Consider the following 285,416-nt stretch of genomic DNA (forward strand, 5'->3'; position numbering starts at 1 on the left):
CCATTTTTTATCTTTCATATCCTATTTTTACCATACATTTTCTATGTTTACATACACAAATATTTACCACAGTGTTACAACTGCCTACAGTTTTCAGTACAGTAACATGCCGTACAGGTTTGTGGCCTAGGAAGAATAGGCTATACCATATAGCCTAGGTGTGTAGTAGGCTAAACCATCTAGGTTTACATAAGTACACGCTACAATGTTTGCACAAGAGGGCATTTCTCAGAATGTATTCCCATCATTAAGTGATGCATACCTGTATGTCTTCGTTTATTTTTCAATCTGAAAACCGTAGGCCAGGTGCAGTGGCTCACACCTGTAATCCCAGCACTTTGGGAGGCCGAGGCAGCCAGATCGCTTGAGCCCAGGTGTTCAAGACCAGCCTGGGCAACATAGCGAAACCCCGGCTCTACAAAAATACAAAGAAACTAGAGAGGTGTGCACCAGTAGTCCCAGCTACTCAGGAGGCTGAGGTGGGAGGGTCACTTGAAACTGTAAGGCCGAAGCTGCAGTGAGCCATGATAGTACTGCACTCCAGCCTGGGCTACAGAATGAGTCCCTGTCTCAAAAAATTTTTTAAAGTTTTGGCTGGGCGCGGTGGCTCACGCCTGTAATTCCAACACTTTGGGAGGCCTAGGCGGGTGGATTACCTGAGGTCGGGAGTTTGAGACCAGCCTGACCAACATGGAGAAACCCCGTCTCTACCAAAAATACAAAAATTAGCTGAGTGTGGTGGCGCGTGCCTGTAATCCCAGCTACTCGGGAGGCTGAGGCAGGAGAATTGCTTGAACCCCGGAGGCGGAGGTTGTGGTGAGCCATGAGATAGCGCCATTGCACTCCAGCCTGGGCAAGAGTGAAACTGTCTCAAAAAAAAAAAAAAAAGTCTTAAACAGAGTCCTTTTCCCCCCTCATCAGTCTAACCTGGCTGTGGGCTCAGAGCAGAGCTGCCCAAGACACTAAGCAGTTAGGAAATGCCATTCATTCATTCATTCATTCATGAAAAGAAAATTAAGAAAATTGCATATATCTAGTATTCGGCAAAATTAGATACACATATCACCCCACACATACGTGTAACGTACACATACGACATTGTGAACAGTTGTGCACATAATTAAAAATGTAACTTATGTTGTTGTATTTGTCACACTGTCTGGCATGACAGGTACTCAACATATATGCGAATCATCTTTTCCAAAACAGAAAATACTTCAGAAGAGGAGAAATCTGAGCTGGGCCCTGAAGAGTAAAGTGTAAATAGCAATAATAACAGATAACATTTAATAACTGCATTCAATGAGCCAGGCATTGTGCTAAGTAATTTAATGTGATTGTCTCATTCATTCTCACGAGTACTGTAAGAGATAACGGACTCTTACTAAACCCATTCTCTAGACAAAAAAAAAAAAAAGGCACAGAGTGGTTAAGTCACTTTCCCCAAGATCACACAACTCTTAATTGGTAAAATTCAAACAAAAGCAAGCTACTCCGGGGCCTTAAGGAAGACGTGGGTGGGTGAATGAATGAATGAATGAATGGCATATTCTAGCTGCTTACTGTTTTGGGCAATCCTGCTCTGAGCCCAGGGCCAGACTAGGTTGATGAGAGGGGGAAAAGGACTCAGTTTAGGACTTTCAAGACAAAAGCTCCTGTTCACATGCCTACAAGACACCAATTAGAGTAGGAATTAAAGTTTACTGACAGCTTGGCGACCTCTGACACCTGCTAGACCAGAAACTTCACAGTCAAAAAAAATGGAACCTGACGAGAGAGGACGGGATCAGTGACCTCTGACCGGCACCCCAAGCATGCCTGGATGGCAGGTCCGGCTTACACACAAGGATCAGCTTAGAAGGACCCCTAACACTTGGTTTAAAGCTCTGCTTCCGAAGACTTTAAATCCTTAATAATTTTTTAACAAGGGGCCACAAGTTTCCATTTTGTATTGGGTCCGGCAAATTATGCGGCCAATCCTGTTACATGACAACCCTTAGCAGGTAGGAGACCGGTACTGGGGAAACAGCCACTTATCTCTCGAATATGTTCCACACGTACGCACCAATCAAACGTGCCCACTTGGTCTTCGTAAATCGCGGCCACAGGAATCAGCAGCGCAGCTCAAAGCCAGAAACGAGAAGCCCACTCAGCCGCCATGACGAGAGCGCAGGCACCGCCCACCGCCGTCGCGGCATGCACCGCGCCGCGGGCTCCGCCTCCGCGGGACTACAGAGCTGCGACAGCGCGCGAGGCCCTCGGTCGGACGCTCGGGATTCGGGGACGGCCTCGGCACGCGGGAAGTCGCCCTACAGGCGCGGGAGAAAGCGCAGGCGGCGGCTTGGCAGGGAGAGGCAGGCTGCAGTGCGGATTGGGTCAGGCACACGCGAGGGCAGCCCCCGAGGGCCGTCCCAGAGGCCCCCGCGCCGCCGGGGTCCTAACGGGGTGCACCGTCTTCCGCCACACGTGGATTCAGCGCCATGCCCAAATCCAAGCGCGACAAGAAAGGTGGGTGAAGGGGGAGTCGGCACCCTGGCGGGAGCTCTGTGGGCTGGCTGCCCAGCCTGCGGTGAGGGCTTCGGGGCGGCAGCGGCGCAGATTGGAATGCCAGGACATCCTCGAGGTGTTCCGCTGCCTCGCTGCGAGCTGGAATGGGGGCTTCGGGGCTGTAAAACCGCCAGAGGGGCTGACACCTGGGCCGGTCCGGGGAGCGGAGACTCTTTTTGCCTAGTTTCAAGGCCGACTGGGCCGGGAAGCAGCTCCTGAACACCGCCCCCAGTTGTGCCTGGTGCCGTTTCGGCCCGCTTTTCCCAACCTCGGCCCTTTCTCATCTTCTGCACTCCTGCCACCTTGGCTGCCTTTCCCTTCTTTCAGGACAGGCTTGTTGCCCTGTCTGGCGTTGTGTGTCTGCGGTTGTTTCTGCCTGGCATGCTTACTTCTTCTTATGGCTTGCGCCTTCTTAGTTGTCAGTTAATAGGATCCCTCTGAGACAGGGTCTCGCTCTTTTGCCCAGGCTGGAGTGCAGTGGCGCGATCGTAACACTGCAGGCCGGATGCGGTGGCTCACGCCTGTAATCCCAGCACTTTGGGAGGCTGAGGCGGGCGAATCACCTGAGGTCGGGAGTTCCAGACCAGCCTGGCCAATATGGTGAAACTCCTTCTCTACTAAAAATACTAAAAATTAAATGGGCACGGTGGTAGGTGCCTGTAATGCCAGCTACTTGGGAGACTGAGGCGGGAGAATCGCTTGAACCCGGGAGGCGGAGGTTGCAATGAGCCGAGATCGCTCCACTGTACTGCAGCCTGGGCGCGACAGAGCGAGACTCTGTCTCAAAAATAAATAAATAAAATAAGTCACTGCAGCCTTGACCTCCTTGGCTTAAGCGATCCTCCCACCTCAGCCTCCCGAGTAGCTGAGACTACAGGCATACGCCACCACACCCAGCTAGGTTTTTTTGTTTATTTTTTATAGAGACGACTCTCAGTATGTTGCCAAAGCTGGTCTCGAACACCTGGGCTCCAACGACCCTCCCGCCTCACCCTCCCTAGGTGCTGGGATTACAGGCGTGAGCCACTACACCCGACTTGAGCACCTCTTAAGAGACCATTTTTGACCACCTTTGCTGTGGTGGCCTCTCTTTTAACCCGGCTTCCTGGAATATTCAAAAATATTTAGGAGTCTGGCACTTTCTAGGCGTTGGAGGATACAGCAGTTATAAGGAAAGCCTATTTCTTATCGAGCCTAACGTTGTAGGAGAAACACATTCCACAAAATGCTAAAAATCTGATTGAAAATGAGGTGAAGAGATGGCGATATTTTGTATAATGTGGTCGGGAAAGGTCTCACTGATGAAGTGACAAATGAGCAGAAAATAAAGGAAGCGAGCAACCTGTGGAATTGTGCAACTGTGAAATTATCTGGGAGAATGCTGTTCCAAGTAGGGGGAACGTGAAGTGAAAAGGCTCTGAAATGGGAGCAGATATGACATGTTTGGGACAAGAGGCCAGTGAGGCTGGAGCAGAAGGAGCCAAATAGAGTTGGGGGAGGGGGTTAGGCAGAGAGGGCAGGACTTCCTCAGCCTTGGCAAGGCATTGGCTTTCCTGCCCAGGTGAAGTGGGTAGCAGAGGACCCATGTGATTTACCTTTATTTATAAAGGGTCACTCTGGTTGCCTTGGTGAGAATAGTTGGGGAAGACAGGGCAGAGGGCAGGAATGGAAGCAGTGAGCCCAGCATTAATCCAAGAGAGGGTGATGCTGGCTTGAGCCAAAGGTATAACAGTGGAAATGATGGGAAGTGGCCCCCTATATTTCATTTGCCCTCCTCTGCTCCACTTATCATTGACTGATGTGCCTTGTTAAGAGGGGCTGAGTGCTGGGCAGGTTAAAGAAGAGAGGCCTGGGTCCCTTTGTGAAGGCGCCCGGGGCTTTGCAGTTGGAGTTCTGTCAAGTGTTTCTAGAACAATTTGATTCTGTGTAGGGGGCCTGGGTCAGGTCTGGCAAATGCCGAACTCTGTGGGCCCCAGCCATTTTTACAGTAGAGGTACGTGTTCCTCCCCAGAGAGGTGTTGCTGCATCTTTGGGTCCAAATTGCAAAACTGGAGTGCAGATACATATCAGGAGATTGAGTCCCCAGCCTCATGGTTGCACAGCATAGGCCAGCTAGAGTGGCCTCTGCATCATGGTCAAGAGCAGCAAGGGGCCAGGCATGGTGGCTCACACCTATGATTCCAACACTTTGGGAGACTGAGGTAGGCAGATCTCTTGAGACCAACCTGGGCAACATGGCAAAAGCCATCTCTGCAAAAAATACAAAACTCACCTGGGCATGGTGGTGCATTTCTGTGGTCCCAGCCAAAATTAGCAGGCCACGGTGGTATGTGCCTGCAGTCCTGTGTGGGAGGATTGCCTGAGCCTAGGAGTACAAGGTTGCAGTGAGCCGAGATCATGCCATCGCACTCCAGCCTGGGTGACAGAGTGAGACCCCATCTCAAAAATAAAAAAAAAGAGGGGCCTGCCTCAGCCAGCAGGTGAGGTCTGTCACTGAGAACACTCCAGCAGCAGGAATGGCCTCCACCCCCACACTGCAATCAAGTTTTTTGGGTCAGCCTTAGGGGCTAAGAAAGGCCTAGTTTGTCTAAATAGCAGGAGTTCTATCCAGGGATCTTCAGGCCCAGGAATGCTAATGAGTAGGCATTCCATGGGCCCTGGGAATGGCTTTGTGTGCCAGAAATGATGGCCACAATGGCCTTGCTGCCTGTTTTCAGAATGACTGCATCCAACTGAGCTCTCTCTGCCAAAGGGGAGAAGAAAATAAAATAAGTCTCCAATGCATCTAGATGGGTCTCTCATCATCTCTCTCCTTTTTGTTTTTATTAGTCTCGTTAACCAAAACTGCCAAGAAAGGCTTGGAATTGAAACAAAACCTGATAGAAGAGGTAAGACGTTGTTCTTTTTCTAGAGCTTGCAATTGTTTGGTGCATAAAGGTAGGTATAGGACTGTTGGCCAGGGGAGCATACTAGTGGAAAAAAAATCTCCAAGCTGCTAATCCAGGACTTTTTCCTCCAGCAGCAGCACCAGCAAAAACTTCCATAGTGATGATTTCCAGGTTTGACTAGCTCGTACTCTGTGCCCTGTCCTGCACTGTGTTTCTTAGGCGTTGTTCCACTCCATCCTCATAACATCCCTGTGATGTGGGTACTAGGTGATGATGCTGCTGTTTTGCTTTTGGGGTCACTGAAGCTTACAGAGGTTTGTTAGCCTGCCCAATGTCAAAAAACAGGAGGAGGCCAGGAACGGTGGGCCACGCCTGTAATCCCAGCACTTTGGGAGGCCATGTGGGTCAGATAGCTTGAGGCTGGGAGCTCAAGAGCAGCCTGGGCAATATGACAAAACCTCATCTCTACAAAAAGAAAAGAAAAAAGAACTAGCTGGACGTGCTGGTACGCAGCCTGGGCAACAGAGTGAGACCCCGTCTTTAAAAAAAAAAAAAAAGAGCTGGGAGATTTCCCAAGTGTCAGTGACTGCACCAACCCACTGTCTGTACAGCTTCTGACCTGCCAACCTGGGCTGCAGGCTGGGTGAAACAGTCTCCTCCCGCACAATGACTCCACTCCTGGAGGCCGCCTCATGGTGGCTTTGGCCAGCATCATGTGCAGAGCAGTACTGATCAGCTGCCTCCCCTCGTAACAGTGAGGCTCCGTGTGTTTCCATGTATAGCAGGACCCTTCCTAGCGTGGGTGAATGTTTCTAGGTTAACGGTTGATGGTCAGTTCCGCTGTTGGTCATAGATAAGTGAGAGATCTGGAAAAGGCCGTGGGGTGTAGATCCATGGCTCAGCCTCCCCTGTGGTTAGGAATCCTAATTTCAGCAATGGAGGTAGGAGACAACCAAATTAGAGGCCTGCAGTTCCTCCAGTTTCCATAGTTGTCAGGGGCGCAGAGCAGATTCATTCTCATCTGAGGCCAGAGTGGTGCCCATTGTATGCTGCTGCTTGAACTCAGAGCCTCGTGAATTGTCCCACAGCTTCGGAAATGCGTGGACACCTACAAGTACCTTTTCATCTTCTCTGTGGCCAACATGAGGAACAGTAAGCTGAAGGACATCCGGAACGCCTGGAAGCACAGCCGGTGAGCGGGCAGGGGGAAGACGGCCCTTCTGAGTGGGGACCCGGCCAGGCTGCTCTCAGTCAAAGCACAGGAGCAGTTTCTGACCCTTTAGGGGCCTGGGTCATGCCGCTGACACCTGAATAAGGACAAAGTGCTACCTGCCACTGAAGAGCACTTCGTTTTCACTGTTAAAGCTGGTCTTGGGCCAGGTGCGGTGGCTCACGCCTGTAATCCTGGCACTTTGGGAGGCTGAGGCAGGCGGATCACCTGACGTCAGGAGTTTGAGACCAGCCTGGTCAACGTGGCAAAACCCCTTCTCTACTAAAAATACAAAAATTAGCCGGGCATGGTGGCAGGCACCTATAATCCCAGCTACTCAGAAGGCTGAGGCAGAAGAATCCCTTGAACCCACGAGGCAGAGGCTGCAGTGAGCTCAGATTGCACCATTGCACTCCAGCCTGGGTGACAGAGTGAAACTCCACCTCAAAAAAAAGCAGATTTTGCCCTGAGCTTTAGGGGCAGGACTTGGTAGTTGCTCAGGAGATGTTTGAGAGGTGGTCCTTTCAGGAGAAGTGGCCCTTTAACCCTGGACTCTGGGCCATTTAGGAGCATCACACCAGTTTTAGAATGTCAGTATGGACACTGGGACACAGACAGTGACCTGGGAGCAGGATGCAGGAGCCACATGGCAAGTTTCTGTCCTGGGGCAGGTGGCTGTGGTGGTGGTCTCTTGCCGCACCAGCTCTGGTTCAGGCTGTTAACATGCCTCCTGCATACATCCAGATAGAGAACCGGTACATGATGCTCGTGACGGGCTGGGAGAGAAAATGTTGCCATGTCAGTAGTCTGTGGGTGGGAACATAATGAAAGGGGCCCCGAGGTGGGGACAGTGTGGCCAGGCAGCATGAAGAAGTGGGTGCCCTGGCTTAGCCTGGGCCTGAGCTGCTGGGGACCAGAGCCGCTTTGCGTGTTGCTGAGGGGTGGGGCGGGCAGGGCAGTTCCTTCACAGACGCTCTTTCTCTTGCTCGGTAGGATGTTCTTTGGCAAAAACAAGGTGATGATGGTGGCCTTGGGTCGGAGCCCATCTGATGAATACAAAGACAACCTGCACCAGGTAAGTCTTTGGTCCTCACGCGGTGGGGCTAAGGCAAAGCCTCCTTCTCTCCCACTACTCCCACGTGACAGCCTCCCCCAGCCATCGGCAGGCCCGAGGCTCAGGGAGAGCAGGGCCTAGCTTAAAGCTCTGGGTTCTCCCTTCACCTCCAGACCCAGGGAATAGCACACTTCCTGCCTCCCACTCCTTCCTGCTGTGACAACCAGAAACATCTTTAAACGTTGCCAAATGTCCCCTGGTGAGCAAAAATGTGCCTAGTAGAGAACCACTGCTCTAATGCGACCAAGCTGGCCTCACTCTTGATTTGTAGGTCAGCAAAAGGTTGAGGGGTGAAGTGGGTCTCCTGTTCACCAACCGCACAAAGGAGGAGGTGAATGAGTAAGTACTGCTGAGGAACGGAGGGAAAGAGGCGGGTGAGAGGGGATTTCAGGGAGGGAATGATGCAGGAACTTCGTTCCATATGTGGCATCAAGTTGGAACTGCTCCTGGAAGCCTGTCACTGAGCTAGTGGCCTGGGACCACAGCCCTCTCTGTCCTCTCCAGCATGGTGCTCTGGGCTGGCTGCTGGCCAGCAGCCAAGGTCTGTGATGGGGGAATGCCCAGGACCACAGGACACTTGGGGGAGCCTGACTCATGGGCTGGTGGCGTGGCCAGGAGCATCCCCTCCTTCCACTTCTCTTTTCCCTTAGGTGGTTCACGAAATACACAGAAATGGACTACGCCCGAGCTGGTAACACAGCAGCTTTCCCTGTGAGCCTGGATCCAGGGCCCCTGGAGCAGTTCCCCCACTCCATGGAGCCACAGCTCAGGCAGCTGGGCCTGCCCACCGCCCTCAAGAGAGGTATGGGCAGCCCTGGAGCCAAAAGGTCACAGCCTAGAGTCCAAGAGCACAGGCCTGCAAACTCATCCCTTTCTGGGTGAGCAAGTTATTTCTACAAGCTTCCATTTTCTCATGAGAAAATGGGGCTAAGAGTGCACGCCTCACAGTGGGGGTGAAAGCAGACAGTAGCTTACAGCCAAAATGCAGGCCTTGAGGCCCGTCAGGGGCCTTGCGCTTGTTTAAAAAAAAAGTCAAAAAATTAGCCATGGTGGTGTGCGCCTGTGGTCCTAGCTACATGGGAGGCTGAGGCAAGAGGAGCACTAGAGCCCAGGAGGTCGAGGCTGCAGCGAATCAAAGGGACCTCAGGGAGACAGCCACTGCCCAGTGTGTGTTGGAGCCATGGGGAGGGCAGGTGGCTGACTGGATTCCTCCCAACGTGGCAGGGGCAGAGAGGGCTCTGCAGGCCTCTGGGCCAGAGGTAACGAGAGCCACGCTCTTCTGCAGGTGTGGTGACTCTGCTGTCTGACTACGAGGTATGCAAGGAGGGCGATGTGCTGACCCCAGAGCAGGCTCGCATCCTGGTGAGTCTGGCGCTTTGAGGGCTGTTGCGGGTGGGGGCGCTGGCTTTCCTCTGCCTGCTGAAAACGCCCCCCTGCACTTTGAATACCTTCATTCCTCCTGATTCTTTGTTCCCGTTGTCTCTTGCAGAAGCTTTTTGGGTATGAGATGGCTGAATTCAAGGTGACCGTCAAATACATGTGGGATTCACAGTCGGGAAGTTTCCAGCAGATGGGAGACGACTTCCCAGAGAGCGCATCCGAGTCCGCAGAAGAGTCCGACTCAGAAGACGATGACTGAAAGGGACTCAGGACTGAAGGTCTCCTGGAACCTTCTGGGTCTCACTGGACCATCAGGACTGCTGCCGCCCCTCTGGGGAGAGCAGCTTTTTATTTGTCTGTAGACAGGGAATGTGATGGGCACTGACCTCCTGTAAAGAATAAAACTCTGGGCTGGGCACAGTGGCTCACGCCTGGAATCCCAGCACTTTGGGAGGCCGAGGCGGGCAGATCATAAGGTCAGGAGATTAAGACCATCCTGGCTAACACTGGGGAACAGATGAGGCTTACCCCACTGAGTTCTACCCAAAGAGTGGGTTTGCTACCACCCAGCTAATTTTTGTATATTTTATCAAGATGGGATTTCACCACGTTGCCCAGGCTGCTCTTGAACTCCTGGATTCAAGCAATCCCCTTGCCTAGGCCTCTCAAAGTTCTGGGATTTCAGGCATTAGACACCGCGCCCGGCCTGTTTTGTTTTTTAAAAACAACTGTATTGAGACATGATTCAGACACTATATAGTTGACCTACTTAAAGTGATGATTTAATGCTGTTTCATGTATTCAGAGTTGTACAACCATCACAATCAATTTCAGAGCATCTTCATAAGCGCCCCCAACAGAAACCCTGTCCTCATTAGCAGTGAATCTCCATTTCCTCGCAAACCTCCTCCCAGTCCTAGGCAAGCAGTCATCTACTTTCTTTCTCTCAAATAGATTTGCCTATTCTGTACATTTCATATAAACGAAATCATACAATATGAAACCTTTTGTAAGTGGCTTCTTTAACTTAACATGTCTTCAAGGTGCACTTACATTGTAGATGTTTAAGTACTTCTGTTTGTTTGTTTGTTTGTTTGTTTGGAAACAGGGTTTGCTCTGTCGCCCAGGCTGGAGTGCAGTGGCACAGTCATAGCTCACTCCAGACTTGAATACCTGAGCTCAAGCAATCAGCCCGCCTCAGCTTCCCGAGCAGCTGGGACTACAGGTGTGTGCCCCGGGGCCCCAGTAATTTTCTTTTTATGTTTAGTGGAGACAGGGTCTTGCTTTGTTTCCCAGACTGGTCTGGAACTCCTGTCTTCAATCAATCCTCCTGCCTTGGCCTCTCAAAGTGCTGAGATTACAGGTGTGAGCCACTCTTTTTTTTTTAATGGCCGAATAATAGTCTGTTGTATGAATATACCACATTTTGTTTACCCATTCATTCATTCATGGACATTTGGGTTGTTTTTACTTATTGGCTATTGTGAGTAATGATAATGTGAAAACTCAAGCCCAAGTTTTTTTGTGGGGAGATAAGTTTTCATTTCTCTCGGCTATTTGCCCACAAGTGGAACTGCTGAATCCTATGGTAATTTTATGTTTAATCCTTTGAGAAACTGCCAAACTATTTTCCCAAGTGGTTGTACCATTTTACATCCCCACCATCAGTGTGTGAATTTCCTCCCCTGTCTGTTGCTCCCTCTCTCACCGTGTGACACGCTGGCTCCGTTTCCCTTTCTGCCATGATTGTAAGCTTCCTGCGGCCCTCACCAAGAGCAGATGCCGGCACCACACCCCCTTGTACAGACTGCAGAACCATGAGCCAAAGAAACCTCTTTCTTTATAAATGACCCAGTCTCAGGTATTCTTTTATAGCAACGCAAACAGACTAACACACAGCACCCTGGGAGGTTTTATTCTTCATTTGGTGGTGACTCTACTGTTAGGTTTTTGTCCAAATACTTCCATCCCTAAGAATTTACTGAGGCAGTTCTAAATTAGACAAAGCAGGAGAGAGTAAAAGAGGTGACAGAAAAGCCTTGGGCAGCCTGAGCCACGATGAGCCTAGCGGAAGTAGTTGGGACATTCGTGGGCAAACAAATGCCAGGCTTGATTAAAGGCATCCACGACGGCCGGCTCCAGGGGCCCTTCCTCTGCCGCTGCCAAGTTCTGCTCCAGCTGCTCCAGGCTGGACATGCCCAGGATGACCGCGTCCCCATGGGCACCCTGCAAGGGAGACGGCCAGACTTCAACCCTCTTCTGCTGCACAGCGACTCCACTCACAGCCCTCCCAGTCATGCCCCTGCCGAGATTTGGGCTCTTTTATATCCCGTATGTCCAGAAAGAACTTACGGTGCCTTGGATAGCTGTACCCATGTGACTCGAAACCTGTTTTCTTTCCCCTACTACCACTCGATCCTTCCAGACAGACCTACATTCACAGCCCAGTTCTGCCCCCCAGCAGCTGTGTAAACGTGGCTAAGTTATTAAACCTCTCTGAGACTGAATCCTCTTCTCTATTTTCAACATAGTCGTGTGTGAAAAATTATGTAGAGCACTTAGCTCCCATTTATTGAGCACCTACTATATATGTGCCAGACACTATTGCAACATCTAAGGCTGGAGTTGGATAAAAATTTGAAAGAGGAAGACATGAGGCACTGAGAGAGGGAAATTCCAGCTCCCATCAAAAGGATGAGACTAGTGGGCTTTACAGTTGAACCTGTGTTAAAATGTCTGCCCCTTTAACAGCTGGGTGAAACTCGGTTTCCTCATCAATAACACGGGGTAGTTATTTCATAAAGCCGAAGGAATAATGAAATCCCTGCAGTGAAGCCCTCATTACAAAGCCTGGCACTCAGATACCATCAAAGACCAATGGGAAGGCCGAGCGCAGTGGCTCAAGCCTGTAATCCCAGCACTTTGAGAGGCTGAGGAGGGCGAATTGTCTGAGCTCAGGCGTTCAAGACCAGCATAGGCAGCTTGGCGAAACCCTGTCTCTACTATAAATACAATTAGTTGGGCATGGTGGCACATGCCTGTAATCCCAGCTACTTGGGAGGCTGGGGGAGGAGAATTGCTTGAGTCTGGGAGGCAGAGGTTGCAGTGAGCCAAGATCGTGCCACTGCACTCCAGCTGGGATAACAGAGCGAGACTCTGTCAAAAAAAAAAAAAGACCAGTGGGAAGAGTGTTTATGAGAGTTGGAAGAAAGAAATTTCAGAGGAATCGAGAAAACAAATGCTTTGGGCTTCACCTAAAGGTAATGAATACTGGTCCCCCTGGAAGGGAAGAAGCTGAGCACCCAGGGTCACTGCTTACCTGCAGCTGTGAGTGGTGGTACATCCACCGGAGGGCAGCTGAGGTCATGCTGGGAGCGCTGGCGCCATACGCAGCCTGCAAGGCGTTCTCCACCAGGGCAATGCCCTCGAAGTGGTGCTCCTTCCAGAAGCTGTTCGGGGGGACGGTGGCACAGGGGTCAGTACAATCAGGGTCACACTGGGAGCCACAACCAAAGAGCCATCCAGGGCCACTGCCCCACCCCACACCCTGCAGCCCTGAGGGGCAGGTGTCCTTTCTGGTCATAGGTCTCCCACTTTGCTGGGCATCAGAACCACACCGGATGCTGGGCCCCTCCGTAGAGACCTCAACGAATCTTTATTCCTGAGAACTCATCAGCCTGCTCATTTCCCCTAAGGACATGAAGGCCACTGAGACGGGTCAGGACTCAGCCCCAGGCCTCCTGGACCTTCCCCCAAGGCTCGCTGTTTCCTTCCTAGCAGGTGATTGCTCAGCTCAGGAAAGAGCTACGACTTCAAGACCCCGAGGTCCAGGGAGCCTCCTTTCCTCCTGGAGGTCCCAAGACAACAAGAAAACCCACAGAGGGTTTGGAAATTCCTGAAGGAATGCAGGGGAGTAGGTGCACACAGCAAGGAAAGGCCTTACCCCAGGAGCAGCTCAGGACTTCATTCCACATAAAGCTGACCCCACCCCAGCCATCCACACCAAGCACCCCTAGCTCACCGATTCCTGTAGATCTCTGCCCATTGAGTCCCAAAGAAGCGGCCCATGGGCTGTTTCCCGTCCTTGTCCTCATACTTGTACTTGCCAGTCAGCAGGCCCCCTGCAGGAAGGCAGCAATCAGCCCCGGGGCCCAGAGTGCCCCAGAAGCTGACACATCCCTCAGGGCTCTGGTCTAGGGGAGGGGCAGGGACCCAGGAGGGCTGAAGGAAGCAGCCCAGCCTCTTGTCAAACCCTCCCTGTTTCCCAGGTCCTGGGCTAGGCATCTGTGGTTTGGGAATAGGCTGAGTCAGGGCCAGGAATGCTCCACGTACCAGCCAGAGGGTTGAAGGCATAGAACCTCAGTCCAAAGTGCCTGAGGCAGGGGAAGAGCTCCGTTTCCACCTGCCGGGTGGTGGCGTTGTACATGCCCTGCAAAGAGAAGGGCCCCAGGGACAGGGTGGACGTGTCAAAAGAAGGGACCTCAAACTTACCCTTATAGAACCCTTATTTCAGACCTTAACAATTCTAGGACTTTAACTATCTGGGCATATACTTATTCTTACTGGTGCTGGTGAAAGGGGCTTATGCCCGAGGAAAATTCATTCATTCTGCCAACTTTCATGAGCACCAACTATGGGCTGGTTGTCAGATTTAGATTCAAAAGCTAAAAGGACAAGGTCCCTTCCCTCAAACATTTTGTAGTAAGGTCAAGTATAAACAGTTATAATCGAGTCATGAGGCAATCATAATAGACTAGAAAGTTCTGTGACCAGTGCCTGGCACCAAGCAGGTGTACAAATATTTGTGCAATGAATCATGAGGAGGTAAACAAGGACCTGAGGTCTCAGGGTCTTCTGGGCCCGTCTAGAAAGGCTTCCAGAGGAAGAGACCTGAACCATTGTGTGAGACCTGAACCATTCTCCCAGGGAAGGGGCGGTGGTGGGGGAAGGGCTTGTTCCAGGCTGAGTGCAGGGGAAGGTAGGGAAGGAAGGGTCCAAGGTCACAGATAGGCAGGAAGGAAGCAGATGCCCAGTGGCCAGCCTGAGGAACTTGAATGGCATCCTGAGGGTATCTGGGAGCCATCTGCAGGCTTTCAGCAGGGGAGTGGCTGCTACGCAGAGGGCATGGGGGCAGTCAGAGGGGCAAAGACAGCCCAGGATGAGCAGGAGTTCTGGAGACCTTGGGCTCTGCAGCCCCAGCCCTCACCTGGTACACAGTGGGCAGGATCCAGCCATTGCTCTTGCAGAGGGTACAGATCTCGGCCACTTCCCAGGCGGCATAGTTGGAGAGGCCAAGCTCCACGAACTTGCCCTGCTCGGGTGAGGCTCCAGTCAGAACACAGTGCAGCCCAGACCAGGAAAGGGAGGCCAGGGTGGGGCCCCGGGGAATGCGGCTGTTCCCTGTTCCACCCTGGGACTGCCCTGGTGCCTCTGCTCTCACCATTAGGATCAGGATAAGGAGAGCAGCAGTGGACCACCTCCCAGAGCTCAGGGGTCCCCTCACCTCCTGGTGGAGCTGGTGGCAGGCACGCAGTGTCTCTTCCACCGGGGTGCTGTGGTCTGGCATGTGCAGGTAGAAGAGGTCCACTCGGGGACACTGCAGCCGCTTCAGTGACGTCTCCAGCTGGGACCGGAGACTGTCAGGCTTCAGGGAGTTCCCAAACAGTGGAATGGCCTTGGTATCAATTTTCACTGAGAGGAAAGAGAAATGAAATTCAGGGCCAGGCGCCGTGGCTCACGCCTGTAATCCCAGCACTTTGGGAGACTAAGGCAGGCAAATCAGAAGGTCAGGAGTTCAAGACCAGCTGGACCAACATGGTGAAACCCCGTCTCTAATACAAATACAAAAATTAGCTGGGCGTAGTGGAGTCCGCCTGTAGTCCCCAGCTAGTCCGGAGTCTGAGGCAGGAGAATTGCTTGAACCTGGGAGGCGGAGGTTGCAGTGAGCCGAGATTGTGCTACAGCACTCTGGCCTGGCGACAGAGTGAGACTTCTTCTCAAACAAACAAAGAAACAAACCAAAAGAAAAAAAAAAAAGAATCTTAGTTCCTTAGTGAACTGGACTAACAGGTGAGTGGAGAGTCTTCTTCCCACTTTTCACACTTAGGAAGTCACTTAGGCTGGCAGGAGGGCAGTCACTGGAGCCCTTGAGGCCTGGCAAGGAGCAGGTTTGAGGAACTATTCATCTGGAATTTATCCATTCCACCACCACCCCTCTGCTTCTCAATTGAACTTAACTTCAGATCAGATCTGAGGACTTTCGCCAGCCAACCTTGGACTCAGGCAGAAGACAAAGAAGGATTAAAAAAGAAAAGAAAAAAAAATCAGAAATAAGGGCCAGGCAGAGGGTGCAGATTTGTGGTGGCTCACACCTGTAATCTCAGCACTTTGGGAGGCCACAGCAGGAGGATCACTTGAGCTCAGGGGTTTGAGACCAGCCTGGGCAACAAAGTGAGACTCTGGTTTCGATGAATAATACAAAAAATTAGCCGGGCGTGGTGGCACTGTAGTAGTCCCAGCTACTCAGGAGACTGAGGTGGGAGGATGGCTTGAGCCCTGAGAGGTCAAAACTGAAATGAGCCATATCGCACCACTCCACTCCAGCCTGGGCAAAAAAGCAAGACCCTGTCTCAAAAAAAAAAAAAAAAAAAAATCAGAAATATGGTTAGAGCTCTCACCGAGTGGCAGCCAGGTGATCTAGAAAGAGTGTGGCACTGAGATGCATGCACAGGCTCGGTTCGTTCTGGATCTACCATGTGGTGAATCAGAGGAGAAATAAGACTCCACTCAGACACTCAGAGTGGAAGGAGGCAAATGGTGCTAATACTAAGAACAAAGAAACAGCTAACATTTCCCAGCCCTCACCATGTGCCTGCCAGGCATCGGCCTAAGCACTGCAAATGGCATCAGACTGAGGGCAGCTCCTCCTGCCCCTATACACACATCCTCCCCTCCGGCCACACCTGCCTCCTCCAGCACCCGCGGCATTGCCAAATCACATTTGCCTTTCCACACCCATGCCCACTGCCCTGACGCCCTTGCCCCTGGTACTCTTCCTGGCAAACTCCTATCCGTTCTTTCTTCACGGGGTCCCTCCCAGGAAGGGGTCACTCTGGGCTCCCCAGCCATCTCTAGAACTGGGGCTTCCTGGAGTGGATTAGTGTCCATTTCTCTCCAATAGCCTCAGACAGAGCCTCCCACAGAGAGGGCAGTGAGACCCTGTACCACCCCAATCCCTCATCCCCCTGAGGGAGCTGCCAAGGCTCCCTGGCACTGCCACCTTTGTGAGGTGTCCTTGTGAGTACAAGGTACTCAGAGCAAAGTCCGGGGCCAGGAGCAGGCTGGCATGTGCAAAGGAGGACGCAGATAGTGTGCTGGGTCCAAACTCTGATTTCAGCCTGTGCCAGGGAGTGCCAGGCGCTAAGAACAGAATTTCTGCAGATCAGGCCCGTCAAGGGCACCTGGAGGGCACAGGTGGGGACAGGAGCTGCACAATGCCAGATTCCAATGTTTTTCGTGCTCCAGAGAGGGGCTAGCCAAGTCATTCCAGGCAAGACCAAGTCATCCAGGCGTCAGTGAGGGTGCTGCCTACCTCCCGGAAGAGAAGAGAGACAACAGAAGAGAAGATGAGAGAAAAGTTGTCCGGAACTAGACGTGCCAAAGAAGCCTGGGGTTCCCAAGGCTGAGGACGGGGGCGGGGGCGGTGGGGGGACAAAGCTGTGGGTGCTGCTTGGGGCCAGGGAGCGCGGGGCGGTGCATGGCTGTGGACAGGCTCAGCTCTGCACCGTGCAGGGGAAGGATCGGGGCCACTGTTACCTCTGCAGTCGTTGCCGCCCAGCCCGAGCCCCAGGCCGCCCAGGATGGTCTCGGACTGGCCGTCGCTGTACACGAAGGCGGTGTCTATCTCTGTGTGGCCGCGCTCCAGGAAGGCGCGCGTGACTGCGGCGCTGGTGGGCGCGTCCATGCGGCGCCCCATCTCCATGGCGCCCAGCACCGTGGCTGGCCGGGCCCACGACAGCTGCCGGGACATGACGGCGGCAACGGGAGACTGCGACAGCCCGGGAGCGGCGCGCAGCGGTCGGAAGCACCAGCCCCGGAGCCGGCGCCCGCGTGGCTTTAGAGACTGGCTCGGGCCCCGCCCACCGGGGGGTGCAGCTGAGGGCGCGGCCGAAGGTGCCCAACGCCGCCCACTAGCTCGACTCCACGCTCGGCTACTAGGACCTTCTGCACTTGCACCGAACAAGCTGCGAAATGGCTGTGGCTTCGTACCAGTGACTCGCGTCTTGGAGATTTTAACACTCCTCAACGTCCCCAAGGGTGAGGGGGTCCAAGGGTGGCGACTATCCCAAAAGGCGGGGACTCTTCGGGCCTCCCTGCTCCGTCGTCCCTCCTTCCTCGGCCTTGCCCCAGAGCTGTCCTGGATCTCTGTCTCCTCCAGGAGGGAGCTTACCGGGTGGGGTGGACCTAGGGCTGTCGCGCCTGCCGTGTGGTCCTGGAGAATGAGGCTTACCAAAGGCTCAAGACAGCGTCCCCATGGAGTGACATGGTTAAAGTGTTGAACGAAAAGAACTGTTGGCATTGAATTCTGTGAATTAAGTGAAAAAAAAAATGACTGGCTCTGGTGACTTACCCCTGTAATGCCAACACTTTGAGAGATCAAGGCAGGAGGATCACTTGAGCCCAGGAGTTTGAATCCAGCCTGGGCAACATAGGGAGGCCCTGTCTCAAAAGAAAAGATAGAAAAATGGACCAGTGCCCAGCTGCAGTGAGCTGTAATAGCGCTACTGCACTCCACCCTGGGTGACAGGGGGCAAATCTGTCTCCAAATACAAAAGAAAAAAAGACCAATACACAGATGGAACAAATGAAAAACCAATAGCAAAATTGATTTAAACCCAATCATATCAATAATTACATAAATATAAATGATGTAAATGCTCACAAGTAAAAGGCAGTGATTGTTAGAATGGATAAAAAAGCAAAACCGAACTATATGGTAAATACTAGAAAGCTATTCAAATATAAAAACAGATAGTTTAAGAGCAAAAAGATGGGAAAAGACATACACTGACAAAACTAAATTTTAAAAAGTTGGAATGGCTAAATGAATATCAGACAAAGTAGATTTCAAAACAAAGAATACTGGCCCACGCAGTGGGCGACATACTGGCCCACACCTGTAATCTTAGCACTTTGGAAGCCTGAGAAGGGAGGATTGCTTGAGCCCAGGAGTTTGAGACTAGCCTGGGCAACACAGGGAGATCTTATCTCTACAACAAAATTTTAAAAATTATCAAATTGTGGTAGCATGCGCCTGTGGTCCCAGTTACTTGGGAGGCTGAGGTGGGAGAAACATCTAAGCCTGGGAGGTCGACGCTACAGATTGAGACCCTGTCTCAAAGCAACAACAACAACAACAACAACAAAAACTACCAAAGACAAAGAGGGACATATCAGAATGACAAAGAGGTCAATTAATAAAGAAGATATAATTCTAAATATATATGCACCTAAGCATAGATCATCAAAATACATGAAAAACAATAATAGAACTAAAGAAGTAGTAGATAAATACAAAATTATAATTGGAGATTTCAACACATCATTCTCAATAGTTGTAGAACAGTTATCAGTCATAATTTACAGAAACTCAGTAAAGGTATACAAGACTCAATGTTATTAACCAATTCCACATAAACAACATGAATGGAATATCCAACAACAGCAGGATATGCATTCTTTTCAAGTGCACATCCACCAAGATATACCATATTTGGAGGCATAAAACAAGTCTTAATAAATGTAAAAGAGGCCGGGAGAGTTGGTTCACGCCTGTAATCCCAGCACTTTGGGAGGCCAAGGCAGGTGGATTAACTGAGGTCAGGAGTTTGAGACCAGCTTGGCCAACACAATGAAACCCCATCTCTACTAAAAATACAAAAATTAGCCAGGCGTGGTGCCGTGCCCCTGTAATCTCAGCTACTCGAGAGGCTGAGGCAGGATAATCACTTAAACCTGGTTGGTGGAGAGTGCAGTGAGCCAAGATTAGGCCATTGCACTCTAGCTTGGGCAACAGAGTGAGACTCCATATTAAAAATAAATAAATAAATAAATTTTAAAGGATTCCAATCATACAAAGTACATCTCTGAACACGATGGAATTAAACTAGAAAATAATAACAGAGGCTGGGCGCGGTGGCTCGCACCTCTAATCCCAGCACTTTGGGAGGCCGAGGTGGGCAGATCACTTGAGGTCAGAAGTTCAAGACCAGGCTGGCCAATATGGTGAAACCCCATCTCTACTAAAAATACAAAAAAATTATCCGGGCATTATGGTGTCTGCCTGTAATCCCAGCTACTCAGGAGGCTGAGGCAGCAGAATTGCTTGAACCTGGGAGGCAGAGGTTGCAGTGAGCCAAGATCACACCACTGCACTCCAGCCTGGGCGACAGAGACTCTATCTCAAAAAAAAAAAAGAAAGAAAAGAAAATAATAACATAATTTAGAGCCTGAGAGGGAACTGAAAATAAGTAAATAAGTTAATAAATAGAAGAAAAAGGAAAAAGTAGAAAATAATAATGGAATGATATCTAGAAAATCTCCACATATTTAGAAATTAAATAACCCATGGGTCAAATATGTAATCACAAGGAAAATTAGATCATATTTTGAATTGAATGAAAGTAAAAACAGGACATATCAAATTTTCTGAGATGCAGCCACAGTAGTGCTATGAGGGAAATTTATAGCACCACTTTGACATATTACAAAATAAGAAATATTTCAAATCAATAATGTAAGCATTTACTTTATTTTTTTGTTTGTTTTGAGGCAAAGTCTCACTCTGTCGCACAGTCTGGAGAGCAGTGGTGCAATCTCAGCTCACTGCAACCTCAGCCTCCTGGGTTCAATCAATTCTCATGCCCCAGTTTCCTGAGTAGCTGGAAATACAAGCATGCACCACCATGCCTGGCTAATTTTTGTATTTTTAGCAGAGAAGGGGTCTCACCATGTTTGCCAGGCTGGTCTTGAACTCCTGGCCTCAAGGGATCCTCTCCCTCAGCCTCCCAAAGTGCTGGGATTACAGGTGTGAGCCACTGCACCGGCCGAGGCTTGTATTTTAAGAAACCACAAAAGGAAGAGTCAAGTAAAACCAAAATTAGCAGAAGAAAGGAAATAATAAAAATAATAGCCAAAATAGGCTTATGTGGGAGAATCGTTTTAACCCGGGAGGCAGAAGCTGCAGTGAGCCAAGATCACTCCTCTGCACACCAGCCTGGGAAACAGAGCAAGACTCCATCTCAAAGATAAAAAAAAAAAGCCAAAATAAATGAAATATAAAACAAAAACATCAGCAAAAGTCAGTAAAACCAGAAGTAGGTTCTATAAATACAACGCTAAAGTTGATAAACCTCTGGCTAGACTGATCAGGAATAAAAGAGAGAATTAACCACAGATTAACCACACCAGAAAGAGCAGAAGAGACACCACTACAAATTGTACAAAAATTAAAATGACAGTAGGGTAGATTATTAAAACCTTTATGTGAATACATTTAGTAAGTTAGATGAAATGGACAATTTCCTTGAAAAACACAAACTACCAAAGCCCACTAAGGAAAAATGAGACATCACGCCTGTAACCCCAGCATTTTGGGAGGCCGAGGCAGGCAGATCACTTGAGGTCAGGAATTGGAGACCAGCCTGGTCAACGTGGTGAGACCCCATCTCCACTAAAAATCCAAAAATTAGCTGGGTGTGGTGGTGTGTGCCTGTAATCAGTTACTTAGAAGACTGAGGCAAGGAGAAATGTTTGAACCCGGGAGGCAGACGTTCCAGTGAGCCAAGATCATACCACTGCACTCCAGCCTGGGCGACAGAGCCAGACCCCGTCTAAAAAAAGAAAAAAAAAACAAACCTGATTTTTTTTTTTTTTTCTTAAGACAGGGTCTTGCTCTGACTTCTAAGTTTGAGTTCAATGGTGCAATCATAGCTCACTGCAGCCTCAACCTCCTGGGCTCAAGCGATCCTTCTGCCCAAGCCTCCCAAGTAGCTGGGACTACAGGTGCACCTCACTACAACTGGCTAATTTTGTAAAAATATTTTTGTAGAGACAGAGTCTCGCTATATTTCTCAGGCTGGTTTCAAACTCCTGGGTTCAAATATTCTTCCTGCCTCACCCTCCCAAAGTGCTGGAATTACAAGTGTGAGCCATCTCGTCTAGCCCAGATATTGAATTCTTGATAAAAAAAAAAAAATACTTCCACAAAGAAAACTCCAGGTCTACATGGCTTCATTGGACACTTAAGGAAGAAACAACATCAATTCTGCACAAATGTTTCTAGTATATAGAAGAGGAGAGGTCACTTACCAACTCATCTTGAAGCTAGCATTACCAGATACCAAATGACACAAAGATGTTACAAGAAAAGAAACTACACACATATCCTTCATGGATCTAGACACAAAATCCTCTTTATTTTTTTCAAAAATCCTTTTAAAACTTAGCAAAATGAATACAGTAGTAAATACAAACAACAATGTATCATGACCAAGTTAGTTTCATCCCAGGAATACAAGGTTGCCTTAATATTTTAAAATCAATCAATATAATTTACTATACTAACAGGCTATAAGACAAAACCCATATCACCATCTCAATAGATGCAGAAAAAGCATTAGACAAAATTTAATACCTATTCATGAAAGGAAAATAAACCTCTCAGCCAACTAGGAATAGAAGGGAATTCCTGAAACTGATAAAGGGCATCCATAGGCCAGGAGCAGTAGCTCATGCTGAACATCCTGGATTCTTCCTCGATTAGGGAAGAAAAATTTGGAAAAAGGAATCTGAAAGAAGAAAGCATTTACTTCATAACTGAAATGTAAGCAATTGAGGCACCTGCATGTAATTGTAACGATAAAATAAGAGTTTACATTTATTCTAAAATTATTTAATATATGTATTATGACAAATGGCTAGCCATTTGGATCAAAGATATAACCCAGGCCAAACGATAAAGGGTTAACTATGAAAAAAATATTTGTAACATTTATGGAAAAAAGACTAGTATCCTAAACACAGCTTTTTTTTTTTTTTTTCTTTCTGTGGAGGATGGGGTCTCACTTTGTTGCCTGAACCTGGGAGGCAGAGGTTGCAGTAAGCCAAGATCGCACCACTGCACTCCAGCCTGGGCAACAGAGTGAGACTCTGTCTCAGAAAAAAAAAAAAAAGAAAAAAGAATTTTAACATTTCCCTTCCTTCCTACATTAGAAACAGAACAAAAAGAAATGTCCTATTCCTTCTACTCTTGAATTTTCGAGTGTGCCTTTTTATTCATCAACTTTATTTTCATATTTCTTCTCTATGTAATTTACTTATTATTAAGCGCGATCTTTTAAAACTATATCTGGCCTTAATTGTTTGTGTTTTGTTTTGTTTTGAGATAGGGTCTCACTCTGTTACCCAGGCTGGAGTGCAGTGGTGCGATATTGGCTCACTGCAACTTCCACCTCCCAGTTTCAAGCGATTCTCCCACCTCAGCTTCCTGAGTAGCTGGGACTATAGGTGCACACCACCACACCCGGCTAATTTTTTTTTTTTTTTTTGGTAGAGACAGTGTTTCACCATGTTGGCCAGGCTGGTCTTAAACTCCTGAGCTCAAGTAATCTGCCAACCTTGGCCTACAGGCATGAACCACCACACCTTGCCTAAATAATTATACAGAAGCTCTCCAGGATATATTCCTAAATTTTAAAAACACAAAAAACAGGTACAGAGTATGCTAATTTTATTTATATTTTGAGTTTAACAAAGGAAGAAAATGGCTGGGCATGGTTGTGCACACCTGTAATCCCAGCACTTTGGGAGGCCAACACAGTAGGATCAATTGAGCCCAGGAGTTCAAGACCAGCCTGGGCAACATGGTGAAACCAAGACTCTACTAAAAAAACAAAAAACTTATCCAGCCATAGTGGTGCATCCTTGTAGTCCTGGCTATTCAGGAGGCTAAGGTGGGAGGATCACCTGAGACTGGGAGGTTGGGGCTACAGCGAGCCCATGCTGCACTCCAGCATGGGCAACAGAAGAGAGACCCTGTCTCAAATAAGTAAATAAATTTTAATGAACATAAATAAAAACGAATTATACATGTTAATAGTTACTCCAGTAATTTTATCTCTAGGAATATAGCCTATGAAAATAGTTAAGTATGTTTACCTCAGAGTTTGTTCTGACAGTAGAAAACTCTGAAAACAATCTAAATCTACATGTACATAATGAAGAACAAGTTAAGAAAAAAACATTTTTTTTTTGAGACAGGGTCTTACTCTGTCACCCAGGCTGGAGTGCATGCAGTAGGGTGATCTCAGCTCACTGCAGCCTTGACCTCTCAGGTTCAAGCAATCCTCCCACCTCAGCCTCCTGAGTAGGTGGGACTAAAGGTGCATGCCACCACGCTGGGATAATTTTTGTATTTTTTGTAGAGACAGGGTTTTGCCATGTTGCTCAGGCTTGTCTTAGACTCCTAGCTTCAAATGATTCACAGCCTTAGCCTCCCAAAGTGCTAGGATTACAGGTGTGAGCCACTGGACCCAGCCAAAATTGTTGTCTACTTATATAATATCATGAAGATATTAAAAATGATGTAGAAATATATTTGAAGAGAAAGTTGTAAACAATAGTTCAGTGAAAATACTGTATATATGTTATAAAACACCACTGGAAGGGAAAAGTGTGACTAGAAAAGTCTGGAAGACACATATTAAAAATAGTATTTTTGTGCCGGGCACGGTGGCTCACACCCGTAATCCCAGCACTTTGGGAGGCCGAGGCGGGCAGATCACGAGATCAGGAGATCAAGACCACCCTGGCTAACACGGTGAAACCCCGTCTCTACTAAAACTACAAAAAATTAGCCGGGCGTGGTGGTGGGCACCTGTAGTCCCAGCTACTCGGGAGGTTGAGGCAGGAGAATGGTGTGAACCCGGGAGGCGGAGCTGGCAGTGAGCCGAGATCCCGCCACTGCAGTCCAGCCTGGGTGACAGTGCGAGACTCCGTCTCACAAAAAAAAAAAATAATAAAATAAAAATAGTATTTTATCACTGGATAGTGGTAGTACAAGATTTTTTTTCTGTATTTTCCAAGTTTTTTATAATGAAGTAGTTATTTTGTATAATAATTCATTATATATATTACTTAAATACAAGTATATATAATTTGTGTTATATATCTATATTACTACATATATATGTATGTATTGAATGCTTATTTTGTGCTAGGCACTAGGACAAAATTCCAGGTGCAGGGGAAACTGGTAGGAACAATATAAGCAAGATCCCTGCTCTCACAGAATTTACAGAATTTAGGGCCAGGTGTGATGGCTCAAACGCCTATAATCCCAGAACCTTGGGAGGCCGAGGCGGGTGGATCACTTGAGGTCAGGAGTTCGAAACCAGCCTGGCCAACTTGGTGAATGAAACCCCATCTCTACTAAAAATACAAAAATTAGCCGGGCGTTGTGGTACACGCCTGTAGTCCCAGCAGGAGGATCTCTTGAACCTGGAAGGCAAAGGTGGCCGTGAGCTGGGATCACACCACCGCACTCCAGCCTGGGCGATAAGAGTGAGACTCCTCAAAAAAAAAAAAAAAAAAAAAAAAAAAAAAAGAATTTATATAATTTATGTTCCAGGGAAGGCAGTAGAGTGACAATAAACAGATGAATGAATGAACAAAGTAATTTTAGTTAGTGATAAGTTCTATGAAGAAAGTTATAGGATGGTGGTGTTGAAATAACTGGATTAAAGGGTCCAACTTTAGTTACAGCAATCAGGAAAGGCCTCTCTGAGGTAACTTTTGAGCCAAGAGGTGAATGATAGGAAAGAGAAAGCAGGTGAAGACATGCGGGCAGAGCATTACAGCAGAGCAACACTAAGTGCAAAGCTCTGAGATGGAAATGAGGTTGTTGAATCTGACAGAAAAGGGGCTGGTGTGGAGGAGGGAGGTAGGAGGAGAGATGGAAGATGAAGACAGGGGTCTGATATTGTAGGCCCATAGGCCACGTTCAGGAGTTTGGACTTTATTTATTTATTTTTTTGAAATGGACTCTTACTCTGTCGCCCAGGCTGGAGTACAGTGGCGCGATCTTGGCTCACTGCAACTTCCACCTCTCAGGTTCAAGCAATTCTCCTGCCTCAGCCTCCTGAGGAGCTGGGACTACAGGCATGTGCCACCACCTGCAGCTAATTTTTTGTATTTTTAGTAGACACAAGATTTCACCATGTAGACCAGGCTGGTTTCAAACTCCTGACCTCAAGTGATCTGCCCATCTCAGCCCCCCAAAGTGCTGGGATTAAAAGCATGAGCCACCTAGCCCAGGCTGGACTTTATTCGAATTGTAATGGGAAACCACTGAAGGGTCCTGATATGGTTTGGCTGTGTCCCCACCCAAAATCTCATCTGGAATTGTAGTAATCCCCATGTGTCAAGGGAGGGACCAGGTGAAGTTAACTGAACCATAGGGGTGGTTCCCCCCATACTGTTCTCGTGATAGTGAGTTCTCACAAGATTTGATGGTTTTGTAAGGAGATTACCCCTTCACTCGGCTCTCATTCTCTTTCCTGCCACCATGTGAAGGAGGATGTGTTTACTTCCCCTTCTGCCATGATTTTATAAGTTACCTAAGGCCTCCCCAGCCCTGCAGAACTGTGAGTCAATTAAACCTCTTTCCTTTATAAATTACCCAGTCTCAGGTGTTTCTTCATAGCAGCAGCACGAGAACAGACTAATACAGGTTACATGCTTAGGAGGTACATTTAGGAGCATGTAAATGATGTCATCTGAACTATGTTTCAGAAAGATCACTCTGGCTGCTGTGGAGCCAGGATTTTAGTGGGGCAAGAAGACAAACAGGAAAATCAATAATGAAGCTGCTGCAATAATCCAAACACCTGGACCAGGGTGGGAGTAGAAGAAATGGCTAGAAATGGTCAGCTGCTGAGTGTATTTTGGAAGCAGAGGTGACAGGACTCGCTAATAGACTGGATGTGGGGCGAAGGAGAAGAATTCAGGATGACCCTCAAGTATATGACATGAGCAAAATGGGGGCTTTCTTGTGAGTTTTTTTTTTTTTTTTTTTTTTTTTTTCTTGAGACAGAGTCTCGCTCTGTTGCCCAGGCTGGAGTGCAGTGGCACGATCTCAGCTTACTGCAACCTCCGCCTCCCAGGTTCAAGCAATCCTCCTGCCTCAGCCCCCCTAGTAGCTGGGATTACAGGCACGCACCACCATGCCCGGCTAATTTTTTTTTTTTTTTTTGAGACGAAGTCTCATGCCCAGCCTGGAGTGCAGTGGCGCGATCTGCAAGCTCCGCCTCCCGGGTTCATGCCATTCTCCTGCCTCAGCCTCCTGAGTAGCTGGGACTACAGGCACATGCCACCACGCCCGGCTAATTTTTTTTGTATTTTTTAGTAGAGACGGGGTTTCACCGTGTTAGCCAGAATGGTCTCCATCTCCTGATCTCGTGATCCACCCGCCTCGGCCTCCCAAAGTGCTGGGATTACAGGGTGAGCCACCATGCCTGGCCTTTTTGTTTTGTTTTGTTTTGTTTTGTTTTGAGATGGAGTCTCACTCTGCCGCCAGGCTGGAGAGCAGTGGCCCATCTCGGCTCACTGCAACCTCTGCCTCCCAGGGTCAAGTGATTCTCCTGCCTCAGCCTTCTGAGTAGCTGGGACTACGCCACCACACCTAACTATTTTTTTTATTTTTAGTAGAGACAGAGTTTCACCATGTTGGCCAGGATGGTCTTGATCTCTTGACCTTGTGATCTGCCCACCTCGGCCTCCCAAAGTGCTGGGATTACAGGCGTGAGCCACCGTGCCTGGCCTCTAATGTTTGTATTTTTAGTAGAGATGGGGTTTTGCCATGTTAACCAGGCTGGTCTCAAACTCCTGATCTCAGGTGATTCACCCACCTTGGCCTCCCAAAGTACTGAGATTACAGACATGAGCCACCACGCCTGGCCTAGGACACCAACTTTTTTTTTTTTTTTTTTGAGACAGAGTTTGGCTCTTGTTGCCCAGGCTGGAGTGCAATGGCATGATCTCGGCTCACTGAAACCTCCGCCTCCCGGGTTCAAGCAATTATCCTGCCTTAGCCTCCCGAGTAGCTGGGATTACAGGCATGTGCCACCACGCCTGGCTAATTTTGTATTTTTTTTAGTAGAGACAACAGTGTTTCTCCATGTTGGTCAGGCTGGTGTCGAACTCCCAACCTCAAGTGATCCGTCTGCCTTGGCCTCCCAAAGTGCTGGGATTACAGGTGTGAGCCACCATGCAGGCCTAGGACACCAACTTTACAAGAGTTGCCTAGAAGACGTGAAATGGCAGAAACTTCTAAAAAACAAACAATCCCCATCTATTTGGACACAGAGCAGAGATGTACCTGTGACTTAGCATGGACCTGGCCACATCCTTATCAAAAATATTTACTAGTTAGTATGTTAACATTTATATTAATGAAAATTCATTTATGTCTCTTAACCTTTCTTCTACCCACCAACCCCCACCTTCCAAGAAAGATTAGTAACAAAAAAGAAACTACAATGTAACAATCATCTCCAAGACCTCTTTTTTTTTTGAGACAGAGTCTCATCTCACTCTGTTGCCCAGGCTGGAGTACAATGGCACGATCTTGGCTCACTGCAACCTACACCTCCCAGGTTCAAGCAATCCTCCTGCCTCGGCCTCTCAAGTAGCTTGGATTACAGGCGTGTGCCACCATGCCCAACTAATTTTTTGTATTTTTAGTAGAGACTGGGTTTCATCATGTTGGCCAACCTGGTCTCGAACTCCTAACCTCAGGTGATCCACCCGCCTCGGCCTCGCAAATTGCTGGGATTACAGGCGTGAGCCACCTCACCCAGCCAAGACCTCATTTTTATAAACAATGAAGATTTATGCTGTTACCTTGACCTCCTGCCAGTAGGGTCCCCCACGGGTGAACATGAAGTAACTATACATCTGATTCCTCCTCTGGAAGAAATCTATGTCCTCCTTGATATTCACCATCCAAGGCCGACCATCCCCATGTACACGGAGATACAGAGTATTGAACTGGGACCAATCATAAGACATCTTCCTCTCAAAAGCACTCTAAGATATTGAAAGTAAAGTTAATTGTACCTCATTCTCCACTATTAGCAAAATGTGAGTCATCACCAAGTCAGCATCATCAACAGGATTCACTAACCATTTTTCTGACTTTCTGCCCCATAAGAAGGCAGATAAACCCAGTGATTACTATTTTAGCACAAAATACTGACATAGTTATATGTTTCTAAGGTAATGTTCAACACACAACTGGCCCAGGACAGTGTTTACATGGGGTAGGCACTCACCTGTGTTCAATGAATGGAAATGAATGTATTTCCTTTACCTGGTCCTATGGAGCAATGACTTTTTTTTTCCTTTTTTTTTTTTTTTTGAGACGGAGTCTTGCTCTGTCACCCAGGCTGGAGTGCAGTGACGCAATCTCGGCTCACTGCAAGCTCTGCCTCCTGGGTTCACGTCATTCTCTTGCCTCAGCCTCCCAAATAGCTGGGACTACAAGCACCCGACACTACGCCCGGCTAATTTTTTTGTATTTTTAGTAGAGATGGGGTTTCACTGTGTTAGCCAGGATGGTCTCAATCTCCTGACCTGGTGATCCACCCGCCTTGGCCTCCCAAAGTGCGGGGATTACGCGCCTGGCCTTTTTTTTTTTTTTTTTTTTGAGACGAAGTTTCACTCTTGTTGCCCAGACTGGAGTGCAATGGCACGATCTCAGCTCACTGCAACCTCTGCCTCCCAAGTTCAAGCAATTCTCCTGCCTCAGCCTCCCAAGTACCTGGAATTACAGGCATGCACCACCATGCCCGGCTAATTTTTTGTATTTTTAGTAGAGACAGGGTTTCGCCATGTTGGTCAGGCTGATCTCAAACTCCCGACCTCAGGTGATCCACCCACCTCAGCCTCCCAAAGGGCTGAGATTACAGGTGTGAGCCACTGCGCCCGGCCAAGGAGCAATGACTTCTGAGTGGCCTATTTTATGACAACTGCCTTTCCACAAGTCAGAAAACTATAGAGAAAAGAGGTTAAGTTTTAAAAGTGATATTTAACAACAGTAGCTAGCATCCATTGAATATTTGCATTAATTTGCATGCATAATTTAATCCTCACAACAATGCTATGATAGGTTATTAGCATCTTACCCCATTTTACAGATAAACAAACTGAGCACTCAGCTAATAAGTGGTATATCCAGTGCTGTTTAACTCCAAAATCTGTGTGCTTAACAACTATCTATACTGCCTCTCTCTTTAAAAGTGGAATTCAGTGTTCATTTCCAAAGGTATTTAGTTATAGCAATATCAAAGGTACTCTGATGTCAAAAATACCGATGTCTAGATATGAACTAATATTTATTAGCTGTGTAACTTTGGACAAGTTACTAAATCTATCCAAGTCTGTTTCCTCATCCATAAACCTGGGATGATCTTACCTCAGGGGACTGTTGTGAGTAATAAATGGGATAATGTATATAAAGTGCTTAGCACAAGGACTGGCAGGCCACGCTTAATAAATGTTATCTACTATTTTCATTATTCCAGAATGAATATTTGGGCCAGGCGCAGTGGCTCACACCTGTAATCCCAGCACTCTGGGAGGCCAAGGGGGGTGTGGATCATCTGAGGTCAGGAGTTCAAGACCAGCCTGGACAACACGGTGAAACCCTGTCTCTACTAAAAATACAAAAATTAGCCGGGCGTGGTGGCGTGCACCAGTAGTGCCAGCTACTCAGGAGGCTGAGGCAGGAGAATCGCTTGAACCTGGAGGGTGGAAGTTGCAGTGAGCCGAGATCACGCCACTGCACTCCAGCCTGGGTGACAGAGCAAGACTCCATTTCAAAAAAAAAAAAGAAATCCACAGGCTGACCCTACATCCACTCTACAAACCCCCTGGTCATTACAGAGGTTGTGGTCTTTGTTAGAGGAGATGAAAATTCTCCAAAAATCTTTCAAATGTCTAACCTCTCAGGATTCCTGAAACATAACAATGCTCATTCCTGGCCCAGAGCAATGCCCAGAAACAAGTCACTCCTCCTCCTCAGAAACCACTTCCCCCTTGTGCTTCCACTTCACACTTGTGCCAATAGTTACTTATCCCCAGACACAGGTGAGGTGCCAAATATAACATGCCAGGTGTTTTCATTTACAGAAACAAAAGCTATCTTCTATAGTTTATGCTACAATGAAGTTCACCCCTGTTCACTAGAAAACCATGGCTCCTGGGCCTCACCTACCCTTGGAATCCTGGATATCATTGCACAGTACCCACTTCGGGTAGAATCCCCGTCCTGAGGCGCCTCACAGCTCAGAGTTCCATATAGCAGTGCACTTTGGTTATTCTTGCCCATTTTCCAAAACACTTCACTTCTGCCTCCAGTCGTCTCATCAGAAGTCACTGTCCACTTATCCCCCGGAACTGCCAGACAACCTTGGCTTGTTCCAGCAAGACCTCATGCAGAGGGCGGCCTTCCGGTCCTCTCCAATGATCCACAATTTCATCCTTCAAATGCCTAAAATGGTACATTGCTTCATCTCTAATTGCTTTATCGAAACTAACATCAGGCTTCTCCTCAGGAGAAGTTATATCCAAAGCAACTTCTTTCTGGTGATCTCCTTGCAAATCCCCTTCAGTTCCTCTGTGAGGAGGCTTTGCCAGGAGAAGCCAGTGGTTTCTGAAGACTACTGGAATACTCTGCAAAGCGAATACCCAAAAATGGATACAAGGCAGAAGCTGGCTTAGAGAATTTTCTGAGAATATAAGTACCACGCAGCAATTTGTGAACCAAAGCCATGGTACAAAAAAATCAAAATGTAAGTTTCTTCCTGGGCTAGCAAGGGCCACCAAGAAGCTTCAGCAAATAACCCAATTCTACCTATAACAGAAGAGACATAGAAGAATTATCAGCATACCAATGAATGCATCACAATTTCAAATTCAACAGAAATCAGGTATTTTGAAATTTGTTAACTTATTTTTTATTATTATTATTATTATTATTATTATTATTATATTATTATTATTTGAGACAAGGTCTTGCTCTGTGGCCCAGGTTGGGTGCAGTGGCACAATCACAGCTCACTGTAGCCTCTACTTTCTGGGATCAAGTGATCCTCCCATCTCAGCCTCCCAAGTAGCTGGGATTACAGGCACACACCACCATGCCCAGCTAATTTTTAAATTTTTTGTAGAAATGGATCTCCCTGGCCGCGCACGGTCCCAGCACTTTGGGAGGCTGAGGCGGGTGGATCACGAGGTCAAAAGATCGAGACCATCCTGGCCAACATGGTGAAACCCCGTCTCTATTAAAAATACAAAACTTAGCTGGGTGTGGTGGTGCGCACCTGTGGTCCCAGCTACTAAGGAGGCTGAGGCAGACGAATTCCTTGAACCTGGGAGGAGGAGGTTGCAGTGAGCCAAGATCGTGCCACTGCACTCCACCTGGCAACAGAGTGAGACTCTGTCTCAAAAAAAAAAGGAAGAAAAAGAAATGGATCTCCCTGTGTTGCCCATGATGGTTTCGAACTCCTAGGATCCAGTGATTCTCCCCTCAGCTTCCCAAAGTGCTGGGTTGTAGGAATGATGCACTGTCCCCGGCCTTTTTTTTAATTTTCTTTTTATAAGAGACTGGGTCAGGCCGGGTGCAGTAGCTCATGCCTGTAATCACAACACTTTGGGAGGCCGAGGCAGATGGATCACCTGAGGTCAGGAGTTCGAGACCAGCCTTGACAACATGGTGAAACCCCATCTCTACTAAAAATAATCCAGGCGTGGTGGCAGACGCCTGTAATCCCAGCTACTAGGGAGCCTTAAGCAGGAGAATCACTTGAACCTGGGAGGCAGAGGTTGCAGTGAGCCGAGATCACGCCACTGCACTCCAGCGTGGACAACAAGAGCAAAATTCCATGTGGAAAAAAAAAAAAAAAACAAAAAACAGGGTCTTGCTCTGTCACCCAGGCTGCAGCGCCGTGGCAAGATGAATAACTCATTGTAGCCTTGAACTCCTGGGCCCTGGGCTGAAATGATCCTCCCACCTCAGCCTCCAAGGTAGCTGAGACTACAGGTGCACACCACCATGCCCAGCTAATTTTTTAAAAAAATGTTGGCCGGGCGCGGTGCATCACACCTGTAATCCCAGCACTTTGGGAGTCCGAGGTGGCCAGATCACTTGAGGTCAGGAGTTCAAGACCAGCCTGGCCAACATGGTAAAACCTCGTCTCCACTAAAAATACAGAAATTAGTTGGGCGTGTTGGAGAGCGCCTGTAATCCCAGCTACTGGGGAGGCTGAGGCAGGAGAATCACTTGAACCCAGAAGGTGGAGGTTGCAAGTGAGCCGAGATTGCACCACTGCACTCCAGCCTGGGTGACAAGAGCGAAACTCCATCTCAAAAAAAAAAAAAAAAAAATTGTAGCCCACCACGGCGGCTCACACCTGTAATCCCAGCACTCTGGGAGTCTTAGGCAGGCAAATGACTTGTCGTCAGGAGTTGGAGACCAGCCTGCCCAACATGGTAAAACCCCGTCTCCACTAAAAATACAAAAATTGGCCTAGCACGGTGGCTCATGCCTATAATCCCAACACTTTGGGAGGCCAAGGCAGGTGGATCACCTAGGTCAGGAGTTCAAGACCAGCCTGACCAACATGGTGAAACCCCTACAGAAAATACAAACAATTAGCCAGGTGTGGTGGCCCATGCCTGTAATCCCAGCTACTCGGCATGCCTAGGCATGAGAATCACTTGAACCTGGGAGGCAGAGGTTGCAATGAGCCGAGATCGTGCCACTGCACTCCAGCCTGGGTGACAGGGTGACTCCAATAACAACAAAAAAAATTAGCAGGGCATGGTGGTGGGCACCTGTAATCCCAGCTACTCGGGAGGCTGAGGCAGGAGAATCGCTTGAACCTGGGAGGCAGAGGCTGCAATGAGCCAAGACTGCACCATCACACTCCAGCCTGGGCAACAAAAGTGAAACTCTGTCTCAAAAAAAAAAGTACAAAAATTAGCTGGGTGTGGTGGCGGGCACCTATAGCATGGTGGCGGGCACCTATAATCCCAGCTACTCGGGAGGCTGAAGCAGGAAAATCGCTTGAACCCAGGAGTGGGAGGTTGCAGTGAGCCAAGATCAAGCCACTGCACTCCAGCCTGGGCAACAGAGCAGGACTCTGTCTAAAAAATAAAGAAATAAATAAAAATAAAAAATTGTAAAGCCAGGCGCGGTGGCTCACGCCTGTAATCCCAGCACTTTGGGAGGCCAAGGTGGGTGGATGACAAGGTCAGGAGTTTGAGGCCAGCCTGACCAACATGGAGAAACCCCATCTCTACTAAAAATACAAAATTAGCCCGGTGTGGTGGCGCATGACTGTAATCCCAGCTACTCGGGAGGCTGAGGCAGGAGAATCGCTTGAACCCAGGAGGTGGAGGTTGTGGTGAGCCAAGATCACGCCATTGCACTCCAGCCTGGGCAACAAGAGCAAAACTCCACCTCAAAAAAAAAATAGAGATGAGGTCTTGTTATATTGCTCAGACTAGTCTCTAACTCCTGGGTTCAAGTGATCCTCCTGCCTCAGCCTCTGGAGTACCTGGGATTACAGGCATGAGCCACTGCACCTGATGAATACCATTCCTAATACTTTTTTTTTTTTTTGAGACAGAGTCTCACTCTGTCACCCAGGCTGGAGTGCAGTGGCATGATCTCAGCTCACTGCAAGCTCTGCCTCCCGGGTTCATGCCATTCTCCTGCCTCAGCCTCCTGAGTAGCTGGGACTACAGGCACCCGCCACCACGCCCGGCTAATTTTTTTTTTTTTTTTTTTTTTTGTATTTTTAGTAGAGACAGGGTTTCACTGTGTTAGCCAGGATGGTCTCGATCTCCTGACCACGTGATCCACCTGCCTTGTCCTCTGAAAGAACTGGGATTACAGGTGTGAGCCACCACGCCCAGCCTACTCCTAATACTTTCGTATCACCCTGATATATATTATCTCATGCCATCCACACACAAATCCTATGAAACAAGTCAGATACATATTTCCTTTCTGTAGGATACAGACACCAATAGGTAAAATGACATTATCAATACTTTTTTTTTTTTTTGAGACGGAGTCTTGCTCTGTCACCAGGCTGGAGATCTCCGCTCACTGCAATCTCCGCCTCCTGGGTTCAAGCGATTCTCTTGTCTCAGTCTCCTGAATAGCTGGGATTACAGGCGGGCACCACCATGACCAGCTAATTTTTGTAGTTTTTTTTTTTTTTTTTTTTCAGTAGAGATGAGGTTTCACCATGTTGGCCAGAGTGGTCTCGAACTCCTGACCTCAGGTGATCCGCCCACGTGGGCCTCCTAAAGTGCTGGGATTACAGGAGTCAGCCAGCCACTGCACCCAGCCTTTTTTTTTTTTTTTTTTTTTTTTTTTTTTGAGATGAAGTCTCGCTGTGTCACCCAGGCTGGAGTGCAATGGCACGATCCTGGCTCACTGCAACCTCCGCCTCCCGGGTTCAGGTGCTTCTCCTGCCTCTGCCTCCCGAGTGGCTGCAATTACAGGTACCCGCCACCATGCCTAACTTTTTTTTTTTTTTTTTTTTTAAGACAGAGTCCAGCTCTGTCACCCAAGTTGGAGTGCAGTTGCGCGATCTCGGCTCATTGTAACCTCCACCTCCTGGTTTCAAGTCATTCTCTTGCCTCAGCCACTGGGATTACAGGCGTGTGCCACCACGCCCAGCTAATTTTTGTATGTTTAGTAGAGACAGGGTTTCACCATGTTGGCCAGGCTGGTCTCGAACTCCTGACCTCAAGTGATCCGCCCGCCTAGGCCTCCCAAAGTGCTGGGATTACAGGCGTGAGCCACCGCGCCCAGCCGACATTATCAATAAGGTTTGTTGATAAATCAAAACCATGTAAACAGTATGTTTTCACATGTATTATAAACGTTAAGGGAACCAGGAAAAATTAACAGCTAATCTGAGGTCCTGGAATTATGGATAATATTTAAATTCCCCCGCGCCGGTTGCACTTAAATGATTTTACCTCTACACATACCAAAATTTGAGAAACAAATGATAGCTCATGTTTTCCAAACCCTCCGTAGTGTTATTTCTCTAATAATATAACTTTAATTATAAATGCTTTGTTTCATTTTTTTTTTTTTTCTACCAGTGAACAGAAAATCTAACCTATTAACTGGGCAATACCGCCCTGAGGTTGACGGTGGGTTTTGACAACACAATCCACGCAGCTAGAAGTGAGTAGAGTTAGTAAAGCTATCCATGGCTTACCATGTGCCAGAAACTGCTCTAAGTGTTTCACTGACGGCTCACAACAATCCTGAGAGAGGTACCATTATTACTACAATTATGGAGACGAGGAAACTGACGTTCCAAGACTAATTTACCCGAGGTCACACAGGTAGTGAGTGGCAAAACTCTTCTGCCTTGGCGTTTACCTCCCGCACTCACGGCCTGGCCTCCGGAGGCCAGACATTCGCCGCGCTGGGGAGGCCCCCTCAACCTTCAAGTGCCAGGGCTCTGTCGCCCCACACTCGGGACACACCAGCCGCCGGCCTGCCACCGCTTACCTCCCTGAGCCTATAGTGTGGCTTCCGCCCAGAAGCCACTTTACCCGTATAGGTCCATCTGCTTTTCCCTTCCGATGCCAAACAAGGCGTCAGAACACTAAAGTTCCGGCCGGGTACAGAAGCCCAGGAAGGATAGCAAGGACCCCGTAGCCCAGCCAACTGAGGTTTTTGGAGGTTTTTGGTCCACTTAGTCGCCAGTTGTAAGGAAGCAGTGAGAATTGAGATAAGTTTTTCGCCTCTCCTTCCTGTATCCTTTCAGGCGGCAAACTCCATCCCTGCGTCTTTTTTTTTTTTTTTTTTGAGACGGAGTCTCGCTCTGTCGCTAGGCTAGAGTGCAGTGGCGCGATCTCGGCTCACTACAACCTCTGCCTCCCAGGTTCAATCAATTCTCCTGCCTCAGCCTCCCGAGTAGCTGGGATTACAGGTGCGCGCCATCATGCCCGGCTAATTTTTGTATTTTTAGTAGAGACGGGGTTTCACCATGTTGACCAGGATGGTCTCGATCTCTTGACCTTGTGATCCACCCGCCTTGGCCTCCCAAAGTGCTGGGATTACAGGTGTGAGCCACCGCGCCCGACTGACATTTTTACTTTTTTTATTTTTATTTTATTTTTTTGAGATGGAGTTTCACTTTTGTCGCCCAGGCTGGAGTGCAATGGCACAATCTCAGCTCACTGCAAAACCTCTGCCTCCCAGGTTCAAACGATTCTCCTGCCTCAGCCTCTGAGTAGCTGGGATTACAGGCATGTGCCACCACGCCCGGCTAATTTTGTATTTTTAGTAGAGACGGGGTTTCTCCATGTTGGTCAGGCTGGTCTCAAACTCCCGACCTCAGGTGATCCGCCTGCCTCGGCCTCCCAAAGTGCTGGGATTACAGGCGTAAGCCACCTTGCCCGGCCCACGTTTTTACTTTTTATATGAAAGAGATATGTTAAAAAGGAGCCAGGGCACCTGTAATCCCAGCTACTCAGGAGGCTGAGGCAGGAGAATCGCTTGAACCTGGGAGGCGAAGGTTGCAGTGAGCTGGGATCCTGCCACTGCAGTCCAGCCTGGGCAAAAGAGTAAGACTCTGTCTCAAAAATAAAAATAAAAATAAAATAAATAAAATAAAAGGAGCCAGCTGAGAGAGACTGAAGGCACAGAAAATAAGAGCAATAATCAATAGAGTGATGCTTCTGAGAAACAGAAGTAACAAAACATAGGACATAGGGGGAGCTTTAGACAGAAGGGAACGCTCATCCATGCCTGTGACAAAGTAGGCACTTAATAAATATTTGTAAATTGAGTAGATCAATGATTTGGGACCTTCTGAAGACTCATCTATATTGATAGAGGAATTTATAACTGATTTATAGAAGGCTACATTCTTCTGCATTTTGCATCTTGCCAAGTCGTTCTCTGAGGTCACCCTAGCTTAGGCTTTTGAAATACCTTGTTATCACGTGCATGCAGACTTTTTCAAGAAATGTAGAGACAGAAAAGAATCTCTGATCCTGAACTCTTTTACATGATTTTTAGGCTTCTCTCTCTGTGTCCAGTGTTTTTCAAAATGAGTCCCTCTCATAACTTACAAGGAAATCACTCTAGGCATCTGTTAAAAATGCAGATTCTGGCCGAGCGCGGTGGCTCACCCCTGTAATCCCAGCACTTTGGGAGCCTGAGGCAGGTGGTTCACGAGGTCAAGAGATTGAGATCATCCTGGCCAACACGGTGAAACCCTGTCTCAAAAAAAAAAAAAGTGTAAACCAGGGAATCCTGTGTTGATAAGCTCGCAAGTTTGGCTTTGATAAAGCAAGAATTTAAATTACAGGGTTCACTTGTATTCATGGTTCCAAGCGTGTTACAGTTAGCTGTGATATACATCTCAGGTAATGAGTAATTAATCATACTCAAGAATCAAAGTTGGCAAATAACTAACTTATAAAAATAATTTTACTTTGGGAGGCTGAGGCAGGCAGATCACGAGGTCAGGAGATTGAGACCATCCTGGCTAACAAGGTGAAACCCCGTCTCCACTAAAAATACAAAAAAATTAGCCGGGCATGGTGGCGGGTGCCTGTAGTCCCAGCTACTCGGGAGGCTGAGGCAGGAGAATGGCATGAACCCGGGGGGGCGGAGCTTGCAGTGAGCGGAGATTGCGCCACTGCACTCCAGCCTGGGCGACAGAGTGAGACTCCTTCTCAAAAATAAATAAATAAATAAATAATAATAATAATAATAATTTTAGCTGAGGTAGGAGGATAGCTTGAGTCCAGGAGTTCAAATCTAGCCTGGGTGACAGAGCAGAACCCCGTTTCTAAAAATATAATCATAATACAAATTAATTAACACAAAAATACAAATAACTTTAAAGATATAAGATTGTCCCTATGGTAACATCCCTTTCATTCCTTGGCATTGTGATATGCTTTTCTGAAAGCTGTTTTTGAGTACAGTGGACACTTCAGGATATGTGTATATCCAGTAAAAGACAGCCTCTGTTACATGTGCTGAGGTAGGAACAAAAGGTTATGAACTACAGAGCTATCCTGAGAGAGGCCAGAGTAAAGCATCTTAAAATTAGTTCCCAGCTCAGCACAGTGGTTCATGCCTGCCCAACACTTTGGGAGGCCAAGGTGGGAGGATCACTTAAGCTCAGGAGTTTGGGATCAGCCTGGGCAACATATGGAGACCGCATCTCTACAAAAATAAAAGAAAAATTAGCATTTCTCTGGTCCTGGCTACTTGGGAGGCTGAGTTGGGAGATCGCTGGGGCCTGGGAGGTTGAGTCTGCAGTGAGCTGTGATTGTGCCACCGCATTGCAGCCTGAGTGACAAGAGTGAGACTCAGTGTCAAAACAAAACAAAACTTTGAGATGATGGACACTTGCATAGGAAAAAAAAATTAGTTCTCACTTACCAGGAGGAAACAATTAAATACAAAGAAGCCAAGGATTCCCATTTAATACATACTCACCATGTGTATTTTAGTCATGGAACTCAGCCCTCTGGTAGTAGACATTACCTCATGGATATACAAAGCATTTTCTGATACTCCCAGGTGCCACCTTGGTGTGGCACTCAAACCAGTCTAACGCTGCAGGGAGAAACCACATTATAGGATAACACATGTTGCATGATCCTGTTTTGGGGTGTGTTTACATGTATTCCCTAAGAGGTCTGGAACAATACACACTAAACTAGTCATGGGAGTTTTTCCTGGAGAATGAGATTGGGAGAGAAGAGGGATGAGGGTGAGGACCTCCTTTTTACTTTATATACTTCTGGATTTGGATTTCTTATTTATGGTGGACATATATTAATTTTGTACTCTAAAAAATAAATTTGGCTGGGCATGTTGGCTCATGTCTTTAATCCCAGCACTTTGGAAGTCCAAGGCAAGAGGATCACTTAAGCCCAGGAGCTCAAGACCAATATAGGCACCATGGTGAGACCTTGTCTGTACAGAAATATTTAAAAATTAGCCGGGCATGGTGGAGTGCCTGTTGTCCTAGCTACTCTGTGAGCCATGATCCTGTCACTGTATTCCAGCCCAGGCAATGGAACAAGACTCTGTTTCAAAAAACAAAACAAAACAAAACAAAAATCATAATAGTACATTTAAAAAAAAAAAATACATTAGGCCGGGCGCGGTGGCTCACACTTGTAATCCCAGCACTTTGGGAGGCCGAGGCGGGCAGATCACGAGGTCAGGAGATCGAGACCACGGCGAAACCCCGTCTCTACTAAAAATACAAAAAAAATTGCCAAGCGTGGTGGCGGGCACCTGTAGTCCCAGCTACTCGGAGAGGCTGAGGCAGGAGAATGGCGTGAACCCGGGAGGTGGAGCTTGCAGTGAGCTGAGATTGCGCCACTGCACTCCAGCCTGGGCGACAGAGCGAGACTCCGTCTCAAAAAAAAAAAAAAAAAAAAAAAAAAAAAAAAAAAAAAAAATACATTATTTAAATCCAGGCACCAAACACTTTGGGATGCTGAGGTGGGAGGACTGCTTGAGCCCACGAGTTTGAGACCAGCCTGGGCAACATAGGGAGACCCTGTCTCTGCAAAAAAAACACAAAAATTAGCTGAGTGTGGTGGTGTGCTGTAGTCTCAACTACTCGGGAGGCTGAGGTGGGAGGACTGCTTGAGCCTAGGAGGTTGAGGCTGCAGTGAGCCATGACGGTGCCATTGTACTTCAGTCTGGGGGACAGAGCAAGACCCTGTCTTTAAAAAACAAAAATAAATACAATTGGCCAGGCGTGGTGGCTCACGCCTGTAATCCCAGCACTTTAGGAGGCTGAGGCGGGTGGTTCACCTGAGATCAGGAGTTTAAGACCAGCCTGACCAACATGGAGAAATCCCATCTCTACTAAAAATACAAAACTAGCGGGGTGTAGTGGCACATGCCTGTCATCCCAGCTACTCAGGAGGCTGAGGCAGGAGAATTTCTTGAACCTGGGAGGCAGAGGTTGCGGTGAGCTGAGATCGTGCCATTGCACTCCAGCCTGGGCAACGAGAGCAAAACTCTGCCTCAAAAAATAAAAAATAAAGAAAGAAGTAAATAAATAAAAATAAAAATAAATACAATAAATAAAGAGACTTTCAATACCTACAGTAAGAGGTCAAGGAAAGCTGAGCCTGAGGATAATCATCAGAGTAGCCGGAGCTCCAATAAGGTTAAACTCCCAAGCAAGGCAGTGTGCCTAAGCCAAAGGCCAGGCCCTAGTTGAGAAATAATGGGACCATGACAAATGGGATGGGGATATCTGGTCAATGCCCCTAAAGAATTTGAAATCCCAGGTACTCCCGAACCCTCTGAACCTGCAGAAATGATCTTCCATCCAGCACTCCTCTCCTCCTTTTAGACACTGCAGAGGCTTGTCCCTGGCAGGACTGCAGGATTTCTCCTTCCCCTCAGAATCTGCTCTTACCCCTCTCCTGGCCACTAGATTTATATAGGGTTAACTCACCACATAACCCAGTGGGGGACATATTGGGCCTAATAAAGGAGGAAAAGGACTATACACCAAAAAAGCTGCAAGAACTAGCCAAGCAGGTGGTGGCAGGAGCTGGGAGAGTACCAAACGACTGGATTCTGAGGGTGCCTGATCAAGAGGACCAAGTTGTAAGATTGGGCCGGATATGGTGGCTCATGCTATAATCTCAACACTTTTAAGAGACTGAGGCAGGAGGATCACTTGAGGATAGGAATTGGAGACCAGCTTGGTCAACACAGTGAGATCCTGTCTCTACAAAAAGTAAAAATAAAAAAATTAGCAGGGTGTGTTGGCACATGCCTATAGTCCCAGCTACTTGGTAGGCTGAGGTGGGAGGATTGCTTGATCCCAGGAGTCTAAGGCTGCAGTGAGCCATGATCATACCACTGCACTCCAGCCTGGGTGACAGTGCAAGACCCTGTTTCAAAAAAAAAAAAAAAAAAAATCCAAGATTAGATAAGGGAGAGTATTGAATTTTTTTTTTTTTTTTTGAGATGAGGTCTCACTCTGTTGCCCAGGCTGGAGTGCAGTGATGTGATCTTAGCTCACTGCAACCTCCGCCTTCTGGGTGCAAGCGATTCTCCTGCCTCAGCCTCCCAAGTAGCTGGGACTACAGGTGCGTGCCACCATGCCCAGCTAATTTTTGTATTTTTAGTAGAGACGGGGTTTCACCACGTCAGTCAGGCTGGTCTCGAACTCCTGACCTCAAATGATCCACCCTCCTTGGTCTCCCAAAGTGCTAGGATTATAGGCATGAGCCACCACGCCTGGCCTAACTTATTATTATCATTATTTTTTTAAATTTTGAGATGGAATTTCACTCTTGTTGCCCAGGCTGGAGTGCAATGGCGTGATCTCAGCTCACTGCAACTCTGCCTCCTGGGTTCAAGTGATTCTCCTGCCTCAGCCTCCCAAGTAGCTGGAATTACATGCGCCTGCCACAATGCACAGCTAATTTTTTTTTTTTTTTTTGTATTTTTAGTAGAGACGGGATTTCACCATGTCGGCCAGGCTGGTCTTGAACTTCTGACCTCAGGTAATCCACCCGCCTCAGCCTCCCAAAGTGCTGGGATTACAGACGTGAGCTACTGCGCCCGGCCTCATGAGCTTTGTTTTACATATTGGCTCTTAACTGTGTAGACAAGCAGACAGTAACACCTCATCTTTCTAGACACCATTAAGATCTCATTGCAAGAATTTGGAATAAGATGATTTTCATGAACTAGTTAATTGCTCAAATGTATTTTCAAGAAATTCCAACACTCCCAACCTAACAGTGTAATGTAGTATTCATTATATTGTGCATTTTTTGGTATCACTTCTGTTTTGCTTGTGCTTTTGTCTTCATAACTAGACTACAAGTTTTTGTGATTGAGTGCAAGGATTCTCTATGCTTTCCAGTTAAATGTATGTGATTGCTTGATAATGAAATACAATAGTGTCTTTTGTACTTTATCTGATTACACAGTAGAAAGGAAAAGAAAGCTAAGGTATTCTTCATATCTTCAGGCAGACATTAAATTGCATTTACTGCCTCCTGTCACTTGGGATTTAAAAAAAATTGCATTTACTCTTCAACTCCTGACCCCATTTTTTTTTTTTTTTTTTTTTTGGAAACAGAGTCTTGCTCTGTCAAGAAGGCTGGAGTGTGGTGGCTCAATCTCCGCTCTCTGTAACCTCTGCCTCCTGGGTTCAGGCAGTTCTTATACTTCAGTCTTCCAAGTAGCTGGGATTACAGGCGCATGCTACCACGCCCAGCTAATTTTTTTGTATTTTTAGTAGAGACAGGGTTTCACTATGTTGGCCAGGCTGGTCTCGAACTCCTGGCCTCAAGTGATCTGTCTGCCTCGGCCTCCCAAAGTGCTGATCCCAGCACAGGTGTGAGCCACCACACCCAGCTTCCTCTGACTCTTTTTTTATTTTCAGAAAAAAAACACCTAAATCAGGAACCGTGCCCTCTCAAACACATCTCTTTTGTGGCCATTGTCAGTATCTAGAATAATGACTATAGAACCTCTCTTACAATTACTTTGACTCAGAATAACATTCAGTTTATATGGAAACCTTCAATGTTACAGGGTCTTAGAGATCATCTGAACTTTTTTTTTCCACAGATGAGAGAACAGACACAGAAATTCTCATTTTCGGCCGGGTGCGGTGTCTTAGGCCTGTAATCCCAACACTTTGGGAGGTTGAGGCGGGCGGATCACGAGGTCAGGAGATCGAGACTATCCTGGCTAACACAGTGAAACCCCTTTTCTACTAAAAATACAAAAAATTAGCCAGGCGTGGTGGCATGTGCCTTTAGTCTCAGCTACTCAGGAGGCTGAGGCAGGAGAATCGCTTGAACACAGGAGGTGGAGGTTGCAATGAGCCGAGATTGCGCCACTGCCTGGGCGACAGAGCAAGACTCAGTCTCAAAAAAAAAAAAAAATTATTTTCTTTTCATAAAATAGTACCTCACATGTATGTAGAGCTTCCTGGTTTCTAGTGTGCTCTAAAACTTTTCTTATTCTCTCTCCTTTTAGTCTCACACTACCCTGGTAGGTGGTCAAGGCAGTGTTATTATTCCTATTTTACAGATAAGGAAATACTCTCTGGTTAGAGGCTTGAGCTCTATCCCAGGTCTTGAGACCCTAATCCCAGTGTAGTTTGTCACTAGCCCAGCTGTTATTTTATTTTGAGACGGAGTCTCCCTCTGTCACCCAGGCTGGGGTGCAATGGCATGATCTTGGCTCACTGCAACCTCCACCTCCCAGGTTCAAGCAATTCTCCTGCCTTGGCCTCCTGAGTAACTGGGATTATAGGCGCCCGCCACCAGGCCTGGCTAATTTTTGTATTTTTAGTGGAGTCAGGGTTTCACCATGTTGGCCAGGCTGGTCTTGAAATCCTGACCTCAAGTGATCCACCTGCCTCAGTCTCACAAAGCGTTGGGATTACAGGCATGAGTCACCACGTCCAGCCTCAGCTGTTATTCTTGAACCCTACTTACTGAAAGGTATTTTATTTCACTTGTAAATTCAGTTCAGAGTCACTGGGTTGGAATGGTTTCTATGCTGGGTCCTGAGACCTAGGAATATGGGTATTCCTTGCTCATTAGAGATAATTTGCTCTCTGAAATCTTGAAGTTTCTTTACTTTCCTGCCTTCATCATGCTCAAAATACTCAGCATCTCAATGCCACCCAGTTCCAGAGCAACCAGTCCCCGCCTTGTATTTCTTCCCATCTTTCAGTTGCGTGCCCAGAAGGATAGCTGCTTCACAGAATGGGGACCTACTTATAACATTCTATACACACTCAGCATGACATGGGGGAATATAGTACTCACCTTCCTTGTTTCACTAGGTAATTGTTGCCCATTAAAATATCTGTTACATCAGTGAGAGTCAAACTGCCAATCTCTATTATTAGGAAGAAAACATATTCCATCCAGTCTCTTTTTTTCTTCATTGCGTATTTACAAAATACTTTTCTGGTGTTCTGTGGGGTTGCATACACGTACACCTAGGAAAGCAGGATGTCAGTGTGTACAAGAGTCCTGACAATGGATCCTTTCTTTACCCAGATGGTTTTTGAGCAGTGGTCATTGGGAGACCCTCTGGCCTCTGTACTTGGTTCAGATGCAGACCAGTGGGCGCTCATTTTCTCATTCTTGGCTTATGTTTGGTGCATTTAAGGGCAGTTTGAAGGTTATAACAGAGCTTACCTTTCAGTGGAACCATAGTTCTCAAAACAGATTAAGAAGTGCCAGGTCATTTCCTCTACTTCCTTCTGGATGGGGAAAGTATAAGAGCATCCCTTTAATTCTTTCCTTTATTCTTTAGATCCCATTTACTGCTACATCCTGGTGAAATCATTCATTTTCCCTCTGTCTCAGAATCAGGTGAATAAGATTTTTGCCGGGATGGGTGAGCCATCTCTGGACTAATAGCTGGATTAAGATATTTCCATATCAATTCTGCTTAGACTCTGTTCTTGGGAGAAGAGGTACAGAGCAAATATTTTAAGTATGTGCTTAGACAAAAAAGCATTCAGGAATCTCTGGTTTATGGGAGTAAATGATCTATTCTTCAGAACAAAAATCTTTGGGAGATTATTGGGACCTATTTGTGTCTCTTTCCCTGAATTAAATAATAATAATACTGAGACTGGCTTCCAGATTTTTTAAGTGATCATTTGAGTGGTGGCAATACAGGTGATTAAAAAAAAAATCAAATAAAAAAATATGGGAAATGTTGGCCGGGTGCGGTGGTTCACGCCTGTAATCTCAGCACTTCGGGAGGCCGAGGCAGGCAGACCCCCTGAGATCAGGAGTTTGACACCAGCCTGACCAATATGGTGAGAGAACAGACTCACAGCAATTCTCATTTTCGCCTGGGTACGGTGGCTCTACTAACCCTGTCTCTACTAAAAATACAAAAATTAGCTGGGTGTGGGGGCAGGTGCCTATGGTCCCAGCTACTCGGGAGGCTGAGGCAGGAGAATCCCTTGAGCCCAGGAGGCGGAGACTGCAGTGAGCCTAGATCACGCCACTGCACTCCAGCTTGGGTGACAGAGTGAGCCTCCATCTTGAAAAACAACACAAAAAATAGGGAATATTTCATGAATTTGCACGTCATCTTTGCACAGGGGCCATGCCAACCTTTTCTGTATTCTAATTTTAGATATGTGCTGCTGAAGCGAGCATAGGTGATTTTTTAAAATTAATTTTTATATTAAATTAAATTTATTTATTTATTTATTTATTTGAGACAGGCTCTCACTCTGTCGCCCAGGCTGGAGTGCAGTGTCGTGATCTTGGCTCACTGCACCCTGGACCTCCCGGGCTCAAGCCATTCTCCTACCTTAGCCTCCTGAATAGCTGGGACTATAAGCGTTCGCCACCATGCCCAGCTAATTTTTGTATTTTTTTGTAGAGACTGGGTTTCGCCATGTTGCCGAGGCTAGTCTTGAACCCTGAGCTCAAGCAATCAGCCTGCCTTGGCCTCCCAAAGTGCTAGGATTTCAGGCGTGAGCCACTGCACGCAGCCTATTTTATTTTTTTTTGTCCCTGTTATGGAGACAGGTGACTTTTTTTTTTTTTTTTTTTGAGACAGAGTGTGCCACCATGCCTGGCTAATTTTTGTGTTTTTAGTAGAGATGCGGTTTCACCATGTTGGCCAGGCTGGTCTTGAACTCCTGACCTCAGGTGATCTGCCCGTCTCGGCCTCCCAAAGTGCTGGGATTACAGAGGTGAGACACTGCGCCTGGCCTCATTTCTTCTAGATATACCTAGGGAGTGAAATTTCTGGGTCATATAAATACTTAATCTTTTGAAAAACTGCCAGAATGTTTTCCAAAATGGTTGCACTGTTTTACAGTCTCAATGGCAGAGTCCTAAGTCTCCAATTTCTCCAAACCCTCAACACTTGTTATTTTCTGTATTTTATTGACTCTGATGATCCTAGTGCTTAGCAGATTTGAAGGGGTTTTGATTTGCTTTTCCCTGATAAGTACCGATTTTGAGCAGCTTTCCATGTCGTTACTGACCACCTATAACCTCTGGAAAAAGGTCTATTCCAATAATTTGCCCATTGTTTAATTGGGATTTTTTTTTTTTTTTTTTTGAGGCAGGGTCTTGCTCGGTTGCCCAGGCTGGAGTGCAATGGTCTGATCTTGGCTCACTGCAGCCTCTACCTCCTGGGCCCAAGAGATCCTCCCACCTCTGCCTCTCGATTGGCTGGGACCACAGGTGCCCGCCACCATACCCGACTAATTATTTTGGTATTTTTTATAGAGACAGGGTTTTGCCATGTTGCCCAAGCTGGTCTTGAACTCCTGGGCTTAAGTGATCCGTCCGCCTGGCCTCCCAAAGTGCTGGGATTACAGGCGTGAGCCAGTGCACCCAGGTGGGTTTTCTTTTATTAAGCTGTAAGAGTCCTGTATCTATTTTAGCTACAAGATCCTTAACAGATATGTGATTTGCAAAATACTATCCCATTCTGTGGGTTGTCTTTTCACTTTCTTGATAGTGTTCCCTGAAGCACAAACACTTTAAACTTTGATGGCGTTGACTTTTTCTTTTGCCACGTGTGCTTTTGGTGTCAACATCTAAGAAACTGCTGCCTAATCCAAAGTCACACTTAAGTATTTTCTCCTAAGAGTTTTATAGTTTACCTTATACATTTAGATGGTGATTCGTTTGAGTTAATTTTTTGTTTATGGTATGGGGAAGGGGTCCAACTTCACTCTTTCACAGGAGGACATCTGGATGTTGGTGAAGATGATTCTTTTCCCTATTGAACAGTCCCTATTGAGTTGTCATTCAACTCTAAAATCAGTATTTATTTCTGGACTCTCAGTTCTGTTCAGTTGCTCTATTCTTATGCCAGAACCGTTGTCTTTATTACTGTAGCTTTGTAGTTAAGTTTTGAAATCAGAAAGTGTGAGTCCTCCAACTATGTGTTTTTCAAGACTGTTTTGGTTCTCCTGGGTCCCTTGAATTTCCATATGAGCTTTAGGATTAGTTTGTCAATTTCAGTATTAAGAAAAAGTCAGCTGGGAGTAATAGGAATTATATCAAATCTTTTGATCAATAAGAAGGATTTTTTTTTTTTTTTTTGAGATGGGGTCTGTGTCACCCAGGCTAGAGTGTAATGGCATGATAGCCCACTGCAACCTCTGTTTCCGGGGCCCAGGCGATCCTCCCACCTCAGCCTCCAGAGTAGCTGGGACCACAGGTATGTGCCACCACACGCAGATTAATTTTTTGTATTTTTGGTAGAGACGGGGTTTCACCATGTTGCCCAGGCTGGTCTCAAACTCTTGAGCTCAAGTGATCTGCCTGCCTTGGGCTCTCAACGTGCTGGGATTATAGCCATAAGCCACTGTGCCAGCCTTGGATTTTATCTTTTCAAGCAACTTATTAGTGTGGTTTGTTGTGCAAAGATAACTGATACACCACTCCACATGGGTGAGCATCTGTTTTGTTATGGGTAAAGAGAAAAGATGGTGACAACGTAGGGAGATCTCTGCTCCACAAAAAAAAAATAAAAATGAAAACTTCTTGGGAGGCTGAGGTGGGAGGATCCCTTGAGCCCCAGAGGTCAAAATTGCCGTGAGCAGTGATCATGCCACTGTACTCTGGTCTAGGTGACAGAGCGAGAGCCTGTCTCAAGAACAAATAATAAATATAAATGAAACAGTAAATTTCCAGGTTGGGCCTCTTTCATCGCTTCAAGAAGCTGCTCCAAGTGCTGCCTGCTGCCCTGCCCATGGCTGGAGGGATTTTGCTGCACTGGGAATGCAGCAGGTTCGGCAAACACTGAACCGAAGATTCTTCTTCTCAGCCTTGGTGCCTCCTGTTTGGAGTAGGGGTTTCCAAGGGAAATGAGGACCTTGGTTGCCTATGTCCCCTATGTCCCCATGCCAAATAGGCCCAGAGCCAAGGCTGAGAACCTTATGGGTGAAAAGACAAGAGGCTTTAGTTAAGACAAGAGGAGGCTAAGATTGAGAGCTTCAAGATGTTCCACAGATCCTGGGAAGTGTTCTTCTTCTTGGTAGTGACTCTAATGGTAGTTTCTTTGTCCCAGTTGTTTCATTCCTAAGAATGTATTGAGGCAATTCTGAATTAGAGAAAATGTACTGCAGGTGTATGACCCTCTTTTCTATTGTGTGTAGAAGAGTGAGAGGCACCTCAATGTTGAGAGGTCAGGTGGGTATTCAGACCAGGAGCCCGAGGAGACCCTGGGAGGGCAGTGTGCTTCTGAGACCCTCCTACTACCTCTGCCCTCTGAAGACTCCAGCCTATGGTTCTGCCCTTTCTCAGTCCCCAGGTAGGATGGGAAACAAGGTGTCAACAGCAGAGAAAACAAGTTTTTGGGGTTCACTCAAGACCTGGGCTACAGTCAGGTCAAGTGCCTGCTTTATTCAACAGGAAGTGCTCAAGTGGGACTCACTCCCACCTTTCACAGTATAAAGTGAACAGGGAGCAAGGCAGGAAGCTAGAAAAATAATGCATGGATCTAGACAATTCAGAAAGACCCTTCTAAGTCAGCTTAAGGCCAAGACTGGTCAGCGTGAGAGAACAAAAGAGGTGACAGAAAAGCCTTGGGCAGCCTGAGCCACGATGGGCCTAGCGGAAGTAGTTGGGACATTCGTGAGCAACCAAATGCCAGGCTTGATTAAAGGCATCCACGACAGCTGGCTCCAGAGGCCCGTCCTCCATTGCTGCCAAGTTCTGCTCCAGCTGCTCCAGGCTGGACATGCCCAGGATGACCGCGTCCCCGTGGGCACCCTGCAAGGGAGACGGCCAGACTTCAACCCTCTTCTGCTGCACAGCGACTTCACTCGCAGCCCTCCCAGCCACTTCCCTGCTGAGATTTGGGGTCTTTGTTTATATTTATATCCTGTATGTCCAGAAAGGACTTAAGGTGCCTTGGATAGCTGTACCCATGTGACTTGAAATCTGTATCCTTTCCCCTACTACCACACGACGCTTCCAGACAGACCTATATTCACAGCCCAGTTCTGCCCCCCAGCAGCTGTGTAAAAATGGCTAAGTTGGCTGGGCACAGTGGCTCATGCCTGTAATCCCAGCACTTTGGGAGGTCGAGGTGGGAAGAACACTTGAGCCAAAGTGTTCAAGACCAGCCTGGGCAACATAGAGAGACTCTGTCTCTACAAAAAACAACAAAACAAAATTAGCCAGGGGTGATGGTGCGTGCCTTATCCCAGCTACTAGGGAGGCTGAGGCAGAAGGATCACTTGAGCCCAGGAGGTTGCGGTTGCAGTGAGCTATGAGTGCGCTGCTGCTGTTCTACAGCCTGGGTGACAGAGTGAGACTCTGTCTCAAAAAAATAAAAAAGCAGGCTACGTTATTAAGCTTCTTTTGACATTCAATCCTTTTTTTTTTTCGAACAAAAATATTTTTCCTTGTGTTTTGTACACAAAAGAGGGTGGGAGGTAGTGCGGTGCAGTGGTGGCGGCGGAAAAATATGGAACGCTTCACAAATTTGTGTGTCATCCTTGCGCAGGGGCCATGCTAATCTTCTCTGTATCATTCCAGTTTTAGTGTATGTGCAGTCGATGCGGGCAAGACATTCAATCTTTTTCTCTATTTTCAGCATTGAAATGAGAAAACTTATGTAAAACACAGCTCCCACATACTGAACATCTAGCGGATATATGCCAGACACTATGCAACATGGAAGGCTGAAGCTGGAGATAAGTTTGTTGCTGTTATTTTCATTGTTGTTTGCTTGTTTTTTTAGACAGGGTCTTGCTTTGTCACCCAGGCTAAAGTGCAGTGGTGTGATCTCAGCTCACTGCAGCCTTGACCTCCCAGGCTCAAGCCATCTTCCCATCCCAGCCTCCAGAGTAGCTGGGAACATAGGAGCAAGCCATCACACCTGGCTAATGTTTTTGATTTGTTGTAGAGATAGGGTCCCATTTTCTTGCCCAGGCTAGACTCAAATGTTTAAGCTCAAGCAATCCTCCCATCTCGGCCTCCCAAAGTGCTGGATTACAGGTGTGGGCCATTGCCACCAGCCAGGAAATAAGTTTTAACCAGGAAGACATGAGGCATCAAGAGAGGGAAACCAAAAGGGTGAGATGGGTGGGTTTTAGTTAAACCTGTGTTTAAATGTCTGCCACTTTAATAGCTGGGTGAACCTCGGTTTCCTCATCAATAACACTGGGATAATCATACTCCATAAAGCCTAAGGAATAAGAAAATCCCTGTAATGAAGCCCTCACTACAAAGCCTCCACTGAGATACCATCAAAGACCAGTGGGAAGAGTGTTGATGAGAACTGGAAGAAAGAGAAATTTCAGAGGAATTGAGAAATCAAATGCTTTGGGCTTCACCTAAAGGTGATGCTGGTCGCCCTGGAAGGGAAGAAGCTGAGTGCCCAGGGTCACTGGTTACCTGCAGCTGTGAGTGGTGGTACATCCACCGGAGGGCAGCTGAGGTCATGCTGGGGGCGCTGGCGCCATATACGGCCTGCAAGGCCTTCTCCACCAACGCAATGGCCTCGAAGTGGTGCTCCTTCCAGAAGCTGTGCAGAGGGGACGGTAGCACAGGGGTCAGTACCATGGGGGTCACACTGGGAGCCACAACCAGCCATCCAGGACCACTGCCCCACCCCACACCCTGCAGCCCTGAAGGGCGGGTGTCCTCTCTAGTCATAGGTCTCCCACTTTGCTGGGCATCAGAACCACCCAGGATGCTGGGCCCCTTAGCAGAGACCTCAACGAATCTTTATTCCTGAGGACTCAGTAGCCCGCTCTGATTTTCCCCAGGGACATGAAGGCTGCTCAGATGGGGCAGGATTCCCTCCTGGGCTCTCTTTTTCCTTTTTGACACATGGTCTTACTCTGTTGCCTACACTGGAGTGCAGTGGCATGATTATGGCTCACTGCAGCCTCAACCTCTTAGGCTCAAGTAATCCTCCTGCCTCAGCCTCCCAAGTAGCTGGGCTACAGACAGGTGTGCACCACCACACCTGACCACTTTTTTGCATTTTTTTTTTTGTAGAGACCATGTTGCCCAGGCTGGTCTTGAACTCATGAGCTCAAGTAATCCTCCCACTTCGGTGTCTCAAAGTGCTGGGATTACAGGTGTGAGCCACCATGCCTGGCCCATCCTGGGCTCGCTTTTTCCTTCCCAGCAGGTGATTGCTCAGGAAAGAGCTACGACTTCAAGACCCCAACATCCAGGGATCCTCATTTCCCCCCAGAGGTCCCAAGACAACAAGAAAACCCACAGAGGGCTTGGGAATTCCTGAAGGAATGCAGGGGAGGAGATGCAAACAGCAAAGGAAGATCTTACCTCAGGAACAGCCCAGTACTTAATTCCACATAGAGTTGACCCCACCCCAGCCATCCTCACCAAGCCCACCCCCAGCTCACCGATTCCTGTAGGTCTCAGCCCAGCTATTCCCAAAGAAGCGGCCCATAGGCTGTTTCCCGTCCTTGTCCTCATACTTGTACTTGCCAGTCAGCAGGCCCCCTGCGGGAAGGCAGCAATCAGCCCCCGGGCCCCGAGTGCCCCAGAAGCTGCCAAATCCCTCAGGGCTCTGGTCTAGGGGAGGGGCAGGGACCCAGGAGGGGCTGAAGAACACAGCCCAGCCTCTTGTCAAACCCTCCCTGCTTCATAAATTCTGGGCTGGGCATCTGTGGGTCGGGAATAGGCTAAGACGGTCAGGAATGCTCCACGTACCAGCCAGAGGGTTGTAGGCATAGAACCTCAGTCCAAAGTGCCTGAGGCAGGGGAAGAGCTCCGTTTCCACCTGCCGGGTGGTGGCGTTGTACATGCCCTGCAGGGAAAGGGACCCCGGGGACAGGGTGGACATGTCAAGAGAAGGAACTATTGCCTTCCACTTTAAAAACTCTAAAGTAACACCAGCCCAGGACTTCAGCAATATTCTAACATCACTACTGTTAGTAGGGGATGGAGGGAGGGTGTTGGGCCCAAGGACAGAAAACTGAAGTGGAATGGTATCTTTTCACAAATATCTGGTGTATGAACTCCATGCTGGACACTGGTTACAACCACAAGCAGGTGTCACAAAATCCCTGCCTCCAGGAGATGTTTACTCAAGTTTAAAAAAATAGACAGGAAGGCAGTTAATTACAATAAAGTTAGGTTCTACGATCAAACAAGGAGCTGGAAAGTACGCGCTGAATGTATGAAGATGAGGTTTGGAGACTGGAGACTCCTGTGGGGCTGCCTAGAAAGGCTTCCAGAGGAGGAGACCTCCATGTAAGGCCCGAGTGCTTCTCCCAGGGAGGAGGGCAGGGGAAATGTGTTCCAGGCTGAAGTATGAAAGGAGGTGGGGAAGGAAGGGTCCAAGGTGCACAGTCAGGCAGGAAGCAGATGCCCAGTGGCCAGGCTGAGGAGCTTGAATGGCATCCTGAGGGTACATGGGAGCCATCTGCAGGCTTTCAGCAGGGGAGTGGCTGCTATGCAGAGGGCACAGGGGGCAGTCGGGGGCAAAGAGAGCCCAGGATGAGCAGGAGTCCTGGAGACCTTGGCCTCTGCAGCCCCGGCCCTCACCTGGTACACGGTGGGCAGGATCCAGCCATTGCTCTTGCAGAGGGTACAGATCTCGGCCACTTCCCAGCTAGCATAGTTGGAGAGGCCAAGCTCCATGAACTTGCCCTGCACAGGTGAGGCTCCAGTCAGAACGCAGTGCAGCCCAGACCAGGAAGGGGAGGCCAGGGTGGGGCCCCGGGGAATGGGGCTGGTTCCCTGCCCCACCCTGGGACTGCCCTGGTGTCTCTGCTCTCATGAGTAGGATCAGGATAAAGAAAGGAGCAGGAGCCCACCTTTGGAGCTCAGAGGGCCCCCTCACCTCCTGGTGCAGCTGGTGGCAGGCACGCAGCGTCTCTTCCACTGGGGTGCCGTGGTCAGGTGCGTGTAGGTAGAAGAGGTCCACTTGGGGACACTGCAGCCTCTTCAATGACGTCTCCAGCTGGGACCGGACACTGTCAGGCTTCAGTGATTTTCCATCCCAAGGGTTGGCCTTGGTGGCAATTTTCACTTGGAGAGAGAATGGAATGGTTAAGTGACCTATTAGAGCCATTTGTTAACCCTGTAACCCTAGCTAAATTACTAATATTCTCTTGGCCTCAATTGTATGATCTGTAAAATGGGGTTATAATAATCAAACTGTCCTCATTGGGAGGTCCTGGGGGTTAAATAATGTCATATATGTGAGTTCTCAATGTTCACCTATTATAATAACTATGACTAGTCACCAACCTGCTGGCTGTGCCAGGCCTTGCACTAGAGACTGAGTATGCAGAGATGAACTGAACACAATGGATCTCTGCCCTCCTGGAGCCCTAGAGGGTGATGGTACAATATGGTAAGCACAGGAGGGAAAGGCACACGGTGCCAAGGAGCCCAGATGAGATGCATGAAGCCAACTTGGAGACTCCAGGGAAGGCTTTCTCTAGGGGATCACCCCCAGAGTCCCAGCCAACAAGGAAGAGCAGGAAGTACATTCCAGAGCATGGGAACCCATGCAAAGTCAAAGAGGCAAAAAAAACAGTATGTGAGGCTCCAAACCTTCAAGTCTAAGTTATAAGAGCATAAATTCCGGAGCAAGGAGCAGTGGGACATAGGACAAGAGACAGGAACAGACCTCATCCCAAAAGTTGTTAAATACCATCCCACTGAATCTGAACTTGATCATTCCAGATTTTGTCAGGGTGTGAATCGGTCACCTGTGTTCACGCTTGGCTGCAGTATAGAGAAAGAAGTCAAGGGGGCAGGCCTGGAAGAATTTAGGAAAGCAAAGCAGCCACATGAATGTGGCCCAGTGGTAGAGATCAATTTGAGAGCTTAGAAGGCAAATTGAGCAGAATGTAATTATAATTCTCCCCTCCCCTTCCCGACTCACAGAAGCATGAGCATACATCCAAACACTGTAGGGACACATTGCTATGACAACAGTGTTCTGCATCCAAGCAGCTTGGAAATGAGTTAATTTTGCACTATTCTTTCCCCTATAAAGAACCCAGCTATTGGTCCAGATGTAGTGGCTCAAGTCTGTAAACCTAGTTTGGGAGTACTTTGGGAGGCTGAGTAGGGAGAATTACTTGAGCCAAAGAGTTTGAGATAATCCTGGACAATGTAGCAAGACCCTCCCTCTACAAAAATAAAAATTGAAAAAGAACCCCAGCTGGGCCAGGAAAGGTAGCTCATGCTTGTAATCCCAGCACTTTGGGAGGCTGAGGTGGGTGGATCACCTGAGGTCAGGAGTTCAAGACCAGCCTGGCCAACATGGTGAAACCCTGTCTCTACTAAAAATACAAAAATTAGCCAGGTGTGGTGGCACGTGCCTGTAACCTCAGCAACTTGGGAGGCTGAGGCAGGAGAATCACTTGAACCTGGGAGGCGGAAGTTGCAGTCTGAGTCCAAATTGTGCCATTGCACTCCAGCCTGGGCGACAGAGTGAGACTCTGTGTCAAAAAACAAAAAACAAAAAAAAGAACCCCAGCTGTCTGGATTGGTGGGTGGATGGATTCTGCACTTTCATACTTAGCAAAGTCAGCTCAGTAGCTCAGAGGGGTGTCATGAGATCAGTTGGGATACGGGAGAGAACAAGTTCCACAGCTTCTCATCTAGATTTTCTCCATTTCCCCACAACGCCCCAGGCATTCCTGGCATGAACTTTGCCTCAGGCCTGGCCTGAGGACTTTGGTCCAGTGAGCTCCTGGCCTCAAAGATGGAAGCAGGGAAGGGTTGGAGAAGAAAAACCAACTCAGGAACAAAATCTTCCTTATTAATAGTAGGTAACCTGGCCAGGCGTGGTGGCTTACACCTATAATCCCAGCACTTTGGGAGGCTGAAGTGGGCAGATCACTTGATGTCAGGAGTTGGAGACCAGCCTGGCCAATACGGTGAAACCCCATCTCTACTAAAAATACAAAAATTAGCTGGGCGTGGTGGTGTGCACCTGTAATCCCAGTTACTTGGGAGGCTGAGGCAGAGGTTGCAGTGAGCTGAGATGGTGCCATTGCACTCCACCCTGGGTGACAGAGCAAGATTCCGACTCAAATAATAATAACAACAACAACAACATGCAGCCAGGTGAACTAGAAAGAGCGTGGGCCTGAGATTCACATTCGCCCTCTTTTCCCCCCTGACCCCCCACGTGCTATGACTCTAAGGAGGACCCAGAGAGAACCTCTCCTCAGGGGTGGAGAGCAAGAGCCTCGGCATAGCCCAGTGGGTGAAGCATGGTAAGGGTAACAGCCCACATTCCCTGGGCCCTCACTGAGTGCCAGGCACCCTCCCAAGGGCTATCAAGGGCACCAGGCTCACGAGGGACAGTCCCCTCCATCCTCTGCTCAAGCCCCACCTGCCCATTGGCCTTCCTTTCACACATCACGCACATTGCATTTCCAAATCAAGTCTTTGCACAGACTCTAACACTCCTTTCTCTTGTTCTCCTCCAACCTACCATTGAGCCTTTAAGGCCGAGCTCCATCCAGCATTTGCTGAGCCTTCCCTAGTGCCTCTCCCTGGCCTGCAGCTCCCCAAAGTACTCTCTTCTGGGCTCTCCAGCAATCATTACTTCAGTCTTCCTCATTAGACTCTGAACTCCCTGTGGAGGGCTGGAGTCATCTTCCCTCCTATGGCACCATGTCAAAGCCTGGCATAGAGTGGATAGAAAGTCCCTACACCCTCACCCGTCCGCACTCCCTAACACTCCTACTTTCCCAGCCAGCCTTACGGCATCGCCACAGTTCTCCCTGAGAGAGGGAGAGGTACTGCCAGCTGCACAGGGCAAAGTCTAGTGGTTAAGAAAAGGCCAGGATGAGAAAAGGGTGCCTAGAGTGTGCATGGGTGATGATGGCAACGAAGGGGTAGAGAAAAGGGGGAAGAGTCTGGGTGGGGACCGGTTGTGGGCACCTGGCAGGTTTGGAGGCGGGGGCATCAATGGAGGTGGGAAGCGATGGGCCAGACCAGGCTGGGGGGAGACTCTCGCGCTGCAACTCCCTGGGGAAGGAGAGTGGGGGAAAGGAGTCAGGACAAAGCACTGTCTAGTTGTCCTGAGGTTCGCAGAGCTGCGGGGTGGACCTGGGGTGGGGGGCGAGGGACGAAGCCGTCGGTGCTGCCCGCGGCCGGGCCCGAGCGGGGTGGTGCACGGCTGGGGACGGGCTCAGCTCTGCACGACGCATGGGGAGAATCAGGGGCCACTGTTACCTCTACAGTCGCCGTGGCCCAGCCGGAGCCCCAGGCCGCCCAGGATGGTCTCGGACTGGCCGTCGCTGTACATGAAGGCCGTGTCCAGTTCGGTGTGGCCGCGCTCCAGAAAGGCGCGCACGGCCGCGGCGCTGGCGGGCGCGTCCATCCGGCGCCCCATCTCCATGGTGCCCAGCACCGAGGCGACCCGCGGTGGCGGTGGCCGGGACATGGCGAGCGCGCGGGCCTCGGGCAGCGGAGAGCGAAGCGCGCAGCGGGCAACGGCGCGGGAGACTACGCGTGACTCGGCGCTCAGCATAGCAGCGGCGCCTGCGCGTTGGGAGGTGGGGCCCACGCCGGGGCGGAGCGCGGAGGCAGCTGGGGGCGGGGACACCAGGGGCGGCCCTAGCGGGGCCTCCAGGCCCAGTCAGTCCAGCGCGCGGCGTGGGGGCGGGGCCTGCGGTTCCCGGGGCGGGGCGGTGGCGCGAGGTCAGCTGACCCAGCGGGCCCTGACCCAAAAGCTGGGCCCTGGCGGCGGATCTGGACGTGGTGAGCCGGCCCGGGGGCAGGTGGCAAACTCCACGGCTGGGGGGTCGGGGCTCCTGGGCTTCCCTGCCACGTCCTTCCAGCCCTCTCCTCCGGCCGCTGGACTGTCCGGGCTCCTGCGCCCTCCTTATTGCGCGATATCCTGGGACGAGGCTCCGGGCCGGGACTGGGTGGCCCTCGGGAGTCTGCAGCCCGTGGCCCCCCACCTCAAGGGCGACCAGCGCGGCCTCTCGAGCTGGCCTGGCCAGGAGTTGGGGCCGGGTCTCCTTTCACCCCCTGTCGTGGCCGACCGGCGCCTTGGCGTCTGATGGCTTCGTTTTTCCCGGGCCGGCCGGGCGAGAGGCCCTCGCGGCGCTGGCCCCAGCAGCTGTCCTATCATTATCCTTCCAAACAGGCGGCCCGCGCCTGGCTGAGTCACCAGGAGGGAGCTGTGGCGGAGGACGCCGAGGCCTGGAGTGGGTGGTAGGCCCAAGCCGGGACGCTCCTCCCTCCACATTCTCCCCAGGTCTGCAGGAACAAGGGCCCACACTGCCTCGTCCCACGCCGTGTTTAGGGTAGGTTTCAAACGTGTGCACGGAGAGTCTGAGGCTGGAAGTGTGAGGGGTCCCGGGCCGGGGTCACAGGTCATGTCTAATCAACGCTTACTGAAGGCGCCTGTGTGCCCGGACGCTGGAGGGGCTACAGTGAGAACAAGTAATAGTCATTTTGGGCTGTTGGTGTTGAGTGCCAGTGCCAGGCACCCTTGTAATCGCTTGGCCTGGATTGTCTCTTTTAACTCTGCAGTCAGCCTAGGTGGTGGGTACTGCATTATTCCCCTACTTTTCAGATGAGAACTACGAAGCTCACTTGAGTTCCAGACTGGTAGGCATTGGGCAGGTCTGTTCCAGAGTGCTTTTCTCCTCAACCCTGGGCTGTTCGAGCTCACAGCTTTCTCCCCTTCCTAACTCTCTCCTTTCCTTCCTCTTCTCACTCTTCCCCCCATTCTCCTTTCCTCACCCGTTTCCTCTCTTCTTCACTCTGTCTCTCTACCTCTCTCTTTCTCTCTCTGTCTCTCAACATTTGCTGAACCTCTAGGTGTGTTTACACCTGGAGAATAAGAAATGCACAACCCAGGGTGGGGAGAGTATGTTTCAAGGACACTGGTTGCAGAGGACGGTGGTAGCTTTCTTCAGGTGTGTGGACAAGGGGAGAGGAGGAGGTGGAGGGTCTTGTCCAGCCAGCTCTCATGGGCATCTTTGAAAGGGCAATTTAGAAGTGAGTCTTCTTATCTCATGACCAGGCCCTTGAAGGGGAGCAGGACACTTCTAGGGGAAGAGATGGCACGTGCAGAAGCCTGGAGACGTGAAATGACTGAAGACGTGGGTCAGGAGGCAGGAGATAAGGTTGGGAGGGCAGTTCTTGGAGTAATTTGAGGCCTAGCCTCAGGTAATTTGGACTTCATCCTGTAGACAAAGGTGGACACATGATTGGCTGTGATCATGTGCCTGAAGCATCCCTGACTCAGCTTGGGATCAGGGAGAGGAGTCTGGGTGTGGCAGGAGATGCCATTTCCAGCATGGAAAGGAGAGAGAGGCCGCAGGGTCCATAAACCAAGGTACCTTCCTCAAGACAACCCCCCAACACACACATGCTGAGATGTGTCCGTTTCATTTCCTCCCTAACCTGGGGAAAGGGGGAAGTGAGAGAGTCCCCAAGGTGGTTGAGATGCTGGACTCTCATCCTGAAAACAGTCGCTGCCATGTGTTGTCAGGCACAGGGCTGAGAGCTTTATGTGCATTTAGTCAGGACAGCTGCCCCAAGGAGTGAGTGTCATTAGCCCCATTTTATAGACAGGCTCAGGCAGGTTAATTCACTTCCAAGGCCACTCAGCCTCACCTGTCAAATGAGCACAGTATACCCAACCTTGCTGGGGAGTGATGAGGATGGCAGTGGATGAGCTGCAGCCTTGTGTTCACTCTGCAAGGGGGTGTGGGGGTGCAGCCCAGTTGGGAGTGGTGGCTGAGAACATGACTTGATTTGAAATGCCTTTGGTATTGCAAACGTGTAGTTCTCACCTGGACTATATGGGTTTTTTGATAGTTTGTGTTTTGTTTTATTTTCGCGACGGAGTCTTGCTCTGTCACCCAGTTGGAGTGCAATGGCGCGATCTCAGCTCACTGCAGCCTCTGCCTCCTGGGTTCAAATTATTCTCCTGCCTCAGCCTCCTGAGTAGGTGAGATTATAGGCACGCACCCACCACGCCTGGCTAACTTGTATTTTTGATAGAGATGGGGTTTCACCATGTTGATCAGGCTGTTCTCCAGCTCCTGAGCTCAAGTGATCCAACTGCCTTGGCCTCCCAAAGTGCTGAGATTACAGGTGTGAACCACTGCGCCCGGCCACACCTGAACCGGTGTTAATTTGGAGTGGCCTTTCAGGGGCCGGAGATGGGGCATCAGGTGAAGGTTTCCAACATCAGCTGTGCTGATGGTCCCCCAGGTGGGCCACGAAGACACAGGGAAGAGGCATTCAGCCTCCCTGCCTGTGCCAGGCCCTGGAGGTAGTCCAGTGAGCTGGGCTGACAGTGACCTGGGGCACCCTTACCTTCAGGTCCAGGGCCTCTGCCCACAGCAAGTCACATTAGGGCTGAGGGTCTACGGCTTCCTGAGAGGAGGTGTTGACTCACTTCCTTTCCCTCCTGGTGTTCCCTGGTCTCTGTGTCCTCAGCAGTTCCGTGGGGCCAGCCAGGGACTAGCTGGGGAGCCCAGGCCTCCTGACACAAGTGGGAATGAAGGCAGCTAGAAACGCGCCCCCCCCCCCACCCCGGATGAGGAAATCCCCTCTGAGCACAGGGAGAAAAGAGGAAGCCCACTTTCTGGCTGTGCAGTCATGCCACACCACAGAGGCTTCTCTGTCTCTCTCTCTCTCTCTCTCTCTCTCTCTCTCTCTCTCTCTCTCTCTCTCTGCGTCTGCTTGCTAGGGAGCCACAGAAGGCTTCTGCTTCGCTGGTGACAGATGCACCTGAGGCGGGCAGTGTGACAGGTGGCCATGAGCAGGGGTGTAGGTCTGAGTCTTGGGTTTGACTCTGTAGCTTCCTGGCTGGGTGCTGCTGGCACATCACTTCCGCACTCTGAATCAGGCTCCTTGTGGATATCAGTGGTCCCCACTTCATAGTTGCTGTGAAGATGCAACATGAATGCATGCAGGATGCTTGGCTCACTGGTCCAAGCTGTGGTGACGATCACTGATGGAGATGGCCCAGCCGAGCCTCACTTTCCCTCCCTCCTCTAAGGTGTCACGCAGGCAATGACTGCTCTACTCACTGTCCAGGGTGCCCGGGTACTGGGAGAGGTCTGCCCTGCCCACCCTTGCGATCAGCCATATTCTGGCTTTGTCAGTGTGACTGGGGAGGTGGTTGTGGACTCCCTGCTGGTAGGCGTCCCCCACACTCTGTGAGCTCCTGGGAGAATACAGGCTGCAGCCTCCCAAACTTGAGTCCTTGTCACTCATGCAACCCCGGGGATCCCTTGCTCCTCTTCTCCACTTGCCTCATCTGTGTGGGGCAGCCGGCTTTATGGTTTGTGTGTGTGTGTGTGTGTTTTCTTTTAAGACAGAGTCTGGCTCTGTCGCCCAGGCTGGAGTCCAGTGGCACGATCATGGCTTGCTCTGCAACCTCCACCTCCTGGGCTCAAGCAGTTCTTCCACCTCAGCCTCTTGAGTAGCTAGCTGGGACTACAAGCGTGTGCCACCACACCTGGGTAATTTTTGAATTTTTCATAGAGATGGCGTTGCCCAGGCTGTTCTCGAACTCCTGGGCTCAAGTAATCTTTCCCACCTCAGCCTCCTAGAGTGCTGGCACAGTGTCCAGCCCTTATTTTGTTGTTGTTGTTTTGACACAGGGTCTTGCTGTGTCATCCAGGCTGGAGTGCATTGGTGAGATCATGGCTCTCTATAGCCTCTGCCCCCTGGGCTCAAGTGATCCTCCCACCTCAGCCTCCTGAGTAGCTGGGACCAGAGGTGCACACCACCATGTTTGGCTGATTTTTGTATTTCTTTTCTTTTCTTTTTCTTTCTTTTTTTTTTTTTTTAAGAGGGATTCTCACTCTGTCACCTCTTTTTTTTTGAGATGGGGTCTTGTTATGTTGCCCAGGCTACCAGGCTGGTCTCAGTCTCTTGGGCTCAAGCTGTCCTCCCACCTTGGTCTCCCAAAGTGTGGGGATTACAGGCATGAGCCATCTCTCGTGGCTACAACCTGCTTTAAATTAGATGAACTTGATGGGCCTGGCCTCAGCAGATCCTTACAAAGTAATTTACAATAATAAGAAATTAGGAACACCCTAAGTGTTCAAGAGTCATAGGAAAAGGTAACATCGAGGGCTCAGTTCAACACACTGTGTATGAACTCATTGAACCCACACAACAGCTGTATGTGGGAGGCAGCACTGTGATGACCCCATTTACAGATGAGAGGGCTCAGGCACAGAAAAGCTGAGTCTTTGCCCGAAGTCTAGCATGAATGGGTGGTGAAGCAGGGATTTGAACACACCCGTCCGTGCTGCAGATCCAGCACACTGCCTGCATGTGTCTGTAGTTGGCGTATGTTTGCTGTGATCTGTGTACCCGGGGGCTGATTGGATCCTGGGGGGTGAAGATTATGTCTTTGCCCTTCTCTGGTTCAGGGCCAGGAGCCCGGTGAAAAGGCTGGGATGAGCTTAGTTTGGGATGACCATGAATAGGACCTGGACCTCCCAGTGCTGAAAGCCTCCTCTCTTCCTCCCCGTAGAACCCTTGCTGGCCTCAGAACACCAGCGCCCTCCCTCTGGTGCAGCCCTGCCTGGCCGGGGGCCCCTCCTCCACAGCCATGGTTTGGAAGAAACTGGGCTCCCACAACTTCTCCAGCTGCCCCAATGGCTCCATCCAGTGGATATGGGATGTGTTGGGTGAATGTGCCCAGGACGGCTGGGACGAGGCCAGCGTGGGCCTGGGCCTGATCTCCATTCTCTGCTTTGCTGCATCTACCTTCCCGTGAGTAGTGTCTTGGTGGCAGGACTGGGGCAGGGCTGTGGGTTTGTGACAGTGGCTCCAGCTACTCCTCAGCGAGGAGTTGTCTGGTGGGCCACGGGACTCTCCAGACTAGAGGCTGGGTGTGCTCCCTTGACAGGGACCTGCACTGATCGCTACCACAGGTCAGACCTAGTGCTGGGCAGTGCTGATACAGAGATCATCACCTTTGCAACAGTTTATTGGGTGCCCACCATATACTTGGCTTGCTTCTAAGCACTTGCCATATTTCTACCTCATTTAATCCTGACAACAACCTTGTGAAATAGGAACAGTTACCATCCATCTATTTTATAGATGAGGGATCCAAAACCCAGAGAAGTTAAGCAAGTTGCTTTAGGTCACACAGCTGGTCAGAGATGGGGCGGGAGAGTGGGAGGGCTGGGATGAATCAAACACAACCTCTGTCCTCCAGACTTTGACAGTCTGGTGGTACAGATAGCAGCAGTGAACACAACATTACGTGGCCGCTGCCATGATCAGAGAGCGAGGACACGCTGCACAGGGGTCAAGAGCATCCTGACCTGGGCGTGTCACCTCACTGCTCTGAGCCTCAGTTTCCTTGCTTGTGTCATGGAAATATTGTTACCTAACTAGACGGTTGCTATGAAGATGGCATGAGGGTATGTAGGGAGCGCTGCCCACTCAGGGCCTTCACACAATGTTTGCACAAGCCTGAAAGCTGTCAGTGGTGACACTGCTATTATTTCATTACATGAAGCACAGAAGAGGGACACCCACCTGATCTGCAGAGGCGGAAGAAGATTACAGTCAGGAAGGACCTGGAGGCCAGGCACAGTGGCTCACGCCTGTAGTCCCAGCACTTTGGGAGGCCGAGGCAGGAGGATCACTTGAGGTCGGGAGTTCGAGACCAGCCTGGCCAACATAGTGAGACCCCCACATCTCTACCAAAAAAAAAAAAAAATTAAAAACAAGAAGGGAGTTGGAGGTGTTGGCCTCTAGGCTAAAAGCCGAGGATAGGAAAGCATTGAGGGGTGAGAGCCAGGGGCTGAGTGTGGAAGAGCAGTTCAGGCAGAGGAATCAGCAGATGTACAGAGAAGGGGCAGCTGCGTTTATATGGTGGACAGAGTGTGTGGGGGTCAGGGAAGGGAGAGGTGAGGTCACAGGAGTCATCAAAGGCCTTATGGCCTAAGCGGCATGCTCTGCTCCTAAGAAAAGTGCTCTTTATCCTAAGGGATAAAGACAAGGGTTTGATCGGGGCTTGACATTGTTTTAACAGCTTTATTGGGAAAAAATTCGTATTTCATGCAGTTAACGCATTCAGTGTACAAGTCATTGGTTTTAGTATAGCCACAGAGTTGTGCAACTGTCACCACAACTAATTTTAGGACATTTTTGTTAGCCCAAATGGAAACCCGTGCCCATCAACAGTCATTCTTCCTTTCTCCCGGAACCTCTCAGTCCCTGCCAGCCACTAGTCTACTTTCTGACTCTTGATTTGCCTTTTCTGGACATTTCATGATTCATACAAATGGAATCACACAGGACCTGTTGTGATTGGCTTCTTTCACTTAACATAATGTCTTCAAGATTCATCCATGTCATAGCATGTATCAGATCAGTACTTCAGTCCTTTTTGTGGCCAAATACTGTTTTACTCTGTGTATAGCGCATTTTGTTATCCATTCATCCATTGATGGACATTGGGTTGTTTCTACTTTGTAGCTATTATGATTAACGTTGCTATGCACATTCACATTTTTTTATTTTGTTTTTTTTTTTTTTTTTTGCCGGGTGCAGTGGCTCACGCCTGTAATGCTAGCACTTTGGGAGGCTAAGGCGGGCAGATCGCCTGAGGGCAGGAGTTCAAGACCAGCCTGGCCAACATGGTGAAACTCCATCTCTACTAAAAATACAAAAATTAGCGGGGTGTGGTGGCGTGTGCCTGTGGTCCTAGCTACTCAGGAGGCTGAGGCAGGGGAATTGCTTGAGCCCACCAGGCAGAGGCTGCAGTGAGCCAGGATCGCACTACTGCACTCCAGCCTGGGGGACAAGAGAGAGTCTCCGTCTCTTTCCGTTTTGAGACAAGGTCTCACTCTGAGAGAGTACTCCTGAGTAGCTGGGACTACAGGTGCCTCCTACCACACCCAGCTATTTTTGTATTTTTAGTAGACACAGGGTTTCACCATCTTGGCCAGGCTGGTCTCAAACTCCTGATCTCAGGTGATCTGTCCGCTTCAGCTTCCCAAAGCGCTGAGATTACAGCCGTGAACCACCCCGCTCGACCATCTTTTCACTTTCTTGATGGTGTCCTTTGAAGCATAAAAATTTTAAATTTTGATGATGTCCAGTTTATTTTTTCTCTTTTGTTTCTTGTGGTTTTGGTGTCATATCTAAGAAACCACTGCCAAATGCAGATAACAAAGATTTATCCTTATACCTTCTTTTTTTTTTTTTTTTTTTTTTTTTTTTTTTTTTTTTTTTTTTTTTTTTTTTTTTTTGAGACACGGTCTCACTCTGTCCCCCAGGCTGGAGTGCAGTAGTGTGATCACATAGCTCATTGCAAAAACAGAATCACTTTCCTGCAATTGATGAAGACAAATCGAGTCATAGCATCTTAGGAGGAGCTTTACTGTAAGGGCCATGGGATAAACCTTGATTAAGGGCCTTCTCAGTGCTGGGCCTATGCTAGTCACTCCCCCTGCCCTCAGGAAACTTGAGTGAATCTGGGAGGGACAGGGATGTCAAGTGTTACAAAGGAGGAAGGAGAAGATGCCAGCGGAGCTCGTGTCAGGGGAGGCGCAGAGGAGGAACCGACATTTTCTGAGACGGGAAAGATGACTCTGAGGCCTCTGGGCCTGAGGAGGGGCGGGCGGGACATCTGAGACCAGAGCTGGGAGGAAGAGAGAGCCATCCTGGGGTGGCGAGCCTGGGGCCTTGCAGAGGCCCCCTCGCAGAATGGGGGTCTTTGTCCAAGAGCACTGGAAGGCTCTGGCAGTTTTTGGTGACACTGGGGTTTCAGTTTTTTATTTGTTATTAAAGACAATTTTTTTTTTTGAGACAAGGTCTCACTGTGTCATCCAGGCTGAAGTGCAGTGGTGCATTCATAACTCACTGCAGCCTCAACCTCTTGGGCTCAAGTGATCCTCCCACCTCAGCCTCCTGAGTAGCTGGGACCGCATGTCCCCACCCCACACTTGGCTAATTTTTTTTTTTTTGGTAGAGATGGGGTCTTGCTGTGTTGCCCAGGCTGGTCTTGAACTTCTAGGCTCAAGTGATTCTCTTGCCTCAGCCTCCTGAAGTGCCGGGATTATAGGTGTGAGCTACCACGCCCAGCCTCCAAAGTATTGGGATTATAGGCATGAGCCACTGCTCCTGGCTGAGATGGGGGTTTTAGAAAGATTTCTTAAAGGGAGCATGAAAGATTTCTGAAAGGAGGGAGGCTTGTTAGGAGGCTGAGGGAGGCAGGTGGAAGGACTGGCTGTGGGAAGAACCCAGCCAATGCCCGTTTCTTAGTTTCTGGCTTGGATAATGGATGGGATGAGCTGCCATTTAGTTACTTAGTTTCTTTGTTTTCTTTTTATTTTCTTTTTTGAGACAGGGTCTTGCTCTGTTGTCCAGGCTGGAGTGCAGTGGTGTGATCTCGGCTTACTGCAACCTCCACCTCCTGGGTTCAAGCAATTCTCATCCCTTGGCCTCCTGAATAGCTGGGATTACAGGCATGCGCCACCATGCCTGGCTGATTTTTGTATTTTTGGTAGAGATGGGGTTTCACCATGTTGGCCAGGCTGGTCTCGAACTTCTGGCCTCAAGTGATCCACCCTCCTCAACCTCCCAAAGTGTTGGGATTGCAGGTATGAGCCACCGTGTCTGGCCACCATTTAGATTCTTTCTATTTTCCTTCATGCATGCAGGTGGTTAAAGAGAAACTGGAACAGTAAATGGCAGTATGTATAATGGTTAAGAGCAAGACCGGAGGCTTAGGTAGGGGTTGAATCCGAGCGGTGTGGCACAGCTTCCTCCAGGCCCAGTGAGGAGGTCATCGTGGTAGACTGGACAGCACAGGTGTCTTGAGGACAGAATGAGTCAACACACATGCAGAGGGCTCAGAACTGCCCTGGGCCTCAGTGCCACCACCAGCTTTGGCCTCGTACCCACACCTGGCCAGAAGTCCTAAGAGGGTCCCAGCACCAGGGACCTTTGGGAAAACAGCCAGGGGACCAAAAGCCCACCACCTTGATAGTGGAGCTCCAGGCGCCTCAGCCCCGCCCTTCTCTGTTACCCTCTAAAGAGAACCGGGCTGGGGTTCTGCCTGTCTTGGCTACAGCTGCTCCTGGAGACCCGCCGTGCCCAGGCCTTCGGCCCGCGCGTCCCTTCCCCAGCACTGTTCTTGTTGCGATGCCCTTCCCTGCATCCACAGGAGAAGGGATCCAGGGTTCTATGCAGCGGTTCTCAGGGCCCAACACAAAACTTCAGGACCCTACATAAGCCCCAGATCCCCACTGGAGACCCCAGGGTGTGGTGGAGGAGAATCTGAGTGACGCTGGGTCTTTCCCTGGAAAGATGCACAGCCGCAGAGCCCTCGGCTTAGAAGGGATTCCCCAGGGGACGCCTCCAAAGGGCCGAGAAGGCTCCTGAGGACCCCGCCCATGGATGGGCCACCAGGCCACTTCCTCTCCATCGCCGCCTCGCTCCCCTGTGGTCGTCTCCTCTGGGCGGTGTCCCCTGTAAGGCAGCATCCCCTGTAAGGTGGCCTGAGCATGCGTCCCCTCCTCTTCCTCTTCCTCTTCCACAGCCAGTTCATCAAAGCCTACAAGACGGGCAACATGGACCAGGCGCTGTCCCTGTGGTTCCTCCTGGGCTGGATTGGCGGAGACTCCTGCAACCTCATCGGCTCCTTCCTTGCTGACCAGCTGCCCCTGCAGGTGGGCCGGTACCCGGGCAGGGTGGCGCTACCCCTAACCCTGCCTCACCCTGCAGGGTTGCCTGACGAGATGCCAGGCTCCTTGGCCCACCTGGTCTCCAGAACCCTGACCCGTCATTCCGTCATTCCATCTTGTGTGAGGGCCCCATCCTTCTGTCTGCCAAACTGTGACCGTGGACAGATCACTGCTCTTCTCTGAGCCTCAGTTTCCCCATCTGCAATATGAGCACGTCTAACAGGAAGGTTTCGGGGTCTTCCACGTCCAGGGTGCTGGAGTGCTGGCGAAGCTTTCAGAGGGTGGGCCCCTCAAGGAGAAAGGGAGTTTTTCCATGGGAGGTCCAGATGCCGTCCCGCTCCTGTGGGCAGGCGGAGCTGGGGCTCCCAGTCAGGAAGGCATTGCCTTCCCACGTGGGACCAGAAAGTTCTGACTGCCCTGGTGTCAGGCCAAACCAGAGCCATCACTTCACCGCGGAGTCCCGCTTTATCCTGACTGCTAGCGCTGACCACCACCAGCTCATTGGCCCCTCCTGGGCTAGATCCCTTCCTGGGTCTTTCGCCCACCTCTTCAGTCATTCTGCCAGGTGGGAACTGGGAGCTCTTCCTTGCCAGATAAGGAAACAAGCTCAGAGAGGCGAAGTGACTTGGTCAGGGTCACCCAGCTGGGACATGACAGAGGGCTGCTGGGGCGTGGTCTCAGATCCTGGGACTGCGCCAACCCCTGGGCCCCCTGCGTCTCTTACAGACCTACACGGCTGTGTATTACGTCTTGGCAGACCTGGTGATGCTGACGCTGTACTTTTACTACAAGTTCAGGAAACGCCCCTCTCTGTGTGAGTATGGGGATCGCTCTCTGTCAGATGCTCTACCAGCAGCAGGGGGCGGCGCAGGGGGGCGCCTGGCGTGTGGGAGGAAGCGGGTTTCCCATGGCTGGGTGATAACCCAAACCTCGGAAAGGCTTCCCCGGGCCTTATCTAAGAGCCTGAGCCTTAATTGGCCAAGATAGAGGCTTGAGGGCAGTGAGCGCATCCTGGCCCAGACCACAGGCCGGTTCCTCTCACCCAGGGGCTCATTCAGCAGACACAGCTCCAGCTCCTCCTCTGTGTCCGGCCCTGGGCTTGGAGCTGGGGAAATGAGGGCAAGTCACGCAGGCTACCTCTGCCCCAGCCTTCAGGAGGAGCAGGAGACAAGGTCAGCTTGAGGCTATACGGACACGGGGAGGGACCTGGGGAGGAAGTTGTCTCATCAGCATTTCTGCTTCGTGTAACCCCCTCCTGACCTCCCTGCCCTCAGCGTTTCACCTTTATAACTCTAGGAGAAGGGTACTGTTGTTGTATCCATTCGACAGATGAAGAATGAAAGCTCAGAGAAGTTAGGTCACTTGCCCAAGGTCACACAGTCCCTGAGGGGCAAGGCCAGGACTTAGCACCCCCTCGCTGCCACTCAGCCATCTAACCTCAGCTTCCCTCCTGCCTCATGTGCAGTTTCTGCCCCCATCAACTCCGTGTTGTTGTTCCTCATGGGGATGGTGTGCACGACACCGCTGCTGAGCGCTGCTGGGCCCGTGGCTGCCCCAAGGGAAGCCTTCCGGGGGCGGGCGCTCCTGTCCGTGGAGCCAGGCAGCAAGGTGAGGCGTGGGCGTGGCGGTCAAAGGGATGGAGGCTGGCTCATCCCCAGGGCTCTCCCTACACAGCCTCGTGGGCGCTAAGTGGGGTGGGGGATCACTTCTGGCTCCTACGAGACACCAAGTGCCCCCTTCTTTCCCACAGCCCTTCACCCAGCAGGAAATCATTGGTTTCGTCATCGGCTCCATCTCCAGCGTGTTGTACCTGCTCTCCCGGCTGCCTCAGATCCGCACCAACGTGAGCCTCCAGCAGGGGCTGGGTGGGGCCAAGTAGAGGAGAGCCGGCCTGGCCACCTGGGCCCTCTGGGCTAAGGAGTAGCACAGCATAGGATCCTTGGTTCAGAAAGTCTGGGCTACTCCCACTGTTGGCTTGGGCAAGTTAATCCAATCTCCGAGCCTCCATTTCTGCTTCTGGAAAATGGGCGTGGTATGGCCTGCCAGCCAGGCTACAAGAGACCCATGTGTGTCTTGGAGAGGGAGGTCGGGAAGGTGAGGGACTGAGCTTGGAGGCCTGAGGGGAGAGGAGAAGCTGGGGAGTCAGGGAGGGGAGGCTTGCTGGGCAGCTAGAGCTAGGGGTGGAAGGCAGGGTGGCGTGGGGCCAGCAGGCCTGGCACAGCCACAGTCTCCTGTGGACCTGGGCAGGGGCCTGGGAGGGCTTGTCTGTGGGTGGGAGGAGGCTCTTCTGTGTGTCGGGCCCATGTCCCTGGGCACCCAGGGAAAGACTGGCTCAGAGCAGGTGCACTGTGGTGGGGCAGGTGGACATGTGGACAGTTACAATCCGGAGTGACAAGAGGCCTGTTCGAGGTCTCTGACCTGAATTCTTCCTGCCCCAGTTCCTCCGGAAGTCCACCCAGGGGATCTCCTACTCACTGTTCGCGCTGGTGATGCTGGGGAACACGCTGTATGGGCTGAGCGTGCTGCTCAAAAACCCCGAGGAGGGCCAGAGCGAGGGCAGCTACCTGCTGCACCACCTGCCCTGGCTTGTGGGCAGCCTGGGCGTGCTGCTGCTGGACACCATTGTATCCTTCAGGGCATGTGGGGCAGATGGTGGGGTGTGGGCAAGGAAGCCCCTGCCTGCACAAAGCATCAGCACTCATCCATCTCTTCCTCCCTTCATCTGTCCCTCCCTCCCTCCCTCCATCCGTTCACTCAGTCGTGCACACCTCCTGTGTGCCGGGCACCCAGCTGGACCCTGGAGCCATGAGTGAGCAAGAACAGCCATGAGTGCCTCAGAAGCTTACAGCCCAGCAGAGCGCAGAGAGGACACAACATTATCATCAAAGAATTACTTCATTGCAGTGGCACCAAGTGCTGCAGAGAAAAACGACAAGAGCATCTAGCCAGGGACTGTCCTGGTTAGAGGGGCAGCAAAGGCCCCTATAAGTCTCATTGAACCTGTGACTTGACAGAGAAGAAGTTAGTCAGGCTAAGGCAGGAGAGGAATGTTCCAGGCTGTGCAGACGAAAGCTGGAGTGTGGAGACACACATGACTTGGTCAGACAAACCTGGGTTCAAATCCTGGCTCCTCCCCTGCTTCCTAGTTGTGTGACACAGGGCACACTGTCAACCTCTCTGTGCTGCTGTGTCTTCACCTCAGTTAACAGCCGCCGTCTCGTCAGGATATTGTGTGAGACAAGGTATCTGGAAACACTCCCCACAGGACCCCGTTTTCAGTGAGGGCTCAGGAAGTGTTTGCGGAATGGCTGGACAGAGCGTTACCTGGGTCTCATTTGGGAGAACGGAAACATGGCGTTTGTTTTAATATTTGCTAAGTCCCTGCTGGGCGCAGGGGGAGGTGAAAGTTTAGGCTCTGGTGCCCCAAAATGGCCCAGCCACCTGGAAGGCTCCAGGATGCCACAGGGTGAGAGGAAGCGAAGATCCTGGGCTAGGGTCAAGGGAGGCTGCCCACGGGAGGGAGAAGTCGGTGCCAGGCTTGGGGACAGATGGAGCTTGGTTGGGCTTGAGGAGTTCTGAGTGGAGGGCACAGCTAAGGTAGAGGCTGGGAGGTTATGGCTGGCCCTTCCCACCTGCAGCGTGGGGGTGGGAGGGAGGGGAGAGGGAGGCAGCTCCCAGGAGTCGAGGTCCCCCAGGGGCAGGTCCAACCCAGTCTCTTCTCAGCTTGGCCTTAACAGCGGCACCCCCAGATCTCCATCCAGTTCCTGGTGTACAGGCGCAGCACCGCCACCTCGGAGCTTGAGCCCCTCCTCCTCCCCAGCTGACCAGAGCCAGGCTGAGCGCAGGAGGACAGGCACCACCGGATGCCACACCAGGCAGGGGGAGGTGTGGACAGTGATGGTACCGCGGCCCTGCATCAGCCTGTGGGTGGCCTCTGGATCCTCCATGGACCAAACCATCCACCCCGGAACACACCTTCAGGTAGACCCTGAAGCCTCGAGGCCGGGGCTGGAGCAGAGACCCCAGGGCCTCTCAGGAGACAGTGAGGCTGCCCCTCCTACCACCTACCTCATTCTGCCTACTTACCCCAGGGGCCACAGCCACAGCCTGCTGGACTCAGGACTGTCCTGTCAACTCCAGACAACCGAGTAAACAGGCCGGGCGCGGTGGCTCACACCTGTAATCCCAGCACTTCGGGAGGCCAAAGGGGGTGGACCACTTGACGGCTGTAGTTTGAGACCAGCCTGGCCAACATGGTGAAACCCCGTCTCTACTAAAAATACAAAAATTAGCCAGGTGTGGTGGCGCACATCTGTAGTCCCAGCTACTTGGGAGGCTGAGGCAGGAGAATTGTTTGAACCTAGGAGACAGAGGTTGCAGTGAGCTGAGATCGTGCCACTGCACTCCAGCCTGGGTGACAGAGCGAGACTCCGTCTCAAAAAAATAAAAAACATAACCGAGGAAACGGTACCTCCCCACAAGACCTGCTTCTGTTGCTCCTTCCCCAAGGTGCTGAGGGATCGGGGCTGCTCTGGGGACCAGCAGAGGATGTGGATGGGGATTCAGGATGAGCCGAGCAGAGGGGACCGCATCTGCCTGCAGCCCTGGCCCAGCCTCCTGGGGCCTCTGGTTTCTATAGCCTGCTTCTCTGGGCCCTCTCCTAACAGGCCCCACACCTCACTGTGGGAACATAGCAGGGAGAGTGACTCCCCACGGGGAGCCTGACCGTCGGTGTTCAGGAAGAAGCAGAATGGTTAAGGTTCTGTCGGATCTGGGTTCTGCATCGCAGTTCCTCGGTGCCTAGCTTACCTCATCTGTGAAATGGACAGTACTGTCATTTCCTGTGTCCTTTCAAGGATTACATAAGATGCTGACATTATGGAGTTTAGCCCCAGATCTGGCGCATAGTAAGGGCTCAATAAAGGTTAGTTTTGAGGACTTTTAGTTGGAGAAGAGGAGCAACCAGATCTCCTTGGAGATCAGGGAGAGCCTACTGGAGGAGGTGATAGGTCAGTAGGATGAGCGGGAGATATCAGAGGGAAAGAGGGAGGATTGAAGGCAGGAGGAAGAAGTGGTGGGTACAGAAGCAAGGTGGGAGAGTGGAGAGGAGGGCAGAGCTGAGCCCCGAATGCTTCCTGGACCCGCAAACTCAGTATTGTCCAGACCCTGTTTGTTTTATTTTTTAAATTTTTTAGCCCAGGCTGGAGTACAGTGGTGCGATCATAGCTCACTGCAGCCTCGAACTCCTAGGTTCCAGGGATCCTCCTGCTCAGCCTTCCGAGGAGCTGGGACTACAGATGCACCACCACGCCTGGCTCCAGACTCTGTTCTGAATCCACTTTCCTGGGGGTCATGACCCTCAGGTGCCTGGAGCACAGAGACGCCAGCTCCTCACCTTGCTGGCCTGATCTCACCCCACACACCCAACCCTAGCTGTGGAAAACCAGAACCAGGGACCTGGGGCATCTGGTGGGGTAGTCTTGGGGAGAGACGCTGCGCCCCAGAGTGAGCCTTGCCTTTAGAATCTTCCCTTCCCAGCCCCAGAGAAGGGAAACAGCGCCATGGCCGTCCTGGTGCTGCGGATCCTTGGTGAGCGCAGCCCTCCACTCGGCCTTTGCTGTGTCAGACACCGGGGCTGTGGTGAACCAGCTCCAAGGCCTTGCCTTCCAGGAGAGGAGATGGTTACCATGACCAGAAGGTAGAAAGGTCAGGAAATGAGCAGATGAGACCAGCCCCAGGAGGGTCAATCAGGTAAGACTTCTCAGAGGAGTGGCCTTTGAGCTGGATCTTGAAGGCAGAGGGGAGGGCAATTCAGGAAAAGGGAGAGGCAGGTACAGAGGCCTGGAGGTGGGTGTCTCGGCTGCTTCCAAGGTGGGGCTGCTTACAAGGAGCCTTGAAAGCCACACCAGTGCCAAGGACAAGGTCCTGGGGTACACCCAGCAGCAGCCCAGCAGCAGGTGATGGGGTTTGGTCGGGGAAAGAGCCTTTTGCTAGAGAGAGGAGGCAAGGCACACCTCTGAGACCCAGGTGGGCAGAGAGGGCCAGTCTCCCTTGCCCCGTCCTAGGGGACACCCAGGGAGCCCAGGATGCCATCTGGCATGCAGTTGTTAGTTTCACACTTGCTATGTGTGGGCCGCGCTGCCTGCCATCAGTGCACGAGATCTCACCATCTTCACAGCCAGCTCTGAGATGGGGGAGTTTTTATTTTTTTTTTTGACACAGAGTCTTGCTCTGTCGCCCAGGCTGGAGTGCAATGGCGCGATCTCAGCTCACTGCAACCTCCGCCTCCCGGGTTCAAGCGATTCTCCTGCCTCAACCTCCCAAGTAGCTGGGATTACAGGTGCCTGCCGCCACACTCAGCTAATTTTTGTATTTTTAGTAGAGACGGGGTTTCACCATGTTGGCCAGGCTGGTCTCGAACTCCTGACCTCAGGTGATCTGCTTGCCTCAGCCTCCCAAAGTGCTGGGATTACAGGTGTGCCACCGCGCCTGGCCAAGATGGGAGTAGTCTTATGGCCATTTTACAGATGGGAAAACAGGCTCAGTGCAATTGAGCGACTTGCCCAGCTAGGAGCAGCAGCAACACAAGGCCCTCCAGCTCCAGGAGCCACCCCACACCTGGCCAACATTGGCGACCCGTGTCCCCTTCCTCCATCCTTGCTGGGGGCCCATGGCTCGTGGCAGTTCAGCCTCACCCTCAGGATTGGCCCGAACCCTGCTGGACCCAGGCTCCCTTCTCACCATCCTGAATAGCGACTTTCCTGAGCCTCTGGCCCTGCCGAAATTTCAGGTTAAGTTACCCCCAGGCCCCAAGCCCCAGCTTGCCCTGGCCTGTGCCTGCCTCAGGTGCCAGCCAGATATCTCGCTCCACCTGGGTCTGGGACCTGGCTCCACACCAGTTACCTGGGACCAGTAGGTGCCCTTCCAGCCTGAAGATCTTGGGGCACAGTATGGCCACATGAGCCCCAAGTGTAGTCCTGAACTGGGGCCGGGTGAGGAAGAGTGAGATGGGATAACATAGCCCCTGCCTGGAGGCCCTTCTCTGATGGGGTGACATAATCCCTTCCTCCTGGGAAACACCAGCTTTTGGGCTGATAGCACTTTCAGGCAGGAGCTATGGTTCCTTCCTCAGGAGGCCTCCAATCTGATGGGGAAGACATGGCCCCTCCCCCTGGGGAGTGCCCTGTATGATGGAGGCGATACAGCCCCTACCCTCAGAGCACCTGGCTTGCAGCTCATCCAAACCTGTCTCCTCTCCCTTGGAGGCCTCATTCCAGCACCCCAAGTAGGATTCAAACTGTTGGGGCTGGAAGAACTTGGTGGCCTGGGTCCCTGGAGCACTGTTGTAGGAGCTGGTGACATTCAGATGCTGGAGGCAGGTGGCGGGGAGCACAGACTTTGTGTCCTGCACACTGAGCTCCAAGTGTGCCCCAGCCACTGTGAGCCTTGTGACTTGAGCAGACATCCGAAGCCGTTTCTTCATCCCGTGAGACCAATAACACCATCTGCCTCAGAACATAGCCACGATCAAGATGAGCACGGAGGCTTGTGTCCCGGCACCTGGCACACAGTAAGTGCTTGGTAAATAAACAATGGCTATATTTGCTTGTCATCAGGGGGCTTACCAATGCCTGGAACCTCCCCCAGGTTCCTCCCAAAGAGAAGGGCCAAGGCCGGGCATGGTGGTTCACACCTGGAATCCCAGCACTTTGGGAGGCTGAGGCAGGAGGATCACTTGAGCCAAGGAGTTCAAGACCAGCTTGGGCAACATAGCAAGACCCCATCTCTACAAAAATTTAAAAAATTACCATAAAGGTGAATCTCATCAATGGGATTCTGCCATACTGATGGGGCCATGTTTGCTGATGGTGGGCAAACATGTTACCAAGTTAAACACCTCCGCAGGTGGCTTTCCCCTTCTCCCTGGCTTACACCTCCTGCTCCTTCCTGTAGGTCATGGGATGGCCGGATGCTCATCTCCAGGTGTGGTCTGAAGGGAAAAGTGTGGACATTTTGGTGTGGTCAAGGAAATGGAACCACGCTTACCAGTTGCCCTTGTCCAGGAAGGGCTGGCTCCCTTAGGACGCCCACATGGAGCATGAGGCTGGGCCAGGCACCCCCAGAGGTCCCCACCTTGGCAGGTTCTGTTTTACCTGTTGAATGAGACACTGTATGGGGAAGTGACATGCGCAGTGCCTGGCCCAGTGCTGTGCACACAAGCTGCTTCGCTTCCTCAGGTTCCGGGGATGGGATGGGACAGCAAAGCTGGTTGCTTAGCTGGTGGCATTCTCCAGCAAAGCAGAAGGGATGGTCCTGGCAGCCCTGTGCTCAGCACTAGACCCCACGCCCTCCCTGGCTCTCTGAGCCCCAAGGTCCCATTGGTTATCAAACCTGGTTTTTTGTTTTTGAGACAGAGTCACTCCGTCACCCAGGCTGGAGTGCAGTGGTACGATCTTGGCTTACTGCAGCCTCCACCTCCTGGGCTCAAGTGATCCTCCCACTTGAATGCCACCATGCCCGGCTGACTTGTGTTTTTCGTAGAGATGGGGTTTCGCCATGTTGCCCAGCAGGCTATTCTCAAAATTCTAAGCTCAAGTGATCCTCCCACCTTGCCTTCCCAAATTTGCTGGGATTCCAGGGTTTTTGAAGCCACAGCCAAGACAACATGGCCTTCCATTCCTGAAGCTGAGGAAGGGGAGAAAGCCACAACCTTCACCACTTTCCACCCTTTCTGTCTGTCTGACTTGACTTTCATCAGAGCTGAATGGCGGGACCCCAGAGGTGCCAGGTGACAGCCAGGTGCAGAGCCTCAACTACCCCAGATGGTAAAGCTTTAAACTGATCCACTGGCCAGGTGAGGCAACTCACCTGGAATCCCAACACTTTGGGAGGCTGAGGCAGGTGGATTGCGTAAGCTGAGTTCAAGACCAGCCTGGGCAGCATGGTGGTGTGCACCTGTAGACCCAGCTACCTGGGAGGTTGAGGTGGGAGGATTGCTTGGGCCCCGGAGGTCAAGGCTGCAGTGAGTCGAGACAGCACCACTGCACTCCAGCCTGGGTGGCAGAGACCTTGTCTCAAACAAAACAAAACAAAACACAGGAAAACCTGGATCTGCTTAGCATTGGCCCTAGGGCAGGAAGTGGGTTACCTTCCACTGTGGATTAACTCAGTTCAGCTGATAACTACTGCTCCAGGCCCCCAGCCTGGGACAGCCCTGGGGACACAGTCACCCAGTAGCAGCACTGTGCCCAGCACAGGTAAGCACTCAATAATGATGACGGTTACTAAGTACTCCACCCCCACTAAACAGTAGGCAGAGACTGTCTCTCCTGATTGCCATCATAACCCCAGTACTCAGCAGGTGCTCAATGTTTGCTGAATGAGTAAGTGAAGGGAAAGCTGAGGCACCAACCCTCGGGGAGCCCTCAGTCTAGTGGGTGTAACCAACAACCACAGAACTACAGAATTATATACTTTAGATACATGAATTGTGTGGTATGTGAATTATATCTCAAAGCCATTTGAAAATATATCAAATGTGCCATTGAGTATTAAGATTTGGATGGGAGGTTATGGGTAATGAGAATATAATGACATCTTGCAACGTTATATTGAGAAAAATATAACTTACATGATATTTAATTTACAGTATTTAACTTATACTATTTGAAATAAGGCGTACTTTTTTTTTTTTTCTTTTTTTGAGACAGCTGTGATGTGTTCCCCACGCTGGAGTGCAGTGGCGCAATCATGGCTCACTGCAACCTCCGCCTCCCGGGTTAAAGTGATTCTCCTGCCTCAGCCTCTCGAGTAGTTGGGATCACAGGCGTGCACCACCACACCTGGCCAATTTTTGTATTTTAGTAGAGATGGGGTTTTGCTATGTTGCCCAGGCTGGTCTCGAACTCCTGAGCTCAAGTGACCCGCCTGCCTCGGCCTCCCAAAGTGCTGGGATTCCAGGCGTAAGCTACCGCACCTGGCCAAGAGAGAACGTCTTCATTGTCCCAGTGTGGGTCATGCACAGGGGAGGAGGGAACATCCTGAGTGCACTGTGTCCAGGTGGCATGGAGGTGGTTTGGCACCAGAAAAAGAGCTGTCCCACCTAGCAAAATCCACAATGCCTACTTCACCCCACCTGCTGAAAGAGTGCCACACCCTCGGGCGCAACTAGCCCAGGGCCTGCCGCAAAGCAGTTACCTAGAAAGTAATCTGAATGCAGGAGAAAATCTTGGAGACTAGGAGTCTTGAACCTGGGGCCCTAGGAGAACCTCAGGAAAGGCTTCAGTCTGGGCGCAGTGGCTCACACCTGCAATCCCAGCACTTCGGGAAGCCAAGACGGGAGGAGCGCTTGAGCTCAGGAGTTCAAGGCTGCAGTAAGACCACCGCACTCCAGCCTGAGCAACAGAGCAAGACCCTGTCTCAGGCCGGGCGCGGTGGCTCACGCTTGTGATCCCAGCACTTTGGGAGGCCGAGGCAGGCGGATCACGAGGTCAGGAGATCGAGACCATGGTGAAACCCCGTCTCTACTAAAAATACAAAAAATTAGCCGGGTGTGGTGGCGGGCGCCTGTAGTCCCAGCTACTCGGAGAGGCTGAGGCAGGAGAATGGCATGAACCCGGGAGGCAGAGCTTGCAGTGAGCCGAGATTGCGCCACTGCACTCCAGCCTGGGCGACAGAGCAAGACTCTGTCTCAAAAAAAAAAAAAAAAAGGCCAGGCACGGTGGCTCACACTTATAGTCCCAGCAGTTTGGGAGGCTGAGGCGGGCGGATCACGAGGTCAAGAGTTTGAGACCAGCCTGGCCAATATGGTGAAACGCTGTCTCTACTAAAAATATAAAAATTAGTCGGGAGTGGTGGCGCATGCCTGTAATCCCAGCTACTTGGGAGGCTGAGGCAGGAGAATCGCTTGAATCCGGAAGGCAGAGGTTGCAGTGAGCTGAGATTACACCACTGCACTCCAGCCTGAGTGACAGGGCGAAACTCTGCCTCAAACAAACAACGACAACAACAAAAAATGGCTTCGGACAACAACAACAACAACAACAAAAGACTCCGGAGGCTGATTTGTTAAGGCCAAGCAAGGGAGGAATGAAAGGGCTTCAGAGAGACAGGGAACCCCCTGGATTACCCACTTAAGCCCTCAGCCCTGGAGAGACCCTCACCAAGGCTGCCTCCCCTTCTGTTAGTTGGCACCAAGGGGACCTCCAGGAAGCATCTAGTGAGCCCTTAGGGTGGGGGACATCTCTGCTGCTGCCAAACCCCAGGAGTCTGTCGCCTGCAGCCCATGAACCCCAGGGGCTCCCATATGCCTTCGTTCTCTTCTCAGGGATGCCCAAGGTGCCCTGCTGGACCCCAGAGCTTTCCCCACCAGGCAGCCAAGGAACGAGCAGGGAAAGGCATGGCTGGGAGGTGGGAGAGGGTCCCCAAACACACCCTCGAGGCCCACTGTTCTCAATCTCACCAGCTGAATTTAGCATTAAAACACTAGCAGTGAGGGCTGTGTGTGGTGGCTCACACCTGTAATTCTAGTACTTTGGGAGGCCAAGTTGGGGGGGGGGGGATCACTTGAGGCCAGGAGTTCAAGACCAGTCTGGCCAACATGGCGAAACCTGGCCTCTACTAAAAATACAAAAGTTAGCTGGGCGTGGTGGCTTACACCTGTAATCCTAGCACTTTGGGAGACCAAGCTGGGGGGAAATTGCTTGAAGCCAGGAGTTTGAGACCAGCCTGGGCAACAGGGTGAGATCTCCGTCTCTACAAAAACAAATAAAAAAACCCAGTCACAATTTCTGGGTTTCAAGCATTATTTTTGGTTCCAGGATTGTACAGCTGACGAAAGTGACAGCTCAAGGAGCAGCTGGTGGGTTTCCTGAAGGGAAGTCCCCTGAGAGGAGAGCGGGCCTGAACCTCCGGGGTGACTCTCAGGTGAGTCAGTCCATTCTACCTCCGCAGTTCTGTGGAATTACCACTGGCGTGCACAGCAGCTCCCAGCCTAGCAGTCTCTGCTGCAGGACAGCAGGCCTCTGCTGTGACGTTCCGGGTGTGCCTGTCTCACTGACTTCAGGGGTGACTGTTTTTCCCTTTCGACCTCAGTTCCTCTGATGTGGCCAAGGAAAAGCATTTTCCATTTGTCCAGTTTCTTCTTGAAGTGACAACTGCCAAAGATTATTTGCTTGGCCAAACTTTAGTCAGGCTCCTGAACCTTCCCCTAGGCCCACCTGTGTGCCCTTGTAAAACCCAGTTTCGGCAATCCCTTGCTAAGTCAATTTTACAAGAGCGGCCATCCTTAAATTTTTTTTTTTTTTTTTTTTGAGACAGGATCTCACTGTCTCCCAGGCTGGAGTACAGTGGTACAATCTCGGCTCACTGCAGCCTCAACCTGCCAGGCTCAAGTGATCCTCCCAACTCAGCCTCCCAAGTAGCTGGGACCACAGGTGCACACCACCACGCCTGGTTTGTATTTTTTGTAGAGGTGGGGTCTATGTTGCCCAGGCTAATCTCGAAGCCCTGGGCTCAAGCCATCCTCCCAACTTGGTCTCCTAAAGTGCTGGGATTGTAGGCGTGAGCCACCGCACCTGGCCTCATCCTCCACCCCTGCCCTCAGGTGATGTCTGGTCACCCTGGCCTGTCTTTAGCAAGAATCCTATTAGCTGTGTTTGGCCAGAAGGCCCCTGACCCCTGAGGTTTCCTCTGAGTCATTTTCCACTCACTGCTCCCCTCTGCTCCTTGGCTCTAATCCCCACCTACCCGTGCTGCTGCACTCACAGTTGAGCCCAGTCTCTCCCCTCATCCACAAGACCCCACTGCAGTGGCCCCTGTACCTACCTTGATGGTCCTGGATAAAACTTTACCATGAAACAATGAAAAGCAAAACGTTTGTTTTTCCAGCCCCTTCTGTGTGCCAGGCACGTTGCCAACATGACCCCGGGAGGCTGCAGCACCCGTGTGCCCATGGGGAACGGTTCACTGGGCCCTTCTGTGTGCCAGGCACCTTGCTAACATGACCCGGGAGGCTGCAGCACCCGTGTGCCCATGGGGAATGGCTCACTGGGTGCGTCCCCACATGGCTCACGGCTGGAGTGTGCCTGCGTTCTCCACCTGGCACTAGGAACTCAGGGGGTAGGGGCTTCTCTGCTGTCTGTATGCCATGGCACTTGCACTCCATAAAGATACTGCATCGGCCGAGTGCAGTGGCTCACACCTGTAATCCCAGTACTTTGGGAGGCCAAGGCGGGTGGGTCACCTGAGATCGGGAGCTCGAGACCAGCCTGACCAACAAGGAGAAACCCCGTCTCTACTAAAAATACATTAGCTGGGCATAGTGGCACATGCCTGTAATGCCAGCTATCGAGGAGGCTGAGGCAGGAGAATCGCTTGAACCTGGGAGGCAGAGGTTACGGTGAGCCGAGATCGTGCCATTGCACTCCAGCCTGGGCAACAAGAATGAAACTCTGTCTCAAAAAAAAAAAAAAAAAAAAAAAAGATGCGGCGTCAGACCCAAGGACCTCCAACAGGTGGACTGGCCAGGGTGTGGAGCCTGCTGATTGGCCACGGACAGATGGGGGGATGGCCTCAGCAGGGACTTTGAGATCTGCTTCAGATCTTCCCTGGGGCATTTTGGAGGGGAGAAGGCAGACTCTGTGGCTCATGTACAGCCTTGGCTGAGTTACTGCAACTGAGCCTCGGCTGCCTCACATTTGCACTAGGCAGTGGGAAGGTGGCAAGAGGTGCATGGGGAGGTGCGTGTGGCGGCGCCAGAACACTGCTGGTGCCTCTGCCCTCCGACGGCGGAGAGCAGAAAGGGACAGGGACCCTGGACCTCATCACATACCTGGTGTGTTTTCAGGGCGGCGGGGCTGGGGACCGGACACTTCCTTGCTGCTGTGAGCGGGGCCCACGCACGTCCCCGCTTGGAGCCAGCGCACGGCCACTGCCACACGCGCTTGGAAAGTGAGGCCGGCGAGAAGGAACACAGAAGGCCAGCGCTAACTGCGTCCCAGTTTCTTTTTATTGATTTTTTTTTCTTTTCTTTTTTAAGTATGGAGGCTCAAGTATAAGATGATTTTTTTCTTAAGCTTTACAAAAAAACAAAATAAAACAAAAACCTCCTTTTGCATTCCATAGAAATTGACAGAAAAGCACCTGGCCGGAAGAGCGGAACGGTCGGCAGCCCCCCCCCAGCCCCCACCCCGCGGCCTCCGTGGGACGGGCGAGTCTGCGCAGGACGGCACGGAGGGCCACCTCTGCTCCCGGAGCTGTCCCCTGTCCCCACGACCCCCAACCCCAAGCAACTCCCAAACACACACGGAATAAGATTTCCAGTTTTTCTTCTCTCTTTCACACACCACAGTTAGTTCATAAAATTTTTTTTGTTTTACATTTTTTACACCAATGTAACAAAAAGGTGGGAGGGAAGGGAGGCTGGCAGACAGTGGATTTTATGCCTGTAAATGGGGGGACAGGGAGGAAGACGGGGGGCCCGGGTGAACAAAAACCACAACGGTCTCTATGGAAATGTGGAGAGAACTGAGAGCGAGGTGTGGCAGAAGCAGGCTCGGAGCCAGAGGAGGGTGGCTATCAGCTTTATTCTCAGGGAGAGATGGCGCTGTGCGGTCAATGATGCAGCTGTTATGTGACCTGTCGGGGAGGGAAGGGATGAGGGGAGGGAGCAGAAAACGAGTTTTCTAAGAAAGGAATCTAACGAGTGCACGGCGTGTCTGGTTAGCATGAAGCAGAGGTTTAGCATTGCTGCTTTCTCTTCAAAGCCTCCACCAGGTCATTCTTCAGAGCTTCTTGTTTTGATTTGTCTGCAAAAGTCTGCACAGACCTGCAAGGGAGGAAAGGCGTTATCAGCAGATTGAACAGGGACTGGTGAGGAGGTGGAGGCCTGGGGGCCACCATGCCAGTGCTTGGCTGATTTGCTGCATGGACCCGCCTCCTGGGGTGAGGCTCTGGGTCACTGGGCTGGGCATCTGCCCCTCTGAGAGGGGCGAAGGGGCACATGGCCGAGACCTGCACCCTCTGCACCTTGCCAGGCCCTGTGAGGGTGGCATATGGCTTACATGGACAGGTGCTCATCTCTGCCCCTGGCCACCGGTGACCCAGCCATAGTCCCTAGAACCCTAAGTTCACTCCTCTGTGTGTAGGCCCCCATGTCACCCTAAGCCACAAGGTGGCTTCTGGGCTTCCAAACACAATGCAACAAAGCCCCTCTGCTTCAGAACAGCTACCCTGGGTTGCTGGCTGGGGACTCAGGCCAGGGGCTAAGAGGGGAGGACTCTGGGGCCATGCGGGTTCTACTATAAAAGCTTCCCCCTCGCCCAGGCCCTGCCCAGCAGAGGAGCCTCATTCCTCACCCCACAAGTACAAGGTGCAGCGTTATCCCACCCCTGGGAGTGGGTAAGAACCAGTGTCTCCACGTGTCTGAGCACACTGTGTTCATGGCCCACGCAGCAGGTGCTTTCAGGCCTCTGCTGTGAGGCACCATCCGCTGTTAACTTGGCCCAGAAAACCCCTCAGCCTGGATTGCAAAGGGCGGCACAAGACAGCCAAGTGTCCCTAGTATCCCTGCTGTCAAATTCTGGATTTATGGGGAAACGTTCAGGGTGCATGCACGTATGTGTGGGGACGCTCATCAACAAAGCCAGAAACAATGAAGGCTTATGGAGATTTCACAGTTTACAAAACACCTTTCACATATATTATCTCATTTAATTCTCACGGGCATCCTGGGGAAGTCTGAACTATCAACCCAGCCGGATGTGGTGGCTCAAGCCTGTAATCCCAGCACTTTGGGAGGCCAAGGCGGGAGGATCATTTAAGGCCAGGAGTTCGAGACCAGCCTGGGCAACATAGTGAGACCCCCCCCCATCTCTACAATGACAACAACAAAAAGCGAAGTCAAGGCTTAAAAGAAAAAAGCTATCAACCCAATTTACAGATGAGGAAACTGAGGCTCAGAGGAATGCGCCTCTAGCAATTCTTTAATCATTTTGTGAAATTTACCCAACATAATGTTTAGGCAAGGACTTCCTAAATGTAGGTTTTGTAACAGTTTAGAAGCAGTGGAAAGAGTGGGTAGAGGGCTGCTCAAGAAGAGTTATACGGAGAGTGCACTCAGCCGGACTCTCACGTTTGATTCACACCAGCCATGGGAAGGAATAATCAGAAAAATCAATCCCCAAAAGCAAAAACAGGCAAATGGAAGTGAAGCAGGGCCCAGGAGAAGCAACAGCACCCAGATTGAGTTCTGGCTACCGAATCCCTAGAAGTCACAGGAAGAGCCCTCAAAATACTCAGCAGGTGCCGTAAGACAAGACCTGGAAGCAAGCTGCATACAACTGAAAAAACTCCCAGGAGAAACGCAGACATTTGGTTCATGCTGGGGAAATACACGTTTCTGAGTATCTTCTCGGGACTGTCCCTGGCTCTGCGGCGGCCAAAGGCATCAGCTCCCACGGCCCTCAGGCTCCAAATCTCAGCCGATTCCCCAGGGGCTTCTTGCCAAGCTCACAGCGGGAGGTCAACATGGCCAGCGGGAGACGCGGCGGGCAAAGCAGCAGCGTACAGGACCCCTAGCCTGGGTGGTCACTTCCTTCTGGGAAGGAAGAGCCAAGCCTGCCAGGTCTTGGCTGGACCGCACATAGGAGAAAGTTCCAGAGCCAGAATCAAGTTAGACACAGGAAGTTAGAAGTGAAATGGTGGAAGGCAGAAGGAGCAGGGGGCTTATTTAAGGGACAATGCTTGGTAAGGTCACGGCCAAACAACCTCGAATCAGCGCTTGGAGACAGTGCTCAACTCTGTGGGAGGGAGGAGTCGTCCTGAGCAGACCTGGCTGCCAGGGTTTCTATGCCAGGACACCCCCAGTGGACGGCCAGGGAACTGCACCATCACGGTGTATCTTAAAAAGGGTTTTTTCTCAATGCCATGATGGAAATGCCTGATGGCCACATTGTGAGGCTGACCAGAGTCTTGGGCCTTAAGTTGGCACACACAGACCAGACTCGTGCACTTAAGTCCCACGGCCTCGGAAAAGCAGCTCCGCCTGGTTTTCTAAGTGCCTGACCCCACCTCCACCTTGGAAAGCCTGCTGCACCCCTTCTGGGGTGGGCCTTCAGTGCGGAGCCCCTGGACCTGGGCTCTGCAGCACCAGCTGGCAGGGTTCCAAATGCCTTCTTTTTACAAACAAGTTTCCCTCCTGCTCTCCAGGGATGCTGCCTCCTTCCCTACATCTGGATCTGTCACAAGCTCAAGTCATGGTTCTTGGCCATTACCAACAAGCAAGACTATTTTCCTTTCCATCAGCGTAACCTGTTTAAAGGAACAGCTGCAGCTCGTTAGGGGCGGAAGGTTATGCTGGTTGTGGCCGAGTCGGTACTGGGCGTCCAGGCAGCTCCAGCAGAGCATCGGAGCCGGCCGGGGTGTAGTCCAGCCCCGACTCTGCCCTCCAACCCCAGAGACGCAGAGATCAGAGAGTGAGGTCACCCCTTCCAAGCCAGCTAGCCCTGGACAGCCAATGTGCCACTGAGCGGGGGAAGGGGGGGCTTATTTGGCTTCTGGGATCCCTGCATCAGCATCAGAGGCTCCTCTGAAGCATGCAGGGGTGGATGGCAGGCAGACCCCTGCCCTAGGGACAGTCAGGCCGGTGCACACAAGTGGCTGCTGCTGGAGAGGCAGCATCCGTCCCTTGGCCTGGGCTTCTTCAGAAGCAAAAGCCAAAAAATCAGCCGTCTTCCCCACACTCAGCCTCCACCCAGAGTGGAAAGCACACACACGTGATAGGTGCCATGTTACATGGGGCCGAGGCTACATGGGAATGTGGCTGCGCACCGGCCGGGAGCACACGTGGGGGTTAGTGGTGGTTTAAATGGCCGCGCAGCAGCAGCCGGACCGGCAGGGTCTCGGCGGGTTGGTGAGTCCTGTTTTAGTGGGGACGGTCTCGCAGCTCTCAGGCAGGGTACCTGGATCGGCTTAATTATCAGGCTGGATGTAGATCTGGCGCTGGGTCAGCACTTGAGAGAGCTCCCTCTGCAACTGCTTAAACTTTTGGTTGTCAGGGATAGCATCAATAGATCTACAGAGAGTGTTCAAGATGAGTGGAGTGGGAGGGAAGAGAACGACGAGAAGCCAGGAACGCAGGGGGCCACAGCTGAGGAGGAAATTCAGGGAGACCCACGAGGCAGAAGGGGGGATGCCGCAGCGGCTCTGGGCTGCGGAGTGGTATCGCCGCTGCAGAGGCCCACGCTGGCGGTGGTCGTGGTATTCAGGGCTCGCCACCACCACCCGCAGGCTCTTCTGCTGCTCTCCCCCACTTCCCAGCCACTGCCTGGGGACTGTGCAGGTTGGCTGGGCGGGAAAGGGTGTTTGGTGTATCGGGCAGTGGCTGCGGGTGGCACGCCTAACGCCAGGGACCACTGGGCTCTGACCCTGTCACAGGTCATGAAGACCAAGCCTCCCCCAGGTGGGCAGGAGATCAGAAGACAAGGGTCCAAAGAGGACTCCTCCTGTTTTAAAACTGTAAAGCAGGTGACTGAAATCTGTTGCCCACCCCAGTCCACGAGCTGGGGCAGCCCCAGGACTGCAACCTGCCTCTCCTCTGGGCTGGGCTGTGAGAGCTACGCCATGGCAGTGGGTGAGAGGGCTGGCCGCTAAGGGCATAGCACAGCCCGACTCACACAGTGCTGCTGGACTGCAGAGCGTGTTCTAGATTCATCATCTCAGCCGACCCTGCCTCCTCGACTGGACAAGGGCCTCTGCGAGGAGTGCCAGAGGCCATGCAGCTCGGGATGACAGAGCTTAGGGGAGATCCCGGCCTCCTGACTCCAAGGCCAGTGCTCACTCAGTCACCTACTGCCCCCAGCTGGGCTCTGGCCTCATGTCAGAGGCCTGCCTCCTGCTCTGTCCGCTATAGACCTGGAGGGTCCAGAGAGCCCCCAGCTTTTGTTCAGGCTGACACTGCAGAGCTGAGGGCACGAGGTGGGTGGGATGGTGCAGGCCACTGGCCACTGGCAGCAGAGCCCCGGCAGAGGACGTCAGAGAGGCTGGGGCCCCCTGAGAACGCCCAGGCTGAGGGCCCTGCCTGCATGTTGTGCTCTGCTGTCTTGGAGAGCAGGCCAGCCAGAGGCAACCGGGCTGCCCAGAATGTGGTGTCATGGCTCCCCTAGGCCCAGGCTGGAGGGTGGGGAGATTTCTGAGTGGGGACTGACAAACTGCAGGGCTGAGGAGGCTCCAGGAGCAAGGGCACCAATGGCTGTTAAGGGTGAACGTGCCCCAGAAAACAAACGGTGCAGGTAGGGACCGACAGCTGCTACAGAGTGTGCAGATGACACATCAGGATTTTACTTTCCAAAATCGGCATCATCATCATCCCAGCAGAGGGGCACTGCAGCCTACCAATGAGGACACCGAGGCCCAAGACCACACAGCTAGTAACTGGCAGAGCCAGGGTTCAAATCCCTCTTTCTGCTTCTAAACCTTGTGCTTTCTGGTACATTACCTCAGCCCATTGACAATATCCTTTGTTTTTCCAAAGTAGATCTCGTTCAGCGTACTTCTGATTTTATTTTCCATGTCCTGGAAGGGAGGTTGGTCAGCGCAGTGGCAAACAGTCAGGAACCCTGAAGCCCACGCCCTCCCTCCGCCCGCCAACCCTGCAGTCCCCACTGTGGCCACTGAAGGGCGGCACACGCCTGCTCTGGGGCATCGGTGAGCAAGCTCCAGGCTGCCAAGACCCCACCTGCCATCTGTGCTCCAGGCACCTTCCCGTCCACAGGCAGGGAGGAAGCCACTACCCAGGGATTGGTGGCCAACTCTGCCCATGCCTGGGAGATGGTCTAAACCACATCACCACCCCTCAGGCTCCCCACTAATTTTGTGAACAATTCTGTGAAACCGGAGAGCACCTCCATGCCCTCCCAAACAACGTGGTGACAGGAGGGCCAAGGCAGCTGCAACTGAAGCCACGCCAGGGCCCACTGGCATTCCTGGGATCTGCTTCCTCTCCCAGCGCAGGGCCTCAACCCAGGCGATCAGGGGAGACAAGACCTAGTGCGCACCAGAGCCAGCACCTGAGCAGTCTTCTGGGAGCCCAGGTCTGGGGGTGGAGCAGGAGGTGGCCCTGAAGCTGGAGCCTGCTGGCATCCAAATCAGAGGCTCCGAAAATATGAGGCCTGGGCAAAATCCGCGAAGCGCTCTGCTTGCTGCTGTGGAGCTGAGAGAAAGCAGCAGAGAAGGAGGCCAGCACAGCGGCTCCAGGGGTGCAGTGTCACTGCCGTGGGTCAATGCAGGAGCCAGCCAGAGCCTAGGCCACTCACCTCTACCAGACGCCCGATGTTGGCTATGTGTGGGGAGCAGTCACTCACAGTTTCATCTTTCTCCATCTGCGAAAGACAGAAACATTCCAAGTCAGAGAAAGCCAGAGCTTTCTGAGAACGGCAGACAGCCCAGCCCACCTCCATGGTCTGCAAAGAGCCTATTGTTCCCACCGTGGAGCCAGCTGCAGGTATGACAAGGCCACTTTTGCAGCCTGGGAACTGAAGCACAAACTGACTTCAGTTTCAGACCAAAAAGAGCCCAGAGGGCAGAAGCCCCGAGTCCCCACTTCCATGGGAGAAGATTTTGCTGCTGTCCGTGGTAGAGCAGGCAGATGCCCAGAGCCACAGCAGGGATGGCGAAGCCAGCGGCCCTTGGCAGGCACCGGCTCACCCGAGCCAATTGGAGAAGACTCGCTCGGTTTGTCTTCAGGCCTCCACTGGCAGGCCCAGGCCCACGCTGGGCCATCCACCCCAGGTTCAGGGCCTGACACTACAGGGGAAGCTTCTGTGCTGCTGCTGCGCCCTGACGCTCCCGAATGGTGGCTTTGGGGTGCCATCTGCTGTGGTCTCGGGGAGGGACAGACAACCTCTGACAGAGACTCCAGGCCAGAGGGATTCAGTGGCTCCCCCTAGTCATGCAGGTGGCAATGGCAGAGCCTGGGTCAAGCCCTTCCTCGCGCCGGGGCCTGTTCGTTCTACTCTGCGAGGGGAGTTTGAGCAAGAGAGTCTCAATACAGACTCTGAGGTTATGAGGGGGGCGACAGCACTCAAGCCCCATCTCCTCTTCCCAAGCCCAGGAAGAGCTGGCTCTGACCCAATCACCTCAACTCGGAGGAGGGAGGAAATGGAGGCAGGTTAGGGAAGAAGGAATTCGGCACTTTCCCCCGAATTTTTTTCTTATCTGAAGCCTTATTTCCCTGACAAGAATATAAATTCTTTAAGGAGAGATGTGCCTGTCTCATAACTCACAGGGTACCTGGGAGAGTGCTAGGCACACAAATGCTCAACGTTACTGCACTGAAAATAAGAACACGCAGCTACCATGACTGATGTTGTTGAAATAAAATGTGGAAGCCGAAATAAATAATCAAGAAAGAGGAAGAAAAGAACAGCATCAGAAAGGGTAGAGTTCAAAATGAGTTCAGGCCCGTGGAAGAAAAACCGGCAAAGGCGGGTTCCTCTCTTTGGAACCAGAAGAACAGGGTGGAGTCTGGGGGGAGATACTGCCTCAGAGGGTACGGGCTCTGTTGCTTCTCACCTATTTCTACATCTCCTCATCAGGGAGACTGACTTTCAGGCTGCGAAAGGTGGAACCAACCTGGTTAAGAGGGGGTGAGCAGAGGGCAGGAGAGAACCAAGCCACTTTAAACGACCAGGCTTCCAGGTTTGGGCAAACCTGACCTGTGATTGCAATCCTTGACGCTGGGGGGGCAGCAGCACTGACCCGACTTTTGTCTATTTTTTTTTTTTTTGAGACGGAGTTTCGCTCTTGTCACCCAGGCTGGAGTGCAATGGTGCAATCTCGGCTCACTGCAACCTCTGCCTCCCAGGTTCAAGTGATTCTCCTGCCTCAGCCTCCCCAGTAGCTAGGATTACAGGTGCCCGCCACCATGCCGGTTTTTTTTTTTTTTTTTTTTTTTTGTATTTTTAGTAGAGATGGGGTTTTGCCATGGTGGCCAGGCTGGTCTTGAACTTCTGACCTCAGGTAATCCACCCGTCTTGGCCTCCCAAAGTGCTGGGATTACAGATGTAAGCCACTGCACCTGGCCGACCCGACTTTTGTCAAAAAAGGAAGAATGGCCTCTGCAAGGAAATGCTAGCTCAAAACTGATCCAGACAACAATTTTTGATGGGACCGTTAAAATCATCTGCTGGCACATTTTAAAGTCAGAGATCATGAGGAGCCAGCCAGGCTCACTGTGAACAAGGCCTGCATCAGAGCACTTCTTTTCCTGTTTTGGTGGGGATGCTGGCTTGGAAGAAAACACAACTACTTAAATAGGGTCGCATCCTTTTGGCAAGTTCCCGTCCACCATCTGTGGCTGACAGGAAGGGCACCTGTGGCTGAGAGTTAGGGCAGGATGGAGCCTCTGCCGATAGGGGTAGGGACCTGGCCACATTTCCACAGCCCCCTGTCCACTCCCCTCCACACCTGGTCAGGGTCAGCTCGCGGGCAATACTGACCCACCAAAAACAGAACCATTTGTGTACTACATATATTATGTGGCACCCTGGAGCAGTCTCTGCCTGCCCTTGGTCAACTTGTTTGTCCAGGACTTAAGGCCCAGCTGAGAGAATGACCAGCTTCCTATCGACTGTGTCAAGGGGTGAGATGGTCACAGAGTTAATATGGAACCCGGAAACCTGGGCTAGCTACAGAACAAGAGCAGCAACTTGGAATGGAGCCAGGCAGCAGCCACCTTTTTCCATCCCAGCTTCCTAGGAACCCTGTTTTAAACCCAAGGAAACTGAAGCTTAAAGAAGCAAGAATCACACAGCACTGTTAGATTCCAATGCCTTTGCTCTTCCTACTTCACCATGCCAGTTAAATGTACTGGGGCAAATGCAAGCCAGATATTTAGGCTCAAGGGTGCATTTCATGGAGTACAAAATGGGGAACTACTGACTTGCAAACAGTTCCTATGAAGAGACTTGTGGTTTTTAGATAATTTCAAGTTTGACAAGGACGAGACGTGGCTACTAGGAAAGCTTTTGTGCAACTTTAAGGTGCATAAATGCCAGTATTCCTTGTGCCCAGATAAGGAGCAGCATTCCCACCCCATCGCATGATGAAGACATTGCAGCTGCCAGGTTCCATCACTTGCTTGGGAAGGCAGTGGTTCCCCTCTGTTCTGTCCTGGCCCAGCTACATCTGCAGGGCTGGATTCAGTTTAGGGCACTTTTTTTTTTTTTTAATTTTCTTTTAAGAGACAAGGTCTTGCTATGTTGCCCAGGCTGGACAGGAACTCCTGCAATCCTCCCACACAGCTGGAACTACAGGTGCGTGCCACTGTACTCTGCTAAGGCACTGGGTTTTAAAAGCCTTGAATGAGTTAGAGTTCATCTGCTTAAAAGGTCTGAACACCTTGACACCAAGAAATGGGAAAGAACTAGGGCTATCCAGGCCTGGCGGTGGTGGGTGGGGAGGGATGTGTGTGTGCTAGGGGAGACACGAGATTCTGGCAGGGCTCTGAAGGCCTGCTGTCTGCCAGGGGAACAGACCCAACCTATGTCGCTGTAGATGGCAGAGGGGGGACCGAGCAGTGAGAGAACATCATGGCTCACTGGGCTGGACTTGGTCTGTTCTGATAGAGCTGTCCCTGACAGGCATCTGCTCACAAAGCAATGTGGTCCGGGAGACCGACGGGTCTGAGAAAATGGGTGGCATCTGACAAGGGGGTGTCTAGGTGAGGGCAACAGTCCAGAACCTGCTGCCTCCCAAGTCATAACAGTAAATATCTGCAGAAAAAAGACATCTGGTTCTGGCAAGACTGTTTTGCTGAGGACTACTGGAAAAGAGGGAGAGAAACGCTAGAAAGACCGGCTTCTCTGCTCCCATCTGTCTTGGCACACTCTGGCGAGTCATCCTGAGGAATCTCGACCCTCAGACTCCAGGGGGTCTCCATAAAACAGGAGTAGTGAGAGTGCCCATGAACTTGAGAGTGACAGTTCTCATTTCAGGTCTAATAAACACACCACCCTTGGCAGCAGTGGAGCGTCTGCTGGAACATCATCTTTATCTGCCATTAGCAAAACTCTGGTGCCAAGACGATAGGGTGGGCTGTCTGCTCAACAAGAGCTGGGGAGCACCCTCAGGACGGAGGGGGCTCCATCCATTCATCTTCAAAAAGAACTTTTGCATGCCGGCCCCTGGGGACTGTGTGTTCTCCCAGACATGAAGGTGGTTATTGTGCCTAGGCTCAGGGCTGGGTGGAGTCAGCTCTACAGGCAGGGAAGCCTGGGGGTTGGATGGAAATGAATGAGGTCCTTCCAGCAAATCAGAGTCTCTCCTCCTCCCCGGCTCCATGTGGACGGCAGATTCCCAGCCACCCTAGGGAAGGGATGAGGGTTTTGAGCTCACTGTGGGCCCCATTTTAAATGGGCACCAACAGCCCAGAGAGAGGCCCCAGCCATCGGCAAAGGTCCTGGGTCACCTGGGCAAGTCCAGTCACAGCAGCAATTTGGCCTCTTGGTTACCATCTTTGTGTTTCAGAATCAAGAGCCATCTTACAACGAACAGGCAAAACCCCTTAGCCACCAAAGGTAGAAGAGGTCGGGTGGAGGAGAGGGCTGGGTCTTGCAGTGTGTGGCACTGTCCCCAGGAGCAGACTGATCCCCCAGAACACAGGCCCCCCTCAGCCTGTGGTAGGGAAGCTGAGCCCACATAAATGGCCACGCAGCGGCTGGGGAGGGAAGGAGAAAGGTGCCTGGGGAGTGAGGGGAACAGGGCTCGGCGCACCTGGCCGTATTTCCACAGCCCCCTCGCCCGCCCCTGCTCACTCCCCTCCACACCTGGTCAGGGTCAGCTCGCTGGCAATACCGACCCACCAAAAATAGAACCGTTTGTGCACTGCATATATTATTACATCCTTATAAAAGTGGCTGCCAGAAGGAAAACATTTTTATGTGCTGTGGCTGCACAGATGTTCCACAAGGTGGTTCCAATGGCGTCTGAAGCTGGAGCCTGGCCCGTGTGTCCCCCGCAGGCACTTCTCCTCCTCCCCATGGCCCTAACACAGGCAAGTGTTTGGAAGCTGGCAGCCTTTCCCCCAGAGGGGATATATTATACCTCCCACTGCCATGGGGCATCTTCTAGCCCAAGCCAGAGGGCGTGGCCCTAAGGCATGGGCCCCACTCACAGCTCTGAGGCCCCACAGCTCCTGTGCTACAGCCCGAAAGGAAAGGGCCTGGGCTTGTCTAGGCCTCCATTTCTTTGCCTTCACCTCGCACTAAATAAACAAATGTACACAAAAGGCCTAGAGCGGGGCCTGCCAGAATGGCAGCTCTCACCGACTGTCAAAGCACAGCTCCATCCCCAGGACTCGTCTGGTCCTCCTGGTCACCACACCATGCTGTGGGTTGGAGGTCAGGACCTGGCGTGCAGCCAGGCCAGAAGATGGTGGTCAGACGGCCTCCCAGGGAAAGTTAGGGTTGCCCAGTTTAGGAAAATTGTGAATCTAGAATTGTACATATTCAAAAAGCCTCTCCTTGCAAGATATATGGTAGTAGCAGTAAAAGTTATTGTTTTTATTTTTATTTTTGAGGCAGGGTCTGGCTGTGTTGCCCAGGCTGGAACAGTGTTGTTATCATGGCTCACTGCAACCTCTGCCTCCCAGGTTCAGGCCATCCTCCCACCTCAGCCTCCTGAGTAGCTGGGACTACAGGTATATGCTGACTCACCTGGCTAATTTTTGTATTTTTTTGTAGAGACAGGGTCTTACTTTGTTGCCCAGGCTGGTCTTAAACTCTTGAGCTCAAGTGATCTGCCTGCCTTGGCCTCCCAGTGTTGGGATTACAGGCATGAGCCATCGTGCCTGGCAAAAGTTATTATTTATTGAGCATAAAACTGTGTAAAAATAGTTTTTTGTTTCAACTCTACAATGATCTTTCTTTTTTTTTTTTTTTTGAGATGGAGTCTCGCTCTGTCACCCAGGCTGGAGCGCAATCTTGGCTCACTGCAACCTCTGCCTCCCGGGTTCAAGTGATTCTCCTGCCTCAGCCTCCTGAGTAGCTGGGATTACAGGTGCGTGCCACCACACCCAGCTAATTTTTGTATTTTTAGTAGAGACGGGGTTTCACCATGTTGGTCAGGCTGGTCTCGAACTCCTGACCTCGTGATCCACCTGCCTCAGCCTCCCAAAGTGCTGGGATTACAGACATGAGCCACTGTACCCGATCTTTCCATTTCTTTTTTTTAATAAAATTTGTTTATTATGTTTTTTAGAGACAGGGTCTTGCTCTGCTGCCCAGGCTGGAATGCAACAGTGCAATCATAGCTCACTATAATCTCAAACTCCTGGGCTCAAATGATCCTCCCATCTCAGCCTCCCAAGAAGCTAGGACCACAGGTGCCACCCCACCCAGATAATTTTTTGTTTTGTTGGGAGGGGGGAAGAGGTAGGGGGCAGTGCAACTGTTGCCCAGGTTGGTCTCGAACCCCTGGCCAAGCAATCTTCTTGCCTCAGCCTCTCAAAGTGCTGGAACTATTATCTTTCAAAATGGGCATTATCAACACTGAGTTTCAAAGAGGTGGAGGTCTGTCTAGGTCACACAGCTGGAAAGTTCCTGGGCTAGGATCCGAATTAAGGTCTGGGTGATTCTGAAACCTGCTTCCTTTTATGAGATCTCTCTGCTGGCTCAATTTCATCTACATCCTTTACCAGAAAACCAAAGAACAAACCACAATCCAGGGCTCAGAAAACCTGAGCAGGGTCCATCCCTGCCTCAGCCGCCACCTGCCAGGGATCTCCAGTCCCTTCCTCTCCTGTTTCTGCCCCTTCACAGCACAGGATGGCTGTGGGGGGCCTGTCTCAGGCCAGCTTTCCTTCTCAGCCAGGCACTGGTCACTCCACCCCAGGTCATCTGACAAAAACCCAGCTGTCCCTTGAAGCTGCGCTGCTCAAGCATCTCCACCCCTGAACCCAGGCAACCCCACAGGACACGAGGAGCGTGTGTGCAGCTGCAGCCAGGCCTCCCCAGCAAGTGTGCACTCTTGGAATTGCCAAGCTGGGCCCGGCCCACCCTTTGTTCCCTGCATCTGGAAGGGTGATGGGCTTCTTCCCTGTGACAAAAATATACTGCCTGGCCTAACTGCCAAACGCAAGTCAAAGAGGATGTTCCTGCTAGGATACACAGGCAAGTGCCTCTGCTGGGGATTTACTGCCTGAAGATATATTGGGGGTGTCTACTGCTGAGTGGAGAGAGACTGCGCACTAACCAATGATCTGCCTGATCTCCCCACTCAACAAAACATTCCACCTTCATTTCTAAATATTTAGAAGCTGAGAAAATATCAAACGAACATCTGCAGGGCCCTTCCCCGGATGGGAAACCTTGGATCTCTTTCCAGAGATTTACAGTCTCGCCTCTTTCCCACGTCTCTGCTGTCACATAGGAGAAGTGACCTCTCAGTACAACTTCCTTTTCAACATTTTGGAACTTGGGGCTTGCAACCTTTTTTCACTTGCTTTACAACCCTCCCAATGGGGGGCCAAGTGGCAGTGTGCCAGAGGGTACCTTCTGCCCGCCTTTCCTCACACACATCCATAAGCCTTGGCAGGAAGGTACAATCTGGCCAGCCTGCGGCTCACCTTCTCTCCGACAGCCCCACTGCTGCGGGAATTTGCCAGAAGACTAGCTATTTACCTTGTCTTCCAGTTGACATCCCTGAGAAACATCTTTTGGTGGTTGGAGGTGGGAGAAACAAAAGGCAAAAATGATGGAGGCAGGGCTGCATGGAGGGAGTGTCGCCTGGTCTGGCTGTGTTCTGGCTGGCAGGCGCAGCTCAGGCCCTCCACCTCCGTCATGTGCCCAGGAGAGTGGCGCTCTGCCCCGGCCACTGGCCTACCACCAGCCGCCTACACTGGGACACGAGTGGGCACAGGGCACAGCCTGATGTGTCCACGGAAGGGACCCCTGCGAGGTGCCAGCAAGCCAAAGCTGGTGGCCTTCTCCAGATGGGCCATGGGAAACAGGAAGACAAGGGTGCGCCTGGGGCCACACACAGGGAAGGGCGGCTGCCGCTGCTGCCAGGGTGAGGCAGGCTGGGCCACACGACCCTGGGAAAGCTGGGGACCCACGGGGGCCTTGCTGAGGGTGCTGATGCTGGCTGGGATGGCTCTTGGGGCTAGGGCCTGGCACTGTGGGCCTGGGGAGACGGCTCCAAAACCAAGCAGCCTTCCTTCCTGACACACGTGGGGCAAGGGCATGTGAGCGTGGGTGACCTGGATGAGGCCAGGTTTCCAGAGGAAAAACCCAGGCCCAGGTTGCTGTGAGGACTGTGTAAGGAGGAACTCAAGTGAAGGGGCTCTCATCTGACCCCCATCTCACATCTTGGTCGTCCAGCCCGACCACTCCACTCCAGAATGCCTCCCAGCCTGCCCTTCTTCCCCTGCCCTTCTCTGTTTCTGCCCTTGCCACACCTCCTGCCTCAGACTGACACTAGCTTCTTCACTGACCTCTCTGCTGCAGGGCTGTCCCCTCCAACCCTCCCAGGGCTGCCTGATCCAGGCCCTTGTCATCTCTCTCCTTGATGACTGTAACAGCTTCCCTATGACCACCCATCCCCCAAGCCCATGGGCAGAGCCACCTTCTGAAAACACAGATCTGATCAGATCACTGGACTCCCTAGAAACCTCAAAGCCCTCCTCACAGCCTCTAGTAGTGAACGCACCCCAGTGGCCAAGCGGCTTCCAGCAGATCATCCTGAAAGACAAAGGCACACCTGCGGGAGGGGCCCAGAGGGCAGCGCTGCTCAGCACACACCCAGGGAGCCCTGACCTCGTGTGTGGCTCTGCAGGGTTGATCCTGCTTGCGGGGCCTGCTTGCTTCTGAGGCCACAGGTCCACTGCAGCTGCTCATGCCGGCTGCTGAGACAGAGTCCTGTCTACACTGAGCTGACTGCTCCATGCACTTCCATCTGACTATTTAGCAGTCACCGGATGGCAGGCACAGAGGACGAATTAAGACCAAAACAGTTGTGGTGTGGTAGAAAGTAGCATATTTTTTTCTCACCAGGCAAATCTGGGTTCACATCCTGGCTTTGCTTCTTACTGGTTGAGTTATATGGGCAAATTATTTAAGTTTGAACCTCAGTTTCCTCACCTGTTAAATGAGAATAACTTGACCTTGGTTACAATCTAATCCAAGGGGACAGCCTGCAAACCATGCGTGTTCATGCTACCACTGATCTGCTCACTTCTCCCGGAACCCTTCGCCTCCCATCCAAGCAAGCACAGGTGCTTTTCCAAAGCTCCTCTGGGACCCGTAGCCAAGCTCTGCAACCCTCACGTCCCGTTTGCTCAGAAACTGTGCATCATTAACTTAGATTTGTCTACCTCATTGCAATCCCTCCCCCTTCTGTAGTTACTTACATTGGAACCCAGCCCCAGCTTTAATGCACCTCAAATGAATGATGTGGTGATTGGCCGTCAGAATGATGGCAGAGCATTAATTTCCTCATTAAAGCCTCCAGAGCAAAAGGCAACGCAAACAAAGTCCGAAGCCCTGGCCAAGGTGTGCTGAGAACAGGCACTCATCAGGCCTGGGTTTAGCTTGGCAGGAGACACTGCTCATGGCAAACCGGAACCAGACTCTGGCCATGGGCTGACAGCTCTGATTTAAACTATTAGGAGGGCTGAGGATTAAATATTTGTCCGGGTCACTGTAAACTGGGTGGAATTATCAACAGCCTGGAGTGGTAAGTGATACAGGAAGCAGTCTCTGGATACAGATTCAGGATTTTCCACCCACTCCCCAGGTGGCAGGATGTGGGAGAGTCAGGCTGCAGGGGAGCTGGCTGCCTGGGGGTTTGGTTGTTCCTCCCCAGCCAATGGCCCCTGGAAGACAGGAGTCCACTTCCACGCAAAAAGGCTAAGTGCCCTCTGTGAGCACTAGTGAGTAGTCCTGGGATGGGACCGTGACATCCCTGCCCAGAGGCCAAAAAGAGGACCCCAACATCCCTTCTGGCTTCCAGCCCTCTGACACAGGAGAGGCAGTGGAGCTTCTATAGGTGGAGGGAGGGTCCCAGGTATGATGGCTGACATTCACCTTGCACCACTATTTTTTAAATGCATGTAGAAGTTGTTCTAACTAGTAGAATGCAAATTCACTTAAAAGATTTACTACACTGGGCCAGGCTTGGTGGCTTATGCCTGTAATCCCAACACGTTGGGAGGCCGAGGTGGGCGGGTCACTTGAGGTCTGGAGTTCAAGACCAGTCTGGCCAACATGGTGAAATCCCCTCTCTACTAAAAATACAAAAAATGAGCTGGGCGTGGTGGTGCACATCTGTAATCCCAGCTACTCGGGAGGCTGAGGCAGGAGAATTGCTTGAACCTGGGAGGCAGAGATTGCAGTGAGCTGAGATCACACCACTGTACTCCAGCCTGGGTGACAGAGCGAGACTCCGTCTAAAAAAAAAAAAAAAATTTACTACATTGATCCTTTCGGTCATATTTTCTTTATCCACAGCTATTGAGAGCATAATTATCTTACCAAAAGAGATCTCTGATGTTAAAAGGAATTCTCACAGTGGACAGTCAGGGACTACTGGAACCGAGAATGGAAGGGCATCCTTGCAGAAAGTGGCGCCCCGCTGAGGCTCTCAAGGCTGTGCCATTTCTGCCAATACCGACTTCTCCGAAGGCAAAGAGGGGTCCTTGTGAAACCCAGCTGAGCTTGGTCTATGCTTTCTCTTCCCCCTTTACGCCAAGCATCTTGTGGCACTGCACCGGCACGAGATTAAGGCCTTCTCTTGGGATGGGAATGTAAAGGGTCCTGAACATGGACCTTTATACAAGGTTCTTAAAACCCACCTACATGCTTATGGGAGCATCTAAGGTAGAAGGTCAGGCAAGTTTGCTCAGGGGAGGCAGTACCTTCCAGTCCAAGTCCAAGTTTGCCTTAGACAGAACCTGGGAACAATGTTGTGGAGAAGGGTTGCTAGTGATACCCAAACAAAAGATGGAGGAGAGGTATACAGTAGGGCACTTCTTAAATTTCAATGTGCATACACTACCTGGGCAATTTTGGGCAAATGGAGATCCTGATATGCTAGGTGTGGGTGGGACCTGATATTTCTGCCGTTCTGACAAGCTCTTTGGTGATGCCGATGCTGGTCCTTGGACTAGGCTGAGGGCAGCAAGGTGCAGACCCTCTGAGCTCAGGGAAGCTGCTCCCAGAGAGCCGGCGTGACTGATGGGCTGGGCATGGCCACAGAGACAGCAAACAGGGCCAAGCACCACTTCTCACAGCACAACATGAATTGAAGCATGGGGATGTGCGGGGCCCTCAGGGGTAAGGAGGAGCCACAGCCAGCACCTGGCCTCCCTCAGCAGGAGGCCAGCAGAGTGCCAGCAGCTGTGGGCAACATTGCACAGCCCAGAGAGCTTTTATTTGAGAATGCGAAGCCCTGCTTAGATGGTGGATTTATAGTTGGCTGAACATGCTTACCCTAAATGGGGCACCTGCTCACTCATCTCTGCAGGTCAGTGCTGAGGCCAGTACCTGTGGGCGCTGGCAAGTGGCTATGAGCGGGTAACTCTACCTGTCTGGTAAGGCTGCCTCCGAGGTTCATGGTGCCAGAGCCAGATTTGTTGGTCTGCAGCCACAGCATCACCGTGGAGGTCAACTTGTAATGGGCGGTGCGACCGCTGGATTTCTCCTGGAAGGACAAGACAGAGATCTGTTGAGCTGAGGAAGAGCCTGAAGTGGCCCCTTGAATTCAAGGTCATCCTAACATCCCCCTTCCAAGGTCATTATCACAATATTACCTTTTTTTTTTTAAATTGGAGACAAAGTCTCACTGTCACCCAGGCTGGAGTGCAGTGGTGCGATCTCAACTCACTGCAGCCTCCACCTCCCAGGTCCAAGCGATTCTCCTGCCTCAGCCTCCCAAGTAGCTGGGATTACAGGCACCTGCCACCAAGCCCGGCTAATTTTTTTTGTGTTTTTGGTAGAGATGTGGTTTCGCCATATTGGCCAGGCTGGTCTTGAACTCCTGACCTCCGGTGATCTGCCCACCTCAGCCTCCCAAACTGCTGGGATTACAGGCCCAAGCCACCGCACCTGGCCTCACATTATTATCTTTCTTATAAAATCCCAACTGGCTTTTAAAGGGACATTTGTAATTGTATATTTCTTTTGGGAACTTAATCATCAATGACTACTGCAATCTTGACTTATCTTTATCCAAATGGCTTTGAGGCATTTCTCACAATTAGGGGTTCAGAGATCACAGCATCCCCCTACTGCATCTGCTACAGAGCAGCGCGACACTGGTTGGTGTGCCATCTGTACTTAGTGGCCCCAGCCACCGGCTGCTGGGAGGCAGTACCTGCACTTCTACCACGTGGATGGAATCCCAGCAGCCTTTGATCTTCTTTGATCCATCTCCAGCCTTCTTTATGAGGATCACTCCAGCAAAGCCATGATCCAGATCCCAGAGGTAGACAGATGAGACGCCGCCTTCAAAATACCTGCAGGAAACAGGCCAACGTGCCTGTTAGATGCTAAATAAAGGACAGATCATCAGCCTGGGTCCCAGGCTGCTGCTCAGCAAAGATTCTGGGATTCAGGGGCCCTCCCTGCGACAGTTATGGGAGCCAATCCTTGGGTGTGTTCTGATCGTTCTCTGGCTGGGGGAGGGGGTGCAGCATTCCTGGGGGTGTAGTAGTAGTAGGTTTAGGCGTCATAAAGATGAGTTTGAGTTTGGCTCTGCCGCCTCCTCTAGCTTTGTGGTCTTTGGCTTACTGAACCTCTCTGGGCGTCACACTCCTCCCAGATAAGGAACACAGCACGAGTGACCTCCAGTGACAATCCACGCAGGCCATGACTACTGGAGTCACCATAATTGGTCGACATTTCTGTCTTTTGGGATATTTTACAGGGCAGATGAGAAAATACAGCAACAAACTCCTTACACCCTGATCCCTCCTGAGCCTGGCGGACCAGGGCTCCAGTTGGTATTTCGGAGCAACTTCCTACAAACCGCTAGCCGGAAGTGAAGGGCTCAGCTTGAGACAGTGCTTCCTCCTCAAATCTGACTCAATACAAAAACATCTTTTTTTTTTTTTTTTTTTTTTTTTTTTTTTTGAGATGAAGTCTCACCATCTCCCAGGCTGGAGTGCAGTGGCACCATCTCAACTCACTGCAACCTCCGCCTCCCAGGTTCAAACGATTCTCCTGCCTCAGCCTCCTGAGTAGCTGGGATTACAGGTGTGCACCACTGCACCCGGCTAATTTCTGTATTTTTAGTAGAGATGGGGTTTTGCCAGGTTGGCCAGGCTGGTCTCAAACTCTGACCTCAAGTGATCCACCCGCCCCGGCCTCCCAAAGTGCTGGGATTACAGGCGTGAGCCACTGCACCTGGCCCAGAAACATTTCTAATTATAATCAAATGGAAGAGAGATTTCTAATTACGATCAAATGGAAGAGGGAACGAAAAGGTTAGATGAGAAATGGGAATCAGTCTGGTATCCCAAACAGAACAGACCCAGGTCAACTACTATGGCTCACTGGGACTGCCGTGAGCAGAGGTGAGGAGTGGAGTCAGCTGATGGGAACCGCAAATGCTGTTGATAACCAATGAAAACTATGCAAAATCTCATTTCTTGTGGCGAAAGTCTGTAGCCTCTCCGACCCCAATTAAGCCCCAAAGAGAGAAATCTCATCTCTGTTGATAACCAATGAAACTGTGAGCAATCTCACCTCTCATGGTGAGCACATCTTTATCAGAAAATCTGGGGCCTTTCTGACCCCTATTAAGCCCCAAAGCCACAGTGCGGCAGGCGTATTCTGGGAGCACCCTGCCCTCAGCCCCGGATAGCTGGGAAGGTGGGCCGCACGGTGCACTGGGTGGGTACTGGGTGGGTACAGGCTTGGGAGTCAGACAGACCCAATGACAGCTCCAGCTATGAGCTATGCTCATGCATGCATGCGTCCAACAACTATTTACTAAGGGACCAGTGATGTGAATATGGGCCTACGGGACTTAATCTACTTTCTACGGCTGTTGAGAGACAAAAACAATTAGGAAAAGTAGACACCTGCCAAACGGTTAATGTAAAATTAAGTACTAGAAATTAACATGTATCTGTAGATTATGTCTCACCAAAGCTATTATATAACAAAAAATACACATGGTATATGTTAACATTTACAGAATGTGGGTGATGGGTATACAAGAATTCTCTGTACTTTTTTTTTTTTTTTGCAATTTTACAGTAAGTCATACCATTCCAAACTAAAAAGCTTTTGTGAAAAATCAGTATACGAATACACCGGAGTGTAATGTAACTGAGAGACCACCAGTCCAAGGAAGCAAGGCATCCTCCCAGGAGAATGAGGGTGCCCTGGCTGGTCTCCCCTCACTCCAACTCACAGAACTGCAGAGCATCCAGGGGGCCGATACTCAGGTGGGCTACGCTTGGCTCCCCACCCAGGGCTCCTTCAGGCAGGCTGTGGCCAGCCCCTGCGGCAGGACCACATCCTGTCCCATTCCCCTCTCCGGCACTACCCACTGTGATTATCAAACCAAATACACCATGGTGCGCCCACAGGTGAGTCTGCAGGAGGGCAGATGAAGGCAGGGCTGCCTGGCTAACACAAGTGTCACTCAGGGAACACCTGTGGGATGGAGGTGTCCAGTGTCAGATGCTGAGCTCAACGCTGGTCAAACTGTGCAAAGTGGGGAAGGCTCTGGCTCTGGCTCTGGCCAGCTGCAGAACAGGCATCCTTTCCTAGGAGAGGAAAAGGACCACTGGATGAACAGACACACCTGTGGGGTCCAGAGCTCACTGCTGGCAGAGGTGATGTCCAGGAAACCGGCCAACACTGGCACTCAGAGCTCCCACTCCAGAAGTTCATTTCCTTTATTCCAGTCTGTCTCCAAACTCCCCCTTCTTGGGGCGAGGCAAGGTAAGCAGATGAGTGTTTTGGTCCAGGGCCCAAGACCCCATCTGCCTCCATAGGGCCCTCCTGGTCTGGACCAGGCCCACACAGAGTTGGAGAGATCAGGCCATTCTGGAACGTTCCCAGAACACCTGGAGAGGGACGGACCGCCCCTGCTGGACCTGAGGTTTAGCAGGGCTCAGATGACTGGCAGCATGGGCTCCGTGAGCCTTTCTGGCTTGTTCTCCTGGATTCTCACAAGTTAACTTACGAGGCACATCAATACTACTGAGGGAAGAGCAACTCATAACAGACCTGCTAATACCCTTCCTGTTGGCGACAGATGGCTTGGTTCTAGCACACAGTTTTCCCTTTCAGTCGGCTTACAGGGAGAGCAGCCCCACATCAAAAGAGGGGGAAGAAAAACAAACAAGAAAACCCCACTTTGCCAGCAAAAAGGATGGGCCAATAATTCCTTCTTTCCTTTGGCCATTCTGGAAAGAAGGCTTGCAGCCCAGGGGCATTCCATCCTTCACTCCTTCACAGATCCATGCAGAGCTGCGGTGCTGTGCCTGCCCAAGGCTTGCTCTCCTCTGTGTGCTGGGACACTGGGGAGAGGCAGGTCAGGCTGCCCTGGAGGGGAACCAGGAGAAATCCCGATGGCCTGACAGCCCTTGTCGACACCCTCCGGTGACCAGTTCAAAACCACCAGGTGGCCCACAGCTGCTTCCCCTCAGTCCCATCCCTGAGCGTTCCGTTTCTTCCAGAAAAATAAAACAACCGCATTAAAGTTTTGGAGGGTGGAACTGGCCGTTTCCACTCCAACGTCCCACCCCGTCGCCTGGCTCCCACTATAGGCAGCTTCTCCTTGGCGGGCCACAGTGACCAGGTCTAAAGTTTCAAATGCTGGAGTCAGGGGAGGTAAAAATGCAAGCTCAATTGTCATTCATTGTGGGGTTACTATTCTTTTACCCACAATTTTAAAACTTACTGCAGGAACATTATTGTTTTTTAAAAAAGGAAATTTGAAAATTAGCCCACAATGCCATAAATCAACTTATCCCATAAATCTGATTTTTCCAAATTCCCTTCCAGTCCAGATGCATGATTTTTATATAATCGTAAGCACAGCAAGAGTACCATGCTGAATTCGGCTTTTTACACTTGGCACAGAATCATTAGCATTTTTCCATGGAGCCGCATGATCTCCATAATCATTTTTAACAGCAAGGATATTATCCAGTCGGATAGTATCCTAATTTACCGTCAATCTGACTTTTAATAAAGAAACAACGGCGACAGAGTTAGAGGCAGCGTGGTTGGTCTCTCGCTTTGAATCTGTTCCCTCTCTGAATTGGGGTGTTCCAACTGAGGTGAGTCAGACATGCTGAGACCCAGCCTCTGCAGGTACAGCTCAAACACTACAATAATTCAAGAATGGACTTGCATTCCATTCACCAAAAGGGATCTCCAGGGACTGAAGCAGCCACAAGTCTCAACCTGACATTCCAAGACGAAGGGAGCAGAGGACTGTGCGGTTAGAAAGGCCTGTTTCAGAATCGCCCAGAAGCACCGGCCTCTCCTGTGAGTGCTGTCGGAGCGCTCCGGCACCTTCAGGTGGGAGGTGCCTGCAGGGCACACAGACAGCGCCCCCACTAGGTGGTTTATGGCTTTGCTCTGCGCGTGAAGCATTAAAGAGGGACCACAACACGATTTTGAAAATTTATTTCTTACCTACTGTACTTTGATCATAATGACATGAAACAAGGAAAAAAATAATTTTTATGTGGTTTGCATTTATGAGTTTTTACATAAAGGCTTTTGTGGGTATTTTAAGAATGTGCTAAAACGTTGTCTGAAACCACATAAAGCCATCTGAGGAGTCGCCCGCCAGAACTAACAGCACACACATGGAAGCACTTTAACTGGCCTTTGTATATTTAATGAGTCAAATAGTATTAATATTGTTTAAATGCTAACATGCTATTTCAATAAGGTGGCTCTGCCATTGCCAGCGACTCACTCTCAGGCCTTGCACGTCCATGTGAGTGAATGATCAAATGTGGCTAAGCGCTGAGAGCAGGTTGCAGAGGAATTAACCCGCCCTACCTTGGCCCCTGCCCATGCCTGATAATTTCAAAATCCCAACTCTGCAGGGAAGGAGGAATGGGCCCAGGACTCACTACCACAGCTCAGCTGATTTGGGCTCAAGAGGAAAAGCCCAGAGTCCCTGCGGTGAGGTCTCTGGTCAAGGAGGTAGAAGGGGGAAATTTTTATTTTATTTTTTTTTGAGACAGTCTCTCTGTCGCCCAGGCTGGAGTGCTTTATTTTATTTTTTTGAGACAGAGTCTCGCTCTGTCACCCAGGCTGGAGTGCAGTGGCATGACTTCAGCTCACTGCGACCTCCACTTCCCGGGTTCAAGTGATTCTCCTGCTTCAGCCTCCCAAGTAGCTGGGATTCCAGGGGTCTGCCACCACGCCTGGATAATTATTGTATTTTTAGTAGAGACCGGGTCTCACCATGTTCCCCAGGCTGGTCTCTAACTCCTGGCCTCAAGTGATCCACCAGCCTCGGTCTCCACTCAGTGTTGGGATTACAGGCATGAGCCACCGTGTCTGGTCAAGAACCTCTTTTAAACATGCAGGCCTAGGACCAGGCGCAGTGGCTCACACTTGTAATCCTAGCACTTTGGGAGGCCGAGGTGGGGGGACTGCTTGAGCCCAGGAGTTCCAGGCCAGCATCTATAAAAAAAAGAAAAAAGAAAGAAAAAAAAAAAAACGTAGAGGCCTAAAGAGAAATGCATGGGCTTTTCCTAGGCTTCTTTCCTAAATGGAAAGCCAGGCAGCACGGGGAGCACAGGGCTGAAATCAATACCCACGGTCAAGAGGCTGAACGACATGCTCAAATCAGAGCTCCCCAGTGGCCAGGACAACACAGGGATTAGCTTGCAAAGACTGCGGAGAAGTCAACTTGGACAAGTGTTGAACCATGAAGTTGGCGGGTGCCTCAGAAGCTCCAGGAAGATGAGGAGGGGGTGAAATGACAGACCAACTTGGGAATGACTGGGAGCAAAGTGCTGGAGTCACCTGTTTGCTTGTGTCCACTGAAGAGCTAACTCCTTCAACTGAGTGTCATCAGTTTTACCAACAGTCCCGGTGCCTTTTAAGACTTTCCTAACACAGATCAACATTTTGTTTTTTGAGACAGGGTCTTGCTTTGATGCCCAGGCTGGAGTGTGGTGGTGCGATCACAGCTCACCGCAGCCTCGACTTCCTGGATTCAAGTGATCCTCCTTCCCCAGTCTCCCAAGCAGCTGGGACCACAGGCATGCACCACCATGCATGGCTAATTAAAAAAATTTTTTTTTTTTTTTAGAGACAGGGTCTTGCTATGTTGCCCAGGCTGGTCTCAAGCCGTTTATCAGCACAGCCAATTACAATTAAACATCTGGTTGGGTTTTTGTCTATCGTCACCTTGGTCCCTAAATGTGGATCAGCTAAAAGCCTAATGTGTCAATAATTCTCTTCTCAGAGTTTTAGGTCATTTCTCCCTGAAAATCACTCTTCCAGTTGAATAATGTCATAGTCACGGATATAGATTCTATGTCCGTAACTTTTCAACCACAGGACTTCTGGGGGGAAGGAGAAAAAAGGGAAAACATAATACTTCACACTCAAAATGACCTACTTCACAAAAGTAAAAAGAAAAGAAAATATTTCAGCTCCAAAAGCTTTATGGAGTGTCTGAAGCTGAGGTGTTCGTGGGGTGGAAACTTGCTCGGGGAATCCGAGCTGTAACTGTGAATTACCCAATTCCCAGGACTGGCCAACACTGGGCTAAAAATCTAACAGGGAAAATGGGAGGGGAAGAAGGGGCTTTGAAGCTGGTCTTTACTCCTTCCTTTCAAATCACCTCCTGGGAGAAGAGCTGGATTCGTGGCTCAAATACAAAGGCTCCCAACAGGTAATGAGTACATGCCACAAGAACCAAGGCCAGGACAGACCTGCTGGGAGCAGGGCTTTCCAGCATGAGCCAAGAAACAGACTCTGGTTCTAGGGTTCACTGAGACATGGCCTTCTGGCTATTAGCGGGCTGGGCCACACTCACAGGACTTGGACCTCTGGCCTGAGATATCTGTGACGCTGAGGCACAGGCAGCAGCCAAGTTAGGGGCATCATAAGGTGAGCTCCATAGGTGCTGGAACAGGGCTTTCTCCTGCAGTCAACTTCACTGAATAAAGCCAAGGGAAAGGCAATATTTGGCACCAACATAGTGCAAAAGACTTTTTTCTTATTTGTAAAATCAAAGAGTTGGATCAGAGGCCAGCATAGAGGGTCCCTCCCAGCTCTGACATTCCAGGGTTTGGTGGTTGCATCAGGGCCTGTATGAGGCAGACTGAGCACCACAGGGCAGGTTCCTAACATCTTAAGTCTCTGTCAAACTTCTGCTTACACACCTCTAGTGACAGTGAACTTATTACATTCCCGAGGCAAACATTTCTGTTCTGAACAACTCAGACAGTTCTCTCTGGACTTGAGTCAAGATTTCTCACTACTGCCTTCCAGAATCACACAAAAAAACAAGGACTTAATGCCCTTTCCTTGCATAGTCCTTTCAAACATTTAAAACTGGCTTACACCAAGATTTCTCTTTTCTGGCTTTCTCCTCCTTCTAATTCCTCATACGACTCAATACCTTGTTTATCCTTCTGAACATACTCCAGCTTGTCAATGCTCTTCTTAAAAGAACAGAAAACAATGACCAAACTAAGTGTTAACCAATGCATAGCAGAGACCAGCCCATCTCTTGGCAAACAGGCTACTCCTCCCTCCAGCGCTCAAGACCAAATTAGCTTTCATAGCAATCGCCCCTAATTCATGCTACACATACTGAACTTGCAGTCATCTCAAATGGAATATTTTTTCTTTTCTTTCTCTCTTTTTTTGAGACAGGGTCTCATTCTCTTGCCCAGGTTGGAGTGCAATGGCATGACCACGGCTCATTGCAGCCTCGACGTTCTGGGCTCAAGTGATCCTCCCACCTCAGCCTCCTGAGTAGCTGGGACTACACGTGCATGCCACCACACCTGGGTAATTTTAAATTTTTTTGTAGAGACAGGGTCTCGCTATGCTCAGACAGGTCTTGAACTCCTGGGCTCAAGTAATCTTCCCACCTCGGCCTCCCAAAGTGCTGGGATTATAGGCATAAGTCACCGTGTACAGCTGAATATTTTTTCTTATGTGTTGCCATGAAAATGCCTCTCACATCCTGGACTTGAGAACTTGGTAGACTGGACCCAAGAATATCACTTTCCACTCAAATCTGTTCCAGATCACTCTCATAGACATGGCTTCAACATTTCAACGTCTCTTTTGGGATCCCGAGTCTGTTGTGATCTGTATTCTATCCAAGCAACTCTTGCCCCGAAGTCTATGCACAGGAATATACGTGAAAGCAGGAGACTGTGCAAATGAGGATGTCACTGAGTTCCAGATCGCGTGGATTTCCAGAAAGAGCACCGGTGGCTCTAGTGAAGGCTTCTGTGGAGACACTGATGGTCCACTAGGAAGGAGGGCTCTGGTCTGGGCACTTTTTTCATGTTGGAGTCAGTATAAAGATGGAAACCAAGCTGGGCGCAGTGCCTCACGCCTGTAATCCCAGCACTTAGGGAGGCTGAGGCGGGCAGATCACCTGAGGTCAGGAGTTCGAGACCAGCCTGACGAACATGGAGAAGCCCCGTCTCTACTAAAAAAACACACAAAATTAGTTGGGTGTGGTGGCGCATGCCTGTAATCCCAGTGACTTGGGAGGCGGAGGCAGGAGAATCACTTGAACCTGGGAGGCAGAGGTTGCGGTGAGCTGAGATCGTGCCATTGCACTCCAGCCTGAGTAACAAGAGTGAAACTCTGTCTCAAAAAAAAAAAAAAAAAAAAAAGATGGAAACGCCCACAGCCTTGATGAGGGAGAGGTAGAAGGGAACACAGGAGGTGGGGCTGGCTGGAATGCTGGCTGAAGAGCTCAAACTAAAAATTTTGAAATGTTGATGTAACTGCAAAAAGCAGAATTCCTCTATGAGCTGGTGCTAAGCTAGGAACCTGGGACCTCAAACAGCTCCAACATGTAAGATTCCACAAGAGTCTTCCTCCTCCTACCCTATGTTCTCCCGTCACATGTATGGTGTGTTCTGCTTCTGGGATCTCACCAAGGAGTAGCAGCAAGACATGGGACAAATAAGTGGTCTTAGGCCAGGCGCGGTGGCTCACACCTATAATCCCAGCACTTTGGGAGGCCAAGGTGGGGGGGATCACTTGAGCCCAGGAGTTCAAGACCAGCCTGGGCAACATAGTGAGACCCTGTCTAAAAAAAAAAAAATACATATATATATATATATATATATATATATAAATAAAATAAATGGTCATGAGGGACACTTTTTGCTGTTAACTGGTGCTTGGTCATGACAAAGACAAGGTCATACAGGCATTAGCTCAAACAAACTCCCGGTCGGGTGCGGTGGCTCATGCCTATAATCCCGGCACTTTAGGAGGCCAAGGCTAGCAGATCACCTGAGGTCAGGAGTTCAAGACCAGCCTGGCCAGCATGGTGAATCCCGTTTCTACTAAAAATACAAAAATTAGCCAGGCATGGTGGCAGGTGCTTGTAATACCAGTTACTCAGGAGGCTGAGACAAGAGAATTGCTTGAACCCAGGAGGCAGAGGTTATAGTGCGTTGAGATGGCGCCACTGCACTCCAGCCTGGGCAACAAGAGCGAGACTCCATCTCAAAAGAAACAACAACAACAAACAAACAGAAACTCCCAAGCTCCATGACTGATTTTATGGCAAAGAGGAAGAGAATAAAACCCAGAGGCAGAGCCATTCCCCGGCAGCTGAGGTTCTGGCCCCAAAACAATGCCTTTTTGTTCCCTCCCAGGGTAAAAAAGAAACTAAAATCCCCAGCTATCAGCAATAGTTTGTTTTTCTGATCATCCTTAACATCCTTACAACAAAACGGGCACCTGGTCTTCACAGGTGGGGACAATTCAACTCCACCTCAGGAAAAAGAGAAAACTGTCCATTCTGCTCAGAGAGGCATCTAAAACCTGGCTCCCTTCCTCGTGGTGTAGACCAACATTCCTTTTTGCTCTGCTGGCTGCCATCTAGCCAACTTCGAAAAGAAGCTGAGCACATCCCCTGTCCAATGGATGGGCGTGGGTGCTGCCCAGTGGGCACAACGTTGCAAAGTCCAGAGAGCTGCAGATGGCACACGAGGGGCTGGAGGTGTGGGTTCTCTTCCTTACACTGGTTGTACCAGCCTGCACTCAAGATGCATCTGGCAAACAAGCATGAGGAGATATAAGGAAGATTACAAGAAAAAAATGAACGGGCAAGCACTTGCCATGGCACCTGGCAGAGCAAGCACTCAACAAGTGGTGGCTGCTGGTTTTTCTTACTTTCTGAGCAGAGGGGAGAAGAAGGCAACCTCGACGTGTTCTGAGCTGCCCTGGAAGCATCCGTCAGAAACACAAAGTGCCGTTTACTGGGAGCAGTTCCGTACCCACAGGCACAGGCTCCACACAAAATGCAGAAAGATCAACACTTGGCTTTGGGCGGGCTGTGTCCAGAGCTGATGCTGAAACTCGACCACCCTTGTTTGTGTGTTGAGACCAGCTGTTTTCACCACGGTTTAGGGAACACGGCCCAGAGGCCGCCCATGGACACGGGACAGGTATTCAGCGGAAATTCCTTCCAGTACACACAGGTGCAACAATCCCCCGAGTCAACATACCAATCAGCTTAGGCATGTGCGACTTTAATGCCAGTTGCACTTAGAAGGCACATCTGGACTGCGGCTGCCGCGCTTTAGAGCCTCTCTTTTATGAGACTTTTATTTCTTTACTTAAAGAGAAATAATGAAGGCCTCTCTGGAAACAACAGTGCCGCTGCAGGGGCCGGCTATCTGGCTCTGGGATCTGGTTTTGGGATCTGACCAAACTCTCCACAGCTGGCACCACTGCGACTGTCTTCTGCCCTCTGGACTACTTGTGAAAACACTGCTGGCCCCATGGAGCTACCTCAGGAGCCGTCAACAGTCAGGACTTCCTGGGCTTCCAAGTCATCACTCTCATCCAAAGCTGCCATTGTTGAGAACTCATTCTGTGTCAGGGGCTTTGCATATCTTTTTTTTACAGTTAAGAAAACTGTAACCCAGACAGATAAGGAACGTGCCCAAGTCACGGGCTGAGAAGCAGGGAGCTGGGAGGAGATGTCAGGCTTGGCTGGCCCCAGTGCCCATATTCTGCCCCATGCCAGGCTGCCTGGCCATCCTGAGACATGCCAGCTGTGGTGGGATGGAGTGCAGGCAGACAGAACAGGGTCAGCCAGTAGGTTAGATGCACGTATGAAGCCACACCACTGAACACAAAGCTGCCCCAACGAGAAGAAAGTCAGGCCAAGTGCGGTGGCTCACGCCTGTAATCCTAGCACTTTGGGAGGCCAAGATGGGAGGATCACTTGAGGCCAGGAGTTTGAGACTAGCCTGGGCAACAGAGTGAGACACCCCCGTCTCCATTTTTTGTTGTTTTTCTTAAAAAAAAAAAAAGGTGGAGAGAGTCAGAGTTAAAAAAGGAGCCCGCTGGGTGACCAGGAATCCGGGACATGCCCTGAGCACCCTGTACCGGGGATTTTGGAGGGTTCTCTGTCAGTGAGGCAGCTGGGGCTGCTGGCTGGGTCACTGCAAGAATGCCTTTTTTTTTTTTTTTTTTTTTTTAAATTAGACACGGGGTCTCTCTGTCACACAGGCAGGAGCGTGGTGGTGGGATCACAGTTCACTGCAGCCTCCACCTTCTGGGCTCAAGTGATGCTCCCACCTCAGCCCCCAGACACTGAGATTACAGGTGTGAGCCACTGTGCCCCACCCCACCTATTCTTGATAATTGCACAAAGCAGTTTTCCATCACGGAAGCCTGGGAAACATCTCAGTGAGGGGAGTGCAGGGTCTCTGGCAGGATGGGGGGGGCTTGACCAAGGGAGGGAGCTGGTCCCTGCTTCTAGCAGCGGGGTTTCACTCCAACATGTGCAACGGCCCAAACCAAACAGTGACTGTGTGCCATCTGGTTAGAGGAACCCAAGAATTCTGGAGGCATGAGAGTCCCTGATGCTGACGCGGGGATCATGTTTATAAGCAAACTTGTTTTCTGCACACTCCTGTTTTCCATTTAACTTTCTTTCAGCAGATGAAAATCGACTGCACATGCCAAGCAACCAGACACTGGCCTGCAGCCTTAGGATGCCAGATGAAAGGGGACCCCAGGACAGGGGGCAACCTGCAAGCCTGTCTAGACCCACTCTTTAGGGGCTTGATAACTGTAGCAGACACCCCCACTAGGAGCAGTGGTCACAAAAGAGCTGAAATGCACTGCGAGAGCAGGAAGCAGGCTCAGCTCTACCCCCTCAAAGCTGTGAGGTTTCTCCAGACCTTTCTCTCTGCTCTGTGAAAACAACACAATAGAGGTAGGCTTGGGTTTCCCCATTAAGTGCTTCTGGCACTTTCTCACAAGCCCCAGGCAGTGGCAAGCCAGTGTCCCATAGCAGGCAGGGCGGGTTCTCAGAGGCACTGTGCGCACATGGCTGAAGACACAAACATGTTCACCCAAGTGCTAATTACACTGTGGACATGCCAGAAGCCAGAGACGGCCTGGCTCCACCCTGCTGTCCCGAGTGCAAGATGAATGGCAAGTGGTGCCCGTCACAGGATCCCTCTGGGGAAAGGTCCTACCTCTAGGCAAGGAAATGAGAACATAGACCTCACTGAAGGGATGGGAAGTGAAGGGGGGATGTCCCTAACCAAACCGTCCCTGCAGCTCCAGGACGTTCCTAAGCATTCTCCATTACTCCCCTCACTCTGCCCACCTCCCAGTGGGACTCTGACTCCGCAGGCCTGGCAGGCCTGGCCGTTTCCAGCGGTGGAAAAAGCCCCCGGGGCACCTGGAACTGCAGAGTTCACTCAGCCAGAGCAAGGGAAGCAGCCCTCCACTCTAGCTGAGCTGTCAGGCCCTTCCCGCTCCTGGCCTCTCCAATCCAGCCTCCACACTACTTCCGAGGAACTTCTTAGGATGCACATCAGAGCTATCCTAACCCTTGGAACCTTCCAGACCCTTCCCAAGGCTCCCAGAATGACACCCAGAGCCCGCGCCCCACAGGCCTGTGCGCCTCTCCCCACTGCCCTGTCTTGTTCCGGCCTCCACTCACTGCCCACGACCACTGGGAATCCCTTCAGGGCGTGGCCCAGGCGGTTCCCACTGCTCAGGGCACTGTCCTTGTCCTCCCCTACCACGGTACAGGGCTGTGCCCAGGATCCCCAGACCACCCGAGGCTCCATAATTTGCTAGAAGGACTCATAGAACATGGCACAAAGTTGCCCTTGGGGCCAAGAGTTATTGAAGGGAACAGAGCAAAGGAGGCTGAGGGAGAAGGCGCAGGGGCTGGAGTCCTGAGAAACCAGGCACTAGCTTTCAACATCCTGCTCCATGAAGTCACACAGGACGTGATACACTCCCCCAAGGATGGGCTTGATGGCATGTGTGAAGTACTGTCTACTGGGGAAGCACGACAGGGACTCAGTGCCCAGGGCTGTACTGCTTAAGCATCCTCTACCTAGCACACAGTGAAATTTCAGATGCCCACAAGGAAAGGAGAAGGAAGGCCATAATGTTTGCACACAGTTCAGGCGTCGGAAGTCACTCTTATCAGGGAGTGGTGAGAGCCCTCCCGAAACCCAAGTTCCCAGATCCCAGCCGCAGGCTAAGCTGGCAAGCAGGCCTCCGAGGGACAGCAGTCTCAGGCCAGCTCTGTTAGCTCTTTCCACTCAAGGGCAACCCCCCTGTAACTGACCCACAGTTCCTTCCTCAGAGCCTTCCCTAACATCCACACCCTTTGCTCTTCCCCACCGCAGGACCCAGCTCTCGTTCCTTTGCAGTGTTTATCAAACCGTACAAGTACTGTGTTCATCTGTTGACTTGTTTCTGTGTTGAAACATGGGCCCCGTGAGGGAGGGACTGGGCCTGATGCATTTGCCACTGACCCTGGGAGCATGACATCATCCCCGGCAGGTTCTCAGTAAGGACCTGGTGACCAATCCCAAGGATTCTCTCTCCAGCTACCGCAGACGGGCACTATCAGCATCTCTGTTCAGCCTCACTGCACCCTGATGATGTGGACTGAGCAGGAATCATTAATTCCATTTTTGAGACAGAGATTTCCTGGAGGCCTCGCTGTGGGAGTTGGTGGAAGAGCCCCATCCCGAAACTACAGCCTTCTCGCATGATCACGAAGCCTGCTACCCCACCAGGTCCGCCACCCAAACGGCCCCATATCCGTGATCATAAACGCACAGAATGTAAGATGCACATACAGATACCTGCTGCACAATTAAAAGAGCCCTGTCACCCGGCAGCCTGGAAGGTGCTGGGTGGACGCAAGGCGTGAGTGCAGCAGGGGCCTGAGGCACAGTGTGTCACTGAGTGACGCCTCAGCCGGCAGGATGGGTAAGGAAATGGAGGCTCAGAGAGGTTAACTCACTCACCCACAGTCAGTCAGCAAGAAAAGACAAACAGAGAATCCAGTCCAAAGCTCTTTAAAGCCAAGGTCCTCTCCACTCCTTGGCCAGGCCTCAGACGCCGTGGTGAGGGTCAGAGGCTTTTGGCGGGAGGTGGTGGTGCCTTCTGCCTGGGAAGCCCCCCAGCACCTCAGTTGCCCGCTCACACTTCTGCACTATTTCCCTGGAAAATCTCCCCATATTGCCCGCAGTTCCTCCATGCTCACATCCCCAGGAAGGGGTGCCCTGAGGGGTCCGGGGCTGGGAACCTGCAGTTTCAAGGACCCCGGAAATCAGGTGTAAACATTTCTCACATGTGAATGTGGACGTCCTGCCCTTCCTGGGCCAATGTTCCTCAAACACGAAATGGCGGGAAGGAGCAGGAAAGACTGCAGTTCTGAAATGGCCCAGAGAGGGGACAGGTGCTGAGGAGCCCGGACCAGAGCGGGAGCGGGAGCGGGAGCGGGAGCCAGGGGTGGGGGGGAGGGCGCCCATCCACCAAGCTCCTGGCTGCTCCACTCCTGGAGAGGCCCTTGGGCCCTGGGACTGCCATGGGGACACCAGCCTTGTTTCACTCTATAAACTTCTTCCAGACAAGGAGGGCTGATTGGAAAAGCTAATTAAAGCTTTTGAAGATTATCTCAGAACTGAAGCAAGGAAGAACACAAAATACCCTCCCACCCTGCTCCTCCACCCCCCAGACTCTGGCCTTCATTAGGCTTTGATTTCAATCAATTGCACACCCACTAAAATTAACTTATAAGGCCAATAAATTGCAACCGCATGTTTGAAGGTATTATCCGCTCCAAGCCAAGAGCCAAGAACTTCAGAGCATGGGGCAAGATGTCTGGTGCAGATGGGAGTAATCATCTTTGGAAGAAGGCAGTGCCAGCCCTTTGGTCAGAACATCTGGTCCCAGGCAGAACCCGGGGCCAACACAGGCCAGGGCCAGACTTGATGTGAAAGCTCGAGCAGGGAAGGTTTCCTGTCTTCTCCAGGAACCTGAAAAATCGAAGTGTTAATCTTGGGGTTCATGACAGCCCACTGGTTGCTCACACCAGCAAGATGTTCCTCTGACAGCTGCCAGTGCCTGACCTACAGCAAAGTCTCCACTTCTAAGTCTCTCCCAAGAAAGATCACTTAGGTCAAAAGATGAGGTTTTGTGACTGATGAGCTAGACTAGGCCTGGACCTAAGAAAGCAGAGTCGGCTCTGCCGAGAAAGAGTGTCAAATGATCCTCCGAGCCAGCTGCCCAGGAGTCGGCCCGCTCCGCTGTCTTTCCCTCTGCCTTGGTGCTCAGTTCTCGTGACATCCCCTGGATGAGCCAGGCCCATCAATTACAGGCAGAAAACCATCTTGGGGCTTGGTAGAGAGAAAAGCCTAAATGTTGGGGACCAGGTGGGTGGGCTGGCTGGGGAGAGGAAGTGATGAAAATGAAGGTGACCTGAGAGCAGGTAATACCCTCACCTGGCCCCAGCATGCCAGCAAAATGTGCTTGTCATCTCCTAAGCATTTGTGCAAACTGGCTCTTTTCATCCAAAAACAAGGCTGTTTGGGTAGTGCTATGAACAGCGGCTTGACAGTTACTCTCCTAGGGAAAGTACTACTATGATCTTTCTGCCCTTGAGGATGGCAGAGAAGGGAATCATCAGTATGGAACGGACCTGGATGTGAGAGTGCCACAGGGACCCAGCAGAGGCAGGGCAAGCCAGGAGCTAGTGGACCTCAGAGGGAGCCGTGGGGACACATGGCCCAGCCCCCTGCACCCCTATTCGCCTTTTGCCCACCTGAAGGAATCACGCTCCCAACCGCTGGCCCTTTCAATCCACAGGGGAGAGGGCTGCCACATCTCCAAGGAGTTACAAGCCAGAAAGGCCTGCTGGTCAACCCGTCCCCTGGCCCAGCTCCATCATTCTGACATTGATTCCATGTGCTGATGATTAAATCCAATCCCTACAAAGTCAGAGCCTTTACAGAGCCAGAGATCAAAGCCCAGAGCCTGAAGACAGAATCCACGTCTTTCCCTCAGGATCCAGTGAAGAAGATTTTTCTCTCCGGTAGCAGAGGGAGCCTCTGGGGAGACGGTAAGTTCCGCTATCTGAAGAGGCTGGTGTGGCCCGTGGGCTGCCTGGATCATGCTCTAGGTCTCTGGACCCTCAAAGCCTATCTCTTTACCAATGTCTCCTTTCACATATTTTTTTTTTAGTTTTCTTTTTTTTTTTCCAGAGACAAGGACTCACTCTGTCACCCAGGCTGGGTGTATGATGGCATGACTATAGCTCACTGTAGCCTTGAACTTCTGGGCTCAAGCAATCCTCTTACCTCAGCTGAGTAGTTAGGCTTATGTGTGTGTGTGCCTCTATGCCTAATGTTTATATTTTATTTTTTGGAGGTACAGGGTCTTGCTATGTCGCCCAGGCTGGTCTCGAACTCCTGGCCTCAAGCAATCCTCCTGCCTCAGCCTCCCAAAGCTCCATTAATCTTTTTAAGCAGGGCCTCAAGGAGTAAGGACAAAGCTAATGGGCTAATGGGTGGGGGGGGGCAGGGACCTCGTTCCAGACTGTGGCACACACACGGCCAGTGCCTGTGGGTGCTACGTCAGCCAACAACAAGCATGCCCACAGACGGCAAGTGCAGTCTTCTGGCATGAGCCAGCAGGGTACGGCGGGGGCAGGAACATGGGCAGGACAGGGTATCCGAGGCCTCTTTATTCCTTTTTTTTGGTCAAATCTCTGTGTGAGCAAAGTCCAATGTGACCTTTCCAGCATCAAGAGACTTTTTAGGCCATAAAAGAAGCGGCTCCCTGGAAGCTGGCTGCAGCACGGTGTCCCCACGGGAGGATTCTGAGCTCCAACGTGGCAGGAGCCTGGCAGCTCTCGGTCATTTGATGGGTCTGGTGGTCATGAGGCTGGAGCTCAAGCCAAACATAGTCCTAACTGCGATTCATCAGGATCCAAGAATTCAGAAGCACCTGGAATCGTTGTGAATTAAAGACCCTGTCAACACGGTCTGCTCTTCCAACCCCCAACCACCAGGGGTGCAGGCCAAGCTCTAGCTTGAAGTGTGTGGCCTGAAAGTGGCAGCTGCACCTGTGCAGCCCTCCTGGGCACAAGGGCGAGCCCAGCCTGCTCTCAAGGGGTGGCTTCTCCAGCCACTCCCCTTTTCTCCTGGCAGGGTGGGTCTGGCTAAGGCTCCAGCCATCTCTCACCAGGCCAGGGACACCAGCCACTTTCCTGGCCCCTCAGGCAGCAGCTCAGGGTGACCAAGCCAGCAGATGGGAGCACAGGGTGGAGGTCTCCTCTCAGAATGACCCTTGCCTGAACCCATCTGCCAACCTGAACAGAAGACAGGTGGGAGAGCTGTGGCCTTGCTCACGGGACAACAAACAAGTTTTTCTGTGAGAAAGTGTTTGTATGGGGAAGGGCTGGATGAAAGATGAAGAGAAAGGGATGGCCTACTGCCTCTCCACCCCATGGAACAGCCTGGTCCCTAGAAAACTGAGTGTGACCCTGGCCAATGCCCCTCAGGAGACAAGGCCACCCAGCTGACTCTCCTCTGCTCCAAAGCCATGGGGAAAAGAGCTTGCATTCCAGGGCCTGCTGTGGTCACTCATGTGGCCACCAACAGCCACGCAGGGCACTCTGGGAATGGGAACTTCTGGAGATGAGCAATGTACCACAATGGACCAAGAAGTTTTTAAAAAAGAAAAAAACAAGACTTGTTCTCATAGTTTTTAGACTATAAATGGGTTGGTTCGTCACATGTGGTTCAGCTGGGAAAACGTTCCTCGCATGTGGTCCCAGGAGAGAGAGCTCCTCAGCACACTCCGATGGCACTGGGTGAGTCAAAATTCATGTCTCTGGTATCCCAGATGACAGCTCCAACTGCTGTCCCTTTGGTGGTCTGCGGTCCCTGTCACCCAGGAAGAGCCTGGCCCCACTGCCCCTGCACATGCAAGGGAAGGAAGGGCGTCCTGCCTCTCCTGTGGGGCCGCTCTCCTCCTTCCTCCCGAGGTGCTGGGAACAGAACGGCACCAGCCTGGATCCCACTACACACTGTTGCAGTCCCTCGGGGTCTGGGTTATCCAGTTCGACCCCCAACTGGGGGCAGGATGCTGTCTTGTCACCTCTCTTTCAACTCCCCCGAGTCAGTTTACCTTCAGAGAGGAGCGTGTAGGCAAGTCAAAGGCACACAGAAATCAAAAGCCACCTTGCAAATACACATTTCCCAGGGAAGGGAAAGCCTTCACCAGAGGCAGCGTGAAGAGTGAGGCCTTAGCTATGACTCCCGGCTCCCGTGGTTTTCTAGCTGTGTTAACCAGCTTGAGTACTTATCTGAGCCTCAGCTTCATCAGCTGAGGAATGGAATAACTCTCACTTGTCCTATAGTCACTGTAAGGATTCAATGATTATTCTGAAGAGTTTTAATAATAATAGGGAAATTCTCATGATAACAGGCCAAAAAAGCCCCTGCAGAAGCATGCACCACGTATCATTACGTATGTGAACGATGAGATGGGAAGGGAGAACAAGGGAAGCAGAAGTCCCAGATGAAACTGGGCTCTTCCCCAAGGCTGGCCCTAAATGGCAAAGTAAGGCAACACATCTGAATCACTTTATTAAGGGAGTAACAACATGAACACTTAAGTCTCATGAAGAATCAGAATCCCCCCACCTCCATATCTCAACATGCAGCCCAGTAATAAGCCAGAGTACAGCCTCCTCATAGAACAGAAGGGGTGAGGCCAGGCAACTTCCTCAGGCTTAGGGGATGGCATGCATGGCACGTTAGCTCCCCAAGCTGGGGGAAAATCTAGCAAACACTTTCAAGGGGGAACTTTCCACTTCCACCTTCAAACTTAGCTGAAAGGGCAGGCTGTATTCCTGGAGTATCCTGAGATGGCTCCCGAGAAGCTTACATATAAAAGGGGCCAATTTTGCCCAAATCTCTTTCAAATTGACTTCCAATTTAAAAGAGGCTGAGGGTGTGCACTTGCTGGTTGATAGCTGTGTGTGCACATTAAGAGGCACCAGTCTCAGGGCCCTTAGACAGGTGAGTTTGCCCCTGCCTCGGAGACCCTGGCACAACCAGCCCCCCTGCCTGGCTGGCTTCCTCAATGTCAGACCTCAGTCAAGTGTCTCCTCAAGAGGCCTCATGGGCCATCCTACATAACAAGTCAGCTGCTCCCTGTTATCACCAGCAGCAGTGACTTGTTCACTTGTCCACTGTTTGTTTTTCCACAATGGAGTGTGGTGAGGGCAGGGGTCTCATTTACCACGTACGAGTTGCATCCCTGGTACTCAGCGAGCACCCAGCTCATGGGAGGCACTCAAATGTCCGCTGAGTAATAAATCGATGTTGGACTCTGGAGCTGGATAAGGATGGTTTGATATCCCAGTTCCATCACTTACTAGCTCTGTGAACCTGGGTAAGTTATATCACCTTTCTGATCTGTCAGCTCGTTTGTAAGAGGGGGATAACCCTCCCTCATGTGTTCTTGTGAAGACCGAATGAGACAGAGAACACCTGGAGGCCCATTTGCATGGCCACTGGTAACTGTTATCATCACCATCGTTATTTTATTACCAGTATTATCACTTTAATATTAAACAGATTCTACTTGGGCATTCTTGTTTAATAGCTGGATTGGCTTCTTACCAAATGGGCAGGTAAAAGAAGATAGTAAAAAACAATTACAGGCCAGGTGCGGCAGCTCACACTTGTAATCCCAGCACTTTGGGAGGCCGAGGCAGGTGGATCATGAGGTCAGGAGATCGAGACCACGGTGAAACCCCGTCTCTACTGAAAATACAAAAAAATTAGCTGGGCGTAGTGGCAGGCACCTGTAGTCCCAGCTACTTGGAGAGGCTGAGGCAGGAGAATGGCGTGAACCCGGGAGGCAGAGCTTGCAGTGAGCTGAGACTGTGCCACTACACTCCAGCCTGGGCGACAGAGAGAGACTTCGTCTCAAAAAAAAAAAAAAAAAACAATTACAAGTAAACTACCATCGAGCAATGAGTCAGCTTTTCAGTAGCACTGGGGAAGGAGCTATTCCACAATAGGAAAAAGTTGTAGATGTAAGAACCTTTAAAGACTGAAGCCTATTTTAACTGTGAAAAATCAACAATTTGTGGGAATTTCAGACAAATATGGGTTCAAATCCTAGCTTTTTACCTCCATGTCCTGTGGTCTTGTGTGAGTCACTTAACCTCTTGGAACCTTGGTCTCATTTGTAAAAGGAGGAACAAAATCATCTTCCCCAGAGGTTCTTGTTAAGGAGTAAAGATAATGTATATAAAATATTCGTACATAATAGATACTGAAGATAAGGCTGTATTACACATTGATGCATTTCAAGGACACTGAAATGTTTAGGGCCCTTTATTCCTGTCTTCCTTAGATCTGTGCTTGTGTATTTCATTCTACTAAGTGCTATGGGTTTTCTGTTTGTGTGTCAGATATTGAAAATATCACTTTTCCTCCCAAATCAACTTCTAAAAGAAACTTTTTAATTTTTTGAGGCAGGATCTCACTCTGTCACCCAGGCTAAAGTGCAGTGGTGCCCTTACAGCTACTACTGCAGCCTCAAACTCCTGAGCTCATGTGGTCCTCCCACTTCACCCTACCAAGTAGCTGGGACTACAGTTGCATGGCACTATACCCAGTGAATTTTTTTTTTTTTTTTTTTTGTAGAGATGGGGTTTCACCATGTTGCCCAGGCTGGTCTCAAACTCTTGGGCTCAAGCCGTCTGCCCGCCTTGGCCTCCCAAAGTGCCAGGATTACAGGTGTGAGCCACTGTGCCTGCCAGAAATTCTTTATGTGTTACAGCAAGCTGCTATGAACTACACAGCCACTCCAAATACTTGCAAAGTGAAAATACACTAAGTAGGGCAGCACCAGCTTTTTGACACTGTTTGGATGATTCCTTTTCTTATGTCCATTTTCTTGCCTACATCCTAGGCCAGGGGTGGGCGAACTACAGACTGGGGGCCAAGCCCCACCCACCTCAAAGCTCAAGAGGTGAATTTCACATTTTAAAGGTTCAACAGAAAACAAACCAAGCAGCAGCAACAGAGACCTTATGTGGCCTGCAAAGCCTAAAACGTTTAGGATCTGGTTCTTGACAGAAAAAAGTCTGCCAACTTGAATTAGTATTGCCTATTTTACAGTTTTGCTGTATTTTCAGTACAGAGCTTAATTATAAATGAGATTCTGTTGATTATGGCTAACTTTCTCTGGAGCCCTTCCTTGTAAGCCTGAACAATTAAGTGACATGTTGGTGCTGCGGTGCTGGGAGGCAGGATTAGACGGAGCAAGAAGAAATCTCAACAGATCTAGCAAAACGCTTTTTAAGGCAGGTGCCGAGGCCACAAACAACTCAGGATTCAGGAAGATGTTTGCTGCTCTGCTCCTGCCCTGTAAGGACTGCACTCATCTTGGCCTGGGAGCAGCTGGAGGCGGAGGCCCCTGAGCTCCAGGTCAGAACTGAGCCTGTGGTATGGCAAAAAATCCATAGGGGCCTTTCGAGATAAACAGGCCTGACTTTAATTCCTGGCTCTACCCCTTGCTGTGGACAAATACTTTAATCTGTGTCTTAATTTCTTAATCTGAGAAACGAGGACTAAACTAGCTATGTTTGTGAGGATTTGAGATGCTATGTAGAAATACCTGGCACTGTTTCTTACACACAGTAGGCGCTGTACCAGTGGTACCTGCTGTTATTATGAATCCACGATGCAGGGGAACAGCACACAGTGAAGTCTGGTAGCATTCTATGACCAAGTCATCTCATAACCAACCCAACCACCAAACAAGTGCCCTGCATCCTGCTATGGGCGGCTCCCGGTTTTAGTTAGGTGAGCCAGATAACAGATTCAAGGGAGAATGCTTGGCCGGGTAACAGATTCCAGATAGAACACTGCCACTTAGGATTTACCTCTCAAAAATCACAAGAGCGAAAGTGCAACAGGAGAAAGTGACTCACAGGTCTCGATACTGGTCAAAGGCATTGTTGGCTTCCACCTCCAGCTTTCTCAGCCGAGCTGACGGCATGGCCCCATCCTCCAAGGGAGGGTCATACTTGTTACTCCATGGTGACCTGGAGGGAAGGAAAAGTATATACCATGAATCGTTCCATGAAGACATGGTCAGTGAGCAGGGAGCCTGAGCCCTGGCTATCTGAAATCTCGGAGGCAAAGCCGCTAACTCCAGCAAAGATTTTTCTGGGTCCTGGCAACAAACAGGGCTTTCTGGAGGTTTGGAGAACAAGGGCTCTGATGCGGGCAGACTGGGGCACACGCCCGTGCTCCACCTCTCACTGGCTGTGAATGCTCAGCAAGTGTCCCAACTCCCTGAGCCTCACTTTTCTCCTGTGTAAAATGCGGCTGCTACTTGCTCCGCACAGGGCTGTCATGAGAAATGAGACAAGCAGATCAAGCGCCCAGCCCAGAGCTTGCCAGACTGTCAGTGTTCAACAAATGCTAGTTCTTTCCTACCCACTTTCTCAGTTTTGTGTTCACCATCAATTTTTTTTTTTTTTTTAGAGTCTCGCTCTGTCGCCCAGGCTGGAGTGCAGTGGCGCGATCTTGGCTCGCCACAACCTCCGCCTCCTGGGTTCAAGCGATTCTCGTGCCTCAGCCTCCTGAGTAGTTGGAATTATAGGTGCAAGCCACCAGGCCCGGCTAATTTTTGTATTTTTAATAGGGACAGAGTTTGGCCATGTCGGCCAGGCTGGTCTCAAACTCCTGGCCTCAAGTGATCTGCCTGCCTCAGCCTCCCAAAGTGCTGGGATTATAGGTGTGAGCCACCATGCCTGGCCATGTGTTCACCACCTTATAGTTCAACAGATGCCCCTCTCTCCTCCCTGACTTGCTGGAGGCTCTAGATAAACTTTAAGACCTTCTTACACAGTAAGCGTTTAGAAGAGAGCTGTCAGTTACAGAGGCAGGAAAGAGACACGGCTCCACAGGGAAATGCTGATTACATCAGAAAACCTGAGCAATCAGGTTCTCCACATGAACAGAGGACAGCTTTTCCAACATTCAAGGGCTATGCACACATATAAAGACTGCTAAGTAATGAGAACCAGTTTTTTGCAGCCCAAAACACTTGCTCTATTTCTTGAAATGTATTTTGCCACATCAGGAAAGCATTTAATCACACAGAGAACTGGAAAGGGGGTTATAAGGGAAAGATCTACTCATTAATTCCTGCAGGTGGGGTTCAGAGGGCCGAGTGTTCAGAGAAAGTAGTAGAATTAAAAAGGTGAGAGAGGAATGAAAAGACAGAGAAGACAACATGGAATTCAGAAAAAGTCCTTCACACTCTTGGTCTAAACGCCTCCGTGTTTCCACTGTCAGAGACCCACACTGCCTTTTCCGCATCCCCTCCTGACCACAGCATTGTGATGTGGAATGCATGTTAAGGAAAAAGAAAGTATGCTCATCATCTTCCAAACCCCAGTTTTAACTAATTCTGCACAGACATCTTTCTTCTTGGTAAGTGATGCTCCACCAGGCACCTACATCAGTAGATCATGGAGTATGGAACCAGAACAAGCTGGGTGGCCTCTTCCACCAGCCACCCGCAGGCAGCTTTCTCAGAGGCTGGTTCACAAACGGTATGTAGGGGAAGAGTTGCTGTGCTTGGTGTCCCCAAAGAGTTTCCAGGCAGGCATTAACTCCTGATCACCTCCAAGCAGAAGGAGCCTTTGGAAATCCTTGTTTCCGAGCCGACCACTTTCTGCTGCTCACTGCAGTTTTGGTAGAGACTTTGCAAGAATGGGGTGAGACACCCCCTGCTGCCCCATGACCAGCAGCCAGCTTTCATGGTCACACACCAGCTTTCATTCACACACCATGGGAAGGAAACTGTCAACAAGTTGGGACCCCATATGCCTGGGAAGACAGGCGTGCTGCCCACAATCGATGCCTCAGTTCTCCTGAGAAGCCAAGCGTGGGCTAACCTGTCAGTTCTTGTAGCCTGTCGCTCCTCCCTCTGAAACGGGGCTGCCCAACAGAACTTCCTGAGACGATGGAGATGTTCTAAATCTCTGCTGTCTAAAACAAGTCACTAGCCATGTGTAGCTACTTGCATACTTACAATGTGACCAGTATGACCAAGAGACCAAATTCTTAATTTTATTTAATGGGAATCAATTTGAATGTAGACAGCTCACTCTAGAACCTCAGCTAGGAGGGGGCAAGAGCCTTTTCTGTCATCTTCTCTTCAGGTTGCTCAGCACCTAGAACAGTGCCTGGCACTCAACTACATGCTCATTAAAAAAAAAAAAATGATTTTAAGAATGAATTTGGCCAGGCGCGGTGGCTCATATCTGTAATCCCAGCACCTTGGGAGGCCGAGACGGGAGGATCACAAGGTCAGGAGTTTGAGACCAGCCTGGCCAACATGGTGAAACCCCATCTCTACTAAACATACAAAAAATTAGCTGGGTGTGGTGGCGTGCACCTGTAATCCCAGCTACTCAGGAGGCTGAGGCAGGAGAATCACTTGAACCCAGAAGGCGGAGGCTGCAGTGAGCTGAGATTGCACCACTGCACTCCAGCCTGGGCAACAGAGGAAGACTCCATCTTGGGGAAAGAAAAAAAAATAAATGAATTCTTCTTGTCCAATCACAGTTGTAAATAAATAAAAATAAAAAAGAATGAACTCTTACACCCCCCACCACAACAGAACCAACCATTCCCTCCTCCCTGCCACTCCCTCTCACACAGAGGTTGATCCTCATGCCTGTCATATTCTTGCCCTTCTTCCCTCACCCTCGACTGCAAGAGGCCTTTGAGAGCAGAGAGCCTGTGCTGCCTGCCCTTGTCCCTAGTACCCGGCCCTGAGTCAGTGCCAAGCGGATGCTGCTGGTGGACTGAAGCCTCACAGCCCAGGAGAGGAAGAAAGGGGAATTCTGCTGGTATTCCCTTCTCCAAACCAAGAGATGGAGCAGCTTTCTGGCTTTTTTATGCTGGTCACAGGCATAGCGTCTAGGTGCTGTCCTTCTTGGGAGCATCTTACTCTGTCGCCCAGGCTGGAGTGCAGTGATGCAAACATGGCCCACTGCACAGGACCACAGGCATGTACCACCATGCCCAGCTAATTTTTTTTTTTTTTTGAGACAGAGTCTCACTCTGTTGCCCAGGTTGGAGTGCAGTGGCACGATCTCAGCTCACTGCAACCTCTGTCTCCTGGGTTCAAGCAGATTCTCCTGCCTCAGCCTCACCTAAGCACTAAAAAACAAAAACACCAAGTCAACAAAGGCCTCTCATCAGATCTCAGAGACAAAGATCCAGGTGAAAAGATGCTGTCGCCATGATTTATCTATAAACAAGGCTTGGTTCTTTTGCTGGCCAGGGGAGTGGATAAGAATCTGAGGGTGTGGAGCTGAATTCCCTCCTTCCCCTGGGTGGCCCTTTGAGACTCTGCAGCACACTCACACGCAGGACCATTCCCACAGTTCGATGACAGCCATCGCCTTCCTGTAGGCTGGGAAGACCCGACCCAAGTGGCGTTCATTTCAAGGCACCCTGATTAGACACAAGAGCCCATCTTTCGGGCAGACTGGGGACCTGCAATTTGCAAGAAGCCTGTAACTCACTTTTCTACTGGCTCACAGACGATAGCATTTCAAGCTGTTAGTCCTGAAGCCAGGGTAATTGTAGCTGAGGGAAATATCATAATATTACCCAGAATATTCTTAGTGGAAGGGGCACTCAGAACACATTTAAGAGCTTAAATGGAGGCCATTTGAAAAGACAGATGGACAGGAATGCTTAGATTTCAAAAGTCAGGCCTTTCATTTCCCTCCGAGAAGGCTTTTTGTTTCAGCTAACAGGTTTCAAACGGTGCTGCTGGCAACGGTCACACCATAAGGATCTTATTTAAGCAAACCATCAAACACAGTCAGGATGGAAATCTGTGGAGAGAATCAGAAGACCTTGAAGTTTCATATCGAGAAGAGGAGACAGGAAAGACATACCTTCTGCCTCCACACCCCGGGCTCCTCTCTAAAGGCCTGAGATCCCCCAGAGCTGGTGGTGGGGCCTCAGGAATGCAGAGGTGGGGGACAAAGGGGTGACCTGGAAGGGCTGCAGGTACCAAGTCTCCCGCAGAGCCTGGCCTGGCCACAGACCTAGACATGATCCCGTCCTTCTACCAGCTCCTGCAGAACAGCTGCCTTACACAGTCAACTGGAGTTTTTAGGTGGAAATAATAAATATAATAATGATGTTGATTAAGCAAGACCAGTTCAAGGACCACCTCCTCCAGGAAGCGTTCCACGAACTGCATGCCGGGCAAGAATACTTCTCCCTGCCTGCTCCCTGGTCTGTCAGACCACTCAGGCTGGTCCATCCACTTCATCAGTGGCTCCCTGGCTGGGCAATGTGGCTCACACCTGTAATCCTAGCAATTTGGGAAGCTGAAGTGGAAGGACTGCTTGAACCTAGGAGTTCGAGGCCAGCCTGGGCAACAAAGTGAGGCCCCATCTCTACAAAAAAAAAAAGAGAGAGAGAGAGAGAAAAAGTCAAAAAAATTAGCTGGGGCTGGGCGCAGTGGCTCATGCCTATAATCCCAACATTTTGGGAAGCCAAGGCAGGAGGATCATTTGAGGTCAGGAGTTCAAGACCAGCCTGGCCAACGTGGTGAAACCCTGTCTGCACTGAAAATACAAAAACTAGCTGGGCGTGATGGCATACACCCGTAATCCCAGCTACTTGGGAGGCTGAGGCAGGAGAATCTGCTTGAACCCAGGAGACAGAGGTTGCAGTGAGCTGAGATCGTGCCACCGCACTCCAACCTGGGCAACAGAGTGAGATTCTGTCTCAAAAAAAAAAAAAAAAAAAAATTAGCTGGGCATGGTGGTACATGCCTATGGTCCTGTGCAGGGGACCATGTTTGCATCACTGCACTCTAGCCTGGGCGACAGAGCAAGATGCTCCCAAGAAGGACAGCACCTGGATGCCATGCTGTGACCAGCAGTTCCAGGCATAGAACGAGCCCTTCAAGGATGAACTTGATCAGCCTCAGGGCTGTATCACCATCTATATGCTGGGACATCTGCAGCCACATCCCCAGCCTAGACCTCTCTCCTGGAACTCCACATGGTACATCCACAGCCTACCTGGTATCTCCACTTTGATCTAATGGGCCTCTCAAGCTTAAAGTGTCCCTATGCCAGCTCCTCCCCAAGTCGTCCTCACCTCAATCAACAGTGGCTCAAGTCCAAAGCCTTGTGATCACCCTTCACACCCCACCTCCTCTCCTTCCATCCCCATCCACCTGCAGAGGCCGCTGGCTCTACCTTTAAAAGTGACCTCAAATCTCACCACTTCTCACCATTTCAACTCTAGTCTGTGGTCTGAAGGAGGGCAAAATATATTCTCTACCTAATTGCCATTTAAAGCTAGGAAAGGTACGATTATAAAACTGTTGTCTAGTCTCTTGTAAGTCAGTATTAAACTTTTTACGTGTATGACAAGGTCTGTGCCATTCAACATTTCACATGTGTTACTTCTTTTATCCCTCCAGTAAATAACCCTGGGCTAACGTTTATTACCCTCAGCCTGGCCTTCAAGACCCTGCCAGACCTGCCCTGGCCATGCCTCCTCCCTCATCTCCGCCCCCACCACCCTTCCCTCACTGCCTTCTACACCTCTGGCCTTCTGCCAGCTCCATCCTGGTGAGCTCATCACCCAGGGCCTCAGCACCCAGCAGGCTCTTCCCCAGACCTGGACCTTTTCACCCTCCAGTTCCCACTTGTGGGACAGCCTTCCCTGCCTGCTCGTCCTCTCCCTCCCTCCCACTGTCCTCTTTATTTTCTTCAGGAAGCATTCTGTTGAGTAAACAAATACTATTATTTCCATTTTACAGATGACAAAACTAAAAGACCAGCGACAATAAGTGATTTGTCAAAGTCCCATTGACACAGGGAGCGGTGCTGGTTTGAAGCCCACACTAGCTGACTCCTGATCATTTTTCCTGCTTTGACTTCCCAGAAGCCTTGCCCCATCTCCAAAGAGAGCATTAGGGTTAAGCTTCAAGACAGCCCTGGTTCTGTGGTCTCCAAATAAACCTAAAGCAGGCTGTGTTCCTCTACCGTTCTCCAAGGCAGTGACTACTGCAATTCATCATGGAAACACTGGGCCAGTTTAAGGATTCCCACTCTTAAAAAATAGAGGTATAACTCCTACATGCCCTTAAAACCCAGCTCAGACATCACCTCCTTCAGGAAGTCCTCCTGGAGTTGACCATGGCCTCTTCTGTGCTACACTCCCACCCTGAACAGACATTGCACTGGCTGTATGAATCACATACAGTTATCAGTTACCCAATGTGTCTCCTATGCTAGACCTGGTGATCAGACACCCAGGGCAGGGACTAATGTCAACTTAGTTATTTACAGCCTTGGGCGAGGTGACGGAAAGAGAGGAGAGAGTTGTGTATCTGACAGAGCTGCGTTCGTAGATCCCTTAACCACAGAGACCCTCCCTGCCCTCGGGGTCCCCATCCTATGTGCACCCTGTACGCTGCCCTTTGCAGGACCGAATGCAATTATAATAGAACAGTTGTTTTTGGGAACAACGTCCCTCTCCCGTTAGACTGGAAGATCCATGAAGGCAGGGGGCCTTTGGTCCACTGCTCTATATCTCATGCTTGTGGGTGGCACTCTGCTGCATGATTGGAATAACAGACGGAAGGAGGAGAAGAATGGGGAGGACGAGAGAAGAAAGGAGAGGAGGGCAGGGAACAAATGGAAGGAAGGCTGGGTGGGCTGCCAGCTGCCCAAGTCCAAGGTCCCCATGCTCTGCAGCAGGCACCTACGGCAGCCCGTGTGTTGCTGGTGTGCCTGCTGCATCCCTGGGGCATGAGCTCACCTATAGGAGTCCCCATCTCTGTTGTAGTCACACAAAAGGTAATCCTTTCCCACCACCTTGTCTCTGGCAATTTTCAGTGGCTGGTCAACAGAAGACAGGAGATCCTCACATAGACTGGGGACCTGCCAGAGAGAAAGGACAAGGTCGAAACACAGGTTAAAACAGCACACCAAACTCAGGTGGCTAACAACACTGCAGCCGTATTATGGTCAGTGCCTTTAACATCTGGCCCTGGGTACTGAGCCAAAATTATGGGCCTGTTCTTTTCTTTTCCACATGTGTCTGACACCAACTGTGTCCCCTCTATAAAGAAACCCATTCTTGAATTACAGTGGAGCGTGATTTCTAATGCAGTCTTCCTTCCAAAAACTGTGTGCAGCTTTAATTACCTGGTCACCAGGGTGGCCTAGTAAATTTAAGTGTGTATGTGCTTGGTATTGGTCTCTGGTGGGCAAAGTACAAGCTGAAGTCCCGAGAAGAAGGTAAACATTTCAAATACACAGGAATCTAAAGAACTCGGAGTAGAAAAACTCGTCCGTGCCGGGAACTCCCACAGGCTTCCATGCTGGGTGGAGTCTCCAGTACTTTCCAGGCCCCTAGCCAAGTGTTACCAGTTGGCTTGTAGAGTCAACTCTATCTGCTGCAAAGAGAGCTTCACCCCGGCTCCCACAGCACAGAGCCCCAGTAGGCTCACCTCCGGCTGGCCCGCCAGGGGGCCGCCTCACCGAGAAGGATGACCCCGCGGTCGGGGGCTGGCAGGACTCAAACTCTGGGCCAATGTTGCAACTCTGACACAAGGCTCTGCAAGTAACCAGGCCACTGGCCTCCTCCTCCCAACTCAAACATCAATTTCTACCAAAATATTCCAGAAAGGGATGGCAGCACTTTCGGAAATGGATTCCTTCAGGCTTGAGTCACTTCCACGCTGTATTTTTCAATGTGCTGACTTATTTGTTTCACGGGCCTGGTTTTATGGGGGCCCCACCGTATCGTTTACCAGGAAAGTGCCTGCCAGTTGCACCAATAACCCTTCCCAATGGAAAAATTCAATCCTATGGCAAAGACACCAGCAGAGCAGCTCAGCAGATGGGCTGACAGCAACAGTGGTTCCTGTGTTCTTCCAGAAGGCCCTTGCCGCCATCCAAGAGACAGGGAGGGACAGGGAGTCCCACCACCACAGGGACCACCCAGCCTCTATGGGCTCCTCTGCTGCCCCTCCAGGGTGCTTTAGAACTCAGCTTGGAAAGCAATGCCCAGCACAACTGAAGGACTGTAACCCTGCCTCGTAACTCACAGAAATTCTGGCCTTGGTGAGATGATCTGTTTCTTGTACAGGGGACAGTACCCAAAGAGACAGACATACACCACCAACCCCTGTGTACAATGTGCTGGGCTTACAGGTGTGAGCCCCCCGGCCTGGCCTGTACCTGTGCTTGTTTTCAGAATTCTTTCTCCATGTGTATCTGCCCTTTCCTAACAAACATAATAAAAATGGGGGCTACTTTCAAAGTTGGTTTTGGTGATAATATCATGCCCCTTACCATTTCCATGTGCCTGCCATGCACCACGCACTATGGCAGGCCCTTTACATAGAGTGTATTGTTGACTTGAAAGCTCACACGCATTCTGCAAAGTGGGTATGCAAAGCCCCATTTTACAGATTAGAGTTGAGGCCTGGAGCCATAAAGTTACCCAAGGGCCACACAAGAAGCAAGCAGTGGAGACAGAAAACAAACCCAGGGCCAGATGAGTCCAAAGTCCCTACTCCTCCCACTCTAACTTTGGTTTAATGTCCAGCTAAGGGGAAGGACAGTGCATGCTAAAGGCACCCTCTGGTGGCAAACAGCCCTCTCCTAGCCCCAGCCCTGCTTAGCTGTGGCCACAGAGCCCTTCAATTGGAAGGAAGTCCTGGCTGAGGAAGGAAGGTCTAACAGCTTCCACCCAAGGCCATCTGGGACCTGAAAGAGGCCTTGCTGTGCTGCCACAGCCAATGAAGCCACCTCGCCTAACACATCATGCCTGTCCCTAAGCATCTCCGTTTATAATGCTGGGCTGCTGCCTTGGCTTATCTGTTGGGCCTCAACTTTTGCCTGGAACCCATTCTCTCTGGTTGGAGCCCTGACACCATCAGCCCAGTTTTTCCTCAATTACAGTAGAGACTGAGCAAACAGGGTCTGAAGTTAGACTTCCTGACTCTACTGCGTACAAGCAGCCTTATGGCCTGGGTAAGTCATTTTACTTCTCTACTAAGACTTGGTTTCCGTACCTGTAAAATGGGGATAATAAAACCAACCCGTCTGGGTGCCCATGCCCATGTGATTTTGAGGACCCACATGAGATAATGCATTCCATGTTCAGGGCAGAGCCTGGCACAGGGAAATGCATGTATGTTACTGCCTGACAGATTCAGGTTCCTTTCCCTTCCTTTAGACAATATCATCTGTCACCTGTTACTCTCAGATGGCAACAATAGCCTGGATCATACCTGAATTCACTGTGCTGCTTCAGGCATGGGGTACAAACGTACCTGTGAGGATCCGGTGCTTCACCCCAGTTATGCCTGGAGCCAGCTGCTTCCCTTCTCCCGCCAGGCACACTGCTTGCAGCTAAGTCCCCCCAACGTAGGAAAGCTCACAAGAAAATGGGGTTTGGTATAAAAGAGGCTTGACTCTACTCCTATCCAAGAGATTCATCTATGAATCTAAAGCATCTGAATAATTTCTTCCTAGCACTTAACACCAGGTGGAGTATTTTTTCATTGATCAGTTATCTGTATCCCTCACTAGAATGTAAGTTTTACTGGGGCAAGGACTTCGATCTTATTCACTGCGGGATTCTCAGTGCCAGTGGCTGTGCCTGACACACAGCAAATGCTTAATATATTTGGGAGGAAGGAAAGAAAGGAGGGAAGGAGGGAAGAAAGGAGGAGTTTTACAACACGGAGCCTCCCAAACTCCAATCAACTTTATTTTAAAATTAATAAATTGGCAGGTAATAGGAATCTTTAGCAAAAGCGCTTGTCCAGAACTAAATTTGAATGGATGCTGATGACAAGTTTCATGTGTGGTTCCAACCCAGCACTCTCAGATACGAACCACGGTATGGTGGGAAAGCACTGAACAAAGAGAACCAGAGCTGTCATGAAAGCCCTGGCATTTTTTATTAACATATGACCTCAAGGAGCCACAGCAATGGTGGAAAGAGTGAGAACTAAGAGACGTGGGTTCTAGCCTCTGCTCTGCTGTGAGCTGGCCACGGAACTCAGGCAAAGCCCAAGACTGTTCATTTGTCAAACACAGTAGATGAGCTGCACAGAGACAGACCACCCTTGAAGATCTGTGACGGGACTTCTGAAAGCCAGTATGCCAGGTACTAACCAACCCCAGAAAAACATACATTTAAACTGGAACTCAAAAACTGGCACTGCTTGTCCTACAGTGAAAAGCCTCTGGGACTTGATATGGCCAACTGACTCCACCCAAGCAGGCACGATTTTTGCCTTTTGAATCAACTCTCAAGTTGGGCCATAGTTTTGGCCATATTTCCATCAGCCCTGTTTCTTTTGATCAAAGATAATCTGCTCTGGAATAATAACATTTTCGTTGTCATGGGGAATGAGAAGTGTGGAATAATACATGGTGTGCCCACAGACTTGGACCACAGCAGCCGCCCAAAGGTGCATTAGTCATGACCTGGCACCACCACTGATCCCATCTCATACCCACGCCGTCCCTTACCTCTGCCCGAACGTCCTCAAACAACCACACAGGCCCAATCACCACTCCCTGAACAAGCATGTGCATTGCTCCACTTAAACATCTTCCCCACTGAGGGATGCTGGATAAAACAGAGGAAGGCCAGTTCGATCTGAATTTCAGATACACAATGAATAACATTTTAGCATGAATACTTCCTAAAGGTTACATGGTCATGTTTGTTTTTTTTTTTTTTTTCTCAACGAGATGGAGTCCAGCTCTGTCACCCAGGCTGGAGTGCAGCGGTGTGATCTTGGCTCACTGCAACATCCGCTTCCCGAGTTCAAGCGATCTTCTCGCCTCAGCCTCCCCAGTAGCTGGGACTAGAGGTGCACGCCACCACACCTGACTAATTTTTGTATTTTTAGTAGAGACGGAGTTTCATCATGTTGGCCAGGCTGGTCTCGAACCCCTGACCTCAAGTGATCTACGCATCTCAGGCTCCCAAGGTGCCGGGATTACAAGTGTGAGCCACTGCGCCTGGCCAGGTCATGTATTTTTTATTATTATTATTTTTTGAGATGGAGTCTCCCTGTCACCCAGGCTGGAGTACAGTGGCGCGATCTTGGCTCACTGCAAGCTCCGCCTCCCAGGTTCACATCATTCTCCTGCCTCAGCCTCCCGAGTAGCTGGGATTACAGGCGCGCGCCACCACGCCCGGCTAATTTTTGCATTTTTAGTAGAGATGGGGTTTCACCATGTTAGCCAGGATGGTCTCGATCTCCTGACTTCATGATCCGCCCACCTCGGCCTCCCAAAGTGCTAGGATTACAGGCGTGAGCCACGGCGCCTGGCCAGGTCATGTATTTCTATTTGCTAAATCTGACAGCCAATCCCCACTGCTCTCTTAAATCTTACTGATCCTTCAGTGCCTGGCCCAAACTCCAAATTCTTTATCAAGATGTCAAATTCTTCAGAATTCCTGCAGTAACACTAATATCAACTGAATCCTAAATGCTTTGGGGATGGCTGTTCTAATACTGCCATCTTACTGCTTTCACCTTACTCCTTCCTCACCACTTAGCATTTTTCATTGTGAATTGACTCCACACCTACAGAGGCCAAGACAGGCCCTTCGGCCTCAGCGCAGCATCACGCCCGCTGCAGCAGGGATCAGTCAATGCATGCTGATTCCATGTAAGTGGATATTAATCCTGTGGTCTGAGGTCATATTACAGAACCAGAATAAAGGCAGTGTATCTCTGTAATCTAACCAGTCCCTACACTCATCTGAATCCCGGCCCCCGCCCCCTACTCATGTCGAGTGCTTAGAGCAGTGGAAGAAATCACATTAAGTGTCACAGACCCTGGGTTTGTACAGTGATTTAAATGAAACGACAGGTCCAAACAAAGCTGAGAGTTCACTTTGGGGTGCGTGTGGCACTGGCTCTGTAGCCTCCAAAGCCAGGGAGGGCCTCTGAGGAGGAGGAGCGGTGCCGACACGCGGCAGCCGGATGGTTTCTGTCTAAACCACCCATCTGAACTGCCTAACAGCCTTGGAGGGAACGTTCAGATAACACCAAAGGTGTCAGACCAATCCAGGCTGTTGGGGGGATTTAAACATAATTCCCAGTGACTTGGAATAATAAACACTACGCTGGTCAGGATAGTGCCTGCCGTCTTTCTGGTGGGAGTTCAGAGCTCCACCAGTTCCTCTGCTGCCACAGGAGTGTGCCCACCCCAGGGAGCAGGAGCCACAAGTCCTTCACCACCGATACTTTCACCGGGCTCCGTGGTACCCAGGGGGCCACTGGAAAGACAGGTGGGGAGTGGGTAAAGTGAACTAGGGCAGGGAGAAGAAAAACCCCCAGAAGGTAGAAGGTAAGGGAGAGACTAGGATGCCATTGGCAACGGCCTCAGGTGACACCTGAATAATAATCCGTGGAAGGACCAGGTGATCGTAATAGCCCTGTCCTGCGTGGCGGGCACTATGCTAGCAGCTCTCCCTGCCCTTCCCTATGATCCTCACAATGGCTCTTCATGCAGACATGCGCTCCAGTCCTTGTTTTAAAGAAGGGGAAACAGGGCCTTAGAGAAATAACTTGACCAGAGCCAGGCAGCTACAGGCCAATGGCTGAGGAAGGACATGCAGATACATACAGCACAGCTAGGTTCAAAAAGAAACGACAGACATTCTTGCTTTTGCCCAAACTGAACTCTTTTTTTTTTTTTTTTTAAATCATCCAACCCAACAGCTGATCACACGAAGAGATACAAATCAGAAGTTTCCGGCCACAAGTGAGGTTCGTGTTTGTTCCGCCATATGGTTCTACTTTGCCTCTTCCTCTTCTCCATTAGTTATTAATGTTGAAAAAAATTGTTCAACCAGAAAAAGAAACTTGAGATGAACCCTTAAAAAAAGCACAAAAGCCAGACCAGCTCAGACCCATGGAGTCTAACCCACGGCGCCCTTGTCTTTAAGAAGTGCACCCTTGTACCTCGGTTTTTAAAAAAAATGGCCAAATGAACACATTCCATCTTTTGATCTGCCTGTTGGCCGAGAGCCCACCACCAGCGAGATAGGAATCAAAAACAGATTCTGCGTACTTGGGTGCGCTCAGAGGAAACTGCCACTCCAGGATGCCGCAGCTGCCAACGTCCAGCAGAGGGCTCTGTGACAATTTGTTCCTTTTATTTTTCCAGAAGGCCCAAAACTTTCTTTAAAAGATAAAAGAGCATTTCGAGTGGCACATACACTCGTGTCAGAAACAAAATATACAGTGTGGCATTCTGTAAAACCACCAACCTCGAAACCAAACAGGTTCAAATCCTGGGTCAGTCACTTGCTGGCTAAGTGTAACCTTCCCAAGTCTCTGGAACTGGGGGTTACGACACCCATGTCAAGGAGAAATTCATACTGTTCCATAAACCCCGAATGCCCGCTCCAGGCCCGTGTCAGGTGCAAGGGCTCAGCACGGGAAGAGATGGACATGGGCGGCCCTGCTCTGGCAGCAAAGTCCAGCCACAGAGGCGTCCCCAAGAGGCAAGGGTAGGCTGGGCATGGTGGCTCACGCCTGTAAACCCAGCACTTTGGGAGGCTGAGGAAGGTGGATCACTTGAGTTCGGGAGTTCGAGACCAGCCTGGCCAACGTGGCAAAACCCCATCTCTACTAAAAAAATACAAAAATTAGCCAGGTGTGGTGGTGCGTGCTTATAATCCCAGCTACTCAGGAGGCTGAGGCAGGAGAATCACTTGAATCTGGGAGGTGGAGGTTGCAGTGAGCCAAGATTGTGTCACTGCACTGTAGCCTGTGCAACACAGAGAGATTCTGTCTCAAGGAAAAAAAAAAGAGGCAGGAAGTGAACCTGCAGGAGACGACAGAAGGGGGTTGCTGTGGGGGCTAGTCAGCAATCTAGGAGGTGGCACAGAGATGACATGTGAATAATGACCAAGGAGCCAGCCATCCAAGACTGCAGGGAAAAATAACAGGGGCATCCCAAGCAGAGGGAAGAGCTGGCATGAGGCTCTGCTGCAGAGGCCACTGAGGCAAGTGCAAGAACAGAGAGGAGCAAAGCGCGGCTGGAGTGAGACCCAGCGAGGCAGCACCGCCTGGGTCACTCCAAGTGTGAGGGCAGGCCATGGCACACTGCTTTTCTTAAGAATTAAAAAAAAAAAAAGGCCAGCTGCGGTGGCTCGCTTGAGCTCAGCCTGGGCAACACAGCGAGACTCTGTCCCTACTAAAATAATAATAATAAAAATAGCCAGGCATGGTGGCATGTGCTTGTAGTCCCAGCTACTCAGGAGGCTAGGATAGGAGGACTGTTTGAACCCAGGAAGTCGAGGCTGCAGTAAGCCGTGTTTGCACCACAGTACTCCCGCCTGGGTGACAGAGTAAGAACCTGACTCAAGAAAAAAAAGTGTTTACTTATGTATAATAGGTAATACATTCACATAGGTCAGAATTCAAAAAGGTACAAGAGCACATGCTGGGAAAGGCCTCCCAGTGAGGGCCTGTAAGCTGGCTGCCCTCGCCTAGGGAGATGGGCTCCAGGTCAGGATCCCTTCAGTGGGGCTCCCGTCACCGGTCTGTCCAGGTGGACACGTGGCCTCCACCAGCCTATGAGAGATGCAGGGACCCCCACCCCACCACCACTACTCAGTGTAGAGAAAACACAAGCCCGCTCCCCAACCCCCCAAGGGCAGCTTCGTTACAGGGACCTCAGTTTGTCATTAGGAACACTGAGCCACGGAAGCACAGCTTCATGTAGCCGAGGCTGGAGCTTCCGACACATTTTGCCTAATGGCTCTCTGAGCATGGCCACCCCTGCAATGAGAAGGCACCTGCACAGGCGGCAGCTTCACACCGGGCCTGAAAGTCACACCCGGGTGGCCAAGCTTGTTTTGGATGGGAAGCAGCTGTGCTCCCAGAGACTCAGGCAAGTGGTACCCCTGAATAACCAGAGGGGGGCCCCAGGGGCTCCTGCTCACCCCAGGAAGCATCAAAACATATCTCCTTAGGATAACAGCCAAGTGAGCTATGCTGTGGTGCACCTATTCGGAGGCAAGATTGAGGGCACCCCCCACCTGTGGATGAGAAAACCCAGGCATGGGGAAGCTGCTGGCCCCAGCAGTCCCAGCCAACACAAGGTGGAGAGGAACGAGAATCTCAATTTGAGACTGACCCAGCTCTTCCAAAGACCAGACCCCACCGGGTCAACAAGGCGAGCTGCCCCCATCCCCAGTCAGGCTCAGGGGACAGGGGAGGAAAAAAGAATAGAATCGGGGGAACTATGGGACTGTGAGGACCAAAGCTTTCTCCCCCAAGTGCCTGGTCACGGCACACCCAGGGTGCCCGGGGTCGCCTGGGAAGGGCTGCACAGCTGGGCTCTCCTGCCGCCTCACCGCGGCCCACAGCAGATCCGACATGTGACCTTTCCACTCTGGGCCTCGGGGACTCCTGGCGTGTAGGCAGGGGCTCAGTGCCTACCACCCAGCAGAGCCTGGTGAGAAATGGGCCCCTCGCCTGCCAGGGCCACACACAAGAGGACTCTTCCAGGTCCAGCCTCTCTCCTCTTTAAGCAGTCACTTGGCGCTGAGGGCCATATTTTTTTGTTTTGTTTTGTTTTTGAGACGAAGTCTCGCTCTGTTGCCCAGGCTGGAGTGCAGTGGCGCGATCTTGGCTCACTGCAACCTCTGCCTCCCAGGTTCAAGAGATTCTCCTGCCTCAGCCTCACGAGTAGCTGGGATTCTAAGTGTGCACCACCATGCCCAGCTAATTTCTATATTTTTAGTAGAGACGAGGTTTCACCATGTTGGCCAGGCTGGTCTCAGGTGATTCGTCCGCCTTGGCCTCCCAAAGTGCTGGGATTACAGGCATGAGCCACCTTGCCTGGCCAAGGGCCGTATTCTTTAAGTGCAAGCACAGCCTGCTTTCTTCCTGTGAAAGCTGTAAGTTGTAAGATGCATCAGTAATTATAACATCGCTAAGTGTACACATTAAGTGTAAGAAGCAATTTCCCAATTTTGGCAACATTAAAACGTGAGCGATGGCTGGGCACAGTGGCTCATGCCTGTAATCCCAGCACTTTGGGAGGCTGAGGTGGGCGGATCACCTGAGGTCAGGAGTTTGAGACCAACCTGGCCAACATAGTGAAACCCTGTTTCTACTAAAAATATAAAAATTAGCCGGGCGTGGGGGCGCAGGCCTGTAATCTCAGCTACTTGGGAGGCTGAGGCAGAACTGCTTGAACCTGGGAGGCGGAGGTTGCAGTGAGCAGAGATCGCGCCACAGCACTTCAGCCTGGGTGACAGAGCAAGACTCTGTCTCAAAATACAAAACAAAACAAAACAAAAAAAGTGAGCAAGCCATGCAACATAGATTTGAGATAATGGTGCATACAGGGCATCTGGCAGAGTAACACAGATGTTTCTGACTTAAGATTTTTTTTTGACTTTGCAATGGTATTCAGTAGAAGCTGTAGTTTGAATTTTGATCTTTTCCTGGGCTAGCGATGCACGGTCTGATCCTCCCTCATGACGCAGGGAGACAGCAGCTCCCACAGCTCCCCACAAGCCCCATGATCACAAAGGTGAGCGATGACACTCTACAGCCACTGCGCGCCAGGTGCTTTCACCAAACTGTAGGCGTGTTCTGAGCGCGTTAGGGTCAGCCAGCCTAAGCCATCATGCTTGGCAGGTTGGGGGATTAAAAGCATTTTCTACTTCCAGTGGATTTTTCGGCATGTAACCCCTTCGAGGGTGCAGCAGCATCTGTACCCGCTCATATGAGGCACACGACTCAAGACGGGGGTTGTGGTTGGTTACCTAGGGTTTAATGCAACTGAGGCTGGCCAAGAGGGCCAACATTAGGAAGCCATTTTTGACCAACAAATGATTTATTCTACTTAGAAATGAGTCTTCTACATGCCATTAACAACAAAGAGCTTTTTCAGGGAATGGTAAGTCCCCTCCATCTCTTTCTTTTCTCAGACAGGTGCCCTGACCATCCAGAGATAAATAATAAACAAAAGCAGGCCTCCTGGGCTCGCTTTCAGCCATTCATACTCCAAACCCCAAAGCTTTGCCCTCTGGAAGCTCACAGCCTGGAAGGGGCCACAACAGTTTCCTAAAGAAAGGGTCAGGAAGGGGCAGAACAAAGAAGACAAATGGAAAGGAGAAATGAAAATCACTATATTTGGGTCAGCCACAGGCACACACAAGGCTCCTGTTGTCCACATGTAACCTTAAGCTTCCCTGAAGGGGATGAACCAGGCCCTCGGAGCCTAATTAAATTAACCATTTCCTGGCCAGGCACACAACCCATCACCTGTGTACAGAGAAGCCAGGGTCTCTCTAAGCTCCCGGGCTGCGTTTAATTAAGGATTTGTCCCTGAGAGATGAAGCACAATATACAAAACCACCTTCGAGTCACCAGAATGGAAGTCATCTTGGACTTAATGCTGAGAACTGCCTGCAGCCGGCCAGCCAGCCGGCAGCTCCTGCCGCCTACAGCCAGGCGATGGCCTCGGGCTAAGGAGCACGGGGAGGCTCCCCTGACTCAGCCCTGCCCCACACCCTTGCCCTCCACCCAGCATCCTGCATGTCTATCCAGACCACCTTCCCTCCCCGCGCTCCACGGACTAAGTCATCCTTCAGGGTCTGATTCGGCCATGCCTGCCTCTTCCACTGCAACCTCCCAAAGCCGTGTCGGCAGAGGCCGTTGCCCCACCTATGCTCCTGCACCCTGTGCAGGACGCAGTCTTGAGCCTCACAGGTTTGTGAGGTGCATGTCTCTCCCCAGGGCAGGGATGAGCTGTCCGGACTGCCTCATGCCTGGCTTGATGCTGGCAGGACTTCTGAAGCGTTGGTGGGATGGTGTGGGATGGTGGAAAACTAGGGCCACTTGGGTCAGGTTCTGATCTTTTGAAGCCCAAGCCTGCCTTGGTGGGAAGCAAGTTCTCAGCACTCTTCAGTGCCTCCCTTAAAGGAGGGACTATTCTTCGGTGGGTGGGAGACAGACTGATCCTTGACGTGGATGGCATCTCATCCTCATGACTGCCAGCCCTGAGTTGGATGAAGGTGTGCACCCACGGGGCGTGGGCTGCCGCCTGCTGTGGGGCTGCCGCTGCCCCTCATACCCTGCACAGGCTCCTCCTAAAGCCAGACCTGCAGCCTTCCCAGCATGAAGGCAAGCAGGGTGTAGCTGCTGTTCTCTTCCGGGATGGTCCTCAGTCCTTAGTCCGGCTTTCTCAGTCCACATTTTTATTAAGGATTATTGGCCGAACACAGTGGCTCATGCCTGTAATCCCAGCACTTTGGGAGGCCAAGGCAGGAGGATCACTTGAGGCCAGGAGTTCGAGACCAGCCTGACCAACATGGTGAAACCCCATCTCTACTAAAAATACAAAAAAAATAAAAATAATAATTAGACAGGCATTGTGGCAAGCACCTGTAATCCCAGCTACTCCGGAGGCTAAGGGAGGAGAATCACTTGAACCTGGGAGGCAGAGGGTGCAGTGAGCCAAGATGGCGCCACTACACTCCAGCCTGGGTGACAGAGAGAGACTCTGTCTCAAAAAATTAAAAAAAAAAAAAACGATTATCGTATTGGCTTGTATTCTTCTGTCACCTGAAATCTTTTTGGGAAAAGACCAGGTAAAAATACACAAACATAACTCATATATAAGACAATTTTTCTCCAAAGACACTGTAATTTCACAGAGGGTCTCCGTCCTCTGGTTTAAGTGAATAGTGAAACCAAATTTTGTTCTCGTCAACATTTTAATGAAACATTATTCAAGGGCCTGCTGTAGGTCATAATTCCCAAGAACCTATGGACAACATTAAGTGAGGATTTACTGAACTATCAAAGTTATGATTGGAATAACAGCAAAGATGTTTAAGTCTTACCACTTAAAAGGCATGTAACACACATCCTCATTTTATCATCACAGCAACCCTGTAGAAGGCAGGGGTGTTATTTTCCCACATTACTGTTTACAGGTGAAAAAAAGAGGCACAGGTAGGTTAAGCAACTTGGCTACAGTCACACAGCAGGTAATTCAGTGAAAGCCATGCAATCCCACCCTAAGGCCATGTGGACTCTAGAATGATGGCTGGTGAGTAACCTAGCAGGCAAAATAATTTAGCTGAAAGAGTCACCAGATGGATGGTGGCAGAGAGAAGTACTTGACAAGATTGGGTTTTCACACAATGAGGTCAACGCAAATGGAACCTCTCATACGAACCACCTCCTAGGGTAGAGCATCAAGACCTAATTGCAGGGAGGGAAATGGGAAATCCATCTATTTCATCATCACTGGATACTAAGGGTTAAGCCTGGCCTCAGGCTTTATAAACCACATGTGTGCCAAATGTCCACATCTAAACCTAGAGTTTAGGGCAAAAACTATGAATGGGCTACCATAGAAGTTACAAAATAAGAATGCAGGGGGGAAGCCTGAGGGCACACGCCACCCGAATGCGGGAGAAGCCAGATGGGGCAGCATAGGAAGGGCTGTTCTTTACCACTGATCTGGGGGGCTCATGATCGCTCAGGAGGACAGGCCAACAGTATCGGACTCTGCGGGTTGATATTCATGTGCAGGTCAACACTGGTGGGGATGCCAGGGAAATCTCACATGTTCTGTTTAGCAGAAACGAGACACCCGAGGCAGAAAGTGACAATAAGGAGTCACACGGCCAGGCCACCATGGGCAATGGCAAGGCGGGGGATACTTTAGAATCTGAAAGCCTGTGAAACACCCTCGAGTCCGAGAGGATCTGCTCCACGATGAGGAACTCCGTGACCTCCAGGGCCCACACATGGAGGTGAGCCACAGTCATCCTGCCACATCTGCTCAGTCTCCCGATGAGCCAGGTGAGGTGCTGAGCCCTGTACTCCTCGCCCCAGGGGTCCTGATAGCCCCCTGGGAGGCGAATGACCTTTGACGCCACAGCAGAGGCTGACCAGCTCAGAGCACGGAGCCACTGAGTCAGAGGGCAGAGGTCTGGCTCCCTCCAACAGATTGTCCAAAAATCCTCACAACCACAAGCTTCTAAACCTCAATGACCTACCATGATTCCAGTAATACTTCTGCTTCCCTTCAAGTGGGAGTGTTTGTGCCATGTTTATGTGTCTGAGTTGGGGGTGGGTGCTGAGGTAGACTCAACAAGTCGGGTGGCTTCGCCGTTCTCAGCACAGAAGTCACCCAGGCTGTCTGGCCACAATGTTTCACACTGGATTCCTTCCACTGGAGGGATGTCTCATCAGGTTTTGCTGTAATTTCACTGAGTCACCCATAGAAACGACCAAGCAGGGGAGACTGGAGGGTACATCTCCAGGGGGGCCACATCTGAGCTGAGTTACAGAAAGTGAGGCAGGGCATGGCAGTCAGGGCAGGTCGCAAAGGAGCCCAACGACCAAGGGGCAGACGGAGAGCATCTGTCAGTCAAAGGCAGACAGCGTGGGATGCCAAATGCTGATGGCTGCACAACTCTTTTTTTTTTGTCACCCATGCTGCAGTGCAATGGAGTGATCTCGAGCACCGCAACCTCTGCCTCCCAGGTTCAAGCAAGTCTCCTGCCTTAGCCTCCCAAGTAGCTGGGACTACAGGCACTCGCCACCATGCCTGGCTAATTTTTTTATTTTTTAGTATAGATGGGGTTTCACCATGTTGGTCAGGCTGGTCTTGAACTCCTGGCCTTAAGTGATCTGCCTGCCTCGCCCTCCCGAAGTGCTGGGATTACAGGCATGAGCCACCATGCCCAGCTAGCTGCACAACTCTTGAGTGCGCTAAAAACCACTGGACTGTACACTTTAAAAGTGTAAATGTTATGTTATGTGAATTATATCTCCAGAAAGCTGTTGTTTAAGAAGAAAAGGTGAATCGAGAGGATATTTTAGGCAGAGAGAACCACATGGATCCAAGACATCACAGGTAGACATCCAAGGAACCAACAGTTTCAGAACATGAGTACGTCATGTGACCCAGGGTTAGGTTGGTAAAAAGTGACCCTGGGTGTCAGGAACCCATGGGCAGTGTTGTCTTTCTCCTCACTCTCAATTGTAGCTGTTTGACTCTTCACTCTTACTACCCAGAGCTTTTCCTACATGAAAATAAACCAAGGTAATGCAGGGACTCGCCACTGGCCTGGAAGTCAGAGCTGGTTCTGCCATGAAACAGTGCTACACGGGGCATGGACCACGGCTCCCTGGTCTCTGCAATGGATGGTTCTCTGAGAGAGGGGCGCCTTGAGGGCTGTGAGTACAGAGGGAGGAGCTCACGGTGACAAGAGTGGGAGAGGAAGTCTGGGCCCACCACCTTCTACCTGGTTTATTCAAGTTCTAAGATTTTGCTTGAAAAAGGGGCTGTACCAATTTTCAAAATGTTTGAAAACCACTAGATGAGATAATCAGTAAGGTTCATTTTAATGTTGACATCCTACAAAGTTTCACAGTTCAAGATTTAAGAGTTAATCAAAAGTTTGTGTCATCCTTCCTAAAACAAACCTTTACTGAGCAAGGTACTCTGAGGCTCAAACCAACTGTGGACTGCCCAGTTCTTCGGCTCACAGCCTTAGGACACAGACGCAAGCAGCTGAGTGAGTTATTCACAAGAAGGCGAAGAAGGAAAAGGCTTGGAACCCATAATCTTCTCCCCTGAATGCCATGTTCAAATTTAAAACTCTTAGGGAATTTCTATATTTGTATACAGAATCCAAATTCCCTCCTCTTTTCTCTTCCAGGAGAGATTCCGAGCCCACTCCTTGCCTGCCTCTGAGACCTCAACACCATCCTGCTTACTAAAGGGAGCCCAGTTTTTCCCGCTACTCATGGCACAGGTCTTCATCAATTTCAGTGTGCCCTTCATGAATCTGGCACACGGTCACTGGCAGTTAAAGGGGGTGATGATGGAGAGGAGAAACCCCAGCCTCCAACTACAAAACCCTGTGGGACACGCAGTCTCCTCTGGGCTTCCCAGCCCACATTCCTGGCCTATTTCAAACATCAGGGAAGCAGACCGAGCGTGCCATGCCCTCCTCAAGTATTTTTAACCTGTTTCCAAAACCAGACATGTTCTAAGGGGGGCGACCCAGGAATTCCTCATCTAGGGCCAGTGCCTGCCAACCGCGAGATGCTGGCTTTCTAACAGCTCTGGGGAGGGAGTACTGTCTGCCTTTTCTGGTATGTGGGGAAGTGGGATCTCTCTCCAATTCACTTTTACGTCTCACATTTTTCATCAACCAGAGGGCAGGATCTAACTTAAAGGGACAGTCTTCAGACCCTCCTCAATGGAAGCTCTCCAAACACTATTCTCTGGCTTCCAACAACAGGAGTCCATAACGTTCCCCAAATGAAGGACCTGGATAGATCTTGTAGGAAAAAAATCCTTTGAGGACAAGGCCAAGGAAGGGGCCTGTACACACTTCACTTGAATTATGCCTCCTGGCTCTAGGTGACAAGAACCATCTTTTTCACCACTGGAGAGCTCAGCCTCCTACCACCTTGCCCTGATCCTGACCTGGTTCAGATTCCTTGCTAACGTACTTCTCTCACCTTGTAGCACTGCTGCACATTAAACAGGAGGGAAAAACTCTTTTGTTCATTTTCCTTAGAATGGAACGAAAATGATACTCCAGTAACTCCATCTAAAAGCTCAAGTGGCAGCTAACAGCACAGACACCAGGGGCATCCCTTGCCAGCTTCCAATGCCATGGTGAGAGACACTCACCATGGTTTAAAAAAAGACCAGAGAGCATTTTCACAAACAATTCCTAAGAGACTTAAATTTCCTACACATAGGCAGAATAAAAACCAAAAAGGAAAAAAAAAAACAAAACTTCCCCCAAACAAAAGTGAGGGCTTTCAAGGAGACTTGCTGAGTGGGCAAACATTTTGGAAAGATGGAATTTTAAACACAAACACAAAAGGGCAGAGATTTGCAGCAGAACAGCTATGCACACGGCCGGGAGGCCTTTAATTAGGGATAGCTTTCCAAAGCCCAGGGAGCATCAGCATCGGCAAATCTCCCCTTGGTCTCTGGAATGGAAAGAATGTGGAAACCAATGGGTGATCAAGGAGTTCGAATTTTGCCTGACATTCTTGCTGGGAATGAAGCATGCAGTCCTGTCTTTTGCCACCTTTTCAGCTGCCTCAGGTGAGCCTCTTAAAAAGGTGAAAAAGGAAGGACCACCTAGCCTGGGAGAAGCTGGGTGGATCCTCTCCTTCTTAGGGTGCTTCCTGTGGATGGCACACAGCCAAAGCTCTTCTGGTGTTTTAAGGCAGAAACAGAATTCAGGGGAGGACTAAACAACCCCTTTAGTGCTGTATTTTTTGTTTGCATTTTTACAAGTCCAGGCATTTTTACAGGTATTTCCAATGAGACTGAAATGGCCTGCACATAGGCTGATGACCTATAATAACATAAGAAAGTGATGTTAGCCCCCTGCTCCACCCACAGAGGACATCTGCCTATTTGGCTTCCAGGTGGTGGAAGCAGTGGTTTTCCCCAAACAGCTGATACCCTTTCAATTCTTTGCTTTCTGTATCATGAAGTTCACTGGAGTTTGGAGCACAGTCTCTTTAAACTAGTAATTAAACTCTACTTTTGAGGATACCCTATGCCCCCAGCAGTTATGAGAAGAGTTGCCAAATCTTAACTCATAAGGGTGACAGGATCAGGAACAAAGACCTGGACTCTCCACCCTTCTCCTCTGCCAAAATCTACGAGTTCAGGAAAATCGCAAGCCAGGAGTTTACTTTAGGTTCCCTCAAGAGCAGCAGCTGTTCCCACCAGGGCTGTGGAGGAGTCAACAGGAACTGAGAGAACACCTGAGTGGTCGGATTCAGAAAGTCCCAGCTCCCTGTGAGGTCAATGAAGAACTTTGTCTCAACAGAAGCAACAAAGCCACTGCCTCCCAGGAAAGGACTGATGTGGGCTTTTCTAGAGGCAGGCAGGCTCTTGGATCAACAGGCTTACAAGGGCACATTTCTCAGTTATGATCTTAAAATTGCAGGGAACCTGCTGGTCTCTGTCCCTTACCCATCTAGAAAGTCTGAGTGGGAGCTAACAGCTGATCCTCAGCAAAACCAGAGTGTGTGCCCATCACCTGCTTTCTGGTAAGGGACCCATGTGGCCTGAATCAAAACTCAAAGCTCACTAGACACCAATTCACATGCTCTATCTAATCAGGCAGAAACCCACCTGCTCCTGCTCAGTCCCTGCCCAGCTAGCACCTCCCCACCACACACCAGCTATATCTCAGGCTCTACCCACTCTAAGCTTTCCCTGGGATTCGCCTACCAAGGGTGGGCCACGGTGTCCTCTGTGGTGCTCCGCAGTGCCCATGTTCCTCACATCAGAAGCCTTGCATTCTCGCTGGGAGCGATGGCTCACCTCTGTAATCCCAGCACTTTGGAAGGCTGAGGCGGGTAGACCACCTGAGGTCAGGAGTTCGAGACCAGCATGGCCAACATGGTGAAACCCCATCTCTACTAAAAATACAAAAAATTAGCCGGGCGTGGTGGCAGGTGCCTGTAATCCCAGCTACTTGGGAGGCTGAGGCAGGAAAATTGCTTGAACCAGGGAGGCAGAGGTTGCAGTGAGCCAAGATTGCATCATCATACTCCAGCCTGGGCAACAAGAGCAAAACTCCATCTCCAAAAAAAAAAAAGCAGCCTTGCGTTCTATCCATCCTGGGTTATCTGTCTCCCACTGTAGCTATGAGCTCTTTAAAGACACAACTATTCTCTTGTCACTCTGACCCTGGTGCTTCAGCTTAGGCAGGGCCTTGCATTCATGGGGGCTCAAGTAGGCATGCACTCACTGAATGTCCGCTTCAGACTTGACAATGGGGATACAAAGGTGAAAATAAAAGATCCCTGCCCTCCGAGAGCCAAAAGCTCCTAGGATGGAGCAACTCTAAGAGACAGGAGAAGCAAGGGGCATGCTGGGGGGCAGGGTGAGGGAAGTGAGGCCCCAGCGGAGGTGTGAAGATGAGCAGTTAGTGGGAGCAGAGTTGGTGTGGACATGTGTCCCAGTCAAGGAAACGACATGTACAAAGATGCAACAAGACAGGGCACAGGCCTGGGAGTGTGCAAGACAAGGAGACAGGAGGAAGGGACAGGGCCAGATCAAGAGCTTTTCCACCTAGATGTGTTCTCCGGGCTTGATCCGGACAATGTGGAGTCATTAAGAGACATTATCCGAAGTGCATTTCGGCAAGACTACTCTGTATGCAGAGCAGGCAGGGGATGACATGCAGGAAGGCCTGTCTACAGGCCATTATGATACTCTAGCAATACAGGGAGGAGCAGTAGCAATAAACATTCATTGAACTGCTCTAAAATGAGGATTGGGACATACCTTCACCCAACAGGCTGGATAAGGTGGATGGCAAGCTATAAAAAAGTGACTGCTTTGGGCAAGTGGAACTACATCTCCACTGGCCTCTAGCTGCACCCAGTGCCCCTCCTGCCTGCCTCCCTCCCTCCTGGACTCCAGCCGCAGTTCCTCCCTGTCACATGCCCTGCTTAACGCCTGCAGCATCAAGACTCAAGAGGTGAAGTACAAGAGGTAACAGCAGTAGGCCGGGCACGGTGGCATCACTTGAGGTCGGGAGTTTAAGACTAGCCTGGCCAACATGGTGAAATCTTGTCTCTACTAAATATACAAAAATTAGCTGGCTGTAGTGGTACACACCTGTAGTCCCAGCTACTCGGGAGGTTGAAGCAGGAGAATCGCTTGAATTGGGGAGGCAGAGGTTGTAGTGAGCCAAGATTGTACCACTGCACTCCAGCCTGGGAGACAGAGTGAGACTCCATCTCAAAAAAATATATATATGTATATATGGCTGGGCGCGGTGGCTCATGCCTGTAATCCCAGCACTTTGGGAGGCCGAGGCAGGCAGATCACTTGAGGTTGAGTTTGAAACCAGCCTGGCCAAAACAGTAAAACCCCATCTCTACTAAAAATACAAAACTTAGCCAGGCACGGTGGTACAGGCCAGTAGTTCCAGCTATTCCAGACGCTGAGGCTGGAGAATCACTTGAACTAGGGAGGCGGAGGCTGCAGTGAGACGAGATCACGCCACTGCACTCCAGCCTGGGTGACAGAGCAAAACTCTGTCTCAAAAAAAAAAAAAAAAAAAAAAAAAAAGAGATAATGGAAATAATGCAAGATCTGAGTTTACCTCACAGTCCCTCTCCCATCCGGAAGAAGGCAGGACCTTTTAGAGCCTGATCAAGCAGCATTCACCCACCTATCTGGCCAAACAGGGAAACGCAGGCTGCTTTTGACAAGGGGCACGCACTCTCCTCCTTAAAAGGACAGCTCAGCAATCATGGGAAAGCAATGGATTCCAGCTGCTTCTGTCAAGGGATTCCACCATCTTCTTTGGATGATTTGCACCAAGCATTTTCCCCACACGACTTCCTTTAATATTCACAATTGTCCTCTTTTAGAGTGAGGCAAATCCAGAATTCTCTCCATTACACAGATGAGGAAACTGAGGCCTGGAGTCTAGGTAGCTTACTCAGGGTCACCTAGATATTCAGGTGCACCCAGCCCCAGGTGACTCATGACTGTGACCTTAAAGACTCTGTCCATATACTGCCACCTGCCGGGACCACCAGCCCTGAGTCCCAGGGGCTGAGGTCTCCTGAGTCACAGCTCAGCTCCACAAGCCATCCTTGTCCCTTCTCATCTCTCGGTCTCAGATCACACAGCCTAGAATGTCTAATGTGGACTCCCCTCAGAATTTGGGGATAGTGGGGTTTTTGGTTCATTATCTCATATTTATTTGGCATCGACATGTGGCCAGGCACTGTGTTAGGGTCTGGGGATAGAGGTGAGCATCATGGCATCCCGCAGGTGCTCAGAAGCCAGAGGGCCCTCCAGGGCTAAGAGTACAGTTACAGCACAGAGCAGTGCTTTCAGTGCATTAGATACAACATGGAGATTTGGCTGCCCCTACAGGCAGCATTTGGGACTAGGAAGGTCAATGAGACAGGAAAACAATGTGGGTGAAGAAGTATTAAGCCTCTTTAAAACACCTGATGTACATATCTCCTCTACTCCCAACTGATGTTCAACACATGGTTAGAAAGAGGCAAAAAAAAAAAAAAAAAAAAAAAAAAAAAAAATCCCCTTGTATGAAGGATAATCCTTTCAGCCTGGGGCAAATCTCCTAAAGAGTTTTGTTCTGAACTAGGAGTGTTGTTTTAGCTTCCAGTCAATAGTAATTAAGAGTCCCAATATATTCCAGAAAGAGGGAGAGGGAGATTAACGATCATTAAATCTCTTCTGCATTTGGCTCCAAATCTCTTTTCGGAGGCTGTCAGATGCTCCCTCCAAAGCGTCCATCTGACAGCACTCCCGCCGCCACCATCTGGAACATCAATTCGAGAGCTCGCGTGAAGGTTTCAATTACATAAAAGGCAATGGGCCCACTAGGACCCAAGAGTCTGGAGCTTCACAAGCGCTGCTCACACCCCCTCTCCTGCACACAAAGCCTCTAGAATTTGGTCGGCAGTCATTTGCAAAGGGACTCATTTTGGTGGGGGCATGGGGCTGGCCAGCCCCTTGGCAAGGCCTCTCTCAGGCAGGCTCTGTGCGTGCTATGACTGACAGGGTCTCTAATGAACCTTAATTGTGAGCTCGACAGGCCCAGGAAGGCAGCCACAGATGTGGCAAAGGGCAACCGCAAACCGTCTGATTAGTGAATAAGAAGTGTCCAGCCCAATGAGGGCCAATGACCCAAAAAAGGAGGAGGGCGGGACTATTCCTCCCCCATGCATCCCTTCTAAAGCTCTGAAGCTCCTTTATGTAAGCAATGCAAAGGTGGGTACACTGGAACCCAACCCCCACCCCCCGCCACACGGCACTGCTGCTTGGCAGCTGGCAGCTGGGATGTCGGGGTCTTGTGCTTGTTACCACTGATGCTTCCGTCTCCATCAGCAGTGCACCTTTAACCAAAGGAGGCCAGAACAGGACGCCCTTTCAACGTGGGAAGGAGGGAGCTATCCACTATGGAGACGGAGTAACTTCTTGCCAGTGCTAAGAATTGTGAAGACAGCTGCATTCAGAGTCAGCCCTCCTCTGGTGACCTGCAGTGACAAGGAGAAAGCTACTCCTGGGGCAGCTTTGGACACAAACAGCGTGACAGAGAAGACAGGCTTTGCAGACAGGGGTAGATCCCAACTCTGCTCCTTACTAATTAGCTGTGAGGCTTGGACCAACTCATGAAACCTCACTTGGTTTCCTCATCTGTAAAATGGGCAAAAAAGATCAACCTTGTGGTGTGCAGTTTAAATAAGCAAAGGGTCTGGAACAGTACATGGCACACGACAGTTATTCTTAAAACCCGGGAGAACAGCAGAGTATTTTGTGCAAGTTTGACGTGACCTCAGAACTCCACATAGACAGCTACTACAAGCCAGGTACTATGCTAGAAGCTTTACACCCCCCATCTCTTTCTTGAAGTTAGTGTCATTATGCCCATCTCACAGATGAGGAAACTGAGGATCAGTGGTCACACAGCTAAGACGTGGTAAAGACAAGAGCTGAACAGGATTGTGCCTTTCGATTTCGAGGCTCTCCACTATCAACTTCAATGCTCCTAACCAAGCATCTCAGGCATCCTCAGACTAACAGCCTAGAAACGCCTAACCAAGAATTTTGTAGAACGTGAATTCCCAAGTACACCAAAACAGGCTTCTCTGGCCTGGCATATAAAGGAGTGGTAGGGGGCACTAAATGGCCAATCTGTTTCCAAGGAAGTCTGCAAAACAAATGAGGACTCCACTTCCAGCCTTGGTCTGCTTCTTGGCTAGTGGCACCTCACAAGCATTTTCTGCATCAGGGTCATGAACAGGTAGCAGCAGGTGAGCTGCTAAAATAGCCTCCCCACCAGAGAGCAGTCCCAGGAGAGGTCCAGAGATACGAACAGCAGCCCATCACTGGGAGGTTGTGTAGGACCCTCACACATAGACTGGGGGGCTCTCAGGCTGGGGAAAAGGGTGCCTGGGGGGAAACTAGAGATGTGGGTTCAAGAAGGGGACAAGAGATTCAGAGGAAAGAGGAGCAAGAGGTGAGCAGTGCTGATAAGGAAGAGGGTAAATGGCAAGGAAGCTGGGAAACCGACAGAAAGGATCCTGGGGACCCGGGTTTCACAGGTGACCTGGCACCTCTGGAAGGCTGAGGAGTGAGGGGTCTGACGACCTGGGAGGCTGCAAGGCTGGCTTGTCCTTGGACACTGAGATCAACCTAAGACTCCTTCCTGCCGCCTCAGATTATCCAGCCACGCTCTTGTCTAGCTTTCTCTCCCAGGGCTTCCGAAGACTTTCCCAATGATAACCGGGGTCAGCTCCTCATTCAGGGAGCAGAAGCAGGAAGAAAAGTGCCTAGCAAGCAATCAGGAAGAGGAGGGGGAGAGACCCCCACCAGGGCAGACTGTGGAGCTGGTGTCAGATGACCCTTATCTCTGCAGAATGGAAACCAGTCAGCCACAGTCTGGAGGCTCACCTTCTGACCTCCATGACTCGCCTTTGGGTCGGGGGCCGTGGCGTTTTCAGCTTCCCATTCGGGGATCCTCACCTTGACAAGTTCTCATGACTATCTACAAGGCCTCAATGGAGGGCCTCTTAATCTCCTTCCTCAGTTAAATAAGCCGAGTCCTTGCAAACGTGCACTGGGTTATAAAATGCCCCACTGTGGGAGCCAAGGCTGGGACTGGGTTCACCTGTGAAAACTCAGTCCAAAAGGCTGCCCAGGGCATCAGGGCACAGCCTCTAGGCTGGCGGAACCCAGGAGTGAGCCAACCAGCCCTGGGAAGCCAACAAAGGCAGTAAAGGCACCAGCAGGCATCAATTAAGTGCCTGTCTTCCACTCACATCTGCAGTTTACATGCGCCCCGAATCCTCACAACCGTCTCATGAATTTGGCTTTCGGAAACTGTGGGAGATGAAGTGCCTTGCCCAAGGTCTCAAAGCTGGATGGTGACCAGGCCAGGATTCAAGTCCTAGTAAGCCTTCTCTTCTGGCTCTAGTGAGCCACCCAGGGACAAAGACTGTGGGCTGGAGCATCTGCTGGAGGCCCCTGCCGGCTCTGTTCTCTCCACCTATTTCCAGATGGGGCAGCTCATAGGCCTGAGAGAAACTGAGGTCCCTTCTGCCAGCAAAAGGGGAGCCTGAAAGTGGTGACATCAACAGAAGGGTATCCATGATGATGTTCTTTTAGTTCTAGGCAACAGACCTCCGGTTCTGAGAGACTGAGAGGCCATCAGGCCTGCACTTCGCAGAGTGGAGGCCCCAGACCCAGGGAGATCTGCAATTCCCAAAGCAAGTTACTGGCAGACTCAAGGCCACAGCCCAGGTCTCCTGACTTCCTGTAAGATTTGCCAAGGCACCTTCTTAATGGACATAACTGCTTTCTTTTCATCTACCTTTGTCCCTCCTATTGAAGCAGCAGGAAGTTTCCTGAAGCAGTTCTCTATTTGCAAAAATAGATAAATAATTCCAAAAAAACTATGTTTCCTTCTACCCCATTTTACCAAACACTTACGAAAATAAAAGGTTTGGCTAATATCACACTTAGGGCCATTGTCAAAAAAGGGTGTAGAATCCAGTGTGTATGTTATGATCCTTCCCAGGAAAACAATGTTTCCCAAAGCGCATTCCTTGAAAGTGAGTTGGGAAAACAGGTTCAGTTCTTTTTTTATCAACTGCGGGACTTCTCAGAGCCTTTAATATGCCAACATGGGTGATGATGCTCTTAATGGATAATGGAGTCTGATTATCCAGACTCTGGATTTCCGGATTTCTCCCAGTCAATCGCTGCCCTTTATCCCTCAAGAGACTCAATGCCAAGGTGAGGGGATCCACTTCATCAGAAAGTCACGAAATGTGCAGGTCACAGTCCAGCAAGAAACGAATCCACCCACCAAGCAGAAGGAACAGTCATCCGTGAAGGAGCCTTTTCCAGCCATCCCATCTCGGTTTATTTTGCACTTCTAACTACTAGTGAGGACCAAAGTTTCACATATTAGGCGTTTGCGTTTCTTCCTCTGTGAATTGCCTATGTAGCCAGCTCTTTGTTCTAAGAAAGTATTCCTACTTTTCCTATTGATGGAGGCAATGCCATGTGGTGGTTAAGAGCCCCGGAGTCAGGTTGTCTGGGTTCAAAGCTTAGCTCCACCATCATAATTGGTGACCCTGGATAAACTGCTGGAGGCCCTGCTTCTTCCTCTGTCCAATGGGGACGACAACTGTAATAGCCTCTGCAGGTGCTCTCAGATTTAAAGACAGAAGTGTTTTGCCAAAAGGTACAAATGCTTTTCAGAGTGTGTTCCTTGCTTTTTAATTTTGTGTAAACTTCTAAGTTAAATTTGCATGCAGTCAAAGCTATCATTTCGGCACTGGCTTCTGCACCTTCTAAAGGCCTCTTCCATCTCAAGATCAAATACTGATGTTTGCTCTCTGGGTCTTTCATGTTTGTTTAATAGTTAATTCTTCAGTCCATGAGAAATATGCAATATGACTACATGCTGTTGCAATAGAGTTTTAGTGTGTTTTCCTTCAAAAGTATTAGCTGTTTCAACACATTTATTGAACAATTATTTTTCTCCCAAATAGGAATACCACTTGTGATTGTTCTAAGTTCTTCCATTACTGGGTCTGTTTCTGAGAATTCTGACTCATTTGCTTCCACCACTCAGCTCGGAGCTCTGCAGCTGTCTTCACCCATTGCCTGCTTGCCTCTTAGGTGACTGCCTTTAAATTAAATGTACCAAAATCAGCCTGTGCTCCAGCATAAACCAGCTAGAACAGATAAGATGCCAGGGGAGATGGGGGGACAAGAGCCCATTTGTGACAGCAAAAGGACATGCCACCTAGAAATAAGCTCCCTTACTGAACCATCCCGTTGGTTCTTGTAGTGCACTGCTTTTTCCAAAATTTTCACATTTGTTTTAACTGAAAGTATAGTGATATACCACTTGTGTCTGGGCAGGATGCTTTCAAAATAGCACTTTCCCCCCAAACACACACAATGCAAAGTGTGTATGGGTGGGGGGTGGTGGGGGGCTGCAATAGGAAGCTTTGCCTCTGCCCCACTGTTCCAACTGAGCCCAGGTTCCCCACAGCCCAGCCGGTTGAAGGCAGAGGCGGCTCCTCTGCTGGTCAAGCTCTGGAGGAGCATTGCCTGCCCGAGCTCCACAGCAGCAGTGGCAGGAAGAGAAGTTTAAGTCCTTTTCCCTTAGGTACTTCCATGGTGACCATTCTTCCCCAGCCCTCATTATAAATTTCCTTTACATTTTCACTTTTAAAAGATGATTTAGCTTTGGCAGGACATTTAAGAAAGGGCACACTGTAATATTTTCATTTGTAAGGCTGTAATTCAGTGGGAAATACTGACTGGAATCAAGAGGTGGGCTTGACACCTCTTCCCCCCAACCTCACAGCACGCATCACCTATCAGGTCAGAGACTCACTGCCCTCCTCCATTCCTCAGTTTCCTCCCACTCACTTCACAGAATGGCTATGAAGACAGATAAGGTCCTGGATGAAGCGTATTAATAATAAGACCCATCTATCAGTACTTGCTGACATCTGATGGAGATCCATTAAAAGTTACTCATTTTGGCCAGGCACAGTGGCTCACACCTATAATCCCAGAACTTTGGGAGGCCAAGGTGGAAGGACTGCTTGAGTTTACAAGTTTGAGACCAACCTGGGCAACATGGTGAGACCCCCGTCTGTATTTTCTATGCTTAATTTAAAAAGATGAAAAAAAAATTTTTCCATGTAATTGAAAAGTATTTTATAGGGAATGAAAGAGGGAAGAGTCAAATTGTTAATATGAGACCAAACAAAAATAATTTCTATTTTGAAATTTGTAATCTCTGAAAAATAACCAAAGCTTACTGCGTGGCTATCTTAAAGATGATGGGAGAGCATCAATTTTCAAAATAGTTGGCTTTGGAGAAATTCAAGCCCCTTCCCGTAATGGAAAATCAACCATTACTGTTCTAGGACAGCTCAGGACTGGTGGATGTATCGTTGTAGTCTTCCTGGAAACAGTCTTTGCTCCCCAAGGAACACACACACAAAATAAAGCCCATGGCCCTACTAATCTCTTTGGTTCATTTCCTTTCTCTTGCACTCCTCTCTTTCATTCATTCCACCGTAATTGTCTGGATTGCCTTTACAGGAGGCAATTAATCACATTCTTAATTGGATAAAATGAGGAACCATTATGCTGCATGTAACAGAACTCATCAGAATCTGAAATCACTTCTGGCCAAATCTATGAGGGAGCTGGTCAGGTGAGAGCACCCCAGGAAGCCCCACTTCCTCTTTCTAAGCAAATCATGCCTTTTTTCCTGGTGGAGAAGGGCTGCCTGGCTGCCACCTGGACACAAATCAGAGGCTGCACTACTAAGTGGCAGGTCCTCAGGTTGATAACGGGCTGGGGTCATGAAGGGCCACCATCCTCCGGAGAGGCCAGGATGGGCGGGAAACAGCCAGCTTGGCACCCACCGTCCAGAGCATGCCTCCTGCTCTGCCTCAGTCCCCACAGCTGCCGCCCATTCACAGAGCAAAAGGCTCACGTGAAAAGACTGACCACAATTTTCCAAGGAATGGAGTTCATTAAAATACTGCTGGAGGCTTTTGGCTGGAATGCTTTTTCTCCTTGTAAAACGGGAACTATAGTAGTGTTGTCTATAGGAAAGCTCAGAATACGCTCAGAAACATCAGTCACAACAGAGACTATGTAGGGGTTGGTGCATATTACCAATGATTCCATCCATTCCGCGGCTCCTGCTCCAGAGACAACATTGGGCTCAGAGGAGAAAACTTCCAGGCAGACCCTAGGATGGGTGGGAGAGAGGAAGCCAAGTTTCCCCACCCTTAACATAAACCCATGGGGAACTTTGGTGGAAAAAGCATTTTTTTAATGTTAAAATGTCTTGCACGTGGGCATGTTATGGATTGGAATACAATTTATTGTTTAATTTTTTTCTTATGAGATGGGGTCTAGTTATGTTGCCCAGGCTGGTCTTAAACTCGGGGGTTCAAGCAATCCTTCCACCTCAGCCACCCAGGTAGTTGTAACTTCAGGTGAATGCCACATTCCCAGACAGAAAACAATTTTTAAATAAGACAAAACATACAATGCTCTCCTTGAGGCAGGCACCTGTGGATTTTCCCCTAAAACCCCAAAAATGTGTATTCACTTTTCTTTCTTCCTCTATTGACACAAGTACTTTGGGGAAAGAATGTGAGAAGCACCAAGGCACAAGTCACTGAGAAACCAGTTAAAAGGTGGCGAGCAACGGCTTAAGTTAAAAGGTGGCGAGCAATGGCTTACAGAAGTGGACAAACATTTACTGATAGCTGGGTACGACCATTAAAGAGCCTCTAACACCTTTATGTGTAAGTAAAAACAAATAAGCACAGCTGCCAGTTATCCTGTTCAATAGATGTACAGCGTGCAAAGCTGACCACAGCCAGGTCCTCCTTCCAGAAATTAATTCCCCATGAAATGTCAGCTCCATAGAGCGAGGCCTTTCATCTGGTTCTCCACGAAAACCCCAGCGCCTAGAATAGTGTCTGGTGCATGGATGGTGCATTTAATAAATGCTTGCAGAAAGAATAACTCAGTTCTGCAGCTCTTGCTACTCATCCTCAGAGCTTATTCACTGGTCAATGACCAATGGCCTGAGAGAATCCAACTAGGGTCATTCTTTTCGGGGATCAAGCTGAAGAATTCTTGCATTTTGACCTGTAGAGGAAAAGGCAAGGAATAAAGGCTGCACTTCTTCCCAGAGTGAAACACAGTGCCTGACTTCCAGGAGGTGCTCAATAAATGTCGACTGAATCCATTACCTTTTCACTTACTTCAGCTGAGACCCTTTTAGAAAGGTAAAAACTTGAAAACAAAACAGGGTCTCATTCTCTCACCCAAACTGGAGTGTAGTGGGGTGATCATAGCTCACTGCAGCTTTGACCTCCTGGGCTCAAGTGATCCTCCTACCTCAGCTTCCTGGGTAGCTGGGACCAAAGGCGTATGCCACTGTGCCCAAAACATTTTTTAATTTTTAGTAGAGATGGAGTCTCCCTATGTTGCCCAGGCTGGTCTCAAATTCCTGAGCTCAAGCAATCCTCCCTCCTTGGCCTCCCAAAGTGCTGGGAGTATAAGTGTGAGCCACCAGGCCCAGCCTAAGTGAAGACATTTTAAATGTTGTCTTTGAAATAAAGGACGAAAAATGCTGGTCTGAGATTGTTTGAATGACAAGGCTAAAGGGGAAGCTAGGGAAGAAGAAAATGTAAGCCTGCTTACTCTATTAACATGGATAAAGCAGATCCTATCTGGCCTTCAAGATCCCCAAAGGCAGGGGTAGTCATCTTGGGTCTCAGGCCCAGTGCACCTTCATCACCTGGGGGACAAAACTGAGTTTTGCTTCACTCCACACAGCTGTCCCTGGAAAAATGATTTCCAGACTTCATTGCTTTAACTATTAAAGACTGAAAACTGAGCAGCACTGCTTAGCAGACATCAGATATTCTGCTAATCAGTCGTATTAATGAACTATTGACTCATAGTATCAGCCTTGACGTCACCAATCAATTACAAATGTGTGTGAGCTGGCTCCACGGGCTGCTTCACGGAGAGCAGGTTTTTTGGAAACGTAAGCAGCAGGTCTCCACTCACTCGTTCACTAAGGCCCGAATGTGGACATGTCCCCCAAGCACTCTGCCTTCTCATCTGTCAAATCACACTCCCTGCAGACATCATGCTGCCCTGATAGAGGTGGCAATGTGAGGGTGACACGGATAATTTCAAAGTATGGCTACTGCTGAGGCTGGCAGTGTGAACACCTATGCCCAGCTGGCTGTTCCGGCTACTTAAAAAGAAGAATATGCTGAAACGAGTTAACCTATGAAGTTATCAACTCCCCGGTAAAAAATCAGGATGTCCCTTCCACCTTTAACTCACTGGCCTGGATACTTTCCCAGCCCTGATGTCTTCCCCCTTGCTTGAGTAAAGTCTGGGGACGCCCAAGAGCTGAGCCTTAGGGCGACTATAAGAAACAAAGAAGTGAAGGAACTAAAAACAGGAAGTGACCAATGTTTGCAAGCAGAGACTTTCCTGCCTAGTTAAACAGATTCACGGCTATTTTTGGTTTGCTCTTAAAAAGGCAAAGGATGGAAGGCCTGCTGGGTGCCAATACGCAGAAACAAACTCCTTCCTCAGCTCAGGGCTCAAAATACATCCCAGCTGAGACATTTCTGCTCTTGCTGCCAGTGTGCAGAGTAAGGCCATAGAAGGGCCAAGTTTATGAAGCCAAGGGAACATCTTCACATCATATGATTCTTGGCCCTCATGGACGTGTGGGTATTTTTGAAACAGCTTAACAACAGATTCCTGCTGGATTCACTCTAGCACAATGGGATTAATATGTAATAAAATGATGTTTTGGCCATCTGCAAAGGAAGGTCATTTCCCACCAATCAGAGCAGGCCTCATAATCCCAAGGCAGCAAAAACTCTGATGCTGGGAAGAAAAAAGAAAGCTGATCTGGCATGATAAATTGGGCTGCCTTGGCCTGGCTGCCAAGCATCCCTCACATTTCTCTTTACCACTCTGTAATCAGACCATGGTGGATTGGATCCATTCCCCCACAGTTCCCTGGCCCTGACATCTAAGCGAGGCCATTCCCTTCATGGGGAATGCTGGCAAATCCTAACATTCTCGTTTGTCTTTTCTTGAAAACAACAATCTCCCCCCCTTCATTATCTTGGGCAGGTGAGCAGGGAGGAATGACTGCTGTTTGCATGGAGCAGCAGTGCATTAGCTACTTTCAAAACATCTGACTGATCCCAGATTACACAAGGCAAAGGCCCGGATCCTTTGCCTTTAGACAGGTGCATAATAGTGTTAATTTTCTGAAATTACAGCTTTGGGAAGAAACTACAACTGCATGTGAACTTCAATGCCACAACAGTATACTCAGCACAGACCAATCCTTACAGAATAAAAGCATTTTGTAAATTCAGTTAAACAGGAAAAAAGAAAAACTGTCATTCCCAGAGAACACTGGCAGTGATGAAAATAAAACATTCAAAGAAGAAACTTCCAGGATCAGTCACAGGATCCAGTACAAAGCCAGCGCACTGCCCCTTATATGAGCACCATACGTAGCGAGGAGTTCAAAGCCAGGCCATCAATCAGAAAGTGCCTTTTGAAGCATGTCAACAGAGTTTTTTTTTTCAGTAGAGATGGATTTTCGCCATGTTGGCCAGGCTGGTCTCGAACTCCTGGCCTCAAGTTATCCACCTGCCTTGGCCTCCCAAAGTGCTGGGATTACAGGCATGGGCCGCCGTGCCTGGCCAATGCATGTCAATATAGTTTTAATGAGACATGCATTACCAGATCCTAATTTGTTGAAAAGTCACGCTCCATTTCCATTTTGACGTTCCTCATACTTCAATTAAAAAATTAATGAGAATACCGTTTCCCCAACCCACTCTGGATGACGGGAATCCATTCTGGCCTCTTGTTCAGCCTCTGAGGTAGACAGAGCCCCAGGTGGCCTCCGCACAGCCAGTGAGGGGAGCTGGCGCCTCTCAGGCCGCCCCCTGAGGCAGTGGAGGAAAGAGAACTACTAATCATAAATGGCCTGGTTCCGAGAAGGGTTTTTTTGCCCAGTGTCTAGTTCTTGCTTTTAAATTATGTGAATTTTCCATAATATACCTATGTGTTAACATTTTAGATTATTAAGGAATTTAATTAACAGCTTCTCTCCCAACAGGCAAAACTGACATAGCACATAGACATGCCACATTTAATCTGTTGCTTTCAGTGTGACTAACCCAAAGGAACCCGGCAAGCAGGAGGAACCAGACCTCCCGGCGCTCCCAAGCCACATCCCTATCCTGGCTTCTTCCCCATAGAGTCTAAATCATCTAAAGGAGGTGAAGTGGCCATATGTACCTTACAGGGGTGTAGTATGACTTTGAAGAAATAATAAACAACACAAACAGAAGTCCCCAGCTTTGTCCTAGGCACACGGCAGGTATTCAACACATGTCGGCTGTCCACCTCAACCTCAACCCACCTCCGCCAGCTCTAGCATACATTCTACAGAAGACAAAGTTAAAAACAGAAAAGTAGGATTGCCTGAGGTCAGCAGTTCGAGACCAGCCTGGGCAACACAGGCAGAACCAGTATCTATGCAAAATAAAACATTTTAAAAAATTGGCCAGATGTGGTGGTGGGTGCCTAGTCCTAGCTACTCGCAAGGCTGAGGCAGGAAGATCATTTGAGCCCAGGAGTTTGAGGCTGCATTGAGCTTTGATTGCACCACTACACTCCAGCCTGGGTGACACAGCAAGACCCTGTCTCCAAAAAAAAAAAAAAAAAAAAAAAAAAAAAAATAGTATGCTCTGACAGTATCTATAGAATGTCACACACGACATCATTTATCAGTGGTAGATACGGTCTGGCACTTCAACCTGTGTCCAAGTACCATCCTGCAACTAAGCTTCAGAGGTGATCTCTCTCATTATCTGGCTATGGCGAAAGACAGCTCTTCATTCACCATCAATGCTGCAATTTCCCTGTTAAGCCCAGGGAAAACTCACATGGGCAACAAGGGAACCAGTTAACCAGGTTTTCATAAAAGCAGCTACATGCACATCCCTGAAAGAGAGAGTGATGAGGGAGTCCCAGAGAAAAGACACAGCTGTAGTAAAACACTTCAGTTGCCATAAGAACAAAATAGCCTATTAAACACCAGGAAGGGTCTAATGAGAAAAATTTGCTCATCATTTCCTACTTCTATGTTTGGCTTATTTCTAAAATACAGTAATAACTAAATTGGCAAACTAAATTTAAACTCAGCCAAGCATGCTTTCATGCTGAGTTTAGAAGAAAAACAAGCTCTTGCAGCTGACCAAATTAAAGGCAGATCACATCTTCAACTTTTGCCCACCTCTTCCACGTAAGATCAATCATAGATTTCTGACCAAGAAAAATGCAAAGCCATTAAAGCACTTTCCAGACCGCATTCTGTAGTCCTACCTCATAGGACTGATGAGAGTTCAAATATGGCTGCGCATGAGGCGCTGCATACAAGTTCAGCAGTCAGTGGGCTGATGGTGACCATTCTCACCACATCAAGTCCAAGGTCTCCTCACTTTCAAGGATACCTCCTACCTATCCAACTTCATACTTCAGTATTTCTCAACAAAGGACATCTCCTCTAACCCCTCCAACCCACACTGCCCGACCGCCCCCAGCTCATTATTTCACACGCTCAGGCCCAGGTTCTACACAAAACTGGACCCAGCCAATCTAATGTGCAGGCCAATGTTTAAAAATCAGCATATTCTGCTGGGCGTGGTGGCTCATGCCTGTAATCCCAGCACTTTGGGAGGCTGAGACAGGCAGATCACTTGAGGTCAAGAGTTTGAGACAAGCCTGACCAACATGGTGAAATCCTGTCTCTAATGAAAATACAAAATTAGCTGGGCACGGTGGTGGGCGCCTGTAATCCCAGCTACTGGGGAGGTTGAGACACGAGGATTGCTTGAACCAGGGAGGCGGAGATTGCAGTGAACCAAGATCGCCCCACTGCACTACAGCCCGGGTGACAGAATGAGACTGCGTCTCAAAAAAAAAAAAAAAAAAAAAACCACACAAAAAAACAAACCAGGAAATTTTACATAAAACCCCAAATATATGGCTCCTCTAGAAAAATGTGAAAACAAGCAACAGAGGCCCTACTTCCAACAGGGCAACAAGCACCAGGAGTAACGAGGGCAGCTACTCTTCCCACAGGGGCCTGTGCCTCCAGATCCCACCAAGCCCGCTTCAATGATCTTCCTCACTCACTGGCTCCTGGCCGGGGACCCCTGATCCTGAGCACACAGTGGGTTCATTTGCATCACAACTATGTTACTACCCCCCTGAAATGTCGTCTGGTGGGACCCTCTCTTTTTGATACCTGCCTTCTCTCTGCTTACATCACAAGCAGGTGCAGTTGTCTCTCTGAGCAGCCAGTGACCTCAAGAAACCTCTATCTTCCCACTTCCTGCATTACTATGAATGAGATACAGCAGGTTCCCAACTCCTTCCACAGGCTCCGCTCTGTGTCACACACTTGCCTCTCAGCTGAGAGTTTGCATCTCTATAAATATACAAATATTCGCACTACAGACCTTTCGGGCTGCTGTATAAAGTTTTCTCTGTGAATGACATGCGTGCCTCTCCTAGCAGTCATATATTTTTCCTAGTAAAAATGTTCTGAATGCATACAATGGAATTAAATAAATCACTACAGCATATGAACAAGTTCCCAACCCACTCTAAAAATATACCTCACTGATGAGCCATGCTTGGCAATGGATAATCACATCCAAGAAGACACAGGACACAGTGGAAAAAAACAGAGGACCAGACTCAGGGCCTCACGTTCCAAACCCAGCACCAGAACTCACTGCCAAGTGATCAGGGTGATTCGGTTGGCCTCTTAGGACCCGATTTTATTTCTGTCCAATATTTCCTATGGCTTTATAGATGTTTTTGAATATTTTGAGCACTCTCAAATAATATGGTGCAAGTGAATTTGAGGCAACATCTTGAGACCAATCATTCTGAGCATAAAAATCTATGAAAATGAATAGAATATTTAAAAACTAGATGTGACAGGCCCTTTAACAGGCCAACTTTTGCTTGTTATACCTTTGCAAACTAGAAATGAAGCCACGGAAGCATCTGACAGGTAGACGCTTGTACTGTGTTGGCTGGAGAAACTCACACGATAGCAGAGACTGATAGTGTCTGGCCTGCGTGCACTGCTGAATGCCTGCGGGATGGGTATGCCCTCTTACTCACCACGTCTAAATGCAAGCTTCTAGAAACTGAAGACAAGGCAGCTGGGGAGGGAGCAGACTGTCATTAACTTTAGAACTCCTAACTTGGGCTTCATCAACACAGATGGTCCTGAATGACAGACCACCATGTGAAACCCATCTTCTCTCTGCCTGGAAGAATCTCATAGGACAGTGGCATGGTCTGCCAGGGAGAGAAAAGGTTTCCTTTGTTGTGAATTCTGCATGGAAAAAGCTACACAAAAGCAACCAACTCTTAGCCGCAGTCTCAAATGGAACCATATGAAGGAGGCACGTACCAGGTCAATCAGGTCGCTGAGGTTTTTCTCGATTTGCTGGGGAGGCAGGCGCCTCATTAGGTCCAAGGCACAGTCCAGCTGCTGATCACTCTGTGGAGGAAGAAATAAAAGTGGGTCAGTCATTTTTGCCAGAAGGAATATCAAAAACTCCTTTTAAAAAGCATGCTTGCCCAAGGCATTGTAAAACCCAAAGAGCCGTGCAGTGGGCCCTCTGCCAGGTCTGTGTGCTGGTAGCCTGGAGCAGGGGGCGACTGTGCAGGCTGTCTGCTCCCCTTTAACAGCAGTCTCTGTCTCAAGTGGGGGCATCCAAAAGACCCTGAAAGAAGTGGAAGCAGGCTGGAGATGTCAGAAAGTTCCCTCACCGGCTCCCCTGCTCCTGTTCAACAGGCCCTGGTGGCTGCAGATGTCGTGCCTCCCAGGTGGTTCCATGGTGAGCACACTCAAGCAGCGGATTACTTTTGCCCTTTGTTGTAACCTGGGTATAAACATCAGGTAACATCCCCAGGCCAGGTTCCTTGATGAGCTCCAAGTGAGGGGGGAAAGCCAGGCAAAGAACAAGTGGCAAGATGCACACGGGGTTAAAAGTGCTTCATTCATTCAATGGAAACCTAGGACACTAAGACCTGAACCACACTACAGTCAAGAGCTCACTCCACCCAGCAAACTGGACTGCAAATGCAGTAAACTATGTCACTGCAGCGGCAGAGGACTGGAAAGACAACCATTACTCTTGTTGATCAAGCACTCTTTTAAAAAATGTTTTTAATTTTTTAAAGATAGGGTCTTGCTGTGTCACCCAGGCTGGAGTGTAGTGGCATGATCTTGGCTCCCTACGACCCCCAATTCCCAGGCTCAAGTGATCCTCCCACCTCAGCCTCCAGAGTAGCTGGGACCACAGGTGCATGCCACCACACCTGGCTAATTTTTGTATTTTTGGGGGGGTAGGGGCAAACATGGGGTTTTGCCACATTGCCCAGGCTGGTCTTGAACTCCTGGGCTCAAGCAACCGAACTGCCTTGGCCTCCCAAAGTGCCGGGATTACAAGAATGAGCCACTGTGCCCAGCCCAAGCACCTTTTCAAAGTTATGTATCCTGTGCTTCACCATATTCTCCTCACAGTATATACGCTGCAAATATTTACTAAGAGCCACCATGTGCCAGTCACCCTAAATATATAATAAATAAATAAATAAAGGGAGGGAGAGAGGAAGGGAACTGAGCAGAGGCAAGGCTGGTAAAGTGCAAAGTAAATTCAATGCACAGTGGGTTCTAACACAGAAGGCTAGACCTCAGGAAATGAGACAAGAAATAAAGTGAGAAAGGTGGGCCAGGTACAATGGTGAAGACCTGTGTATGCAACCCTAAGAAGTACAGGTGACTCCAAGTAAGGCAGATGGAGTCCCCAACACTACCCAAGCAGAGAGCCACTATCTGATTTGTATCTGGAATCTGCTCTGTTCAGACCAATTTCAGGATTTTTGGAAGGCCTAAGTCAACAAGCTACAGTCTCATAAAATACACAAAGTAATCCTCAAAATGCCACATTTGGCCTTAATGAAATACAACTTTTGAATATTACCATTTATACTCCAGGTCTGTTAACCACAAGTAGGCCGTGGGGCAAGGACCCACTTCATAGTCACAGAAGACATAACACATTATTAAGGAGAGTCAATTTCATTTTTTTAAAAAAAGATATTGACATGGCATATACGGCCAGCTGTTTTAAAAAAGAATGAAAGAAAAGAAAAAGCCTGTCCCTTGCTCAAGATGGCTATCAGTGACAGTTCATCCAGGAACACACAACGAACTGGCTCCCCTGCAAAGAGAAAAGAAAAACACCACACCAGAAATTCTACCACTTGTTTTGCTTAATGCCAGCAACCATGAATTCCCTACTTGTGCCACGCACTTCTATGCCAACATGTGTCAGCCAAGGCCACAGTGACAGGTTTGGCCCACTGGCATGAGAGGAAATTTTAACACCACGTCTCAGGCAGAACACACAGATAAGCTGATTCGACTCCAGAGAGACATATTCAATTCCCAATACTGCCATTCATTAATTTATGGCCTTGGGTGGGTTTCTTAATCTCTAGAAGTCTCTATTTATCCATAAAATGAGAACACAGTATCTTCTTCAGAGAGTTACAATAATTTTGCAATGCATGTGAAACGTTTAATACACAGTAGTATGTGTTTAATGATTGGGGATATTGCATGCATACAAATATACATACAGCTTTTAAATATTTTTAAAAATTTTAAATGATTCCCCTGCCCAACCTCCCTGCCCCTCAACCCAGCCCTGGATCTCTCTCTCTCTTGCTCCCCTTAAACTAGAGCTAATGTTGAAACTCAATACACAGCTATGTATTCTCTTGGCCAAGCAAGAATAGAAAACCCTAAATGATTCAAGTCAAACTTGTTAAAAGGTATAAACTAGTATTTCTCAACTAGGGATGATTTTGCACATGTGCACACACATACACACACACCTCCAACAACCCTGCCAGGAGACATCTGGCAATGTATGGAGACATTTTTGTCACAACTGGGAGAGAAGAAACTACTGACATCTAATAGGTAGGGGCCGGGGATGCTTCTAAATGCCCCAAAACACGATACACAGCCTCCCTACAACAAAGAATCACCCAGCCCAAACGTTAATAGAGTTAAGGCTGAGAAGCCCCGGGCTAAAAATAATTGCTTTGGGGGCTGCAGATTCCCAGCATCTGATCAACGATAAAGTCCCTCTCAGGAAGACTGCACATGCAGGGAAACATTTTATATACAATTCTAATTTAAAGACCACACATACACTTTGGGAGGCCGAGGAAGGCAGATCAAGAGGTCAGGAGATTGAGACCATCCTGGCTAATGTGGTGAAACCCCGTCTCTACTAAAAATACAAAAAAATTAGCCGGGCGTGGTGGCAGGCACCTGTAGTTCCAGCTACTCGGGAGGCTGAGCTTGCAGTGAGCCCAGATCACTCCAGCCTGGGCGACAGAGCGAGACTCCGTCTCAAAAAAAAAAAAAAAAAAACCAACAAAAAAACCCCCACACATAACCCCTAAAAATTTCTGGTCTTCAGAAAGTATCTCAACTAGATATTAGCAATCCTCCTTATAAATGAAAAGCAAATTAAGATATAAGTAAGCCTGTCTAATTTGAAACTGTGATCTAGACAGAACACAGAAGGTATTAACTAGAAAACTGAGCAGTGTTATCTAGGAAAAGACCTAAGTTGACCAAAGAAGCTCAAGGTGAAAGACTGTTTTAACCCTTCTTCGGTGCCTGTTCACAACCCCAATTCCAATATGCTGATCACACCCCCACCCTGCAAGGGGGCTGGACAGTCCTCTGTAGGCCTGTATCTAGTTGACAGCACTAGAATACTACTACAAAAGGATCTGACTTACATTTTGCATTAATCCCAATTAATCTTAATTGGAAATGTTTCACTACAAATTTCTAGGGCTAAGGATGTTTAACTATCATTCAATGAGGAAATGACTAAATGCTTCCCATAAGTGAAGCAACATGGGAAAGCTTAATGATAGCTTTTAAGACGTTAAAATTAGAGTTAACTGGAGCCATTTGCTTGGGAGTCATCCCAAACCCTAAGGGGTCCAAACAGGAAACGGCACCGGAGAATGAAGCAGATGTGGATGACCTTCAGCTACAAGCAACAAGGTAAGTGACCCAGGAAATGGAACAATGGAGACAGAGGGAGGGGGCTAGTCCCAGGGGCCTCCCTAGGATGCTGTCACTTTTATATAAAGCTCAATAACAAGCAATAGTGAACATTCTTTTTTTTTTTTTTTAAGATAGGCTCTCACTCTGTCATCCAGACTGGAGTGTAGTGGCACAAGCTCAGCTCACTGCAACCTCTTATCTCCTGGGCTCAAGCCATCCTCCCACCTCAGCCCTCCAAGTAGCTGGGGGGCCACCATGCCTGGTTAATTTTTTGTAGTTTGGTAGAGATGGGGTTTCACCATGCTGCCCAGGATGGTCTCAAACTCTTGACCTCAAGCGATCCACCCACCTCGGCCTCCCAAAGTGCTGGGATTACAGGCATGAGCCACCATGCCCAGCCAATTTTTCTATTTTTTGTAGAGATGGGGTTTTGCCGTGTTGCCCAGGCTGGTCTCAAAGTCCTGAGCTCAAGCGATCCACTTGCCTCCGCCTCCCAAAGTGCTGGGATTACAAGTGTGAGCCACTGCACCTGGCCATGAACACTCTTATTATTTAGACATGTGTTTTAGACTAATATAACAAGGCTTTTTTTTTTTCTTTAAGCCAAGACAAAGGAATGATAAACACAACATTTAAGGAGAGTAAAAGAGCAGTTCCAGGGAAGCCACGAGGGGAAGATGAAAGCTATGGGGGAAAGCCACGAGGGGATATATATATCCATATATATATGGCTAGGTCTCACATGGAATGGCAGGTTCAAGGGTATTCATCATAATCGCGATGCTTAAGTTATGATTATCAGATATCTAAACTTTTTTTAAAGGTAACAGAAAAAACTACAAGTATGCAGGGAGTGATGGTGCGTGCCTGTAGTTCCAGCTACTCGGGAGGCTGAGGCAGGAGGATCGTTCAAGCCCAGGAGTTCTGGGTTGTAGTGTGCTATGCCCATCAGGTGTCCGCACTAAGTTTGGCATCAATAGAGTGACTTCCTGGGAGCAGGGAACCATCAGGTTGCCTAAGGAGGGGTGAACTGGCCCAGGACAGAAATGGAGCAGGTCAAAAAATACAAGGAAGAGCAAGTAAAGAGAGGGCTTAGGACTCAGGAGTCCAGGGTCCAAGGTATGCCCTGTCACTAGACGTCTGTGTGCTTTGGACTGCTCACTTAACCTCATGGCCTGGGATTTGGCCCAGATGAACTCTAAGACTCCTTCTAGATGGAGTGTCCTCTATCCTACTGCGAGAGCAGACACGCCCAACCACCACACCCTTCAAAACAAGACCATCATCCTGGATTTGGCCGCTTGCAGGCCAGCAACTGGGCTATATAATTCAACAACTGTGCACTGAGTGCCAACCCTGGGCCAGGCCCTGAATCCGGCCCAACAAATGAGACCCAGTCCCAAGCCTCAAGGAACCAATTGTCCATAAAACAGCAAATAACCACAAGGTCCTGTGGTGTGTACAATGATGAGACAGAGAAGGTACAAAGAGACAAGGCACAGTTCACAACACACTGATTTGTACTTCTTTGTGTCAATTATTTTCCTAGGACTTCCCACCCTCACATGACTACAAAATAAACAGAAGGCCAGTCAGGGGAAGTAAACTGTCACCCAGTGGCTAAAAGCTCTCCACAGGCCAGCTCCTTCAAAACTCTGACTGGTCCAGGCACCTCCTTCATACAATGAGCTTCACCAGTTCCACCTCCCAATGGTGTGCTCCAGGTGGAAAGGTAAATAGTAAAAGAAGGACCATTCCTCCTTATCCTCCGGAATTCTCTGCCCATTCAATTAATCATCCGATCATTATGTGAGTGTTTCCTAGGTAACAAGCACTGTTTTTGATGCTGAGTGGTGAACATAAAAGTCTCTGCTCTTCATGGAGCTTATGGTGCAGTCAAAATCAGTATGGAAAAAAAAATCAAGGAAGAGTCCTTGTTTAGGATGTCAGATAATAAGGGGGGGACAGTTACCCCATTTTAAGCTGGCAAGGCTCCAAGGGGTAGGTTTAGGGGTTTTTTTGTGTTATTTTCTTATTTTGGTATATAAACTGAGATAAGAAATATTTCACTTCCTGTTTTCACATGATTTAAAGAAAAAGCATAAAATTGCTTAAATCACCCTGCAATAAATAAAACCACCATTAATACAGACTAAAACAATTTTTCAGAATAAGAAATCAGTCAAATAAAACCCTACCATCTAAATATCTGCTACAGTGTTCAGACATCTGACGGTATTGTGAAATCATTTGCATACAGGAAAACTTGGCCTACTAGGCAAACTCCAGGGCAAAGTCTGATTTGGAAACCATCATCAAGTGAGATGTAACCAGTCCCTACACTCCAAGTTTGGTAGAGTAAACACACCATCCACAACAATGGCAATGTCAGGGTACAGTTGCCCACTAAGCAGGGCAGGGAGCCCCGGAAGATGTCTCAGAACGGGGCCACAGGAGCGGGTTAGCCCTGGATGAGCAGGTGTGCCTTTCCAGGCAGCAGGTGCAGCAGGGTGAGAGGTGAGCCAGGTGCGTGGAGGAGGTGGGGAACCATGGGGCATGGCCTGGGGAGGTGACTGGGGCCTTGTCACAAGGGCCAGATCACACCCAAACTACCCAGGGGGCAGCTAAGCTGGCCCCAGGAGCTAGGCTCAGAACCTCACTTCTCCCCGCAGTTTTTTGCTCCTGTCCAGTGTATAGGTAAGGCATCTGTGCCACATTCTTTAAAATCCGCTTTTCTGTGAGGGTTTTGGAGCCCCTAGAGATTTTCCCACAGGGGAATGATGACTGTTGTTGTGACTTGGAAGGCGAGGCAGATTATATTTTCCAAAAATGACCATAACAAGCGGTCCCACCCCACATCCTCCTCTTGCAGCATGACTGTGACACTCCTCCCACTTGGGGGGGGGGGGCTGTGTCCCCTCCGCCTTGGAACCTGAGGAGCTTTTGTAACTTTTTATCACCAGAGCCCAGCACAAATGATGCCCTATGACTTGTGAGCCCACAAGAGACAAGGCAGCTTCTCCCTGCCTGCTGAACACACAGGCCTGGAGCCCACTCAACTACCCCGAGGCCACTCTGTGCAGAAGAGTCCTTGAGACTCCATGGACAGAGGGAGGCCCACTGAGCCCCCAGGTGCTCCAGGCTCCCACTGTTCCAGCTTCAGCTATCTGACTGCAATAGCATGAGACCCCAAGCCAGAACCACCCAGCCAAGGCCCTCCTGAACTCCTGACCCACAGAAACCATCAGAGACAATGAAATGAATTGTTCCTTTAAGTCACTAGGTTTCGGGGTGGTTTTGTTAGACAGCAATAGTAACTGACACAGAAGGATTTGTCTGGTGACCTTGGGGAGACAGACTGACCAGAGACGAAACTGGGGGCAGAAGAGCTAGCAGAGGAGCCTCTACAGCAACCAGTTCTCTGGCTGCATCCAGCCAGAGGAGGAGGAGGACGACAGCCAAAGACTGTAAGGTCACAACAGATAGGACGAGGTCAGTTACTGGAAATGGGAGGAAGCCCAAGGAGCCTGAGATGACTACGTTTCCTAGCTGGGGCCAACTGCTAGAGGATGGTGCCACAGCCTCACCGGAGTGTGTATGTTTTGTGTGTGCTTTTAAAACCCACCGTTTTTAATTTCAAAGACAGGCACAGGCAGTAACTCAAATTGCTAATGCTTGCAAGCAGAGGTCCTGCTTGGCCTGCTGTAGTGGCTGGTTAAGGCAGATTTGTGCTTAACAGCATCTGCCTGTACATAAACAACCAACCAAAGCTTCAAGGCCTTCAGAGGTTGTTCTTAAGTTCATCAAGACCTTCACTCGTTTACATTCCTGAGAGGCTTAGCAAATAACTTCATAGACAGCACAAAGGTAAACTCTGCTGGCGCCCAGAATGACTTACCACAAATTTATGGAGTCTCACTTAACCATGGTTTGTCTTGTATAATCTGTGACCCAATAAGCAACTTTGTTTAAACGTTGAATCTGTTTTCCGCCATGTGGCCCGGGAACAGTTTGTGCTGGGGGCGATTTGGAGAAGGAATCCTGAGCCAGCCCAGCCGACCACTCATCCTTAGGTCACTCTGGAAAACTGCACATTTTGGATTAATAAAAAGAAAAGTGCTTCTTGCACTGCCTGAGTGTCCTCTGGGATGTGACGATAGCTGTGCAGGAGGGAGATGCCTCAAACACAAACACACGAATATCCCTTGGATGACTTTCTGTTCCCATGGGAAAATCCAATTCCCTCGCTGTCAAGGGAATCACAGCCACGGCGGAAGTCCACTTGGCGGACCAAGCCTTCTTCAACCTTTTGGGGTCTCCTGTCTACCATCATAGCTGAGTCAATGTCATCTTTTTAAATTGAGGTTTTTTGTTTTATTTTTAAAAAACCATGCAACATAAAAGGAACCATTCTAGTCCTACTCTGACCATACAGGCGAACACAAAACCCTGAGAGATGGCAGGGCAACATGAAGGAGGAGCCTGGCTCGGTGGACGACCCACCAGCCAGAATGGGTGACCTGTTGTTATATGAGAAATAAACTCCTATCTCATCTGAGGAATAAAATGTAACCATTTTAGGGCTGGACATAGTGGCTCACGCCTGTAATCCCAGCACTTTGGGAGGTGGAGGCGGGTGGATCACTTGAGGTCAGGAGTTCAAGACCAGCATGGCCAACATGGTGAAACCCCATCTCTACTAAAAATACAAAAATTAGCAGGGCGTGGTGGCAGACGCCTGTAATCCCAGCTACACGGGAGGCTGAGCAGGAGAATCACTTGAAACTGGAAGGCGAAGGTTGCAGTGAGCTGAGATCACGCCACTGCACTCCAGCATGGGTGACAGAGTGAGACTGTCCCCACACCCTCCCCCTACCCGCCAAAAAAAAAAAAAAGAAAAATTAGCCATTTTAAAGTGAACAATTCAGTGGCTATGTCAAGGTCATTTGGATTACCATGAAAACATAACTGCTTTATGTGTCTCTCTTTTTTTTTTTTTATAAACAAGTCTCTCCTTGAAAAAAAATTCTGTTGGGATCACAGAAATTAGATCTGGACTGACATCTCAATTTCATTTGAGTCCTGCTCCTTAATTTGACGATGCATAACGAGGTCCAGCACAAGTTTTGCCAGGTTGCACAGACAGAGGCAAAATCTGCGCCTAAACCCGGATCTTCTTCGTGTTTCGAGGCCTGGCTCTGCCCCGAGCCCTTCTCCCCAGTGAGTCTTTCATCCACGGACTGTGTAAGTGACTGGCAGACACAGCCAAACAGTGAGATGAGATTCTCGCCCTCAAGGAGCTGTGACCTAAGGTAGAGGACAGCCAGAAAAAAACAGCAGGAAAGAACTACACCATCCTTCTATAATCAACGCCCAGCATCCCAGCTACCCCATTATTTTCGAGGACTGGTCCTCCCAGTGATTTGTCCAGGTCATCAGGGTATCAACTTTTAAGAAAAATTCTAGAAGACAGCAATCTCTCTAAAATGTATTACCTGGCTCTACATTTTTACACAATGCAAATGATCACAGGACAATGCAATGAACACAGCTAAACCATTTCTCATTAGCCTAAGGACACTGTATGAGTAGCCATTCTTGGAATGGCGCCCTGTGTCTGCTTTTTACATTTATCTGCTTCTTCTGCCAGGCTGTCAGCTACACTTCCTCAACTAATATGTTGCTTCTAATCTGCTATGGGGTTGAGAACACAGAAAATTAGAAATCTGCCCTCATTTCAAACAAACAAAAAAAAGAAACTTTGAGAGAAGGAATAAATCAGGTTGATAACTTGGGGTCCAGAGTCACAGCCCACAAATAGTTTGTAAGTACCTTGACACTATATGAAGATTACTTCTTCCTTTTCTTAAAGAAGTTCAAGACTCTAAAGGCAGAGATACGATATACTAATAATTCCTACTTTCCCATACAACCTGCATAAGCAAGTCACCACCTCATCCCTTGGAACCTCAGTCTTCTTTAAAACCTGGGCCCGATGGTACTGTCTACCTCACGGGCCACTGGGAACGAGGTACCACGTCTGGGCCATAAGGGCACCGCCCACAGAGCATCCTCCATAAAGGGTAGGAACTCTCCCAGAGAGTAAAGCACATGGCTTATCTGCCAGGACTTTTACATAACACTTTTTAGGTGCTAGAGGGCCCTTTCTGCCTGGATTTTTCCCTCACTTGACACAGGTTTTCCATTCAGGCTGCCAGGAGTCTAGAAAGGTAGGCGGAGTGTTATGTCAGTTTCCAAGTCATTAAGCACCCACAAAGGAGGGCAGGCTTGCACAGCACTCACTCCACACAACCGCCCCTGCCCTGAGTACAATGGAGCATATGGCTTCCCTAAAGCCACAAGGAGAAGAGAGGCAGGGACAGTGAGAGCTGAAGGAATTCCACATGTGTCCATGGAAGATCACCTTCCCTTTGTTTTCCTGCACTCTAGCAACTTCCTCATGCAGCTTGCTTTCTGAAGCCCTCTGCTCCACTTCCCCAGCCCAGGACAGCATCAGGAAGTAGTTCCACCATCTCATCTATTTGAAACTTCTCCCTATTTACTGGTGCTCCCAACCCCATCTGAGGCCATCGAAACCAGACAACTGTGGTAGCACTAGCAGAGTCCCCAAACTACCCTGACACCCTCCCTGGCAAGGAAAATTTCCACGCGCCTCTCCCTGGCATATTTATTCCAGAGGAAAACTTAGCAACCTACACACAGGCTCTGTGTCAAACTCTACAACAGCCATCAGTTGATTTTTCCCTTACACATCCCTCCAGGAAGTGAAATATCCGAAATGAGTCACACTCAGGAGCCGGAGCTATACTTCCGCTGTAGTTTTTTTGGATAACCAATTCACTGTTTACACTCCGAAACCTCTAATTGCTGAACACGGAACAGTTCCTTTGCAGAGATCAAAGCTTACCTGGTGAATCTGGCGAAATGACAAAAATTCTCAAAAAGGAGTTAGCCATCCAGAGTGCCAGAGGAGGGCGGCTGTACAAGCACATTTTAATTGGCAAAGTAGAGTCACTGCCCAGCAAGGAAGAGTATGCAGGGGTTTATTCTGCTGTTCTTCTATTTCCCCTTTAAGGCATATGTCTCTTACCCCTGCACCCTCCAACTCTAGTCACTCCCAGCACACAGCTGGCGGCCGCCCCACCCACACCCGCACCCGCACCCGCACCTCAGAGAGCTTGCTGATCCCTGAGCCGTGCACTGAAGCTTCCAAGCAGCTCTACCTAAAAGCAATCACTGCCTGCTTTTTACAACATGTACAAAGCAAACGGGCTAACCTGATGCACAGAAAAACCCTGGGTCACATGACGACCGACAAACTCATTGCTCAGGATGGCTCTCTGCCACATTTCTCAGGCACTGTGCTTGGCTCTGCTGGCCAACTGAGTGAGCTGGAGCATTTTCTCTTGGGTGTGCCTACCCCTCCACCTGTCCAACTTTAAAACACAGAATCACAGGGATGTTACACTAAAGGGGACCCTAGAAACCATCTAAATGGTGGAAAATTGAGGCCTGGACTGACCCATAACAAATGAGAATCACATAAATAGCAGATGAACCATGACCAGAAAACAAATCTCTTTAGTACACACTTTAGTGCTTCTGCTTATACAGGTTGAGCAGCCCTAACCCAAAAATCCAAATCCCAAACTTTTTGAGCGCAGACATGAGGCTGCAATGAGCATATTGGACTTTCGGATTAGGGATGGTCGACCAGTAAGTTCTGCAAATATTCCAAAATCTGAAAAGAATCCAGAGAAGTCCCAAATCCAAGATGCTTCTGGTCCCAAGCATTTCGGATAAGAAACCTGTAGTTTAATCATCAGTCAAAATTTAAGAATAGAGCTGATTTTGGGCTGGGTGTGGTGGCTCACGCCTGTAATCCCAGCACTTTGGGAGGCCGAGGCAGGCGGATCACCAGGTCAGGAGATCAAGACCATCCTGGCTAACATGGTGAAACCCCGTCTCCACTAAAAATACAAAAAATCAGCGGGGGGTGGCGGGCGCCTGTAGTCCCAGCTACTCGGGAGGCTGAGGCAGGAGAATGGCGTGAACCCAGGAGGCGAAGCTTGCAGTGAGCCGAGACTACACCACTGCACACCAGCCTGGGTGACAGAGTGAGACTCCGTCTCAAAAAAAAAAAAAAAAAAAAGAATAGAGTTGATTTTATCCAAGAAAATACTACTTCGGGCCGGGAGCAGTGGCTTACACCTGTAATCCCAGCACTTTGGGAGGCAGAGGTGGGCAGATCGCTTGACCCCAGGAGTTCAAGACCAGCCTGGGAAACATAGAGAGACGCCGTCTCTACAAAAAACTTTTTAAATTAGCCAGGTGTGGTGGTGCATGCCTGTAGTCCCAGCTACTCGGGAGGCTGGGGCAGAAAGATCACCTGAGGTTGAGGCTGCCCAGTCTGCGTAACAGAATGAGATCCTGTCTCAAAAAAAAAAAAAAAGAAAATACTCTTTGACTCTTTTGAATAAAATTCTACATTATTAGCATTAACAATGGCAGTATTAAGAATATTTATATATTGTCCAGACTGGGCACATTGGCTCACATTTGTAATCCCAGCACTTTGGGAGGTTGAGGTAGGCAGATCATTGAAGCCAGGAGTTCGAGACCGGCCTGGAGAACATGGCAAAACCCCATCTCCATCCAAAATACAAAAATTAGCCAGGCATGGTGGTGTATGCCTGTAGTCCTAAGCTACCCAGGAGGCTGAGGTACGAGAATCACTTGAACCTGGGCAGCGGAGTTTGCAGTGAGCTGAGCTAGCACCACTGCACTCCAGCCTGGGTGACAAGGTGAGACCCTATCTCAAAAAAATTTGAAAAAAGGATACTTATATATTGTCCAGATAATTTTATTTTTATTTTTAAGTGAATTGATCTTTATTAAGAATACTAGGTATCCAAAAGGCAAACCAATTTCAAAAGCAAAAGGGAAGGAAACTAACAACTGCTAAGGGTGGCCCGGCATGGGCCAGGCACTGCACCCTATGGGTTTCAGGAGAGCCTCACAACAGCTGCACGAGGTGGCTCTTACCCCAGTTTCACAGATAAGCAAAGTGAGGCCCTGAAGGGTTAGGTGACCCCAGAGCACTGAATGACACAGAAGGACATAACACAGGTCCCCTCCCATGCCCAAATATTCTCCAAAGAATATTAAACAATCCCAATGAAATAAAATTAATTTCTAATGACTTGTAGGGAACAACTTGCAAGCTCACAAAATCAGATAGGGGCAATGAGTCTCTTCTCCCACGATGAACAAATTATGGACAATGCCATCTACTACCAAATTCTGAAATCTGTCACCGTGGATTACAGACTGTATTCTCACAAACGCTATCCCTGGCAGGTGGATTTGTCGAAAACAAGAAAGCCTTTCCCACACAGTTTCTCTGGTTGACGGTTTCCTGGAACCCTTGAGAAGATCTGCAAGGCGCCATCACCTCGTGTCTGATCATTAATGTTTCACAGATGTCTACAGCTGCTACCTCCACATGATCCTGGCTGGTTTCATGTAACAAGCGACTAATCCCTCCACTTTGTCAACTGGCAGTTAGACACATAATTATAGGCAATCCTGAGACGTCTTCAAGGGATGCCGTACATGTTGTCCATTTCCCCCTCGATGGCACAAGAAATTCAAGAAGCCTTTCACAAAAGTGGAAGCTGAGTAAAGCAGGGTGCTCCTGTCTTCCAAATAACAGTTAAAAGAAAAAACAATTCAGAAAAACGTCGACCACGTGTTCACTGATGAAGGCTAAGAAAAGTAAACTCCTTTTTTCATGGCAGAAGCAGCCAATTCACATAAACCAAACAGATTTATAAGATGGCCTGGATGAAATCTATAATATTTGGACACAGGTTTACTCCAACAAAACCCTGCACATGGCTTCCAAAGACATCGGGGAGAAGCTTCGGTCCAACCTGCAAACAGCACAAATGGGCATGTCTTGATGGGAAAGCAGAAAGATTTAAAGGATTTGGAAAAAATGAAGCCTCCATCAATCCAAATATTTTATCTAGAAGGGGGTGGTGCTGCTTTTTTGACTTATGTCCAAAAGGAAGCTTGAGGAAAAGAACACAGTGCTTATTGATCCAACAAAGCACTTGGACTATTTCTTCCCTGGGCTCCTAGGCTCCAATTTCAGATGGCTGTGTGTGAATCAATATGGAAGACTCTATCCAATCTCTCCTTGTCTCTGTCGGCCTTCCCTGTCCAGCTCAAGGGTAACTCTCTATATACAGCACCGCGCTCTACACTGACAATCACGGGCCCAGCACAGCAGAGCACAACAGAATCCTGCAACAACTGGCCCTCTGGCTCCCCTAAATAGATCGCCAAAGTTTTTAACATATTTTAGTGACAGAAATGTACAATGCAACACTCTACCCACCCATGATACCTTTGCAAGCTTAACCCAAGACCTGTCATAATGTTGCCCTCTTCCAATTAATGTCAGGACCCACTGGGCAGGGAGATGCCTGAAACATGACATCCTTTGGGCTTCTATTTTCCAGACCAAAGACAGAGGCCTTGCAGGTCTGCAGCTGGCAGAAAGGACCTTGGAAGTCAGACAGACAAGAGTTCAAAGCCCATACTTGCCATTTCCTAGCAATGAAGGTCTGAATAATTCCTTCACCTCTCTGAGCCTCGATTCCTTCATCTGTTCAGCAGGAATAATAATAAAACCTATCTTAGAGGGTTATTTTGAGAATATCACAAAATATGTGTAAAGAAACTAGCATAGTTCCTAAACAACAAATATTCAATTAAATTAAAAAAAAAAAAAAAAAACAGGTACTGGCTGGGCATGGTGGCTCACATCTATAATCCTAGCACTTTGGGAAGCTGAGGCAAGAGGACAGCTTGAGGCCAGGAGTTTGAGACCAACCTGACCAACAGAGTAAGCCTTTGTTTTGTTTTTTAAGGGTTAAAAAAATACAAAACAGGTATTATCACCATCCTCTTATACAGAACTTAATTCCAGAAGACATAAGATTATAATGTTTCTAGCCAAGTGCAGTGGCTCATGCTTGGAACCCCAGCACTTTGGGAGGCCAAAATGGGAGGATCATTTGAGCCTAGGAGTTCAAACCAGCTTGGGCAACATGGTAAAACCCCGTCTCTGCAAAAAATACAAAAATTAACTGGGCATGCCTGTAGTCCCAGCTATTTGGGAGGCTGAGGTGGGAGGACAGATTGAGCCTGGGAGGTCGTGGCTACAGTGAGCCACGATTGTGCCACTGCACTCCAGCCTGGGGGACAAAACGCCCAAAAGGCAGGAGAGTGGGTAGCCACAGAACAAGGGGCCTGATAATCAAGTCAGTCAAAAAGTTTTTTTTTTCCTTTCTGTCTCAAAGGAAAAAAAAAAAACACTCATTATAATATGGAATTAAACATACACACACACACTCTCACTTATGTAAGTTAACATTCCCTCAAGGCATGAGAGTGGGTAGCCACGGAACAAGGGGCCTGAAAATCGAATCAAGTCAAGGCTGCTCCTTTTTGGTTCTTTCGGGTAAGCCAAAATGATCTTTACAAGTGGAAACATTATTCCTCCATCAACAGACAAGTTTCCTGAGAGCTGGTGAACATCTTGCCAACAAGACATATTTCGCAAGCTCAAAACCTTCTTTCTTTCCATCCCCAATCAAATGCTGAGTGTTATGTCTCAAGAAGAAAGCTGGCTGAGGAAGGAGCTTAACATCCTTCCATGAGCAAAAAGAATTAAAGAAAGGGAAGCAACAAGTTCCAGTTCCAAAACAGCTTTTTGATAACTAGGAATTAAGCCCAGCCCTGGACAGTATTACTGACTCTCACCACCACCTAAAGCAGGCTCTGCCAAACACAACACAACAACCAACTGCTACTAACAACTTTCACTAAGCAGGTGCTGCACAGCAGGCACTGACTTAGGGCTTAACACACAGCGATAAAAGTAATAGCTAAAACTTATTAAGCCATTATTCTAAGTGCTTTATATGCCAATATGTCATTTAATCTTAAAAATGAACCAAGGAGTTAAGTGCCAGTATTAGTCTCAGATGCTGAAACAGGTAGAGAGAGAGTGGTGAGCTTACACATTTAAATGGATGGCAGAGCTAGGGTTCAAAGGCAGGTGCATCTGACCCCAGAACCTGTGTGCCTACTCAATACTCCACAGAGCCCAGCAGCTAGGCCACCTGTGCTAAGAACCACTGCCATCTCTTTGTTTTAAAGTCTCCAAAAGGAGAGGAGTTAATTTAGCACCTACTTTTGCACAGTTGAGCCACGAGTGAGGAAGGCAGCACAGCACTCTAGTTAAGGATACAAGTTTGAAAGCAAGATTGTCTGCATTCAAATCCTGACTCCACCGGGTCCCAGCTGTGTGACCTTAGACAAGTCACTAAACTCTTCTGAGCCTCGAGTTTCCCCAACTATAAATGAGGGTAGTAACACAGTAGTCACCCCTTATCTGCAGTTTTGTTTTTTGGCAGTTTCAGTTACCTGTGGTCAACCACGGTCTGAAAATACTAAGTGGAAAATTCCACAAACAATTTGGAAGTTTTAAATTTCACGCTGTTCTGAGTGATGAAATCTCGCGCCTTCCCACTCTGTCCTGCCTGGGACACGAATCATGTTTTTGTTCCGCATATCCACACTGTACAAGCTATGCACCTGTTAGTTACTAAGGAGCCGGCTCGGTTCTCAGATCCACTGTCATGGTGTCACAGTACTTGTGTTCAAGTTACCCTTATTTTGCTTCATAATGGCCCCAAAACACAAGAGTAGTGATGCCGGCAATTCAGATATGCCGAAGTGAAGACAAAAGTGTCTTCTTTAAGTGCAATTTCTCAATTTAATAAAGGAAGGGAAAAACTGCATGCAGAGACTAAGATCTATGGTAAGAATGAGTCTTCTATCCGTAAAATTTTGAAGGAAAAGAAATTTGTGCTAGTTTTGCTGTCGTACCTCAATGCAAAGCATATAGGGTTCGATACTATCTGTGGTTTCAGGCATCCAATGGGGGTCTTGCAATATATCCCCCATAGCTAAGAGGGGACAACTGCTATACATACATTATACTGTTACTTTAAGGATTATGTGGGGGTAATCCTCATTCAGCATCTGGCACATACCTGGCACATAGTCACTGCTCCATAAATTCTACATGTTAAGTCAACAGAAAAGAGGAAGAAATAAGAAAGTAAAAGCATATAATCTAACAATTTCACAACAAAGGCCTCACTGGCCTTCTGCCAACCTCTAGAAAACAGTGCTGGACTCTGTGTACCCACAGTGTGGCTGGGACTGCAGACACCAGGAAGACCTTGGGACCTGCGGAGCCTGGATGGTTCAGTTGCCTAAGCCAAGGAGGGCTGGATGAGGCTCAGTGATCTAAGCTGAGCAAGTTTCAGCATATACCTCTACAAAGTGGAAGCCCCGGGATGGCTGATACGATGGTTCTTTAGGAAGCCAAATGCTCAGTTTCTCAGAAGGGTGTTTTCCTGTTTCATGACAGACAAAAAGGTTTCTCATCCGGACAAATCTGCTGACTGAGAGCTTTCATTAAAAGCAAACAGTCTTGCAATAAGTAACCGTAAGCTAGGAAGGCCTTCCATGAATATATGAAATGTCACAAGTCCTCACAGCCTGTGTCTGAGAGTGGGAGAGGGAGAAATTTGAGGAGAAGGTGCTCACCGGCTCAAAGACTGGGATATCATAACCCTAACAACGTCCAGTCAGTACATTCCTCACCTACAAACGAAAATCACAGGCAAGGCCACACACCGCTGAGTCCCAGGAGACACACCTTCCCAAGTAAGTGTTTGAGTGGGTTGCTTGTTAATTTCCAATAAAGGAGATAAATGGCATCATCAATTCGTTCCTGTCTTCAGGTCTTGTCACTACAGAATGCTAAGTCCGCCAGCCTCGAAAGCGTGTGTACCTTCCACAGTCTTAAAGACTTGATGGGAAACTGGAAAAGCAATCAGGAACAGAACACCATGGGCATGAGACTCATTCCAGGTACTGTCACAGCAAGACACCCTTCTAGTATTCCAAAGCTAGGAACACACCTCCCCTTGCTCCCGCCAGCCCAGGGAAACCAAATAAGCTGTTTACCACGGACCCCAGCAAAGCGAGCCTCAAAACTCACCAGTGGGAGAACTTCGTGACACAAAGAGAAGACATCTTTGCTCTCATTTGCCAATTTTTAGATACTTAGCTCATAAGTTCTGTGACCAAAACTAACAGAAGGCTTGGTAGGAGAGCTCGGAAAAGCAGAGGGGGTTGTTTTCCTAGGCTCCTTCCTCTAACATGAAGGTGGAAATCAATTCGCTTTCCCCTTCTAACCCTCGAATCCCTGGAGAACGATCGTGTTTGGATGGCCTACGAATGCTCAGCTTTCCGGCAGTGCCCCAGACGGGGAATCCATCCATCCAAGTATTGTTCTTACCTCCCACCACCTCCTACGTCAGGGGAGGGGACCGGGCACACGGTTCCGAGGTCACGCTCCTCACTTAGAGGATCGTGGGAATGCTTACGGAAACACTTGTCACGGCGCTGCCAGCTGGAATCGCTGCTTAAGAAGCGGCTGGAAAACTAGTGAGTGCGCAATCAGAGATGGGAGGCTGGGGAGAGCAGGGAGGCAGATGTTGTGTGTTATCACTGAAACAAACACAAGCCATCCAGTTGTGCACTTCAGCTATGTGTGGCTTAGCGTGCTTCGATAATGCCTCCACAAAGTCAGGGAAAGGGAAAACAGAGGAAGCTGGGCCACTCTTCTACCACTTCGAAACTGTCCTGCTGCCAAACAGATCTGGGAAAGCAGGTTTTAATGAGAAAATTCAATTAGGAAATAAACTTAAGTAACCCCAGAGCATGCTGAGTGAAGAAAGGAGCCTTTCTCAAGTGTCTTAGTGCCAAGGAGTGGACCAAGGGGCTCTGAAAAATGACCAATGAGGCTTCCTGCCACTCAGAGGAAGCCAAGCTCAAATGACCAATGAGGCTTCCCGCCACTCAGAGGAAGCCAAGCTCAGGAAGGCCATGAAGACCATCCTCGCTTATGCGCGGGGCCAGATTCCAATGCCAGGTCTGCTCCGCCCCATCCATTTCTTGTGCTGCTTCCCAGTGAGACTCAGCAGAGGACACACGAGGCCACGTGAGATGCCCACGTCAGGATCTCAGCTCTCCAACACAGGGAGGGGTGCAACGAAGGCAAGGACACAGGTGCTGTGCGTGACTCCCCACCAGGGCGGGCGAGCACTGGGTGGCCTCAGAGACCATCAGGAACGGTCGCTCCCTCCCTTTCTCCTGGTTTCCCTTCTGTCCTCTGACAGAGGAAAGTCGCTTAGATCATTCTCATAGGAAGATTAAATCCAGCGCAAGGGAAAGGGGTAGGAATCCGTTTCCAATCAATGATGGAAACCAGATTCCCTCATCAGTTGGGATTCATTCTTACATGCTGTAAACATCACAGAGCTCCACGCACAGCCACAAGCGTTCAGGAGGTATGATGCATGGTGGCACATCTGGGTGAGAGCTGTCTGTGGCCAAGAAGCCGCCCGGCTTGGGCTGTCCCATCTGAGGGACAGGAAGCAACACGTCTCTTGGAAGTTATCCCAAAACTCCCATCTCAGAAAGGTGAGATAAAGCATAAGACCGTCCCACTCTTGTAAATGTTCTGTATTTACAGGAATAAAGTTTAAAACCATCTTAGACAACTACAACCTCCTTCCTGTAAAACACACCCATGTACATTTGTATTCATATGGGAAAATATGGTATCAATTATTAAGAGTAAAGTCTTTGAATTAAAGGTCTTTTGTTCTTGAAGAACCACGGGATCTCAGTTTCAGTGGCCTTGGAGTCCCACTTCCCCCATATGAAATCCCTAAAGCACTAGGTGTTTTGACCCCTGCTTGATCTTGACTATGGGGAAAATGCACCATGTCCCCGGGCAGCCTGTGTCACGCGGTGCTGGCTGTTTGGCAGCTCTGCCTTACACTGCAGCCTCCAGCACAGAGAGTCCTCTGTCCAGAACCACCTCAAGAATGCGCAAGTTCTCTGCCACAAGGCATCCCTCAGACACCTGAAGTGAGCCATCTCGGCCTCCCTCCAAGCAGCCTCCCTCCCGGCTGACACTCCCAGCTCTGCCGTGTCCTGCACATGGCACGCTTCCGAGACCACTCACCCTCGGCTGTCCCCAGGGGTTCATGCCACTGGATCACTGGGTGCTTAATAGGTGCCACCCATTTCAGAAACCACCTCTTATTCCCGTGACAGCAACCCCTGCAAGTATTCTGTTTTGGTTTTGTTTGTGCTTTTTCTTTTTGCAGGAATCAAGGCCCTAACATCCAGAACCTCAGCAGTCTCTCTGGTTGCCATCCACATCACCTGCCCAGACACGGAGAGAGTGGGACAGGACCACAGCATGGCCAGGTGGGGGTGCTACCGGTTTTCCCTACAGCTGATGTAAAATACATATATTACTGCAAATCTAATAACCTGCTTAGAAAGCACTTCAAGGCAGAACCATTCAGGAAATACCTTAATACAAAACACCTTTGTTTTTCTTTTCTTTTTGTTTTTCTGAAGCAGGGTCTTGCTTGCATACCACCATGTCTGGTTAATTTTTGTACTTTTTGGAGAGACGGGGTTTCGCCATGTTACCCAGGCTGGTCTTGAACTCCTGGGCTCAAGCCAATCCACCTGTCTCAGCCTTCCAAAGTGCTGGGATTACAGGTGTGAGCCATGCACCCAGCCCATAAAATATACCTTTGTAATGAATATGTGAGAAATAGATACTGGAAGAGATGATGTAAAAACAATTTTTTATTTTTATTTAATCTCTCTTATGCAGATTAAGCATTTCCCCTGAAATCCAACCCTCACAGCTCAGTCCAAACTTTTCCTCACTGTGAAAAGGTGAACTCCAGACCAGCCTAAGGCCAACCGTTCTGAATGGCAACCACTAGATTCAAAGCAAGGTGCTGTGATGTTGCTAGGTGTTTGGTTTGTGCTCTCATGACCAGTGTGGGGGGAAGGGACTTGTGCAGACATCCAAGCTGAGGTCCCCTGGGCAGAGTGACTCAGAATTAGTGTCTAGATAGGCATCCGTGCACCCAACGCTACTGACTTACTCCAGTTCATCCTGAAGACAGACTATTACAGTAAAATCCATGTTTTAAAAAAGTTATAGCTGCTAGGCCGGGTGCAGTGGCTCGCGCCTGTAATCCCAGCACTTTGGGAGGCCGAGGTGGGCAGATCACGAGGTCAGGAGATCGAGACCATCTTGGCTAACATGGTGAAACCCCGTCTCTACTAAAAATACAAAAAATTAGCTGGGCGTGGTGGCGGGCGCCTGTGGTCCCAGCTACTCGGGAGGCTGAGGCAAGAGAATGGCGTGAACCCGGGAGGCGGAGCTTGCAGTGAGCTGAGATTGTGCCACTGCACTCCAGCCTGGGCAACAGAGCGAGACTCCACCTCAAAAAAAAAAAATACCAGTTATAGCTGCTAAAACCTTACGCAGAAAGTCCATGAAATTTGAAAATATACATCATATAAACATAAGCAAGGCTGAAAACGCATGAATCCCAGTTAGCTCACCCTGCATTCCTGCCCATGCAGCTCGTGACCCAGCTACAGCCTTGGGTCTGTACTCTCCCTGCAGTCGGAGGATGGGCACACGTGGCACACTGCTGGCCTGAGCACAACAGGAGTCCGTTTCCTTGGGGTCATTTCTTGGAAGTAAAGTAAGTATAAGGGTGTACTCAGGAACACTGCATTTTATCTGGGACTCGGCTTTGTTGCCCAGCCCAGCACAGGGAAAGAGGAGTTTTAAAGTGTTTCAGAGGAAGAAAGAGAAAACCTTGTTGGCCTCAGGGGAGTGGGGTATAGCACATTCATTCAACTTCATTCACTGAGTACCTACCTAGTATACAGAGCAGGGCATCTTCACCCCTTTTATTGCACAACATAGACCCAGGGTGGCTCCAGTACACTCACAACTACGGAACCGAAGAAGCATCACATCACATCTTTCCCAAGTGATGCTGGGTGGGGTCTCCAGTGTAGAAGGCAGAGAGAAAAAAAAACAGCAGCACCAAGTGGCTCAAAAGCTCAGGAGAGGCCAGGTGCAGCGGCTCATGCCTATAATCCTAGCACTTTGGGAGGCCGAGGCGGGCAGATCACCTGAGGTCAGGAGTTCGAGACCAGCCTGGCAAATATGGCAAAACCCCATCTCTACCAAAAGTACAAAAATTAGCTGGGCGTGGTGGTGGGTGCCTTGTAATCCCAGCTACTTGGGAGGCTGAAGCAGGAGAATTGCGTGAACCGTGGAGGCGGAGGTTGCAGTGAGCTGAGATTGCGCCACTGCACTCCAGCCTGGGCGACAGAGCAAGACTCCGTCTCAAAAAAAAAAAGCACAGGAGAGGTATCGACAGCCCGTAAAAAGCATCAGTGATAGCTCCAAATGCTGAAAGGGCTCTGTCATCTTTAAACGCTATTTGTGATTTCCAGTTTCAATGAGCCTATATTATTACTGTAATCCTAAAAAAAAAGGCTCACTAATTTTTTAACTGACAATTTTCAAAAAACAAAAGTCAGTGCTTAGTCCTGTTGTTTACATCGGGTACACTGTTAGAATTTGGCTCTCAGAATGGAGAGACCCAGACTGCTCATGACAATTACACCAGAGGATCTGATTCAAATTGATTCGAGCTGGGGAGTGGGGGGTGGGTTGTGGAGTGAGCGGGAACAGCTGAAACAACGCTGGCCACGGAGGATAACTGCTGAAGTTGGGCGACAGATAATTGGGGGCTCATTATATCACGTGCTTGAAATCCTCTGTAACAAAAAGTTTTTTGAATTTAAATCAGGCAACACTAACTTAAAGTTCCCTTACGGTAAGGACTGGTTGCCACCTACTCCTAGGCTCTTGCAAGCTTTAAGGCCAGTATGAGTCGAATGTTTACTGGACATTAGGCAATTTTCTCACACTCGCACTCGGTCCAGGAAAGCCCTCCTGGGGCAGGGGGCCAAAGGAAACCCTAAATTCAGCTTTGTAGCAGCCCAGCTGCTCTGAAGGACTGAAAAACACAGGGTCCTCAAAAATCACCAAAAAACCCTTTGGCTTGGACAGCTTTTCCTTCCCTGGCTTCCTGTAAAGATGCCGCAGGCTCTCTAGAATCTCCAAATCTGGTTTGTTTTTAGGAAAGTTCCATTGCTCCTGCCTTCAGCTTGGCTGCCTACTCCACGTTATACAAATACAGCTCCTCTGTGCGGCGCAAATGACCTCTACGCCAGTGGCGCTAAAGGAGGCCTTCGCTACTTGCATCCATCCTATCAGCATCCAGAGGGGTGAACACATAGATGTCTACCACTGACTTCATAACCTTCCCGCAACAAAAAAACCTTAAAATCATAATTACATCCTCCTCTACAATGACCTTTCTTACTTTTATAACAGGATTTTAAAAATCCATTCCTGGCCAGGAGTGGTAGTTCACGCCTGTAATCACAGCACTTTGCAAGGCCAAGCTGGGAGGATGGCTTGAGCCCAGGAGTTCCGAGACCAGCCTGGGCAATATACCGAGATCCCATCTCTACAAAAAAATACAAAAAAATTAGCCAGGCATGGTAGCGCATGCCTGTAGTCCCAGCTACTCGGGAGGCTGAGGCAGAAGGATCACCTGAGCCTGGGAGGTCAAAGCTTCAGTGAGCTATGATCACACCACTGTACTCTAGCCTGGGCAACAGAGAAAGACCCTATCTCAAAAAAATAAAAATAAAAATCCATTCCTTTTTTTAAAATAAGACACTGTATAATATTAATATAGCCACAGCAGCACCACTGGACTTACGGCCTGGCTTTAGGGAGACCTCGGACTGTTGACGTCAGTTTCTGGTCCACAGCTGCCTTGGAAACCTCCCTGAGCCAAAATTAAAACAACAGCTTTCTCTCAGGGTATGCTTAAGTTGTTGTTGTTGTTGTTGTTTTAAAGAAAAAAAGACAACAGCTTTGATGTGACACTGAGTGTCTCCGGTGTGCCAGGCACTGTGTCAGGTACTTTACAAACAAGGAAAGCAAGGCAAAGAGAGGTCAGGTCACCTGGGCAAGGACGCCTGGCAGACGCTGTGTGTGGCCACAGAGTGAGGCATGTCCCAGACTCAGCCTTCCTCACCAAGAGGGACTCAAAGCCTTCTGGGGCACTCTGTGATGAAAGCTATGGACTCTCTCCCCAGGGAGTGCACACACACACACACACACACACACACACACACACATACAGTCTGAATGAAATATCTGGTGGGTTCATAGTGCCCCTCTGTTCCCCAAACGTCCCCTCTGGTTAAAAAAACTCTATTCAGGTGAAACCCTGTCTCTACTAAAAATACAAAAATTAGCCAGGCATGGTGGAGCACGCCTGTAATCCCAGCTACTCAGGGGGCTGAGGCAGGAGAATTGCTTGAACCTGGGAGGCGGAGGTTGCAGTGAGCAGAGATAATGCCACTGCACTCCAGCCGGGGCAACAGAGCGAGACTCCGTCTCAATTAAAAAAAAAAAAATTCTATTCAGATTTTCATCAATGAAGAGCTTCAGCAGGAGCGTCTCCCATAGAAAGAGGCAGGTGTGTCTCTGGCCTCAATCCTTCTCTCTCCTGAGGTGTACATAGCCCCAGGGCTTGCCCCTCCGTCAGTCTGCAACATCCCCCAGCCCTGGGGTCTCAGACACCCAGCTGCCATCTCCCCATCCTGTGACAACTTGGGCTTGTATCTTATCAAAACTCTCTAGGGTCCAACCCTCTTAAAACAATGAAAACATTTTCTCACTCATATAAACAAACAAACCTTTACTGAAAACTAATGATGAACACAAAGGGATTATTTACAGAAAACACAGCATGACTAGCCCCATCTGGATTATAAACATAACTGCACACTGGCTCTAAGGACCCTGCCATCTTCCCAGGCCCCGGCCTGGCTGTTCTGCTACTCCCCACCTCATGCCTCAAACTGACACAAAGGAGCCAACCCCCAGCCAAAGTAAGCAATTACAACGTGTAGATGAAATTCAGAGAGGTGATCTAGAAAGCAGTTCTGTAAGATAGCTCCAAATTGGGAAGAACAAAATTTTATTTTATTTTATTTTTATTTTTGAGATGGAATCTCACTCTGTTGCCCAGGCTGGAGTGAAGTGGTACGATCCTGGCTCGCTGCAACCTCCCCCTCCGGGTTCAAGCGATTCTCTTGCCTCAGCCTCCCGAGCAGCTGGGACTACAGGCGCCTCGCCACCACACCCAGCTAATTTTTGTATTTTTAGTAGAGACAGGGTCTCACCACGTTGGCCAGGCTGGTATGGAACTCCTAATCTCCAGTGATCTGCCCGCCTCGGCCTCCCAAAGTGCTGGGTTTCTAGGCGTGAGCCACCACGCCTGGCCTTTTTGAAGTTTTTTTGGCCCACGAGATCTGCAAAGGTCTTAGAGAAAGCTTTGACACAAAGATATCCATTTCAGCATTATTTATGATAGCAAAAAGTGAAAACAGCCTTCATGTCCAACATGAGTAAATTAAGGTACAACTGTAAGATGAAGCACTGTACTAACAGGATCACTAACAGGAAGTTTGCAAAGATGTTTTAAGCAAGTGGGAATAAGACTTATGTGACCCAATAGGAAAAAGCAGGATGCAAATTTGAGAGCTATATTTTAAAAATGTGCTCAGAAGACATCCAAAAAAGCAAAAGTGGTTTTATCCATGAGGAGGAATTTTGAGTGACTTTTTAAATTCTCTTTATACATTTTGGCATTTTCCAGGAGTAAAAAACATGCACTTTCCCCCCTGTGCCCTTTCCTTCTGATTATAAATCTAACACAGGCTCTCTGTAGGAAATTCAAAGCATTACAGAAAGTGAAACGTCCCCCTGTGATCTCACCACCTAGAGACTCCCCAAAGGTAACTGCCAATAATAACTTGGTTCCCATTCTTCCAGACATTTTCCAACAGGGATTACTTTTAGAATCAAATAATTTCTTTCAAAAATAATCCGCATGATTCCATACATATGAAATGGCCAGATAGAAAGTGAATGGTGACCTGGGGCAGGAGTGGGCATGAAGAATAACTGCAAATGGATGCAGGGGGTGTTTTGGGGGTGATGGAAATGTTCCAAAATTGGATTGTGGTTATGGATGCACAACTCCGTAAATTTCCTAAAAATGTACAAAACCGCACTGTGCACTTAAAGCTGGGGAATCTTATATGTAAATCAGACCTCAATAAAGCAACTGAAAAAAGAACAAAACAACCACTAGAGGCAGGAGTGCTGGGCCGTGCAGGAGGGCAATCCATCGCTTTATGCTCTGCCCTCAAGAGCACATGGTAAGACCCTGTGGCAGGAACAGAGGAAGCTGGAGGCCTCTCGGCATCACCTGGACAAACAGCCCTCGGCAGAAAGGCTCAACAGATAATCTGAGGGCGGCAGGGTCAGCAAGGTCAGTTCCAGTCTACACGGGAGGCAGGAAGAGCGCCAGCCCTGAAAATGCATTCCTGAGGCTCAGGCTGCACTGCCAGGCTCACTTTAAAGCCAGGTGGCCAAAGGAAGACAGCACTGGCCGGGTGTCCAAATACTTTACCAAGTTCAGGATGCACTGCGTGCACGAAAACTGAGACCGTTTTTCTGTTTCAACAGAACCTTGAAAACCACCCCTGACAACATGTTAGTCCCTGGAAGTACTCAATTACGGTGAAAAGACATTGGCAAAAGTTAAAGTGAGTAATATGACAGTGAGCCATGTAAGAGGTAAAGGCGAGCGGTAAGATTACGAACTACATAAAAGGCACAATGATCTGAGTCTAGAAAGGCAATCTGGAAGCCTGAAAAGGTACAAATGGGTGCAATTCTCTTAGAAAGTAATGGGCAAGTACATGTCAAAAGTGTTTAAAATATTCATACCCTCCTAGGAATCTACCCTAATGAAATCACTTAAGCTGATGAACAAAGATGCCCACTGCTCTACGGCAAAAACAAAACAAAACAAAAAAAACTGGAAATAATCTCCCCCAACAACAGGGAAGTGATCATCTACTGTGTAACCCTTAAAATTGCACAGTGTTAAAAACATGGGAAAAGTTTTATGTTTAATTAGCAAAACTGAATATAAAAATTTACTATCAAGTGAGTAAAAAAATCATTTCCAAATCCTGGAAATGATATATAAAAACGTTAACAGTGTTTTTCTTTAGGTGGAAAGATTTTTTTCCCTCTTTTTATATGTATTTAGTGAACTCCAAGTTTTTTTATCACATGATTTCAGTCTCTAAAAATCCGTGATCCATCATGCCAACTGGATTTTGTCAGTTTTACCCTCTGTGGTTTGTACTGTGCAAAACTAGGCTTCACTTTATTTTCCAGACAAAAAATACTATTACTGAGTATGTTTTCTCAAATTAGCACCCCACTGCCCAAAAAATGACACCTGCCACACTCAAGATTATGCTGGCCCCCAGGAGGTGTGCCCATCCCAGCCCTCACTGGGTGTAACCTCTCTCTTTCTTCTATCATCCTTCTGCAGAGAAGGATTTTGTAGTTGTTGTTGCTCTGTTTTAAAGTGGGAAAGGAAGATATTGACGAATTTAAAACTTGACCTAGACAGAGACATTGGGCAGCATCAGACCTAATCTTGTTTTTTTTTTTTTTTTTTTTGAGATGGAGTCTCACTGTTCAAGCGATTCTCCTGTCTCAGCCTCCCGAGCAGCTGGGATTACAGGCACGCTCCACCACGTCCAGCTAATTTTTTTTTTTTTTTATTTTTAGTAGAGACGGGGTTTCACCATGTTGGCCAGGCTGGTCTCGAACTCCTGACCTCAGGTGATCTGCCCACCTCGGCCTCCTGAAGTGCTGGGATTATAGGCAAGAGTCACTGTGCCTGGCCCAGACCTAATCTTTGAGGGAACTCAGCATCATCACAGAAGGCTGAAACCACACTATTTTTTGTGCCTTCCTAAGAGTGTTTTGTGGATGCAGCAATCCAGTGAAATGGTGAGTTGCACAGATACACCTGGGGGATGCCAGCCTAAGATCAGGGCCAGGGCGGCACAGCAGCACCCTGGGAGACGGTGGAGGAGGGCACGGCTCACTGGCCCCATCCGACCCAGCCCCAGCAGCTCGCAGGCCACACTGCTCCTCTCCGCCTCGGTGGCCTTGCCAGAATGCTGGGCATCTCTGATGCACTGGTGCCATCTAAGCGATCTGCAACTAACAGTAGTGAAAGCATAGTTCGTTTTAGGTTTAAGAATTAGAACAGGCTCAATGTTGCTCTCTAATGACACCCTCACTCCCCTGCACTCTAATAAGCTTCCGTCAGTGTGAAGAAAAGAGGGCGGAGGGAGGGCTTACTCGAGGGAACTGTGAAACACACTCCACCAGGAGTGGGTGGAGCTCAGAACACCTCTCAGGCCTGGCATGGGTGGGTTTTTCTTTTGGAGGAAAATTAAGTAGTAGCCAGTCAACCTATCAGCCAACTGCACATCAAGGGGCCACAGTCTATAGGATGGGAAGCCAAAATATCTCCAAGCAAGAAAGGTGGTACGCCGCTGCGCACATCCCAAACGCCCACTTCTCTCCAAGCACTGCCTACCCGTGAGGGGCTTTCCCTTTTCCAAGCGGCAGAGCTCCACTCCTGGCTGTCAACCCCTGTGAATGGGACATCTCCTTTCCTCCTCCCTTCCACCCTTTAGGGAGAGCATTTGATTAATATTTTTCTACTTTTGTTGCCCCAAGTTGAGGAGTGTTTAGAGATGGAAAATAATACATTACTTCCCTCTCTGACAGCCGCCTTAATCCACAAAGCCCAGAGGTAAAAACTCACAAGCTGTTTCTTCTCTGAACCGCGGAAACAAACCTGGTTACAGTTGGGGCACTGTGGACCAGAGAAAGATGCAGTGTTTCATCATCACCTACCCATGATGAATGCTGTAGGGGTTTTTTCTTATTCAACTGCAGATGATTCACATTAGAAGCTGCCTGGTGACCAGACTAACTTTCCTCCCTACTTTGGCAAAAAGTTGTCACCTAGCCAACACATTTCCTGGGGGTAGACTGTGCCTTGTGGATTCCATCAGCTTTGCTATTTACTTCTCCCTTCAACCCGGCAGTTAACATTTCAACCCTGATGGCCACGGCCACCTGTTGCTCCTCCTCCCCCCTCAGATCTAAAGTGCGTGTCACCTTTCTAGGTTCTGGGTCACATCTTCTGGGCTGGCCATGGCCCGGGCGAGAGAACCCTGTATCCTGGAACTGCCTAGGCATTGGAGGAGGTGATGGGTTAATAACAATCATTTTGCAGGCAGGGGAGGCGAGGGGGCAAGAGGAAGCGGAAAGATGATGCGACTGGGGACGCTGCCCCAGGCTGCTCGCTGCCTGCTCCTGACTTCTCCCATCTGGTTTCCATCTGACCCAAGCAGCTGGCCAGGTGGTTTTCATTTGCAGATGAAACCCCAGCAGTTCCATTGCCACAAAAACTCCTGACCATAGAGTCTCTGTAAGGCTGATAATGCACAAAGTGCACTGCGGTGTCTCTGAGCAGGCCTGAAAGGTCACGCTTCCCAAAGCCGGAACCAGGACAACAGGAACAAAGTGGGGTCTTGACGCTTGAAAAATCTGATGACAGCCAGAAGAGGAAATGCACTGGCCTGGTGAGATGCGAGTCACAGTCGGGCATGGAGCTGAGGAACGGGGAAGATTTTGCCAGTGAATCAGACCTTGTCTTTATGCCATCCACTAGCATCCTTAAGGTGAGGAAAGAACCAGCAGGTCTCAGGGTGAACCATGGTATGTCCACTCAGTGGAACAGTATGAAACAGCTAAATCCAGGTTCGTAAAGAAAATGTAGGCTGCACTGGCTGGGCGTGGTGGCCCGCGCCTGTAATCTCGGTGCTTTGGGAAGCTGAGGCGAGCAGATCACTTGAGGCCAGGAGTTCGAGACCAGCCTGGCTGACACGGCGAAACTGTCTCCACTAAAAATACAAAAATTAGCTGGGCATGGTGTGTGCCTACAGTCCCATTTACTTGAGAGGCTGAGGCATGAGAAACCTTGAACCTAAGAGGCAGAGGTTGCAGTGAGCCAAGATCACGCCACTGCACTCTAGTCTGGGTGACAGAGCAAGAGTCTGTCTCAAAAAAAAAAAAAAAAAAAAAAAAAGAGAAAGAAAAAGAGAGAGAGAGCGAGAGAAAGAAAAAAATGTAGGCTGGGCACAGTAGCTCACGCCTGTAATCCCAGCACTTTGCGGGACTGAGTGAGGAGAATCGATTGAGCCCAGGAGTTTGAGATCACCCTGGGCAACATAGGGAGACTCTGTCTCTACAAATAATTTAAAAATTAGCCAGGCATGATGTTGCACACCTGTAGTCCCACTTACTCAGAGGAGGCTGAGGTGGGAGGACTGCTTGAGCCCAAGGAGGTGGGGGCTGCAGTGAGCAGGAATTGCACCATTGCACTCCAGCCGGGGCAACAAGAGCAAGACCCTGTCTCAAAAAAAATAAAAATAAAAAATAAAGGAAAAGAAAGAAAAAATGTAGTAATACATGGAAATAGTGATAATGCAGGCTATTAGTTTTCCTTATCTGAAATGCTTGGGACCTGAAGTGTTTTGGATTTTGAATTTTTTCCAATTTTGAAATACTTGCATTATACTTACTGGTTGAGCATCCCAAATCAGAAAATCCAAAATCCATGTCCCAAAGAACATTTCCTTTGAGCCTCATGTCAGTGCTCACAAAGTTTTGGGTTTTGGAGCATTCTGGGTTTTAAATTTTCACATTAGGGATACTCAGCCTGTAAGAGTGTGTCAGGCACTGTTTTAGGCATGTAAAATGTGTCAACTCAATCTTCATAGCATGCCTATAAGATAGCTTATGTTATTAATCCTACTTCATAGATGAGGGGACTGAGGTAGGGAGAGGTTAAGGAGCTTACCAAATATCACATGGGTAATAAGTGGTAGAGCTGGAAGCCTGGTTCCAGAGACCAGGTGAATCCCAAAAAAGAGAAGCTGGGTACAAGGCCCCAGGGAAGCAAAAACCTGAAAAACTATCTTTTCACACTTGTGCAGGGTCAACTGATGTTAGGCTTGTACTGCAAAATTGTATACTTCTGAAGAAGGATAAAGCAGCAAGAGGGAAAAAGTTATCTAAAATGCAGACACATATACCACGTTTGTTTTGGAAAAGACCAGTCAGGAGCCCACAAAAGGTTATGAAAAACCCCAGTGACACCACCACCAATGTTTGTCTTTGGAATAATGGAAAGAGATGTGTATTATTTGTAAGAATGATCTCTGCTATTACATGACTCATTCCTGCATGCAAGGACTGCTCTCATCTGGTGCCAAGGAAAGAGTGCTGAATTATGGAACTGCAAACGTTACCACTGACTGTTACTCACAACACTGCAGGGCAAGCTGATACGCGCCAAATCAGCCATGTTAAGGGGTTGTTATTGTACCTCTCCTCAGGACCAGCTGTTGCTATTTCACATTAAGACCTTAACCATATCTTAATCCAAGAACTCATCAACCTCAGCAGTTGAGTTGCTTGGACATGCCCAGGGTCCACACAAGTTCCCCAGGGGAACCCACCATGGGTCTGGGGACTGGAGTCACGGGACAAAAGGGGGAATGGTAGAGGCAGAGAACAGAAACAGGGAAGGGAAACAACAGATAAAAGGAAATCACTGACACAGATGGCATGCAAGAGGCCTTTCAGAGTGGAAATGAACAATCCTGAAATTGGCAACATATGATGTGCTCTTTATTTCTGCTCCCCACCGGCATGTGGTAGAAGGATGGAGAGGAAAGGACGGTAATGGGTAAAATAATATGAATACCACCCTACAGGCATGTGTCATCTAGGAGCCTACTGAGTGTCCCACCTTAGTGATCTGACCCTCAGACAAAACTGTGAGGGAGACACCACCATCCCAACCCTGCAGATGGGAGACAGAGGCTCTGGGGAGTGGTCTGCAGAAACATGTGGCTACTCAGAGACAAGGCTAGGATCCGGGGTGATCACTTCCCACATAGACAGTGTGGAAATAGCCAATAATGTGTCCTCTAATCTATTTATTATGGCCTCCACCTCTCTGATGACTTTAAAGTGCCTCACCCTCAACATATCTGAAACCGAACTGGGTTTGCCCCACCAAAATCTAGCAGTTATCATGCAGACAACAGCTAACATTTATTGAGCATTTATTATGTGCCAGTAGTAATGCTATGAAGCAATTTTACTGTTTATTGTAATTTACTGTTTATTATTGTAATTATTATTTTATTATTTCTCTCCACCCAAGTACCAACCCTCCCCCACTTTGTCCAAGAGACCACAATGATTGCCCCACACCTGCCCCAACCCGTCCTCTCAGCACATCTGGGTCAGGGCAAGCTTTCCAAGACTTACCTGGCCAGTCCTCACTGCCTACCCCCTGCAGTCCTCTTACCTGATCATCCCTCCACCCCTTTCCATCCCATGTCCCAGTCTGCTCCTGCCCCTGACTCAGCTCCTTCCTGCCAGGCTTCTGCATGTACTACTCCTTCTGCCTGGACTGCCACCCCCTCAGCTCAAGCCTGCTCCCCTGCAATGGCTCTAGGGCAGCATCTCCCTCCAGATGCCATGACTCCGTAGTTGTTGATCATTGCCCCCACTGGGACACAGGCTCCAGGGGAGCAAAGGAAGAGGCTGTTCTTGGTTGCCTCTGTACTGCCTGAGTCTGGCACAGTGTTTGGCTCATAGCCAATGAATAAACATTCCCGGAACAATTCTATGAATCTCAAATTAGCCTGAGCACCAAAAAGAGGAGCAAGGTCTGAGTTGTGGGCTGAGCTATCCTGGTGCCAAGGCAGGCCTTCCACTGCCACGTACACGCCCTGGAGGCAGAGTCAGCACGCCCAAATCCTGCGGGGCCTGATGGTGACCACTGAAGCTCGGACAAACCCCAAGTGTGATCTCACTGGAATCCATGTCAATGCCCAAGTCCTCAACTCCAGCAGAAACTCCCCATCTGTTCCTCTGCTCTCCTCTCTACCACACTGCCCTCCTGCCACTGGACCCTCACCACTTCCCTCCAAGCCCCCCATTCGGGAGTCAGAATAATTTTCTTTTTTCTGTCTTTTTTTGAGATGGTGTCTCACTCTGTCACCTGGGCTGGAGTCTCACTCTGTCACCCGGGCTGGAGTGCAGTAGAGCGCTCTTGGCTCACTGCAACCTCTGCCTCCTGAGTTCAAGCGACCCACCTGCCTCAGTCTCCAGAATGGCTGGGATTATAGGCACCTGTCACCATGCCCAACTAATTTTTTTATTTTTAGTAGAGATGCGGTTTCAGCATTTGGCCAGGCTGGTCTCGAACTCCTGACCTCAGGTGATCCACCTGCCTCGGCCTCCCAAAGCACTGGGATTAGAGGCGTGAGCCACCGTGCCCAGCTGGCAGTCAGAATAATTTATTTTAACATAGTCATTGCCCAGACTGACATGTTCCAGCTTCTTGTGACTGTCAGACTTACAATCTGGCACACAGGCCCAGTGTCACCGGGCCCCCGCGCTCCTGATAACTAACAGCGCCTCTTTTATTTGTTGTTTTTTTTGTTTTTTTTTTTTGAGATGGGGTCTCACTTTGTCGCCTAGGCTGGAGTGCAGTGGCATGATTTCGGCTCACTGCAGCCTCCACCTCCCAGGTTCAAGTAATTCTCCCACCTCAGCCTCCTGAGTAGCTGGGATTACAGGGGCGCACCACCACGCCAGCTAATTTTTGTATTTTTAGTAGAGACGGCATTTCACCATGTTGGCCAGGCTGGACTCGAACTCCTGACCTCAGGTGATCTACCTGCCTCGGCCTCCCAAAGTGCTGGGATTACAGGCATAAGCCACTGCCCCCGGCCACCGGCGCCTCTTTCTATACTTCAACCTGGGAACCCCTGTACCCGTAGCCCCTTGTCTTCTCCTCCACCTGGAAGGCCTCTCTCTCCTCCTAGGTCTTCCCTATCACCCGGCTTCACAACACATCTCACAATCACGATCTGTCCCGCCCAGGATAGAAGGGGCTTTGTCTTGTTCACCATCCCTGTGAATATTTGCTGAATCCATCCCTTTTACTATGTGAATAGTGGACAATTACTGAGCCCTTGCTGGGGGCTAGGCAGTGAAATGCACATTAGATGCGTTAACTCATCCCCGGGTAGACATCCCTATTGCCATTTTTACAGATGAAGAAAATGAAGAACAAAGAAGCTAAGGACAGGGGCCACTGGGGACTCACACCCAGGCAGCCAGCTGCAGCGTCTGCCATTTCAACTGTCCCCTAAGTGCGCTGCCTCCTGGAGCTGTGGAGGGCTGCGGACTCATCCCCCAGAGTGGCCAGGGCTCCTGGAGGGCAGGCAATACATCTTAGTCAGGTTTCTCCAGGCTCAGGCCCTCCAACAGGAGGTCCTGAATAAAAGCTCAGGAATAACTAAAGAAGTTCAAGGAAGCCCTGGCTAGAAAACCCCACAACAAAAGGCAGGCAAGACTGGCCATGAGTAGCACCATCCCTGCCGTGCTGATAATTCACACCCGCACTCACAGGTAGGATAAGGCAGTCCCTCAAGTGGGCTGAAGAATGAAATGCTGGCCACATAAGATGTAAACCCCAAAGAGCAAGTTTGTCCCATCAGGTCCCCTATTTTACCCCATAATATCTGCATCCTGATCTTTAAAACTCTTTTCCAGAGAAAGTCAAGCAAATGGTATTTGGAGGGCTTTCCTGCTGCTTTTATTTTGGAAAGTTATGTAAGATTCCTAAGAGTCACTCCTGAGCACTTAACAGTAGTGGCACATTTATGCACATTCCTCACTTGGTCCTTACAACAACCCTCTGAGTCACACACGATCATTCCAAATGACAACTGTGGAAACCGAGGCTCAGTGACCTGAGGGACTTGCCTAGGGCCACAGAGCTGCCAAGCAGGAAATCTAGGCTGCCTGAGTGCAAGCTTGCAGTCTGTACTGTAATGCCAACGGCTTCACTAATTCATTTCGGAAAGCAATTGTCACAATCTTCTCCAAACTATTAATACTTACAAATACTCATTCAAGGAGTAGAGCTTAGAGGCCGTCAGGCAAAGGCAGAACCATTTCTGGGTGACACATCTGAGAAAATTACTGTTCCGTTCATCTAAATGTTTAAAATGCCCACTGCAGCATGAAAGCGCCTCTGGTGAGAAACTGCAGATGTCAGCAGGAGCCATAAAGGAAAGATAAACTCTTGGTAAAGAGAAGGAAGAGGGGCTGGGTGGGTGAGTTACAGCTGAATTCACAGGACACCGGTCCCACAAAGAGGAAGCCAAATTGCAGCCCAAGCAGCCAGGATGCGGAGGGCCTGGAGGGCATGGAACCCTGCAGGCAGCCTGGCTGTGGAGACAGAGCACGACGAGCTCTGAGACCCACCCAGGAGCAGCAGACAGAGACAATTCATGCCTCCTGTCCCGGGAGCAGGCAAGGGTTCCTGGGTTAAGGGGAAACAAAGGGGTCCATGTAAAAAATATGAAAGGCCTGGCTGTGCTGAGTGTGGGTGAATAAGGTGGAGTATGGTTAATAAAACGATTCCACATCAGCAAATGCTAACACAGGGCCGCTGGGATCCACAGTGACAGTCTATTTCCATTTTTATTTAACTCAAAAAATAAAATTAAACTTTACTCTCTAGAAGAGGATGAGAGAGGATCGCTGGGTGGCCACGTGATGGATCAGACACGCAGGCCTCCCTTGCTGGTCCCCACTGGCCTCATTAAGGCTGGGACTATTATTTCTCAACACACATGGTCTGTCCTGTCACACGCTGGTGGTTTCCAACAAGCGGGATGCCCACAGCAAGTGCCCTCCAATCCGTCACAGTCCCCGCCGCATCTTGGGTCTCTTGACCTGGCCTATTTACTCTTATCTACCAGCCACTGTGGGCCTTTGGATTTGCAATCCTGCTTGATAAAAATCACTGAGGAGCTACAAAGAGACGAGATTGGCCCTGACGCCAATTGTCACTCATCTCACGTCCTTCCAAAAGGGCTGGCAGACTCAGAGGTCCATGGACACTGTCACATCCAGTACCACAGGCTACAACACATACACTTCCTTTCTAAGCCATGAATAGGTCACAATCTCAAGCAAGTTATATACACAGGAAAAACAAGGGCCAGTTTCCTACATTTTATAAGATTCTTATATGCAAGCCTCTTGTTTATTTGTTTTTCAGACCAAGTCTCAATCTGTTGCCCAGGCTGGAGTGCAGTGGCACGATCTCAGCTCACTGCAACCTCTGCCTCCTGGGTTTAAACGGTTCTCCTGCCTCAGCCTCCCAAGTAGCTGGGACTACAGGCATGCACCATCACATCTGGCTAATTTTTGTACTTTTGGTAGAGATGGAGTTTTGCCATGTTGGCCAGGCTGGCCTTGAACTCCTGGCCTCCAGTGACGTGCCTGGCTTGGCCTCCCAAAGTGCTGAAATTACAGGCGTGAACCACCACGCCCAGTCCACAAGGCTCATAATTTTAAGGGCAACCAACAATCTGCTGCTATAGTAAACAGAACACATTGAAGAGAGAAGCAAGAGCTTTGAGAAGGAAACAAAAGAAATTTTAAAATAATCTAAATACTAATGACACCTCCAAGAAGAGGGTCAGGTGCAAATCCAAGCCAGGATCAGGTATTGTTGGAAACCAGTTTTTAAAAAAAATAAAACCCACAGGATAATCTCTGGTTTAACACAGAGACGGGTATATAACAGGACCCTCTTTCCAACGTTAGCCTCAAGATCCTAGTCTTGGGTTCCCTTCAACGTAGGTGTTCTTGGTTCATCAACTGCCTCACATGGAATGCAGAACTATCCCCCTACCCATGCGCAATTCTCTGTACAGAAAAAAATTCAGAGCAAGGCATACTCTAGCCCACAGACCCAGCCTGTCTTTAAGGATCAGACCATGCCACAATGTGACATCCTCGAACAGACTATTTCACTGGGGCTGCCCGTGGAGTCTATTTGGGAAAGGCAAACAGAGCAGCTGATGACAGGGGCTGCTCAGATCACAGGAATCCCAAACTTAACAAAAACCCAATAATATTATAAAGGGAGAAGGGAAGATGATGCTTAAATCTCAAACACAACTTCAGCAAAAGGTATTGTTGCATGGGTCATCCGTGTTCCTCCAGGACAGAAGATGGTAAGAGCACTAATAAAGGTCATTATATTCATTTGAGCAGGGCATCCTTGAAGATTTTCATCCAGGAAATGGACCAGCATTCCAAACTATTACTTAGAGATTAGCTCTGTGTGTGTTGGAGGGTAGCCTAAAGGGTTAGGGTTAACCCCAGAAAGGCAGGAAGTTCCAGCAAAAAGGCAGTCATTCTATCCAAGTCTTGTTGGAACTAAAGCACAGCGGGAAAATCAAGCAAACCAAAGGGGAATTAGAGACATTCACAAAGGGAGGGGCCTTGGGATTAATGGACTCTCTAATTTTTGAATTTCCTGAGGTTTACGGCTAATTAGGCCCCTTAGCCATACTGTAATGTGATCAAATTTCAACTGGGTTCACAGCACAGTTGAAGGTAGAAGATGACACAGACATCACCAGTGGGCCCCAAAGACTACAGACAAGGTCCACAGTGCTTGCTTCCGGGCTTGATCCGCACTAATTAGGCACCTTTAATTCCCCAAACAATGGCACACAGGCTGGCTCAGAGGGCACTGTGTGATCCACTGCATGCTTGGGGAGCTCTTACAGTATTACGTACTGACAATTCTCTAATTTGGTACAAGCATATTTACGCACATGGCTCAAAGATGGGGAGAAATGACATTGCAACCCACAAACACATATGCACAAAAATATTCAACTTTGCCAACTGAACACATACAAGTAAAAAATGAGGGACTATGTACTGCTGACTAAATTAGAAATTAAGGGAGAAAAGCGCCCAGTGTTAACAAAGAAGCAATAACCTGATTCTCACACTGGGGACGGTGTTCTGAATCGGCCCGACACTTTGGAAAGCAACTTTGCAGAATTTGTCAAGAGCTGTGAAAGTGTTCACACTGTGGCATGATAATGTTACTCCTGGGAATCCAAACACAAAAACAACTGCAGAAGGACCAGTCACCGTGACATTGCAAAAAAAAAAAAAAAAAACCTGGAAAAAACCTAAAGGGCAACATCTGGGAAGTTACCCCCCGCACCCTGTCATCTGATGTTTAAGGAGTACGGAGCAGCCAGTAAGCAATGATGGTTGTAAGGACTTCCTGATAATGCGGGAAAAGTCTTAGATCACAGTAATTTTTAAAAAGGAAGATGAATAATTATATGTAGCCTATGACCACAACTAATCAAAAACCTCATGTATATAAGAAATAAAAGGAGTTGCCAAAAACAAAAAACAAAAACACTAAACTGGTACAAGTGACTTTTTTCCTTCTGTGATCTAAACTTTCCACAATGATGCTTTATTAAGTTGAACCATATGAAATTGCCAACACACAGCCATTTCTGACCTACACAAGTGGCAATTTCATATGGGTCAACATAATATTTTTTGAAAGTTTTAATACTTTTATGAAAGTATTTTTATGAAAGCTTTAATACTTTTATGAAAGTATTTATCCAAGTTTTGTTTTGTTTGTTTGCTTGATTTTGAGATGGAGTTTCACTCGTCGCCCAGGCTGGAGTGCAGTGGCGTGATCTCAGCTCACTGCAACCTCCGCCTCCCGGGTTCAAGTGATTCTCCTGCCTCAGCCTCCCTAGTAGCTGGGATTACAGGCGCCTGCCACCAAGCCTGGCTAATTTTGTGTACTTTTAGCAGAGACGCGGTTTTGCCATGTTGGGCAGGCTGGTCTTGAACTCCTGACCTCAGGTGATCCGCTCACCTCAGCCTCCCAAAGTGCTGGGATTACAGGCGTGAGCCACCCCACCCGGCCTTATGCAAAGTTTAATAACTTTAGATGTTCACAGTATCTGCCCCTGCTCTGTGCTACCACCCCTCTTTAATGTCTAAAGACAGATCTGTAAACACATGTGACACACAAGTGGAGTGGTCTAAAAGCAGTCCTCAGAATTCTGTAATCCAAAAAGGAGAGAAATCCTTCTAAGAAGATGTGAAGCAACTGACAGAAACAAAATGACCAAAGTCAGTTTCACCACATTTAAGCCCAATTCTGAAAAATGCAGGCAGGCTTCTCCTCTTTAACTACTAGGCGGAGAGGGCACCTCCATGCAGAACATTCGAAGGGCAGAAACAGCTCACCAGGTCAGGAAAGCCGGGAGGCAAAGTCAAACACAGGAGACTGTTGGCAGGAAGTGTGGTAGGGAAAGTGCCACCCCATGGGCCTGACCCTCCCTCCTGCCTGCCCTTCCAAAGGCCTCCTCCACCCTCAACCAGGTCCCCTTTTTGCAGGCCAGAGTCTTAAAGGATGTTTGCTTCCCTTTCCTGGCCTGAGGACAAGGCTAATTTTACTCAACAAAGTAAAAAGGAGGGAAAGAACACACTGAAAGTAACAGGCTGAACAACCACCTGTATGGGTAGAGCCATTTAAAAATCATACAAGCACAGGCACAGAAAACACCTCAACAAATGGCTATCAAAGTCTTAGCAGTATCTCAGGGGTAGAATGAAAAGTCGTTAAAGTTGTTAAACTTCTATGTTATTTAAATAAAATAAGTATTACTTTTGTAGGCAGAAAAACAATTCAGAGATCAAAATATTTTTAAAGGGAGAAGATAGGAGACCTGCTTTGATTGATTTTTTTAAAACTTTCTACCACGCCTTGCTCAGCCTCCCAGCGCCCACACCTTCATCGTTCCAAAGTGGTAGAATTTCTTCATCCAAAAAAGTGGATAGGGGTTGGGAGAAAGAAATGCCAGTACCTGGACAGCCACTGTGGGCCGAGCACTGTGCTGGCAGCTTTAGCCACACCATCCACCCTTCCACTTGGTTGAAGAAGAGTACAATAGTCCCCCTTAACTGCAGTTTCACTTTCTGCAGTTTCAGTTACCCATGGTCAACAGTGGTCTGAAAATATTAAGTGAAAAACTCTAGAAATGAACAATTCAGAAGTTCAACATTTCCCACGGTTCTGAGTAGCATGACAACATCCTGCTGTACCGCCCCAGACGTAAATCATCCCTTTATCCAGTGAATCCACTGTCTACACCACCCACCCGGTAGTCACTTAGTTGCCTTCTTAGCGATCACACAGTCGCAGTGCTTGTGTTCAGGTCGCCCTTATCTGACTTAATAATGGCCCCAAAGCACAAGAGTAGTGATGCTATCAATTCCGTTATCCCAAAGAGAAGTTGCCAAATGCTTCCTTTAAGTGAAAAGGTGAAAGTTCTTGATCTAATAAGGAATGAAAAAAAATTGTATGCTAAGGTTGCTAAGATCTACAGTAAGAACAAACCTTCTATCTGTAAAATTGTGAAGAAGGAAAAATAAATGCTAGTTTTACTGTCACACCTCAAACTGCAAAAGTTACAGCCACAGTGTGTAGTAAGTGCTTAGTTAAGATGGAAAACGCATTAAATTTATGAGTGGAAGACATGAACAGTATTTTTTTTCGTTTTTGTTTTTGCTTTTGTTTTTTTGAGACGGAATCTTGCTCTGTCGCCCAGGCTAGAGTGCAGTGGCGCAATCTCAGCTCACTGCAAGCTCCGCCTCCCAGGTTCACGCCATTCTCCTGCCTCAGCCTCCCGAGTAGCTGGGACTACAGGTGCCCGCCACCATGCCCGGCTAATTTTTGGTATTTTTAGTAGAGACGGGGTTTCACCATGTTAGCCACAATGGTCTCGATCTCCTGACCTTGTGATCCACCTGCCTCAGCCTCCCAAAGGGCTGGGATTACAGGCATGAGCCACTGCGCCCAGCCGTTTTTGTTTTTGTTTTTGTTTTGTATTTTTGGTAGAGATGTTGCACAGGCTGGTGTCAAGCTCCTGAGCTCAAGCGATCTGCCCACCTCGGCATCACAGAGTGCAGGGATTACAGGCATGAGCCACCAAGTTCTGATCAACGGTACTATCAGCAGTTTCAGGCAGCCACTGGGGGTCTTGGCACACATCCCCCACGGATAAGGGAGGATGGCTGTACAGCTCCTTAAGAGCAGCAGGCAGCCAGGGACCCCAGCTCAACACTCACTGACACATGATGTCTACTGTGTTCTGAACATGCATAAGCATATAATTTGAACTGCATTGTTAGCCTTCAGGAAAGGGGCATCAGGAGCTGTGTTGGTCAGGTACCTAGATCATTTACTGTTCAAAACCACCCCAGGAGCTGAGTTACTGAGCTCAGCCTCCTTCTCTCAAAGCTGGGAAAAGAAAGCTCATCTTCACTCAGATGCAAGCTTCAAACAGGCAGAGCAGCTGTCTCTTACTCACCCCTGGGGCCCCAGCATCAGGTCCAAACTGGCAAGCCTCAGCATAGGTCACTGTTGCTTTGCGGCACACAGAGGGACAAGTGAATGTTGTAGGACCAGGCTCTGCCTCCTTCTCTCTCCCCTGACCCACCTGCCACTCCCTGGAGCTCCTGGCTGAGGCGGAGCTTCACCCAGCCTGAGTTGAACATGGGCATCCAGGGGCACTCCAGTTGGGGTGTGTTTCACAGAAGCAGGCCCTTCGTGAATATGCATGAGGGGCACGAGCTGGCCTCCACGCATGCTTCCTGCTCACCGCATCTTAAATCCTAAACCCGCAGGGCCACTGCCCCCTTGACTTGAGCACTAGGGTAAAATCTATTTTTGTAAAAACCTGATTGAACTTTTACTTAAAAGTTTTATGTGTTTATGGAAACAAAATCTATCTTTTAGAAGCCACTGCATAAATACTTAACCGAAGAAGAGTTTGGAATGGGGCAAGCCTGAGTAGGAATCCGAATGCTATGGATCACCAGAAACATCATAACAGGCAAATTACCTACCCTCACTGAGCCTCAGTTTTCTTGTCTATAAAACTAGGATAATAACACCTAGCTCACTGGGATGAATGAAGATTAAGTCATTACATTTAAATGGGACGATGCATTGACTTAATGTCTTGAATACTGTCTCTGGCACATAACAATAAATAAATATGTGCTATTACTACTGATTGTATTAATGACACAATCATAAAAATGACTGCACAAGAAGGGACCTGCAGTGCCAGCTACTCAGGAGGCTGAGAAAGGAGGATCACCTGAGCCCAGGACTTTGAGGCTGCAGTGAGCTGTGATCACACCCGTAAATGAGCCACTGCACTCCAGCCTGGGCAAGATACTCCGGCTCTTTAAAAAAAAAATTAAGGCCGGGCGCGGTGGCTCATGCCTGTAATCTCAGCACTTTGGGAGGCCGAGGCAGGTGGATCACAAGATCAGGAGATCGAGACCATCCTGGCTAACATGGTGAAACCCTGTCTCTACTAAAAATACAAAAAAAAAATTAGCCGGGCGTGGTGGCAGGCGCCTGTAGTCCCAGCTACTCAGGAGGCTGAGGCAGGAGAATGGCGTGAACCCGGGAGGCAGAGCTTGCAGTGAGCCGAGATCGTGCCACTCTAGCCTGGGCAACAGAGTGAGACTCCATCTCAAAAAAAATTAAAATAAAAAAAATTAAAATAAAAAAAGTCATCTGGTCCAAACCCTCAATACAGGTGGGGAAACTGAGGCCCAAGGAGGGTAAGCATGTTAGATAACTCATGATAGTCCAACAGCATTTACTGCGGTGTTTAAAAAATAGTAGGCACGAAGTGCATTGAATAAATAATAACCACATATGAAACGACATATTCACCTATTCACCTAATCTGCTTCAAAACAGTTAAAAACAGGTCCAGTTGAACGGCATTCCCTCTGGCTCCTATCCAGAAGAATTCTTTAAAGAAAAGTCCTCAATGGGAGTCAACATTCATCAGCACCTGCACTGTTCGTTAAGGCAGCCACTAGCCTTTGATAAGGCAGTGGTTATTGAAATTTCAGTCCACTAAAATGAAATAAAACCGAATATTCAGTTCCTCAGTCACACTAGCCACATTTCAAGTGCTCAAGAGCTGTATGTGGATAGTGATTATGGAACAGCCCAGATATAGAACATTTCCATCATCACGGAAAGTTCCAGCGGACAGCACAGCTGCAAAGAGAAGATATCATTAATGTGTAATTTCTGTTCTCACCCAGATTTAGTTTCCTAAATCCTATTGCAAGGCAGCAGGAAGGGAAAGACCCCGTTAGCCTTGCTTTATTATGCAAATCTGCATATTCCTGTCAAGTCCAATCTCCCTCAGAAAGTTCAAATAGAGTATTATTAGGTGGCTGCGGGGGTCTAGAGGGCAATGTCTGGGGTCTAAGGGCAGGTGAGAGTACACAGGATTTTATGAAAATGTGTTCTGTGCAAACACCTCACTTGTGCCGCTCTTCTCCACACCAGCAAACTGAGCATTCTTTAACACAGTTCAGCGACCACTCGCCAAGCCTCACTTACATAAGAGTGCCATGAAAGACTGGGTCCGCTGCTTCTGCAAAGCACCTGTGGTTTTGCAAAAGGATGTGATTTCTTAGAAGTCAGTAAACAGGTTCATTTCCTTTACAGTTAAATTTTGGCACCAGAATACCAAAATACTCTATGACCCCACCTAAGCCCACATAACCTTACTCCCCACCTTAAATGGTTGGGAGAGCAAAAGACCCTGTGAGATGGAACTGCCCAGGGTGCCAGCCTTGCTGCTGGGCCAGTGGCCACCATGCCCACCTCCACCACTTTCCTTTGAGGCCCCAGGAGGCTGGTACCCACTCCAGGAGCCAGGAAGACCACTTGGCACCCTTAGCTCCTGGGACACTAGAACACATGGCCAAGTTATAAAGACTTTATATGCATCTTCTCATCTGGAGGTGAGGCCCTTTCAAAGCACACAGGGTAGAGAAACGTGGATAATATTTCACCCTCTATGTTAAAAAGAGGAGAAATGAAATAATTTGTATTTGCTTATTATGCCTAAAGAAATGAGGAGAGCAGGCCAGGCACAGTGGCTCACGCCTGTAATCCCAACATTTTGGGAGGTCAAGGTGGGCAGATCACTTGAGGCCAGGAGTTTGAGCCAGGCCAACATGGTGAACCCCTATCTCTACTAAAAATACAAAAAAAAAAATTAGCTAGATGTGGTGGTGCGCACCTGTAATCCCAGCTACTCAGGAGGCTGAGGCAGGAGAATTGCTTTAACCTGGGAGGCAGAGGTTGTAGTGAGCCAAGATCATGCCACTGCACTCCAGCCTGGGCAACAGAGCAAGACTCTGTCGAAAAAGGAAAGAAAGAAAAGAGGAAAGAAAGAAAGGAGGAAAGGAGGAAAGAAAACCGAAAAAAAAAAAAGTCCACATAAAAGCTTATCTGTGAAGGTTTTTTTTTTTTTTTTTTGAGATGAGTCTCGCTCTGTCACCCAGGCTGGAGTGCAGTGACGCAATCTCGGCTCACTGCAAGCTCCGCCTCCCGGGCTCACGCCATTCTCCTGCCTCAGCCTCCCGAGTAGCTGGTACTACAGGTGCCCACCACCACACCTGGCTAATTTTTTATATTTTTAGTAGAGACGGGGTTTCACCATGTTAGCCAGGATGATCTTGATCTCTTGACCTCATGATCCACCCACCTCAGCCTCCCAAAGTGCTGGGATTACAGGCGTGAGCCACCGCGCCCGGCCATATCTGTGAAGATTTATAACAGATTTACTCTCAACAACCAAAAACTGGAGGCAACCCAAATGTTCATCAACTGCTGAGTGGTATGCCCATACCATGGAATACTATGGAATGCTCTACAGCAAGAAAAGGAAAGAAATATTAATACATGCAACATGAATTAATCAAATAAATCATGTTACATGAAAGAGGTCAAACACAAAAGACTCCATACTATATGCTTCCATTTATTTACAATTATAGAAAAGGCAAAACCACGGTGGCAAAGCAGATCAGTGGTTGTCTAGGGATGGAGAACAAGGCTGTCTAGGAGGGGGAAAAGGGCCAAAGGGGCATGAGGGGACTTTTTAGGGTGAGGAAACTGTTCTATAACTTGATTGTGGTGGTGGTAACACTATTACTACCAAAACTCAAACAGTACACTTAAAGCTGATTAATTTTATTACTTGCAAATAATACCCTGATTAAAAAAAAAAAGAAAGAAAGAAAAAAAGACCCTAGAAATCTTAGCTGTGGTTGGCAGGGGAGAGTGGAAGAGACTGGGCACATGAGAAGAGGAGGCAGTGTTGTATGTGTGTTGTGGTCTGAATGCTGGTACCCCCTCAAAATTCATATGCTGAAACATAATCCCCAATGCAAGAGTTAAGAGGTGGGGCCTTTAAGAGGTGATTAGATCATGAGGGCCCCACCTTCATGAATGACATTAATGCCCCTATCGAGAGGCCCAGGGGAGCTGGCCAGCCCCTTCCACCATGTGAGGCGCTGTCTATGACGCACAGAACAAGCCTTTGCCAAACACTGAGTCTGCCAAGGCCTTGCTTACGGACTTCCCAGCCTTCAGAACGGTGAGTAATCAATTTCTGTCGTGTACAAATTATTCAGTTTAAGGTATTTGTTCCAGAAGCCCAAACAGACTAAGACAATGTATATATTTTTATTTTTGAAAACTGTGACTGAATTACCTGTTCCAAACTTGAGCTCTAATTCTTTCAAAGCCAACTGCAGAGGTGGCTCTGTGCAGTGGCTCAGCTAGAAGTGGTGTGGTCCATTGCTGGGCTCCTGTTGGTCAGGGATATAGGCACCAAAAGCTTAGAGGGTGGGGAGAATGAAAAGCCTCTGGATCTAACCAGAGCTGAATGTAGAAAACCACCTATCTCCTCTCCTCCCAGAAGCCAGTGCCTCCTGTCCTGGGCCTCTGGGCTCCATGTGATAAAGACAAGAGCTACCATTTATTGGGCACTTACTATGTCCCAGGTGCTACGACTCATTTGACACGTATTAACTCATAAACAGTGATAAGACCAACAACATGTATGGAGCCCTATATATGCTAGGTTATGACGGGCCCTCTTACCTGCTTGACCTCATTTAATTAGCCTCAAATTGATCCTATGACAACCAGTCCCAGAAAGTTAAGTGAAGCCCAAGGCTATGCAGCTACAAGTGCAAGGGAACAAGGATTTAAACCCAGGCAGTCTGGCCCCAGGAGCCCAGCTACGATCCATGACCAAGGACAACCCTTTTATTAGGACAGAGGCGACACTAATCACTGCACCCACTTAGGCTGAGGTGTGGTGGGTGGAGGATCAGACACAGAGGTGAATCTGCGCTCCTGGCCTCCTCCACTCGCTCCACAGCTCTGCCAGGAGGGTCTTTCACTCCCACACTGGCGAGGGGGAGCCAGATGCACGGAGCTACTCAAGGTCCTGCCTAGCTCCAAAGCCCTTACTCTTTGCACTAGACCAAGCTGCTTCCTTGGCTAATAAGCAGTGAGAGTTGAAACCCAAACAAAAACAAGCAGCACATGTGAAGACAAAATGTTCCTGAGCTGCAACATTTTTAAATCTTTTGAGCTCACAGATCACACGTCTAGGTCAGAGTCCTGAGCATCCTCACGGCGCAGGTGATGTGAGAGGGGCTGAGTAACCTCGAGGTACCACTGAATGGCATCCTGCAGTCACTCAAAACGTGTGAGCCTGGAGGGACCCTGGTGCTCACGTGGTCTGATATGCAAAGAAGAAAAAGAGGCATGGGGGATCGGGAATAGTTCAACATCACCCAGCACATCAGATGCCAGGACGCAGTCCGAAGTCACACGCCAGACTCCTGGTACAGTGCTCTTTTCACGCCTGCAGCATTTCCCACGGCGTGCTGTGCAGGCCAATGGGGTTTAAGGGAGGTTTTAGAGAGCATATGGATGAACGCAATTTAATAATTACCTATATTTAATATTCGTAGGAAAAATATAACTAGCACATCAAACATGATTTTGTAGATGTTTCTGCTTACGAAGAGGCTAGATAGTGGTGTTAGGCTCAGGCCAAAGTTTTTTTTGTTTGTTTTTGAGAGAGGGTGTTGTTCTGTCACCCAGGCTGGAATGCAGGAGTTATTCATAGGAAAAATCATAACACACAGGCTCCAGGGATCCTCCCGCCTCAGCCTCCCAAGTAGCTGAGACTCCAGATGCACCATCACAGCCAGCTTTTTTTAATTTTTACTTTTTTTGTAGAGACTGGGTCTCACTATGTTGCCTAGGCTGGTCCCAAGTGATCCTCCCACCTCGGCCTCCCAAAGCGCTGAGATCCACCATGCCGGGCAACTACGGGCACTGTGCCCAGCCCTCAAGCCAATTTTAAGGAAAGCCTTAAATAAATAATAATAAAAGTAGCATACAAATCCAGCAAACACTGTGCTGGTAGACAGCCACACTGGGCTCATTCCTGCAGTGCAGCAGGCTAAAGCAAGAAAGAATAAAAGGAAAGATAAAGCAAACAGAAGGGAGAAAGGAGGGAAAGAGAGAACAGTCCCCTTTGGAGGCTCAGCTCTTGCGCTGAGGAGTAAGTGAGGCCCCCACAGCAGAGGACACAGATGTGCCACACTCATTCTCCCTACAAACTGATCTAGCCTAAGTCACCGATCTTCTCACCCCAAACGTGCTAAGGTCCAAAGGTCCAAACACTGTGTATCAGCCCAGTCACGGGGAGCAAAGGGTCCTTTAACACCCGCCCCGAGACTACTATCAGAATGGCCTCCCTCTATCCCAGTATCTGGGACAGGTATCAGCTCAGATATTTAATCCATTTTCTTGCCTGAGTGATTCAGGTGTCCCCATTAAGCTCTCTTCCATCTGCTGCATGCTTCCCAGTGCAGAGAGGCCAGAGGGCCCCCAAAAGCCTCCCCATTCACAAGAGCCCAAATGACCAGGGCTGTTTTGGTTTAAAGCACAGTTTGGTTCACATAACACCTTATTATGCTTCCCCAACATCTGTTTCCACACCAGCATCAGATGCTGGGAACTAGAGCTTGAAAACACTGCAGGGCTGCAGAGCTCTCAAGAGCTGTGCCCATTCCACCCCTGCAGGGCCTAAGAATGCAGCCCTCAGCCAGGCGCAGTGGCTCATGCCTGTAATCCCAACACTTTGAGAGGCTGAGGCAGGAGGATCCCTTGAGCTCAGGAGTTCAAGGCTGCTGTGAGCTATGATTGAGCCACCGTACTCCAGCCTGGGTGACAGAGTGAGACCCCATCTCCTAAAAAAGGGGGCTAGGCACTGACAACACGAACTCCAAACTATGCATATAGACTAAGATGCTGAAACAATATATGGAAAGGTTAACGGTGCTGCTGGCAAGCTAAGATTATGAATGATTTTTGTTTCTTCCCTCTTTTCTATATTTTCAAACTTTTCCATAATAAACATACTGCTTTTATAACAAAACAAAAAACACAATAAACTTTTATTTAATGATACTATCAGGTTACAAAGGGCTCCCTCCTGGTGGGGAGAGGGGTCCCTTGCCATTGGTGCTCACACTCAACCAAGCCCCATCCACCCCCCCTCCACTAGCCTGTGGGCCTTTCACTAGCTTGGGGTCCCCAAGGCCTGGCACATAGGAGGCGCTCAGGGAATGATGATACACAGGGGTTGGGGGTGGAGTCGTGAAAAGGAAGTCAATGATAAACTCTGAGGTATCAGCTGTGCGGCTGGGCTGGGCAGGGCGGAGCAGAGTAGGGCAGGGCAGGGCAGGGCAGGAGAGTGTACTGAAATAGAAGAGGGTAAATCAGAGCCTCCTTCCACCCAGGACTTCCTTCTCAGCATGGCCCTGCCTCCCACCCAGCTACTTTGAAAGCTCTCCCACCCCTCACTCTTCTGGCTCCTCTGAGTTTAAATTAGTCGTTTCCCCAGCACCCGCCATGCCCTCCTGGGCCACTGAGTTGGCACATGCCGTCTCTGCCTGCCATGTCTCTGGGCCCACCTCACCTCCTCCTGGCAAATGAGCCCTCTTACCTCCACTTCAACAAAATCGATCCCCTGGGACCCATGCCTTGAATCTCTCAACGAGACGCCTCCTTCAGTGCACGGCTGCGCTCAGACACAGCCCCTGACAGCAATGATCTTCCATTCTACAAGTTCGTCCCTCTGTCTGACTGGCCCCCACCAATGGTCTCCCTGCAGCGATGGCAAGTACCTTTTCATGCCCACCCCCAAGCTGGGCACACAATATTAATCAATGTCTCTTTGAATGAATGGACAGGGAGACGGGTACGAAGGCCAGCAGTAGTCAAAGGAAGCTTGCCGGTGAAGACGGGATAGAGCCAAGCCCTGAACGGCAAGAGAGAAAGACACAGGCAGGAGGGAACAGGCAGGGAAGGGGGAGCTACAAGCTGCTGGTGGCCAGAGGATTGTGGGTGGTCTACAGATGAACATCTTTTATAGCAGTAGATGACTATATGTTTATTTCAGTGTGTACTTTCTATATAAGGCAATTGATACTGTTTTCCATTCATGGTAAGACAAAGTTTCCTTCCTAAATAATTTAAGTTAAAAAGGAAACTTAAAGAAAAAATTAATAAATAACAGCTCTGGCATAGAGATGAATACGGCAAAAACCATGAGCTAACCTTACAACAACACATTTTTGCAGGAAAGGAGTCCTCTCAACTTGGCCAGAACAGGGAGATTGAGGAAGTGAAGCCTGCTAGGCAGGGAGGATGAGTCAGCTCAGAGGGCTCTGGGGACAGGCAGTGAGGCAGCGGCCATGGAGAGAGCATTTGTCAGAGCAAAGTGACTGGTTCAAGAAGGTGCAGAGAGAAAAAACACTCTACACTCTCTCTCCTGGGGACTTATCTCAAGGAAGGTAGTGAAAAGGAGGAAAAGAATACACACACACACACACACACACACACACACACACACACGCCCACTGCAAGCAACAGAGAGCACAGTAAAGGGCTTGCAAACTGTTCACTTCTGCAATGCCCACAAGCACCCAGGTCGGAGGGTATTCCACAGAACCACAAGCCCGGGACAGACGGACTACTGTGCTTCACTCAACACTAGCACATCTTCCAAATTACGACACTGTCTTCACATGTCACGTTTTAATGGCTGCATTCCTTTCCATTGTGGCTTAAGCACAAGAGTTTGAGACCAGACTGGGCAACATGGTGAAACCCCATCTCTACAAAAAATACAAAAATTGCTGAGTGCGGTAGAGCACATCTGCAGTCCCAGCTACTCGGGAGGCTGAGGCAAGAGGACTGCTTGAGCCCAGGAGGTGGAGGCTGCAGTGTGCTGTCAGCACACCACTGCACTGTAGCCTGAGCAACAGCATGAGACGCTGTCACCAAAAAATAAAAAATAAAAAAATAGTCCATTGCATAGATGTGCCACCATTTTTTACCTATTATTGGACAACCACTTTCTCCAGTGTCTTGTTACGATGATTCCTGTCCCTATGTACCCCACAACACAACATGAGCTACAGATCAAAGGGACCTGGGCTTGAATCTGGACCTTTCCTTAGATTTCTTGTTGAACTCAGGCCATTGGCATTCTGACTGTTCGACCCAATTGCCACGAAGCTCTCTCACAATGTCCTATTTGGAAAATGTGGTCTTTCCACGCATCACTGAAGAAGCATGTTCAAAGATGAGCTTTGAAACAGGCCTAAGTTTACGTGGCAGAAAAGACTCACACAAGAGTGTAGAATCCAGATTCTAGAGTGTTAGACATAAGACCTGATCCCAGTGCTCCAGTGGTTTACTGTGGGACCTTGGTCAAGCCCCAAACCCCTGTGAGCAGTAAAATTCCATGACACGGCACAGGCTGAGGGCAAAGGCTTTTAAAGTCAGAGCAGCTGGGTTCAAGTCCTGACTCTGCCACTTATTAGCAATTTACATAAAGTCTAAATTTGTATCATTCTGAATTTACATAAAGGCCCAAATTCATAGGATCTCATGCTTAGAAGGATTCCGGGAAGGAAACAGAATGCTGCATGCAGAGGACCAGGTGAAGTGCACAAGAACCAATGCCACCACCTGGCCTGCCTTCCTAGCTCTGAGGCCTGCTGAATGCTAAGGCTGAGGTGTGAGCTGCTTGTACAGTGGCCCCCTTTATCCTTGGAGGATACCTTCCAAGACCCCCACTGGATGCCTGAAACCTTGGATAGTACCAAACCCTATATATACTATGTTTTTTCCTACACATGATGTTTAATTCATAAACCAGGCACAGTTATTATCAGTAACTGATAACACAGAACCATTCTAACAATATACCATAATAAAAGCTATGTGAATGTGGTATTCTTTTCAAAATACTGGACTGGGGTTGATGGCGGGTGACTGAAATTGCAGAAATCAAAACTATGGAAAAAGGGGGGATGATTATACTTGTTCCAAAACGAGGCCCATCACCTAAGGCTTGGAAATCACTCTTTCCCCATTTGTTTCCCTTTAGATTCTGACATGTAATGACATTCAAGTGGGAATTTTATCAGTTAAACCAATGCCTCAAACTGACGCTGGAGTAAAAGTCAAGCCTCTCGAAGCACTCGGAGCACATCGCCCAAGGGTGCAGGACTGAGGATCCCAAACTCACAGTATTTACATGTCCACGTTCTGACAATTAGTCACATGATGGGAGGGCCCTTCGTTGGAACCATGGCAACCAGTTCTTGTCTGTTATGTCAAGAAATGCTTCCTCAACAACCAACATGCATCTAACAGATAGTATGTAATAAAAGCAGGATCCTGGAGGATATTCCCAGGATTCTCCTACGTGCTCTCCATCTGGAATACAGAAAGCTCAGAAACCATGGGCCATTAGCACACAGGGAAAACCAGTTCTGTGGCAGGCAAAAGGACAAGGGTATTCTAGTTCGAAGGTTGATAAACACCTCTGGATAAAGTTATTAGAGGAAGGACAGATGAAATCAGTGTTTAAGAAAATGCGAAGCCTGTTTCCCAGGAATGTTACCTAGTGCAAAGTAGGATGAAAAAGTAAAAGAGGTTGTCACGAACTGAGGACATGGAGACCCTGCTCATCCTGTGGGCAGATGTTGCCATCTACAGCCTAGAGCTCTAAACCCTCTGAGGTTAGGGATCTCTTTCAACACCTCTGGGTGGCTCGTACCCTTGGGGCATGAACTAATAACCTGTCGGTTACGTAGGCAGGCAGCAGGCTGTGGCCTCTGCTCGTCCCTGGCCACAGGTATAACACAGCCAGGGCATGGAACCAGCTGGTCCTGATTGTGAACACCAGCTTAGCCAATGACAGCTTTATCCTCATACTGTGCTCCATTATTCCAGAGTCTGCCTGGATGTGTGCAGGGAAGACGAGGAGAAAGGGAAGTGAGGGGCAGGACTATGCAGTACTCAGGGACTCAAAGGTGATTCCAGACCCTGACTACAGATTAGAAGTTACTATGTAGAGAATGAGGTTCCCTTCTAGATGAAGAGCTGCAACTATTGCGCGTTCATTCTTCCTGCATTTTTTTTTTTTTTTGAGCTGGAGTCTTGCTCTGTGACCCAGGCTGGAGTGTGCAGTGGCACGATCTCGGCTCACTGCAAGCTCCGCCTCCTGGGTTCATGCCTTTCTCCTGCCTCAACCTCCCGAGTAGCTGGGACTACAGGGGCCCGCCACCACGCCCGGCTAATTTTTTGTACTTTTAGTAGAGATGGGGTTTCATCATGTTAGCCAGGATGGTCTTGATCACCTGACCTCATGATCCGCCCGCCTCGGCCTCCCAAAGTGCTGGATTACAGGCGTGAGCCACAGCGCCCGGCCCATTCTTCCTGCATTTTAAGATGGTTTCCAAGTCATCAAAGCAAAACTGAGGCAGTCATCTAAGAAATACTCCACTTTCAGCTGCAGAAGTTTAAAAAACTCTAAAGAACATCTGTTACAATCACCAACATAAAGCATTTGCCCCTGTACATGAAAATGACATCCTTGAATCAGACTCCAGGGTGCCTGTGAGGGACAAGTTTTAGAATCTGAAAGGAATGGCTTCAAAGGCCATCTCTGCCCCTTCCTAGCTGTGTGATGTTTTACAAGTATTTTTTTAACTTTTCAAGGCCTCCATATCCACATCTGCAAAATGGGGGCATGCCAAGGCTATGGTAGTGATTGCATAAAATAGTACCTACAAGGTTCAGCACAGAGGTCGGCCTAATCCAAGTCCCCTTGCATGATAAACCCCATAAGCAGAAGTGCAAAGGCCTGATCAGCTTAAAGGAGCAGCCCAAGAGCAAGCACCCTAGAGCCTGAAAGTCAGGATCTCTCCCTAGTGTGATCACTATTACTTGCATTTTAGATTTACAGTATCCTTCAGCACAGAGATTTTTAGATCTGGCTGGGCATGGTGGCTCACACCTGTAACCCCAGCACTTTGGGAGGCCGAGGTGGGTGGATCACCTGAGGTCAGGAGTTCGAGACCAGCCTGCCCAACATGGCGAAACCCCGTCTCTACTAAAAATACAAAAATTAGCCGGGCATAGTGGCACGTGCCTGTAATCCCAGCTACTCGGGAGGCTGAGGCAGGAGAATCACTTGCACCTGGAAGGCAGAGGTTGCAGTGAGCTGAGATCGTACCATTGCACTCCAGCCTAGGCAAAGAGAATGAAACTCTGTCTTAAAAAAGAGAGATTTTTAGACCCAATCCAATGGTGTTAATAGCATGACAAATGATGGAATTCTTATGGACAATCACAAGCCTGTATTAAATGTCCACATGGGAGAACTAAGCTATAGCATTTTATGTACTTTCTTTTTTTTGAGACAGGGTCTCACTCCGTCACCCAGACTGGAGGGCAGTGATGTGATCTCAGCTCACTGCAACTTCTACCTCCCAGGCTCAAACGATCCTCCCACCTCAGCCTTCCAAGTAGCTAGGACTACAGGTGTGTGCCATCACATTTGGCTAATCTTTGTATTTTTTGTAGAGACAGGATTTCGCCCTGTTGCCCAGGCTGGTCTCGAACTCCTGGCTCAAGCAGTCCACCCGCCTCAGCCTCCCAAAGTGCTGGGATTACAGGTGTGAACTACCGCACCCAGCCCTACTTACAGTATTCTTACTTAATCCTCTGGACTACCCTGTGAAGAGACAATGGTATTTCCATTTTGCTGCTCAGGAAGTTGAGGCTGAGACATGAAGTGACTAGGTTCAAGCCCGCACAGTTCCTAAGCAGCCACAATGGGGTGTGGATCTGGGAGGCTCCTTTCACTATACTACCCCAAGCTGCCTTCCAACAAGCCCTATTTTTCTTCCTGCATTCCTTTATCTTGCCCCCCTTCTTAAACCTAAACCCTGACACTTCACATGCCTTAGAATCAAACACCTGCCCTTAAAATGAAATATCAAACCCCGAGGCAGGACAGCTTGTAAGTATGGGGCAGTTTAACAATGCAAATGGGTTATTAGAAGCTGAGAGTGCCTATGAAGACCTGCCACCTTCACAAGAGGAGAAAATGGACCAGAAAAACAGTACCTGTTGAGGGGTTGTGGGGGTGACAAGGAGCATCTAAAGGCACCATACTTTGGCTGCCTCAAAGGCTCTGGGTACCAAACGTAACTGGCATGCCTGGGTGGGCCACTTACACCCAGAGAAACAAAAAAATTAAGCTGTTTTCCAGAAGAGTGACTTGTATTATCACCTGAAACAAAAGCACCATTTCAAACAACTTGTTCACGGAGAGGCAGGTACACGGTCTGCGAGGCCCAGAACTGACAAGGACCTGCAGGGAGCTATGGAGGAGGCGGGAGATCAGGCGTCCACACTAAGTCCAAGCTCCCAACACAAAGCAAAGGGAGTGTCCACATGCGAAGACCCTTCCGGTTCTAATAACGCACTACGAGTCCATGTCACTGATAATAACATCATGTTGTGGTTAATGTTAATAATTATGGTTAACACTTGCCTGGCTTTACATGTATTAACTCATTTAATCCTCATAAAATCCATCAGAAATATCTACTTTTATGCTCACCATTTCTTAGACAAGGAGATGGAGGCACAGAGTGAAGGGAACTGCCCTGGTCTGTATGGCTTGGACCTGAAGCCAGGCTCTCTGGCTCCAGAGTCTGCCCTTCACTGCCCCTGGATTAGGAATCATGACTGCCTGGGATCACATAGAAACTCCAAGAAAGCCACCCGTGTGACTTCGGGCCGAGCGCTCAGCGCCCACCATGTGCAGAGCCTTCAGTAAATGTCAGCGGCTGTTAGGATCACTGTTCCCACCTCGGCCCAACCCTGACAAGGCCAGCACCACTGGGGCAGTCCTGAGCGGCAGAACCACTCAAGAGAGCGCTGCCCCGTCTCGGGGCAGACCCCACTCGGCTCCTCTGTTCTCAACTGAGAGCCTGACACTGACAACTAGGTAGGCCCTAGGAGAAGCCAGGCTTGGCCAAGAGCTCAGGCCCAGAGATCTGGACATGGCTAGTCTCACAGTGGAATTGCCCGGCCCCAGTGTTCAGTCTGCATTAGGTTGAACCACATGAAAGGCTGATAATTCAACTCTTTTTTACCTAGGAAAATGGCAACTTCACACGGTTCAACCTAATGGAGAGAGGGATTCTTACATTTATTAAGGACCTACTGGACATTCAGTCATTCATCTAACACCTGTAGAGCGCTGGCTGTGTCAGGGCCAGTGTGTAACATTGTTTCAGCACCCCCAAGACTGAGAGCCAGGATTTTTCATCTTCCCTCCTAAGGATAAGAAACAAACTTATCAGGCAGAACAAGGGTAACCAACTCAACCTGCCTGAGCTCAGGTAACTACTAAAACAGGCCAATTTTGGCAAGACATGGTGGCTTCACGCCCACAATCTTAGCATTTTAGAAGCTCAAGGCAGGAGGATCCCTTGAGCCCACAAGGTCCAGACCAGCCTGGGCAACAAAGTAAGACTCTGTCTCTAAAAAATAAGTAGATAGATAGATAGATAGATAGACAGACAGACAGACAGACAGACAGACAGACAGAGATAGGCAGGCACTGTGGCACATGCCTGTGATCCCAGCTACATGAGAGACTGAAGGGGGAGGACTGCTGGAGCCGAGGAGGTCGAGGCTACAGTGAGCCAAGATGGAACCACTGCACTCCAGCCTGGGCGACAGAGTGAGACCCTGTCTCAATCAATCAATCAAACAGGCCAATTTTGTCTTTCCCCTCAGAATCCCTGCATCTTACACTGTACATGGTGTCCAGGGCTGGGATGGGGCTTCATAGGAAAAAGCCAAAGGATCCTGCAAGGCTTTGTCACCCAACAGTCCCCATGGAGGGCTGTCGCCAATGATTAAGATGTGCTGCTGCCACTCACATCACAGGCAGGAGGAGCCAGGGACACTGACACTACTGCACAAAGAACTGTCCTGTCCAGGAGGCCAAGCCGCACAGTGGCCGATGCTAGGCTAAGACTATCTCATCCTTTCAGCTGAGTGGCTATCTTTTGGAAAACAGATTGCAGTTCACAAAGTTTCATCTCCTTGCATTTCAACAAGTGGAACCAAAAAAACCTCCTAGACAAAACCCAGACCTCTTCAGCCACTGTGGCTAGACATACAGGGGAACCTCTCGGCCCCGGTTTCCTCATTTATAAAATAAGCATCCCCATGGGCCGGTGCCAGAAAGGCAGGAGAGGGGAATTCCATCAGCATGCACTCCTGAGTGCGGTGGACCTGGACCTCCATGGCAACTGCCATTAACTAGCTGGAGGCCCTTCAGCAAGTTACTACACCTCTCTGAGCTCCGGTTTCCTTATCTGCAAAATGAGGAAACAGACCTCACAGGGTTGGTGTTGAGAGAATTACAGATAATGACTGTGGGCATCCGGTAGATACTGGCAGAAGGAAGGGGCCACTCTGTGAGTGAACACTCAATACCAGCCTACAGACTGAAGGCATCCTTCATTTCATGGCATCCCCTAATGCCTGCGCCATGAGTGCACTCCTCAAGACCAAGAATGGACTCTGCTTAACCACACCCTAGCCCATCCTCTCTGCCTGAACAAGGTCTCAAATCTCAGGACAACCAGGGGTCCACACCACCCTGTGCCCAAAAGAGATTTCAGGATAGGAGGTGTCTGGAGGGTATACACTGAGGACATGACAACAGCTCACATCGGAAATTCTCAGCAGAGGAACTAACAGCCAAGCCTGGCCACTGCTCTTTTGGAGTCTGAGTTCTTCAGTGTCTTAGACTTTTCACACCAGAAGGTTGTGGTGGATTAAGGCTCCTCCTTCCAGTTTCTGAGCACAAAACTGCAATGCAGGGAGCCCACTCGTGTGAAACCAACGACAGCCCATCAGGGTCAAAGCCTCATGACGGAGAAGTCTTCAGCAGCAACACTCTACCTGCCAATCACTGCTGCAACTGAGAAGGGAAAAGGGCACCGGTACCACCGGAAAATGCCACTGGCTCAATTCTAATTGGAAGCTCCAGCAGATAAGGTGCAATGCAAAAGCATCTTCTCATAACTTTTTTTGAAAGAAAGACGGGGTCTTACTATGTTGCCCAGGTTGGCCTTGAACTCCTGGGCCCAAGGGATCCTCCCACCTCAGCCTCCTGAGTAGCTGGGACCACTGACACACGCCACAGCACCTGGCTTACCTTTCCATTTTAAGTTAAAGTACTTCACTTGGTAAATACGATGCCTGAATCTGCTTATAGAGGGCTCTGAGACAGCAAGCCCAAACACTGTTAAATAAGATACCGAGCCTAACTCAGGAGGATCATGCTGAGTTCAGCACTAGAAGAGGAAGCTGCACAGAGCAGTTGAAGCAGAGGGTGGAGAAGTGTGGGGTCTGAGCCGATGGTAACAACAGCTTGCAACCTGCAATGTGGTAAGAGCTCTTGAGACCAGAAACCCTGGGCTGCTGTTTTCAGCAGTCTGGTGTTTAAACAGACTGAGCCCCTTAAGACCGCTCTCCTTGGGCAAGGGACTCTACCTCTTGGAGTCTCAGAAGAAGGAACTAGCACCTGCCTTCCAGGCTGGTTGGGAAGTTAAATGAAACACCATCTATCATCCATCTATGTTAATAGAATAACCACAATAATAAGAGATAACACTCCTACTGCACTCACAATGTGCCAGGCATCGTCTACACTTTCCACACATAAGCTCAGTCCTCACAATCATCGCTACGTGCCAGGTGAATGGCAACCACCAGGGTTGTTGCCTTACAAGACACAGGACTACACGACTGGAAACCTAACACTAGAAAGTTGTAGGCAAAGGCTCCTGTTCATAGTCGTCCAGAGATGTCAGAAACGTGGGGTGACCGCAGGAGGAAGCCCGGGAAAACGCAGGCAAGCGGCCTCCCTGCCTGTCTGATGCTGTGGACTTCCCCAGGCTGGTTCTGCACTCGCTCCTGAGTCTTTCAGAACTTTGGACATACTTGCTTCCACCCGCTTCCTCCATTTAACCTTAAGACTCAGATGGCATATTCTACCTGACTGCTCAGTAGACATCCACAGAATGAATGACCCGATGGAAAAAATCACTAAAGGGAGCTTAGCGCAGTGCCAGGACTGCTGGGTGGGCCTCGGTTTCCTCACCTGCATAATAAGGATGACACGAGAATCTGCCTCGTAGGGCTGGCTGGAATATTTAAAAGTCATCAGTCAAAACTAGCTCCTGGCCAAGTACAATGGCTCATGCCTGTAATCCCCAGCACTTTGGGAGGCCGAGGCAGGCAGATCATGAGGCCAGACATTCGAGACCAGCCTGGCCAACATGGTGAAACCCTGCCTCTACTAAAAATACAAAAATTAGCTAGGCATGCTGGCACACACCTGTAGTCCCAGCTACTTGGGAGGCTGAGGCAGGAGAATTCCCTGAGTCTAGGAGATGGAGGTTGCAGGGAGTCGAGATCGTGCCACTGTACTCCAGCCTAGGTGACAGAGCGAGACTCTGTGTCAAACAAACAAACAAAAAAAACTAGCTTCTGTTATTCCTACAGCTGCCATGCAGAACCTGCCACCCCACCATCTCCCTCAGCAGACTGGTGTCTTAGGCACCAGAACCTAATGCTGTGTGCATCAGGCTGAACTTGGTGCCACCTGCAGTCATGGAGTCACTGGCTGGATGGATCACTGGGCTACCCAGACTGAAATCCCCATTCAGTTGTTAATAGGATCTCAAGGCTTTGCAGACACCACTATCTAGGATTTAAACTGACCTGAAATAGCTGTGTGTCAATGATAAACTGTCCAATCAGAATGCCTACATGGGACAGCTCCGGGGCAGATCCCCTCAGCCCCAGGGGTGGTAAATCATTCCGTCTCACTCTGCCTTTATCTCCTTCCACCATCCCTTCCTTTCCACACCCACAGCTGCACAGTGGCCAGGACCCTCATAAGCTCACAAGCTGATGCTTGTGGAGGCCTCTCTCCCATCTCTTTCACCTCCCCAGGCCTCCTGCACGCACAGCCAGAGGGCTCTTCCTAAAATACCACTGCTCTGCCAGCCTCCTTGAATTTCTACCTGCCCTGTCAGAAATTTCACTGGCTCCACACTGTCCCAGATCTAATGCAAACTCCTTATCTTAGCAACTCAGGCACTCCACAACTCACTCCTGAGACTGAGGCACCCCATGGACTCACATCTACTGCTTGTGTGACCACACCCCCTGACCTCTGCTTTTGTGCCAGTCCCCTTGACCATACCCCACCCGGTCCTCTCTGCCTAAGCACACTCTTCCCGGGGTTCATGCCCAGCCCCCAAGCCGACCGCGGGCTGCAGTGGTCTGCAGGGCTGCATGGAGGAGGGGGAAATGCAAGCCAGGCCTGCAGGGATGGGCAGACCACAGCACCCATGGGTCCCTGGCTAAGTCTTTTCTAGTACTACTTCCTTCCCGCTGCACTTGGCTTTTTGGACGCATCTTGCCTCCCCCTCCCAGATTAGAGGACAGGGATGATAGCTTCTATTTGTGTCCCTTACTCTGTGGTATGCAGAATAAACTATAACAATCATAGCTACTGTGTGCCAAGCACTGGAGTAAGTACATTACAAATTTCACCCCTACTCCCCATCCCTATAAAACGTTATCCTCATGCTATGGACCAGGAAAACTGAGACCGAGGGAATTAGCCACGTCACTGACAGTCACACGCCGAGTGGCAGACAGGACTCAAATCCAGATGTGCCCAATTGCAGAGACCATGTTCTGTGGAGCAGGCAGCCGCCTCTCAGCTCTCGCTCAGTGTTTATGTAGCTGGCGCTAAGTGCCAGGCAGCCAGTGCGAGGTGTGGGGTACTCGGAGGGAACCAACAGACAAGGTCCCTGCTCTCACAGAGCTCATATGCTCTGTCCCCAGCCCTGTCTCTCTTCTTCCAAGCCTGGAAGAGGGCAAGAACCCTCCAGTCACAGGGGGTTCCATTGGCACAGACAAGAAATTCGGGCCTGACATATAGCATGAGGCTCTGGCAACATATGGTGCCCAGCTCACAGCGAGCTTGTCTTTAGTGGAGAAAAGAGCTCCAGGCTCTATTAGGGAAGTTGTGTGTTCAAGGCACAACGCAGAGCCAAGCAAACTCCAAAGCAGCCATCAGCAGGCAGTACGGAGTGGAGAAAAACAGTTTGCTCTGGAGTCAGAAAACCCAATTCCTCCACTTAGTAGCTAGACAGGGACTAACCATACACCCCTTTGCACACTTTTGAAAAATGGTGATATTAACAACAGTTAATGTTTATATCATTATGTGCCAGATGCTACTGGATGCACTTGACAGATTATTACTTAACCCTCATTACGACCTTATGCAGAGGTACTGTCATCCTAAAGCACTCTGCCTCCTAACTCTATTTTCTTGTACTATGCTGCCTCCAGCCTAAAGTTGAACCTACCTTGTCAGGCTGTGGTGAGGACCGTTCTAACAGAGTGCATAGCACATGGCTGGTGCTCCATAACCATTAAGCCTCTCTTTCCTTCCACTGAAACATGAATCGGTGAAAGCCTAGGACTGGAAATGGCATATGGCTCTAGCTGGTCCCAATATGGGTGATCTTACAGTTGCATCCCCTGGAATTCCACACCACACCCTCACTGCTGGATCTGCTGCAAGGGGAAATGGGACAAGATCCTGTATTTACGGGGCCCTCTGCTCTCTGCTTCTGGAAAACACAGTGAGTGGGGTCCAGCACATGACTCAGGCTGACAGGGATCTGAATCCCAGGCCTGCTGCTTACACCAGTCACTCAACCTCTCAAGCTTCAGGTTCCTTGTGAGTAAAATGGGGGCTAGGCTATAACCTGTCATGTTTCTGGGTCACAGCAGATCTTCAGGTACCCCGGTTGGACAGGCTGGACAAAGCTACCCAGGCTGGACTTCCACGGTACCGTAAGGTTGCATTTCGGGGCCCCAGAAAGCCTTGGCTGTGCAGAGGAGCGGACTGCGTGCACGTGCAATCCAATTCCACCCAATGGCAGACACAAGAGAAGACACACCCCAAAAGGCCTGGGAGTGGAGCCTGGCACAAGCCCCAGCTTTCTCTTCAGTTTCCTGCCATAGCTCATGCAGATGTGCCTGCAGTTACATTGAACAAGGCTCTTCCCCCCTTAAGCTTTAGGTAACAGTGACATGCGCACCCCTCAAAAATGTGAGCCATGAGGGCAGAGATCCTTGTCTGTCTTGCATCCTCAGCACATAAGCAGCACAGAGTAGGCACTTAATACACAAAAAGCTGAATTAACATTACCCTGCAGCTTCAGGTACCCCACAACGTGCCTAACAATAAGCATTTCCCAGCCTGGAGGGCAGGCTTCTAATGGGCGAGGAATCTGCCCTGCCACCATTTCCCTGTGGTCAGTCATATGTCCTGTTCCCCAATTCATGGAATGTAAAAGTATAGGACATCTGAGTTATAAATAGGGGTATCTGCTTTCAAAGGCTCGGCTTATCATTTCCTTAATCACAAGCCACTGATCACTGGCTACTTTTTATAAGCATGCCGCCAAAAAGAGGCCAGGTGGGCTTAAATAAACAGGGCTGTACAGACAGACAAGAGGGATGTGAGTTGAACAATGTGTCTTATCCACACCAAGAGACATTAATGTCAACTATGTTGTTTCACCTTGTAACAATACCAAGTTCCCATCAGCTCCTGCCAGGCAACACCATCTGTGAGCTGGAGCAGCAATTCCTGAGGGGGCCTCCCCAGTCCCCGTTCCTGGTAAAGCCTCACCATCATCATAACTAAGAATAATTCCCAAGTCAGAAACTGGAGCTGCGTAAGGAACAGTGCTCTGAAATTGTACAGCACTCAAACAGTGGTAAGATTATTACCTGCTAAAGGAATGCAAATAAATTCCATTTGCCTATGCATTTTAACTGGGAAGGAGAAACTCATGCCAACAAAAATCATGGAATTCATTCCAAAGTCAAACGCATTTTAGATTCTGAAGGCACTATTTCCCTCAATGGATAACAGAGATCTAGCTGTATTCTCTACCATCGAATCTACTGAAAATGAAAAACATGGTGATCTGAATTCATTTATCTACAATGCAACCTCACACCACCACTTCTGTCCTACCCCAACCATCTACACTGGCTTAATGGTCAGAGTATTCAAATAGGAGATAAACCTAACAGTAAGCAGTCAGAAATTACAAGCCTAAGGGATACTAAGAACAAGTGACTGAGAGAATGAATATGAAATCCAAGCAGGTAAGTTCATGGACACAGACACATCCCAAAGAGAACATTCCAACCAGTTTCTTCCAATGCCAGGTGCTGTTCTAGGCCCCACGGATACAGCTGTGGAAAACACAAGACAAAAATCTCTGCCCTCCAAGAGCTCATTCTGGCCCATGCTAAATATGCCTGTACCACCATACAGCTATTTCACTATAAACATGATTTCCTATACAAAGGATCTAAAATACAATCCATGGGCGATAAATACTGCTCCTCCCCCCTTGCCATGTTTGAATATCCCATTTTATGTTTTTCAAACAGTGTCATTAAACCTTCTGACATATAAGCAGCTTGGTACAATGGGAAGAACAGTTTAGAGCCTGCCAGATGTGCTTCCACAGACCAAGGGTGGTTCCTCCACTGGCTGAGCAACACCCTGAATAAGTCACTCCACCTCCTGAGCCTCAGCTGCCTCATCTATAAAATGGGGACAGCCCCAGAAGGGCTTCGTGTGGATGAAACCAGCTTGTACAGGTGAAGCACACCACAGTGACTGGCAGACAGTTCCTCCACCCTTTCCAGCCTTTTCAGATGAGAGCCAAGTACAAGACTCCTGAGAAGCTTCAGGTGTATGTGCTCCTCCTGGGGGGACTGAGGCACTTTCCCATCACCTGGTGAGAATCGCTGCTTCCTTCCTGCCTTATACTTTGTCCTGAGTGCGCACTCAGGAAACTTCAGCCCACTTTCAAAGTCCTCACCCAACACTGCCCTGGAGAAGTCGTTCTCCATCAAGGCCTGGGGCCAGGCCCACCTCCCCAAATAAGGAGTTTTCAGCCAAAGTTACTGGACTAATCCGAAGGCCTTAAAAGTGGCATTGCCCATGTTTTTAATCAGCATACAGGAAGGCATCAAAAGAAAGCTTAACCCATCTCAACTACTCACCCTCGTTCAGCAGCAACATCCCTTGACTAAACAAGGAACCATAGTCCTCAAAACACTTTGAGGCCCAAAGTCCACATCCAAACAGGCTCCAAAAATCCCTTGACCCTGTCACAAGAAGTTCTCTGGCCCTTCCAACCTAAGTGCTGGGCCTGTCCTGCAGAAGGGTCACGTGGCAGGAGGGCAGGTCTATCTGTGGGGGCCTATGTGAAACCCCAGGTTCCTCAAAAGTCTGGATAGCATCTGCCTTCTTTACCAAAACAAACACCACGAGCGGAGCCAGCACTCTCCCTAGGCGTTCTGCTTACCTGATCCGAGGGACTTCCATAATCAGCAGTTCCAACCCTTACAAGCTGACAGTTCAGAGGGAAGGGGAGACTGCGCCTGCTCGGGTGCATCGTGTCCAGGCCATATACTGGATCCAGGGCCTGGTGGCCTCCCAAGGCCACGGCCTCACAAGGGCGATTGTGCGTTCATCCTTGTCCTGTGGGCCACCCACCCTCGCCCCTCGGCTCCCACTCAGGCCCGGGCGCCGCGGACCCCGGCCTGCCCTGCAGAACGCTTCGCACGCACAGCACCCACGGCGGCGGCCTCGAGAGGGGCCCGCAGAACAGCGCGCTGCCTTCTGGGCACACCGATGCCCGCCCTTCCCTGGCTGGCTCCTAGGCGGCCTCCCTAGAAGGGGCAACTGAGAAGGCACAGCACCGGGACCACCCCATCCCTGATGGAGAGCTCCCCTCGCTTCCCGAAGGCTGCAAAGAAGGCGCGCCCCAGGAACAGGGAAGGGGACCCTGAGTCGTGCACTGGGCAAGGGGCAGGACCCTGGTGAGAGGATCAGGGCGGGGACCGAGCGTGGCAGACGCAGGTTACGCTAGGAGTGGCGAAAAGTCCAGGGAAGGGGATCAGGGTGGGGAGGGGGCAGTGAGGTCCAGACGGGAGCCATGGGCGGAGGAGAGGAGGTCCAGATTTAAGATCACAGAGGGAAGAGGAGATTCAGGCTGAGGCCACGGAGAAGAGGGGAAGCAAACCTAGGCCGCTGCAGAAGGGGCTGACCGGAGTCCAGCCTGAGGCCATGGAGAAGGCAAGGGAGGGAGAGAGAGAGGGAGGCAGCGGCCTAGCCTGGGCCATGGCAGGGAGAAACGATGGCCTAGCCTGGGCGGGAGAGACGGGGCAAAGCAGTCCTAGCCCTAGACCGGGGGAGGAAGGGGGCCCACGCCAGGGTCACCGAGGGGGTGCCTGGCTGGGGCCACTGTTCGGGAGGGAGGGTCTAGCCTGGGCTATGGGAGAGACCAGCCTGAACACAGAGGTGGTGAGTGGGACTCCAGCTTGCGCCAAGGGCGGGGGCTGGGAGCGGGGGCAGGGTCACTGCCACCCAAGTCGTCCGCGCCGGCGGCACCCTCCTGGGCGGGGAGGGACTGGGTCCACCCCGGGTTCGAGACCCCACCCCTCCCCCACCCCGGGAAGCCACCCGTCCCGGGCCAGGGATGGGCAGGGGGAGGGGGACGCGAGCTCCGGAGGGGCCCCCGGGCCGGACAGGGGGCCGTGCGGCCTTTACCATGGTGGCGGCGGCGGCGGCGGTCCCGGTCCCGGCGTCAGTGGCTCTCCCCCCCGCAGCAGGGCCCGGCGCTTCCACTTCCCCGGGTGCCCAGGAGTGAACATCCGGGTCAGCACCCCCCTCCCCCCGCGCCAGGCCGCCGCCACCTTCCTTCCACGCCCCGGCCCGGCCCGGGCCCGCCCCCCACGCCGCCAGCTCGCGGCCAATGAGCGCGCGGGGCTGCGGCGATCGCCAAGTATGGAGAGCGGCGCGGGAGGCGGGCGCCGACGGGGTGCGGGGGCGGGGCCTGCGCGGCGGGGCGGGGCGCGGCGCGGCTGCCGGGGGTCCCAGGCACGGGGAGCGGGCCGGGGCCGGAAAGGTCTCCGCGGTGTCTGAGGCCCAGTGCCCGACTCTGGGCCTGCAGCAGCGAGTGGCGGCGAGGGAACCGCGCACCACAGTCCCCGCGGGCGGGGATGCGGAAGGCACCGGGGCTGGGAGGGGACCGGCCCTCCGGGCCCCACCCCGTGCACGCGCTTACTCCTGGGGCGCACCCGGAACTGCCGCCGAGCGCGGACCGGCCCGGCCCAGCCCAACCCAGCACCGGGGGAGCGCGCCGGGGGCGGGGCCGGAGCCCAGCGCTGCCGCTCGCTACGCGGGATCTGGAGCGCCGGGCTGCACCTGAGCCCAGGCACGAATTGAGGAGCCTCGGGCTGACGCCATTTATTCAGCACCTACTATGTACCAGGACTTGTTTAGGCACCGGAAGATAACAGATGAATAAGATATAAAGATCCCTGCTGGTATAGCTGCAGACAGAATAGCTGTGAGGGTGGCACAGGTAAAGATTAGAAAATTAAGTTCAACAGGTCGGCCGCGGTGGCTCACGCCTGTAATCCCAGCACTTTGGAAGGTCGAGGCGGGCCAAGGTCAAGAGATCGAGACCATCCTGGCCAACGTGGTGAAACCCCGTTTCTACTAAAAATACAAAAATTAGCTGGGCGTGGTGGTTCGCTCCTATAGTCCCAGCTACTCGGGAGGCTGAGGCAGGAGAATCGTTTGAACCCTGGGGGCAGAGGTTGCAGTGAGCCAAGATCGCGCCACTGCACCCCAGCCTGGCGACAGAGCAAGACTGTCTAAAAAAAAAAAGAAAAAATTAAGTTCAACAAATGCCAGCTGTTATGAGTACTGTTGGATGTGCTACAGAGAACCATTCCATTAGCCCAGAAGGGCTTCCTCGCTCCACAGTGACTCAAGTTTCTGTCTCCCAATCTCTCTCTCTCTCTCTCAATCAAATATTTGTTGAGCTTAGTCTAGGTAGCAGGAGACCTGGATTGCTAACAATATCTGCCTCCGTGGCCTGTTTGCTTTGGTTAAATCAAATTAGGCGATCTGTGAGGGGGATGGTAAACTGCACAGGTGACAGGAATTGTTTCCCTGAGCCGGGCCCTGTCCTCAGGGAGCTCATAGACAAGTAAAAGCTTTCACAGGCAGCCACTGGCAGAAAAAGCATACGGGTATTTCTCGCAAGACTGGTATCGGATGAGTATTACAGAAATTCAAAGAAGAGAATGGCACACGCAGTAGATATTTATTGAGCATCTGCTATGTGCCAAGCACTGTGCTAGGCTCTGGAAATACAGCAATGAGCGAAACAACCCACATTGTTGTGGAGCTTGAGTGTTGTCAGGGAGACAGTCGGCCACCAGGCAAATACAGTGTCCAAGGCCAGGCACAGTGGCTCACGCCTGTAATCTCTGCACTTTGGGAGGCCGAGGTGGTCAATCGCTTGAAGTCAGGAGTTCCAGATCAGCCTGGCCAACATGGCGAAACCCCGTGTCTACTAAAAATACAAAAGTTAGCCGAGGCCGGGAGCAGTGGCTCACGCCCGTAATCCCAGCACTTTGGGAGGCCTAGGTGGGCGGATCACGGGGTCAGGAGATCGAGAGCATTCTGGCTAACACGGTGAAACCCCCGTCTCTACTAAAAATAATAAAATTAGCCGGGCGCGATGGCGGGCACCTGTAGTACCAGCTACTCGGGAGGCTGAGGCAGGAGAATGGCGTGAACCCGGGAGGCGGAGCTTGCAGTGAGCGGAGATCGCACCACTGCACTCCAGCCTGAGCGACAGAGCGAGACTTCGTCTCAAAAATAAAATAGTAATAATAATACAGTGTCGGGTAGTGATTAGCGATAAAGAGAAAAATTCAAGCAAACAAATAGGTAGGCAGGCAAGGCCTAACTTAGCAATATTTGATCATATAGCTGAAGGGAAGGAGGGAGCAAGCCATGTGGATAGCAGAGGCACAAGGAGCAGCAGGGTAAAAACCCTGAAGGTGACAGTGCTGGATTAGCACTGGTGTGTTTTCAAGGGACAGACAGGAGGCCAGTGTGGCTAGCCTAGGTCGAGCAGGAGCTGAAGGGCAGAGCAATGACAAGATCTGACCTAGGCTTTAAAAGGATCATGAGGCTGCTGTGTTCTGAATGGACTGTAGGGGGACTAGGGCCTTAGCCATTTCTATATTGAGGACATTTATTTATTTAAAAAGCACTGATATGGCGCATCCTATGTGATGAACACTGTTAAATACCTTACAGATAATAAACCATTTAATCCTCATGACAGAAGCCTGAAAAGGTAAGGAGCTTGCCCAAGGTCACAGAGCAGAGAGATGAAGCTGGCTTAGACCAGGGTAGTAGCATTGGAGAGGGCAAGAAGTAGATAGTATTCTAGGTATTTCCTGATGTATTGGTGGTAGGCATGAGAAGAAAGGAATCAAGGATGATGCTAAGATTTTTTTTTTCATATTTAAAGACTTTTTCTTTTTTTTTTGTTTTGTTTTGAGACAGTGTCTCAGTTCTGTTGCACGAACTGGAGTGCAGTGGCGCAATCATAGCTCACTACAGCCTCAACACCCCCGGGCTCAAGAGATCCTCCCACCTCAGCCCCGCCCCGAGTAGCTGGGACTATAGGCGTGCATCACTGTGCCCGGCTAATTTTTTTGTAGAGACTGAGTCGCACTGTATTACCCAGGCTGGTCTCGAACTCCTGGGCTTAAGCAATCCTCCCACCTCAGCCTCCTAAAGTGCTGGGATTACAGGCATGAGCCACTGCACCCGGCCAAGACTTTGTTTTTTAGAGCAGTTTTAGTTTCACAAGAAAATTGAAAGTACAAAGATAATCCACAGATACCCCCCTGCCCCACATGTGCAGAGCCTCCCTGAATTGTCCCCATTCCACACTAGAGTGGTACTTCCGTTGCAATTAATTAACCTGCATCCATACATCATGATCACCCAATAGTTTACATTAGGGTTCACTCTGTTATACAATCTATGGGTTTGGACAAGTGGATAATTACACCTAGCCACCGTTAGAACCATCATACGGAATATTTTCACTGCCCTAAAAATCCCCTGTGTTCCACCTCTTCATCCCCCTTCCCCCAGCTCCTGGCAACCACTGATCTTTTTACTCCATAGTTTGGCCTGATGCTAAGATTTTTGGCTTAACACTGGAAGGATTTACCATTTATTGATCTGGGGAAGACTGTAGGAGGAGCAGGGTTTTTCTGAGGGGAGGGTTGTGGATAAGAGGGAGCAAGTTATGTTTGAGATGCCTATTGGAGATTTTGTTTGTTTTTGAGATGGAGTCTCACTCCAGGCTGGAGTGCGGTGGTGCGATCTCAGCTCACTGCAGCCTCTGTCTCCTGGATTCAAGCAATTCTCCCACCTCAGCCTCCCAAGGAGCTGGGACTACAGGCGTGCGCCACCACGCCTGGCTTTTTGAATTTTTAGCAGAGACAGGGTTTCACCATGTTGGCCAGGCTGGTCTTGAACTCCTGACCTCAAATTATCTGCCTGCCTTGGCCTCCCAAAGTTCTGGGATTACAGATGTGAGCCACCGCGCCTGGCCTCCTACTGGAGATTTTTTTTTTCTTTTTTTTTTTTTTGCGACGGAGTCTGGCTCTGTCGCCCAGGCTGGAGTGCAGTGGCACAATCTCAGCTCACTGCAAGCCCCACCTCCTGGGTTCACGCCATTCTCCTGCCTCAGCCTCCCGAGTAGCTGGGACTACAGGTGCCCGCCACTACACCTGGCTAATTTTTTTTGTATTTTTAGTAGAGACGGGGTTTCACTGTGTTAGCCAAGATGGTCTTGATCTCCTGACCTCATGATTCGCCCACCTCGGCCTCCCAAAGCGCTGGGATTACAGGCATGAGCCACAGCGACCAGCCCCTCCTACTGGAGATTTAAATGGAGATGTCAGGTGGGCGTGGTGGCTCACACCTGTAATTCTAGCACTTTGGGGAGGCAGGTGGATCACCTGAGGTCAGGAGTTCGAAACCAGCCTGGCCAACATGGTGAAACCCTGTCTCTACTAAAAATACCAACATTAGGTGGGCATGGTGGCACATGCCTATAATCCCAGCTACTCAGGAGGCTGAGGCAGGAGAATTGCTTGAACCCAGAGGTGGAGGATGCAGTGAGCAGAGATTGTGCCACTGCACTCCAGGCTGGGTAACAGAGTGATACTCCATCTCAAAAAATAAAAATAAAAATAAATAAATGGAGATATCAAATAAGTAATTAGATATGGAAGTCTGGAGTTGGGGGAAGAAGTCAGAGCTGTGATAAACTTATGAGAACTGTCAGCTAGTAAATGGCATTTAAAGATATTTGAAAGCACAGACATCTTGGTGAACTCACTTCATGGGTGAATGTAGAGAGAAGAGGTCATGAAGATAAAGAGGAACCAGCAGGAAGACTGAGAAGGAATGACCCGCGAGGCAGGAATGGGACCAAGAAAAGGTGGTGTCCTTCTTGGATACCAAGGGATGGAGGCCAAGCATGAAGGAAAGTTCATTCATTGGACAGGTCACTCCACAGATTGGCTGCCCATTGCTCAGATCCCGCCCCTAGATCCATCAGCTATTGCTATGAGCATGGAGACACATGGCATTAAACATGGTCATCTACAAGGGGTTGTGAATTGGTAGGCAGGCACTATAAATTTTGTTTGTTTTAACATTTTTTGGCCAGGCATGGTAGCTCACACCTGTAATCCCAGCACTTTGGAAGCCTAGGTGGGAGTATTGCTTAAACCCAGGAGTTCGAGACCAGCCTAGGTGACAAAGTGAGACCCCGTCTCTATAAAAAAGTCAAATATTAGTCAGGCATGGTGGCACATGCCACTGGTCGCAGCTACACAGGAGGCTGAGGCAGGAAGATTCCTTCAGCCCAGGAGATTTAGGCTGCAGTGAGCCGTGATTGTGCCACTGCGTTCCAACGTGCACAGCAGAGTGAGACCCTCATATCCAAATAAATAAATAATAACTTTATAGTTTAAATAGGGACGGGATCTCACCATGTTGGTCAGACTGATCTCGAACTCCTGGGCTCAAGTGATTCTCCTGCCTTGGCCTTCCAAAGTGTTGGGATAGCAGGTGTGAGCCACAACATCCAGACCATAAATATCTTTAGCAATGTTTCTCCTCTCATCCTCTTTTAAAGACCCTAACCCCCTTGAAGTTCATACTGTCATATTTTTCCACCTGCCACCCCCTTTTTTTTTTTTTTTTGCTTTCATGAACTTACCTCCATCTCCCCTTCTGCACTTTCTTTAGGACTTCAGCATCCATAAGCATAATCCACCAGAAATCTTACTGACTTCTCCCTGATTTCTTCCCTACCAATGAGTTTCCTTTGTCTCTCCCCAGGTCCCGCTCCTGTGATCTTACCCTGGCCTGTTCTCACCTTTAACTGCACTATCTCAGAAATCACAATCACATTGGCCAGGCCTGGTGGCTCATACCTGTAATCCTAACACTTTGGGAGGCTAAGCCCAGGATTTTGAGACCAGCATGGGCAACATGGCAAGACCCCATTTCTATAAAGATTTTTTTTTTAATTAGCCAGGCATGGTGTCATGTACCTGTGGTCCCAGCTACTCGGAAGGCTGAGGTGGGAGAAACTCTTGAGCCCAGGAGGTTGAGGCTGCAGTAAGCTGTGTTTGCACCACTGCACTCCAGCCTGGGCAACAGAGTGAGACCCAGTCTCCAAAAAAGAAAAGAAATCACAGTCACAAAGATCTCAGATCTGACTCTAACCCACTTCCCATAGTATCACCACAAAAGCATTTCCTCAACCTCATTATTTCTTCAACCTCATCAAGACCTGCAAACCTTTGTCCCTGCCAGATTTTCACAATTATCTTCCCCCTCATGCGCACATCCCACCTGACCCAGCTTAGTAATGAGTATTATACTAACTCCCTTACAAAAGCCCATAACCCCTTTACCCCCACCTTTTTTGCATCAGAACATCTGAACATTGGCTGGGCAAGGTGGCTCATGTCTGTAATCCCAGCACTTTGGGAGGCTGAGATGGGCAGATCACTTGAGGCCAAGAGTTTGATACCAGCCTGGCCATATGGGGAAACACCATCTTTACTAAAAATACAAAATTATCCAGGCATAGTGGTGGGTGCCTGTAATCTCAGCTACGCAGGAAGCTGAGACAGGAGAATCGCTTGAACCCAGGAGGCAGAGGTTGTAGTGAGCCAATATCATGCCACTGCACTCCAGCCGGGGTGACAGAGTGAAACTCCGTCTCAAAAAACAAAACAACAACAACAAAAAACCATCTGAACATTGCTGGAAAGTTGAAAGTGATTGCTCTTCCTTTAAGGTGAGGTCCATAAATTTCAAACAAGCCCTCAAGCCTGCCTAGCAATTCTATTGTATTTCCCCGCTGTAGCCCACTGCTCACACTCTTAAATGATGATTGTTCATCCTTCTTCCTCCTCAAGCTTCCTTGTCCCGTTTGCATCCTTCTCTCTAAGCAGATGGCCTTGCCTCACACTTCACAGAAATAATGGAACCAGACAGGAGCTTATTATCTACCAACATCTCTGCACCTTCCCCACAATCTTCGACTCCCCAGATTTTACAATAAATGAAGCGTTTTTGTTCCTATCAGAGTCACCCCTCCACTTGTTCTCTGGATCCTTCCTTCCTTAGTCACCAGTTTCCCCCTCGGTACTGGATCATTCCCATCTGCTTCAGAAAACGTGCCCTAATAGCTCCTATCATAAAAGTTTTAAGAACCACCACTCAAAACTCCTGGATCCTGCGTCTCCCTGTAGCCACTTCCCCCATTTTTCTGCTCTCATTCACACCAAAACCTTGTAAATTCTTTGCAGTTGTTGATTCCACACCTGCTCCATTTTCTCCTCCAGTCAGTCTGATCAGGCCTCTGCCCCCACCTGCCCAGGAAGCGACATTGCTCTCCTCAAGCTGACCTGGGAACTCGATGTTGCAGAAGCCAGTGCTCACGTTGGGGCCTCATCTTACTCCTGGCTTCTCCTCCTTCATGTACCTCTCTTGGCGTGCCTGAGATCAGGAAGGCTACCACATCCCAGCACATAGCATGGCAATTACACATAGTAGGGGCCCATAAGCATTTCCTGATTGGAGGCAAGGTGGAAAGGAAGCCTTCTCCTGGTGCTGAAGTTTCCCCTGAGTTTTCTTGGATGGTTCTTCCTTTCCTGAAGGTGTAGTTCTGGGACCCTTGTTCTTCTGCATCTGAGTCCTCTTTTGGTCATTATGGACCTAAGTGTTCACCTAGAACATAATCAGTGCTCAATGAAGGTATGTGAACGAAGATAATAGTATCAACAGGATAAGATTATTGTGTGAATAATACAGCTACTTTTTCATGAGTACTTGTTATGTGCTAAACACTTTTCATATAGACTCCTCCCAACCATTTGAGCTAGGAACTTTTTTTTTTTTTGAGACAGGGTCTCGGGTTGGAATGCAATGGCACAATCTCGACTTACTGCAACCTCCGCCTCCCAGGCTCAAGCGATCCTCCCAACTCAGCCTCCCATGTAACTGGTACCACAGGTGTGAGCCACCACTGCTGACTAATTTTTATATTTTTTGTAGAGACGGGATTTTGCCATGTTGCCCAGGCTGGTCTCAAACTCCTGGGCTCAAGCGATCCCCCAACCTCAGCCTCCCAAAGTGCTGGGATTATAGGTGTGAGCCACCATGCCTGGCCAGAACTTTTATTGTTACCAATTTATAGAGGAAGTCAGGGCTTAGATGAAATGACTTGCCTAAAGTCACACAGAACATGTGGATGGATTTATTCTCACTTTGGTCTTTCTGACTCAAAATCTGTTCTCAGAACCATCAGATTGAGATCATAGGTAGGAAAGGGCTTTGTAAGCTGCAAAAGGCAGTGCTACCACATCCCAGCACATAGAATGGCAATTACACATAGTAGGTGCCCGTAAGCATTTTCTGAATTGAGGCAAGGTGGAAGGGAAGCCCCAAGCCATATAATACCATCACCTGAGGAAGGAAGCAGCAACCTTGAGGTCCTTGAAAGACAGCCTTCTACCCGATGCCGAATCAGCTCATACAGGACCCATTAAAGCAGACATTGCCCAGAAGTTGCCCAACATCTGTCTTTCCTTCCTCAATTACATCTATTAATTGGGTTAATAAATGCACAGTTATCCCAGGAGCTGGGGATTGCCTAGCTCCTAAATTACCTCCCGTCTAACAGGTCTGGGCCTGCTTCCTAAGCTGGGCATATTCTCAAGTTACTAAAACGGTTTCAGGTGTTTTACTGTGTCTTTAGAAACGCCCGAGAACCCTTAGAATAAGCCAGATTTTAACCCCTCAATACACTGAATTCTACAGCTAGCCATATTGCCTGAACATCCTAACTCCATATACTGAAGTTTCAATGGGATTCAATATAAGAATCTTTGTTACTGGCCGGGCATGGTGGCTCATGCCTGTAATCCCAGAACTTTGGAAGGCTGAGGTGGGCGGATCACCTGAGGTCATGAATTCGAGACCAGCCTGGCCAACATGGTGAAACCCCATCTCTACTAAAATACTTAAACTAGCTGGGCGTAGTGGTGTGCACCTGTAATCTCAGCTACTCAGGAGGGCGAGGCATGAGAATTGCTTGAACCTGTGAGGCAGAGGCTTCAGTGAGCTGAGATCACGCCACTGCACTCCAGCCTGGGTGACCAGAGAGATTCTGTCTCAGAAAAAAAAAGAATCTTTGTTACCAAGAGTTCCAAGAGGGAGGGAACACCACATGGCAAGGCCATCTGCCCCATCATTCAGCTGGCTTCCAGGTCACTGCTGGGGTACCTCCCAGGTATGAATACCCTCTCTTTCCTACAACTTAACCCTGTCTCATTTTCAGACATTTAGTTTGGGTGGAGTTCAGCCCACTCCCAGCTCTAGAGGAGAGGATTCTGATTGGCCAAAGTCAAAGTATAGCCTTGGCCATGCTAATTGGTTTGCGGATCAGCCCTTGACTTAATTTGGGCCAGGGTGCTTTCTGCGGAACAGTAATCAAAATGAACTCGGCCCGAAGAATGGCAATTCACCAAGTAAGTTTGGGAAATGCTGTAAACAATATTCCCTCTTGGGGATTTTATTTTCTCAAGAAACTTACACTTCACTTATCCTGTCTCTCCCCAGATTGTTCAACTAATGATTACTCTGGTTTTAAACATGGCTAAGTGTTCTGATTTTTTTTTTTTTTTTAAAGAAAGAAACTTACGTGGATTCCTCAACTTCTCCAGCTTACCACCACCTCCTCCCTTTCCCAGCTGGAGAATTGTCTGTTTCCTCCTTCCACTTCCTAACCTCCCATTCTCTTTCATAACTCCTCCAGTGAAATAGCTCTGAGGTCACCCATAACCTTCATGTTGAAGGTCACATGCACAACTTTCTTTTAAAATTTTTTTTTTTTTTTTTTTTGAGACAAGGTCTCGTTTTGTTGCCCAGGCTGGTCTCAAACTACTGGGCTGAAGCACGAAGCACTCTTCCCTTCCCAGCCTCCCATAATGCTGGGATCACAGGCATGAGCCACCTTGTCGGGCCACACGCACGATTTTCAATCCTCACCTCCTGTAACTTCCCAGTAGCCTCTGGTGCTTTGGCCACGTCCTCCCTTCTTGAAGCACTCTTTCCCATTGGCTTCCATGACATCATGTGACTCTCCTAGTCTTAATCCTACCTCTGCGCTCCTTCTCTGGGTTCTCTGGAGACTCCTTCTCCTCCACACACCCACTAAACGATGGAGTTCCTTGAGATTTGGTAGCAGGTTCTTTCCTTCTCTAACTTTGCCCTTTTTCCTTAGACAATTTCAGCCATGTTCATTTCTTCGGTTACCAGTGGCCTCAGCCCTAGAGCTGGCAGATGGGGACCTGATGATCAGGGAGGGAAACTGTTTCCCTGATGATGGGGGAAATCAGGATACTGTTACCAAAAGAAGGAGAAAGGGCTGCTGAAAAGTAGAGAGAAGGAAAGAAAGAAACCAATGGGCATTACGGGCATCCTGAGTAAGCTCTGGCAAGTGAATGAAACAGACTTATTTGTGGTCTCAGAAATTTCTAGTCATTGAAACCTTAAGCAGGACTGAGTACAGGCCAAAAAAAAAAAAAATGCTGATTTCCCTTGAAGACAGAAAATTGTGTGGTTTGTAGAGGAGGCAGCCTCGGCTAGACAGCTTAGATCAACTTTTTCCAGCCTTCAGCATCTTGAAAGAACATGTAGCAGGGAGCGGGGAGGTGGACAGACCACTAGCAATCCACTTCTTTTTAATGCATCCCCAAAGTCTTCGGTGCCAAGAGGATACTTTACTCTGAGGTTAGACACAATCATCTCAGGGTTTTTGCTTTTGCTTTTCTAATGGGTACCTGGGAGAACTCACAGCTGCCTTATGCTGGACCAGAAGTATTTGTATCCTGACCATCTGCGGGGTCTTGGTCAGAGTTATGGAAGGGCCTCTCACATGCAGGCCAGCTGTTGGAGTTTTTATGTGCATATTTGGGAGACTTCATGTTTAGTGTATTAAGCTGGCCAGCCAGTCACCCACCAGGGTTGGGCTGGACTCTACAAAATGTCTAAAGCTGACTCTTCCTTTAGATTCAGCATAATCACCTTCTTATCCTGGTAATAGTCTCTGACAGTCCCCTCAGAAGCTGGGTTTGGGATCCCCTGTTCTGTGTTCCCATGGAAACCTATACTTTGTGTACCTTATCAGATCACTTTTCACTTGGTCCCTACTGCGCTATGGCTCCTTGAGGCAGGGACTGACAGTCATATCACTAACAATTAGCATGGAACCTGGGATATGGCACAATATGAATGAAGCCTGTCAAATTGTGAGCCAGAGAACCTCCAGTCATCCAGGATGCAAACCTCAGCCATCCTCTACTTCTCCGAAATCCTCATCTCTCATTCCAATCAGACATTGCAGTGTTCCAAATGAAACTAAACCACATGCAGAACTGACATAGGACCCGATAAAGTGGTAGGACTTAGAGAACAATCTAGTGAAAGGCTGGAATAAAAGATCAGAGCAATGAACAATTGTAAAATAAATTTAAATATCTTTATAATAATATCAAAAAATATAAAATAGGAGATATGTATATGTGTTGTGTATATATATATATATATATATATTTTTTTTTGGAGATGGAGTTTCACTCTTGTTGCCCAGGCTGGAGTGCAATGGCACAATCTCGGCTCACCGCAACCTCCGCCTCCCAGGTTCAAACGATTCTCCTGCCTCAGCCTCCCTAGTAGCTGGGATTATAGGCATGTGCCACCATGTCCGGCTAATTTTGTATTTTTAGTAGAGACGGGGTTTCTCCATGTTGGTCAGGCTGGTCTTGAACTCCCAACCTCAGGTGATCCGCCTGCCTCGGTCTCCCAAAGTGCTGGGATTACAGGCGTGAACCACCGTGCCCAGCCACTCAGGATATATTTAATGAAAGATGTATAAGGCCTGAAAACAAGAAAACATTGCCAAGATAAATTAAAAATCTGGATCAATAAGATGTACCCTATTTATGGATTGGAAGATTCAATATCATCAAGATGTTCATTCTCCTGAAAATGTACCATAAATTCAATGCAATTAAAATCACAATCCCAGCAAATTTTTGTATATAAACTCACAAGCTGATTCTTTTTTTTGAGTCGGTGTCTCACTCTGTCACCCAGGCTGGAGAGCAGTAGTGTGATCATTGCTCACTACAGCCTTGACCTCCCAGGCTCAAGCAATCTTCTCACCTCAGCCTCCCAAATAGCTGGGACTACAGGCGCATGGCACCACACGTGGCTAATTTTTAAATTTTTTTTAGTAAAGATGAGGTCTCACTATGTTACCCAGGCTGGTCTTGAACTCTTGGGCTCAAGCAATCCTCAGCCTCCCAGAGTGCTGGGATTACAAGTATGAGCCACTGTGCCTGGCCTGATTCTAAAATGTATATGGAAATCCCACGATAGTAGAACAATCTTTTTTTTTTTTTGGGGACGGAGCCTCGCTCTGTTGCCCAGGCTGGAGTGCAGTGGTGCGATCTTAGCTTACTGCAACCTCCACCTCCCGGGTTCAAGCAATTCTCTGCCTCAGCCTCCCGAGTAGCTGGGATTACAGGCACCTGCCACCACGCCTGTCTAATTTTTGTATTTTTAGTAGACATGGGGTTTCATCATCTTGGCCAGGCTGGTCTTGAACTCCTGACCTCGTGATCCACCCGCCTCAGCCTACCAAAGTGCTGGGATTACAGGCATGAGCCACCGTGCCCAGCCAACAATCTTTTTAAAAAGAGCAATCTTTAAAAAAGAACAATCTTTTAAAAAGGTATATGGAAATCCCAGAATATTTAGAACAATTTTTAAAAAGAGGGAAAAAGTTAGAGGGCCTACACTGCCTGACTTCAAGACGTAACTATAAAGCTATCAACCCAGTGTGGCATTGACAGAAGGATAGACATATAAATGAATGGAACATAATAGTCCAAAAATAGACCCACATACATACAGTAAAATAATTTTTGACAAAGGCACCAATGTAATGATGTAGTGAAGAACAGTGTTTAACAAAAATTCTGGGACAACTGGAGATCGTTTGTTTGTTTGTTTATTTACTTATTTAGAGACAGGGTCTTGCTCTGTCGCCCAGACTGGAGTGCAGTGGTATGAGCTGAGCTCGCTGCAGCCTTGACCTCAACTGGGCTCAAGCAATCCTCCCACCTCAGTCTCCCAAGTTTCTGAAACTGCAGGAATGCTCCACCATGCCCGGCTACTTTTGTTTGTTTGTTTGTTTGTTTGTTTTTGGGACAGGATCTCACTTTGTCACCCAGCCTGGAGTTCAGTGGTGTGATCTTGGCTCACTGCAGCCTCGACCTCCTGGGCTCAAGCAGTCCTCCCACCTCAGCCCCTGAGTAGCACTGGGACTACAGGTGCATGCCACCACTCCTGGCTGATTTTTGTATTTTTTTGTAGAGACAGGGTTTCGCCATATTGCCCAGGCTGGTCTCAAACTCCTGGACTCAAGCAATCTGCCCGCCTCGGCCTCCCAAAGTGCTGGGATTACAAGCATGAGCCACGTGCCTAGCTATTTTTTTGTGCATTTTTTATAGAGACGAGGTCTCACTATGTTGCCCATGCTGGTTTTGAACCCCTGGGCTCAAGGGATCCTTCTGCCTTCTCCTCCCAAGATCCATTTGGAAAAAAATGAATCTTGACCCTTACGTCACACCATAGATAAACATTAACTCAATGGATCATAGACATAAACATAAAGAGCTAAAACTTCTAAAAGAAAACAGATGAGAAATCTTCACAACATCGAGTTGGCAAAGATCTCTTAAGATACAAAAAGCACTAACTAAAAAAGAAAAAAATGATAAATTGGACTTGATGAAAACAAGAAAATTCTGCTCTTCCAAAGATACCATGTAAGAAAAAGATTTCAAAGCTATGTAAAGCATTATTTAAACATACACAGTACATTAAATTTTTTGGAAGAAAGGCATTCTGTCTATAAGTCTCAATCTTTCCAAGTAAATAAACATACATATCAGCTTAATATTTTTGTTTAAGTGAAAAAATGGAGTGTATAGCATAAAAGTACCTTTGTTGAGATTCTTAACTCCCAAGACCAGACTAGACCTGATGACCTATTTATCTGAAGCAATCAATAAGGCAATCAATGCCGTTGTAGTCAGAAAGACTCCAGATTGTGGTCTGAAAGAAAAACAGAGGTCAGAGAAATGATGTCGAGTATCTGGTCCAGCAGTGTAAAGTGAGACTATAAGTGGGGAAAATGAATCACCAAGCCTGAGGCTTGGCAGATTGGGAACAAAATGTAAAGGGGGAAACTGAGGGGCACAGAGAGTTAGGATGATTGAGCGGAGAGTCCCAGAGCAATGTCAATGGTGATAGGGCCTATTTCATAGGTGCTGCCTTTTTGCAGCTTAAAACTGCCAAACTGGATCAGACATATGTGGTCTAAGATCCTTTAAGATCTGGCTCAGCTTAAAATCTGTATCTGTCAAGAAAAACTGACTGCCAGTGATTTCTGTCTGTCACACACCATTGCTTGGACAACTGCCATTGCAGTTCTCTTGGGCTTTAATCTTTTCTTTCTCTTTTTTTTTTTTTTTTTTTTTTGAGACAGGGTCTTGCTCTGTTGCCCAGGCTGGAGTACAGTGGCATGAACATAGTTCAGTGCAGCCTTGACATCCCGACTGAAGCAATCCTCTTGCCTCAGCCTCTGGAGTAGCTGGGACGACAGGCATGCACCACCACACCCCACTAATCTTTTAATTTTTTGTAGAGACAAGATCTCCCTATGTTGCCCAAGCTGGTCTCAAACTCCTGGACTCAAGCAATCCTCCTACCTTGGCCTCCTGAAGTGTTGGGATTACAGGCATGAGCCACTGTGCACAGCAAGGGCTTTAATCTTAATGACCTTTCATTCTCTACCCCACATTACCTACGATTGATACAGGTATGCTTAGCATTAATAAGCTGCAGGGTTACCTTTTCCATTTCCTCTTTCTGGGCACAAACATAGTCACATGGTCATGTGACTGTGTTTTAACTAATGGAATGTGGGCAGAAGTGACATGTGCCATCTCCAGGCATGGCCATAGAATGGCCCTTGTGTCCTGTCACACACTCTTTCTTTGTTCATCAATAAACTGAATGCAGGGGACCTAAGGGAGGACTCCAAGACGGAAGAAGCCTGTATCTGTTTCCATGATAGTCGCTGAAAACACCCAATCAGCAAGTAAACCTTTATCGTAGCAGTAAGCCACTCAAAGTTGGGAGTTCTTTGTTCCATCAGCTAGCATTACCCCCAACAACTTCAGGTCTGAAAAGCTCCTATGATAGCTTTCAATATAGCAGGAAGTGTTTGGGATGATAAATCGAAGCAGGATTTCCAGCTGGGTGTGGTGGCTCACGCCTGTAATCCCAGCACTTTGGGAGGCCGAAGCGGGCGGATCGTGAGGTCAGGAGATTGAGACCATCCTGGCTAACACGGTGAAACCCCGTTTCTACTAAAAAAAAAAAAAAAAAATTAGCTGGGCGTGGTGGCAGGTGCCTGTAGTCCCAGCTAGGCAGGAGAATGGCGTGAACCCGGGAGGCGGAGCTTGCAGTGAGCCAAGATCATGCCGCTGCACTCCAGCCTGGGAGACAGAGCGAGACTCCATCTCAAAAAAAAAAAAAAAAAATCGCAGCAGGATTTCCATAAAAGTGTGAAGGTGCCACAGGGATCTCAAGGCCAAACTGGTGAAGCTGGACAAAGATCACATAGCTATTAATACATGGATGGTAAGCCAGGATTTCAGTGGAGGTCTGTCTGGTCCCACAGCCTATGCACTTTCACTCCTCTACCTTATCCCAAACAAAGAGGTGTTTATATGTTTTGAGTGATGATCATAATGATAATAGACTCTGGGCTTCTGTGTAATTTACTCTCTGGCACATCGGTGCTATATATTACTACAGAACATCCACCACTTCCCACAAGCCAGTGAGGTTGAATATAATGACACCCTGTAATCCTCATTTTTATGTCAACATCATCCCCAAGTGCTCAAAGCAGGGTAGTTAAAATTATTATTTTCTCCAGCTTGCAACCTGAATGTTTACCAGTCTAGGTAAAAGGCTTTTGTAGGTCTTCGTTCTCCATCCACTTGTACCTTCCTATCTTAACTATTTAGTCTCAGAAGCTCTATTCCTCTCTTACCTGAATAACTGCATCTACCTCCATCTGTTGAAGGAGCAGGTGACTAAAACCTCCTTCTATACCTACTTTTCCCTTCTATAAATGGAGAGCATGATACCTGTCTCATACAATTGCTGTGAGGTTTTTTGTTTTTTGTTTGTTTGTTTGTGTGTGTGTGTGTTTTGAGATAGAGTCTCACTGTTGTTGGCCAGGGCTGGAGTGCAATGGCGCAATATCGGCTCACTGCAACCTCTGCCTCCCAAGTGCCGGTAATTCTTCTGCCTCAGTCTCCTGAGTAGCTGAGATTACAGGCACCTGCCACCATGCCCAGCTAATTTTTGGATTTTTTAGTAGAGACAGGGTTTCACCATGTTGGCCAGGCTGGCCTCGAACTCCTGACCTCAGGTGATCCACCTGCCTCAGCCTCCTAAAGTGCTGGGATTACAGGCATGAGCCATCGCGCCGGGCGTTTTTTTTTTTTTTTGAGACGGAGTCTCACTGTTGCTGGCCTGGGCTGGAGTGCAATGGTGCGATCTCAGCTCCCTGCAACCTCCACCTCCCAGGTTCAAGTGATTCTCATGCCTCAGCCTCCCGAGTACCTAGGACTACAGGCACGTGCCATCACGCCTGGCTGATTTTTGTATTTTTAGTACAGACGAGGTTTCGCCATGTTGGCCAGGTTGGTCTCAAACTCCTGACCTCAAGTGATCCGCCCATCTCGGCCTCCCAAAGTGCTGGGATTACTGGCATGAGCCACTGCTCCCGGCCAAGATAATTTTAAAAGGCATGACACGCTGTCTCTCCTGCTCCACCATGGTAAGACATGCTTGCTTCCCCTTCACGTTCCGCCATGATTGTAAGTTTCCTGAGGCCTCCTAGTCATGCTTCCTGTTAAGCCTGTGGAACTGATGCAATTGAAGACACTGGTTATTTTATCAAGGTTTTGACTGGAATGGCATGCTTTCAAATACAAACAGACTGTTCTAAGAAATCAAAGTTGACTTATAGAGCCAATGAAACTCCTCAGGAAAGCTGGCCTTATACCTTGTCCAGTCCCTGTATAGGGTTCCTGACCTGTGGGTTTTTGCATGTCTGACGCCCATGGCTCCACCTGGACCTGCCAACCCCACTCCTGTGGCCCCACCCAGAAGGAATTCAGCTCACAGGAGGACAGTTTAGACTCCCTATGATTTCATCACCACCCCAATCAATCAGCAGCAAGCCCCAGTTACCTGATCTCTCCCCTCTTTCCCCAAACTGCCTTTGAAAAATTCCTAACCTAGGAAATTTGGAGGAGATGATTTGAGTGCTAACTCCATCTCCCACATGGCGTGGTCAGCCTTGTGTCTCTTAAGCTCTTTCTTTATGGGGGAGAAAAAAAAAAGCTTGACAGCTTATTATTTTTCTGAAAAAATGGCATTTTAAACATTTGACTACAGAAATACATGCTCATTGTAGTGGCCAGGTGTGGTGGCTTATGCCCGTAATCCCGGAACTTTGGGAGGCCAAAGTAGTGGATTACTTGAGGCCAGGAGTTCGAGACCAGCCTTGTCAACATGGTGAAACCCCATCTCTACTAAAAATACAAAAATTAGCCAGGCATGGTGGCACATGCCTGTAGTCCCAGCTACTCAGGAGGCAGAGGCAGAGAATTGCTTGAAGCCAGGAGGCAGAGGTTGTAGTGAGCTGAGATCGTGCCCTGTGCTCCAGCCTGGGCAACAGAGGGAAACTCGGTCTCAAAAAAAAAAAAAAAAAAAAAAAAATGCCGGGCACAGTGGCTAAAGCTGTAATCTCAGTACTTTGGGAGGCTGAGGCAGGCAGGTGATCACCCGAGGTCAGGAGATCAAGACCAGCTTGGCCAACATGGGGAAACCCTATCTCTACTAAAAATACAAAAATTAGCCAGGTGTGGTGGCGTGCACCTGTAATCCCAGCTACTCAGGAGGCTGAGATGGGAAAATCGCTTGAACCCAGGAGGCAGAGGTTGCAGTGAGTCAAGATCTCACCACTGCACTCCAGCCTAGGTGATAGAGCAAGATTCCATTTCAAAAAAAAAGAAAAGAAATACATGCCCATTGTAGAAAAATTATAAACAAGAGCACCAAAAAAGAAAATTCCCAAGAAATACTTTCATCTTTTTGAATTTATCCTTCTAATCTTTTTTATTGTCACCAGGTTGGAGTGTAGTGGTGCCATCTCAGCTCACTGCAACCTCCACCTCCCGGGTTCAAGCAATTTTCCTGCCTCAGCCTCCCGAGTAGCTAGGACTACGGGCGCCCACCATTATGCAGGGCTAATTTTTGTATTTTTAGTAGAGATGGGGTTTCACCATATTGGCCAGGCTGGTCTCGAACTCCTGACCTTGCGATCTGCCCACCTCGGCCTGCCAAAGTGCTGGGATTGCAGGCATGAGCCACTGTGCCTGGTCTTTTTTTTTTTCTTGAGATGGAGTCTCGCTTTATCACCCAGGCTGGAGTGCAGTGGTGTGATCTCGGCTCACTGCAACCTCTGCCTCCCGGGTTCAAGTGATTCCCCTGCCGCAGCCCCCCCAAGTAGCTGGGATTACAGATGCCCACCCCTGCACCCGGCTAATTTTTGTATTTTTAGTAGAGACAGAGTTTCACTATGTTGGCCAGGCTAGTCTCGAACTCCTGATCTCAAGTGATCTGCCCGCCTTGGCCTCCAAAAGTGCTGGGATTACAGGCATGAGCCACCGTGCCCAACCGGCATGATTTTTAATAGTGGCTCAGTATCCATTGCATGGAGCTGGGGTCATGATTTCTTTGTTGTTGTTTTACTTTTTAAAAATTGTTTGTAGAGACAGCGTCCCACTGTGTTGTCTAGGCTGGTCTCAAACTGCTCGGTTTAAGGGCTCCTCCCACCTCAGCCTCCCAAAGTGCTGGGATTATAGGCATGAGCCACTGCACCAGGACTGGATTTTGATTTTTAAAAAGTAACCCCCTAATGTTGTACAGTTTGGTTGTTTCCAATTTTTCACCATCATTAGCAATAAATATCTTTGTATGTATCCTTCTGCTCCTATCCCTAATTATTTTTTTAGCACCCACAAGTAGAATTTTGCAACTAAGGAATAGCTACATTGTCAAGGCTTTTGCTATTCATTGCCAAATTTCATTAGAAAGTTGTACAAATACACACCCCATCCCTGGCAGCAGTGTATGAAAATGCTATAATAAAGGCTTTGGGCCAAGTTGACAATTATGACCAAAAAAAAAAAAAAAAAAAATCAAGAAGATAAGTGTTTGCTAAAGGCTCACCCTACACCAGCTGTGTTTATTTGTTGAACTCTATCACCATGTTCCTTGGCCCAAACACTGAAGGTCCTTTAGATTCTTAGTTTATTTAGTGCCTCTTTCAACACTCCAGTACTTTGACCCCAGTCTTATCTGAAGGAAAGAGGATTTCTGGTAAATATAGTTTCCAATTTGGAAACTCAACCCAAGCACTTCCATCCCTCATCCCAGTGTGGACCACCTCTGTGGTTTTAACTGCTGGGGATGACTCAGAAAGTGATGCTGGCTGAGTTGGAACTGAGAACTGTAATGCTTATAAGAAGTAATAGAGAAGGTTTGAGGTGAAAAAGTCATGTTCCGAGGTACAAAGGAAAAACCAATAACAACCCAGAGTTTGGAGTTTCATTCTGCCCTGCTCTGATAATATCACTATAGTGATGTTCTCCACAAATAATTGCAAAATAACAAGATGAAAAGGAACAAGCAAGTTCCACCCAGGCGATCTGAAGTTATTTTAGGGATCAAGGCAATGTCATCTGGGGTAAATATGGAATGCAAAATCTGTTCTTGTAATCATCATCCCCTTCTTTTGTGAGGCTGAACAAAGACCTGGCAAAGCAGTCGTTTTGTACTCAAAGAAGCACTGACCCAGTGTTCTCAGGGCCAAAGAGAAAGTGAAGCCAAAAAAATAGAAGTGATGGTTAATAACAGATGCTGGAATTATTCTTCTCACACCCTTGGACTCTGAGACTCCACTGAGCCTGGTGTGGAGTCCAAGCGGGTGGAACAATGGTGATGTTCTTGGGAAGGGTTGGCCCAGTTGAGAGCCTGGGATCGGGACCCCAGGGAGCTGAGCTTGGTTGCCTGCCCTTGACCTTGATTCTTGGGCCAGAGTCGGTGGAGGGAAGCATCTTCAAGGCCACGGTCTGTCTCTGGGGCATCACCATCTGCTGCAGATGACATTTACTGCTCCTATCCTCATGCTATTCTCTTTGAACCCCTGACTCAGCGAGCCCCAGTCCAAAAAGCAGAGCTAGCTATTTTTTGCGTCAAGAAAAAAAATGTCAGGCAATACACTCACCGAATTCTTTGCTGACCCTGAAACGCTTCCTCTTTGCGCTTAACTCCTGTTCTTCCCTTATTCTCTTTGCTGACTTCTCTTCTAGACCACTAAATTGCAAGCTCCACTATCCTCTCTAGTGAAGATGCTCAAGGGAAGGGCTGTACTCAGCCATGGAGGCTGGCACAGTGCCTGGGGCACGCAAGTTTCTCCATAAACGTCAGCTCATAGGAGGTGAATTCAAAATCCCATGCCTACACTAAAATGGACATTTCTCTGGCAGATCTGAGACTGAGGCTATTTGTTCATTCATTCATTCAACAAATATTTATTGAGCACCTACTAGAAACCAGAACTTGTGCTAGGGACTGGAGCTGTAAGGGAAATAAGATCCCAGGGCCCTGTCCTTACGGAGATTACATTCTTGTACACTGTAATACAAGTGGTGAGCACAGCTTCCATCTTGTCACAGTGGTGAGCACAACCTACTTCTCTGACCATTGGACAAAAAATTGCACTCCCCCCTTACCTTGTCTTATTTTATATTTCTTTGTTGCTGATCTTTCAGTCTTTGCATGCAAAAATGTATCCTCTTTGAGGGTGCTTTATGATGTTCATTGCTGAATCCCAAGCACCTAGAACCATTTCTAGCACACAGCAGGCGTGTTGGTCTGTTTGGGCTGTTATAACAAACTACCATGGACCGAGCGTCTTATAAACAGCAGAAATTTACTTCTCACAGTTCTGGAGGCTGGCAAGTCCAAGATCATGGCGCCATCAGATTTGGTGTCTGGTGAATGCCCTATTCCTGGTTCACAGGTGGTGCCTTCTCACTGTGTCCCCACATGGTGGAAGGGGCTGGCTAGTGCCCTGTGGTCTCTTTCATAAGCACACTGATCCCAATCCTGAGGTCTCCACTCTCATGCCCTAATCACTTCCCCAAATGCCCACCTCCTAATACCTTGGAAGTGAAGATTTTAACATGAATATTAGGGACACAAAAACATTCAGACCATAGCAAAGTGTTCAACAAATACCTGTCAAATCAATTTATTTAATAAACTCTGCAATCTTCTAGAACTTTCTAGCACAAATCTCCAGGGAATGAACTGAGAACTCCAGAAATTCATAACTACAAATTACAACTACCCAGGACTTTCCAGATTACAAAGCAGGGAGGTGCATGGGAAGGAGCCTTCCCCTCTCCGAGTCCTGGCTTCCTTCTTGTAAAATAGAAACAATAACACTTACCTTTGGGGCCTGTTGTGAGGATGGGATGAAGAAATGCGTGGGAATTACTCAGCCCAGAACCTGGCAAGCAGTATTTGCTCCATGCCTGGGGACAGTGCTATTGTTTATTATTTGAGCTTCCCAATTCTGTGTGGAAATTATTATTAGCTTGGCCATTTCTTTGACAAGGAAAACAGGACTAACGGGGGTATAGTAATTGCCGAGGGTAGCTCAGGAGGGACTAGAACCCCAGCTACATACACCCATGGGGCTGAATTCCAAACACAATGCCTTATCTACCATCCCAGGGGTGCCACCTCTGGAGGGAAAACACAAGGGTGCCTCCTGATTCTTCCAACCCCCAGCTCCACCACCCCATCCTCTCCCACCATTGTGTCATTCTCCATTCTCAGTCTCCCCCACCCATCACCAAGGGCGCAAAAGAGCTCAGAGGAGAAGCAAGCTTGAGGGGAAGACTGTGCATTTGGTTAGTAGGAGCAGGACGAATCCCCCTCCCACCCACCTGCAGCTTCCTGTGATGCTTCCTCCAAGTTCCCCATAGCCCCCTCTTCTCTCATGCCTTGGGGACCCTCAGCCTGCCAGCCTCTAAGCTGTCGGGGATTCTGATCCAATCAGAAGAGAAGGGCCATAAGACTTGTTAGCATAAACAGATCGGGAAATCTTCTTGAAACGGAGAGGTCCTTGAAATTGAACTTCCTATAAATGATTATGATTTTTTTTTTTTTTTTTTGAGACAGAGTCTTGCTCTGTCACCCAGGCTGGAGTGCAGTGGCCAATCTCGGCTCACTGCAAGCTTTGCCTCCCGGGTTCACACCATTCTCCTGCCTCAGCCTCCCGAGTAGCTGGGACTACCGGTGCCCGCCACCGTGCCTGGCTAATTTTTTTGTATTTTTTTTTAGTAGAGATGGGTTTCACTGTGTTACCCAGGATGATCTTGATCTCCTGACTTCGTGATCCGCCCGCCTCGGCCTCCCAAAGTGCTAGGATTACAGGCATGAGCCACCGTGCCTGGCCAAAAATGATTATGATTTTTTTAAAAAAGTAGGCCAGGTGCAGTGGCTCACACCTATAATCGCAACACTTTGGGAGGCTGAGGCAGGAGGATCACTTGAGGCCAGTGTTACTGGAAAGGGGTCCCAATCCAGACCCCAAGAGAGGGTTCTTGGATCTTGTGCAATAAAGAATTCAGGGCAAGTCCACAGAGTGAAGTGAAAGCAACTTTATTAAGAAAGTAAAAGAATAAAAGAATGGCTACTCCATAGGCAGAGCAGTGGTATGTGCTGCCCAACTAAGTGTACTTATAGTTATTTCTTGAGTATATGCTAAACAAGGGGTGGATTATTCATGAGTTTTCTGGGAAGGGGATGGGGATTTCCAGGAATTGAGCATTCCTTCCCTTTTTAGACCATAAAGGATAACTTCAGAACATTGCCACGGCATTTGTAAACTATCATGGAGCTGGTGGGAGTGTCTTTTAGCATGCTAATGCGTTATAATTAGCATATCATGAGCAGTGAGGACATCAAGAGGTCACTTTCATCACCGTTTTGGTTTTGGTGGGTTTTAGCCGGCTTCTTTACCACATCCTGTTTTACCAGCAAGGTCTTTGTGACCTGTATCTTGTGCCGACCTCCTATCTCATCCTGTGACTAAGAATGCCTAACCTTCTGGGAACGCAGCCCAGTAGGTCTCAGCCTTATTTTCCCCAGCCCCTATTCAAGATGGAGTTGCTCTGGTTCAAATGCCTCTGACACTAGGAGTTCAAGACCAACCTGGGCAACATAGTGAGACACCATCCATACAAAATAAAAAATTTTAAATTAGCTGGGCATGGTGGCATGCCTACAGTCCCAGCCATTGGGGAGGCTGAGGCAGGAGGATTGCTTGAGTCCAGGAGTTTGAGGCTGCACTTAACTGTGATGGCACTACTGCACTTGGGTGACAGCGTGTCTAAACAAAACAAAACAAAACAAAAACTATAATAGCGTTAGTTGTAATTCATTAAATATTTCCATGGTGCTGGGTAGTGTGAGAGGCAATTTATAAATGTCCAGCTCCGATAACAACCAGGAAAGGCAGGTAGTAGTATTCCTATTTTATAGATGAAAAAGTTGAGGCCCTGGAAAACGAATGATCTTGTGGGCCGGGCATTGTGGCTTATGCCTGTAATCCTAGCACTTTGGGAGGCTGAAGCGGGCGGATCACTTGAGGTCGGGAGTTCCACACCAGCCCGGCCAACATAGTGAAACCCCATCTCTACTAAAAACATAAAAATCAGTTGGGCATGGTGGTATGTGCCTGTAGTCCCAATTACTCAGGAGGTTGAGGCAGGAGAATCGCTTGAACCTGGGAAGCGGAGATTGCAGTGAGCTGAGATCGTATCACTGGACTCCAGCCTGGGTGACGGTACGAGAGAAAAAGGAAGGAAGGAAGGGAGGGAGGGAGGGAGGGAGGGAAGGAAGACAGATCTTGTCAGAGGTCATGTGGCTACTAAGTAATGAATGCCGAGAATTTAAACCCTGGTCTATCTGCCCTCAAAACTCATGCTCCTTCTGCCTTACAAAAATGGTGGGGGGTGCAGGGGAAGTTATGTGGCACCCATCCTAGCGTCACTCTGAAAAAAATTGGAAACATCCTAAAAAATACAAAAATTGAGGATAGTTATGTGATTTATAGTGAGTGTAGTCAGTAGACTATCGCAATGACTAAAAACGATGCAAGGGGCCGGGCATGGTGGCTCATGCCTATAATCCTAACACTTTGAGAGGCCGAGGCAGGTGGATTACCTAAGGTCAGGAGTTCAAGTCCAGCCTGGCCAACATGATGAAACTCCATCTCTACCAAAAATTCAAAAAAATTAGCCGGGCATGGTAGTGGGTGCCTGTAATCCCAGCTATTCAGGAGGCTGAGGCAGGAGAATTGCTTGAACCCAGGAGGTGGAGGTTGCAGTGAGCCGAGATCACGCTACTGCACTCCAGCCTGGGCGACAGAGCAAGACTCTGTTTCAAAACAAAACAAAACAAAACAGAAACAAACAAACAAAAAAACCAAGAAGTTCTGTGCTGTGGCAGTATCATAGCCGATGAAGTTTATCCAAGGCACAATTATTGCTAATTAAAAACTTTTCCCAATACCCCACCATGACAACTTGCAACATAGTCAGCATTGGCAATTTTTTTTTTTTTTTTTTTTGACAGAGTTTTGCTCTTGTTGCCCAGGCTGGAGTGCAATGGTGCAATCTCAGCTCACTGCAACCTCCGTCTCCCGGTTCAAGCGATTCTCCTGCCTCAGCCTCCCAAGTAGCTGGGATTATAGGCATGTGCCACCATGCCTGGCTAATTTTTGTATTTTTGCAGAAACAGGGTTTCACTATGTTGACCAGGCTGGTCTCAAACTCCCGACCTCAACTAATCGGCCTGCCTTGACCTCCCAAAGCGTTGGGATTACAGGCATGAGCCACTGCACCTGTCCGGATGGCTTTTCTTTAGTACCTCCCTAAACCTGGAGACTCAACTGCTTCTAAGCCATAGTAACCTTTCCTGCCTAAGCAAGCACTGGCTATTATTCTCATCTACTTCTGTGCCTGTCTGCTAATGCCGTGCTCCAATCTGGAGCTGCTCTGTTCAATATGGTAGCCATTGCCCCATGTGGATATGTAAATTTAAATTAATTTAAATAAATAAATAATTCAGTGCCTCAGTTCCACTAGTCCTTTTCCAAGTGCTCAGTAGTCACATGTAGCTTGTGGTTACTCTGGTAGACAGCACAGATATAAATATTTCCATCAGAGAAGGAAGTTCTATGAGGCAGCAATGATCTAGCATCTCCGCTGAAGACCATTTTTAGAACTCTAGCTGAATGAAAGATTCCCCAGTTCCTTGTAATCAGTGGATGGACTGGACAATGACCTTTCCATTCTGAGATTTTACTCTCTCATCCCTTCTCTACTCTCTGGAAAGCTCAAGGGTCATGGAAAATTAAGTATGGCCCTCCCCACTAAAAGGCAGGTCTCCCAATTATAGCTTTTTAGAAGAGCTTTATAGAGCAAAGGTTGATCAGGCAGGGTGGAACAGTGAGGAAGGTTAATTAGAGCAGTGTTTTTTATTATAAAGGTTATCAACAGAAGCCACTTACTGATATCTACTCTGTGCCAAGTACTCCATTTTGTCTCAGTTAATCCTCAAAGAAGTAAACAAACTTGCCCAACTCCAAGAGCCAGAATCCATAGTTCTAGTTACCAAAGCTCATGCTTTCTCTATTATACTAACTTGCCTCCTGAGAGATTCCAAATCTCATAGAAGGATTCTGATTGGCCCTTCTTGAGTAACAAGCCTATCCCTAGGAGCAGTCATATTGGATGAAAAGTTTGGCTACTATGATTGGTCTGTCCCAGGTCACTGTCCACCACTGTACTGGTAGACAGTGACTCAGGAAACTTACAATCTTGAAGAACAATGGAGATACAAGTGTGAACATCAACAATAGCATAAAAAGCACACACAGCTGGGCTTCGTGGCTGATGTCTGTAATTCTAGCACTTTGAGAGGTCGAGGCAGGTGGATTATTGCAGTCCAGGAGACCAACATGAGATTTGGATGGGGATGGACTCCAGTGATCCACCTGCCTTGGCCTCCTGAAGTGCTAGGATTACGGGTGTGAGCCACCAAGCCCAGCCTCATGTGCTTTTTATGTGCACTATTGGTTGATGTTCTCACTTGTACCTCCATTGTTCTTCAAGATTGTAAATTTCAGTCCCCTTAGAACCACCTAAGATCAGGCCAGGCACGGTGGCTCACGCCTGTAATCCTAGCACTTTGGGAGGCTGAGGTGGGCAGATCAGGAGGTCAGGAGTTCGAGACCAGCCTAGCCAACATAGTGAAACCCCGTCTCTACTAAAAATACAAAAATTACCCAGGCATGGTGGCAGGCTCCTGTAATTCCAGCTCTTTGGGAGGCTGAGGCAGAAGAATTGCTTCAACCGAGGAGGCGGAGGTTGCAGTGAGTCAAGATCGCGCCATTGCACTCCAGCCTGGGTGACAGAGCAAGGCTCTGTCTCAAAAAAAAAAAAAAAAAAAAAAAAAAGAACCACCTAAGATCAGAGAAAGGCAGTCACCAAGTAAAAGGATAGGACAGACAGAAGCTACTATTAACTGCTTTAATTGTTAGTATAATTCCAAACTGGGCCTACCCACATGCCGATCTCATTAGTTGATATGGTTTGGCTCTGTGTCCTCCCCGAGATCTCATGTCGAATTGTAATCCCCACGTGTCAGGGGAGGGACCTGGTGGGAAGTGATTGGATCATGGGGGTGGAATTCCCCCTTGCTGTTCTTGTGATAGTGGGTGAATTCTTATGAGATCTGATTTTTAAAAGTATGTGACCCTTTTCCCTTTGTTCTCTCTCTTCTGCCATCATTCGAAGAGGCTCCTTGCTTCCCCTTCGCCTTGCACCGTGGTTGTAAGTTTCTTGAGGCCTCCAAGCCATGATTCCTGTTAAGCCTGCGGAACTGTGAGTCAACTAAACTCCTTTTCTTCATAAATTACCCAGTCTCAAGTGGTTCTTCACAGCAGTGTGAAAATGGACTAACACATTAATTTTCCAAGTTATCTCAATGAGAACAATAATAACGATTACTACTACCTTTTATTCACAGCCTAGGTACCGTGGGATGTGCTTTTTTTTTTTTTTTTTCTTGTGAAATAGGGTCTTGCTCTGTCACCCAGGCTGGAGTGCAGTGGTGCAATTATGGCTCACTACAGCCTTGACCTCCCAGGCACAAACAATCCTCCCTCCTGAAAAGCTGGCACTACAGGCTCACGCCACCACACCCGGCTAATTTTTGTATTTTTTATAGAGATGCAGTTTCACCTTGTTGCTCAGGCTGGTCTTCAACTCCTGGACTCCAGTGATCCACCTGCCTTGGCCTCCTAAAGTGCTGGGATTACAGGCGTGAGCCACCGCGCCCAGCCGTATGTGCTTTTTATGTGCACAACTTTTGATATTCACACTTATACCTCCACTGTTCTTCAATAACATAGGGCTTGTTTTCTTGCTTTGGGTAGAAATAGCAGATTGTATTTCCTGAACACTGAGACTTGACCTTCCTAGGTTCTCTGTGGCCAGTTTCCCACAGCGGGGCCACCTCCTGAATTATGCTCTAGACTAATTCAAGTCACCCACATATTAAACATCAAATCCTTTGCCCTGAAGCCAAAGTTCTGTCTTTGGGAGATAAATAAATGAGATGTAAACGCACACAATTACTCAAAAGGTTGGGCGCAAAGGGGCCAATTCTTCTTGTTGTCGTTGTTGTTGTTGAGACAGAGTCTCGCTCTGTCGCCCAGGCTGGAGTGCAGTGGCGCAATCTCGGCTCACTGCAAGCTCCGCCTCCCGGGTTCACGCCATTCTCCTGCCTCAGCCTCCCGAGTAGTTGGGACGCCCGGCTAATTTTTTGTATTTTTAGTAGAGATGGGGTTTCACCATGTTAGCCAGGATGGTGATCTCCTGACCTCGTGATCCGCCCGCCTCGGCCTCCCAAAGTGCTGGGATTACAGGCGTGAGCCACCGTGCTCAGCGTTTTTGTTTTTGTTTTTTTGTTTTTGTTTTTTTTGAGACTGAGTCTCGCTCTGTCGCCCAGACTGGAGGGCAGTGACACCATTTTGGCTCACTGCAACCTCTGCCTCCTGGGTTCAAGCAATTCTCTGCCTCAGTCTCCTGAGGAGCTGGTATTACAGGCGCCCACCCCCACGGCCGGCTAATTTTTGTATTTTTGGTAGAGACGGGGTTTCATCATGTTGGCCAGGCTGGTCTTGAACTCCGGACCTCATGATTTATCTGCCTTGGCCTCCCAAAGTGCTGGGATTACAGGTGTGAGCCACCACGCCCAGCCTGGGAATTCTAAAAAAGGACTTAAGTCTCCGTTGTCTAGCCTGGGCACTGGACAGTTGACCAAAGGCTGAACCGGATGCCTTCGAGAGGGCCCTGGAGAACTGAGAGGTCTGCGGTTCAATGGTCAGGGGAGAAGGAGGAATGTTCCCGGGCCTTGGTTTCTCCTTGGATTGAATTCAGTCTACACAAGGGCCGCTTGGGGCCCAAGTTGTCTAAGTAAACACTGATTCCTTGACAAGTTTCCAAAAGCGGGAACAGAGCAACTGTTTGGTTTGAACAAGCTGTGCTCTGTAAACCACCACTTGCATATGACCAGGGCCCCGTGTAAATATTTTAGCTACAGATGGAAAGAACATAACTTTTTTTGAAATCCCATCACTTCACTGCTAGACTTATAATGAATTATGTGTTGTCTCTATTTGCTGTTAGACTTAAAATGAATTATGTGTTATTTCTATTTGTTGGGAGGTCCAGTTCTCTAATTTAATTGTAGGCTGCTTAGATGTGCCTCTACTGAGACTGCTAGGGTTTGGGGAAAGCCCAGTAAAGAACATGCCACTTCTGGCCGGGTGCAGTGGCTCACGCCTGTAATGCCAGCACTTTGGGAGGCCGAGGCGGGCAGATCACCTGAGGTCAGGAGTTCAAGACCAGCCTGGCCAACATGGTGAAACCCTGTCTCTACTAAAAAATACAAAAATTAGCTGGGCGTGGTGGCAGATGCCTTAATCCCAGCTACTTGGGAGGCAGAGGCAGGAGAATTGTTTGAACCTGGGAGGCGGAGCTTGCAGTGAGCTGAGATCGAGCCATTGCACTCAAGCCTGGGGGATAAGAGCGAGACTTGTCTCAAAAAAAAAAAAAAAAAAAAGGAACATGCCACTTTTTCCTGCTTGAATTTGGCACAAAATGAAAGGAAGACACAGGAACCAAGTAGGTGGGGATGATAATATCACTTGATTTCCAGTGAACTGATTTTGGAGAGATTTGATTTGTTTTAGGTATGTGGCTAAAGAACTGCTGCTTCTTCCTCTTCTTTTTTTTTGAGACAGAGTCTGGCTCTGTTGCCCAAGCTGGAGTGCAGTGGTATGATACTGGCTCACTGCAGCCTTGACCTCCCAGGCTCAAGCAATCCTCCCATCTCAGCCTCCCAAGTAGCTTGGACCACAAGCACATGCCACCATGCCCAGCTAATTTTAAAAATTATTCTTGGTAGAGATGGCATATTAGTTTGTTCTTGCACTGCTATAAACAACTACTGGGCTGGGCGCGGTGGCTCATGCATGTAATTCCAGCACTGTGGGAGGCTGAGGTGGGCAGATCACCTGAGGTCAGGAATTTGAGACCAGACTGACCAATATGGTGAAACCCCATCTCTACTAAAAATACAAAAATTAGCTAGGTAGGTGCCTGTAGTCCCAGCTACTTGTGAGGCTGAGACAGGAGAATCACTTGAACTCAGGAGGCGGAAGTTGCAGTGAGCTGAGATCGTGCCACTGCACTCCAGCCTGGGTGACAGAGCGACACTCCATCTCAAAAAAAAAAAAAAAAAAAAAAACTACCTGAGACCGTGTAATTTATTTTTTAACAAGTTTTATTTTATTATTATTATAATTTTAGAGGAGTCTCGTTCTGTCACCCAGGCCGAAGTGCAGTGGCATGATCTAGGCTCACTGCAACCCCAGCTTCCCAGGTTCAAGAGATTCTCCTGCCTCGGCCTCCTGAGTCTCTGGGACTACAGGTGCGCACTGTCACACCTGGCTAATCTTTGTATTTTTAGTACAGATGGGGTTTTACCATGTTGGCCAGGCTGGTCTCAAACTCCTGGCCTCCAGTGATCCACCTGCCTCGGCCTCCCAAAGTGTCGAGATTACAGACATGAGCCACTGTGCCTGGCCTTAAGAAAAGAGGTTTAATTGGCTCATGGTTCCACAGGCTGACCAGGAAGCATGGCTGGGGAGGCCTCAGGAAACAGGATCATGGCAGAAGGTGAGGGAAAGCAGGCAAGTCTTACATGGCAGGAGTAGGAGGAAGAGGGCAAAGCAGGAGGTGCTACACACCTTTTAAACAACCAGATCTCGTAAGAACTCACTCACTATCACAAGAACAATGAGGGGGAACTTCGCCCCCAGGATCCACTCACCCTCCCACCAGGCCCCTCCTCCAACACTGGGGATTACAATTCTACATGAGATTTGGGTGGGGACACAAATCCAAACCATATCAGGTGGGCTTTCACTATGTTGCCCAGGCTGGTCTTGAACTCTTGGGCTCAAACAATCCTCTCACCTCAGCCTCCCAATATGCTGAGATTACAGCCACTGCATCCGGTCAACTAAGGAGCTTCTAATTCCTCACCCTAGAGTTAAGCAGACTTAGCCACCCTGTTTGAGTGCTTAGTGCTTTACTACCCAGCACTGAAGTGAGCAGACCCATGCCTCAGAGGTAGAGCCTGGCCCTGTAGGACTTAAGGCATGGAGGAACAGAAGAGAAGGTGTGTTGGCAAAAAGAACAGAAAGAAGAAACTAAGTGGAGCATGCCCAGTTCCTTCTCCCACACCCACCAGAGTGTTGTTCTTCCTCCCATGGGAAACAGTAAGGGAGGGGACCAAGAGCAGCTAGGATGTTACTCTGATGGACCTCCTGCCACATGGAAACTTGAAGCCAGAGCAAAGGAAGTTTGCCACCAACAGACACCTTGATGAAGAATGAAGCAAAGGAGAGGCCTGGCCAAGGAACCCAGACACAGCCTCTTGGCAAAGGAACCCAGACACAGATGACAACTGCTTGAATCAGAAAGCAGAACTAGGCTGGGTGTGGTGGCTCACATCTGGAATCCCAACATGTTGGGAGGCCAAGGGATTGCTTGAGGCCAATAATTAAACATCAGCCTGGGCAACATAGCAAGACCTCATCTCTACAAAAAACAAAAATATAGCTAGGTGTGGTAGTGCACAGCTGTAGTCCTATCTACTTGGGAGGCTGAGGTGGGAGGAGTGCTTGAGCCCAGGAGGTCAAGGCTGTAGAGTGAGCTATCATTATACCACTACACTCTACCCAAGAAGAACTTGACCTTGAAAAGGAAGTTTGCCTTCAGGAATAGTTCCAATATTGGTAATACTTCGACCCTCTATTAGTCAGTTCTCACACTGCTAATAAAGGCATACCCAAGGCTGGGTAATTTATAAAGGAAAGAGGTTTAATTGACTCACAATTCCACATGCCTGAGGAGGCCTCACAATCATAGCAGAAGAGCAAGGGACATCTTACATGGTGGTAGGCAGAGAGAGAACTTGTGCAGGGAAACTTCCCTTTATAAAACTACCAGATCTCGTGAGAATTATTCACTATCATGAGAACAGCACAGGAAAGACCTGCCCCATCATTCAATTACCTCCCACCAGGTACTTCCCAAGACACATGGAAATTGTGGGAGCTACAATTCAAGATGAGATTGGGTGGGGACACAGCCAAACCATATCAGACCCCTTTATAGGTAGGAAGACAGACTCTGAGAGTATTGCCTCCAGATCCAATCACCACAATTGACATCATCTGCCTTTGCCAAGAACACTCCACTCCCTGTCCAACCATGCCTCCCTTTGTGACTGTGGCAGACCAGGCTGTGCCCTGGTCAGGTGGAAATTAGCATCATGAATTTCAAACCTGATTCTTTATATGTTTCCCCTCTGGTTATGTGACAGATTGGGTTTTTCTGGTGCCTCTACCTGGAAGGAGATGAGAGGGCAGATATTTCAATATAATAATTCCCCAAAGATCTATAAGAACCTATTCATATTATTAAGACGGAAGTATATCTCTTTAGCCTCAATCACAAAGGCTGAAGTTGTGGTTGGATGGAGCCAGAGACTCTGGAGGAGGGTCGGGGGTAGAAAATGAAAGAAGGGCTGGGCAAGGTGGCTCATGCCTGTAATCCCAGCACTTTGGCAGGCTGAGGCAGGCAGATCGCTTGAGCCTAGGAGTTTGAGACCAGCCTGAGCAACATGGCAAAACCCCATCTCTATAAAAAAATTAAGAAATTAGCTGGGAGGCTGGGCATGGTGGCTCACACCTGTAATCCCAGCACTCTGGGAGGCTGAGGCTGGTGGATAACCTGAGGTCAGAGTTTGAGATTAGCCTGCCCAACCTGGTGAAACCCCATCTCTACTAAAAATACAAAAATTGATTACACGTGTAATCCCAGCACTTTGGGAGGCCAAGGTGGGAGGATTGGGCACCTGTAATCCCAGCTACTTGGGAGGCTGAGGCAGGAGAATCACTTGAACCCGGGAGGCAGAGGTTGCAGTGAACCGAGATTGCGCCATTGCTGTAACAAGATGGGAACCTTCCTGGGAGTGGAGGCTGCCTGTTTGCCTTTCTGGAGGTTGCTGAGAGTAAGGACAGGGTTTTTCTCGAATAGCCTAACCATCCTCAGTCACTGTTGACCTCTCTACTGCATTCCTCTCTCCTCATTGATTTCTGCCTTAGTCTATTTGGGCTGCTATAACAGAATACCATAGACTGGGTGGCTTATAATAGAAAGTGTTTCTCACAGTTCTGGATGCTGGGAAATTGAAGATCAAAGTACCAACAGATTCAGAAGCATCGCTCTGGTAGGAACTGAACAGTAGGAGGGCAATCAAGGCAGGAAGTCTAGGTAAGAAGTTTTTCCAACAGTTCAATTAAGAGTTGATGAGGCTGGGTGCAGTGGCTCATGCCTTTAATGCCAGCACTTTGGGAGGCCATGATGGGAGGATTGCTTTAGTGTAGGAGTTTGAGACCAGCCTGGGCAACATAGTGGGACCCATCTCAAAAAAAAAAAAAAAAAAAAGAGTTGATGAGCAGGAGGATTGAAAATAGAAAGGAGGAAGCAGATGAGAGAAAGACCTTGGCAGAGAAAGAACGCACAAGGCTGGTCATTGCTATATCTGAATGTTTATGTCATCCCAAAATGTCTGGTGAGCACCCACTTTCTTGTTCATAGAGGGCACCTTCTCACTGTGTCTTTACATTGTTGAACGGGTGAGAGATTTCTCTGGGGCCTCTTTTATAAGCGTACCATCCCATTCATGAGCGCCCCCACCCTCATGATCTAATCACCTCCCAAAAGCTCTACCTCCTAATACCATCATCTTGGGCATGAGGATTTCAATCTATTAATTTGGGGATGACACAAACATTCAGACTATAGCAATGACCAGCCTTGTGCATTCTTTCTCAGCAAGGTCGTTCTCTCATCTGCTTCCTCATTTTTATTTTCAGTGCTCCTGCTTATCAACTCTTTTTGTTTTCTTTTCTTTTTTTTTGAGATGGGGTCCTGCTATGTTGCCCAGGCTGGTCTCGAACTCCCGGGATCAAGCAGTCCTTCCAACTTGGCCTCCCAAAGTGCTGGGATTACAAGTGTGAGCCACTGTGCCCTGCCTCATCAACTCTTGAGTGAACTGTTGGAATAACTTTTTACCTAGCCTTCCTGCCTTTATTGCCCTTCATCTGCACTTACTGTTCAGTTCCTACCACAGTGATGTTTCTGATAAAACCGATCTAATCTACTTAAGGCCCTCTGCTACTCAAGTCTGCTCATTCTCCATTGTCTATAAAATAAAATACAAGATTCAAGAGTCTTAGGCAAGCTTGCAATTTATCTTCCACTATGATTGTTCATACATCCTGTACACTAAGACAAGCGCAGCTAAGCAAGTATGGAATGTTGGGTTAGAGGGAAAGAGGTTGGGGGTAAACTGAATAAATGGGCCAGTTTTGCAGGAAATTGGTGGAAAAGAGAAATAATTTGGTATTTCTAATATTTATTGTGTCTTCCTAAAGGAATGGTTAAGTGATTTGTGGAAACACTACTTATGATATGTTGTAGACCCTTTAAAAAATTGCATCACACTTCAAAAATAGGGTTATATATGTACTAATAGAATCCATGGTATATTAATATAATACTTTATTATTAAGACATCTAAAAATCAAATTGGAAAAATATTTTATGGGAGTATAAAATGCTCAACATATTAATATAATGTTACAGTGAAAAAAGTAGGATAAATTTATTATTATACTATCTTTTTTTTTTTTTTTTGAGACAGAGTCTCCCTCTGCCACCCAGGCTGGAGTGCAGTAGCACAATCTTGGCTCACTGCAACCTCTGCCTCCCAAGTTCAAGCAATTCTCATGACTCAGCCTCCCAAGTAGCTGGGGCTACAGGCACGCGCCACTGCACCCGGCTAATTTTTTTGTATTTTTTAGTAGAGATGGGGTTTCACCATGTTGGCCAGGTTGGTCTCAAACTCCTGACCTCAGGTGATCCGCCCACTTTGGCCTCCCAAAGTGCTGGGATTACAGGCGTGAGCCACTATGCCCAGCTGATTTTTGTTTTTTAATTTTTTTTTTTTTTTTGAGAAAGATCTTGCTCTGTTACCCAGGCTGAAGTACAGTGGCATGATCTTAGCTCACTGCAGCCTCAACCTCCTGAACTCAAGGAATCCGCCCACCTCAGTCTCCTGAGGTGCTGGGGTTACAAGCATGACCCACCATGCCCAGCTATACTATAATATAATTTCCACAAAGAGAACACAGACTACAATGTATTACAAAAATATATTAATATATGATGGGATTATAGAAGAGTTTTTATTCATTCTTAAATTTTTTAATATTTTTCTTCCTTTTTCTTTTCTTTCTTTTTTGTTAAATTGAGACAGGGTCTCACTATGCTGCCCAGGATGGTCTCAAACCCCCAGGCTCAAGTGATCCTCCCACCTTGGCCTCCTAAAGTGCTGGGATTACCAGCATGAGCCACTGCATCCAGCCAATTTTTTGTATTTGTCAAATGTCCTACAATAATCCTACTTTCATGATTAGAAAAGAGGAATAATGGTTACAAGATTTATAATAGGAGAAAATGCAATTTGTTATAATATTAAATTTAAAAGGCAGAAGACAAAATTACGTAAAGTGATCTCAACTGTGTTAAATTTTTTTAAGTGGGAAGGAAACATACCCAAATGTTAACAGAGAGAAAAAGAGAGGGTGAGAGAGAAATTCATTATAAGAAATTGGCTTATACAGTTGTGGAGGCTGGCAAGTCCCAAATATTCAATGTGGGCTGGCAGGCTGTAGACCTAGGAGAACTGGTGGTATAGTTTCAGTACGAAGGCAATCTTCTGGAAAATTCCTCCTTGCTCACAGAGGCCAGACTTTTTGTTCTATTCAGGCCTTCATCTAATTGGATGAGGCCCACTCACATTATGGAAGGCCACCTGCTTACTCAAAGATTTAAATGTTGATCTCATCCAAACACGCCCTCCAAGTTGACACATAAAATTAACCATTAGAGACAGCACCACCAGTAAAGTATTCCTGCCAAAAATATAAATCTAGCTGAATCTCATTAATCTTCTCAATTTAATTATCAGATCAGATGATGTGGTGAACAACAGGGGAAAGAGGAGCATGTTAAAAGACACCATGAGAGGCCAGGCGCAGTGGCTCACGCCTGTAATCCCAGCACTTTGGGAGGCCAAGGCAGGTAGATCACGAGGTCAGGAGATCGAGACCATCCTGGCTAACATGGTGAACCCCGTCTCTACTAAAAATACAAAAAATTAGCCGGGTGTGGTGGCAGGTGCCTGTAGTCCCAGCTACTTGGGAGGCTGAGGCAGGAGAATGGCGTGAACCTGGGAGGCGGGGCTTGCAGTGAGCTGAGATCGTGCCAGTGCACTCCAGCCTGGGCGGCAGAGTGAGACTCTGTCTCAAAAAAAAAAAAAAAAAAAGACACCAGGAGGAGATTAGTCAACCCTCTACATGATAAATGAATGGCATTAAAAAAATAGAGGAATCATGATAGATGAAAAGTGATTCTTTGTTTGTATCCTGATTTGAACAAAACAACCCTAAAGAGACATCTATAAGAGTATTAGAGAAATCTGAACACTAACTAGACATTAGTGGATATTAAGAGTTTTTTCATGTGTTAATGGTATCATAGTTTTATTTTTTAAAACAAAAGATCTTATTTCTTTTTTCTTTTCTTTTCTTTTTTTTTGGAGATGGAGTCTTCCTCTGATGCACAGGCTGGAGTGCAGTCGTGCAGTCTCACTCACTGCAACCTCTGCTTCCCGGGTTCAAGCGATTCTCCTGCCTGAGCCTCCAAAGTAGCTGGGATTACAGGTGTGTACCACCACTCCTGGCTAATTTTTGTATTTTTGGTAGAGACAGGGTTTCACCCTGTGGACCAGGCTGGTCTCGAACTCCTGACCCCAGGTGATCCACCCGCCTTGGCCTCCCAGAGTGCTGGAATTACAGGCATGAGCCACCATGCCTGGCTGATCTTGTTTCTTAAAAATGCATGGTGAGAGGGCAGGCACAGCGTCTCACACCTACAACCACAATACTTTGGGAGGCTGAAGGAGGCAGATAGCTTGAGCCCAGGAATTTAAGACCAGCTTGGGCAACATGGCAAAATCCCATCTCTATGAAAATACAAAAATTAGCTGGGTATGGTGGTGCATGCCTGTAGTTCTAGCTACTTGGGAGGCTGAGGTGGAAGGATTGCTTGAGCCTCAGAGGTCAAGGCTGCAGTGAGCTATGATTGTGCCACTGCACTCCAGACTGGGCGACACAGTGAGACCCTGTCTCACATACACACAAAAATACATTGTGATGCATTTGCAAATGGGAAGATTTGATGTCTGAGCTTTGCTTTAGTATAACCAAGCACATTGGTTTCAGGGCATGGAAATTCTGTATTCTCAAAGTCACACTTACCTGTAAAAGAGCAAATCAGCGAGATTCTCTTGGCTTGCACAACTATAAATCTGGAATGAAAGCAGCATATGTAATTTAAAATTTTCTAGGTCACATTAACGAAAGTAAAAGAAACAGCCTGGGCGAGGTGGCTCATGCCTGTAATCCCAGCATTTGGGAGACCAGGGTTGGAGGATTGCTTGAGCCCAAAAGTTTGAGACCAGCCTGGGCAATATGGTAAGAATCCATCGCTACAAAATTTTAAAAATTAGCCAGGTGTAGTGGTGTGTGCCTGTGGTCTCATCTACTCAGGAGGCTGAGGCAGAAGGATCGCTTGAACCCAGGAGGTCAAGGCTGCAGTGAGCCATGTTCTCCCCACTGCACTCCAGCTAGGGCAACAGAGTGAGACCCTGTCTCAAAAATAAAAAAATAAAATAAAATAAAAAGAAGAAGAAGAAAAGAAATGAAACAAGTAAAATTAGTGATCAGTATTAATTATTATTATTACTTTTTTGAGACAGAGTTTCACTGTGATGCCCAGGCTGGAGTGCAATGGCAAGATATCGGCTCACTGCAACCTCCGCCTCCTGGGTTCAAGCGCTTCTCCTGCCTCAGCCTCCCCAGTGACTGGGATTACAGGCACCTGCCACCTCACCTGGCTAATTTTTGTATTTTTGGTAGAGACGGGGTTTCACCATATTGGCCAGGCTGGTCTTGAACTCCTGACCTCAAGTGATCCGCCCGCGTCAGTCTCCCAAAGTGCTGGGATTATAGGCATGAGCCACCGCGCCCGGCCTAATACAATTTTTTCTAACCCAATATATTCAAAAGATTATTTCAATATTAATAAATATAAAAAAGTATTGAAATATTTTGGCTTTTTTCATCCTAAGTCTTTGAAATCTGTTGTGTATTATACACTTACAGCATATCTCAATTTGGCCTCACCATATATTTTGAGTGCTCAGCAGCCACATATGGCCACTGTATTGAACAGCACAGGGCTACAGTTGGTTGATAAGGACTCTGGAGACACTATTTTGGGGGGATTTTCTCTTTTTTTAAAATTTTTTTTAGAGACAGGGTCTTGCTCTGTTGTCCAGGCTAGAGTGCAGTGACACAATTATAGCTCACTACAGCCTCAAACTCCTGGGCTCCAAGCAATCTTCCTGCCTTAGCCTCCTGAGTAGCCGGGACTACAGACACACACCATCACTCCTAGCTAATTTTTTGTTTTTATTTTTATTTTTAGAGATAGGGGTATCGCTCTGTTGGCCTAGGCTGGTCTCGAACACCTAGCCCCAAAGGATCCTCCTGTCTCGGTCTCTCAAAGCTCTGGAATTGTAGGTGTCAGTCACCGCACCAGGCCAGATATTCTCTTACTTCAAATATTGTCTAGTTCTCAGGGTGTCTTTTTCATGACTACAGAAGGACTTCCCATAGAAACTAGAACAATGTGTTTCTAGTTTACATTCAAAAGACTGAGAACTTAGCAAAATTTTCCAGTATCTCTTTGGCCCACATTGGCCTCGACCTGCCATCCCTGAACCAAACATATGCAAAAAAAATTTAAAAAAGGTGGGTGATTGATTAGACTAATCAGAGGCCTAGAGGTGGCATCAATTCCTTGAGCCTCTCAGCCATTATTCTGTGGAGGAGAGATGGAGAGGATGTTGAGGGCCAAGCCCAAAGTCATCTACTTTAGGGAAGGTTCTAGCACCCAGAAATACCATCCAGCAGGCTTAAAATCTTCTCCACCAGCTGGGTGCAGTGGCTCACGCCTTAGAAGGTTGAAATGGGAGGATCACTGGAGCCCAGGAATTTGAGACCAGCCCAGGCAGCACAGCAAGACCCCACCTCTACAAAAAAATTTTTAAAAATCAGCCAGGTGTGGTGGTGCGCCCCTGTACTCCCAGCTACTCAGGATGCTGTGGGGGGAGGATGGCTTGACCTGAGCCCACGAGGTTTAGGTTGCAGTGAGCTGTAGTCATGCCATTGCACTCCAGCCTGAGTGACAGAGCGAGGCCTTGTCTCAAAACAACAACAAAACTTCTCCACCATTCATGGGATAAGAAAGCGCAACTCCTCTAGGGACCACCTTCAATAACCTTTGCCATGAAGAAGCAAAGAGATCTTTTTTTTTTTTTGAGAGGTTCTCCCTCTGTCACCCAAGCTGGAACATAGTGGTGCGATCACAGCTCACCGCAGCCTCGACCTCCTGAGATCAAGCAATTCTTCCACCTCAGCCTCCTGAGTAGCTATAACTACAGGCACACATCATCACGCCTGGCTAATTTTTGTATTTTTTTGTGTAGAGATGGGTTTTCACCATGTTGCCCAGGCTGATCTCAAACTCCTGGACTCAAGGGATCTGCCTGCCTTGATCTCCCAAAATGCTGGGATTATAGATGTGAGCCACTGCACCCAGCCAAAGAGCTCATTTATACCATCTTTTTTCAAGCCGGCATGGAGTTAAGCTGTTACCAGTGATGTATGAGACTTCCCTAGGAAAACAAGACCCCAAAATTCCAGTCTTTCAGCACAGTATAGACAGCGCAGTGTAGTGAAACAGCCCTGCCCTGGCTTCTGCACCTGTTCTACTCACCTCTCAGTTGTGGGACCTCGGGCAGAGCACATAGCTGGCCTGGTTGTGTTTCCCATTTGTAAAGTATGGGCTTACGTTACAACACGAGTGAGTGTTCACCCATTGTTCTTCCTTTTAATGACATTTTAAAAGGAAGCCCAATATATAAAACAGATAAAAGCAAAGCTTCTCTGCTTGTAGTGAGAACAGGGACCCGGCCTTTCCTTCAGTACAGCCACTGAGTCATTCTTTAACAAACACTTAAATTGTATTTACTTTAAGCTCAGCTCTAAGTGTATTACGTGCATTAATTTAATATTTCACTTAAATCTTCTTAATAACCCTGTGAAGTGGGCATTATAATGATCTACAATTTCCATGAGGCGGTTGAAGCCCAATGGAATTGAGCAACTTGCTGAAGTTCACACAGCTCGTAAGTCACAGAGCCAAGATTCAAACCCAGACACTCAACTCCAGGATCCACATCTCTAGCTTTTCAAAGCCCAATGACTCCACAAACCAGCTCAAAGCCACTTGGCTGGATGATGCCTAAGATACCCTTCAGTCTTCAAGTCTGTCAGCCTATGAGTAATAGTCTGGTGTGTTGCTTGTTTATTTCAGTATAGTAGACATCCTCAATCGAAATCCCACTGTCCAGCCTCCAGCACTCCATGCATGGGTGCAAGTGAGAGTGGTGGCAGGGAGAGCGATGGAGAGGGCATGTCTTCTGCAGATCCTTGGTAAGCCTAAATCCAGGCAACTCACTCCAGTCCACTTCAACTAAAACCCATGACTCTTATTTCAGGCTTTTGACTCTACTCCTACACCATAACCTCAGGGGGAGTGTATTTTTCTAACCTCAACTCATATATTTATGGGGAATATGGGAGAGAATTGTAGTAGTAAAGGTTATCCTGGATGTGGAGTGTCCCCAGAGTCCTGATCACCCAACCTATAGCCCTGTGCTGTCCAGTATGGTGGCCACATGTGTCTACTGAGCACTCAAAATATATGGTGAGGCCAAACTGAGATATGCTGTAAGTGTAAAATACACAACAGATTTTGATGACTTAGGATGAAACTTATATGATATACTTGGATCAGTCAAATTCATAGAGACAAACTAGAATAGCAGTTACTAGGGGCTGAAGGGAGGATGGAATGAGGAATTATTTTTTAATGGGTACAGAGTTTCAGTTTCAAAAGATAAAAAAGTTCTGGAGATAAATAGTGCAAGCAATGTGAATCTACTTAATACCACTGAATTATACACTAAAAACCGGTTGAAATAGTAAATTTTATGTTATATATTATATAAATATATATTTATAAATAATTTTGGTATATATTTATATATTGCATACATATATAATATTAATATATACATATTAAAATATTCATGATATATAAATATTTTACACATATATGTAAATACATATACACATATATGTAATATACACATATTATAATACATACGTATTATGTATTTATGCAATGTATGTACATATTAATATACATAATAATATGTACATATCATAAATAATACATATTATACAATAGATACATATTATATAAATATATAATTAATATGTATATAATGTATATATAATATGTATATTACAGACTATGTATTATGTATTACATATTATATACACACATAACATATATACACATATTATATATGTATACATATTATATATAACATGTATATATATTTATATATATTATATTATTATATTTTTACCACTAGGTATATATGTTTATAAATATATAGTGGTAAAATATATACATATATATGTTTATATATAAATATATAGTGGTAAAATATATACTTATATATATTGAAAAGTGGCTATATATGTAGTCACAAAATAAATATAACAAAATTTAAATAAATAATGTCTACTTCATGGGGAGATATATGTGTGTGTATGTGGTGTATATATATAGTGGTAAAATGCAGGGCGCATGGCTCACACCTGTAATCCCAGTACTTTGGGAGGCTGAGGTGGGTGGATCACCTGAGATCAGGAGTTTGAGACCAGTCTGGCCAACATAGTGAAACCCTGTCTCTACCAAAAAAAAAAAAAAAATACAAAAAATTAACCAGGTTTGGTGGTGTGCACCTGTAATCCCAGTACTTTGGGAGGCTGAGGCAGGACAATCGCGTGAACCTAGGAGGCAGAAGTTGCAGTGAGCTGAGATTGCGCCACTGGACTCCAGCCTGGGAGACAGTGCAAGACTCTGTCACACACAAAAAAAATAAAAAAATATGAAAAAAATATATATAGTGGATATATATGTGTATATATATATATATAAATAAAATAGTGATCATATATATAGTGGTAAAATATATGTTACATAAAATTTAAATAAATAATGTCTACTTCATAGGGAGAGATGTGTATGTGTATGTGCATATGTGTATGCATATATATATATATATGAAGACCCTGCTGGAAAATTTACAATGTGTTGACTGTGTTTTAGTTGGGGAATAGATTCACTGTAGCGCAATTCTCAGCTCTGTTCTGCCACTTATTCTCTCACTGCATTGAGGAGGTTAGATCAGAGATTTGACAGTCAGTCAAACCTAGGGTACACTCTTAGCTCTACCACTTGCTAGCTGTGGGGCCAGTACAAGTCACTAAAAAACAAAAAAATTCAACTAACATTTATTAATTGATTGAGCATTTTCATTTATGGCAGGCACTGTATTGACCATTTTACATATATTCATTTCATCCTCATAATCACCCCATACCATATAGTCTATCATTTATTCCCACATTACATAAAGTGAGGCACAGAGAGGTGAAGTTGGCCAAAGTCACACAGTCAGCACGTGGGAGAATCAGGACTCACCCGACAAGGTCAACTTCCCATCAGACACCGCAAGCACAGGGCCCACGAGGCTTTATTTTATTCTAATAACATTGTTTTATTTTAATTTGTTTTAAACTTGGAAGAAAAACATAAATATAATAATAATGAGCATATAATAGTGAATTCAGCCAGGCACAGTGGCTCACACCTGTAATCCCAGCAATTTGGGAAACCAAAGCAGAAGGATCACTTGAGTCCAGGAGGTTGAGACCAGCCTGGGCAACATAGTGAAATCTCATCTCTATTATTACATTTTTTTAAATTAAAAAATAAAAAATACATTTTCAAAATAGTGACTTCAGTCTGGATTAGATTTAACTTCATTCCGACATAGTCATGAAATATAAAGTTAAATTTTTTTATGGAGGGAAGGGGCTCACAGAGGCAAGATTGCCTAGGGTCCATGAAATCAGGCACTGCAGGCCCCGGGCTTAAACTGTTACAGTTTACCAGCTCTGCGCACCCCAGCTAAGCAGCCTGGAGACCACATATCTATGTGCACCCAGACAAGTCATCCTGTTTGTATTTTCTCTCTCTCTTTTTTTTTTTTGTTTTTTTTGAGACAGAGACCAGGCTGGAGTGCAGTGACGCGATCTCGACTCACTGCAACCTCTGCCTCCCAGGTACAAGTGATTCTTCTGCCTCAGCCTCCCGAGTAGCTGGGATTACAGGCATGCGCCACCACGCCCTGCTAATATCTGTATTTTTGGTAGAGATGGGGTTTCACCATGTTGGCCAGGCTGGTCTCAAACACCTGATCTCAAGTGATCCACCCGCCTCGGCCTTCCAAAGTGCTGGGATTACAGGCGTGAGCCACTGTGCCTGGCCCAAGTCGTTCTTTTTGTGTCTCAGTTTCCCCCTTTGTAAGATAGGAATAATAAAGGGTATTGACTTGTGTATGGCCATGAAGACGCTGAGTAAATGTGCACACCTTAACACCATGCCTGACGCTCAGCAAAGGCTCCATAACATTTAGCTACTTCTGACCTCATTCCTTGGGGCAGCAACAGGGTCTGGACCTTTTCTCAGAGAGCCAGCTGTCTGACAGCCTCGGTGCAGCAACACCTCATCAGACACACCAGGAATTCCACAGCATCTTCACAGCAGCCTCTGGAGAGATTCTGATCTAGTCTTCAACCAACCAGGGGAAATCCACGCTTGTGAAAACTTCCAGGCAACAGCAATAATTTCCCCCCTTCCCACACTCCTCCCCAGTCTCCTGGGCTCTTTTCCATCTTAGCTCTGTTCCTGCAGGAAGCAGGACAAAAAGGATTCCATTTTAAGCAAGTGTAGAAGAAAGAGCACAGACTCGGCACTCTTGGGACCTGGCTTTGCAGCTTGGCTCTGCCAAAAACAACCTTGGACAATTCACTCATGCTCTCTGAGCCTCAGAGTTGTTGGCTAGGTAACAGGAATCCATCATTAAAACAGTAATAATAACTGTCACCGTTATTACGAGAACACTCTATGGTGTAAGCATACAGACTTTCAGGTCAGAGTCCTTTGGTTCTGCTATGGCCTGGATGTCTGTGATCTGCACCCCTCCCAAATTCATACATTGAAATCCTAACCCCCAAAGCGATGGTATTAGGAGGTGGGGCCTTTTGGAGGTGACAGGTCACAAGGGTGAGCCCTCATGAATAAGATTAGTACCTTTGTAAAAGAGGCTCTAGAGAGACCCCTCACCCCTTCTACTACATGGGGACACAGTGAGGAGATGCTATCTGTGAACCAGAAAGTGGGCCCTTATCAGATACTGAATTTGCTGGTGTCATGATCTTGGACTTTCCAGCCACCAGAACTGTGAGAAGTAAGCGGTTGTTGATTATAAGCCATGCAGTTGATGGTGTTTTTTTGTTATAGCAGCCCAAACAGACTAAGATTCACATCACGGGTTCTACCCCTTGAAAGTACATGATCTTCCCTTTCTAAGGTTTCTCATTTGTAAATGGCGAATAATAACAGCCCCCACCTCAAAGGGTTATTGGGATAATTAAATGAGATAATTAAATCCAAAGATCTTTGTAGTACTGGGCACACAGTAAGTGCTAGATAAAGGCCAGCAATTGTTGTTATTATTATTATTATTATTGAGACAGGATCTCACTTTGTCACCCAGGCTGGAGTGCAGTGATGCAATCTTGGCTCACTGCAGCCTCTACCTCCGAGGCTCATGGTCCTCCCACCTCAATCTCCCTAGTAGCTGGGACTACAGGCACACACCACCACATCTGGGTAATTTTTTTAGTTTTTGTAGAGACAGGGTTTCACCATGTTGCCCAGGCTGGTCGCAAACTCCTGAGCTCAAGCAATCCTTCCGCCTTGGCCTCCCAAAGTGCTGGGATTATAGACATGAACAACTGTGCCCAGCCAGCAATGGTTATTTTAATTATAATGGTGTTTGTTCTTGAGCCCAGTAGCATATAATAGAGTTTTCCAACTGCACACAGTAATGGTCAATTAATAGCTGTTGAATGAGTGGATGAAGGAATGGATGGATGAATTAGTGAATGAATCTTGCTATCTCTGTCAATCTAGAACTCTTTTCTTCATACTAAATTCCCATTGTCCTAATGGCAGCAGGAGTTTTAGCAGCCTCAAGACTTTCAGGTTTCTTGTTTCTTTTTGATTCAATGAGGTGGTTTAAGATATGTCCACAATTTGACACTTCTTTCAAAAGGTGGACCCTATTTCCCTTCCTCTTGACTGTGAACTGAATTTAGTAACTCATTTGTAACAAACAGAATAAAGTGGAAGTGACAGTGTACAACTTCCAATACCAAGGTCACAAAAGACCTTCAGTCTTCTGTCTTGATCTCTTTCTCTCTCTCTCGGATTGCCTGCTCCTGCAGAGGGCTGCTGCCATGTCATGAGCACTCTCAAGCAGCTCTAGTGAGGGGTCATGTCACGAGGAACTGAGACCTCCTGCCAATAGCTGTGTGAGTGAGCCATCATGGAGGCAGGTCCTCCAGCCCCAGTCAAGCCTTCAGATGATGGCAGCCCCAGCTGATGATTTGACAGCAAACTCTCATGCAACCAGGAATAAGAACCACTCAGCAGAACCACTCCCAATTTCCTCACCCACAGAAGCTGTGAGATAAATAAATATTGTTTTAAGCTGCTGTGCTTAGGGATAATTTGTTACACAGCAATAGATAAGTTATATATTTTGTATGACTATTTTTTTTTTTGAGACAGGGTCTCACTCTGCCACCCAGGTTGGAGTGCAGTGGCATGATCACAGCTCACTGCAGCCTCAACCTCCCGGGTTCAAGCGATACTCTTGCCTCAGCCACCTGAGTAGCTGGGACCACAGGTGTGCACCACCACCCATGGCTAATTTTTTGTATTTTTTTGTAGAGACAGGGTCTCCTTATGTAGCCCAGACTGGTCTTGAACTCCTGAACTCAAGCAATCTGCCCACCTTGGCCTCCCAAAGTGCTGGGATTACAGGTGTGAGCCACTATGCCTGGCCCATATATGACTATTTTTTTTTTCAGGTTAGACGTTGTAACAAGGTTCAGAGAGTGGCAGATCTCACACGTGTGCATAAATACCCAATCATCATGCTCATGAACTACAAAAGGATCTTACATCACTATTCTTGATAAAAGGTTGTTGAACGAATTCTTTTCTATCAATCCTTCCTCATGGAGACTTTGGACTGTTCATTCTCCATATTATGTTAGCACTATTCAGAAACCCTGAATCCCACACATTATTTGTGATGTTACTGTTACTAAACTATGCCCGCTAACTAATGAAGGACCCCCCACCCCTTAAGGTCTCAGGTGGCCTGCATCCTGACCTCCGTTGAACACCAGACCTCAGCGGGATTGGCATCACTAGATCCCTGGCTAGGGAGGAAGATTCAGGCTCCATAACAAGCAGGCTTCTTTCCAGTCAGTAGCTCATATTTGGAAGGCTCATGTTGTATATTTCAGCAGGGCCCATCTCAGAGAGAATATTTCCTTACTCACAGCTCTCACACTGTTTTAACAACAGCTAATCCTTTCACCTTATTTGGATGCGATGTCAGAATCCCTTCTGTGGCTGGCGAAGTCTCAGCACTAACTGGAGAGAAGACTTATAGGCCTTTGCATCTGAAGACAAACTCTGCCTGAGGTGGAAAAGAGAGCCTGGGAAGAGTGTTGAGGTTGACATTTGATAGCCTCATCAGCTCAGGGCTGATAAAGACAAGCTGGCCAGGCGCAGTGGCTCATGCCTATAATCCCAGCAGGGATTTTATATATATATATATATTTATATATATATATATATTTATGTATATATATATATTTATATATATATATAAAACATATATATAACATATATATGTAAAAAATATATATTTTACATAGATATGTAAGATATGCATATATATTACATAGACATGTTAAAAATATACATATATTTTACATATATGTATATTTTTTACATATCTATGTAAAATATACATATATGTTTTACATATATATGTGTAAAAAATACATATATTTTATACATATATATGTAAAAAATATTTTTTACATATATATGTATAAAATATATATGTAAAATATATATGTAAAAAAATATATGTAATACATATATATGTATACATATACTTTTTTTTTTGAGACAGAGTCTCGCTCTTGTTGCCCAGGCTGGAGTGCAGTGTCATGATCTCTGCTCACCGCAACCTCTGCCTCCCGGGTTCAATCTATTCTCCTGCCTCAGCCTCCCGAGTAGCTGGGATTACAGGTGTGTACCACCACGCCCGCCCAGCTAATTTTGTATTTTTAGTAGAGATGGGGTTTCTCCATGTTGGTCAGGCTGGTCTTGAACTTCCGACCTCAGGTGATCCGCGCCCCCCCTTGGCCTCCCAAAGTGCTGGAATTACAGGCCTGAGCCACCGCACCCGGCGGGACAAGGTCTTGCTCTGTCACCCAGATGGGAGTGCAGTGGTGAGATCTCAGCTCACTGCAACTTCTGCCACCTGGGCTCAAGCCATTCTCCCACCTCGACCTCCCAAGTAGCTGGGACTATAGGTGCACACCACCATATCCGGCTAGTTTTTGTGTTTTTCGTAGAGATGGTATTTTGACATGTTACCCAGGCTAGTCTCGAACTCCTGACTTCAGGTGATCCACACACCTCGGCCTCCCAAAGCTCTGGGATTACAGACAGGAGCCACTGCGCCCAGCCAATAGCTCATTTATTTTTATCACTGAATTAATATTCCATTGTATGGATGTACCAGTTTGTTCATCTCTTTACCTGTCGAAGGACATCTTGGTTGCTTCCGAGTTTTGGCAATTATGAATAAAGCTGCTATTCTTGTGCAGGTTTTTGTGTGGACATGTTTTCACCACATTTGAGTAAATACCTAGCAGTGTGATTGCTGTATCATATGGTAAGACTATGTTTAGCTTTGTAAGAAACTGCCAAATTGTCCTCCAAATTGTCTGTACCATTTGTATTCCCAACAGCAATGAATGAAAATTTTTGAGGTCAGGTGCAGTGGCTCACGCCTGTAATCCCAGCACTTTGGGAGGCCGAGGCGGGTGGATCACGAGGTCAGGAGTTGGAGATCAGCCTGATCAACATGGTGAAACCCTATCTCTACTAAAAATACAAAAATTAGCTAGGCATGGTGGTGCACGCCTGTAATCCAAGCTACTCAGGAGGCTGAGGCAGGAGAATCGCTTGAACCCAGTAGGCAGAGGTTGCAGTGAGCCCAGATGGTGCCACTGCATTCCAGCCTGGGTGACAGAGTGAGACTCCATCTCAAAAAAAAAAAAAAAAGTTTTTGTTGCTCTATGTCCTCGCTTGAATTATCAGTGCTTTGGATTTTAGCTGTTTTCACAGGTATGTAGTGATATCTCATTGTTGTTTTGATTTGCAATTCCCTGATGACATACAATGATGAACATCTTTTCATTTGCTTATTTGCTATTGTCTTTCTTCTTCTCCCTTTTTTAAAAATTTTTTTATTTGAGACAAGGTTTCACTCCCATCACCTAGGCTGGAGTGCAGTTGTGGGATCTCAGCTCACTGCACCCTCCACCTCCTGGACTCAAGCAATTCTCCAGCCTCAGCCTCCTGAGTAGCTGGGACTATAGGCACATGTCACCATGCCTGGCTAATTTTTGTATTTCTAGTGAAGTTTTAGTAAAGATAGGTTTTCGCTGTGCTGCCCAAGCTGGTCTCGAACTCCTGAGCTCAAGCGATCCTCCTGCCTCGGCCTCCCAAAGTGGTGGGATTACAGACGTGAGCCACTGCGCCTGGCCTCTTCTTTTTTTTTTTTTGAGACAGAGTCTTGCTCTGTTGCCCAGGCCAGAGTACAGTGGCATGATCACAGCTCACTGCAATGTCAACTTCCTGGGCTCAGCAAGTGATCCTCCCACCTCAGCCTCCTGAGTAGCTGGGACTACTGGCATGCACCATCATGCCTGACTAATTTTTTGTATTTTGTAGAGATGAGGTTCACCATGTTGCCCAGGCTGGTCTGAAACTCTTGGGCTCAAGTGATCTACATGCCTCGGCCTCCCAAAGTGCTGAGAGCCACCATACCCAGCCATCCATCTGTATATCTTCTTTGGTGAGGTGTCTCTTCAGATTTTTTGCCCAGTTTTTGATTTGGTTGCTTATTTTCTTATTCCGTTTCAAGAGTTCTTTGTATACGGCCAGGTGCGGTCATTCACGCCTGTAATCCCAGCACTTTGAGAGACTGAGGCAGGAGGATCATTTGAGGCCAGGAGTTCAAGGCCAGCCTGGGCCACATAGTGAAACCCTATCTCTAGACTCCATTTCTACCAAAAAAAAAAAAAAAAAAAATTGAAAAATTAGCTGGGCATATGGGAGTATGTGTGTGTGGTCCCAGCTACTCTGGAGACTGAGGTGGGAGGATAGCTTAAGCCCAGGAGGTCCAGGATATAGTGAGCCAAGACCATGCCACTGCACTCCAGCCTAGGCAACAGAGTAAGACCCTGTTTCAGAAAAATAAAGAAAAAAGTTCTGGCCAGGCGCAGTGGCTCACACCTGTAATCCCAACACTTTGGGAGGACAAGGTGGGCGGATCACCTGAGGTCAGGAGTTCGAGACCAGCTTGGGCAACACAGCGAAAACCTATCTTTACTAAAACTTCACTAGAAATACAAAAATTAGCCAGGCATGGTGACGTGTGAAGCAGAGAAGGCACTCAATGGTTAACTGCTAAGTGAAAGAATCCTGACCAGGAAGAGGTGTGACTTCACTCGAACCCCAGGGAAGATCAGGACCCTGAAACCCCTACAGCTTGTAATTGAACATCTTTTCCCTTAGAAAGTTGTTCATGAATTCCTTCACTTCACACCCAAAGAATCTCTAGAGTGTAAAGCTAAAAGCTGAAGGTATTGACCTTTCAAGCTCCAAAAATGCTTCAAGAGCAGCTTCAAAAGAGGTATTAGTTTCACAGCAGTGAAGATTTTCTGTCTTTTTTTTTTGTCCCCATTATCCTGCTTAATTTTTTTTTTTTGAGGCAGGGTCTCGCTCTGTTGCCCAGACTGGAGTGCAGTGGTGCCATCACATCTCACTGCAGCCTCGACCTCCCGGCTCAAGCAATCCTCCCACCTCAGCCTCCTGAGTACCAGGCGATGACAGGCATGCACCACCATGCCTGGCTAATTTTTGTATCTTTTTGCTGTTGTTGAGACCAAGTCTCCCTCTGTCACCAGGCTGGAGTACAGTGGTGTGATCTTGGCTCACTGCAACCTCCGCCTCCCAGGTTCCAGTGATTTTCCTGCCTCAGCCTCCCAAGTAGCTGGGACTACAGGCTCGTGCCACCATGCCCAGCTAATTTTTGTATTTTTAGTAGAGACGGGGTTTCACCATGTTGGCCAGGATGGTCTCGATCTCTTGACCTCATAATCTGCCCACCTCAGCCTCCCAAAGTGCTGGGATTACAGGTGTGAAGCACTGTGCCTGGCCTAATTTTTGGATCTTTTCGTAGAGATGGGGTCTCACCATGTTGCCCAGACTGGTCTCAAACTCCTGGGCTCAGGTGTTCCTCCCAACTCGGCCTCCCAAAGTTCTGGGATTACAGGTGTGAGCCATAGTGCCGGGCCCTGCTTTATTTTTCTTTGTAGATTTCTTGAGTCCCTGGATCCAGCCATACCTGAAGCCAATGGGCTTTTCAGAGACATATTGCCTAAGATGGTTTGAGTTTCATTTCTGTTACTTGCCACCAAGGGATCTTTACTTATTCATCCACTCTTTCCCCTCAACTCACTGTTCATTCATTTGTTCCCTCTAACTCCTCTTCTGCTAGTGAGAGTGTGTCTTTAGGTCAGACATCAAACCCTGAAATAAGACACAAAAGCACTTCCTGCTCAAAGTCAAAATAACTGGCTCAAGAAGGGAAAAGATCAGGCCAGCACAGTGGCTCACACCTATAATCGCAGCACTTTGGGAGGCTGAGGTGGGCGGATCACCTGAGATCAGGAGTTCAAGACCAGCCTGGCCAACATGGCGAAACCCCATCTCTACTAAAAAATACAAAAAACTGGCTGGGCATGGTGGCGGGTGCCTGTAATCCCAGCTACTCAGGAGGCTAAGGCAGGAGAATTGCTTGAACCCAGGAGGCGGAGGTTGCAGTGAGCCAGGATTGCACTATTGCACTCCAGCCTGGGCAACAGGTGCGAAATTCCGTTTCCAAAAACAAACAAAACAAAACAAAAAATCCTTGGACTAAGGGCATACACAGCAGCTCACACCTGGAATCCCAGCACTTTGAGAGGCAGAGGTGGGAGGATCACTTGAGCTCAGGAGTTTGAAACCAGCCTGGCCCACAAAGTATGACCTTGTCCTTACAAAAAAAAATTTTTTTTAATTAGCTAGGCACTATGGCATGTGCCTGCAGTAGTCCCAGCTACTCTAGACGCTGAGGTGGGAGGATTGCTTGAGTCAGGAGTTTGAGGCTGGAGTGAGCCATGATTGCACCGCTGCACTCCAGCCTGGGAGACAGAACAAAACTCTGTCTCTACAAAACCTGAACTGATACTAAATTGAGTTATTTAATGAATAATCATTGATACCTAAATGATTGCTAACTAAAGATAGAAACAATGCTTACTAAATATAATTTAAAGTTTATATACTTCTGCTTGTAGCTATATAAAATATTTATAAAATAATATATGTACTATTTAAAATATTTGGGGTTATGTTAATGGACACTTTTTAAAGGTGTAAAAAAGGATGTGTGGCTGTAGAAAGTTGTACCGTTATCTTTGTTAGTCAGCTCCCATGCTAGATAAAGCAGACCGGCCTTAAGTACTTACTCTCTCTCCACTCCCTAGCTTGACCTGAAAAATAGAAGTCCATTACTTTGGTAAAAAGTAAAACTTTGGTATCAAATCAAAATTAATATGAGTGGTTGAGATTACACTAGAAGCAACAGTGACCAAGAGATCCATCTTTATATAAGCAGAGGTTCTCAGGTTGTTTTTTTTTTTTTTTTTTTTTTTTTTGGTCTCTTGAATCTTTTCCACTCTTGGGACTTCATGAAGATCCACAACAGTTTTTGTTTATGTGAATTATAGCTATCAATATTTAATTAAAAAGATTTTTTTTTTCAAGACAGGGTCTTGCACTATCACCCAGGTTGGAGTGTAGTGGCATGACCACAGCTTACTGTAACCTTGAACTCCTGGGCTCAAGTGATCCTCCCACCTCAGCTTCCCAAGTAGCTAGTACTACAGGTGCTTGCCACCATGCTCGGCTATTTTTTTTTTTTTTTTTTTTGAGACAGGGTCTCACTCTGTTGCCCAGGCTGGAGTGCAGTGGCACGATCTCAGCTCACTACAAGCTCTGCCTCCCGGGTTCATGCCATTCTCCTGCCTCAACCTCCTGAGTAGCTGGGACTACAGGTGCCCGCCACCACCCCCAGCTAATTTTTTGTGTTTTTAGTAGAGACGGGGCTTCACCGAGTTAGCCAGGGTGGTCTCCATCTCCTGACCTCGTGATCCACCCGCCTCGGCCTCCCAAAGTGCTGGGATTACAGGCGTAAGCCACTGCACCCAACCCATGCCTGGCTAATTTTTTTTAAAACTTTTTATTTATGTTGCCCAGGCTGGTCTTGAACTCCTGGCCACAAGTGATCCTCAGCCTCCCGAAGTGCTAGGATTACAAGTGTGAGCCACCGTGATTGGCCTAAAATACTTAATGAGTGACTGATTTAAAGCTAAGAATTATGAACACATTGTATGCTAATATAAATAACATTTTACTATTAATATGAAAATTGTTTTGACCCACTGAAAGAGAAACATTGTACTCAAGTAAAGCATTAATTTGGCCCAGAATATAAAAGAGCATTAAAAAGACAAAACTCAAAAGTGTATTTCACTTGTCTTGGTTTGTCCATATCTGAGTCTGAAAAGGAGCTATGAAATACATTGAAATTGTAGCAAAGTTTGCTCAATCTTGATGGGCTTGATTTACTGCAATATAAAAGGTTATTCTTTACTATATAATTACACAGAGAACAAAGACTCCAGGTCTTAATAAATTCTTTTTTCCCCCTAAATAATCAATTTATTTCAGGAATTCTCACTTATGAAGAAGCTAATGTTCTTTACCATTTTGGTTACCTTCTATGCTTATTTTTAAGTGCTTCTTGTCACAATTATAGGCACCCAAGATCCTATCTTAATCGAATGTCCAAATCTCCTCGACAACTGTTTTGATTTTTGCCTTCCTACATTGAATCCTTAAATAGAAAAAAATAAAATAAAACTTTCAAAATATGTTCTTCACCTAAAATGATCTTTGAGATTTCCTGAGTATCCCTGGAAAATCACAAAGATTTGTTCTTTCACTTTAGATGAAAAATGCAAGAAATAATTAGGTTTAATTAAAAAGTTGGACGGGAAGAGTTGTCAATTCAGAAGAGATGCTCAGGTTAAATTTGTGTAATTAAAATATTATTCACATAAATATTTTAAAATTGCATGCTTTATGGGAAGCCCCTGAGACAATGGCCTTGTCCCTTATATTTTTGTTTTGTTTTGTGGGGGGGTTTTGGGGTGGTCCTGGCTGGAGTGCAGTGGCGCAATCTCGGCTCACAGCAGCCTCAACCTCCCAGGTTCAGGTGATTCTTCCACCTCAGCCTCCCAAGTAGCTGGAACTATAGGCGCACGCCACCATGCCCAGCTAATTTCTTTATTTTTTAAGTAGAGACGGGGTTTTCACCATGTTGTCTAGGCTGGTCTCAAACTCCTGGACTCAAGCAATCCACTGCCTCAGCCTCCCAAAGTGCTGAGATTACAGGTGTGAACTCCTGCTCCTGGCCATCGCTTGTATGTTTTTATCCTCAAGGAGAATGCTCGCATGAGCTAGTTCTCTTATGAACTAGAACTCATGAAACAGATCTGTCGAGTTTTCCGACTTCTTTCAAAGTCCTGGTCATGCTTTGCCTGATGATATTGGCAACAACAGTATAGTGTTATCAGCTATGAGTTCAGTTTTCTTTCTCCCTTCCCTTCCCTTCCCCTTCCCCTTCCCCTTCCCCTTCCCCTTCAATTCCCCTTCCCCTTTCCTTTCCCTTCCGCTTCCCCTTCTCTTCCCCTCTCCTTCCCCTTCCTTCCCCTTCCCCTTCCCCTTCCCCTTCCTTCCCCCCTTCCCCTTCCCCCCTTCCCCTTCCCCTTCCCTTCCCTTTCCTTTCTTTTTTTTTATTTTGTTGAGACAGGGTATCTGTCACCCAGGCTGGAGTGCAGTGATGCAATCATGGCTCACCGCAGGCTCAACCTCCCCGGGCTCAGATGATCTTCCCGGGCTCAGATGATCTTCCCACCTCAGCCTTCCTTAGTAGCTGGGACCACAAGCAAGCACCACCATGCCTGGAAAGTTTTGTATTTTTCTAGAGACAGGATTTCTACATGTTGCCCAGGCTAGTCTTGAACTCCTGGGCTCAAGAGATCTGCCCATCTTGGCCTCCCAAAGAACTGAGATTATAGGTGTGAGCTACCACACCTGGCCAAGTTCAGTTATTATTTAAAATGTTTACTTGCCACAGCCTTCCTTCTTTAATTTGAATCTATCATGGTCAAAGCCAGTGCATCTTGGTTAGGATGCACATCAGACTCGTCATGGAATAGAGAGCTGTAAACATTTGTAAGGTGTCTAGGCTGTACTCTACTGTTACTGAATCTTTCGTCTTTTTTTTTTTCTAAACAGAGTTTTGCTTTGTTGCCCAGGCTGGAGTGCAGTGGCACAATCTCGGCTAACTGCAACCTCCACCTCCTGGGTTTCAGCAATTCTCCTGCCTCAGCCTCCTGAGTAGCTGGGATTACAGGTGCATGCCACCACGCCCAGCTGATTTTTGGTATTTTAGTAGAGACAGAGTTTCACCATGTCAGCCAGGCTGGTCTCGAACTCCTGAGCTCAGGTAATCCATCTGTCTCAGCCTCCCAAAGTGCTAGGATTACAGGCGTGAAGCCACCACTCCTGGCCTGAATCTCTTTAGTTGATATTCTTGGTACCAAACTCCTGGGCTCATAAAAGCAAAAATTATGTCCAGGAGCAGTGGCTCATGTCTGTAATCCCAACATTTTGGGAGGTTGAGGTGGGAGGATTGCTTGAGCCCAGGAGTTCGAGACCAGCTTGGGCAATATAGTGGGATCCCATCTCTATAAAAAATTAAAATAAAATCAGCTAGGCATAGTGGTGCATGCCTGTAGTCCAAGCTACTTGGGAGACTGAGGCAGGAGGATCACTTGAGCTCAAGAAGTTGAGGTGGTGGTGAGCCATGATCATGCCACTGCACTCCAGCCTGGGCAACGGAGTCAGAACCTGTCTCAAAAAAAAAAAAATTTCTGTATTATCATATGTTCAATCTCAAGATTTTCTTTCGTCTGTACAAATTATGTTCATATATTTCTATGAATCAGATGTAATATTTACTGATTTCTGTGCAGATAGATGTAATCAATTATCTTTGGAGGTATTTTTGTCAAAATTTTGGATATGGTTTTATCATCTCTGTTTTGTATGCCACAGAAACAACCACATTTCCTTGTTTCCTGGTTCCTGTTATGAACCTTCATCAGATTTTTGTTTTATTTTATTTTATTTTATTTTATTTTATGAGATGGACTCTCGCTCTGTTGCCCAGGCTGGAGTGCAGTGGCACGATCTCGGCTCACTACAACCTCTGCCTCCTGGGTTTAAGCGATTCTCCTGCCTCAGGCTTCTGAGTAACTGTATTACAGGCACACGCCACCATGCCCAGCTAATTTTTTGTATTTTTAATAGAGACAGCATTTCACCATGTTGGCCAGGCTGGTCTCGAACTCCTGACCTCAGGTGATCCGCCACCCTCGGCCTCCCAAAGTGCTGGGATTACAGGTGTGAGCCACCAAGCCCAGCCAGACCTTTTACATTTTAAGATGATCTGTAATAAATTAACCAAAGCCATATTAACTCTCTGTCATCTACAATGCCTCAGAGGTTTACCGCTATAAGCTACAGGCTGGATTTGGTGTTTCCAACCAAGGACAGTCTCAGAGCTTTATGGGAAAGGACTGTACCAGGTACTTCAAACTGAGCTGAGCTGACATTACTTAGAAAATTCTTAGACTATTACCAGTGGAATGAGTCAGCATTTCCAGGGCTGTTGAGGGTTAGAAGCAAATAGTTTCATGTTTAACTCAGAAGACAGCAGAATAAGAATTAATTACATAGGACTGAGTGAACTGATGAGGGAAATTTTATTGTATTTTTCTAAACAAATATGTTTAGAAAACTGCTGGTGTTGTTTCAACATTCTATTTTCCTTATTTATTAAAGAAGAAATGTCCTTTCTCTCTCTTCTTAATCCATCTGTAACCATAACAATTTTCGTCGTCTCTGTTTTTATAAATGGAAAGAAACCATTTAAAAATGATATCTGATTCTCCCTGGCCTTCTAGAATTCAGAAACTCTTATAAAGTCTTTTTACTTTTTGGCCAGGCGCGGTGGTTCATGCCTGTAATCCCAGCACTTTGGGAAGCCGAGGCGGGCAGATCATCTGAGGTCAGGAGTTTGAGACCAGCCTGACCAACATGGAGAAACCTCGCCTCTACTAAAAATACAAAATTAGCCGGGCTTGGTGGTGGGCACCTGTAATTCTAGCTACTCGGGAGGCTGAGGCAGGAGACTCTCTTGAACCCAGGAGGTGGAAGTTGCGGTGAGCCGAGATCGCGCAATTACACTCTAGCCTGGGCAACAAGAGCGAAACTCCACCTAAAAAAAAAAAAGTCTTTTTACTTTTCATGGTAATAGTTATTTGCATATGTTCAGCAAGACTATGTCCTCCTTCTTACCAGGACAAATGGATTTATTGTAGCTAAGACCTCACTTAGAGCATCATATCTGAGAATGGTGCTCACTCAATCAGGTGTGACAGGGCATTTTAAGGGATAAAATTTGTATTAATACTTACAGAACACATGCCTACAAAGGTCACCATGAAAACTGGCTTGAGGTCAGGTGCGGTGGCTCACACCTGTAATCCCACCACTTTGGGAGGCCAAGGCAGGCAGATCACCTGAGGTCAGGAGTTTGAGAACAGTATGGCCAACATGGTGAAACCTCATTTCTACTAAAAATATAAAAATTAGCCAGGTGTGGTGGCAGGCATCTGTAGTCCCAGCTACTGGGCAGGCTGAGGCAGGAGAACAGCCTGAACCTGGGAGGCGGAGGTTGCAGTGAGCCGAGGTCACACCACTGCACTCCAGCCTGGATGATAGAACGAGACTCTGTCTTAAAAAAAAAAAAGGAACAAACAAACAAAAAAAAAACTGACTTGGTACCTGATTATCAGATATTAAAGACAGTTACTTCCTGGAAGGCCAGGAACTTTATGATATTCAGAGAACAAAAAAAGAGAAGAATTCACTCAGATATACAGGTTTGACAGGTGAAAGAAATTTGGTGGGAAGGGTCTTGAGCTGGGTTTCTTAACTTTGAAATAACAAATAATAGAGCCTTTTAAGATTCCAGCTGGGAAAAGAATAAAGCTTCCAATTGGAGATTCCTTATGAAAACTTCTAGACAAAATCTAATTTTGTAATTGTTTGAAACTATATGGCTCTAAATTTTG

General features: G+C 48.6%; 5 protein-coding genes, 3 non-coding genes and 3 pseudogenes across 18 annotated transcripts; 3 read left to right on the forward strand and 8 right to left on the reverse strand.

Moving 5' to 3' along the window:
- The first annotated feature begins 2,158 nt into the window (after positions 1–2,158).
- MRTO4 (MRT4 homolog, ribosome maturation factor) lies at positions 2,159–9,563 on the forward strand. Its single transcript, XM_030805423.1, has 8 exons — positions 2,159–2,508; positions 5,377–5,435; positions 6,524–6,627; positions 7,639–7,720; positions 8,031–8,098; positions 8,410–8,561; positions 9,045–9,121; positions 9,249–9,563. The coding sequence occupies exons 1-8, from the start codon at positions 2,481–2,483 to the stop codon at positions 9,396–9,398; spliced, it is 720 nt and encodes a 239-aa protein (XP_030661283.1). The 5' UTR covers positions 2,159–2,480; the 3' UTR covers positions 9,399–9,563.
- Positions 9,564–9,899: 336 nt separating this feature from the next.
- LOC105737551 (aflatoxin B1 aldehyde reductase member 3) lies at positions 9,900–36,075 on the reverse strand. Its single transcript, XM_030805424.1, has 10 exons — positions 35,509–36,075; positions 30,474–31,112; positions 28,100–28,285; positions 16,955–17,723; positions 14,643–14,830; positions 14,346–14,450; positions 13,472–13,568; positions 13,161–13,260; positions 12,459–12,588; positions 9,900–11,365 (listed from the first exon to the last, which is right to left on the reverse strand). Exons 2-10 carry the CDS (start codon positions 30,585–30,587, stop codon positions 11,204–11,206), a joined length of 1,851 nt encoding a protein of 616 aa, XP_030661284.1. The 5' UTR covers positions 30,588–31,112; positions 35,509–36,075; the 3' UTR covers positions 9,900–11,203.
- Positions 36,076–45,366: 9,291 nt separating this feature from the next.
- On the reverse strand, positions 45,367–45,468 carry LOC115833096. Its single transcript, XR_004028545.1, has one exon. It is a non-coding gene; the product is annotated as a U6 spliceosomal RNA (small nuclear RNA).
- Positions 45,469–48,636: 3,168 nt separating this feature from the next.
- LOC100591666 (aflatoxin B1 aldehyde reductase member 2) lies at positions 48,637–56,843 on the reverse strand. 2 transcript variants are annotated; one of them, XM_030805425.1, is made up of 7 exons: positions 56,483–56,843; positions 53,118–53,305; positions 52,820–52,924; positions 51,983–52,079; positions 51,673–51,772; positions 50,690–50,819; positions 48,637–49,057 (listed from the first exon to the last, which is right to left on the reverse strand). In XM_030805425.1, the coding sequence occupies exons 1-7, from the start codon at positions 56,778–56,780 to the stop codon at positions 48,896–48,898; spliced, it is 1,080 nt and encodes a 359-aa protein (XP_030661285.1). In that variant the 5' UTR covers positions 56,781–56,843; the 3' UTR covers positions 48,637–48,895. The 2 variants fall into 2 exon arrangements, with proteins under 2 accessions (XP_030661285.1, XP_030661286.1); XM_030805426.1 differs by lacking the exon at positions 52,820–52,924.
- Positions 49,752–49,856, reverse strand: LOC115833081. Its single transcript, XR_004028532.1, has one exon. It is a non-coding gene; the product is annotated as a U6 spliceosomal RNA (small nuclear RNA).
- Positions 56,844–56,855: 12 nt separating the features above from the next.
- On the forward strand, positions 56,856–81,290 carry SLC66A1 (solute carrier family 66 member 1). Of its 4 annotated transcripts, none has more exons than XR_004028428.1 (12): positions 56,856–57,010; positions 57,402–57,561; positions 61,770–62,011; positions 66,804–66,933; positions 67,675–67,762; positions 68,414–68,556; positions 68,699–68,791; positions 69,387–69,572; positions 70,698–70,929; positions 71,496–71,498; positions 78,768–78,873; positions 80,795–81,290. XR_004028428.1 is itself a non-coding variant. In XM_030805434.1 (9 exons), exons 3-9 carry the CDS (start codon positions 61,848–61,850, stop codon positions 70,770–70,772), a joined length of 879 nt encoding a protein of 292 aa, XP_030661294.1. In that variant the 5' UTR covers positions 56,856–57,010; positions 57,402–57,561; positions 61,770–61,847; the 3' UTR covers positions 70,773–71,426. The 4 variants fall into 4 exon arrangements, 1 of the variants encoding a protein (XP_030661294.1); XR_004028429.1 differs by having other exon boundaries at positions 81,073–81,290; XR_004028430.1 differs by lacking the exon at positions 57,402–57,561 and having other exon boundaries at positions 56,867–57,010.
- Positions 80,935–227,793, reverse strand: CAPZB (capping actin protein of muscle Z-line subunit beta). 7 transcript variants are annotated; one of them, XM_030805429.1, is made up of 10 exons: positions 227,594–227,793; positions 162,743–162,832; positions 128,351–128,472; positions 121,453–121,566; positions 99,316–99,457; positions 98,527–98,643; positions 87,261–87,326; positions 86,444–86,520; positions 84,909–85,021; positions 80,935–81,775 (listed from the first exon to the last, which is right to left on the reverse strand). In XM_030805429.1, the coding sequence occupies exons 1-9, from the start codon at positions 227,594–227,596 to the stop codon at positions 84,919–84,921; spliced, it is 834 nt and encodes a 277-aa protein (XP_030661289.1). In that variant the 5' UTR covers positions 227,597–227,793; the 3' UTR covers positions 80,935–81,775; positions 84,909–84,918. The 7 variants fall into 7 exon arrangements, with proteins under 7 accessions (XP_030661289.1, XP_030661287.1, XP_030661290.1 ...); XM_030805427.1 differs by lacking the exon at positions 227,594–227,793 and adding an exon at positions 226,347–227,420; XM_030805430.1 differs by lacking the exon at positions 84,909–85,021.
- LOC115833004 lies at positions 93,416–97,183 on the reverse strand (annotated as a pseudogene).
- Positions 135,001–135,614, reverse strand: LOC115833005 (annotated as a pseudogene).
- A 24,466-nt stretch (positions 227,794–252,259) lies between the features above and the next one.
- Positions 252,260–252,400, forward strand: LOC115833119. Its single transcript, XR_004028560.1, has one exon. It is a non-coding gene; the product is annotated as a U4 spliceosomal RNA (small nuclear RNA).
- A 21,406-nt stretch (positions 252,401–273,806) lies between these two features.
- LOC115833070 lies at positions 273,807–273,901 on the reverse strand (annotated as a pseudogene).
- Positions 273,902–285,416: the final 11,515 nt, after the last annotated feature.

Source organism: Nomascus leucogenys, chromosome 24 (assembly GCF_006542625.1).
Source record: "Nomascus leucogenys isolate Asia chromosome 24, Asia_NLE_v1, whole genome shotgun sequence".
Lineage (NCBI taxonomy): Eukaryota > Metazoa > Chordata > Mammalia > Primates > Hylobatidae > Nomascus > Nomascus leucogenys.

Excerpts from the sequence above, each read along its gene's own strand:
- LOC100591666 (XM_030805425.1), bottom strand. The coding sequence starts at position 56,780 with ATGCTGAGCGCCGAGTCACGCGTAGTCTCCCGCGCCGTTGCCCGCTGC. Across the intron at positions 52,925-53,117 it reads GCCACCAGCTGCACCAGGAG|GGCAAGTTCATGGAGCTTGG; the intron begins GTGAGGGGGCCC and ends TCACCTGTGCAG. Across the intron at positions 49,058-50,689 it reads ACCACCACTCACAGCTGCAG|GGTGCCCACGGGGACGCGGT; the intron begins GTAACCAGTGAC and ends TCTCCCTTGCAG.
- MRTO4 (XM_030805423.1), top strand. The coding sequence starts at position 2,481 with ATGCCCAAATCCAAGCGCGACAAGAAAG. Across the intron at positions 7,721-8,030 it reads ACAAAGACAACCTGCACCAG|GTCAGCAAAAGGTTGAGGGG; the intron begins GTAAGTCTTTGG and ends CTTGATTTGTAG. Across the intron at positions 9,122-9,248 it reads CAGAGCAGGCTCGCATCCTG|AAGCTTTTTGGGTATGAGAT; the intron begins GTGAGTCTGGCG and ends TGTCTCTTGCAG.
- LOC105737551 (XM_030805424.1), bottom strand. The coding sequence starts at position 30,587 with ATGGGCAAGAATAACCAAAGTGCACTGCTATATGGAACTCTGAGCTGT. Across the intron at positions 12,589-13,160 it reads GCAGAGATCTACAGGAATCG|CTTCTGGAAGGAGCACCACT; the intron begins GTGAGCTAGGGG and ends CCCCCCGAACAG. Across the intron at positions 11,366-12,458 it reads ACCACCACTCACAGCTGCAG|GGTGCCCATGGGGACGCGGT; the intron begins GTAAGCAGTGAC and ends TCTCCCTTGCAG.
- CAPZB (XM_030805427.1), bottom strand. The coding sequence starts at position 226,436 with ATGCACCCGAGCAGGCGCAGTCTCCCCTTCCCTCTGAACTGTCAGCTT. Across the intron at positions 128,473-162,742 it reads TCAGCGACCTGATTGACCTG|GTCCCCAGTCTATGTGAGGA; the intron begins GTACGTGCCTCC and ends TCTCTCTGGCAG. Across the intron at positions 121,567-128,350 it reads AGAGATGGGGACTCCTATAG|GTCACCATGGAGTAACAAGT; the intron begins GTGAGCTCATGC and ends CCTTCCCTCCAG.
- SLC66A1 (XM_030805434.1), top strand. The coding sequence starts at position 61,848 with ATGGTTTGGAAGAAACTGGGCTCCCACAACTTCTCCAGCTGCCCCAAT. Across the intron at positions 62,012-66,803 it reads TTTGCTGCATCTACCTTCCC|CCAGTTCATCAAAGCCTACA; the intron begins GTGAGTAGTGTC and ends CCTCTTCCACAG. Across the intron at positions 68,557-68,698 it reads CCGTGGAGCCAGGCAGCAAG|CCCTTCACCCAGCAGGAAAT; the intron begins GTGAGGCGTGGG and ends TCTTTCCCACAG.